General features: G+C 44.4%; 9 protein-coding genes across 33 annotated transcripts in view; 5 read left to right on the top strand and 4 right to left on the bottom strand.

The window, feature by feature from the left end:
* Positions 1–4,214, top strand: part of C10H20orf202 (chromosome 10 C20orf202 homolog) — a 5,641-nt gene extending 1,427 nt beyond the window's left edge. The window contains exons 2-3 of one of the 2 annotated variants that reach the window (XM_077948888.1): positions 2,008–2,111; positions 3,815–4,214. In XM_077948888.1, coding sequence (XP_077805014.1) covers positions 2,008–2,111; positions 3,815–3,929 — 219 coding nt within the window. In that variant the 3' untranslated portion in view covers positions 3,930–4,214. 2 annotated transcript variants of the gene reach the window in all.
* A 10,230-nt stretch (positions 4,215–14,444) lies between these two features.
* Positions 14,445–42,902, top strand: RAD21L1 (RAD21 cohesin complex component like 1). Its single transcript, XM_077949060.1, has 13 exons — positions 14,445–14,647; positions 14,841–14,941; positions 20,449–20,542; positions 23,006–23,112; positions 26,981–27,151; positions 28,250–28,345; positions 29,257–29,370; positions 31,550–31,776; positions 32,024–32,123; positions 32,975–33,099; positions 35,137–35,232; positions 37,582–37,659; positions 42,714–42,902. Exons 1-13 carry the CDS (start codon positions 14,445–14,447, stop codon positions 42,900–42,902), a joined length of 1,701 nt encoding a protein of 566 aa, XP_077805186.1.
* Positions 42,903–52,777: 9,875 nt separating this feature from the next.
* SNPH (syntaphilin) lies at positions 52,778–94,942 on the top strand. 6 transcript variants are annotated; one of them, XM_028828284.2, is made up of 7 exons: positions 52,778–52,881; positions 53,138–53,244; positions 81,513–81,540; positions 82,341–82,986; positions 83,712–83,819; positions 87,109–87,258; positions 90,511–94,942. In XM_028828284.2, exons 4-7 carry the CDS (start codon positions 82,805–82,807, stop codon positions 91,685–91,687), a joined length of 1,617 nt encoding a protein of 538 aa, XP_028684117.2. In that variant the 5' UTR covers positions 52,778–52,881; positions 53,138–53,244; positions 81,513–81,540; positions 82,341–82,804; the 3' UTR covers positions 91,688–94,942. The 6 variants fall into 6 exon arrangements, with proteins under 6 accessions (XP_028684117.2, XP_015004803.3, XP_015004808.3 ...); XM_015149317.3 differs by having other exon boundaries at positions 83,613–83,819; XM_015149322.3 differs by lacking the exon at positions 81,513–81,540 and having other exon boundaries at positions 82,890–82,986.
* Positions 94,943–95,591: 649 nt separating this feature from the next.
* SDCBP2 (syndecan binding protein 2) lies at positions 95,592–114,696 on the bottom strand. Of its 2 annotated transcripts, none has more exons than XM_001112943.5 (9): positions 114,553–114,696; positions 105,872–105,944; positions 105,099–105,168; positions 103,826–103,926; positions 98,537–98,695; positions 97,814–97,989; positions 97,564–97,735; positions 96,423–96,514; positions 95,592–96,123 (listed from the first exon to the last, which is right to left on the bottom strand). In XM_001112943.5, the coding sequence occupies exons 2-9, from the start codon at positions 105,923–105,925 to the stop codon at positions 96,069–96,071; spliced, it is 879 nt and encodes a 292-aa protein (XP_001112943.2). In that variant the 5' UTR covers positions 105,926–105,944; positions 114,553–114,696; the 3' UTR covers positions 95,592–96,068. The 2 variants fall into 2 exon arrangements, with proteins under 2 accessions (XP_001112943.2, XP_077807519.1); XM_077951393.1 differs by having other exon boundaries at positions 105,872–106,013; positions 114,553–114,693.
* Positions 109,300–164,705, top strand: LOC144332054 (uncharacterized). 2 transcript variants are annotated; one of them, XM_077951395.1, is made up of 6 exons: positions 109,300–111,015; positions 119,386–119,559; positions 145,894–146,015; positions 159,203–159,279; positions 160,592–160,815; positions 162,661–164,705. In XM_077951395.1, the coding sequence occupies exons 1-3, from the start codon at positions 110,796–110,798 to the stop codon at positions 145,968–145,970; spliced, it is 471 nt and encodes a 156-aa protein (XP_077807521.1). In that variant the 5' UTR covers positions 109,300–110,795; the 3' UTR covers positions 145,971–146,015; positions 159,203–159,279; positions 160,592–160,815; positions 162,661–164,705. The 2 variants fall into 2 exon arrangements, with proteins under 2 accessions (XP_077807521.1, XP_077807520.1); XM_077951394.1 differs by having other exon boundaries at positions 159,203–159,282.
* On the bottom strand, positions 145,834–179,633 carry FKBP1A (FKBP prolyl isomerase 1A). 10 transcript variants are annotated; one of them, XM_077948893.1, is made up of 6 exons: positions 179,490–179,633; positions 179,365–179,412; positions 161,533–161,660; positions 160,590–160,688; positions 158,289–158,453; positions 146,415–146,553 (listed from the first exon to the last, which is right to left on the bottom strand). In XM_077948893.1, the coding sequence occupies exons 1-5, from the start codon at positions 179,524–179,526 to the stop codon at positions 158,325–158,327; spliced, it is 441 nt and encodes a 146-aa protein (XP_077805019.1). In that variant the 5' UTR covers positions 179,527–179,633; the 3' UTR covers positions 146,415–146,553; positions 158,289–158,324.
* Positions 179,407–224,680, top strand: LOC114670456 (uncharacterized). 6 transcript variants are annotated; one of them, XM_077951400.1, is made up of 9 exons: positions 179,407–179,769; positions 180,541–180,634; positions 182,796–183,815; positions 189,305–189,398; positions 211,637–211,688; positions 211,877–212,113; positions 217,827–217,950; positions 221,642–221,725; positions 222,392–224,680. In XM_077951400.1, exons 1-3 carry the CDS (start codon positions 179,444–179,446, stop codon positions 182,826–182,828), a joined length of 453 nt encoding a protein of 150 aa, XP_077807526.1. In that variant the 5' UTR covers positions 179,407–179,443; the 3' UTR covers positions 182,829–183,815; positions 189,305–189,398; positions 211,637–211,688; positions 211,877–212,113; positions 217,827–217,950; positions 221,642–221,725; positions 222,392–224,680. The 6 variants fall into 6 exon arrangements, with proteins under 6 accessions (XP_077807526.1, XP_077807523.1, XP_077807525.1 ...); XM_077951397.1 differs by having other exon boundaries at positions 211,798–212,113; XM_077951399.1 differs by lacking the exon at positions 221,642–221,725.
* An 11,745-nt stretch (positions 224,681–236,425) lies between these two features.
* NSFL1C (NSFL1 cofactor) lies at positions 236,426–260,869 on the bottom strand. The gene is given in 9 exon segments (NM_001266663.1): positions 236,426–238,162; positions 239,923–240,087; positions 246,737–246,874; positions 247,275–247,384; positions 248,464–248,556; positions 249,180–249,345; positions 252,416–252,490; positions 258,269–258,366; positions 260,658–260,869. Coding segments are annotated over 9 exon segments (1,113 nt in total). The 5' UTR covers positions 260,763–260,869; the 3' UTR covers positions 236,426–237,999.
* Positions 260,870–268,599: 7,730 nt separating this feature from the next.
* Positions 268,600–285,961, bottom strand: SIRPB2 (signal regulatory protein beta 2). 3 transcript variants are annotated; one of them, XM_015149327.3, is made up of 5 exons: positions 285,755–285,961; positions 274,064–274,429; positions 272,640–272,981; positions 271,718–271,783; positions 268,600–270,721 (listed from the first exon to the last, which is right to left on the bottom strand). In XM_015149327.3, exons 1-5 carry the CDS (start codon positions 285,912–285,914, stop codon positions 270,552–270,554), a joined length of 1,104 nt encoding a protein of 367 aa, XP_015004813.2. In that variant the 5' UTR covers positions 285,915–285,961; the 3' UTR covers positions 268,600–270,551. The 3 variants fall into 3 exon arrangements, with proteins under 3 accessions (XP_015004813.2, XP_077807518.1, XP_015004812.2); XM_077951392.1 differs by having other exon boundaries at positions 268,600–268,868; XM_015149326.3 differs by lacking the exon at positions 268,600–270,721 and having other exon boundaries at positions 271,383–271,783.
* Positions 285,962–286,594: the final 633 nt, after the last annotated feature.

Raw genomic sequence — 286,594 nt, 5'->3', positions numbered from 1 at the left:
ATCACCTCCGTGCTGGGAACCCCATTGTGGTCTTACAGTCACATACTCAGAAATGGTGCTGAAGGTTGGACAAAAATATGTGCAGGAGGAAAACCCTAAAATTGAGAAAACACAGAGTGAATGTTTTCTGAGGAAAAAACGGGCCCAGGACCACTCGCTCTGCAGCCTGAGTTGTCCCAGTGTTCTGAGGGAGGCCAGCTACACCTTTGCTTCACGTCTTTCCTTTTTTTTTTTTTTTTTTTTTTTTTTTTTTTTTTTTTGAGACAGAGCCTCACTCTGTCACCCAGGCTGGAGTGTGCAGCGGCACGATCTTGGCTCACTACAACCTCTGCCTCCTGGGTTCAAGCGATTCCCCTGCCTCGGCCTCCCCAGTAGCTGGGATTACAGGCGCATCCACCATGGCTGGTTAATTTTTTTGTAGTTTTAGTAGAGACCAGGTTTCACCATGTTGGCCAGGCTGATCTCGAACTCCTGACCTCAGGCAATCTGCCCACCTCAGCCTCTCAAAGTGCTGGGATTACAGATGTGAGCCACTGTGCCCGGCCTCAAGTCTCTCTTTCTAGCTACCTATTCTCTTGGCAGTGTTACTCATGCTTGGGTAGAGGATGCAGACTTGGTCTTCTCACTTGTAATCAGCTTGTCACAAAAATGAAAACACTATTTTTAGTGGGGAAATAATGTTCATAAGTATCTCTTGCAAAGAGAGACAGAGAAAGAGAGAGGCTGAGAATCTGTATATCTAACCACGTGTTGCCCCGACCAGCTTCGGAAGGAAAAACGGAAGCATTTGCGGTGCTTGCCTCTGGGGAAGGACGCTTGAGTTAGGGATAAAGTAAGATGGGTGGGAGAGACTTTTAAATATATGTCCTTTTGTAGCTTTTCAGTTTTCTATCATGTGTGAAGGATTACTTAGTCAGAAAATAGAATTTTAGCATTTTTAAAGAGAAAGCAAATTTTGGGAGCTGAGTTGGGAGGATCGCGTGAGCCCAGGAGTCTGAGACCAGCCTGTGCAACAGGGCAAGACCCTGCCTCTACAAAAAGTACAAAATTTAGCCGGGCGTGGTGGTGTGCACCTGGAGTCCCAGCTACTCGAGAGGCTGAGGTGGGAGGATCAGTCGAGCCCGGGAGCTCAAGGCTGCAGTGAGCCGTTATCGCCCCACCGCACTCCAGCCTGGGCAACAGAGTGAGACCCCGCCTCAAAAATAAATAAACAAATAAACAGAAAGAAAAAGAGGGAAAATGTATGGGAAAAAATTCCCAGGGAAAAATCGGAGAAAGAAATAAGATGGCTGAAGATGATAGTATAGTTGTAATGCAGCAGTTCTGAAACTTTTGGGTCTTAGGACCCCTTTATGCCCAGAAAATTATTAAGGCCACCAAAAAGCTTTTGTTTATGTGAGTTATATAGAACAATACTGACTGAATTAGAAGCCAAAGCTGAGACATTTTAATATATTTACTAATGCATTCTAAAATAATAACAAACTCATAATATGTTAATAAAACATTACTTATTCAAAATAACTGTATTTTTCAAAGCAAATATTTAGTGGGAAGAGTAGCCCCATTTTACATTGTTGCAAATTGCTTTAATGTCTGTCTTAATAGAACACAGCTGGATTCTCATAGCAGCTCCTGCATTCAATCTGTTGAGATATTACATGTCATTAGCTTCTGGAAAACTCCACGGTATGCTCATAAGAAAATGAAAGCAAAAAAAGGAAAATAATATCTTAGTATTGTAATCAAAGTAGTTTTGACCTCGCTGACCCCTTGAAAGGATTTTCCCATGGGCAAATTCATTCAGTCCTCATGAAAGCCTTGAAAAGTAAGCAATTTGCTTTCTGCTTTGCAGAGCAAGAAACTGAGGCATTGGTGGATATGGCTTCTGCGAGGTTGTGCGAATCACAAGTGGGCTTATCTCTGATGAGACAGAGAGGGAAGGGGCTTGATGGGGAAACATCCAGGGCTCCGCGCATCCCTTCACAGGCTCCTTCTCTCTCCTAGTCTGAGATGCAGATTCAAGACCAGAGGCTCCTGCTCACACTGAGGCATCTTCACAGTGTCCTGGAGGAGCTGCGTGCTGACAGCGCCCACTGGGAGGACACCAGGTCCAGCGAAGGGACATCCCCCATCAGAGCTCGAGCAGGCTCTGAAGGCAGGGGCTGCCAGCCTGTTTGCTCAAGGGGTCTGGCCCAGCTCCTCCGAGGGGAAGAGAGCAGACGAAGCTCTCTCCCTTAATTGGACAGAGATGACACTGCGCTTTAACAGTCTCACCATTAGTCTAAACTTTCACTGTGATGTTTTAGGGGCAGAGTGTTGGAATGGGAATCAGAAAGTCAGGGCTCTGGGTTCACTTCTGCCCTCATCTGCTGTGCATCCCTGGATCTGTCACTCAACTTCTCTGTGTCTCTGGTTCCTTTTCTGTCACTTGGGATTTCTTGGTGAGGCACACATAAGGTATTGGATGTGAACACACTTTTCAACTGAAAACACAAATGTGCTCTAGTGCTCTGGCAAGCACCATGGCAGTAACCCTATCCTTGGGAATTTCTCACAAGGCAATTGTTAAAACAAAGAACTAGATGTGCAGTAATGTTTACCAAGTGTTGCCATGGTGAAAATTCCAAACCCTGTGTAGTGACTTAGTGGCTGTTTTCTGTCTTCCCAGGAAGCCTTCTCATTCCCCTTCATCTGATAGCATATTAAGCCCTGTAAACACCCTGGCCATAAGCACGGGTATATTACCAGGCCTGGCCAATGATATAATTCATGGTTGCCCTAAAAAGATGATTGGCCCAATGGATGGGCATGTGAACCAACAGAGCCAATCACCGACCTTCCCTGAGATTGCTACCTGGATGCTCTTTCTATTACACTTAGAAGACTGAGGCTGCTGGTGGCCTTGTTCCTACCAGGTAAAGAAGAACTGTCTGCAGTAGGAAGGAAAGAGGCTAATCTCCAAAGAGAAGTAGAGAGAGGGCCACACAGCAGTTGGACAGAGAGGAAGAGTGCTGGCTCTTTTTGGTCCCTGGTTTTAGGTCCTAGTTTTGTGAGTTACTCCTGCATTCTTTCCAGCGACCAAAGCCAGTCAATTTCACCCCCCATCACAGCCACACACATCAATTTGTTTTTGGTTAAGCTGATTTGAGCAGTTTCCCTTATTTGCAGCTAGAATGGTCCTGAGGAATACGATCCAGATGTTCAAAGAATCACAGAGGAGAAATCAATAAGGAAATGGCATTTCATTCAATGAGGGTTTGTGACAACAACCTCCGTAACAGCAGGCAACCAGGCTTGTGACACAGCAGAGACACTCAGTTGTGTGGGGTGCTGCAGTCGTAACTGAAAAATTACATCTGCCTATAAGAAAGACTAAAACAGAAAATGTGAAAATAAAAAAGTCATGGTGTTAAGATGGTCTGATGATTAGTAGGCCTTTTTGTTTTTGAAAATCTACCTGTGTGTTGCTAGAACATTGTTTTTATGACTTTGAAAAAGTAAATCGACTGCATGTAGAGGCAGAGTGGAGGGGGTGCATTCTAAGTATAATGCTTGTAGTCAGATCCACCTGTGATTTTTACATTTGATAATATAAGTGATAGCTGCTCTGTGATGCTGGGGCTGGGTTCCTGCAAACCACCTTTTGGTGTTACCAGCTGCTCCCTGTTAGAGTTTATTAGGCTTTGCCGATATACAGGGTGGAGTTAGACTATAAGTCTAGAGGAGAGAAAAGGGTCTTGCTCCTTCTTCTTGTTTCCCTGTGGGCCTCCTGTTCTTATGAGCATCTCCCAGCAATGTTTCTTCACTACAGGCAGCAGTTCCTTCATGAAGCACCGGACTTCTCCAGGATCCCGGTTCCAGACTCCCTGGGCCCCTTCCAGGAGCTCAGAGACATCAGCTTCAGATGCCAGTCCCTCTTCCCTTGAAGTGTGGGTCCCTGCCTTACCTACCTGGCCCTTCCCTGAGCTCCGCGACACCAGCCCCAGCTGAGCTGAGTTCCTTTCTCAGATATCTGAATTTAAGCTCCAGGGAATTCCTCCTCTAAGTTTTAAAGTTTTGATAGTTTCTGCCTCTTTGTTCCCTCAGCCCTGGAGATGGCAGATGCTTCCTGCAATTTCTACCTTAAAGTTCTTTTTATAACCTTTCAGTCACCCAGTTAACAACTTTATACCTAGTTAGCAATTCTTTATATTAAATTTTCTGTGTTAAAATAACTGGTGTGGTTTCTGTCTCCTACCTGTCCCAGACTGACACAGCTTTTTGCTGTTATTACCAATTGCCACTGTAACTGGTTACACTGGAAAGGCTAATGAATGGCACCTTATTATTGCTGCATGATTATGTTCTGACTTGTGAAACTATGACTGTTACAAATGGACAAGCTGACTAGCCACTATCATCTTGACAGATATCTGCCTGGCCATGCAAAGTAGAAATGACATTGGTCTCCCATGCCCAGTGCTAATCACTATCACCCTCTGTCTCTCCCTGCTTTCCACATTTGGGCCCAAAGACCAAAAAGCCCTGCCAACCCCTCCATCTACAATCTGGGAAGATAGACCTAGAGCCCCGGAACCTGCCCTTCTGGTGGGATATTTGTCGTTCTCCAAGACCCTACATTAGGAACCAATGTTCACTTCCTGATCTTACGTCAGAGAAAGCCAAGGCTGAGCCCAGATGCTGGACAAAGAGTTGGGATGGAAATGACATCTTCAGCGTTGGTCCTGGAGGGCTGGGTTGGAAATCATGGCCATGCAGGACAGTGAGCAGCAGAGGGAGCATGTGGATCTTGGTCTCAGGAAAATCGAGGGTTTTCTCTGTTAAGGCAGCAAAAACAGGACTGCACACCTAAGTCTGGCATCCAGGATGAGGAGAGGAGGGGACAGAGATGGAAAAAGGACTCATGAGGTCAGAAACTAAAAATTTAGGAGCAAGAAGAAAACAGTTCAAGATGTGAAACCTAGAGTGGGTCAGGGCGGCAAGGCAGGGCTTACTTATACTGTGACTGATTAGAAATGATCTAATCTCTCACACCTTTACATGAGAGCCAGCTTCCAGTCCTGGGTCAGCTGTGACCCCTTACGGAGCCCATGTGTTGTGGTGTATATTGGTGTGTAACAAACTGCCTCCAAACTTAAACACAGCAATCCCTTTATTATTGCAACAGCCATTTATTATTGTTGTAAATTATGTTTTTCATAGTTCTGGGCTCAGCTGAGCGGTTCTTGGCTTTGGGTCTCTCAAATGATTGCAGTCAGGTGGTATCTCAAAGGTTGACTTGTTCCCCTCTGGCATGTGATGCTGGTCTTAGCTGAGGCTATCAGCTGGAACGCCTATACATGACCCTCCAGGTGGCCAGTGTTCCTCATAGCATTGTGTCAAGGGTTGGGCTCTACTTTCTGGTCTTTCTGCATCTTTTCAGGTCCACTCCCACTGCTAAAGATTTTACTCTCCTGCTATTTCTTTAAGTCGCAGTTTATAGAGAGGGAATCTGATTGGTCAGCTTAACTTTTGACACACATCATCATACATAGGTAATTAAAAGGGAGGACTTTGACATCAGGCTGCCTGGGTTTGAATACCAGATCTGCATCTTATCAGCTCTCTAACCTTGGGCATATAACATAAGTTTTCTATGCTTCAGTTTGTTCTTCTATAAAGTGGGGATAATAGAAATTACCGCATAGGACTATTGAGCAAATGCAATGAGTCAACATGTTCCTGGCACATAAGCAGTGCTCAGTAAATCTTAGCAATTATTATTAATAATGACAGCTACCATTTTATTTTATTTTATTTTACTCTTAAGTTCCAGGATACAAGTACAGAACGTGTAGGTTTGTTACATAGGTATACGTGTGCCATGGTGGTGTACTGCACCTATCAACCCGTCATCTAGGTTTTGAGCCCCGTGTGCATTAGCTATTTGTGCTAATGCTCTCCCTCCCCTTGCCCCCCACCACCGACTGGCTCCAGTGTGTGTTGTTCCCCTCCCTGCGCCCATGTGTTCTCATTGTTTAACTCCCAGTTACGAATGAGAACATGCAGTGTTTGGTTTTCTGTTCCTGTGTTAGTTTGCTGAGGATGATGGCTTCTAGCTTCATCCATGACCCTGCAAAGGACATGATCTCATTTGATTTTCTGGCTGCATAGCACTCCACTGTGTATATGTACCACATTTTCTTTATCCAGTCTATCATTGATGTGCATTTGGGTTGGTTCCATGTCTTTGCTATTGTAAATAGTGCCGCAATAGACAACTACCTTTACCTTTTTTTTTTTTTCTTTGACACGGAGTCTCGCTCTTGTTGCCCAGGCTGGTATGAAATGGCACGATCTCGGCTCACCACAACCACTACTGCCTATGTTCAAGCGATTCTCCTGCCTCTGCCTCCCAAGTAGCTGGAATTACAGACATGCGCCACCACGCCCAGCTAATATTGTATTTTTAGTAGAGACAGGGTTTCTCCATGTTGGTCAGACTGGTCTCAAATTCCCGACCTCAGGTGATCTGCCCGCCTTGGCCTCCCAAAGTGCTGGGATTACAGGCGTGAGCCACTGCGCCTGTCCGATAGCTACCATTTTTAAAGTCAGGATAGTTTAGTGATTGTAAATACAGCCTGGAGCCTCATTGCCTGTGTTTAAATCCCAGCTCTACAATATACTGATTGTGTGCCCTTGGGCAAGTCATTAAACTCTCTATGCCTTGGTTTTATCATCTGTAGAATGGGGATAACAGTATTGCCTATCTCCTGGGGTTTTTGTGAGGAATAAATGAGTTAATACATGGAAAACACAACAGTGCTTGTCATCTAACAACTATGTGACATGTAAGCTATTCATCGTCATTATCAGTCATCTGCCCTAACTACCAGCACCACACAAGGCACTGTAAAGATCTTATTGCACTAAACACACTCGACATCTCTGCAAGGGTGATATTAAAACTCCATTTTATGGATGAAAGAACTGAAGTTTAGTCGAGCTAAGTTGCCCAAGAAAAAGCACAATGAGTAAATGGCAGTAGTGGCACTGAATCTCAGGTCTATCTCCTGCCTAAGCAGAGCTCTTACTATGATATGATGTTGCTCTTCTGATCAGCCACACTGGAGGAGGGGTGCCATGAAGAGAAGAAGCAGTGATGTCAGGCTCATAGGATCCCTGCTCCCTCCTTCTGGCAGGGTCTGGTGCAAGACAATCTCTAATGTGTGTGAAGGCAACTCTAGGACAATACCTCTGTTATCTCTCTAGTAAGTAAGCAGACACAGAATCTGGCGACCCCAATAATGCACACCCATCCCTGTCCCAGCATATCTTGAGCCCCAGTTCTGTCCTGTCTCTGCCACTCCGCTTTGTTTTGCCCAAACCCTCCCCAGGTCATGGGGACAGCTCCTGTTTCACTGGGCTGAGGTCAGTCTCACTGGACCAAAATCAAGGTGTTGGTCAGACTACTCCCTGCTGACTCCAACAAAGAATTCCTTCCTCGCCTCTTCCAGTTTCTCGTGGCTGCTGGTAGTCCTTGACTTAGGCTGCATAACTTCAGTTTCTGTCTCTGTCTTCTTATAGCCTTTTGCTCTGTGAGTGTTAAATCTCCCTCAATCTACCTCTTATAAGGAATCACATAATTGTATTTATTGCACCTGGATAACACAGGATAATCTCTGCATGTCAAGATTCTTAATCACATCTCTAAAGACTTTCACCTGCCTTTCTTTCCCTATAAGGTAACATATAAGGATTAGGATGTGGAGGCCATTTTTCAGTTTACCACAATAGGTGATCAACAGAAGGAAATTTCCCTCTCATTGCTTCTGGAAAGCATTCTCTGGCCAATGTGCAGGGCTAAGCAGAATCTCACATAGCTGCAGATTACCTTGGTGGCTGTCAGAAGAGTTTATCTTTGTTGAACACCTACAAGGCACAGGCATTGTAACAGACTTGACCAGTGAGTACGTGTTAATATTTCCATTTGACAGCGGAGAAAATTGTGACCCAAGGAAGCAAAAGCAGGACAATTACAAACAGATGAAACTGAAGTTTCAAAGTTGAGCTTCTGACAAATGTGTTTAGATTTCGTACGTGCGCCAGCGAAGACTAGGGTAATTACGCTGTGTGTGGGCGCCACCTAGTGTCCATACAGAGCAATTCTTCCGTGAATCAGCCCGTTCCGGGTTGCGTGTCTGGCTCCCTATCAGCTTTGCCATTGTGCGGCATCTTATTGGGAGGACCATGGACCAAGAGGCTTTCTGGCCCCAGATATCTGCGTTTGAACTTTAGCTCTGCCACGGACAGAGTGATCTGGGGCCTCCTTTTCTGATCCTCCACTTATCCTTAACTCTAAAATAAAAATGACACCTCTCAGAGCTGTGGAGAGGATGTTGGAAAAAAGCTTTGTAACAAACTGGGAATAACTGGAGACAATGGAAAGAAACATTGTCTGCAGTTGACCAGGCTTGGATTCATTTAAAAAAATACTTAATGTGCACCTGCTTTGTGTCGGGCACTGTTCTGGATGTGGGAATGTCACAACAAATAAAACAGACAAAATTTGTGTTTTCGTGTGGTTAATAGTCCGCATTCCAGTTTTTGAGTCATTCATTCATTCATTTACAAATATGTTTCTAGCACTCCTGTATGCAGCACTTTCACAAGCAATGGGCACAGAGGGTATCTAATATGGCTGGAACCCAAGAAGCCGGGGAACGGGATGGAGCAAGTCCAGGTTTGTGGGGCCTGAAGCTTATACAATTTAGAGTATCAATCACATTAAGAGAAAGAATGCAAAATCAGAAATACAGAATTAGGCTAGAAAGAGTTTTTTTAATAATGAGAGATGAAATAAACTTTAGCTGGCAAAAATCACAAAACATAAAATCTAGGAAAATAGCACAGTATTAGCTGCATGATATGGCTCTATAATAATTTTTCTCTACATTTTTTTCTGTATCTTCTTTGACCATCTAGTGATGACAACAATTTTGTTATTTTATTTTCTTCAAAGATACTGTGGAAATAATTCAGTCTGTCCTCTACAAGATTAATTTTTTTGTGTGGTACTTTAAACAATTTAAACGTTGTAAAAATGCCATGTATATTTTTGGGATTATTGTCAATTTTGGGGAAACGTCTACGTTCCTTTCATATGTGAGCTGTAAGCCTTCTTGTAAAGTGACTAATTTTAAATAGTATTTGAGGGGATGGTACATTATCCAATTTATTGTTGCTGTCCCTATTGTAGGGGTGTATTAGGAGTTCTATATTTTCTTCCTGTATGTCAGTATTTCATGTTAAATAATTGAGAAATTAAAACTTTCCCAATGTATTTATATGATTCATTCCTTTTAATTACTTAGATTACCAAACAATCTAAGTCTATTAATTACTTTTGTTGCCAGAAAAGGGGGTCTTGATCCAGACCCCAAGAGAGGGTTCTTGGACCTCGCACAGGAAGGAATTCAAGGAGAGTCGCAGAAGGCCCTGAGAAGAAGTAGTTTTAGCGAAAGCTACTCAGTTATAGAGTAGGGCGTCCTCAGAAAGCAAGAGGAGAAATACCTCATCTTTAAGTTTTTCTTATAGAGGGCATGTATCTATGTAAAGATTAAGATATGTCTACATGTGGGTGGACTAACAGCATGACAAAATTAAGTGCTTTGTTGATTTAAAGAAAGTTATCCTTGGCATTTTAGTGTATACATCCATCAAAATGACTACAATCAAAAATACCCATCAAGATGACTGTAATTATCTTGAAAGCACATATTGTTATGGATACCTGGACATCTGGACTTTCCGTTGTTGTAGGAGTGTGTCCTCGCAGGTGTCTTTGTTTTCTCAACTGTAAACGTCTTATGAACATGGGTCATAACTGGCCAGGAATGGGTCTTGCTAGTTTTACGATAGAGTCGATTTTAAAATGGTGTGACCCTGGCTCTCCTATGCTCCTGTTTCCCTGACACTTTGATTTGAAATGTGTCTATTTCTCTTAATGAATCACTACTTTTGTTATGATCTGCAGGCTAGTTCATCTGTAAGCACCTGACATGGCGAAGGCAGAGATGGCCAAAGAATACATGAGCCAATACAATGAGATCATAAACATGCAGCTTCCTACGTGGATGTATTAGCTGTTTACAGCACTGCCGCATGTTTGTGCTCTATGAACACAAATGAGACTCTGATATCTTCTAGTTTGTGCAATTCCTATTAGAAAGGATGAAAAAATGTGCAGTGCATTTATAATTGCATATGTTGTGTTGTCAGATAGATTTCAGGTAGACAGAAGGAAAGAACTTCTGCTTTAACTGGGCTTTGATGAGAACCAAATCCTCTGCTTATAGTTTAATATGTCTGATGATTGGAAGAATTCTCGACAGACTAGTTTCTGACTCTGTATGTTTCAAATTTTGTTTCTTATCCAATACATACGTACTCCTGATGCTATGCTGTAAAACGATTTATGGCCCTGTACCTTTGTGTCACAGTGCAGGATGAGTCAGTATCGTGGGCCGTAGGTGTGTTCCTGGAAGCCATTCCTAACTAAGATAGATAGCAATGACTTGACTATAGATCAAAGTGACTGTAGACCACATAAATAGATCCCTCTGAACCTGCATTAAGTGTACATGTAACTCAGCTCTGCCTCAGCCACACCCTTCGGCTACTTCATTGCCACCCACACAGTGTGACAGAGAGAGTTAAAGTGGAAAGAGACATCCATCTTCAAAGATTATGGTAAAATATCTTATTTTTGAAAACTTTACAAAAACACACGCCCATATGAAAACACTGCTATGCTTCTCCCAGGGCTTTGGAGGAGGCCTTGCAAGTGAGGGTCCTGAAACTGAAGATTCCTAATTGTTAAGGTAAATCCACCCACATGAAATGAAGCCAGAATTACAAGTAAGAGGAAGACCATGTAGGGCCCTGTAGTTATTAGGAGGAAGTTTGAGTTTTTTTCTAAGAACAACAGGAAGGCTTAAAAGGCTTTGAAAGGGAAACCCGCTGGTTGTGGTTGGAGGATTACCTAGGCGCCGAGGCAAGAGACTGAAGGCACAAACTGTTTCAGTATAATAAAGGAAATAGTTAGAATAAGAATAGTCATAATACAAATTAGACAGAGATGATCATAAACCATTACCAATCATTATTATAAACATTATTAATCATTAGCTTTTAGTATTACTCTTTGTTGCATTACTAATATAACCTAGGAATGACCGGCGGGTATAGGAACAGGTGCTGAAGGGACATTGTGAGAAGTGACCTAGAAGGCAAGAGGTGAGTCTTCTGTCACACCTGCATAAGGGCCGCTTGAGGGCTCCTTGGTCAAGCGGTAATGCCAGTGTCTGGGAAGGCACCCCTTACTTAGCAGACTGCGAAAGGGTGTCTCCTTTCCTTGGAGGAGTCAGGGAACACTCTGCTCCACCAGCTTCTTGTGGAAGGCTGGATATTATCCAGGCCTGCCCGCAGTCATCCCAAGGCCTAAACCCCTCCCTGTGGTGCTGTGCTTCAATGGTCACGCTCCTTGTCCACTTTCATGCTCCTCCCGCACTCCTGGTTCCTCTTTGAAGTTCACAGTAGATAGTGGTAGAAGAAATAGTAAAAGTCTCAAAGTCTTTGATCTTTCTTATAAGTGCAGAGAAGAAAACGCTGATGTATGCTGCCTTCTCTCTCTGCTTCCTGCTACCTAAAAGGGAAGGGCCCCCTATCCTGTAATCAGGTGACTTGCTTCACCTTGTCAATCACTTAGAAGATTCACCCTTGTTACCCTGCCCGCTTGTCTTGTATGCAATAAATATCAGCGAGCTCAGCCGTTTGGGGCCACTACCGGTCTCTGCATCTTGATGGTAGTGGTCCCCCAGGCCCAACTGTTTTCTCTTTATGTCTTTGTCTTGTGTCTTTATTTATTACAATCTCTTGTCTCTGCACACGGGGAGAATACCCGCTAAGTCAAGTAGGGCTGGACCCTACAGCTCTTAATAGGATTTGATCTATATTTTGAGACAGTCTCTCTGTTGTCCAGGCTGGAGTGCAGTGGCCCATACTCCGCTCACTGCAATCTCTGCTTCCCTGGTTCAAGCGATTTTCCTGCCTCAACCTCCCAAGTAGCTGGGATTACACGCATCCATCACCACTCCCGGCTAATTTTTGTATTTTTAGTGGAGACAGGGTTTCACCATGTTGGCCAGGCTGGTCTGCAACTCCTGGCCTCAGGAGTTGCAACTGCAACTCCTGCCTTGGCCTCCCAAAGTGCTGGGATTACAGGCGTGAGCCACCACACCCGTCCACGATCTATATTTTTCAAAGACCCCTCTGGCTTCAGTGTGGAGCAGCTGTCTCCAACCTTTTTGGCACCAGGGACCAGTTCTGTGAAAGACAATTATTCCACAAGCTGGGTGGGCGCGGGGTCACGAGAGTCTCGTGAGGAGCGCGCAACCTAGATCCCTCGCATACGCAGTTCACAACAGTTTTCGCGCTCCTGTGAGAATCTAATGCCTAGGCTGATGTGACAGGAGGCGAAGCTCAGGCGGTTAGGTTCGCTCGCCCGCTGCTCACCTCCTGCTATGCGGCCCTGTTCCCACCCGGGGTTGGGAACCCCTGGTGTAGAGAATGAGCTTTAGGGAGGCGAGTGACAGGAAGGAGACCGATCAGGAGGTTGGAGCTTTTCCAGGAGAGAGGTGGCTTAGACTAGGGTGGAGTGGGTGGAGATCTTGAGAAGGGATAGATTAAAGTCATATTTGAAGGTGGAGTGATGGGCTTGCTGATGGGTTGGCATTAAAGTAGACATGAGGGTGGCACCAAGGGTGTCTCCCAGACATCCTCTTGAATGGTTGCCGTGACACCATTTCCTGAGGTCAGAAATTGGGAGCTAAACTTCAATTTGAATCCTGTCTCTACAATTCCCAACCACGTGACCCTAAACAGATTGCTATTTTTTTCCCCAGCCTTTTCCTTATTCAAAAGAGGGAAAACCAATAACTGCCTTGTGAGATTGTTTGAAAAGTAAATGAGAAAACCCATGAAAATGCCCAGCCAGGAGCCTGAACCTTATCAATAACCTTATATTGGATGGCATTGACGCTCCAAGATTTATTAGTATTTACTATCAAACTCAAGAGAGGAAACCAGCTTTGCAGCCTGATACTCTTGCAGGATTTTTCTCAGGTTCTAGCACTTGGCTTTGGCTACTGATGATATTCCAGGCTGGAAAATATTTGCTGTCCCCAAAGGGCAGGTCAATGTGAATAATCTTTTTAATAATAATAATAATAGCTAATATTTGTAGAGCACTTATTATTGCTTGGCTCTTTACATGGTTCATTTTATTTATTTCTTACAATACCCTACGGCGCAAGTACTTTTATTATTTTCACTTTACAGATGAGAAAATCTGAGGTTCAAGGGATTACAGAATTTCTCCAGTGACCTCCAGCTAGTAAGTGGAAGAGAACAGACTGGACTGCATCATAGGGATGTTCAGAGATCAGCCAGAAAGGATCACCTTTCACAACAGGACTATGGGGCCCAGGCCCGGTCCCTATCATGCCCCTGCACAGGTGTCTCGGGTCCGAGAGCCAGGACAAAGCCGGAGACTGCGCGCTAGGACCGGTGCGCCTTGCTCACTGTCTGCTTCTATCCCTCCTGCCCCGTCCACTGTCCCCACCAACTCCCCGCTCCCTCGTCCCTCTCAGTCACAGTCCGCTCCAGTCTACCGCACTGCCCTAACTCTGTCCGAGCCCCCAGCCGCCGCAGCCGCTGCGCCGTCCCTCAGCCCCGCCCCTCCCCGCCCCTCCCCGCTCCTCCCCGCCCCTCCCCGCTCCTCCCCGCCCCTCCCCGCTCCTCCCCGCCCCTCCCCGCTCCTCCCCGCCCCTCCCCGCTCCTCCCCGCCCCTCCCCGCCCCTCCCCGCCCCTCCCCGCCCCTCCTCGCCCCTCCCCCCCCCCGCCTCCCGTCCCCGCCCCCTGCCTCCCGTCCCCGCCCCCTGCCGCCCGTCCCCGCCCCCTGCCGCCCGTCCCTCAGGCGCTGCCCCGCCCCGCCCCTCCATACCCCTCGACGCCCCTCCACATGTCCTGTACGTCCCTCTCCATCCCCTGCATGCCCCGCGCCTCGCCCACTGCCCCGCCCCATCCCCTGTCAGTCCCGCCCATCGCCCATTACCCCGCCCCATCCCCTGCACGCCCCGCCCTCGCCCACTGCCCCGCCCCATCCCCTGTCAGTCCCACCCGTCGCCCATTGCCCCGCCTTCTCCACGCCCCGCCCCGCGCCTGCGGCGCATTGCAGACGCCCAGCGGCGCCAAGAACCCGGCGCCCCGGACTCTAAACGCTGACCTGGCGACTCCTCGCAGCCCCCTTCTCTGGCGCGCCACACCTCAGACCAGGCTTTGAAAGTAGGGCGCAGCCTGAGAGGCCGGCCGGACCCCGAGGGCTGTAGGCGGGCTGGGAGATGGGAGCCGCCACCACCCACATCCCCACACGCACCCGGCCACGGCGCCTCACCGCCCGGTTAGCTCGCGGCGCCAAGCCCGGAGGGTCCCGCCTGAGGAAGAAAGGTCGTCGCCCGCAGCCCAGCTGGGGCTGGGAGCGCGACCCGGGGTCTCCTCGCCCGCACGAGGAAGAAAATGGGCGCTGTGGCCTCAGTTTCCCTCTGTGAGCACCCGGCCCTGCATTCTGAGGAGTCGTCTGTGGAGGAGCCTTTGGCGTCCCCCTGCCCCTGAGGGTGGCCGTCAGCTCCTCCCAGCCCAGCACTTTGCTTTCCCCTCCCTCACCCCCCGAAGGGTCTCGCCCTTTCTGGCTCACCCCTCTCTCCCCACTCTCCTCTCCTCCCACTCCCCTCTCCCAGGGTCCCCGCCTGGTCTCCTTCCGGCCCCTTCCTCCCTCCCTCCCCGCCACCGCCGCCACCCTGCCCTTCCCGGGCAGGTTCCCACGGATTGGCCCCATCCCGTTAGCTTCACTTTGCACGAAGTCAGTTCAATCTAGAGATAGAAATAGCCTCCAGGACGTGGTGGGGGGGTGAGGTGGGGGGAAGTTTGTGTGCATATTTTGTGGCGAGGGGAAAAAGGGTAGGTAATATGTGTTTGGGAAAATCAATGTCTCAGGAATAGTAAATCGCAGGATTTGGGGTTTCTGCTTTTTTTTTTTTTTTTTTTTTTTTTTTTTTTTTTTTTTAAAGAAGTCCATCACTTAAAAAGTACATTTTAGGCCGGGCGCGGTGGCTCACGCCTGTAATCCCAGCACTTTGGGAGGCCGAGGCGGGCGGATCACAAGGTCAGGAGATCGAGACCACGGTGAAACCCCGTCTCTACTAAAAAATACAAAAAATTAGCCGGGCGCGGTGGCGGGCGCCTGTAGTCCCAGCTACTCGGGAGGCTGAGGCAGGAGAATGGCGTGAACCCGGGAGGCGGAGCTTGCAGTGAGCCGAGATCGCGCCACTGCACTCCAGCCTGGGCGACAGAGCGAGACTCTGTCTCAAAAAAATTTTTTTTGAGACAGAGTCTCGCTCTGTCGCCCAGGCTGGGGTGCAGTAGTGCGATCTCGGCTCGCTGCAGCCTCCGTCTCCCGGGTTCAAGCGATTCTCCTACCTCAGCCTCCCAAGTAGCTGGGATTACAATGCCCGCCACCGTGCCTGGCTACTTTTTGTATTTTTAGTAGAGACGGGATTTCACCATGTTGGCCAGGCTGGTCTCCAATTCCTGGCATCAAAGTGACCCGCCCATCTCAGCCTCCCAAAATGCTGGGATTACAGGCGTGAGCCACTGCACCAGGCCAAAAAGTACATTTTAAAAGTACCTCACACCACTGGGAGCAATTTAAAAAGATAAATAGGAATTTATTCAGAGATAGCGAAACACACAGACTAAAAAGGAAAGCAGTGGAACCAACGCAAGGCACAAGTCATATACACTAAAATTTCCACCTGCCCCGTAGGGGAACGTGGTTTGGCGGATTGCGTCACCTTTAGTTGGGGCATAATGATTGAATTCTTGCGGTACAAATGGACACTGATCGAAGTTTACCTAAGTTTTTAATTCTGTGGCCAACTTTGTGTTTGTCTTGGCTCAGTTTTCTCTTAAGTAGAAATAAGTAGAAAAGAAGCAAAAAGAAGCTTCTATTGTGGCAGTGTAAATTTACTTATATGTAAGCAATAATTTGATTCTTTCCTAGAAGTCAACCAAAGTGCTATAACATCCCTTCTCATCTTTAGCTTAGTAATAGAGCCCTACGGTGTTACCAAGAATAGTACAGTTTGTAAAAATGTGCATTAATTCCTTCTCTTTGTTTTAAGTGAAGATTTTCTTTTATCGTTCTTTTTTTTTTTTTTTTTTTTTTTTTTTTTTTTTTTTTTTTGAGACGGAGTCTCGCTCTGTCGCCCAGGCTGGAGTGCAGTGGCCGGATCTCAGCTCACTGCAAGCTCCGCCTCCCGGGTTCGGGCCATTCTCCTGTCTCAGCCTCCTGAGTAGCTGGGACTACAGGTGCCTGCCACCTCGCCCGGCTAGTTTTTTGTATTTTTTAGTAGAGACGGGGTTTCACCGTGTTAGCCAGGATGGTCTCGATCTCCTGACCTAGTGATCCGCCCGTCTCGGCCTCCCAAAGTGCTGGGATTACAGGCTTGAGCCACCGCGCCCGGCCTCTTTTATCGTTCTTATTTCAAAACATTTAAATTTGATTCTTGTTTCTTCCCTTGCCTTCTAATTATTTTCCTATAGTTTCTTGTTTTCTTCATTTTTCCACTTTATTGAGTGGAAACTCCACTCCACTTTTTGGAATCCCATGATTTTAACTTCAAAAATTAAAATATTGTTGAATAAACCAAAGCATCTTGAAGAGGGCAATGAAATTCAACACCTGCATATAAATCAATAATCCAACACTTCTTAAATTCTTAAGTTTTAGAAAAGATGTGCCCTGTATTAGCTTTTCTTGGTTTTGTCTGCCTTTTCCTACTCTTGTTTCTTTCCTATTTCCATATCTTATATTTTCAGCCTTCCTCCTTTATTTATTTGACCATGTTAGTAAGAAGAGAACTCAAATCCTTTTTTGGATAAAATAACTGAAGTGTAAGAAGAAATCATTAATCAGGATGCATTTAAGCCAGATGTAGAGGTGTAGTTCACAATTTACTACAGCTTTGTCATTAGGTTATAATTTTACATTCTAAATAAGTTTCTCTTATTTACAAGAGAATAACTTGTATTGAATAATTGGATTAGAACACAATCTGAATGTTATTTTGTAGAATTAATGAATATTTTTCTTATAAAATAGCAATAAAAAGTTTTTGTAATAAAATTTTAAATATCTTTTCGTGTTCTCTCTAGTTTGTTAAATACAAGTAAGGAATACAGGCAACATGTTCTACACACATGTGCTTATGAGTAAACGAGGGCCATTGGCCAAAATATGGCTTGCAGCTCACTGGGAGAAGAAACTCACAAAGGCCCATGTATTTGAATGTAATCTAGAGATAACCATTGAAAAAATTCTTTCACCCAAGGTATGTTACTGATTAAAATGATAGCTTGTATTTACCATGACTTTGGAGGAAGAAAGGCATTAAGATACACTTATATAATGAAATACATTTTGAAGGAAGTTTTACTTGTCAAATGGTCTTTCCTTTAATTCCTGTAGCATTTAGTGTTATAACAAACATATTGGTTTCTGTTGGTAATTAACTTTTTCATATATCTATCATAGATAGATTGGACCCTAAGGGATGAAGGCCATATTTTATTCATATTCATATTCCTTTCTTATTCACTAACAAAATACAGTAAACATAGTAGGTACTTAATAAGCATCTCTTAGAAAATAATGAACAAATGGGGAGGGTAGAAAGAAAGAGGACTGGTTATAAATCCAAAAATATGTGAAAATATGTCATAAACAGTAAAGTACTATGTTCATTATAAAACACTAAAACAGTGATTAGAATTTGCATTACAGTATTTAATATTGTTATAAGTTAAGTATTTTTCAGCTTTAGAGAAGGACAAATTGAAAGTCTATGGTATGTTAGGCACTGGGCTGGACTTTATGCCTATAAATCTATTTAATCTTTACAACAACCCTATGAAGTTGGCTTCTTTTAGCTTCTGTGAACTGTGGTTAGCATGTCTTGAGTTGGTCAAATTTATATTTAATTATTGCTTTATCTATCACTTAATAATTATATTACTTTGGGCATCCTACTTAAAATATCTGAGTCTCAGTTTTTTCTTCTGTAAATAGAGGTTGTTGTCAAAATTAAATAAGCTAATGTATGAAAAGCTCTTAGGACAATGCCTGGCATAAAATAAGTATGTAATAAATTATAGGGAGGCTGAGGCAGGATAATTGCTTGAACCCAGGAGGCAGAGGTTGCAGTGAGCCAAGATCGCGCCACTGCACTGCAGCCTGGGTAACAGAGCGAGACTCCATCTCCAAAATAATAACAATAATAAAAAAAAATTGTAGCCATTTTTATTAAACTGAAGTTCAGGAAGGTTAAGTGACAGCCTCAGCAACTGAACAAAGACCTGAACCCAATTCTGACTATAGAGTTTATATTCCTCTCATAATACCAATAATAGTATACTTCACTTAAATACCATATTAGATTAATTCCCTTAAATAAGAATAAAAAAATTATTTTGCAAGGTGAGGTAAAAAGTGATTTACTTTAAATAAGAATACAAAATATCTGCTTTTTTAAGAGAACCAAATCTTACGATGTAACTTTCAAAGAATAGGATTTATGAACCTAATTTTTACTCTTCTAATACTTCAAAAATTATTGAAAGGTGAAAATAGCACTTCGAACTTCAGGACACCTTCTTTTGGGAGTTGTTCGAATCTATAACAGGAAGGCAAAATATCTTTTGGCAGATTGCAGTGAAGCATTTCTTAAAATGAAGATGACATTTCGCCCAGGTATACACGTAATATTGATTTGTCTCACTCTTCTTGGTTCCCTTTTGCATTTTAATTGGGGGTGGGCTCTTTTAATATACTTCAGGGGAGTATGGTGAATGTAAACTTAGTTTTGAATGAATCTAAGTTTCCATGGTTGAGGATAAATTGTATTCATTTCCTTGCTCTTTTTGTATGCCTGCAGGAAAAGGTTATGCTTTCCAAAACTTGTAATGTTCCTGCATATTTATGTAAGACATATACTTAAAGCCACTACACTTGCATAAGAAACTCTGATATTCTGTTTTTAATGGGTCAGTTAGTTTGTCATGCCTGTTTTTGCCTTTATGAGAGAAATTAGAAATAGTATGATTGACAAAACAGAGATATCAGTAATTGTAATTGTTTTCAGAATTCTCGACTCCAAGCAGCATGCTACTTATGACATATCAAAAATTCCTAAGCATTCCAAAGTGCCAGAGATTTACATATGTCATAAATATAATGCCTTCAAAATTTATATAGCATCTGTTTCACTTTGAAGACATTTTTTATTTTCCACCTTGTGTTATGGCTATTTAGGTATGGATCTTGCTTCTGTCACTAGTCTTCAAGCTTCTTAAAGGCAAGGTCTTTGTTGTAACTATTTTCTGAATCTCTTATAGTATCTGTCTCAGTGCCTTGCACATACCATTCCCTCAATCAACATTTGTTGAATCAGGATTGACAGATTTTTTTAAATCTTCTTCATTTAAAATATTTGTATAATCTCTAGGTGGATTTATATTCATATCAAGTATGGTTCATTTGTTCATTTTTGTTTTTACATATTCCACAAATATTTATTGATTTCATACTTTGTACCAACCACTATGGTAGGCTCTGGGATACAAAGACAAACAAACAAGATAAGTAAGATCCTTTTCAGTCAGGTGAGGAAATAAAATAATTAAAGTATTTTAAAAACTTATAATAGTAATTGTCAATTGTAATTGTGCTATAAAGGAAAATAAACAGAGTGCTACAACAGAAAATAACAGAGAAGTTCGCTTTAGTTAAAATAATTGGGAAAAGCCTTTCTGAGAGGATAGAATTCAAGCTCAGACTTAAAAAATGAGAACTACCCAGCCAAGTAAAAAGTCCCTGAGGGAATAGCATTCTAGGCAGAGGAAACTGCAAGAGCAAAGGTCTTGAGGTGGAAAAATGCTTGACTTTTTCAGGGAACAAAAAGGCTAGTATGGTCAGTATGGTGAATGTCATTAGATGATCCGTGATAGGTTTGTAGAGCTACAGAGGCTCCAATTCGAAATTTTGATTTTATTAAATGCACTGGAGAAGTCACTAAGTCATTATAAGTTTTAGAGACATCTAATCTGATTAGTTTTTTGAAATATTACTCTGTCTGCTTTATAAATAATGGACTACAGAAGGGTAGGAGTAGATGGAGGAAAACTAGTTAGAATATGCAGTAGTCCAGTAAAAGAATATGGAGTTAGTTGGGAGTTCTTTCTTTTATATAGCATTGCTGCTTATTGAGTGTGATTTTTTATTCTTTTCAGGACTGGTTGACCTTCCAAAAGAGAATTTTGAAGCATCTTACAATGCTATCACATTGCCAGAAGAATTTCATGATTTTGACACCCAAAATATGAAGTAAAATATTTTATTTATTTTCTTTCGATTTTCGATTTAATTTTCTTGATATTTTGTTTTTATATTCAAATTTCATTGAGGCAAATGGAATGTAGTTAACAACTGAACAAGTACAGATGTGATTGATAAAGACTTATATTTGGTATAAAATCCCAAAGTACAACAAAAGTGTGTCATTATATTGAATATAGTTTGCAATATTGACAGTATATTCATCTATTCATTCAGTAAATATTCACTGGGTGCCTTCCATATGCTGGAAACTGTTCTAAGCACTGAGGAGATAGCAGTGAATTAAACATAGCTGCTGGCCTCATGGATCTTAAATTTTAGTTGGGGTGGATAATAAACAAACAAATAAATGTATGCCAGGAGATGATCACCATTGTGAAGAGAAATAGAAAATGAAATAAATAAACAGTAAGACAGGAAAGACTTTTCTGAAAAGGTAAGAACAGAAATCTGAAGGAGGTAAAGGAACAAATCAGTAATGTGGAGGAAGAATATTCTAGGAAGAGCAAGTAGAAAGGCCCTAAAGCAGAACACACTGGACATTTTCAAGGACCAGCAAGGAGGCAAGTGAGACTCTAGTGGAGTAAATGAGGGGCTGAGTGGTAGGAGATGAAGTCAGAGAGGTAGCAGGAGACACAGATGATGTAGGGTGTGATACACTACAGTGGGACTTTTATTTTACTTAGGGAGCACGGGAAGGTTTTGAATAGACGAGTGATGGGATCTGACTTGATTTCAACATCATCTCTCTGGCTACTTACTCTAAGAGGAAAGGGAGGAATCAAAGAGCCCATGAGAAAGTTATTGTAGTAAGAAGTCCAGATAAGAGAATATAGTGTCTATGATCAGTTCTCAGTTTTCATCTCACTCAGGTGGTAGCAGTCAACTTACAGATATATCTGGAAGGCAAAGCCAGGAGAATTTGCTGATGAATTGCATATGGCTTTAAGAGAAAATGAAGGATGCTATATGATGTTTGGCATGAGAACAGAGTTAACACTTAATAAGATTAGGATAATCAGATTTAAAGGGGGAAGAGAGAAGGAAGTAAACTAGGTTTTGTATATAAGTTTTGGGATGACTGTTACACATCTGTTGTGGTCTAAATGTGTATGTTCCTCTAAAATTCATATATTGAAACCTAACCTTCAAGGTGATGGTATTAAGAGGTGGGGCTCTGAAACCACAATGACCTTTTAGGGCAACAACAACCAAAGAATTGGAAGTGATTAGGTCATCAGAGAGGTGATTAAGTCATAAGAGAAGTGATTAGATCATAAGGGCTCCACCATCATAAGTGAGATTAGTTCCCTTATAAAAGAGACCTGCAGGAGTTTTCTTGTCCCTTCCACTGTGTGAGGTCACAGCAAAAAGACACTGTCTATGAGGAACAGGCCCTCACCAGACACCAAATCTGCTGGCACCTTGATCTTGGACTTCCCATCCTCCAGGACTGTGAGCAATAAATTTCTGTTGTTTATAAGTTACCCAGTCTAAGTTATTTTATTATAGTGGCCTGAATGGACTAAGACAATATCGAAGGGAGTAAGTAAGTAGTTGACTCTCTGGGTCAGAAATTCAGGCGAGAGGTCTGATGTGGATGTATAAATTTGCAAGTTGTGAGTGTATAGATGGAACTTCAACCATGGACTCCAAGAGATCCCCAAGGTAGTGAGTATACCTTTAAAAAAAAGAGAGAGAGGGATCTGAGGACTGAGTATTTGGTCATTCCCAGTAGTTAGTCTGGGATATTAGGAACAGAAAAGGAGCAGGTAGGAAGAAAATTGAGAAATAGTGATATCTCAGAGGCCAAGAGAAGAATGTATTCCATGACGAAGGGAGTTGTCTTAGTCTCTTTGGGCTGCTATAACAAAATACCATAAACTGGTGTCTTATTAACAATAGAAATTTAGTTATCATCATTCTGGAGGCTGAGAAATCCCAGATAAACTTGCCAGCAGATTCATCGTCTGGTGATGGCCTACTTCCTGATTCATAGATGGCAACCTTCTCACCATATTCTCACATGGTAGAAAGATTGAGGCAGCTTTCTGGGGCCTCTTTTATAAAGGCACTAATCTTATTCATGGGAATCTGCCCTCATGACCTAATTACCTGCCAAAGTTCCCACCTCCTAATATCATTGCATTGGAGATTAGATTTCAATATATGCATTTGAGGTGAGGAAGACACAAACATTTAGGCCATAGCAAAAGTCAACATCTAAGTCAAATGCTGTTTGTGCAAGTAAGATAAGGGACTGAAAATTGACCATTGGATTTGGGAGCCTAGAGATTATTTATATACATGTATATATAATAAACTAGTGTTTATGAATAATACTATTAAGAAAATGAAAATTGTTCTAGTTTCTTCACTATATCAATGATATTTTTACAGTATCATTGTTTTCTGTTCTCACGTTTTTCTCAACCTTTTATTTCTCCATAGTGCTATTGATGTTTCAGAACACTTTACTCAGAACCAAAGCAGACCAGAAGAAATCACTCTTAGAGAAAATTTTGACAAGGATCTACTTTTACAAGCTGAGAGCTTTGGTGAGAATATTTGAGAACTCAAAATTACAAATTATAATCAATTATATTTGTATTTGTGTATTGAAACAATGCCAGTAGACGTAGCTATAGAATGAATCTTTTGATGCATAAATGTAATTCCCAATACATCTTTCCTTGCCTTTTCCTAGTATAGATGTCAATGCCAAGACTCAGTCTTAGGATATACTTCTATTCTCAGTGTATAACCATTTACTGAATACCTACTCTGTATACTGATAGTATACTGATAGTATCAGGTGCTATCAATAGACAGGGCAGTACCAAAATTTAAAGAAGCAGTTTCTTCCTTCAAGGAGATACTGGGTGTGAGAGAGACATGTAAATAAACAGTTGTGATGGTCAACATACATACAAGATTTTATATGTATGCTGCATGAAATGCCTTCAAAATATATTTCTTCTGGTATATGATAATATCAATTGTAAAATAATGCCTTTTAAATCAGCCTGGGGGTGAGGAAGAGGAAGCGCTACCACACTAAACGTATATATTGATTGTGAAACATAAACTGATTTTTAAGATGTTAAACTCTGTTTGGGCAAGGCGATTGTACTTTACTTTTGATTTTTTTTTTTTTTTTGACACAGGGTTTTGTTCTCGTTGGCCAGGTTGGAATGCATGATCATGGCGTACTGCAGCCTTGACCTGGGCTCACTATCTTCCCGCCTCAGCCTCCTGAGTAGCTGGGACTGCAAGTGCATACCACCACACTCAGCTAATTTTTTAAAACTTTTTTGTAAAGACAGGGTCTTCCTATGTTGCCCGGGCTGGTCTTGAACTTCTAGGCTCAAGCAATCCTCCTGCCTCAGCCTCCCAAAGTGTTGGGTTTACAGGCATGAGCCACTGTGCCTGGCTAGTGTATTTTAAAATGGAAGCAATATGGTGTAATTTAACTATAGAGTATTTGCTCTTTTTTTCTGGCATCTACTACTCCCTGTCTTATGATATTTATACACGTCTTGTCTTGGTCTACAAACTCCATGAGGATAGAATCTGTGTAACGTTCACATTTGAATTTCCTATAGTGCCCAAAACAATGAGCATAGAAAGATAGCCTGTGTCTATCTTGGTCGGGGAGAGGAGTCAAGAAAGTAATGCTTGAGTGACATCTCCAACCTCAGCTTCTCATCCTCACTCTGCTTCCATAACTCTTCCTATATCTGCAGCTGTGTTTCTCAGCCTGTGGTGAAGGACCAGTTTTCTAATTTTTGTCAATTTTCAATCTGTTTTATATTTTACTTTGTAAAATACAGTAAAATGAATTATTAGAAAAATTAAAAAATTAAAAATCAAAATACAAGCCTCAAGTTTTGTTATTAGAGTCAATATATATAAAATTGCTCTGTCAAATTTCTGTAAAACTTTCTGAACATGTACTTTTATTTCTGTATTTTATTTCTTGTGGACCAATACCTGTCCCCAGATTATACTTTAAGTAGCACTGATCTCTTACTGGGTATAATCCCAGACCCAGAATTGGAACACACTGGCAAAGAAGTAATCATATTCCCTACTCCCAAGACACTCTTTACAAATTCCCCTACTATTCTTATTTGGGCCTGAAACTTTAGGATGACTTTTTTAATTAATTAATTTTTTTTTTAATGGAGTCTCACTCTGTCACCCAGGCTGGAGTGCAGTGGCACTATCTTGGCTCACTGCAACCTCCACCTCCCAGGCTCAAGCGATTCTCCTGCCTCAGCCTCTGGAGTAGCTGGGACTACAGGCATGCACCACCACACTCGGCTAATTTTTGTATTTTTAGTAGAGACAGTGTTTTACCATGTTGGTCAGGCTGGTTTTGAACTCCTGGCCTTAGGTGATCCACCCTCCTCGGCCTCCCAAAGTGCTGGGATTGCAGGCATGACCCACCATGCCCGGCCAGGATCACTTTTAACTATACTTTTTGTCAGCTTTATACTAGTGCTGAGTTGTTTGTTTGTTCGTTAATTCTGAAATATCTCAGATCTTTTTTCTATTTCCTTAGCCACTGATATAGTTCACCAGTACCAAAGACCTGGAGTATTGCAATACCTTCTACAAATCTTCCTCCAGTCTCTTCCCACATTTTTTATGCCTTTGTAAGAGCAATTGTCTTTAAATTCCATTTTCGATATATCACATTCCTCTGCTTAAGTGCCTTGGGTCCCTGTGACTTACTGTATGATATACCTCTATCTATACTCAAGGCCTCTGCCAATTTATCACCTTCTTTATTTCATCAACTTTATTTGTTTTCCTGTTAATGTGGACTTTTTGCTCTAGTCTAGCAAGTCTAGCGTCTTGCCACCCAACCAGTACAATTTAGTTGTTCACATTTCTGTATCTTCCTTTACAATTTTAAAAGGTGGGAAGAACATGTTCTTAGTAAATGGACAGATTTTGGTTTGAATCTGAACTTTCTCTATTGATTTTCTGTGTGATATTGGGCAAATTGCCTAACCTCTCTCAGCCTTACTGCCCCATTTGTAAAGTTGGGATATAACTGACAACATCATATGGTTATTTCCCTTATTCCTTCCTTTAATCTTCACCAATATGTGATTTTTCTCTTCTTTAAAAACTGCTTCAAACCTAATGTCCTCTAAGAAATATTTAAAATTAATCCATCTTATTCTAGATTGTAATATAAGATCAAAGGCAATGATTATTTCTTTTATGTATTTTGTGTAATCTGAGATTCTTGTGATGTTCAATGCTGAGAATATAGTGTCTTCATAAGTCTTATTCTCTGACCAATGCTGGCTTTTCCTTTGGGAGCTATCAAGCTGTACCTGGATGATGTGAATATATTCTTAGTTTTTAAAAAAGTAATTTAGTCTTTTTTTTTTCTGAGCAATTCTTTAATCCATTGTCATGATAGTTGTTTTTTTCCGCTCTTCCATTCTAGAAGATTTAAGTCTATAGAAGAATTTTCAGTATGGGTAATACTTCATGATTTTCTTTACTGTCTAACATTAACATGGGTTGTTAGAGGAAGGAGAAGACTAACCTTGGACCTCTGGGATTTCAGACTCCTGGACCTAGAGATTCAAATCCAAGAGAGGGAAATAACTGATTTCTGGTCAAGAGCTGACTTCTGGTCCCCTGGAACTATCAGTGTAGTGTTGTGATTGTCAGGATGTAGGCTTTGGAATCAGAGCTGGATTCAGATCCTGACTCTGTTGTTTATTATATTGTGACTGTGTGCAAGTTACAAAACCTTTCTGTGCCTGTGTTACCTCATCTGTGCAATGAGAATTATAATAGTATCTTCTATTACATAATATAATACATACTATAAACACTCAGTTATTGTTAGCTGATGGGGTTTTTTTTTTTTTTTTGCAGGCCTGTATTACTACCCCCAGCATATTCAATTTCTATTGAATGAATGTTGTAAGCCCATTCTTTAATATTTTACCTATGTTTCCATTTCCTAAGATGACTGACATGTTCCTTATTTTCCAAACCTCCACTATGCATGAACAATACAAGCAATTGTCCTTGAAATACTATGAAATATACTTGGTCAAGCAGAACTTACTTACCTAAAATAGAAGAAATTATTTTCCATAGTACTTTTACCTTAGGAAGTTATTAAATTATATCACAACTATAAACTCTATGTAATATTTTGGCATTTTTTTCCATTGTATTTGAAAGGTCATTAGACTAAAAATCCAGTCTCTACTGATTAACTGAGTGACTTTAGTTGAATAATTCAAGTAAGTCTTTCAGCTATTCTCTTCATCTGTAAAATGAGGTGTTGGATGACAGGATTATGCTAGATGATATCTGAATTTCCTTCTAACTGTAAAATTCTGTGTTTCTATGAATTAGTATTAATGATATATATTTATTTAGGGGAGGAATCTGAAATTCTCAGAAGACATAGCTTCTTTGATGACAACATATTACTGAATTCCAGTGGTCCTTTAATTGAACATAGTTCTGGAAGCCTCACTGGAGAAAGATCTCTGTTCTATGACAGTGGAGATGGGTTTGGAGATGAAGGAGCTGCAGGAGAAATGATTGGTATGCTATCTGGTCATGTAGAAATAAAACATTCATTTTAATCAAATTACTACAATGTATTAGATTTATTATATCAATGTAAAATTTCAAATATGTTTTTGTGTTACATAGGTCAATACATTTTTCATACAAGTTTTCAAAGTCTATGGCATGTTTAAACATTTAGGCTAGGCCTAAGTAAATAGCCATCTGTTTAAATATATTTTCTATAGAGGTTATGAACTACTGCTTGTTTTTATTTTTATAAATTCCTAATTCTTGGAGGGAAGAGAGTGAGGTTAGTATATTCCTTATAAAATATACTAGACTATGTACTGGAAAACATTGTTTTCTTTAACATACATTGTGGGGCAGCTAAGGTATTTTTCTAGAATTTTATATTATTATTTTATATTTATATTCATCTGCTTAAGTGCCTTGGGTCCCCATGACTTACTGTATCAAATACTTCTACCTATCCTCAAGGCCTCTACCAATTTATTGCCTTCTTTATTTTATCAGTTTTATTTGTTTTACTCTTAATATAGACTATTTCACCTTATAAAATAGTCATAGAAATCGGATAGACAAAAACTGAGAAGTCCAAATGCACATGTTTTATTTATTCTTCTTCTTATTATTATTGAGATGGAGCCTTGCTGTGTCACCCAGGCTGGAGTGTAATGGCACCATCTCGGCTCACTGCAACCTCCGCCATGTGGGTTCAAGTGATTCTCCTGCCTCAGCCTCCTGAATAGCTGGGATTACAGGTGCCTACCACAATGCCTAGCTAACTTTTTTTTCTATTTTTAGTAGAGATGGGGTTTCACCATGTTGGTCAGGCTGGTCTCGAACTCCTGACCTCAGGTGATCCACCCACCTCAGCCTCCCAAAGGGCTGGGATTACAGGAGCGAGCCACTGCGCCCAGCCAAAATGCACATGTTTTAAAGATTGTTTATTGACTGTTCCTATCAAATCTTTTTTAAAATTCTCTAGTTTACTTTAAAAATCTAGTTATTCCTTTACAATGAAATGCATAAAGTAACATTAATAAATGTTTAGTGAACAAATGACAGATTCCCATCTGTATGAAAAAAGTATTCATTGTGTTTTTCAAGACAATCTATTGCAAGATGATCAGAATATCCTGTTAGAAGACATACATTTGAACAGAGAAATTTCCCTGCCTCCTGAGCCTCCCAGTAGTTTAGCAGGTAGGTTGAAATTTTCCTTTATGAGAAAGTAATGGGTACTAATGTTTAAATTAAGCCTCAGAACTTCTGAATTTAAGTAGCAATATAGTATAGTGAGAGACAAAGAACAATGTCCTTCAGACTCTGTTAATCTGACTGTAGACAATATAAAATAGGAAATTGGATTCTGAGAAAGGTACATTGAAGGGTATTTAGCCAGGATTGGGTTTAGCATGAGAGTGCTCTGCCAAAATATTGTGCTTTTGAATTATTAAAATAGTACATGGTACATAGTAAGAAAATTTATTAACTAGTATCGTTTGATAATCTACATACAATTTGAGAGAAATTATAAATTGAGCATATTTTCCCTACTTGAAATTCATATGGCAGTACCTCAGATGATTTGAGGTATTTTAGTCCGATTTTTCTTAAGAATTAAAAGTACAATTAGCCCCATTTTTGATTAGCCACAATTTTTGATGTTATATTTGCTTTCTAAAAACAATAGTAGAAACGGAAAATACAAAGAGCTAAGTAATAAAATTTTACTTATGGTTTTTTATGGGTCAACTGATAAGTATTTAACAGAATACAATTTTTTTTAGCAGACATATAGTCAAATTTTTATCAGTCATTTACTGTGGTTGCCACCACTGATTTTACATCTGCGTGACTTTAACCCACCCTTAGATGTCTCATGTGCAAAAGGGGATGATGATATTTGACTCACTTGAATACTATGAGTCCCAGACCATATAATCTGTAAGCTTCTTCAACTCTATTAAATAAATGATTCTAAGAATTCAGATGTTCCAGTTAGTAATGTAAATCTTCAGTTAGTTTATCTTTCTCTTTAATTCTCACACAGTCCTCTAGCCTGCATCCTAACTGTTTTTCTTCACAATTTATTTTATGTGGATGTTGATTAGTTGAACCAGATAACCCAGAGTGTATATGTGTACCTGAAAATGAAAAAATGAATGAAACAACATTATTATCAACTGAAGAGGAAGGATTTACCCTTGATCCAATTGATATTTCAGGTCAGAGGCATTTATCATTTTGTTTTAATTTTTAATACACTGTTAACTTATATACTTTGAGATGTTTGAATAATCACTGAAATATTATAGGACGTAGTCAATCTAGTACTAGCACTTGTAATACAATAGAGGAGAAGACCGTGAAGGAAATTTTAGATGATCCTTTTGAGGTAGGAAGTGGGACTCAACTCTAGAATTGGGGGTTGGATGCCGGACCAGATGATGACTAGTTACAAGGTGGGTGGGGGGAGCTTTCAATCAGACCCACCCACCAGTGTGCCATGTCAATTTACTGCTGCCATGGCAACACCGGGAATTCACCCTTTTCCATGGCGATGACCCAGTGATTACTACTCCTTCCCCGCATAAACCGGCCCCCTTAATCTGCATGCAATTAGAAGTGGGTATAAATATCACTGCAAAACTGCCCTGAGCTGCTAGTCTGGGCCTACTGGGTAGCCGTGCTCTGTAGCAGCAGTCACGGTGCTAGAGGTGTAACACCACCAGAGCTTTAACACTGCCTATTCAGTAAAGCTGTTTTCTTCTACCTCTGACTTGCCCTTGAATTCTTTTCCTGGACAAAGCCAAGAACCCAGATGGGCTAAGCTCCACTCTGGGGCTCATTTGTCCTGTATCTCTGTATCACTTGCATTATATTCAGTCCTGTTCAAACCATGTATCCAGTTTGGGAAACTGAAAAATTTTAAACTAAGTTCAATTTAGGAATGTATTGAGCCATTACTCTGTGGTGGGCATGGGAATAAAGAAGACACACACTTTTTGCTTTTAAGAAGCTTAGAAAACAATCCAGTTGGGAAGATAAATAATCATGCAAGTGAATATAATATAAGGCAGAATAAAAGGGTCAGAAGAGAGGCACAATGCCTTCTAGCATTTAACTTCAAACATCATGTTTTAGGGATAAGTAGTAAGTATGAGTCTAATATAACTACTAGTCTAATATAACTAATATAACTAGGTCATTTAGAAGCATCCTAGTTTGTAGGTAGTATAATTGATGTGAATTTCAGTTTATAAACTCAGGCATGCAAACAGTAAAGCATTTTTTTTTTTTTAACTGAGTTTACCACTAAGCCTCTATCTCACTAGGCTGGCAGGAAATTCAGTCTGTGTAGCTTCCCTGTCTTCTTTCCATCATGTAGTTCCAGAGTTTGGGGGAGGGGTATAGAAGGTGGAAGGTGGAAGGGAACCTCTGGTTATCAGCCATACCAATTTGTAGTTCCCAGTGCTCCAGCTTACATAGCCTTGGGGATCATCACATAGCCAACCTGTCCGGTATCTTGCCTCGTTCCTGGGATTTTACTGAGGCACATCAACCAGCAAGCAGGTTCCTGTACCTTTTGGCTCCATTGATCTTGGATCTTTATCCATTCTGAGAAATCTAACCCTCTCTACCCTTTTAGAGCTTTACTAAAGAAAAGCTTAACTTCTGCTTTCTGCCTGCTAAAATTCCCTGATGGAGTGAAATCCTATGGAACCTGCTTGGAATGTCTATGAATTTCAGTGGGAGAGGGAAAAATACACTGGACAAATACAAATTAGCATTGTAGAAAGTTATCCTATTACGTAAGCATTTTAAGGAACCTCCAGATAGGTTGAATTCCCTCTTCCCCACATTTCCTCAGTTGCTCACTTAACAGGTAGATCCCTTTCTAAGCACTTCCAAGCAACACCTTACAAAATGTATCAGCTATTGGTTGCTCAGCATAATTTTCAGAGGGGAGAAGGGATTTTCTTTCCAATGCAACACTGTATGTTGTACAGTGGTAGAAATTTCTTTTCTTTTTTGGAGATAGGGTCTTGCTCTGTTGCCCAGTCTGGAGTGTAGTGGTGTGGTCTCAGTTCACCTCAGCCTCTGTCACTCAGGCTCAAGGGATCCACCCATCTCAGCCTCCTGAGTAGCTGGGTTTACAGGTGCATGCTACCATGTGTGGCTAATTTTTATATTTTCTGTAGAGACAGGGTTTAGCCATATTGCCCAGGCTGGTCTTGAACTCCTGGGCCCAAGCAATCTGCCCACCTCAGCCTCTTGAAGTGCCAGGATTACAGGCATGAGCCACCGTGCCTGGCTTAGAAATTTCTTAAGTATTTAGTGTCTACAATATGATTTTAGAAATCTGTATAACCAATCACATTTGTGCCTATTTCTTATATTTAGACATTGCTGAGAAAAGGAAAGGTAAAAAGAGGAGATTGCTCATAGATCCTGTCAAGGAGCTCAGTAGCAAAGTTATACATAAACAGCTTACTTCCTTTGCGGACACCCTCATGGTTTTGGAACTTGCACCTCCTACCCAAAGATTGATGATGTGGAAGAAGAGGGGAGGAGTGGATACACTTCTATCAACTGCTGCCCAGGATTTGATTCATGCTGAACTGAAAATGGTAACAGTTTCTATCCTTCTACATGACAGCAATGTCTGGTTATAAATAAATAAATAAATAATAAACACATCTTTACATACATATATAACAGAATTTAAACTTCCAAAGAAGTACTTCCTCATTTTGAATTAATTTTCTGGATTGTGTGTATGAATTATAGTTTTTCCTTTTTAGATATGTGCTTGTGTTTTCTTGAATTACTTTGCTGGTGCAAAAACAAAAAAACCAAAAGTGTGTGTTTTTACAGTTGTTTACAAAGTGCTTTCTGTCCTCTGGCTTTAAACTTGGAAGAAAAATGATACAGAAGGATTCAGTAAGGGAAGAAGTGGGAAACCAAAATATCATAGGTGAGACTTCTTAATTCTCTTGATGTTGAGGGGAATGTTGTGGCAACAAAAATTTGATGTTTTAAATTTCAAAATGAAGATGGGATCCAATTCCATGTTCTCAAGTATAAATGCTAACTCTGGAAGAGTAGTTGAACTTAAATGAAATTATTACTTCAGTATTGCATTTTTCTGCATTTTGGATTAATTTTTGTCCCAGAGATTTCATTAAAAAGATGAAGTATATATACTATGTAAACCATTCTTACTATCACTTTTTCTACCTCCTGCACTCTCAAAGGCAGTACTCAAAAATCCTCAAAAAAGAAAATCTTTCTATCTAGCAAGATAATGTTTCAATGTAAAACAACTAACATGAAAAGTCATGTAAGGATAAGAACAGCACTTAATACAGTTAACTTGAGACAGGTATTTCTGTCTACCCAAAAGGCACATGGAATATTAATAATTACTGATTATTATCATGATAATTATAAAGTAATAATAAAACCAATTGATGTGATGAGGGAGCCTCCACTTCCTGATCACCCTTCCTGAAGGCATTAAATCTACTGAACGATATACCACAATGGGCTTGAATTATCCATGTTGTCTTGTGAGTGAATGTGTGAGAGTGTGTGTAGAGGAGATGGTTGGCAGAGAATGGGGAGTGGAGGTGATAAAGAGACAGAGGACAGGAAAGGGAAGATACATATGTGAGACTTGGGAGCAATAAGAAAGTTTGTGTATCCTTTGCTTAAATTATTGGATCCCAACGTGTCTGTCAGAAGTTTTCTTTTGTTACAACCATATCACAATTCAAGTTTGAAAGATATTTTGGTGAAACTGTCTTTATTTCCTTGATAATTTAGAGACATTCATGATGCAAGAGCCAAATTCCCAGCAAGAGTTAAGTAAACCTCAAACCTGGAAGGATGTGATTGGTGGATCTCAGCATAGCTCTTATGAGGATACCAATAAACATATTAACACTGAGGTAAGTTATCCAGAGAGAATCGTAAAAATATTTTATTTTCTACAGATATAGTAAAGGAATGTTGGGACTCTGGTATATTTTCTTACATTTGTATATTCATATTTCATTTTAAGTTGTTTTGCAATTTGTTTACTAAGTAGCAGGGTAAAACATGATTTTCTTCTACAGAATTTTTCCAGGAGTTTAGGATGTAAATCGCAAGATAAGGTGGTTTCATACTGAACTAGTATTTTGCATGATACGTTAAATCAATGATTGTCTGTATGTAAACCTGGTTATATGCTGAGACTCCTACTAGGCCTCATATTCTTTGTGTCATGGAATGTTTTAGAACTGCAGCCAGTACACCTAAGTTTTGCTTCTCATCGTAAATTCACCCTTACATCTCTAAGAATAATATATTTTAGACCCACCGATTACTTTGGCCTTGAATCTGAAAGATTTATCTAAAGATCTAGAACCAAAATGAAATTTTAAAAACTTTTTAAGATATAATTTTTTATTTGAAAAACATTACTATTTGAAAACATAATTGGAAATAATTGCTTTGAAATATTTTCTCAATTGTTATTTTATTGGTTGTACAAATATAAATATTATAGCCATACCAGATAAAAATAAACCAGTGTTTTTCTGGTCTGTTCCATTATCACTGTATTTTGATAACCACTCAGGGAATTCAAAGTCAACCCATGTTGAAACTGAATGCCCTTGGAAGGAAAGACAATTTCACAGTGCATTCAAACAGAAAGTATTTTACTAAATATTTGATAATATACTGGATATTGAGATACTGGGTTGCCAGTACTACTCTCTCCCTCACTTGGGCTCAGGCATTTCTTAAAGTGTACCTTCCGAAAATTATGATTAGGTAAACCTGTTTAGTTTATGATATTTTGGAAGAAAAATATAACTGCACTTATCATAGATATAACAAGATAGATTGTCCCATGGGCTTGAAGTAGAGAGAAGAGAGATTGATGTACCAGTTCTTTTGAACCTTTACTCCTTTACCCTATGTTTATGCTTTTTCAATTCTACTGTTATTTTGCTTCCAAAAATGGTTAACAAATGAGAAATATAGTCAAGCATGGGAGCACAAGAACAAGAAGGGACAAGAAAATATTGATTCTGATGAATCATTTTCAAATTTTCATAAAACAGAATTTTTATATATCATAACTGCAAAATTGAGAGTATCAGAAAGATTGAATATTCATAGAAATTGAAAGAGAAAAACAAGGCTTCACAAACATGTTTATTAAAGAATAAAATGTAACTCCTTATGTTTACTAACAGTTTTTAAAACTGAGTTAAAAAGCAAGTAAACTATCTTAGAGGAGGCCCTTAGTCAAGACTGGGGAGGACACCTGGGGAATGAAGCTTAGAGACAGGTTGAAGATGAAAAGGGATTGACAGCTTCTATAGCAATGAGAAGGGAAGGAGATGATAGGGACTAGGAAATTTCTGGCTGTCTCTTTTTCTTTCTTCCTTTATGTCTTCACTCCCCTTCCAGCAGACAGGTCCTTCCCTGTTGCCCGTGACAGCTCCAGCAGTGGTGGCAGGAATCCTATCATGGTCCTCAGTAGGGATATTAATATCCCTTTCCTCACTCTCACTCCCTCTCTGCTTGCCTATTGCAGATCTCTTTCCTCTGCCACCTGGTATTGGCATGAGAATAGAGGTAGGGGAGTGGGGCTAGATAAAATGCTTCAAAGCAAAGTGGTCTCAGTAGCACAGCAGTAGAGACTTAATGTGAGGCCTGCAGTAGAGAGGGAAAAAGAAAGGAAAAGGATAGGAAACAAGGAGGGAAGGGGCATGCAAGTTCTTCCTTTATGGGAAGCATATGGAAAACAGTAACATTTAAGTCAAAGACTGCCTATCTGGGATATTTCAGAGATAATATTTTGAGAATGTGGGTAGTATTTTAAATTAGTTTGAGAAATGAGCATTCACGTGATTAAAGCATTTAACAAAATTAGATTGTTCCTGTATAACCACTGTCAGATTTACCTAACTTTCCCTAATTTGCTTCAGCAGGATATTGTTGAAATGGTGTCTTTAGCTGCTGAGGAATCATCTTTAACGAATGACTTATTTGCACAAGAAATTGAATGTAGTCCAGTTGAATTGGTAAATATATGTATAGTCTTGGGGATGTTCTTAAAAACTTCATTCCTAAATATTTTTAACACCTTATTTATCTGAAACTTGACTTTTAAAGCTGTCATGTTACTTTCTGAATTTATAATTTAAATTTGTGATTACAACAGAGATGTTTGTGAATAGTTTGATAAAATATTCTGAATTGCTCTGATTTTTTGTCTTTCTTTAATTTCTTTTGAAACTTCAAATACTTTTAAGGGAAAATGTGAGATTTTTGTGCTTATCAAAAGTAGTGACAGGATTTAAAATGTTGAGAATCACTGTTTTAAATTATTGGTATAACATTTCTAGAGAAACAGAACTATATTAAGAGTATGGCCTAAGGCATTTGAAATTTTATCTTATTTACAACAAAAATTGTAGGAAATTTTTCCTTTAACATTATGTGGCATGAGGCTTTTATCTATACAAGGGTTCTGGAAATTTGAAACAAAATCATCTGGTAGTCAGAGGGCCACATGTCAATAGCAAAGACAGAAGTCAAGTCTGATTTACCTGACTCCCTGCTTGTTAACTGTCTTATTTCTCTGGTCTTGTCCCAGCGTACTGAAAACATTTTTAAGATTGTAAAGAATTTTAGTAAAAGTTTTTTAGTAAATAATATAAAAACACCCAGTAAGCCTGATATTAATTTGTTTCTATAAAATTATCTATATAATGAGTTCCAAGACTATTTGATTGTTTTTCATAAAAGGAAAAGAGACCGAATTCTCTAGATAATCTAGGGCAGAATAAATTACCTGAACTTTTTACCTGAAGTATCCAAACAGCTGAGCCAGAAGTGGTTGATTCATTCTTGCTATTCGCTTTGCTTTTATAGATGCAGGTTATTTTCATACATGGTCAAGCAAACCACAACACAGCACAAGTTCAGCTGTTTTAATAATCCACTGGGCTTTCTACACAATAGATTCAACTGCAGGGTGTCCAGATAGATCAAGTAGACAGGCTTTAGCAGAATGCACAGACTATTTCTTCTGAGCCTTTCTCTGGTTAGTTTAGTTGTGCATTATAGGTGAAGCGAGAGTCTCATGGACCTTTAACAAAGAGGTTTTTACATTTCAAAAACTGCATTTGTTTATTTAACAATAAAATAAACATTAATAAGTGGGTGTCCTCATTTATCCAAGGACAGACCAGAAAAGAATAATCATAAATTGTAGCTGAAGGGATTTGGAAAACTCTCCAGAATAAAGTGACCATATTTTCAAATTAGTCTCTTTGGGATATAAGAAAGCATATAGCATAGGCAGGCCCAGGAAGCTGGTATAGTTGGTGGAAATGGGGACTCAGTAGTTCCCAGGCTGAGTCAAAGAGTCCCTTTAGCCTCACATGATTTAAAATGTCATGCAGAATATTCTGGTGCTTTCTGTAATTGTCTTGGAGTCTATGAAATTGAAAGCGCTTTTAGCAAGTGTCTGGGCTCCTATACATGAAGGCTAGACAAACGGTGGACATGTGATGAGAGTGACACAGATGCTTTTGGGATGCATGGTCAGAATTAGCTTAGGAAAAATTATAAAGTAGGCCAGATTTGTGCCACTTCCCTTCCCCCAACCCCCTGTAAGCCTACTCTGTTATCAGATTCATGAACACCTTTCATATGCCCAGTTTCTGCTCTAATATCATAAGGTGTTAGTTTGTAAGGGATTAGAATAAATTCTTGCAAAGAATTTCAACTTTACCATTTTTAAATATTGAGGTATTTCTGAAAGTGGTTAAGACTTAAATACCAAAAAAAAAAAAAAAAGAATTTATTTAGATAACAATGACAGACAATCAGGCAGTGGGTTAATATTTTTTGGACAAGGCATCTCGAAATCTGAAAGATTTCTAACCCAATTGTACACAAACTACTAGACAGCAGTTATGTTTAGAGCTTCCATTACCAAGTAAGTTCAGATAAAGGTCTTTACAATGCAGAAATAGCTGTATGTTTCTCCTGTCAACTGAGTTCAGATTGACCAGAACTAGGATAGCCCTAGGCAAAAGTTGTTGTCTTTGCTAATTTTACTTTTCAAAGTAACTGAAAGGCCCTGGGCAACATTACCAAATAAAGATGGCAGAATCTCCTATTTTGGAGCCTCTTATCAGAAGACACCCTGGAGAGTATAGGTATAATTGTGCAAAGGTGGTTTATATTTGTATGTTAGCCTTATTCTCTTTATAAATAATAAAGACTATAAGCTCTTTATTTGGCAGGACCCATTGTAATAATTGTGTTTCTTGTAGAAGCTAACACTATGATTGGTGAATAGTAAGCGTTTAGTAAAATTTGCTTAAATTAAATATTTTATTTATCAGTCATTCAAACAGGAGTCATTGAGGAATGAAGAAAATATTGAGACAGAAAGATGGAATCGAAGAATACTTCAGTTGTTAAATCGTTTACGGGTAAGATGCTAGGGTTTGTCAACCCTATTTTTATTTTAAAAAATAAGTAAATACTGACTTCAAGCTTCTAGATATTAATGAAAACGCAGTAATTTTCCTTATTTTTTTGAGGCCACATCCCACTGGAGTGCGATGATTTTCAGTAGTATACCCAGGGCTAAATATAGAAGTTTGGTTTTGGTGCCTGCATATTCTAATCAACTTCTTACCCACACTCATACCCTTAGATATCTATCTATTCTGTGTCCCACTCTCATTTTTAGCAGGATACCAACTAATTCTCAACATGAAACTTAGTTGATAGCAGTTCAAGAGTGACAGCTCAGATAATTTTTGAATTTAATTTATGTTTTTATCAAAATAATACATGCATATTATTTTAAAAGTTCCATAGCACCATGCAATAAGGCTGAAAAGACAGAAAGGCCTTTGTCCTACCCCTCCTAAGTCCTGCTCACCAGAAGCAACTACATTAAGCTGCTTCTTTTAGTATTTATATCTATATTCTTAAGAAACATGCTTTTAGTGCTCTTTCTTGGTATTTCAGCTTTAAACTTTACTGAATTCTTCTGACAGAAAACAAAAGTTTAACTTAGTTACCTTCCCCTCCCTACTATACTTTTAGCATAGTGTTATGTGTTTACAGTGTTATATTTGTAATAGTTATGATGCAGGTTTGATTGTGACAGGAAGCCAATATATTAATGACTTAAAAAAGATAGAAGTTTGTTTATCTCTCAGGTAAAGGTTCAATCTGGTATGGCAGCTATGCTCACAAAGTTGTCAGGGACCCAGGTTTCCCTTGTCTTCTCAAGATCCAAAATGGCTAACTACCCACCAGGTCTGTACTCCAATCAGCAGCAAAGTTTCCTTTAACTGTACAACCCAGAAATTTTATCACTTTTTTTTTTTAATTTTTTTTTTTTGAGACGGAGTCTCGCTCTGTCGCCCAGGCTGAAGTGCAGTGGTGCGATCTCTACTCACTGCAAGCTCCGCCTCCCGGGTTCATGCCATTCTCCTGCCTCAGCCTCCCGAGCAGCTGGGACTACAGGCGCCCACCACCGCGCCCAGCTAATTTTTTGTATTTTTAGTAGAAACGGCGTTTCACCATGGTCTCGATCTCCTGACCTCGTGATCCCCCTGCCTCGGGCTCCCAAAGTGCTGGGATTACAGGCGTAAGCCACCGCGCCCGGCCAGAAATTTTATAACTTTTAACGCTTCATTGACCAGCACTTAATCACATTACCGCATCTAGCTGGGAAATGTAGTGTTTATTTGGTAAGCTTAGTCCCAGCTAATAATTCCGTTACTATAGAAGAAGAGAATGGAAATTAAAGGACAACTAGCAGCTGCTGCCATAAATACTATATAAAAATTAGTTTACATTGAAGCTTCATAGCGTGATTAAATTTCTTGTCAAGTTTATGATTGTTTTGTCATTAGGCTTTTTTCAAGTTAATCATTACCTCATTTTTTTTCATTTGCTCAGTCTATAAACCCATTTTAATTACTTTTCCAAGCTCAGACAATATGACCAAACTCTGACAAAAATACCATTTTTATGGTTTTATAATATTTTATAATATCTCTTATCAAGTGATCCATCAGTTCCTTTTTTTTTCCTTAAAGGTATCTCTCTGGGGGTTCACCATCCTCTTGTTCTGATTGATACAAACTAGTTGCTCTTTAGGTCTGCTCCATAGTTTTTGTCTTGGGATATTGCTTTGTCATAAACATGAGAATTTGTCTCTTTCCTGTATGTATTATTTCCTCTGTGGTTTTGGGTGCTTTGATCTTCCTTTATCTTAAATTTTTTGGTGATTAACATCCTTTCATGATTTCCTGAGATAAATAGTTCATAAGAGATAGAGACCCTCCATACCAGCCTGAGCATTTCTTTTACCTTTAACGTGACTGTCTCTAGACATAAGTTGAAAATATATTTCTCTCAGATGTTGAAGGCTTTGTAACATTGCCAAGATTCTTGTGATGTTATTGAGAGGTCAGATGTTGCCTTAGTTGGTGATCCTTTGTAAGAAATCTTTATTTTCTTTCTGGAAGCTTTTGATCTTTTATTATTAATATTATTATCCCTGGCACTCTGGAATTTCATGATGTGCTTTGGGTTTTTTTTTTCTTTCACTTGTTGTGCTTACCATGTAGTGTGTTCTTTTATATGGAAATTTCATGTTCCTGAGTTTTAGAAAATTTTTAAAAATTTCTTGAACTTTCTTCTTATTACTGTTATTTTTTAAAGTTTTTCATAGAGTCAAGGTCCCACTGTGTTGCTCAGGCTGGTTTCAAACTCCTGGCCTCAATTTCTTTGTTATTTATCCTCCTGAAGGGCCAATAGGTCAGATGTTGGATGTCCTGAACTGCTCCTTTAATTTTAAAAACATCTTTTATCCTCTATATTAATTTCCTTTTATTTGTGTTTTTCTACTCTCTAGATTTCTTCAACTTTGTCTTCTAGACTTCACTGAATTTTTATATCTGCTTTCACCTTTTTGTTTTCCAGGAGTTTTTTTCTTGTTTACTAACCTTTTGTTTTATAGCATCACGATATTTTTATTTAATTATTTAATTAGGTTTTTAAGCAGCTTTGTTGAGATATTATTAACATGCAGTAAACTATTTCTATTTAAAGTATGCATTAGATAAGTCTTGACATATGCATACAACTGTAAAACCTTCACCACAATCAAGGAGTAAACATATCTCAAACCAGAAAAAGTTTCCTTGTGCCCCTTGTGAATCCCTCATTTGCATACCTCCAACTGGCACCTCCATTCCCAAGCAACCACTGATCTGCTTCCTCTCACTATTATCCTAGCCATTTTTCATGGATACAATGAAAAACTTCTTAACTTCAGAGATTGCACTTCTGCTCCCTGCATTATCTTTCCTTAGTGATGTTCTTGAATGCATTCCTTTTTGCTGTTTAATATTAGAGATTTTACTCAAATATCTTGTAGATCCTAGGATTATCTGTTTTTATTTAAGATAGAGACACCAAAAAACTGATTGGAAGTTATATACGCATGAAGGCTTGTAGACTTATGGTCTTTATACTGAGGTCATTGGGTGGCACCCCTCACCTTCCCCAGATTGTATTATGTAACTGGGTTTTGTTCTCCCTTAGAATAGTTGGCTTTTCCAGAGTAATCTTTTAAGTCTAGTGCCTAGGACATGTAAGCACGATGCCAGTAGCTCAGGAACCAAAAGGAGATAAAGGAGAGGCTGGTTATCTCACTGTTCAGAGTGTAGAATTTCCCTTAATCCCACTGTTTGTGGTATGACACTTCACCATCCACAGCGCTAGTGCCTTAAGTCCAAAGCCTCAATGCTTGGTATCTCCAGAAGGGCAACATCACACCTTCTACTATGTGAGTAGTGGTCTCTGATTCTGTGAGGTGGTGGAGTGGACAGAAAGGCTAACTGTTCCTAAGTAGATTCTCAAGGAATTCTCCTATTTTCAGCTTAATCCCTCTCCCCAGTTTATGATACACTGATGTCTCCAATTCCTGAGCTTTTCCAAGGTACTGTATCTCACTCAGATTGGCTTGCTTTTTGCTGGCTTCCCTGCTGCCAGCATTTAGGATTCAGTTGTCTCTACTCTACTAAGTCAGTTATGTCTTCCACTTTCTTTGTCTTTGTCTCCTTCCTTTGTCACTTTTTCTGTCTTTACCTTCATTTCAGAAAGGTTTCTGAAGGGAACACAAATAAACACTTATGTTTAATCTTGCATATTTGTCCCTTTAGGGTTTTTCAAGAGAATTCTTGAAATTGAAAAAGCTGTCCTTATTCTCTCCTAGGAGGAAAAAGTCATCCAATTCTCATCTTTTCTCTCAAGGCAGGGAATAAATGTAGGCTGGATATGCCATCTTTGAAAGGTTACTCACCCTGGGCTACACCTTTGGTTAAGATAAAGTATAATAATGTATTTAATTTATTAATTTGTTGAATGTTATAGACAAGCAAAACCTTGTATATGGTATTTCTAAATATGCTTCACAACTATCCAAGGAGTATGATGCTCCTAGGGACATTGGCCAGTATTCACTACAGTGTTTCTTTCTTTTTTTTTTTTTTTTTCTTTTTTTGAGATGGGGTCTCACATCACCCATGCTAGAGTGCAGTGGTGTGATCTCGGCTCACTGCAACCTCTTCCTCCTGGTTTCAAGTGATTCTCCTGCCTCAGCCTCCCAAATAGCTGGGATTACAGGCACATGCCACCATGCCCAGCTCCTTTTTGTATTTTTAGTACAGACAAGGTTCCACCGTGTTTGCGAGACTGGTCTGGAATTCCTGACTTCAAGTGCTCTGCCCTCCTTGGCCTCCCAAAGGATTACAGGCGTGAGCCACCGCACCTGGCCACACTGCAGTATTTCTAACTAAAAAATTATACTTCTCTAGGAATCTGATTCCAAATCTTAGTCTTCATGAAAAGAATTATCTTCATCCGTAATTAAAATACTTTATTGTACCTCAGTTATTTTCAGTAGGTACACAGATGTCATATAGTGAATCCGACATCTTTTTAATCTGTGCAAAGAAATTGGGAGTTGTTTACATAGTCATAATCCCCTGACACTGAAACTAGAGTTGTTTATAGTCAACACCAACACTAGTACCTTTAAGTAGAAGAAGACTGATAGGCTGATCATTTTCACTGTATTTGAAGCCTCCCAAAGTCCTGTGGAATTTTTTTTTTTTTTTTTTTTTGTCTCTGCAAATATAGACTAATTGCCCTTTCCACAGGAGCCATTTATGTTAACATCCATTTTAAAAAGGTCTAACATTTGTATAATACATTACAAATTTGTATAACACTTTGGAATTCTTTTGCATGTGTGTTCTTCATGAACCAAGCTTGTGTACAGTGACTTGTTTTGTTTTTATGTTTACTAAGGAGTCATTTCCCTTTTTCCACTTAAGGATTTTATAGTCATTTATCCAAAATGTTAATATTTTGTTGTTCATTATGCATTTATAGCTGGCTTTACTTCTAATGATCTTGTTTCCCTTTTCTTCTTTTCTAACTATTTTCCCAGGAATCTAACAAGATGGGAATGCAGTCCTTTAGTCTGATGAAGCTCTGTAGAAATAGCGACCGAAAACAAGCAGCTGCCAAATTTTATAGCTTTCTTGTCCTAAGAAAACAGCGGGCTATCGAGCTGAGCCAGAGTGCTCCCTATGCAGATATTATAGCTACAATGGGACCAATGTTTTATAACATGTGAAGGAAACCCAGACATATAGATTTATGTCATCACTGGAATTTCTGTGTAGATTGTTCCGTTTAATGCAGAAGCCATCTGGAAGCAGCTGAAGATGTGATCCATTTCATAGATAGGCTGACCTATTTCCTCTCTGTAGTTCAGAATAATCATAGCTAGAATTGGAAACCTACCTGCTTACAAAGAAATACTTTAAATTCTGTTTTGTTTTGTTTTCTGTTTTTTTAAGGACAAAGGCCTCACTATGTTGCCCAGGCTGGACTTGAACTCTGGGCTCAAGTGATTCTCCTGCCTCAGCCTCCTGAATAGCTGGGACTACAGGCACATGCCACCATACCTGGCTCAGAAATACTTAATTATAGCTAAGTAATTTTTTATTTTTATTTATTTTTTTTGAGACAGAGTCTCGCTCTGTCACCCAGGCTGGAGTGTAGTGGACAGATCTCAGCTCACTGCAAGCTCCGCCTCCCGGGTTTACGCCATTCTCCTGCCTCAGCCTCTTGAGTAGCTGGGACTACAGGTGCCCACCACCTCGCCCAGCTAGTTTTTTGTATTCTTTTAGTAGAGACGGGGTTTCACCGTGTTAGCCAGGATGGTCTCGATTTCCTGACCTCATGATCCGCCCGTCTCGGCCTCGCAAAGTGCTGGGATTACAGGCTTGAGCTACTGCGCAGCCAGTTAAGTAATTTTTTTAACTTAGCTGATTTGAATATATAGCATTTATCATTTCCCTGACTTGAATGTTGCATTTAGCATACATTTAGGATGCATTTTTAAAATGCTATATGTTTTTGACAAACATTCAAAGATGTTTCTTAAAAGGCTATTTTACATTGGAGTATTTACTTGAATTTTGTGGGGTTAATGATGAAAACTTCCTTATTTCTACACAGACAGTTTATTTGATTGCAATGCATATCATCCTTGATTTGACCTAATGCTATGGTTTTTAATCCAACATTTTAAAATTGGAGAGTTACAAAGCTCATCTTTGCTTTAAATTACCTTGTGTGGGTTTTAGTCTATTTATAGGTCATTTAACCTTTTTATTTACTATTTAATGAGTATTATAATCACCATTAATGTGTCAGCAAAACTAAATCTGCTTTTTATGTTTAAAAAAATTAGCAGACACTTGTTCTGCATGTTGTTTGCAGCTGCAGTCTAAGTAAAGATCACCAAAATAAATGTTCTTTTGCTTGGCGTTTACCGAACATTTTTGACGTTAAAACTGTTGTTTTCCTTTTTTCTTAATTGAAATTTGAGTTAGGACATTTTCATATTATGCTCTGTGAGCGCCATCATACACTGTAAAGTGAAGCCTATGGTACTCATTAAAATGTTGTTGTATATGGAAATATGCTGCAAACAACAAATTCTAAATAGCCTCTCTAAATGTATTAACTATAAATTTTAAATGGCAAAATTGCCTTTTTAAAATTTCTTTTATTTTTTAAATTAACATACAGAAAAATTGACTTCTTAATTTTGGTGCACAGTTCTGTGAATTTTAACATATGTATAGAGTCCTGTAACCATCTCCACAATTAGGATTCCAGCAGTAACATCACCCTAAAAAATTCTCTGTGTTATCCCTTTGTAGTAACACCTTTCCCCCATATAACATCTGGCAACCACTCTTCTCCATGACTACACTTTTGTCTTTTTGAAAATGTCATAAAAATGGAATTATATAGCATGTAACCTTTCGATACTGGCTTCTTTCACTCATAAATGTCTTTGAGATTCATCAAGTGGTTGCATGTGTCAGTGGTTTATTCCTACTTATTGCTGAGTAATATTCTGTTGCCTAGATATACCACAGTTTATTTATCCATTTATCCATTGAAAGATATTTAAGTTGTTTCCAGTTTTGACAATTATTAATAGAGCTTCATACATTTGTGTACATTTTTGTGTAGATACAAGTTCTTATTTGTTTAGGGTAAATATCTAGAAATGGGATTGCTGGGTCATATAGCAAGTATATGTTTAACTTTAGAAGAAATTACGAAATTATTTTCCAGAGTGGATGTACCATTTTGCATTCCCAGTAACCATGTAAGAGAGTTCCAGTTGATTTTTTTGTTTACTCTTTATTTTGAGATAATTGTAGATTCACATGCAGTTGTGAGAAATAATACAGAGATCCCATATATCGGTTTACCTCAATGGTAACATCTTGCATAACTTTAGTATAATACACAACTAGGAAGTTGGCATTGACAGTATCCACCCAGCTTATTCAGACATCACCAGTTTTATATGCACTTATTTTGTTTATGTATTAATTCTATGCAATTTTGTCACATGTGTAGGTTTGTGTGGCCACCACCATAGTCAAGAAACAGAACAGTTCCATCACAAGGATCACTTGTGCTACCCTTTGTTAGCCACAGCCATCTCCCTCCTTACTGTCCTCCCTGGCTCCTAAAACCCACTAACCTGTTCTCCATCTCTATAATTTTGTCATTAGCACAATTAACTTTTATGGATTAGCCTTGTATCCTATGAACTTGCTAAACTCACAAATTAGTTCCAGGTGTTTTTGTTTTACATAAATGGAATTAAACAATGTTTTGCCTTTTTTTTTTTTTTTTTTTTTTTTGAGACAGAGTCTCGCCCTGTCACCCAGGCTGGAGTGCAGTGGCACAATCTTGGCTCCCTGCAGCATCGACCTCCTGGGTTCAAGCGATTCTCCTGCCTCAGCCTCCTGAGTAACTGTGATTACAGGGGCATGCCACCATGCCCGGCTAATTTTTTTGTATTTTTAGTACAGATGGGGTTTCACCATGTCAGCCAGGCTAGACTCAAACTCCTGACCTCAAATGATCCACCCGCCTTGGCCTCCCAAAGTGCTGGGATTACAGGTGTGAGCCACCACTCCTGGCAATGTTTTGCCTTTTGTATCTGGTTCCTTTCACCTAGTATAAAAGTTTCAGGTTTTATCCATGCTGTAGAATGTATCTGTAAGTCACTCCTTGTTATGGCCAAAAATAATATTCCATTGTATGAATATACAACATTTTGTTTATCCACTCATCAGCTGATGGACATGTGGATTGTTTCCACTTTTGAACTACTATGAATAATGCTGCTATTAACATTAGTACCTACGTTTTTGTGTATATAAGTTTTTATTTTTCTTGGTTATATACCTAGGTGTGGAATTACCAGGTCACATGATAACTTTATGTTTAACTTTTTGAGGAGCTGTCAAACTGTTTTCCAAAGTAGCTGCGCTATAGTACATTTCTACCAGCAATACATCAGAGTTCCAATTTCTTAATATCCTTGACAATACTTGTTATTGTCCCTTTTTAAAATTATAGCAATCCTAGTGAGCATCTCATGGTTTTGATTTGCATTTTCCTAATGACTAATTATGTTGAATATCCTTTCATGTGGATTTGCTAATAGTTTATTGAGGATTTTTGCATCTGGTATTGGTCTGTATTTTTCTTTTACTGTCTTTTTCTGGTTTTGGTATCAGGGTTATACTGGCCTCATAAAATAACTTAGAAAGTGTTTCCTCCTATTCTATTTTTCTACAATAGGTTGTGTGTATTTGTGTTATTTCTTCTTGAAATAGTTGATAGAATTCACCCATAAACAATCTGGATCTGGATATTTGTATTTTGTAAAGTTTTTTTAACTATGAATTCAATTTTTAAAATAGAGGTAGATTATTCAGTTATTTATTTCATTTTGAATGAGTTTGGGTAGTTTCTTATTTTAAGTAATTGGTCTATTTCATCTACATTGCTGAGTTTATGTGTGTAGAGTTGTTCAGAGTATTCCCTTATTATCCTTTTAGTGTCTGTGGGGTCCATAGTAATAACCTCTCTTTCATTTCAGACATTGTTAATATGTTTTCTCTTTTCAGTTGTGCTAGAGGCTTATTAACTTTATTGATCTTTTAAAAAGATTTTCTCTTTTGCTTTTCTGCTTTCTGTTTCATTTCATTTATTCCTGCTTTTACATTTATTATTATTTTCCTTTGACTTGCTTTGGGCTTATTTTGCTCTTTCTAGTTTTATTAAGGTGGAGGCTTAGATAACTGATTTGAGATCTTCCCTCTTTTCTAATGTAAACACATAAAGCTCTATGTTTCCCTCTAGGCACTGCTTTAGCTGCATCACACAGATACTTATTGTTATATCTTCACTTTTGATCTGTTAAAAATATTTTCTAATTTCCCTTGAGACTTGAAGGTCTTTTACCTGCAGATTATTTAGAAGTATAGTATGTTCAATTTCTAAGGAATATTTCCAGTAATTGATTTTGAGTTTAATTCCATTATGGTGAGAGAATATGCTTTAAATGATTTCAATTCTTTTAAATTTATTAAGATTTATTTTATGACCCTATACTAAGTTGAAAATTTGTGTATACGTTTTGACTCCCCAACAACTTAACTACTAATAGCCTACTGTTGACCAGAAGTCTTACCTATAACATAAACTGTCAATTAGCACATATGTTGTATATGTATTATATACTATATTCTTATAATAAAGCAAGCTAGAGAAAAGAAAATGTTATTAAGAAAATCACAAGGAAGATAAATATATTTTCTATTCATTAAGTAGAAGTGGATCAACATAAAGGTCTTCATCTTCATGGTCTTCACATTGAGTAGGCTGAGGAGGAGGAGGAAGAGGAGGGGTTAGTGTTGCTGTCTCAGAGATGGCAGAGTCAGAAGAAAATCCACATAGAAGTGGACACACACAGTTCAAAGCTGTGTTGTTCAAGGATCAACTCTGTTCTGCATTTGTTAGGTGGAGTGTTCTATAAATGTCAGTTGGACCTAGTTGGTTCATAGTGTTGTTTAGATCTTCTACATCCTTGTTTATTTTGTCTACTAGTTCTATCAGTTACTGAGAAAAAATGTGTCTTCAGCTATAACTGTGGATCTGTTTATTTCCCCTTTCCATTCTGTCAGTTTTTGCTTTATATATTTTGAAGCTCTTTTATTAGGTGCGTATACATTTATAATTATTACATCTTCTTGGTGAAATGACCCTTTTATTATTTTATAATAATTATCTTTATTCCTGGTAATATTTTTTGCTCTGTAGTCTACTTTTTCTAATATTAATATAGTTATTCCATCTTTCCTTTGATTAGTATTTGCATGGTATATCTTTTTTTATCTTTTACTTTTAGCCTACCTATATCATTCATTATAGTTAAAGTGAATTTCTTGTAGACTGCATTAAATAATTTTCTTATCCATTTGGATAACCTCTATTTTAATTGAAGTGTTTAGATCACTTATATTTAATGTAATTATTGACATTTTTGGATTTTGGATTTTATTTATTTAGGATTTTTGGATTTTTTTTTTTTTTTTTACTGTTTGTTCCCTTTAATTTGTATTCTTCTGTTTTCTCCTTTCTTGCCTTCTTTTGGAATATTTGGAATTTTTTGGAATTCCATTTTTACTTCTTTTTCTTTTTCTTTTTTCTGACAGAGTCTCACTCTGTTGCCCAGGCTGGAGTGCAGAGGTACAGTCTCAGCTCACTGCAACCTCTCCCTCTCGGGTTCAAGCAATTCCCGTGCCTCAGCCTCCTGAGTAGCTGGGATTACAGGTACACACCACCCCACTCAGCTAGTTTTTGTATTTTTAATAGAGACTGGGTTTTGTATTTTTAATAAAGACCTGTTGGCCAGGGTTGTCTTGAACTCTGGCCTCAAGTGATCCACCCACCTCTACCTCCCAAAGTGCTGTAATTACAGGCATGAGCCACTGCACCCGGCCTATTGTGTTTTTTTTTTTTTTACCATATTTTTTTGTTATAGATTTTAAAAATAGCTATTCTAGGGGTTACAAAATACATACTTAACTTTTCATGCTCTACTTAGAATTGATATTTTACCACTTCAAGAGGAGTGTAAAAATCTTACACCATATAGGTCCCTTTATACTGTAAAGGAATATACATACTCCTCCTTTATATTGTACTTGTCTTATCTACATACATTAAACCTCCATCAACAATTGTTACTTTCAACTGTCAAACATATTTTAAAAGATCAAGAGAAGATAGCCTATTAAATTTACCCAAATATTTACCATTTTTGTTCTCCTTCCTTCCCGATGTTCCACATTTCTTTCTAATATAATGTCCCTTTTGTCTGAAGAATTTAATTCAGTAGTTCTTTTAGAGCAAGTGTGCTGGCAATGGATTATCTTCATTTTCCTTAATTGAAGAATGTGTTTATTTCACTTTCATTTCTAAAGGATATTTTTGCTGGGTTCAAAATCCTGGTTGACAACTCTTTAAGCAATTAAAAAAATTTGTTCTATATTCTTCTGCCCTCCATGGTTTCTGATAAGAAATCCACAGTTATTTAAATTATTATTCCTGTTTTTTTTTTTTTTTTTTTTTGAGACAGGGTCTTGCTCTGTCACCCAGGCTACCCTGCAGTGGTGCAGTCAGTCGTGGCTCACTGCAACTTCGACCTCCTGGGTTCCAGCAATCCTCCCACTTCAGCCTCCCGAGTAACTGGGACTACAGGCAAATGCCACTACACACAGCTGATTTTTGTATTTTTTGTAGAGGTGGGGTCTCGCCATATTGCCCAGGCTGTTCTCAAACTCCTGGGCTCAAGCAATCTGCCTCTTGGCCTCCCAAAGCGCAGGGATTACAAGTGTGAGCCACTGCATGCAGCCTATTCCTGTATTATTAATGCATCATTTTTCTCTGACTGCTCTCAAGATCTTGTTTTGTTTTTAATTTTCAGCAGTAACTGAAAACTATTATTATTATCATTATCATCATTTGGTTTATCCTCTCTAGGGTTCACCAGAATGCTGGAGTTTGGAGCTTTATTTACTCTGTTCTGCTTTGCTGCCTACTTTCCACAATTGAACTTGCATCTGGGACCAGGTGGTAGGAGGACAGAGACAAAAAAACAGCAGGGACTCACCCTCCCTCAGGACTACAGCTACTTTTATTGAAGAAGTTTCTCCTCCCTCAGAGTTTTAGACACCTGTGTCTGCTGTCACAGATACCACTGCAGGATGGCCTAGAGACTGGGTCATGAGACAATGGAGAAAAGATTTGAAAGGAGAAGAAAAATGATATCTCCCACATACTCTGAGCATCAGAAGTCCCTTTTCCTGATCTTCAAGTCAAAATTAGGGAGATTCTTTGGGAGCTTTCTCTTTATTGAGCCCGAATTCCAGATTTTGATCTGCCTTGAGACCAGGCCAGAAGTTATAGGAATAAATAAAAATGATAAATTCACCAGTAGTTCAGTGGTAGGGTATGTCAAATTCTGGCTTCTTCCCCAATGTGCCTGCTAGTATTTTGTCTTCAGAATCCTCAAATAGCTGCTGTATGCATTTTGTTCAGGTTTTATTGCTGCATTCTGTGGGAGAGTATGCTTAGCCAGAATTGGAATAAAATTGTTTTTGAAACTAAAAAAAATTGTTTATGTATTTTCACCTAGTCCAAAACAAAACAAAATTACTAATTTCTTAGGAATAATTTTGTTTTATATGCATAATCCTCGTTTGTTGCAATTTACATTATAACTAAACACAGTTCTCAATCATCTGCTTCCTGATGCTAAAGAGAATACTGGCTAACACCATTCCAGATGGGAGTAATGTGAGTGAAGGTGCTCTCTTACTTTGGGGAAGTTCCTTGTGGAGATTTCTGGGAAATGTAGTCTTCTAAGTATCAAGCAAAACAAAACAAAAAACCCCACAAACATACACACATGATGATGGGACAACCAGGCATGGTGACTCAAGCCTGTAATCCCAGCACTTTGGGAGGCTGAGGATTGCTTAAGCCCAGGAGGGAGACCATCCTGGACAACATAGTAAAGTCCCATCTCTATTAATAAACAAAACAGCATGGGAACAGACAAAAACAATTTTAATGACAATCTCAGAAATGTTCTCCTGCTAAACATATAATAATTACATGGCTTCCTTTGGTTTTGCTTTAAGTGTAAAAATGTCACTTATATAATTTCAGTGAGCATTAGAGCAGATAAAACATTTTATCAATTAACTTGCTAATATAGCATTAGGTGTTTTGGACAGAAAGCCTCAATATTTCACATGGCTTTTTCAACTCTTTTCCTATTCCTGCTACAATTGCTCTGCCATGTTTTTCTGGAAAACATAATATAATAATGGCTATCTGATAGGATACAGTTTAACTGAATACTGGAGAAAATAGAATCAATGTCTCCTCCAAAATTTATTAGCATTTGTTGCAAAAAAGTAATGGATTTATTGCAGCTCAGAAATATAGGAAAATATTTGACTGTGAAAAGCAACAGTAAACTTAAAATAATTATTTTTTCATGTACATTATCAATATTAACTATTTCTCACCAGGCCAGTACTGCAGAGTCATGATGTAAATCAGCGAAGGCACTTCACAAATTCTTCTCTTGGAAAAGTCAGCTTGGCGCAGAGAGTGGAGGGTACCAAGTTCAGCACCAGCGAGAGTAAACAGACGTAAGGACTTAAGAGCCTTAAGAGACTTAAGACAAAAAGATTTCCAGGATGGCATCTGGCCGAGTGTTCCCATAGAAGACTGGGGCTGGGCACAATGTGTGCTTAGTCAGTATTTATTGAGCTCCTACTATGTTAGGCACTACTCTGGACATTGGAAATATGGCAAGGGAAAAAAAGTGCCTTCCCTCATGAAGTATACATTCTAGTGGGAGTGACAAATGACAAATAGTAAATATACACTATGTCAGCTGGTAATTCAATATAGCAAAACTAGGGGCAAAGGAGATGGAGAGGAGGGAGTTACTATTTTATGTAGAATGGTTAAGGAAGGCCTCCCTGAGACAGTAACATTTGAGCAGAGACCTGGAGGAAGGGACGGATTGAACCATGTGGCTCTCTGGTATGCTCTAGGCAAAGGGGACAGCGAATGCAAAGACCCAGCAGTGAGGCCTCAGCAAGAAGGAGAGTTTGATGGGAGAAAAGTGAGTGATGGGGAGAGCCATGTAAGATGAAGTCAGAGAGCTGGAGTAAGATAAGGGCATGTGGTGGAGAGCGATACAGAAAACCACTGGATGGTTTAGAGCAGAGTAATGGCAGATCAGACAGGGCCGGTTCAGAAAGAAGGAGCCCAATCTCACTCACCTACTTCCCACACATGAAGCAGATAAGAAACCAAGCCCAGAAGGTGAGTTAACTTACATAAAGTTGTATGGCTAGAAATGGAAGGGCTAGGCAGAAAATCCAGTTTTTTGGAGTTTTTGGTCTTGTTGTTTCCCCTGTGATATCAGATGGAAGACAGAGGGAAAAGAGCCACAATGAACATTTTAAGTTGTGATTGCTTATCTCTCCGAGATCTTTCCAATGATTCACCTTTTTACTACTTCAAAGGAAAACATTTCCATTTTCAGGCACTTAAGATTCCTGCTATCATTTTTACTGGCCTAAGTGCTTGCCATTCACATTAAATACCCCTGGTACTCAGACTTGGTTTGGGCAATGAAAAATGTTCCTAAAGGCTTTTAGATAAAAATTACCATTTAACTAGAGCCAACTATGTGCCAGGGAGTGAGATTGGTATCATCACCCCATGTTATGGAAGAAAAAGCTGAGGCCCAGAGAGGTGAAGGGACTTGCACAGGGTCACACAGCTGACCAAGACTCTTTCCACCATGCCCGATCGATCGCCCAGCTCAAAATACCGGCTGGTGTGTAGGTGGGAGCCCCCGTTCCCCGTGTGCTCGTTGTCTCTGCTCCCAGGCCCTGTAGAGCAAGATACTAACTATCTCTTTAAGAAGGAAAGTAAAGACGGGCCGCTTACGCAGCTGCCGGCGAGCCGCCGACTGGCTGGTCCCCTCCATCCACCTCACCCTCCCCGCCCCTCCCTCCCGGCAGCCCCAGCCCCGGCGAGCACCCAGCTAGCCGCCTCCTGCAGGGGCTCGGGAGAGCAATTCGGCGGCCCTGGCAGGGCAGCTGAAGCCATGGAAGCCTCCGCAGGTGATGACAAGGACCCCGGGGACCTCCAGGCCCACCGCCCAGCTGCACCCGCCGCAGTCCAGAGTGCCAAGTGCCAGGGGGTGGGGTGGGGGCCGCGGGCCGCGAGGAGGAGGGGACGGAGCGCCCGGCAGGCAGCCTGCCCTCCAAGCCTTCTGGCTGCAGCGGCCCAGCTGTCAGCAGCCGGGGGCTCAGCTGCCCGTGTGTCCCCCGCCCGTGCTCACCCGCCCCGGTCTATCTCTTTTTCCTAACCCCGCAGGTCGCTGATCAGGGCCAGGCGGCTGCAGCAGCGACTGCAGAGGCGCTGCGCCAAGCCGGGCCGGAGTGGTGCGAGCCGGCTGGGCTGCGGAGGGCGAGTGGACTCAGGTGAGGAGGCCGCGGCGGAGCTGGGAGCTGGCCCCACCACCGCCGCAGGTGGGGGCCGCTTGCAACCGCTCGCTGCGGTAGAATCCCTTGGAGGGCACCAGCCTAAGAGGGGTTAATCGTGACTCATTCTTACCCTCCCTTCATTCCCCTACATCCCTTTAAGCGCTTCCCTCCCTCCCCCTCCTTGAAATGTACGAATTAGAGGGTGCTGATTGCAGCAGGGAAGATGCCCAAAGTGGGCGATTAGCAGGTTTTTAGGGAACCCACCCCCCAATTTTTATTTGTCTTCCTCTTCTGGAATTTGGCAAACATTTAAGCTTCTCTTTTCCTTCTTGGAGGAGGAGCAGGGGTACCTGGGGATGGGAGAAGGATGGAACCCCATACCCACCCCAAGGTCAAGTGCCAGTGACTGCTTCCGTCCCATCTTTCCCTCTGAGAAGCATCAGGGCCCTGCAGTAGATCTGGGGGAAAAAATGCCCGTAAGTCCTAGAGTGGACGATCTGAGCCTCAATCTCCCTGGAGCTTCCCTGGGATATGAAGCCTTCCACTCCCCAGCAGGGAGCTGGGCTGTTTGCAACACCTACTAGCCTGGGGAGCCCCATATTCCCTTTCCCAACCCTGCAGACTGAAGGAGAGGCCGGTCACATGCTGCCTGTTTCTTCTGCCTTCTCTGCCCATCTGGTGGTGTCGGGATGGGCTGGAGGAGCTTCTCAGAAAAAGGTGATCTCTGCAGGCAGAGTTGTGTAAGAAAAGTGCCAGAGATTGGGGTTCTAGGCCCTTAACTTGCTAGTTGGCCACAAGTAGCCATCTTAAAATTCTTTAGGCGTGGGTGTCTGTCTGCTCATCTGTTAAATGCAGGAATTGGAATAAATGATCTGTATAATTTTAGTATATCACTCAAGCAGCTTTTACATGTCAGGGGGACCCCTCTGCTAAGGCAATTTAAATTTGGGTCCATGAAATAACTGGGGTTTCCTCAGTTGATCTATTTCAACTCTGACTTCTTAAGTGAAACACTGACCTTGTGGGCCTGAAGGAACTGGAGGTGCCAGACAGTCTTATGTTGACATCCCTGAGCTGCCAAGTGACTTCCCTTCCCCCAGCTTCAGTTTCTCCATCTGTAAATCTAGGGGTACACCCCGCAGAGGGCTGATGTGAAAATTAAATGAGATGTATGTGGAAGCACCTAAAATAGTTCCTGTGCCTGGCACATAGTAGGTTCTCAGGAACTCAGGACTTGGGAGATGGACTGGGGAAAGAGAAGAGGTGGCTGCTTTTAGTCCTCTCTCCTGCCCCTCCCCTGCCTGTCTCTTCCACACCCCTGCAGATGGTGTCCCTGCCAGGGGTAATGAATGCTGAAGTGTATTGGGCCACCAGGCTGAGGGCCTAGGCAGCAACATTTCCACTGCAAGGGTTGTGACATCATTCTAGCAAATGATGGTCCTAAGGAAGCCTGTAGCCGAGCACCGGGTTTGGAAACTCCTGGCATCCAAGGGCGGAGTCTCTGATGGAACAGAAGAAGCAGAATCTTGTGTGCTGGCAGCAAGGCAAGGATCAGGTCTTCCGGATCTCACACGAATCCCACTGTGGCTCTCTTGCCCTCCCTGGAGTGTCTCCCTAGAGTCATCCTGAGGCCAGGCAGTCAAGTATTTGGTGCCTGTATTTTTGATTCTTTATCTTCCTTCCTGCTGTCATTTTCAGCCTAGCACTCAAGCCTTTCTCACTCCTCTTTATTCCACAGATACTTCCTGCCTTTTGACAGCATGATAAAGGAGGTTATCCATAGGGTCGGGTGCGGAATTTTGCTGCTGCACCATTTGGGCCAAAAGAAGTTGTCATGTCCCCCCACCCCCACCCTAAATTCCTGTTTGGCAGAGACCCTGTCATTTTCCTTTCTGTGTCTCCAGTCTCTGGCCCATGAGTAGGCCCAAAATAGGTGTTCCATAAGTGTTGAATGAAACAAACTTGAGGAAATTGTGTCCCTAAGCCAGCTAGGTTAGGGAGAAACTGTGGGAATGTGTTGATTGTATAGGTGAAAGCCATTTTAAGTGTAGGACATTGTCCAGGTTGTTGGTTGTTATTATTATTGCTATTACAACTACTGTTATTATTGCTATTGCTGGTGATTAACAGATGCTTTGCCTTCTCCTCTAGGGCTCCTGACTAGATCAAAAGGGGCCAGATGTGCCTGGGTGGGTGGTGATGTTGGCAAAAAGGGATCCAGATGGTGCTGGCTGGTGTGAGATGACTGTGAAGGGAGGAGGATTGGGAAAGGAATGATTCTAGCCATTTTCTGTGTTTGAGGGAGGGAGCAGATAATTAGAATCAAATGGGCCAACATGGATATTAAGTAGAAAGTCAGGAGACCCAGGTCCCATGTCCCGTTGAACCACTGCTTTATTATGTGACCTTGGGCCAGTCAGGCCTCCCCTCAAGGCCTCGCTGTGCCCATCTATATAATGATGGGACTGGACTAAGTGATTTCTAAGACCCCTTCAGCTTCTGATATTCTGTCAAGTGGATTTTGTTAAATAAGAATCAGACAATTATTATTACCCTCAAAGTCATTTATGAAGTCCCAGACTATTAACTATCTCAGGTAATCCTTAAAGAAAACTATGCCTATTTCAAAGATGAGGAGACTGAGGCTTGGAGAGATTAAGTGACTTGCTCAGGATTGCACAGCTAAAACTGTTACCTGACACCAGGTCTGTCTGGATCATCCTCTTCCAAAGGTTTCCCTGCCTCTTCATGCATACCTTGCTGATGCTGAGTTGTGTGTGCACTTGCAGGTGTGAATAGGGGTTTGGAGAAGAAAAAGCTGTGAACAATTTATGGTGGGAGATCAGGCATTTCTCCCAGGTGATTGTTGCAGGGTATTTCCTGGTTGAAAACTGTGTGAGCCAGGAATGGAGAGTTTTCCTTTCACCATGAGCTCTGCTGTGCTGATGGTTGGTGGATGCCCCTTTACTGAGGATGATGGTTAGGCCTGAATGACAGTCAGGACAGACACACTTTTTTCGTCTTCTTATGTGTTGTGCTCTGTTTTACACAGGTTCAGTAATTTACTGCTCAGATCATCCCATTATGTAGGCACTATATGTAAATTTACCCATTTGTATAAGTGAGAAAGCCAGGGTAGAGAGGCGAAGGGTCTTATGCAGAGTCATACAACCAGTGTGTCATAGAACCGAGAAAATGTTTAGCTGGAAGTACACTGGACTGGGTGTTCAAAGGGTTGCTTTTAGTCTGAGCCCTCTTAATAACTGAGTAACCTTGGGTCAGCCAGTTTCCCTCCGAGAGTTCCCATCCCTCAAATGATCTGCATGCATCTACTGACTCTAAAAGGCCTACATGCAACCTTGTTCCAGTATTGGAGGTGGAGGGGATTCCTGAACTTGCTAAACATTGATCAGCGTTTGTCCTTATTTATTAGCTAGGCCCTGGGCTAAGTGCACGCATGCAGGAAAGAGTAAATGGTGAGTCCTAGTTGCAGGAAGCTCATATCTAACAGAGGGAGACAGATACCTAAACATGCAGATATGAGAAAACATCTGGAAGCTATAAGACATACTGATATGTGTGTGATGGGAGGGGACAGGGAGAGGGGAATGATCTTTCCTACTGAGTAGGTCAGGAAGGCTTTAGAGAGATGATGCCATTGTTATCTCTATTTTTGGCATTGAGCTTGTGAATAATAATTTAATAATAATAGTAAAGGGTTGTATTCGATTTAGAATGTTTCCAAACAGCCCTAAAGACTTACTGGCTCCTGTCCTCGTCGATACACAAGGTGGACACAGAGTCTCGGGGACCATCCAAGCTCACTCTGTAGCACAGTTTCGATGGAACTCTCCATTTGTCCCAGGTAGACCAGAACCTTTCCTGTCCTTAGAGACTTCTAGAAGCAGGATTTTGAAATTCCTCTGACAAAGACTGTCTTGTGCCTATAACCATCTGCTAGGCTTAGGGAATTCTTCTTCATTTCTATTCTAGGCATCCCACCTGCCTGGAGGAACACCTAACACCTGAGAGGTGAAGTCATTTGCCTAAGATTACTCAGCAGGGCTTGGTTCATAACTCTGGCCTAATGGGGATTGCATTTCTAAGCCACATGGGGTCTTTCTACATTTAGGCCACCAGAGGCCCCGGGTGCCAGTTCTCCATTTGATGGGCAGCTGGTGCTGAGGGAAGTCTCAATGCAGGTGGTCTGAAGCTCAAGCCGAGGGCCTTGGAGAGGCTGAGGCCTGTGTGCCCCAGGCTGCTTTGCATTAATGGACAGATATTTGTGACATGTTTGTCACATGCTCAGCACTGTCCTCTGAATTGAGGTGCTGAGCCAACCAAAAGGGAGTGGCTGGAGAGCAGCCTGGCGCAGCCGGAAGAGCCAACACTGAGGAGTCAGGAGACTTGGGTCCTCACCCCAGCTCTGCCATTGACCCACTGGGTGGCCTTAGGTCAGACCCTTTGCTTTTCTAAGGCTGCAAAATGGGAGTCACGAGTGATGATCTCTAAGAGCCCTTCTAGCTCTGAGTGGCTAACAATTCAGAAACTCTTTCTTCTTCTTCTTCTTTTTGTTTTTTGGAGGCAGAGTCTTGCTCTGTCACCCAGGCTGGAGTGCAGTGGTACGATCTTGGCTCACTGCAACCTCCACCTCCCGGGTTCAAGTGATTCTCCTTCCTCAGCCTCCTGAGTAACTGGGACTATAGGCATGCGCCACCATACCCGGATAATTTTAGTATTTTTAGTAGAGACGGGGTTTCACCGTGTTAGCCAGGCTGGTCTCGAACTCCTAACCTCAGGCAATCCATTTGCCTTGGCTTTCCAAAGTGTCTTTCTTCTGTTCTGTAATGACTTTGGGGGTAGAAGGGTGGATAGGATACATATAATTGTAACTTGAGGAATAATAAACATAACAAGAGGCATGAACAAATGCTCTGTGGATTTGCTGGAGGGAGAGGGCTTGGGAAAGGCTCAATTCAAAAGCCACCTCTTCAAAAATAGCATGATGCAGATATGGTTAGATGAAGTTATGAGTTTTTGTTTTTTGTTTTAACCAAGAGGAGTAACAGAAGATTGCTGTCATACTGGTACAGGAAGTCTGTAGTAGAGTAGTGGGTCTTGGACTTAGATTTCACAAAGATCAGTGCATTTGGGAATCCATCCTCAGTTAGCTAGCTTTTTATTTTACCAGATGAGGACATTCAGATGACACGTAGGGTTCTCTTTATTATCATTGTCATATAATAAGAGAAATATTTTATTTCTATTATTTTAATATTTCTATTCCCCCAAGTAATGAGGCCATGTTATCAGGGGAAAAATGGTATTCCTTCAAATTGAATACATTTTGCTTTGTTAAAAACTCACTGCATTGTCTGTATTTTCCTCATTTTGCCACAGACTAGTGTTCTCATGTTTGGCTCTGAAGTTGGGCTGCTGGGGTTTGAATCTTGGCCCAGTTATTTTTTCCCTCTGTTTCCTCATCTGTAAAACTGGGAAATGATGTTGTCTCCTAAGGTTATTAGGAAGTCTCTACACCAAAATGAAATATGGTAAGCAAGGGATGTCAAATGTAGTTGTCTACAAAGGTAAAACAGGCTGGTTGGGCTGTTTGGGTATTGTAGCAAATTGGAAAGTGCTTGCTTGAAAGAGGCAGCTGCTATCCTGCTCCCACCATTCTTGCCTACAAGAACGTGTGCCCAATATTGTCAGATCTTCTGATTTATAAGATAGAAATCTGCATTTTTTGTGACATCTCCTAATTTTTAAAAATGTAGCTGATTAGCCAATATTTTTAAATGCACATATTAAAATGTGTGTGTGGCCGGCCATCCATTTGTGACCTCAGATGTAAAGTTTTAGATACTGGGCACATAGTGCTCAGTCATTATTGGCTGACCCACAGATGAAGGCAGAGAAAGGAAAGAAGGCTGGAAAAGCAGCCTAGGCCAGGGAATGCCTTGTTTGCAAGGCTAGGGCATTTAGCCTGACTGGCAGCTTGTGATCTTCTGCTTCTGGCTCCCCCTGCTTCACAGGCCCTGGTGGTGTCCCTTCCCTTTCGGCAGCAGTCAGGATTGAGTCTCTGAGGATTGAGGCCTCCAGATACCTCTATACCCCTTGAAGCTGGCCCTGGCCACACCTCCCTACCACAGGGTCTCTGGAAGCTTGGTCGGCAGCTTCAGAAGAGGGAACTTGGCTGGTGGCCTGTGCAGCCTGGCACAGAAGCCACCTTTGAGAAAGAGGGGTGGAGAGAGGCTCCTAGCAGGTCCTCAGTGGGTAGGGTAGTTCCTGTTCTTTGGAAGCCACGCCGGCCTTGCAGCAGCACTTCTGCCTCCCTCTCCTTGGGTTGTGCTGTGGTCTGGACAGCAGGCAGTCTGTCTGTGGACAGATCTCACACATGGTCCCTGCAGAGGAAAAGTTGGGATCTGGTTGCAGAGACAGCCTAGAGTATTCTTAGAGAAGGACCTCAGAGGAGCTCTTAATTAGCAGAAGGAACCCTACTACAGTTTCAGGGCCTTCTAGGATTCAGATTAAAGCCACTGATGACAGTTTACATTCTTTGTGGCTCCAATTAATCAAATATTCATCAAGCACCTGTCATGGTAAAGTTCTATTCTGGCCATGGTGAAGGAATTCAAAGAAGTATTTACATACATTCATTCAACCAACGTATACTGAGGATCTGCTCTACACACAGGCACCAAGATGTGGTCCCTACCCTCAGGGAGCTATTTAGCCTGGTTGGAGGGAAGGTATGTGGGTGGTGCACAGGGCCTAACACATAGAAATATTAACAACAGCTGCCCTTTGACTGTGTCTTCTGAGTATGAGGTGCTAGCCCTCATTAGCACCTATTTTAGAGGGTGGATGGGGATTTAATGGAATCTTCATCTAAAGCACTCAGCAGTGTGCCTGCCACACAGTGATATAGCTGCGTTATTGGTAGCCTGGAAAACTGGGCAGATGCAGAAGAAAGGCAACATACAGATGGGTCAGAGAAAAAAAGAAGCAGTCAACCAAGCCGGACCCACTTAGCATATGTTATCCTTGTTTTTTTTGAGACGGAGTCTCGCACTGTCACCCGGGCTGGAGTGCAGTGGCCAGATCTCAGCTCACTGCAAGCTCCGCCTCCCGGGTTTACGCTATTCTCCTGCCTCAGCCTCCTGAGTAGCTGGGACTACAGTCGCCCGCCACCTCGCCCGGCTAGTTTTTTTTGTATTTTTTAGTAGAGACGGGGTTTCACTGTGTTAGCCAGGATGGTCTCCATCTCCTGACCTCGTGGTCCGCCCATCTCAGCCTCCCAAAGTGCTGGGATTACAGGCTTGAGCCACCGTGCCCAGCCTGTTATCCTTGTTTTATAGAGGAGGACACTGAAACTCAGAGAGGGGAGGAAATTTGTTCAAGGTTACACAGCGGCTGTGCAGCAGAGCCTACACTTGGATGCCAGTCTCTTTGGCATCAGAGCTGCATTCTTCCCTCTAAGCCATACTGCCTCTAAAGAAGTGATCAGTGGGCCAGGCACGGTGGCTCACACCTGTAATCCCAGCACTTTGGGAGGCCAGGGTGGGTGGATCATGAGGTCAGGAGATCGAGATCATCCTGGCTAACACAGTGAAACCCTGTCTCTACTAAAAATACAAAAATTAGCCAGGCGTGGTGGTGGGCGCCTGTAGTCCCAGCTACTCAGGAGGCTGAGGCAGGAGAATGGCGTGAACCCAGGAGGCGGAGCTTGCAGTGAGGCCAGATCGCGCCACTGCACTCCAGCCTGGGCAGCAGGGCGAGACTCCGTCTCAAAAAAAAAAAAAAAAAAAAAAAAAAAATAAGAAGTGATCAGTGAACAAAAAATAAATTAAACTACCATTTGTTGAACACATACAACAGATGAGGCGCTGTGCTGCTTGGTAAGATAGGAAGTTTTTTAACAGTTGAGGAAACTAGGACCACTAGAAGGAAGAAACTGGCCCAAAGTTATATAAGTACAAGGGGTGGGGTGAGGACTCCCACACAAGTATACAGAATGTGGCTTCCCACACTGTAGTGACAGAATAGTAGTTTTCAAGGGTAAAGGTATTCAAAGTGCAGGCATGGGAGAGATTGTGAGCTTCTGCATGCCCTGAGAGACAGATACCAGACCAGTCCTTGCAAGTGCCAGCAAGGAAGGCAAAATTTGGCTCAGTTCAAGGGATAAAAGGGAGAAAATTGTAAAAAAAAAAAAAAAAAAAAATCTAGTAACAAAACAATGTGTTTTGAGAGCTGGCACCTAATCTCTGGGCTGCTCACATAGGGCTGGATGTTCTAGGAGGAATTCTTGCCATAGGATGGAGTTTGGAAAGGCTGTGCTTGATAGCTGTAACCCAGAGGATATGGAATCCTAGTATAGGGCTGTTCACAGGTGAGGCAAGCAGTGGGTGCCACTGGCATTCCCAGGAGAAAGAGTAGCCGTAGGTTGGGACTATCTGAGAAGGCTTCCCGGAGGAAGAGGAGGAACTAGAACAGGATCTAGAGAGCTGGCACTCGGGAAGGGAGCGGAGGAGGACTGTGTAAGGACAGTGAGTCTGAGGACACTGAGCTCTCTAGTCTGGCTAGGCCATCGGTCTGGTGCCCTTCAGCAAAGGGCAGCTCCCTGTCCTTTCTGGCTTTTAAAATGGTGGAAACAGAGGCACAGTAAATCCTGGGTCCTGCGTTTTCCCCAAAGCCTCATTAGGCAGCCAGTTTGGAACCACTTCCCCTGTCTTACTTCCCACACATCCCCTCTGTCTGCATTGTAAGATTCGCCCCCCTTCCAGCCTCCCTTTCAGAAGTGGCAGACTTTGGACATCAAGCCCCAGAGGGAGAAAGGGTGTGCTAAACATCACCTCTGCTGTGAGGCAAACGTCATGAGGCAACCTACGTCTTCTGACAGTAGCCACCTTCCCCACTTTTGGGGCTCAGAGCCAAAAGGGGAGGAGCCTCAGCTCCATCCACTTAAGCCGCCCTGGGCCTTCTGGGAGCTATTCGCTGCTTCAGAGTCAGGCCTGGCTCATTTCCAGTTCTGCCACTTGTTAGCCTGGGACTTCAGACAAATTGTGTTACCCCCTGGGCCATTTTCTCATCCACCAAGGAGAAATCGATTATTCCTGCCTGAGAGGAGATGGGATGATCTGTTGCTGTCCTCTGTGGGAAAGAGCCTGGTATATAGCAGATGTCCCCACAAACACTGCTTCCTCCTGTCTCTATGGGCCTCGGTTGCTTTTCTGACCCTCTAAGTCCCGACTGTTGTCCAGGTTAATGATAACAGCTACACTACATGTCAGGCACAGGGGATATGTGACCTTATAGCATCCTCCTGACAGCCCAGGTAAGGAAAGCGTTATTACAGAAAAGGAAGCTGAGTTGTAGGAAATTTAAGCAATTTGTCCATGGTCCCACAGATCTTGCACGGTGGCTGAGCTACCAAATACCTGATTCCAGAGCCCAAACTCTCCCTGCCCCTCATTTTGCTTTCTCATTGTCTTCCTCTCCCCATTTCTGTTCTCTTAGGCCTGTGAATGTGCATTCCTTCCTCCTCAAAGCTTAGGTGGGCTCTTACACCAAGGTTGCTAGCCCTGCACCTGATAGGAGTGAGGTGGCCTAAGAGCTAGAGAAGGACATTTTGATGGTTTATGACTTCAGAAAAGTCCCTGAGAGACCCTCGGACGTGTTCTACCTCAGGTCAGCAGTCTTTCCTCCCTGCCATTCCTTTCTACCTCAATTACTTTTACTTGCCCCGTTCCCTCTGGCTGAAATTTTCTTCCTACTACTACGGCTATCTCATCATGTTCAGATCTGTTTCAAGGCCCCAGCTCAAAAACTGTCTTTCAGGGGACCCCCTTCCAACTCCCACAGCTCCTTCACAGAGCCCAGGCTCTTAGTCACCAGTCTAAGCTCTGTGCTCTCAGAGGATTGAGGGGACCTGACCCCTCCACACCCTCCTATTCCGTGACTGCAGAGACCAGCCCTCCCTGGGTGGCACCCAGGGCCCAGATTGGAGCTGTGGACCATTTGAGCCAACTCTCTGTGGCTTCCTTCTGGAGAGCCCCTTCCCCCTCCACAGAACAGGGCCTCCTCGCTCTGGGGCCGTGTGCCTAAGAGAGAAGGCCTCAGAGGTTGTTAGGCCTGGCAGAGGTCGGTGTTGTAAGGAATCCCTGAGGCCAGCCATCCAGATGAAAAAGACCAGGATCCAAGCCCAGGCAGCACCGGCCCCCTTGCCCTGCTCTCTGAGTGGTTGGGAACAGAGAGTGCAGGCTGGAGCTGGATACACTTGAACTGCTGTCTTGGTCTCTGCCATGGACTGACTTTGAGACTGGGCAAGTCACTTAATTTATCTGACCCTTAGTACCTCAATAGTAAAAATGGGCATCATAATTAGAACCCAGGCCTCCTGACAGCAAAGCTGGCATGAGAGTTAAACTAGATTAGAAATATTCTATGTGTAAAGCCCCTACCTAGCCCAGGGGCTTTATTTATTAGACACAGTAGGTTCTTAATAAACGCCAGTACCCTTCCATCCATATTGTATAGGAATCTCTTTATAACTTCTCTACTTTCCCAAAGCGCCAGCACATCTTCATTTCATAGTGAGCTCCCTCCTCACTGGAGGTATTCTAACTGGGTCCGGGTGACTGCAGAACAGGAATGTTATTCCGAGAAACAGAACTTCAGTCAGGTGGATGTTGGGCTTTGAAACCTTCAGACTCTTTCCTGTCCAGCATTTTTGCAATTCTGTGAAGACTTGACTCAGATCTCGTTGGCCAATTATTAGAAATCAGTTGGGGTTCAGCTTGGGTGTCTGTTTTGCACAGATAAAAGACAGAATTCTGCTGGAGTTGTGAACTAATTGAAGGCTTTCTCCCAAGAGGTGGCAAGGGTAGAAACAAAATCAGGCCCAGGAGGAAGGACTCCAAGGGATCCTGTGAAGGGAATCTGGCTGGGATATTAGGGGCATGCGGCTAAATGTTTAGATCGAATTTGGGGAAGGCTCTACCACAGCTGCTAGAAATAATTTCCTGGGGCAAGGATTGTTTGATTTGTCTCTGAATCCCCAGTGCCCAGCACAAACCAGGTACACAGGAAACATTCTAGAAAAATGCTGAGTGAGTGACAAGAAGCTTTGGTGTCCCTATCAGATGGAATCCTGGGTTGAGGGATTCCTTGGGAGTGGAAGCCATGTGGGAGTTTCGTACTGTGTGTGTGTATGTGTGTGTGTGCGCGCGCCTGTGTCTGTGTGTATCTGTGTCTGTATATATGTCTGTGTCTGTGTATGTGTGCCTGAGTGTGTGCCCATGTGTGTGCCTGTGTGTGTGTCTGCCTGTGTATCTGTGTGTATGTCTGTGTGTGTGCCTGTGTGTGTGTCTGCCTGTGTATCTGTGTGTATGTCTGTGTGTGTGCCTGTGTGTGTGTCTGTGCCTGTATGTCTGTGTGTGTATCTGTGGGTGTGTCTTGTGTCTGTGTGTGTGTGTGTATGTCAGTGTCTGTGCGTGTCTGTGTATGTGTGCCTGTGTGTGTCTGTGCCTGTGTGTGTCTGTGTCTGTGTGTGTGTCAGTGTGTTCTCTGTGTGTGTGCCTATGTGTATGTGTCTGTGCCAGTGTGTCTGTGTGTATCTGTGTATGTGTGTCAGTGTCCGTGCGTGTGTCTGTGTGTGTGTATCTGTGTATGAGTGTCAGTGTCTGTGTGTGTGTCTGTGTGTCAGTGTCTGTGTGTGTGTGTGTGTTGTTTGTGTTGTTTGCCTGGCTTCCTAAGACGACTCCTGTTTGCTATGCCTTCTCTTTCTTTCCTCCACTCCTTCCCATCTTCCTCCTTCTAGCTTTATTGAAATATAGTTGATATACAGCAAGCTTCACATACCTAAAGTACAGTCTGGTAAATTTTGACATATTTCTAGACTGATGAAACCATCACCACAATTAGGAGAGTGAATATCTCCACCATCCCCAAAAGCTTCCTCCCCATTCATCGTCAGGCAATGACTGATCTGCTTTCTGTCAGTACAGATTATTTCGCATTTTCTAGTAGTTTATATAAATGGAATAATATGCACATTTCTGGTTTGACTTTTTCACTCAGCATAATTATTTTGAGATTCATGTTGTATGTACTAATAGTTTATTCCTTTTTTTTTTTTTTTTTTTTTTTTTTGGAGAGAGTCTCACTCTGTCGCCCAGGCTGGAGTGCAGTGGTATGATTTTGGCTCAATGCAACCTCCGCCTCCCGGCTTCAAGCACTTCTCCTGCCTCAGCCTCCTGAGTAACTGGGATTACAGGCATGCACCACCATACCTGGCTAATTTTTTGTAGTTTTAGTAGAGACAGGGTTTCACCATGCTGGTCAGGCTGATCTTGAACTCATATTCCATAGTATGGAGAAAGGACAAATCATCATTTGTTTATACATTCATCTGTTGATGGACATTTAGTTTTTTCAGTTTTTTGACTATTACAAGTAAAGCTGTTATAAATGTATGTGTATAAATCTTTCAAGGGACATATACTTTCCTATTTTCTTGGGTAAGTTCCTAGGAGAAGAATAGCTTTGGTATTCTTTTTGGTATTCATTTGGTAAATATATATGTAACTTTTTAAGAAACTGCCCGAGTGTTTCCAAAGCATCTGTACCATTTGACATTCCTACTGGCAACATTATGGGAGTTTCAGCTCCTCTACATCCTCATCAGTACTTGGTATGGTCAGTCTTTTTAATCTTAGCCACTCTAATAGGTTTGTAATGGTATCTTCTTATGACTTTAATTAGCATTTTCCTAATAACTAATGCTGTTGAGCATCTTTTTGTGTCTATTTGACAGCCACACATCCTCTTTGGTGAGGTATCAGTTCAAGTATTTTGCCCATTAATTTTTAAAAACTGGGCCGTTGGCCTTTTTATTGAGTTGTATGAGAGTACTTTATACATTCTAGATATAAGTTCTTTGTTAAATATATATTTTGCAAATATATTCTCCCAGGGTGTAGGGCTAGCCCTAGAGTGCCTTGTGGAAGTTTCATATTAGTGTGTATGAGTGGGTGAGAGAGACACTGACAGAAAGACTAGTTTCCTGAGAGGCTCTGGCTTCTTTTTTTTTTTTTTTTTTGGAGGCAGGGTCTCACTCTGTCAGTCTGTCACCAAGGCTGGAGTACAGTGGCACCATCATGGCTCACTGCAACCTCCACCTCCTAGGCTCAGGTGATCTTCCCACCTCAGCCTCCCAAATAGTTGGGACCACAGGTGTGCACCACCATACTTGGCAGATTTTTTTTTTTTTTGAGATGGAGTTTTGCCCTTTTGCCCAGGCTGGAGTGCAATGGTGCGATCTCAGCTTACTGTATCCTCTGCCTTTTGGGTTCAAGCGATTCTCCTGCCTCAGCCTCCCAAGTAGCTGAGATTACAGGCATACACCACCACGCCTGGCTAATTTTTGTATGTTTAAGTAGAGACGGGGTTTTACCATGTTGGCAGGCTAGTCTTGAACTCCTGTACTCAAGCCATTTGCCCACCTCGACCTCCCAAAGTGCTGGGATTACAGGCATGAGCTACTGCGCCTGGCCCAGACTCCAGCTTCTGAATTCAGTTCTTCCCTTCTACCACCAAGAATCATGGAAGGATAGTACCTGGACCTACATGAAGCTCACAGGTCTCAACAGTCTTATTTTGCAAACAGGGAACCTAAGTCCCTTAGATGCCATGAAGGTTTAGTGTCAGAGCCCACAAACAGCTCTGATGTCCAGAGAGGCCTGGCTGGCCCTTGATGCCTTTTATTCCTGTGACCCTGGGTGAGTAAGGTAACTTAGCATCCCTCATCTTGTGAGGATGTGCACAGCAGTGCCTTCCTGTGGCTGAGAGGCTGGAGTAGAGTTCTCCAGCCGACCCTCCCAACAGCAAGGGCGAGGAGCATGTGTCAGCACCAATGCCATCAAAAGGCCTTTTGGAGGCAGAGATGGAGAGGCTATCTATTCAGGAAGGAAGGTTTGTTGAGCTCCACACTGACCAGATTGGGGGATGCACTGGCCGGAGCAGTGCTCACAGCTTTACTGCTTTGCTCTGAGCTATGTGGTGCCTGGACGAGGACCTTGTGACTTCTTCTGCCAGACCTCTTTCTCAGCTCGTCAGCATCACATACACGTGTGTGCATGCACGTATATATGTAGGCTCAGTAACTCCCAAGGGGTGGGAGACTGTGGTCTACAGGTGGGGATGTGTGTAAACAGCCTGTATCCTATTGGTGCACGATGTGCTCCAGCTGTGAATTCTGTCTCCCTTAAGGCTACACACAAGCATTCAGGCCTGGATTGAACTTGGAAAATAAGTAGGCTGAAGAGGCTTGGGAGAGCTTTCCAGGAAGACGGCACTGCATAGGCAGAAGTTCAGTGAATTTTCAAGATGAATTGCAAAGGAGGTGTGTGGGAAATGAGGCTGACAAGGCAGACAGAGGTCGGGTTGTCACAACTGCTCTATGAGGTGGGATGTGTTATCTCCACTTTATAGATGAGCAGACTGAGGGACCCAGAGGTAAGAGCGGTATGCCTTAGGTATAAGTCATACTCAGGGGCAGGGCTGAGCATACTGGCCCCAAGCACTGTGGTCTCCATACCATACCAGGCTTTGTCCCAAGAGGGTGAGAGGATGGAGCTCTCTCAGGGTCCCTCTTCCTGGTTCCTGGATTGATGGGATGGGGTTCTCAGAACTGTCAGGTCATCTGTTTGGCTGCCTGACTTCCCTCAGCAGGTGTTTACTAAGCCTTGATTCCGAATCCAGCTCTGTTCCTAGCACCTGGGAAGACTCCAAGCCTCTGAAGGCATGATGCCCATTCCTCTTTTAGCCCTTGCAGGATAGCAGACACCTACCTAGCCAGGTTCCCAAGCCCGGGGTGCTGCTGTTCACAACTCACAGCCCAGAACTGTCACAGCAACTCTGGGTAGAGTGGGGTGTGTGTTTGTATGTTTTAAGCTAGGTATCTTGTCACCCCTGAATAGGGTTCTATTATTGAGGGAGGAGGGATAGAACATTGGGTAGGCAGCAAAGTTAACCCACGCAGAGGCCTGGGTGTCATCACAATTCTTCCCTTTCCTTCATTCCCTACGGCCTATCTCTTCTGAGGGTCCTCAAGAGTCTACTTCCTAAATTTCTTTTGAAGCCACCTTTACTTCTGTTACCTCCTCACCTCCACTCTCATTTTAACTTCTATAGTCTTCATTAAAACTTCATCATCCTTCACCTTCTGTCCTGGTGCTTCTTCTCATCTCTTCCCAGTCCATACTTGGCAGATCTGGTACAGGGTTATCGTCTATAATATAAATCTGACCTTGAGCCTTAGACCTGCCTTGACCTTGAACTGTAAACCCGACTTTGACCTTAAACTTGACCAGAACTTTTTCTGTGGGCTCAAAAGGCTTTTTCCTGTAGGTTCAGCCCTTCTATCTATTCTCCCTTTGCCCCTGCACTGTGTAGTCTAGCAGTACCCAGCCCCCTGTAGCTCTCTTACTCTTCATGACTCTGTAAATGCTAACCCCTGTTCCTGCACAGAATGTGGAATGCTCCTCCACGGGCAGCTCCTGGGTACCTGGAGAACAACTATGCACCCGTCCTCCAGAGCTCTGCTCAAGGGCACCAGCTTCTGAGTTCTGCAGAGGAGTCCCTCTCTCTTCTGCCCAATCCCTCACTCACATGTGCTTTGATTATGGGACTATTGTCAGAGGAGGAAGTGGCACACAATAGACACTTGGTAAATATTGACTGAAACAGCCATGCCAGAACTGCCACACAGATAGGAAATGCTGTCATCAGAAGGGGGAGTAGCTTTGGGAAGCTTGCTTTCAATCTTGGAGCTAGGCCATTTCTGAGTTCGGCCTCAGTTCCCCGCCTGCATTGCCATGGGGCAGAGGGTACAGGGTGGAGGGTAGAGGTGAAGATACTTGCTACAAGGCCGGAGAGACATGGAAAAATCATCTTGGATGATTTGTATGTCTGAGCTTGAACACTTTGCCTTTTAAGGCTTTGGCTAAGTGCTGGTGGTTTGATCACATAGAAAACCCAGCTAATGGGTGTACATTATGGGTGGGAGAAGCAATAGGCAACCTAGCCCTTCAGGAAAGCAGTTTGGCAGCACATTCATACTTTTTGACCCTATAAACCCATCACCAGGGAACCAGCCTAAAGAAATAATTCTAAATACAGGAAAATAATTATTCACAAAGATACCTACTGTAACATTATTTTTGATAGAAAGCCTAAATGTTCAGCAGAGAGGGAGGCTAAATGAACCATGATGGACCCATCTGGAATACCATGCAGCCCATAAAATACTTTTTATAAAGGATATGCCACATGGGCGATTCTTAAACTATGGTACATTTTGAAAATATACAAGTTATGTTTTTGCCACAGCTATAACTGTGTAAACATAACAACCCCACACCCCCTAAAAATATCTGTGCTTAGAAAAAGGCCTGAGAAGGGGCAGCAGTCAAATTAATCAGTGGTTTATCTTTGAATAGCAAAACTGGAAGGCTTTTAAATGGGTATGTACTACGTTTACAACTGTATTTAAAACTTTAAAATTACCCACTCGGAGCTAAGGGAGCCCATTTTAGTTCGGTACCTTTCTGGGATGAGTTACTCGATTGTCTCTGGGCCTTGGTTTATAACATACGGGAAAGAAATTACTGTTCATCCAGCAGTGTGTGCGCCAGGCTCTTTGCATGTGCCACTCAGTTCAGTCTTCACGACTGAAACCCCATTTTACAGATGAAGTTAAAGCTCGTGGTCAGCCCTATGCTAAGAATTGGTTTCCAGCTTGATTCTGCCCTAGGATGAAGCCCCTGCTCTTTACATCACGCCAGGGGTCCCTAGGACGCCTGCTCTGGGGAAAGGGGAATGAGAGGGACACTTGAGAGTGCTATGTCAACAGAGCCAATGTAGGCTGAGCCTTTTCCCTGAGTTTATTTTACAAGGTTGGGGAGATCAGTGTTTGCCAGCAAGTGGGAAGAAGGAAGGTTTTAGCTGCATGCAGCCAGAGCTGGTGCTCTCTGCTTTACCTCGCTGGCCCCACCAGCCTTTTCCTGAAAAGGGTTTCCCCTCAGCCCAAGTAGCCCATTCTTCTTACCTGACAGCTGGGAACCAACCAAAAGAACATTGCAAGGCTGCGTTCTCAGCCTCCTTGTAACATTCCAGTGCCCTGGATTCAGAGCTGTAAGCTTGGGGTTACAGTCCTGGCCCCACTGCTGATTTACTTGGGGCCTTGGGCAAGTGCCACCCACCCCCACGCTGACCTCAGATCTTCTAGCTATAAAATGAGACTGGACCAGAAAAGAGATTCCAAACTCCAATGCCAGGCCGCTAACAAACAACACAGACCAGTTATAAGAGCAAGAGCTCTGGTAAGAACTCTGACAAAGTACCACAAAGCTTTTTTTTTTTCCCAACCCCCTTTTGTTGACTTGCTAAGAAGCCTACACTTACTTGGGTGGTGACATTAACCCAAATCAGTGCAGACCCCGTTATTCATTCAGCAAAGATTTATTGAGGGCCTGTGGTGGACTGGCACTAGTCTAGGCACAAGGGACTAAATAAAGCATAAAATAGGCATCTATCCTTACCTTTCTGAAGCTTATATTCTAAAGACATAAAATAAATAAATACATACATAAATATGTTAGCCTTTGCTAAGGACGGTGGAGAAGAACAAAGCATGGGAAGAAAGAGGAGTGCTCTGGGAGGACGGGTTGTATTTTAAACACAGTGGTCAGAGAAGATTCACTGAGAGGGTGACCTTGGAGCAAAAACCTGAACACGGGGCAGAGATCTGGGAGAAGAGCATACCAGGCAGAAGGAACAGCATGTGCAGAGGCCCTGAGGACGTGATGAGCAAGAAGGTAGGGTGGCTAGAGCAGAGTGAATGAGGGGGAGAGGTGATGAGGTCAAAGAGATAAGCGGGGGTCAGGGGAGGGATGCACAGAACTTTACATCAGCCAAAGAGCAACTGGGTAGAGTTTGTAGGAGATAATGAGACCTGCATCATCCGGGAGAGAGATGGTGGTGGCTTGGACCAGGGATGGTGCAGTGAAGATGCTGAAAGGTGTCAGATTCTGTGACTGTGTCAGCCTGTTTCCTCATCTGTAAAATGCATATACTGTGCAGAGAATAAAAGCTGACAAGTTTTTCTGATAGATGTGAGAGTGTTGGCCTACCTGACTGGAATGATGGGATTGCCATTAACTGAAATGAGGGAAGCTGCAGAAAAACAGATTTTTAAGGCAAAATCAGAAATTCATATTTTGGATGTATTAATTTTGAGATACTCTGTTAGACCAAAGTGGTGATGTCCTGAAGTCCTGTTGTTGTCCGTGTCTCCAATGACTGGTTTGGGGTTTTTCTTTCCTTTTCTTTTTTTTGCAAGTAGACTTAAGAAAGCATAAAATGCCGGGCGCAGTTGCTCAAGCCTGTAATCCCAGCACTTTGGGAGGCCGAGACGGGTGGATCACGAGGTCAGGAGATCGAGACCATCCTGGCTCACACGGTGAAACCCTGTCTCTACTAAAAAAATACAAAAAACTAGCCAAGCGAGGTGGCGGGCGCCTGTAGTCCCAGCTACTCAGGAGGCTGAGGCAGGAGAATGGCGTAAACCCGGGAGGCGGAGCTTGCAGTGAGCTGAGATCCGGCCACTGCACTCCAGCCTGGGCGACAGAGCGAGAAAAAAGAAAGAAAAAAGAAAAAAAAAAGAAAGCATAAAATGAATCTGTAGTCAGGAACCTCTCAGATACAAACTAGTATAGTATTTCAGATTAAGATTTTGAACAGGGAGAAAGATGTAACATACATTAATAACATTAAGAATAAGAATATATTCAGGCAAATAAATAATTACAGCTATTTATGGAGTGCTGTCCCTATGCCAGGTCCTTGCTAGGCATTTCACATGTGTTATTGCTCGCTGTGATTATACTCATGCACAACTGTAATTAGCCCCATTTGACAGATAAGGAGAATGAGGCTTAGAGGAGTGAAGCGGCATTCCCACTGTCATAAAGATGGTAAGTAGTGGAGTTTGGAATTCAAATTTCCAAATCCAGTCATATTTGATCTAAAATTCAGTTGCATTTGATGCTCAAGCCAAGGTTTCTTTCTGTCAGGTTAGTCTGCTTCTCAGTAAAAGGGGAAAACTCATTCTGAGATAGATAAAGGGTGGCCAGGCGCGGTAGCTCATGCCTGTAATCCCAGTACTTTGGGCAGATCACAAGGTCAGGAGTTTGAGACCAGCCTGGCCAATATGGTGAAACCCCATCTCTACTAAAAATACAAAAATTAGCCAGGGGTGGTGGCGGGCACTTGTAGTCCCAGCTACTGGCTGAGGCAAGAGAATCACTTGAAACCAGGAGGCGGCGATTGCAGTGAGCCGAGATCGTGCCACTGCACTCTAGCCTGGGCGACACAGCGAGACTCCATCTCAAAAAAATAAAAATAAGTAAAAATAAAAGATAAAGGGCCTTTAAAATAGGACATAGTTGTTTGTAGAATCTCTCTTTTAAAACATTTTTGAATGCTTACTTTGGCTAAATTAAGAGGTAGGGCAGCTTCTCCAGAGAAGGAGAACTTATTAGGAGAGGCATTTATTAATCACCCACCCTCTTCCAGCAAGTGTGAGCCACACTGGGCATTGTTGAGGCCCTGGATCTTATCGAAGGTGAAAGAATTCAGCATGGCATGGGGAAGTGCCACTGGGAATCAGGTGGACAGCGATCAGCTGCTGAGGACAGCAGGCAGCTGCAGCTGGAGAGGGAGAAGGGAGCTGAGAGGAGAGATGAAGGAGCTGCTGCGAGATGGGCTCCTGGGCTAAAACAGGCATGGTTGGGTGCGCAGGGCTCCGTGTCTCCCTGCTGAGCCCCTGGGAGCTGCAGGAAGATAGATGAACCTTGGCTTCCAACAGGAGCGGCATGCCTGGAACCGTTGGTGGGATTAGAATGAGCTGGCCCTGCTTCTACGGCTCCATTGTGGCCTTTGGCAAGTCTTCACTTTTCTGTCTAGAAAATGTGGCAGTTGGGACTCGATTGTCATGAAATGCCAGGAAAGAGAGTGTGTGTGCACGAGTGACAGGGAGGGAATGCAAGTGCAAGAGAGAGCCTGAGTGATTTCATGTGGTTTCTTGTTTTGTATTACCAAGAATGAGGAAGCTCTCTGATCTCAGGTTGCGTGGGGGCTTTGTCTGTGGAAAGGGGCTGTCCTCACAGGCAGAGCAGATGACATCTCCACATCCCTTTAGTCCTTTGATCTGTGTGTTCCATGTGTCCTTCAGTCTCACATGAGCAAAGCATAGCACACACAGGGCAACTTTGGGGAGCTCTGAGGGCACCATCTTTCCTTAGGACCCGCTTTGCAGACTCCCAGTGGACCATCATCTTGCCCTGCAGCCAACCCTATGCAAAAATGTTCCTTCTAACATTCATTTTAGGGATATCTTTATTTCTCCCAAAGAACCAATTTTTTTCCTGCCCTCCCATAACCATGAGAACAATAAAACTGAGCATACTTTCCCTGTTGGCATCAGTGGTCAGGAAACTTGCAATTGAGTCTCAATGTCATTATTGCCACGATGTATTTGTGGTCAGCATGGATATTTCCTTCTTCCCTGGGCCTCAGTCTCAATGCATATTTTTTTGCATGTCATTTATGAGCTGCCTTAAAATGGTCAGGACTTCTCCTGTCATACCCCTAGGCCTTCCTTCCAAGACTTCTTTACTTGAAAAGGTACACTTTGTTCTGATTTTTTTTTTTTATTTTTGCCCTGGTGAGGGCAAGGGTTGTGGTACAGAAGCCTCACTGCTAGATTCAGCAGTCTAGCCCCAAGCCCAGGCTCTGTCCCTGACTTTCTGGGTAACCTCAGGCAACTAACATGGTTTTTCTGGGTTTTGGTTTCTTTCTCTATAGAATGATAGGTTGTGATGAGGTCTACTCCAGATCCTTTCCATTCTGATTCTGAGAGTGTGTTAGTCTCTGTTGGTACTTGGGGTAAATGCCAGGGGATTACGGACATGACTCCAGGATCCTAAGAATCAAGGCAGAAATCTGGAAAAAAAATGAGAATCTATAGGGATGGAAGTCTCACCATTTTCCTCATCCTGTGATGCTTTAGAGCTGGAAGCTTGGGAGAAGGGGGAGGGGAGAGAAGCCGGACTGAGGCTTGACAGCTCTATCAGTCAGGAAACCCAGGGAAGCATATGCTGTGGCCAAGGTTGCTGAAGGGCCTCCATCTGCCAGGAGCCACTTGCCAGGCAGCCACCAAGCTGGGGCTGGCACCACTGCCCCTCCGTTCCTCACATTTCTCCATGGGTGTTTGCAGAGGGGCAGCCCTGGAGCAGCTGGGATGGTGGAAGCATGGGAACCAGTGCTCCCCCTACTACTCCCTACCCAGACAGGAGGCCTGCCAGACATTGCTCTGGAAAGCCATCCCAGGTCAGTTGGCCTAGCAGAGGTTGCCAGTCACTTCAGAGTCACTCACGCCTGGGCCTGCTGACGTCCCCTGAGGTGATAAAGCAAGAATTATTTCTGAAGAAGGGAAAAAGAGAGATCTCCTTTGACAGGTAATAGTGATAGCAAGAAATGTTCAGTCCTCTAATTTCCCAAGAACTGCCCCCATCCCTCCATTCATTACCTTGGTTGGATCCCGAAGAGACAGGCAGGGCCAGGAAGGTGGTGCCTTCCTGAGTGAATGCATGAGATAGCTGAGACGAACAGAGGTCAAAGACCCAAGGTCACCAAGAGGGATGATGTGATATAGCTCAGAGGACATGCGGGTCTCTCAGTGGTGGGCTTGCATAGCACCTGGGCTGCTGGGTGGGATGCAGCAGTTGTTGGAAGAGGAAAGAGCAGTGCTCTTCATGGAAAGGGCTTCTCCTTTGCCTGTGAGGCTGATTCTTAGAGGAACAGGGAGAGTCACTAGTTAGGAAGAAGGCACAAGAATTTTTTTTTCCTTTTTCTTTTTTTTTTTGAGACGGAGTCTCCATTCTGTCACCCAGGCTGGAGTGCAATGGCGTGATCTCGGCTGACTGCAACCTCCACCTCCCAGGCTCAAGTGATTCTCCTGCCTCAGCCTCCCGAGTAACTGAGATTACAGGCACTCACCACTTTGCCCAGCTAATTTTTCTATTTTTAATAGAGACAGATTTTTGCCATATTGGCCAGGCTGGTCTTGAAATTCTGACCTCAGGTGATCCACCCACCCCGGCCTCCCGAAGTGCTGGGATTACAGGTGTGAGCCATGTGTCTGGCCAAGAATTTCTTTTTAAACAACTTTCTAGAGTATGCTTACCTCTTATGTCTGTGATGTCCTGCTTTTATGGAAGCATGAGCAGCCCAAAATGCAGGTATATACCTGCTCATCTCCATTGTGGTATCTTAGAGTCTCATGGAAAAGAAGGTTTTTTCTTTTATGCAGCAGAACGATAAGTGTCCCAGGTCTACTGTATTATGAGACCTTCATGATGCAATAGAAATGCAGGTGCCCATGACCTGGAAATCCAGGGTCCAGCCCTTGGTGACTCTTGTAACCTCTGGGGCTTCAGGTTTGCCATAGATCAGATGGACTAGTCTCCACCTGTCCTCCCTCTATGGGGAACTTGTGAGGATTCAACGAAGTTGTGAATATGCAAGAGCTTTAGGGGCAACCTGTCTCCTCCAGGCTGACCCAGAGTCAGGAGCTCTAGGTAAGCATCCTGGGCCCAGTTACCTGAAGTCAGGTAGAGGCAGGAGCACTGACTCTTGCTCCCCTTCTGCTGCAACTTGCTGAGCCATTCTGGGAGAGTCCCTACCCCTTTCTGGACCATGCCTGTCTTTTTATTAATACAACGGTTCATTTAAATACACACACACACACACACGTGTGTGTGTATATATAATGGAGTCAGGGCAATGGTGGTTCACACCTGTAATCCCAGCAACTCAGGAGGTGACACTGGGAGATTTCTAGAGGCTAGGAGATTGAGACCACCAAGAGCAACATAGTGAGACCCCACCTTTAAAAAAATAAAAAAATAGATTAGCCAGGTGAGGTGGCTACTAGAGAGGTTAAGGCAGGAGGATCACATGAGCCCAGGAGTTTGAGTCTACAGTGAGCTATGATTTTGCCACTGTACCCCAGCCTAGGTGACAGAGTGAGACCCTGGCTCTAAGAAAAATAAAATAAAATATATATTACATGTATTTTTAAAAACTTGTTTTTTATTGAGATATAATTTATATTCCATAAAACTTATCCTTTTAATGGCCGGATGCAGTGGCTCCCACCTGTAATCCAAGTACTTTGGGAGCAGGGAGGCCAAGGAGAGTGGATTGCTTGAGGCCAGGAGTTCAAGACCAACCTGGCCAACATGGAGAAACCCCATCTCTACTAAAATATACAAAAATTAGCCGGGTGTGGTGGTGTATGCCTATAATCCCAGCTACTTGAGAGGGTGAAGCATGAGAATCACTTGAACCCAGAAGGCGGAGGTTGCAGTGAGCCAAGATCGTGCCATTGCACTCCAGCCGGGCAACAGAGTGAGACTCTGTCTCAAAAAAAAAGAAAAATTAACCTTTTAAAATGTACAACTGAGGGATTTTAGTATACTCCCAAAATTATATAACCATCACCACTATCTACTTCTAAAAAGTTTTCATCTTCCCAAAAAAGAAATCCCATTCTCATTACCAGTCATTCTCTGTTTCTTCTTCCCTTCCAGTGTGTTTTCTCTCTGTATGCTTTTGTCTGTGCTGGACATTTCATATAAATGGAATCATGCAATATGTTGCCTTTCGTATCTGGCTTCTTTCATTTAGCATAATGTTGTCAAGGGTCATCTATGTTGTAGCATGGATCAGTAATACTTCATTCCTTTTATAGCTAAGTATTCCATTGCATAGACGCATCACATTTGTTTATCCATTCTTTTGATGGACATTTGGGTTGTTTCCACCTCTTAGCTATTGAGAATAGTGCTACTGTGAACATTCTTATACAAGTTTTTGTTTGAACATCTATTTTCCATTCTTTGGGGTATATACCCAGCAGTAGAATTGCTGGTTCATATGGCAATTCTATGTTTAACTTTTCGAGGAACCACCAAACTGTTTTCCATAGCAGCAGCATCATTTTACATCCCCACCAGCAATGCATGAGAGTTCCAACTTCTCCACCTCCTTGACAACACTTGTTATTGTCCATCTTTTTCATGCTAGCCATCCAAGTAAATGTAAAGCAATATCTCATTGTGGAAAATAAGTATTCCATAGATTTTTAACCTGAAAACTCATTTTAAAAAAGTAGTCTTACTTCACACCTTCCATATGTAAAACATATATGAGAGGAGCCTCTTCAGGTGAAATGGGGAAGGAGGCCTGAGCCACCCCTCTCAGTAGGTGCAGAGGCAAGTCCTCTGGGGTGGTTTGAAGACCTAGGCTCAATGCCCTTCAGCTCTGGAGTCTGAGTCTAAGGAGAATCTGAGGACTGGAGACACGTCATGTGTAGCAGCTGCCTCAGCCCTCAACCTATCCTGGTTGCCTGGGGAACCTCCTCACAGCATTTGGCCAAGTTGTGCGTCTGCCTTGCCGCTGTGTTGGGGTTGCCACAGTGAGAAGAAGTTGGATGGCACCTCATCTGTGGTCCCAGATTTGAGGGTGGCTTGTGCAGGAAACAGGAAGCAAGGTGGAGAAATGCCAGCAAGTCCTGGAAGGAAGATCCTTGGTTTTGTTGACAAAGGAGGAGCAGAGGCACATAGTGGCTGCTGAGGCCATAGTCAGTGCAGGGTTTACTGAACTCCTCAGCTGTGAATAGCCCTGATAGTGCTAATCTTCTGAGATCTAGAATGCAGCTTCTGGAACACTCCCAGGCCTGTCTTCTATTCCCACCTCTCTGCATTAGCATTCTAGGAGCACCAGGCGCTCTGCTGTTTGATGGGTGGAATGTTCTGCGTTCTAGTGTTGCCTTGGCAAAGAGAGGATCCCTCCCAAGTTCTGCTCTGTTGATTGCAACGCTCTGCTTTCCACAGCTGTCAGTGGTTTGAGTCATCAGACACAGATTGTTCTGTTCCCTTGGATTTTAGGATAGCTTTCTTCTTGTATCAATGGCTAATTCTTTGAAAGAAGATAAATTATAGTACATACAGGGACTTTTGCTTAGCTGGAATATTAGATTAACCCAAGCACCTGGTTTTTCCCCCATGACTTGTTGATTGAGTAAAATGCTATCATGTCTCTTTGAAGAATGGAGCTTCCTAATTTTACATATGTGGAAACTGAGACCCAAAAGTCCTAGTAATGAAGGAGAAGGAAGCATCAATGAGAAGCCCATAATTTCATTAACAGCCCTGGAATTAGAGAATGTTAGATCCAGAGCACCTTAGAGACCATCTAATCTGACTCTTTGGTCTATCCAATGTGCTTGTTTAAAACATTGTGTTACCAACAATTGTGTGTTGACTGGGTTTGTTTTTATGAAATTTCCCAGGGGATGGTGTTCCCGGAGTTTTGGTCCAAGGCATAGCATCCTAAGTGGCCGAGACAGTGATAGGAGAAGTCATTTGTGGAAAGGCTGTGGGTGGGGCCTAAAGAAAGAGTGCAACGTATGCTTGAGGACAGACAGGGAAGGTGCTGCAGACAGGACAAACAGCCCATGTAGAGATGCAGATTTGGGAGTGACTAGCTGAAGTCTCCCGGATGTATCAGAGAGCCAGTTGGAAAAGGTGTCAATGGGAGGGCCTTAAACAGCCACATCAAGAGCTTTGCTCTGATTTTTACCTAATCTGGGACTTCCAAGGAATTTTGAACAGGATCCAGGCCCTTTTCTCCATTGTTCCTGCCATGACCCTGGCCCAGGCCCTCCTAATTTCTCCCCTGGTTGGTAACCTCCTAACTGGTATCCCTCCCTTTCCACACAGGCTGCCTACCCAGGAACTTTCTAAAATGCAAATATGATTGTGCCCCTTTCCTATAAAGCACTTGCATGGCTTCCTGTTGCGCACAGGACAAGATCCTGGCTTAGGTGGCTCTGTGTGGCCTTCCCCCCTCCTCCTGCAGCCTCATTCCCACTGTACTTCTGCCCTCACTGGGCTCCCTAGTTTCCAAGCAGCCAGCTGTCACTCACTGCCTGTGTCCAGGCTTCTCCTTCCCTCCCATTTGCTGCTGCTGCCTGGTGAACTCCTATTCATCCCTCAAAATGCAGTGCAAATTCCTTGTGTAGGGAAGCATTCCTGGATCCTCCTGAATACACTATTATGCCTTGAATGTGTTTCTGTTTTGAAGTTCACTTCATGTTACTTCCAAAATACTGGCTGCTCCCATGTTTTAGTGTTTATTGTGTGATAGGTACTGGCCCAAGCCCCGTACTCACATTATTTTACGTTATTCTCACAGTAACCATGTGAGGTGTGCTCATTACAGCCCCAGTTACAGGTATGGGCACTGAGGCTCAGAGAAGTGGTGTGACTTGCCCAAGGCATGCAGCTGAAGGGCGATAGAGGTGGCATTTAGCCCAGAGCAGTTCATATCGATTTCTGCAGTCATTAGTCTCCTGCTCCCTGGACCCCCATTGTTGGGGGGCTTAGGAAGTGTTGAGCATTTGAGGGAGCAGTCAAAGGAGTGGATGCAGCAGGGTTGCTATGGTGTGGACAAGATGGGGAAGTGGAGGGAAGTTCAGTGAGGGCAGGGGCTGGGTTTACTCTGGAGCTAAAATGATGAGAGACTATCAGCCCAGCTTCCCGCAGTTAGAGGGTTTTCTTTCTACCTTCCTTTCCAAGTGGCAGCCTCTGGCCACCTGGGGAGAGGCCTGTGGGACTCCAGGCTAAGCAGGTGGCATAGTGACAAACACCATGGCAACCTGCCTCCTTTCTGGGGCCTAGAAGGGAGGGAGGACCTGAGAGAGCACAGGGTGCACACTGAGTTTTCTGAGTGAGATCCTGAGAAGTGGCTCCCTTTGGGCCTGGGTGGCCTCTGCCCTCCCATGAGGGACCCTGCCTACAAGGTCCCATCCCAGTAGGGGAAATGCCTCTTCCACCTTTGTCCCTGATGAATAGCTGGCTCTGGGTTCCCAGGAGACTGTTAGCTGTACCCAGGTACAAATGCCATCCCCTTCCCTCCCCCACACCCGGGAGGAAGGAAGAGGGAACTCAAGAGGAGGCAGGTGTGGGGTTGCCAAGCAAGGTAGTGGCAGGGACAGCTGGGACAAGGCCCTCATTGTAGCAAGGCCACACACAGCTCTAAGACAAACCAGGCATTTTGCCTGCTTCCCAGGACTGGGCCTAGCACTCTGCCTGGACCTTCCTGGCTCCTTAGAACACTCACTCACGCTGGCTTGGAAGAGCCCATCCTCAGATATGAGTCCTGCCTCTGCTGGAAAGTCCTCCTGAAGGCTCAGCCTCCTTTTTGTATCCTCCCAAAAGCCAGAAGGGCAGGGGCGAAGGTGGGAGAGTTGTTAGTGAAGCCAGGCTGACCAGAAGCCAGAGCATGTCACACCTGCAGCTGTGTGACCTTGGGCCCAAATGCAATAACAAAGCCGGCCTTGAAGGATTGCTGCTTGAAGTAATGGGCCAAGGCAGACGAGAGCACTCAGCATGGCCACCTTGCCACAGAAGGATTCAGTCAATGGCAGGTGATCCTTGGAGCCCTTACCCATGTCTCCCTCTGCACCCTAAGCTGTCAAGATCTTCCTGTGCCCAGGAGGCAGTGAGCCATTTATGGCCATCCTCATAAGCATGGAGGAGCACTGATGTCCTCTCACCCCCAAATCACCCCTCCTCCATGGTTCCTACTCTAGGGGCCAGCCCTACAGTTCCAGGAGGCCCTGCCTGGGTGACTGGGGCATGATGAGTGGGAAGCATTGCCAAGCTGGGGCAAGCAGCTCAGGTGACAAGCGTGGTGTCGGCAGGTCCTGCAGCCCAGCACCCGACACCTCCAGGCAGACAATGCTGGCTGTGTCCAGACCCTCCAGGGGAACAGGCCGTGTTCTATGTCCCCGCCAGGAAACAGGCCATCTGAGCAGTGCCTTTGTCCACTCAGGAGGCAGCCCCGCCACTGGCTGGGATGACCAGGCTCCAGGGAGGCCCTGACGTGGGAAGGGGGTGGTCCCCGGGCCAGAGACTCTGGGGTTTGAGATCCAGCCCCTCAGCATCTGATGTTGACCGGGTTTCGATATTGGCTCTGCCACACACCTGGGATGTGACTTGGCCAAGTCCTTCCCTCTCGGTGGCTGGATTCCTTATCTGTAAAAGGGGACTAATCACAGCACTTCCTCATAGGGTTGTTGAGAGGAGTCAATGGCATAATGTACGTAGCGTGGTTGGCACGAGGTCTGGTGTGGAGTGGGGCTCGGTGAATGCTTCCCTCCAGCATGGGGAGAGGTCCGGGCATGACATCCTCAGCCAAGTCTCCTGGAACCCAGGCTGCTGTCCCCAGTCCCTGCTGTGAGCGTGGAAAGAGGGGACTGAGGTCTCTGGAGCTGGCACAGGACCAGCACATTGGCTGCAAAGAGCCCAGGTTCACCACTCTGCCCCAGACTCCAGTAACTCTGGGCTAATGCCCAGTATAGCCCTCTTCCTCACAACAGCGAAAATCCAGCCCAGCATGGGGCCTCTCCTCTCCTGAAACCCCGGAAAGGCTGCCCTTGGAGCCCAAGCCTCTACCCAGGAAAGAAGCCTGAGGACTCGGGGGCAGGAACCAGGGGCTTGAGTCTACCTGCCCACTTAGCAAGAGGCCCAGTGATGGGTCTTTCTAGACATGAACGCTTCCTCCTGGGTCCACTCACTGGGACACCCGCAGCGGAGGGCCTCTGCTCCCATCCACCCCAGTGCTCTTCTGCTTTAAGTCTGTGCCCCTACATTCCTGGTAGATGCCAAAACCAGCATGCGCATTGCATGGGTGGGTGCAGATATGCCTGTGTGCCGTGTGGGTGCGGGAGGGCCTGGCTGCATGTCCTGTGCCATGGGCTGGCTGCCTGAGCACATTCGTGGAGGCACGTGTGGCACGTCTTGGAATGGCAGGGACATGGTACCTTCTCGTGTTGGTGTGTATCCATATGTCTTTCTACACATGTGCTGGTATGTTGGTCTGTCTTGTCTCCCCTGTAGACGGGAAGCCCCGAACCACGCGCCAACTGGGAAGGTGATGGTCGGCGAGACCAGCCCATCCTAATTCGGGGTTCCTGGTCCTGCTCCAGGAGTCCTACGGCCTGCAGCCCCTACCAGAGAGGGAGGACTGAACAGCAAGGGGGTGTGTGGGTCTGAGTATCAGGGTCCAGGGGAAGAAGCAGGCCTGGCTTGTAGAGTAGAAGACTCAGTACCAGCAGTCAGGAGGCCCTGTTCCTGAAGCCTCTGTGACCTTGGGCACAGCCTTCACTCTGTCTGGGGCACATTCACTCATCTGGAGAACACAGGGTTGGACTGATGATTTTTAGCCACTCCTGACAGTTGTGGTTTTAAGTTGGGTGGTGGGAACCTGTGCACCAGCCCCATTCAATTCACTGGTGGAGGCAGCCGTGGCCTGCCAGGCCCTCGCTCCTGGGGTGTCCTGCCGAAGGGTGAGAAGAGAAGCCATGCCGGGCAGCGGCCCCAGCGAGAGGATGACGTGGCCTGGCCCGGCCCTTTCTGCGGGCCCCCCAACCCGCCCTCTCTCCTCAGCCCCTGGGATACCACCCATCCCACCACTTACTCGGACCCGCAGCCTCATGGCCATGTCCCTGCCGGGAAGTCGACGGACCTCTGCTGGATCCCGCAGGTGAGTCTCCCCCTTGCTCAGAGCCTAGGCTTCGGAGGGCGGGAGGCGGGCGCGGGCCTGTCTCCACCTGCCACCGACTTGCAGTGTGTCTTTGAGCAAATCATTTCCCATTCCCATCTTTAAAATGGGCTTGCTAACACCTGCCTCCTCCTGGAACTATTCAATGGCTCAAATGACACAGAGTGGATGTGAGAGTTCTCGGAACGCGTAAACCACTGGATTCCTACCAACAGTAGCCTCATCAATACTGTTTGATTTTTCACAATGACTGGAGGGGAGTCGTGTAGTCATCCACTCAGACTCACCTGGTGTCCCTTGATTTTTACCTCCGGGGGTCCCTCCTCCTGTCCCCACCCCTGTATGCCCCATTCTTTTCCACCTCTGTCTCAATCTATGCAGGGATCTCCTCCCCTGGGTTTGGGGAACCCCAGAAGTTGAGGACCTTGATAAGCACATATGAGGCCCCACCCTTGCCCCGCAGCCCTGCCGGCCTCCATTCTTGTCCCTGGGGAGCCAGGAGGACCAGCCTTCTTCTGGTTTTCCATCTTGATTTGCACTGTCTGTTCTGTCACCCCTGTCTGTGCGTCTCTCTCTCCCTGCTTCTCTCCCCTGCGGTGACCCCAAAGCGGGGGCACTTTGGGCCGCAGCGGCCTGGCAGTGTTCGCCCAGTGTCCGCAGCTGCCCGCCAGCCAGAACGAGCACCTGCCTCTTCTTCCTGCCTCCAGGCGCACCTCTCCACCCGTGAGCGTGCGGGATGCCTACGGCACCTCTTCGCTCAGCAGCAGCAGCAATTCCGGCTCCTACAAGGGCAGTGACAGCAGTCCCACGCCAAGGTAATTGGCCCCTCCTCTCTGGTCCTGGCCCTGCTGGCTGGGAACAGGTTGTCCTGGGGTGGGGCAGGTAGGGGAGCAGGATCGTGTTCTAACCACCCCCGACGCCAGCATAGTCGCTGGCTGTGTGACCTTGAGCAGGTCACTTCTCCTTTATGAGCCTCAGTTCCTGTCTGTAAGATGGATATGACAATATGCAGCTGTACATTAAAAAAAAAAATACAGTGGCTTAAACAAACTAGGGGTGATGCTTGTAGAATAAGGAGCCAGGGGTTAGCAGCTCCCTGAAGTGTCAGGACCCCATGCCTTCTCTCCATGCTCCACCATCCTTAGTGTACAGCTTTTGTCTTTGTCATCACAGGTGGCTTCTGTACCTCCAGGTATCAGGCCTGCCCTCCGGGAAGGAACAGGTGGAAAGGACCAAAGCCCTCCTCAGAGGTTGTTTTTCTGAGAGGGACACCTTGCCCCCAAATCCTGCCAGTTCTTGCTGGCTGGAACTGGGTCATGTGAATAACTCTAGCTGCAGGGCCAATTAGTGTCTTCCCCAGAACAGCACCACCCCAGACAAAATGAGGGTTCTGCTACGAAGAAAGCAAGATGAGTGCTGGGAAGCAGCCTACAGCGTCTACCATCATGCACTTCTCAGGGGAACACTTTGAGAGTGGCAGAGGTGGAATTGGCTTGGAAGGCGAAATGTTATGAATGCAGCAGATGCCAAGTTGTAGTCTTGGGTGAGGTGAACTTGGACTCACAAAGCAGGATCATGTTGGAGAAGCAGGTGTAGGGGAGCTGTGGGTCCTTGAAGACCAGGAAGCAAGAGCTATCATGGTAGGCCTTGTCCTGCTTCCCCAGCATTGAAATACAAGTGAGAGGTTGGGGCATGTGGGGATGAGCATAGGCTCTGGATTTGGTCTCTTCCTGTCTTCAGCCTCCATTTCCTTTCTTTAAAGTGGAGCTAATAACTCAGAAGCTTCAGTGACTTGATATCTACACACCGCCTGTGCATCCTAGTTGGCCGATAGTTGATACCTCCTGTCGTTAGAGCTTTGATCTGACTTAAGGCCAGGAGATGCCCGGCCTGCGGCTCCCATGGCTGGAGCACCTCCTGGGAGGGCTCAGTGGAGAGGATGTCATTTGTGTGACTCGATGTCCCGAGCCACTGAAACAGCAGCTCTTAGATTTCCATCATGACACATGTGATGGGTAACACCCATGTGCAGGACCCATACCCCAGCATCCTGGCTGTAACACCACCCCAGAGACTGGGGGACATAGGAGTAAGGTGTTAACTTACATTTTGAAAACCATATAATTGGCAACTTAATACTTTTCTATTAGTAACGGATTTTGTAACACATCTCATAACTGCAGCCCATGGAGATAATCCCAACCCCGGGGCTGAGAATTGCTCCCAGTCTTCTTACCCACAGTGAAGGTTGCTGCCCCTGGGTGAGCAGTGGGGCCACAGTTAGGTCCCCTCTGCAAAAAGCCAGGCTTTCCAAGGCAGGAATAGCTGAGAAACATGCACCGTAGCATATTTTTTTTTCTAATTTTAGTTTATATATATATGTATACTTACATATATTTTACAAAGATAGAGCTAGTGACTAAAAATGTGTATGTGTTAAATTTTATATTGGGGAAAAATACTCATGAAAGCAAAATGAAAAATGTAAAATAGTTACTTCCTCTCTAATCCTCAATCCTTACTAGTTTAGCTAATCTTGGTTTCCCCACTCCTACCACCCCTTGCCAAGGGGTGACTCCTCCACCCCTTGCCAAGCAGAGAGGAGACCTGCGTGACTTGGCTTGAGTTAACCTAGGGGCCATGAGGTGGGTACATAGAAGAAAACCATGTCTCATTCAACTTCTGTAACCACTTTCTCTTTGACAGTTTACAACTTACAAGTACTTCTTCCTCGGTAAACACTATACAGCATCCATGGAACTTTTAAAACTGCCTCCAGCTTGGCTGCTTCAGCAAATGGGCCTCACCAGGGCCTGCCTTTTCCAGGCTCATAAAGGGGCATTGCCCCTCCCTAGACCTGCCAGTCACTCTCCCCTCAAGGAGCAGAGTTGGATGGATGGGAACAAGGCCTGAGTCTCTAGTCGCGTGAGAACATGTCCAGGTTTTAAGCCAAGATCCAAGGTTTCTTTATGAGCAGAACAACCGGCAGCCAGGATGCTGAGAGTAGAGCTGGCTGGGCCATAGTCTGTTGTGGAGTTGGGGAGTTCTCCTTCCCTCTGAAAGCCTGGCCCTCCCTCCCCTACTGGCACCTGACTGCCCTCTGGGTGGCAATTCCTTCTCCTTTGCCCTGGTAGGGTACCATGTCAGTGTCGCCCTGTGCTGGGAGCAGTGCACGTCCAGCCTGCTGCCACCCCAGAGTACCGCAGTGGACAGGTCCCTGCCCAGAGCTGGCAGGTATTCACGTTTGTGCTCCCATGTGTCCCCCGGAGGTGAAAGTGTGAACATGTGCCTGGGCTGGTGCCCTAGTACCTGTGAGTAGCTGCGAGGCACAAGTGTGTCTCCATGTTTGTGGGCATGTAGGTGCGAACGGACTGGGAATTGACATCCCAGGAAGTGTGCATGCATGTAGTGCACACCCACATGTACACAGCGGGGCTGAGGAGTGAGAGTGCCAGGGCGTGTGTGGAGAGAGCTGTGCCTGCGCCTGTCTGCCTTCCCTGTCCCCAGGCTGTGAGGGGTCTTGGTTCTAGAGAGGAGAGCTTCTGCCTCCACCTCTCTAGAACCTCCTCTGAGGAGGTGAGTCCTTGGCTGCCATGCAGACCCAGAATCTGCCACTTACACCTGAGTTTCCAGCCTTCAGGCTCATTCTCTGGGTTGGAAGACGAGGTACCTGGGTTCTGGGATGCACCACTGGGATTGCCTGAGGGCCTCGGGGCAAGAGCTAACCTCTCTGAGGCCAGCGGCCCCTCTAAAAGATGAAGACAGTCCCTACTTCCAGGGTTGCTGTAAGGATTGACGGCATTGGTCAAGCGCTTGGCCTGGTTCCAGGCTTACACATGTGCTCTGGGATATATCTCCCCACCCAGCCATAACTAGAGCAGCCCGGAAGCCTGCATCCTGACACTGGTTTTCACTTAGAGGAACTCTACTGAAACCCACCTGCCAGAAGGCTGAGGGTTCTCCTGCCTTGTGTGGGAGGCCTGGCTTGGAGCCATCTGGTGGCCAGGGGTGGTGAGGCTGGCGTCCCCTTGCTCCCCAGAGGTAAACCACCTGTGCCTTGCCTGACCTCTTCCTCCCTCCCTGATGATGGGCATCCCCTTGCAGGCGCTCCATGAAATACACGCTGTGCAGTGACAACCATGGCATCAAGCCCCCGACCCCGGAGCAGTACCTGACCCCCCTGCAGCAGAAAGAGGTGTGCATCCGGCACCTGAAAGCCCGGCTGAAGGACACGCAGGACCGGCTCCAGGACCGGTGAGCAGGTGGCCACGAGCAGCCCTGGGGGCACCCCACCAGCTAGCTCCACACTCAGAGAAACCAGGGCCCTGGCGTGCCTCTTGGAAGGAGGAGTGGCTGGGGGTCTCCCAGCATCCATCTGCTGTCTCCTTCCCAGCAAAGCCTCTTTTGAGCCCACTTGCAGACCCTCATCCCCAGCAGCTACTCACCTTGACTGCTCCACCAGGCTGCTGGGGGCCAGGTGGGAGCGGTTTCCCATGAGGGCCTATCCTGTGGGGCCTCCGGCCTGTGCTGTCCTCTCCCAGCTACAGCCTGGCGGCCCCTCTGGCTACTTCTTTTCCTCTGGCTCCCGACTTCCAGGAGTTGGAGCACAGGGCTTCTTTCTGACTTACTTGTCTCTTTTGTGGGGGAGAAACAACTCTTTATCCTTCCTTGCTTCTCCTGAGTGAGTCGCCAGAGGGCTTGTGGCCAACCTCGACTTCAGGCCCCAGAAACCTTTCTCCTCATCTACTTCCTGCTGTGGAGGATGATCATGAGAAGCCTTTTGCTGAGCTCTTCCCCAGCCCAGGTGTCTCCCAGGAGCCCCCACAGGCCTGTCTGAGCTCATTCTCAAGTGCGTAATCCCTACCCTCCCAGCTTCTACCCTCCAGCCCAGTGGCTTCATCTTTGTGATCTACACTTCAGGGTGGTGATCTCCCATTGTCTTAACTATCCTTCTCTGGACTGTGTCTATGCAAACGTGCAGCCTATTGTGAGCTGGACAAGGTGCTGTGTGGGGCTGGAGCTCAGAGCGGGCATGATGATCGCTCCTTTTTTCCTTTCTTTTTTTTTTTATACACAGCAGCTTTATTGCAATGCAACTTGCATACCATACAAATCACCTATCAAAAGTGTACAGTTGGATGATTGTTAGTACAGTCACAGAATTTTGCAACCATTACCACTATCTAATTTCATAAATATTTCTATCACCTCAAAATAAACCCCATTCCCATTAAGCAATCACCCCCAATTTATCTCCAACTGCCCTAGTTCCTGGCAACCACTAATTTTTCTGTCTCTATGGATTTGTCTGTTCTGGACATTTCATATAAATGGGATCATGCTGTATGCATGACCACATCGTTCTTGACCACAGCTCTGCCAAGCAGCCAACCCGGTTTGGATTGGTTGTGGTTTTAAACTGCAGGCGGTTACGGGTAGCATTCAGCGAGCTTCATTGTCTGCAGAGCGAGGATTTGAGGATTTCTATTTTTATTTTCCCTCATCTTCCCAGTGATGCCCAGGACCTGCGTGGCCTTTTGCACTAATGCCTCAGGGAGCAGATGGCCCATCTCCCAGCTTCATTTCTAGGGCCAGCCCCATGGCTTAGAGCAGACCATCTGCCCTGTGTGGTTTGGGCAGGATGCCCTGGCGTGGCTTTGCTCACACCTTGACTCCCTGGTCACTGTGGCCTGTTACTCCCACAGGAACCTATGGCAGGTCTCTACATGAAGTATTGTCAGTCTCCCCACACTCTCCATACTGAGTTTCATGCCTGTGCTTCCCGCAGTGGCCCACCTTCTGTTCCTCAAAGACACCATGTGCTTTTGCACCTCTGTGCTCTCATATCTGTGTCCCCACCACTTGAGATGCCCTGCCCCCATCTTGCTCCCTGGGCAAACGTATTCTTCAAGACGCCCTTCAAATGTGATGCCCACTGAGGTATGGACAGGGCTCGAAGCCATGGCTCCCTGGGGTTTGGCTGGGCCCCAAGAAGGAGAGAGGCAGAGACTGGCTGAGTGGATCATGCCCAGTTCCTTCTTTCAAACTCACTCTTTCTCCCAGGGTGAGGTGTGAGTGAGGAGCAGGGTGAGAGGCCAAGAGGGTTACCTAGAGTGGGCCCCCCACCTGGAGGCAAGAAGGGTGAAGACCAGGTATCTCCTGCTCCCCAGTACCTGTTGCCTTGTCTGTTATTGGTACTCTAAGCAGCTCCAGCTGTGTCCTCATGGGTGGGTGGGGCCTTCTAGGTGATACCATTGCTGACCTTTGTGGCCGCTGCATCCCCTCAGCCCCCAGTCCCTCCAGCATATTGTGGAATGAGATTCCTGGGCCCATTTCCTGAAGGAAATTTCTGATCTGGTTTTGAAAAGTATATGGTGCTTGATCTGGGACGGTCACTCTGCTGGGCTGATAAACCCCAGAGTGACAGCCACGGCATTTGTAGATTTTACTGATGGGAATGTAGGGTTTAGGCTGAGGGGGCTCATGCGGGCTGCCACTAGGAAGTGAGCACAAATGCTCAGGACGGGGTTTGACGTCTCCTGGATGCTTTTCCTTCTGCCTCACTAGTGTTAATCAGTTGCCTTCTGTCTCACTCTGGTTTTACCTCTAGATCTGATGGGATATTTTTCTAACTTACCTCCCTCCCCTTGCACCCCTGGATTCATCTGTGACTCGGGAATTTGAAAAGCCTGAGCCTTTCTGGACAAGAGTCTGCTGACTGTCTTGTTCACCTGGTGCTTGCCCTTGTCTCTTAGGAGTAACTCTGTGCCTTTCTCATTGATCTTTTCAGCCTTTCCTCTTTAAGATACAAAGATACAAGGAGATACAAAGATACAAAGAAGAAGCTTCTAGCATGGATAGATGAGAGTCACCCTGTTCTCATCATTCTCCCCTATTCCACCCACCACTTCTCATCGCTCTGCATGAGGGATGATGTAAAATCATCAGCCTCCCCCAACATTGAAGGCTCATTTCTCTCCCCAGGGGTCTCTGGCCAAATATTCCTCCACTGAAACTTTCTACAACCTGCTTTAGTAGGAGGCTACATCACTTTCTATAGAGCAGAGATTTTCTGCCTAGTTTTTGTGGTTTTACATTAAGATTTTATTAGGTTTTTATAGGAGTAGCTATAAAACTTATAAGGATCTTTGTTGTCTAGTCTCTTCTCTAGATGATGGATTTGAATGTTGAGAGTCGTCTGCATTCTGGGGAGGGGATTGGGGAAGGAATACGAGTGGCGTCTCCTCCGACCTTTCTTCCCTCTCCAGGCGGAGGCTTCTCCTGTCTTCACCCCCCAGCCCCTCTCCCCAGCCACTCTCATTCCCACCTATAATAAAAAGGCGTTGAGTTTGTCCTTCTGTTTTGGGCTCTGAGCCACAGCAGCACAGGGCCCTTCATCTTTGGCAACATTTTCCTCTCCTTGCCTCTCCTTGGCGGTGACAGACCAGGCAGGCGACAGACCAGGCAGGCAGGCAGTGAGCGTGTGTGTGTCTCCTCGGCTCACAGGGACACGGAGATTGATGACCTGAAGACGCAGCTGTCTCGCATGCAGGAGGACTGGATTGAGGAGGAGTGCCACCGCGTGGAGGCCCAGCTGGCCCTGAAGGAAGCCCGAAAGGAGATCAAGCAGCTCAAGCAGGTCATTGACACTGTCAAGAACAACCTGATTGACAAGGACAAGGGGCTGCAGAAGTACTTCGTGGACATCAACATCCAGAACAAGAAGCTGGAGACTCTGCTGCATAGCATGGAGGTGGCCCAGAACGGCATGGCCAAGGAGGATGGCACCGGGGAGTCAGCCGGCGGGTCCCCTGCCCGCTCCCTCACCCGCAGCTCCACCTACACCAAGCTGAGTGACCCAGCCGTCTGTGGTGACCGCCAGCCGGGCGATCCCTCCAATGGCTCTGCTGAGGATGGGGCAGACAGTGGCTTTGCGGCAGCTGATGACACACTGAGCCGGACGGACGCCCTGGAGGCCAGCAGCCTGCTGTCGTCCGGGGTGGACTGTGGCACCGAGGAGACCTCGCTGCACAGCTCCTTTGGCCTGGGCCCCCGCTTCCCCGCCAGCAACACCTATGAGAAGCTGCTGTGTGGCATGGAGGCTGGCGTGCAGGCCAGCTGCATGCAGGAGCGTGCCATCCAGACAGACTTCGTGCAGTACCAGCCTGACCTTGACACCATCCTGGAGAAAGTGACCCAGGCCCAGGTCTGTGGGACAGACCCTGAGTCAGGGGACGGGTGCCCAGAGCTGGACGCTCACCCTCCGGGGCCCAGAGACCCCAATTCAGCAGTGGTGGTGACGGTGGGTGACGAGCTAGAGGCCCCAGAGCCCATCACCCGTGGACCCACCCCACAGCGGCCTGGTGCCAACCCCAACCCTGGCCAGTCGGTGAGCGTGGTGTGCCCCGTGGAGGAGGAGGAGGAGGCTGCCGCAGCCGAGAAGGAGCCCAAGAGTTACTGGAGCCGCCACTACATCGTGGATCTGCTGGCTGTGGTGGTGCCGGCCGTGCCCACGGTGGCCTGGCTTTGCCGCTCCCAGCGGCGCCACGGCCAGCCCATCTACAACATCAGCTCCCTGCTTCGGGGCTGCTGCACTGTGGCCTTGCACTCCATCCGCAGGATCAGCTGCCGCTCGCTGAGCCAGCCCAGTCCCAGCCCGGCGGGCGGCAGCTCCCAGCTCTGAGGAGGCCCATTCCGGCCGCGGCGCCTGCAGCCTGACCACTGATTGTAGGGATGCCGTCCCCCTCCCTTCTCCCATGGGCATCATCTTATTTATTTAGTTTTGGGTGTGGAACTGTTTCTTTTTTTCAGGATGTTAAAACAGTCTCGTGGCAGGAGCAGGGGTTGGAGAAAGGCATCCCAAAGCTTCGATGGAGAGCAGGGAAGGCAGACCCAAGGCAGGAGGCACACCGGCTGGACAAATCGCAGGGAGGGGAGGGCGCGAGGGCCCTCTGTCCCCCTGGCCCTTCAGACAGTGCTGGCCCTGCTCAGGAAGCCTCTGGCTGTCTTTATCTGGAGAAGCCGGGCTTGAGTTGCCCACAGGCCCTTGCCCTGCACCGTCCTGTCCAGCGCCCTGCTCACTCCATACCTGCTCTTCCAAGCCACCTTGCCCTCAGCCCAGGCTCCTGGGCCAGCACTCTCTCCTCAAATGGAAGCAGCCATGGCCTAAAGTGTAGATCACTGACCCAGGGCTCAGAGCAGAGGCCGGAACCACTGGGCTGGGCCGGCGTTCCAGCCTCCCCAGACTGCTCCCCACCTTGGGACTCAGGAGCTCGGTCAAGGCCACAGGCTGGAGGAGAGACGGGGCTGGGCGCAAGGTGGCGGAGGGCAGTGTGGGTTCTGTGTCTGTCTGTTCATCCCAGGCCTTCCCGTCATCCCTTTCCTCTTGGCACTTCTGGGTGTGTCAATCATTATTCCTGTGAGGCAGCTAAGCCCGGCAAGCTCAGTGCTGGGGTAGGAGGGCCTGCCTGAGTCCCAGCTCCCAGCTGGAGAATCCACCAGCACAAGAAGAGGAGGCAGGGGGCAGAAGCCCAAGGGGGCTCCCTCAGTCTTCCAAGGTGAGGCCGTCTCATCTGCAGGCTGGGAGGCAGGGCTGGACTCAGGAATCCACAGCTTACTGAAAAAGCCAGAGGCCATGACTGCCCCCAGGAACTTGCCCCGAGTTTCTCTGGGGCCCTCGGGCCCAACTTCTGCTTTGCACTATGTTCATTTTGGGGTTGGTTCTCAGCCATCCAAGGGTCTCCAGTGAGATGGCTGCTTGCTGTCCGAGATGAGGGTTCCTAAAGCTTAAACCTATCTGCCTCTGGAGGAGGGTGGGGGACTCTGGCAGGATGAATCGCAGGATGGCGTACTGAAGCCACGATGTTCGTCCAGGCCAAAGCATGGTGTCCTGGGATAGGTTTCCCAGGCAGGGGCATGGCAGAGCCGGCAGGCACCCTGCAGCCTCCCTGCTCCCAGCCCAAGGCCAGTCGGCCTGGGAAGTTCACTGCCCCAACTCCTTTCCCGGGACCATACTGAGTCCCCCAGCCACGCTGCTGACATTCTTATTACCTTTATTATCTTACCAAGTAAACTCACTCCTCTTCCCCCACAGGGGTTACAACCATCTGGTTGTCCCTCCCACTCTTCAGAGGCGAGGCCCCACATCTGGGGGGTTGGAGGGACCCTGTGTCTTACTCGCCCCTCTAGCCTAAGGGCCACTCTGGTTCTCTGCCAAGGTTGCTTGCCCTCACCCCAATGCTCCAACAGCCATTGCCTGACTCATGGGCTCTGCCCTTCTGTTCGGTGCCCTCCACGCGAGGCGGGGCACCTGCATGCACTGGGAGGGGGCAGCTGGACCAGCCCTCAGGGCAGGAGCCCCCCTCTGCCACACGCTTTGTGCCTCCAAAGCTCCCCCCGCCTTGGTCAGGGCCTCAGACCAGCCATCCTTTGTGGAATATGCCCCAACCCAGCCAAACCAAACCCAAATGCCTGAGGCCTGGCTGGGGCTGCCCCCGCAGGACACTGTGGCCATGCCACGGAGGGGGCAGTGGACAAAACCAATCCAAAGCCAAAACAGGACTGGCCGCGGACCCAGCCTCCTGTGCTGCGCACTCATGGAGCTGCGTAGTCTCCTTAGACATAGTCAAAGCTTTGCCAAGAAAAGAAATGTATGAACTATATTTGACAACATAAAATCTCTCTATTTTTCACCACTGGAATTTAGTCAAGCTTCAAGCCCCTCTGCTCCTGTCTGTGTCTTGCGTCTGTGGCCTTCCTGTTGTGTCTTGTGTTTTGGTGGATGTGACAGGGCTGGGGCCACAGTCTACTCTGTCCCTGCTGCTAGAGAAGCCACCTGTGGAGGAGTGGGCTGTGGTTGGGCCTGAGGCCTGTGGAGGAGGTAAGCGTAGCCAGCAGCAGCCCTCTACTCCTATTCTGGCCTGAGACCACCAGTGTGGGTCACGAGGGCCCTGGCCCACAGTGTTGAGGGTCCTCTCTTTCGGGGGTTCTCCTGGGGCCTTTGATGGGCTTTTCTTCTTGTCAGTGGAGGAAGCAGCTCCCCACTCAGCCCTGGGACAGGCCCTGGGACTGTGGCAGCCGGTGGCCCTGGCCCAGCTCTGGAGTGCGTGTGTGTGTGCTCAGATCCCGCATCTATGCAAAGGTGCAGGCTGCCTGTGCGGCTCCAGGCGGTGGAGGTGCAGCAGCTGCTGCTCAGGCGCCATGCCCTGAAGAGGCAGGGTACAGACGGGGCTGGGAGGGCAAAGATGGGGTGGGGCCTCCCCCGAGACAGCTCACCCTCCACAGCGACCCTTTTCCTTCCTGCCTAATCCCGTTGGGCTGCGACCTTTTCCTCCTGCCCTCAGTTTCTGAAACAGAAATCTTTGGGGCCTCCCCTTTCCCCAGCGTCTGGCCAGAGCTGATGAGGTCCTGAGGAACAATGTCCCCAGGAACCACGTTCTGGAGCCTGGTGGCCAGACGTGGCTTCTCCTGAGTTCTAGGGCTCGGGCCAGAGTGGCCCTACTGCCCGGCCAGTCCAGGCTCAGGCAGGAATCGGACGCTGGGGCCCGGGCTCTGCACAGAGAGCTGGGCTTGAGTGGAGTCGATTGTAGATTTCTCCCAAGGGGATCACTTAGCTTCTCACTGACACACCCTTCCCAATTGCCACTAGCACAGGGGTATCTTACAGCACTTTGGGGAGGGGTGGGACAAACGGCAAGGTTCTGGGGCCAAGGCCTACCCAGGGGCCTCTGGCCAGAGAACTCACAACCCCCCTCTGACCTAGGGGTCAATGCAAACAGGTCACAGTGCACTCCCATATTATGCCATCCCTTTGACGAAGAATTCAGGGGATGTGGGAAGTGTGGAGGCGGGGAGGGATCTTGACTCTTGTCTCCTTTGTCCTTTTGTTCAGACAGTTGTACCTGCAGCAGACAACTCTGAATTAAAGCATGAAAACACAGCAAGCCCCTTGGCCTGTTTTCTTTATACCGGGTGGTTTCTCTAAGGGGGGCAGTGGGAGGGTTCACAGCGTCTTCCTCCAGTACAGGGACCACAGCACTCGCACAGGAAAAAGCCAGGCAAGCAGCGATCGCCTCCGACATGCAGGGAAGCAGAGAGCTGTGCGGGGCTGGGGCACCACTGCTCTCTTGGGGTCAGGCTCAGGGTCTGGAACCACCTCCCCCTGCCCCCACATGGCACACCCTGCTGGGCACCACGAGCACATCGCGTTTCACCCTCCCCAACATCCCCTGAAGTGGCTTCTCATGCCCACTTTGCAGAAGCAGAAACAGCCATGGTCACATGGGGGGTGCCCCAAAGCCAGTGCTCCCTCTGCCAGCCCCACTGCCCCACAGTCCTACCCCGTCCCACAGTTCCATCCTGTCCCCAGTTCCAGTCATCCCTGCACCAGGCTGGCAGGCGGCACGTGACAGAGGCAAAGCCAAATCATGGCTCTCAGAGACCACACGGAGAAAAGGCCCTGGTCTCGCCACAGTTTAAGAGAAAACCAGCCCTGGCACGTCAGGGGACCGAGGATTCCAGAATTTTCAATTATCTTTTTATTTTATTTTCAATAGTTTTGGGGGGAATCAATTACCTTTGCGGACGGGTTTTGTTTAAAATCAAATCTTTATTCAAAAGATAGTCAAGGCTGATAACTTATGCTGTCTGTGACAAAGAGCAAGTCAAGGCAAGGAAAAAGCTCTCACAAAGAATGTAGCTCTGTTCTCTCAAATGTGTAACTGTTTTCCTGGTAGAGCAAAATTTCTTGAAAGGGGCCCAGTTGCAACTTTAAGAAGTGTTTAGACGGCCTGCCTCCGTGTTCAGCATTTAAATCAGCACAAGAGAATCGGCTGCCTGTGGGCTCTGCCTGAGCCTCAGCCCAGCCTGGAGTCTGAGACTCCAAGGAGGCCTGTGTGTATAAGCGACGTACCCACGCCATCCCATGGTCACCCTCCTGGACACGCCCCCCTCACGGCAGCTCCCACGTTAAGCAGCAGGCCAGCTGCAACCCATCATCCGAGGGTGTTGCCCTTTGCCGCAGGAGGGCGGGAGGCCCACCCTGCCCGCCCTGCCCTCCAGTGGCTTCAGGCATCTGGAATGGAGTGGTCCATGGTGTGGTGGAGCAGGACTGGAGACAACCTGGATACAGCAACAATGGTGGCCAAGTTGGCAGCTCCTTCTCTCCGCCCTCCAGCAACCTCCACCCCCTTCTGAGCCAGCGCATCCCATGTGGGCCTTCACTCCCAGTTCTAAGACTTTCGAATCACCAGAAGCCACAAGCTACCTTGGAGGGAGGGGAAGGGGAAGGGAGTATGCAGCTGGCGGGGTCTGTGCCCTGTGTCAGTGCTGAGAAAGTGGAGTGGCTGAGCCAGGTGCACCCGGGAGGCAGGGAGGTGAGCGGGATGGCAGAGGAGGGGTGAGGAGGGGTGCAGCCTTACTTTTTGACCATGTGCTCGTAGATCACACTGGGGATGATGGTCAGGGTGACAACGTTCCCAGCTGTGGCCAGAATCTCCATGATCTTTTTGTCCTAGAGAGGAGGCAAGTAAGTGATCACCCTAAGGATTGGGGACCAGGGGCAACTCTACAGGCCCCTCTGTGGAGGAGTCAGCATGGCCACTGCTAGAGGACACACAGATGCCTGACTGCAGGGCAGGGCTGCCTCAGACCCCGAGCCTGTCAGATGAGGGTCCCAGCAGACTCCCAGGTAAGGTCTTGCTTGAGTGAGAACATGGGTCTCCCACATGTGCCAGGCGGTACAAACACTAACACTGTGGCCATAGAAGAACCTCTGGCCCTTACTCAGAGCCTATTGACCTTTACTTTACACATGTATGTAATCTGGTTACATGTTTTCTTGATTGTTCCAAAATAAATGCGAGAAGATGTGCTAGACAGGACTAGCAATGGCCACAGGTGGAAATAAAGACAAATGATCTCAAGAAGTGTGGCTGGCTGGGACAAACTCGGTTCTGAAGAGTCTCATGACCCTATGGATTTCTGAATAACAATTTTCTAAAACATTCCTACTACTGAACATGATCCACTATACAAAAAAAAAGTGCCATAGAGCAAGGAGGTGTCCGTGCAGCCAGCAATAGCTACTATTTATTAAGCACCTACTATGTGCCTGGCACTGTGCTCAGAGCTCTAGGTACACTGTCTTTTTCTTTTTTGGAGACAGGGTCTGTCTCTGTTGCCCAGGCTGGAATGCAGTGGCATGATCATAGTTCACTGCAGCCTTGACCTCCCAGGCTCAAGTAGTCCTCCCACCTCAGCCTCCTGAGTAGCTGGGACTACAGGCGTGCACCACCACGCTTGGCTAATTTTTTAGCTTTTTTGTGGAAAGAGGGTTTCACATTGCCTAGGCTGGTCTCAAACTCCTGGACTTAAGTGATCCTCCTGCTTTGGCCTCCCAAAGCACCGGGATTACAGACGTGAGTCACTGCACCCAGCCCTATGAACACCATCTTACCTTCGGAAGAGGACGCTGAGGCTCAGGTGGGGTAAGCAAGCTGCCCATAGACCTGAGCCCTCCCACCACCCAGCAGTCCCTCCCCGGTGCAACCACCGGCCTACCTTCAGCCCGATGACATTCTGCCCATCCACCTCACACACATAGTGGTTGGTGAGGAGCCCGTTGCGGGCCGCAGAACTCCCTTTGACCAGAGAGACAATCTTCCCCTTCTTGATCACGAAGCCGACATGGCCCATGCTGTCCTTGTGCATGGTGACAGTCCGCTGGAACGGCCTGGCGGAAGAGACAGTGAGCTGACCTGAGGACATGGCCGGGGTCAGACGGAGAGGCTGCCCAGGCCTGGCTACTCACCTGTCCCGAACCACCATGACAATCTTCTCGGGTGATGCCTTCTTCACCACCTGATTGGCTTTGCGCGAGCTCCACCCAGCACAGTCACGCCCATCAATCTGCAGGATCTGGTCCCCAAAGCGCAGCCCCACAAGGGATGCGGGGGTGTTGGCCTGGACCAACTGCACAAAGAGCCCCTGGGGGAGGCAGGGTCCCAGAGTCAGCGTCCCTGGCCCACCCTAGGCACAGATCCCTCTTCCAAGCTGTTGTTTTCCTGATACTCCAGGAGCCTACAGAGTGCCAGGGGCACAGCTCTGCATGGCGGGCACCAAGATTACCCCATTTACTTGGGAGGAAACACTCTAGGCCTCATAGTTACGAAGGAGGTGGGTCAGAATTTCAATCCTGGCCTGAAGCTGCACCCCCCAAACACTCTACTGGACCATTCACAAAGGCATGGGTTTCCCTGGTATCTGCTGTCTACACCGTCTCCTGGAAGCTAGATGCCCTGGGCAGTGAATGGCTGGTGGGGAAGGGAGTCTCCTCCAGTGGAGGGCACTGCGCAACCCAGCACCAGCCTCGCCCAAGTCCCGGGGAGGAGGGACTGGGGGCAAGAGCCTGGCCAGTGGGGTTAGGAGGCGCTCTGCACCTTCCTTACTGCGGACCGGACCTCTGAGCTCTGAGGCCCGGCGGGAAAGGGCGTGCAGCTCGAGCTCCTCTTCCCACCCAGCCCCCGCGCCATACCTGGTCGACTGTCCGCAGCCTCAGCCCGGTCTTGCCGCGCTCGTCCTTGCACAGGTGGATCTCGCGCACCCCGGGCTTGATCTCTGCTCGCCGCACGCCCAGGCTGTACCCGGACACCGGTGCTACCATCTGGCCAGGCGCGGGGCCCGAGACCGCTGTCTGCAGACACCAGGGAGCAGGGGGTCAGCCCGGCCCGTGGGGACCCTGTGCCTCAGGAGACACTGGGGTGGGGGTAAGGATGGGGAAAGGAGGATGGAGCCGTCCCCGGGTCCCACCACATCCCCAGTCCACATTTCTCCCCTAGGGCCGAGAGGAGACGTGGCTCCACGCGGCCACTAGGGGGCGTCAAAGTCCATGCCCCTAAAAAGGCAGGGCAATGGGGAGAGAAGGGGCAAGGATACGGGAAGAGGCCCTTCATTTTCCAAGGGAAATTGGCATCAGGAAAAGACTCCTTTAAACCCCACTTAAAATAGAAAAAGTCACAGTAAACAGTGAGCAACAGGGGATAAAAGGACTGGATTTTTGTCTTGAAAAAAATGTAAAAATATAAAAATTAATGACGCAGAAAAAGGCAAAGAACTTCACTCTCCCAACACTATTAAAGACGGTACTGGAAGATCTAGCCAGCACCGCAGGCAAGAAAAGAGGGGGAGTCACACAGATCAGAAGAGAGGAAATAAAACGGTCCCTATTTTTTTTTTTTTTTTTTTTTTTTTTTGAGACGGAGTCTCGCTCTGTAGCCCAGGCTGGAGTGCAGTGGCCGGATCTCAGCTCACTGCAAGCTCCGCCTCCCGGGTTCACGCCATTCTCCGGCCTCAGCCTCCTGAGTAGCTGGGACTATAGGCGCCCGCCACCTCGCCCGGCTAGTTTTTTGTATTTTTAGTAGAGACGGGGTTTCACCGTGTTAGCCAGGATGGTCTCGATCTCCTGACCTCGTGATCCACCCGTCTCGGCCTCCCAAAGTGCTGGGATTACAGGCTTGAGCCACCGCGCCCGGCCAAAACGGTCCCTATTTATAGGTGTCATGATGGTCTACTAGAAAATCCCAAAGAATCTACAAATAAACTCCTAGATCAAATAAAAGAGTTTAGCAAGGTCCTGGGATACAAAATTAACGTATAAGATTCGATTGTACTTCTGTATACTAACAACGAACACGTGTAAACTGAAATTTTAAATACAACACCAGGCTGGACGTGGTGCCTCATGCCTATAGTCCCAGCACTTTGGGAGGTCGAGGCAGGTGGATCACTTGAGCTCAGGAGTTCAAGACCAGCCTGGGCAACTGATGAAACCTCCTCTCTACTAAAAATACAAAAATCAGCTGGGCTGGTGGCAAACACCTGTAGTCCCTGCTACTCAGGTAGCTGAGGCAGGAGAATTACATGAACCGAGGAGGTGGAGGTTGCAGTGATCCAAGACTGAACCACTGCTCAGTGCAGCCTAGGTGACAGAGCAATACTCCATCTCAAAAAAAAAAAAAAAAAAAAAAAAAAAAAGAAAAAGAAAAACAAAAGAAAAGAAAAGGAAAGGAAAAGAAAAGGAATACAATACAATACCACTTACAATCACTCAAAAAAAAAAAAAAAAAAGAAAAAAAAAAAAAGGCCGAGCTCAGTGGCTCACTCCTATAATCCCAGCATTTTGGGAGACCAAGACCAGAGGATCACTTGAGACCAGGAGTTCAAGACCAGCCTGGGCAACAAAGTAAGACCCCCATCTCTGTTAAAAACAAAAACTCAACAAAACTTAAAAAAAAAAAAAAAAAAGAAATACGTGTAACTCTAACAAAACACATACAGAAAATGTATGCTAAAAACGACAAAATACTGATAAAAGATATCAAAGAAGACCTAAATAAATGTAAGATTCTCTGTATTCGTGGGTTGAAAGAATTAGTGAAGCTGTCAATTGTCGCCAAATTGATACACAGATATGACACCATTTCTATCAAAATCTCTACAAGATGTTTTGCAGATCCAGGCAAGGTTAATCTAAACTTTATATGAAAAGACAAAGGAATTTAGAATAGCTGAAACAATGCTGACAAAAAGAATAGCGAGAGGAATCACTACCAAAGTTCAAGACTTATTATACAGCTACAGTAATCAAGACAGTGTGGTATTGGTGAAGGGACAGACAAGTACCAGTGGAACAAAGTAGATAATCCAGAAATAGCCTCAAATGAGTAAAGTCAACTGCTTTTTGCAAGAGTGCTTTCAACAAATAGTGTTGGCTAGGGCGCAACTGTAATCTTAGCAATTTGGGAGGCCAGTGCGGGGAGATCAGCTGAAGTCAGGAGTTCAAGACCAGCCTTTGGCAACAGGGTGAAACCTCATCTCTACAAAAAATACAAAAATTAGCCAGGTGTGCTGGAAAGTGCCTGTGGTTCCAGATACTCAGGAGGCTGAGATGGGAGGATCGCTTGAGCTCGGGAGGCAGAGGTTGCAGTGAGCCAAGATCATGTCACTGCACTCCAGCCTTGGTGACAGAGTGAGACCCCATCTCAAAACAAACAAACAAACAAACAAAACAACAAAAAAAGCAAATGGTGCAACCATGGCAAAAATATGAACTTTGACTGAAACCTAACTCCTTACAAAAAAATTAACTCAAATTCAATCATAAATTTAAATGCAAAACATAAAACTATAACAATTTTAGAAGAACATGAAGGAGAAAATCTTTCGGACTTAGGGCTTGGTAAATATTTCTTTGCAAAGTACAAACCACAAAAGAAAAAAAAATCAATAAACTGGACCTCATCAAAATTCAGAACTTTTAAGCTACAGACTGAGAGAAAATACAAACCACTTCTCTGACGAAGGACTTTAGAATATATAAAGAACTCCCAAAACACTACAAACAAGCCCCAGCTTGGCCAACATAGCAAGACCTTGTCTCCACAAAAAATAAAAGTAACAATAATAAAAGAAATTAGCTAGGCATGGTAGTGTGCACCTGTGGTCCCAGCTACTCGGGAGGCTGAGGTGGGTGGATCACCTGAACCTGGGAGGTAGAGGCTGCAGTGACCTGTGATTGCACCACTGCACTGCCGCCTAGACAATAGAGTGAGACCCTGTCTTAAAAAACAAGAAGAAAACAAGCCAATTAGAAAATGAGTAAAATATATGAAGAAACATTTTACCAAAAAGAATATACAGATGGTAATAAGCACATGAAAAGATGGTCCACATCATCAGGTGTCAGGGAAATGCAAATTAAGACCATGATGAGCCATCACTATACCTATCATAATGGCTAAAATATAAAATAGTAATAACACCGAATTCTGGTGAAGAGATGAAGAAACTGGAGCACTCACGTGTTGCTCACAGCAAAGTAAAACGGTACAGCCACTCCAGGAAATAGTTTGGCAGTTTCTTTTTGAGACAGAGTCTCCCTCTGTTGCCCAGGCTGGAGTGCAGTGGTGTGATCTTGGCTCACTGCAGCTTCCACCTCTTGGGCTCAAGTACTCCTCCTGCCTTGGCCTCCTGAGTAGCTGGGACTATAGGCACAAGCCACCATACCTGGCTAATTTTTGTATTTTTTGTAGAGACAGAATTTCACCATGCTGCCCAGGTTGGTCTCGAACTTCTGGGCTCAAGTGATCCACCTGTCTCAGCCTCCCAAAGTACTGGGATTACAGGCATGTGCCACCAACCTGGTGGCAGTTTCTTTAAAAAATCTAAACATACATTTGTCATACAGCCTAGCAATTGCACTTTGGGCATTTGTCGTAGAGAAATGAAAATGTATGTCTACAAAAACCTGCATACGAATAACTTTGTTTATAACCACCAAAAACTGGGAACAACTTAATCATTCTTCAACAGATTCAACAAACTGTGGTACATTCGCATCATGGAATACTACTCAGCAGTAAAAAGGAATGAACTATTATTGACACACACAACAGCCTGGATGGATCTAGAGGGTATTGTGCTGAGTGAAAAAAGCCAACCTCAAATGGTCAAGATACTGTACGATTCCACTTATGTAACATTCTGAAATGACAAAACTATAGAGATGGAAAACAGAGGGCTGGCTGCCAGGGCTAGGGAGGGTGGCGAGGGGGCAGGCATGACTATACAGAAGCAGCCTGGAAGGGAGGTGGTTGTGGTGATGAACTAGTTCTGTATGGATTGCGGTGCTGGTTACATGAGTCTACACACTGATGAAATGACACAGAACTAGAGACACTTGTTCCCGCATAAGACTCCTGGTTTTGATAGTGTGCTACAGCTGTGGAAAAGGTAATCGCTGAGGAAACTGGGTGAAGGGTACTAATGACTTCTCTGTACTCACTTTGCATCTTCCTGGGAATCTACTGTTTAACGATAAAAAGTTAAAAGCCATACACAATTTTAAATTATAAAAATATGTTCATCTTATATTTTTATCAAAATTAAAGTTGAAGGCATTTGTGTCCTAATTATAGGAGCAAAGAGTGATGACAGTGGGGCTGCCTACAGTAGGACCTTCTTTGCTTCATGTCTGCCTTTCACAGCACGACCATGAAGGGGGCCATTGTGGAGAAACACCCCAGGGTGCCATCAGTTCTTCTCAGGGTCCCACACGGCCTCATCCTTGTGGATTTTCTCCTGTCAGATCCTCATTTTGGCAGTGGCTTTGTATGCGTCTATGACAGTTCTCCATCGTCATGTCCATCAACTTCATGAAATTCCCCAGCCTTAGCAAGCTTTGCAGTTCGTACTTTCAGTTTCATCGACTCAGGATGAACCTGGCAGGAAGACTGACAGGTGGGATGCAGGGATGCTAGAGCTAACTGGTAAGGGGCTTAGGTGGGGACTGATTCTACAGGTGAATATGTTTTCAGTAGCAAATATTTCTGTGATGGTGTCTTTTGCCCCCAAAGCCATGGAAAGCAGGAATTGAGCCTTGTTTAATTTGGGGACCAGAGCTGGGTGACAATCTCCTGCCCTCTCGGCTCTGCTTATCCATGCAGGCAGCCCTGCTTTTGATGCCCCCGGGTTCACACTGGGTTTAACAGCCTCCCTTCTCATCCAGCTCAGGCCCACGGTCAAACAGCAAGGCCTGGTTCCCCAGCCCCAAGGCTTGTGGGAAGATCTGAAACCATGAAAGCCTACAGTGCTTTTCATGAAGCCTCAAAATGAACGGTGCCATCAAGAAACAGAGCCACCAGAGTGCTGGGGAGATGGGAGGTCTGAGCACAGAGAGAAAGAAGGTCTGTTGAAATGGCAAGACCAAGAAAGAGGGAGGATTGGGAGGTTCTGCGCCCACAGCAGGCAGAAGCCAAATACATACACTGTCACCCTCCGGAATCTGAAGCAGGCTCTGCTGGACTTCTTGGCTGGAGAGGGAAAGACCCATATAATTTTCCAATTCTGCCAAGTTTGGGTACAAAACTGATGAGGAAAGAAGGAAGAATAAATGTGTCATTTGAGGGCATGTGCTTCCGCATACCTGCCTGGCTCCCCTGTGGCTGCTCATTTTTATTAAGCAATGGAGCCTGGAAATGGTGTTTATTTCCAAGACTGCGGGGTATCCCCAGGAACACTCACTGGTGAACGCTCCTCAGAGGGCCCAGGTGCAGGGTGGCACACCGAGTCCTCATGCACCACTTTGCTATTCAACTCCACTAACTTTATTTGACACCCAGAAACCTCTGCATCCCTCACTGAATGGTTCCCACCAGGACTGGCAGGATCCTCATCCCTTCTTATAAGGATTTGTGTCCTTATAAGAACAGACAACAGAGGGTTCATGCATGCGCTCTCATGCTGTAGCTCTCTCGTGTTCGCGTTTTCTTTCTCTCTCTCTCTCAAGCAAGTGCACGGAGGAAAGGCCATGTAAGGACTCAGTCAGAAGGTGGCCATCTGCAAGCCAGGAAGGGAGCCCTCACCAAAACTGAATTGGCCAGAACCTTGATCTTGGGCTTCCAGCCTCCAGAACTGTGGGAATATACATTTCTGCTGTTGAAGTCATCCAGCCTATGGTATTTTGTTATGGAAACCTGAGCTGAATGAGGCAAGTGGGGTTCTGGTCCCTTCTCTCTTTGAACCGCTATCTGCCGTCCACTTCTCCCCCACCTGCTCCCACCCCAGACCAGCCACAATTCCAGCAAGGAAGTCTGACAAGTGTGGTATTTCATTCCTGGGGTCACACAAGATTGGGTCACCAGACGGTGCTGACATGCTGATTTATGGTGACTCGAATCGTTTGTATAAACAGAGGCCCCACAAATGATATCACATTCTCAAGGCAGCCTTGCTGGGGGCACCAGAGAGGCCGCAGCTTTGCTAACTCTCAGCTGGGTTTAGAAGGATAAACAGGTTCACTGGGCAGTCAAGGAGGGAGGGGAATAGCATGGGCACAGGCCCTAGGAGGTGAGGTGACTCAGCCCAGGTCAACCAGGCAGTAAGAGGTCGGTGGCAACTGGGAGCCTGGTCCTCTCCTCCTTCCATGTTGAGTGCTTAACCCTGGAGCCTCCCATACCTTTGGCATTGCCAAGCTTCCCTGATGACCTCTTCCCTGAAAGGACTGGGCACCCAGGAGCCCCCCACTCCAGCTCACCTACCTGGTGGTGGGGAAATGGCTGCCGCCTGGACTGGCAGGGCTGGCATCTTGGGCAAGGCTCTGGCCTGGGCCTGGGGAGGAGCAGGGAGCACTGGTCAGCTGTGGCCAGGACCCCAGGAACCCCAGAGCCTGGAGCTCCATGAGGCCAGGGTCTGGGCGTTAGGTTGTGAGTGGGCCTGGGGTGTGGGGGAAGTGTCCACCAACCCTCAGGGCTGAAGATCATGTAAACATGGCCTCCATGGATGTGTCTTTTCCTGGGAGGAGGTTCTGAGGGACTGTGACCCAACTGATGTCACAACCCGTTTACTGCCTGCAACAGGCAGAACATCAAGACCCATCTCCCAATCAAGTTCTCAGCTGCAAAGTCCAAAATTCTCAAAACCCACTGGAACCACAGAGTGCTGGGATGGAGGAAGAAGGGGGCTTCTGGGGGCTGAGCAGACCAATGCCCATGCCCACGAGCCTTGTTTCCTCTGAAAGCCTGCCTGAGAGCATGGGGCCTGCCCATTCTGGAGAGAGGGAGAGCTGGGCCTGGGCAGGACAGAGTGGGCATGAGAGAGGCATGTGTGCAGCTGCTTGGTCTTTTCCGTTCTTGCTGTAACACCATTGGCATTGCCCCCTGGATGTCTTCTCTGCCCAGCAGGCCCTGCAGTGGAGACCTACATGACCTGAGGCCTAAGGGAATCTCCAGGTGGCCCCAATTCCCAGCACCTTCCAGGATAATCCCCAAGATCCCCTTCAGGGAGTCCAGATGAGTGGAGTCTGGTGACTTACCTGAATGGCCTGGTCCACTTTTAGGTCTTCTAGAGATGGGTACAGGGATGACATGGCTGATTCTTGGAACACCCTGCAGAGTTCAGAGGGTGGGGAAGGATAAGGATGCAGCTGATGCCACCTTGAGAGGAGGCACAGACATCTGCAACAGCAAGTGGGTTGGAACTTAATATTCAAACAGGAAGGCAGCAGGACACTTAGAATCCCTCCCCGAACTCCACCCCTAATCCCCTCTCCATTTTCGAACTCTACTGTATTCCACCCATCTCTAGCCTCACTGTCAACTTTCAATCTTGGCCACAATGAAGTAAGACCAGTAGGAGATTTATAAAGACTCTCACACAAACTGTAGCAGAACTTAGACCCTCAACAGGGCACTGCTCCAGAGGGAGGAGGGAACGGGGAGTGGAGAGGCACCATGAGCACTTATTTACTAAACACCTTATCATTGTCTCCGGGAGAATCAGCAGGACCTCTCAGCAACGTACCCAGAGAAAGTGAAAGGAATGACCTCTCAAGAAATGTTTTATTCCCTTCCTGACGAAACGTGGGGAAGGAGCAGTCTGCCTTTCTGGGTTCCTTCCCTTTACCCACTAACCACTGGCTCTGTCACACTCCCAGGCTTCGCTGAGGCAGTCCACTTCCACTGGAGCCCCTGTCCAACCTCCTTGTCACCCTCGGTTCCTGTGGGACATGCCTTGCCTGGCTCCAGGCACTACGGTCACTGCCCCTACCATCCAGGACCCTGCCCTCCAGGACAGCACTGGGGCAGCCTCCTGCCTGAACTCACCACTTGTCCTGACTGCAGTTCTGAGGGGTCAAGGTGTGTCCTATTCACCCCACTGAACCCACATATGATAGGTACACATGATAAAGGAATGCCTGCTGGTGGCACAGGAAACTGAGGGGCCTGTGCCAGGGTGATGTGACTCCAGGCTTCCCAGGACCAGATCCGCTGGGTACCTCCCTGAGTGACCACAGGTGCGCCGAGGACATCCTCATCCATCACTGCTCCTTCTCCTCCCTCTGCACCTGCTGCCTTGACCCCCGTGTCATCGTTGGCCCCACTCCCACTATCCCTTCTCATCTGTCATCAAATCCCATCTTTCCCACATCCCATGTTGTGCAGGTCCCCATCATCTCCCTGGCCCTCCCCAGGTGCCACGACACCCTCCAAACATGCTGCTGCCTCCCCTCCTGCCCTCCTGCTCCTCTCCAGACAGCAGCCACCAGGCCCTTTGTGTATACACTTGGGATGTCATGCCCTGGCTGAAAGCCCCCCAGTGGCTCCCCTGCCTTGGGAATGTACTTTCCTTAAAGTGGCTCACAGGGCCTTCACGATTCCACCAGAGATTGGAACTGGTGGGCTCAGGGCCAGATGGAAATATATTTTATTTGACCTTGTGGAGTACTGTCAACGTTCAGATTACCAGCTTAAATGCAAGGCTCAAGGTACTAGATTTAATAATCTAATTTCCCACTGCTCCTGAAAAACAGGAAGCTTTGGCAACCCTGGACTGTAGCAGAGTAGCTACAATTGAGTAGCAGCAGACTCCAGGGTGACCCAGTCCACCATCCTCTATTGGCTCTTACACCCAGACCATTGTACTCACTGGCGCCAAGTCCCGATAGGTATTTGTTTGTAACCCTTGTCTACTTCTCCAGCTTCATTTCTTGCCTTATGTCCTTTCAGCTGCTACTTTCAGCTCCAGCCATAATGAGCTACTTTCACATCCTTGAATGTGATTCCCTCCCGTCTCTTTTGCATGTGTTATTCCTTCTATCTGGAATACCCCTCCTCTCCCTGCTCCTTGCTTGGCCAACTCCTAATGATTTTCAAGTCTCAGATCCGCAAGCTCCTCTTACAGGAAGCCTGCTTTCATTTGTTCTCCCCCTAGCCCCTGCGCCATGTCCTACTCCTGTTGAGTATTCACGAGTCCTGTGTTGCCTCTTTACTTGTCTGTCTACCTCCTTAGGAGTTCCAAGATGGCAGGAACAGGGGCTTCTCCTTTGCTGTGAAGCCTCTAACCCCTAGCATGGAGGCTAGCTCAATAATATTGCCAAAAGCAGCGCATTCTACCTGGGCTTCCACCTTTTTCCTTGTAAAGCTCTAGTATCCTAAGAACACCCACCTTCCTGGATGAAACAAAGACCAGAAGTCCCAAATGTGCCTCTCACAGTCCTGTTTTGTTGTTGTTGTTGTTATTATTATTATTATTTTGAGACAGGGTCTCACTCTGTTGCCAAAGCTGGAGTACAGTGGCGCTATCTTGGCTCACTGCAATTTCCAACTCCCGGGCTGAAGCCATCCTCCCACCTCAGCTTCCCAAGTGGCTGGGATATAGGTGCATGCCACCACACCTGGTTAATTTTTGTATTTTTTGTAGAGACAGGGTTTCAGCATGTTGCCCAGGCTGGTCTTGAACTCCTGGGCTCAAGCAATCTGCCCGCCTTGGTCTCCCCAAGTGTCGGGATTACAGGTGTGAGCCACCATGCCCGGCCTTTTGTTTTTAAAATCTGAATTAGTGCCAATATTTAAAAATCTGGAAATACAAAATTCATCACTTCTGACTTGTATTGAAAAAAATATAAACATTTGGCAAGGCAAGAGCTGGAATAGTGCATGGCAACACTCAGCCGGGCTGAGTCACAGCCTACCTCGTAGATGGGGCTGTACGTGCTTTCCTGTTTCCCCAAGTACCCATCAGCCCTTCACTGATTTGTGTTGCCTGCTTGGTTCCTGGAGGCAGCCAGTTCCAGACCCGTGCCCTAGCCTGGCCTTTGGGGTAGAAATGACCGTCCCAACAGGACAGGAATTTCCTAGGAGGAGAGGGAGTCTGGCTCTGACTTCCTTAGACCACCTGGGGGAAGAGACCCCTTTGCTTATGGCCTTCCCCACTGTGTACGCACGCTGAGGTTTTTAATCTTGGGACAGTCCTCAGCAGCTATCATCTGCCAAAACATGACCTGCCACCAGGACCATGCATGAACAGATGTGAAAGTAAGCAGCCACTCCTGCCTGATTTTCCTGACATTTAAGCAGTAGAGCACTTATATTTTTGTCAGCTGTCCCCTGGGAGAGCAGGGAGTCAGAGATCCATTTCCTGGAAATCACTCCCGGGCCAGATCACATAACGCTTTTTCTGTGTCTGAGACCCTTTCACCACTGCCACCTTCTGTGGGTCCATCTCAGTGCTGGGATGCGGGGAAGTGAGAAAACAGGTACAGTCGTTCCTTGGGCTACGTTCCAGGACAATGCCCCTCACCCCCCACCCATCGGATACCAACACCCACAGATGCTTACATCCCTTACATAAAGTGGCATAATATTTGCATATAACTTACGTACATTCTTCTGTATACTTTAAATCATCTCTAGATTACTTACAATACCTAATACAATGTAAATGCTAAGCAAAGTTATACTTTATTTTTATTTGAATTTTTGTTGTATTTTTTTAACTTTTATTTTTAAATACTTTCTGTCTACAGTTGGTTGAATCCATGGATGCAAAACCTGGGATACAGAAGGCATACTGTATCCCCTGCCTTGTAGCAGCTCACAATATAGTGGGGAATGGTTCCCTGATGGCAAACATGCTGTCTTTCATTCAATCATTCAAAACATTTGAGTGTCCACTGTGTGCCAGGAATGCTGGTCGCTCTGCTTTGCACATCATCCTCCTTGGTGTGATGCTCCTTCAAGTCTCAGTTCAGATGCTACTTCTCTGCTTGGCTTTTCCAGGCTGCATCATACCCAGCCGCCTGGCTGGGTCTTCCCATGTATTCCACCCCTGACCTGTACTGCCCCTGTTGCCAAACTATTTATCAAATTAGGTGATTAATATCTGGGTATTTTCTTACACTGGACTTCACTCATAAGGGCAGGAGCTCTGTCCTGTTCACACATGATCCTTCACCACCACGATACTGCCCAGCACACACATGCTAGCAAAAATTATTTGACTGAATAAATCAGTGGTTTTCCAAGGAACGGATTGGAAATTTGTGTGGGCATTTTTGGCTGTCACAAGGCTGAGGGGACAGTCATATTCCTGGGGGGGGGGTGGGGTGGGCAGGGATATGAAATTCCTGTAATGGATGGGACAGTCCATTACAGTCACCATAACAAATGGTCCTGTCCCGCACAACTTTCAGGTATCTTGCCAAACCTTCAAGTAAGCCAAAACTCTGTTATAATTGGTTGTATATACAATCACAATGAACTTTTCCCTAGTTTTAATACACACTAGATTGTCTGGAAATGCATACACTAGGTTGACTGTGGGGAGTTACACTTTGCTCACCATTCTGGAAAATCACTGCCCACCCTCTCACCACGGGTGAGTCACCCGAACAGCATGCCCACGTCTGTGCGCATGAGTAGCTGTCACAGTGACTCCACGCTTCTACATAAATATATTTAGCCTGTGACTCAAGATATCAGATATAAACTGTTCGCAAAATTCAGCTGAATATTGTCTTCTAGTAAATCTAAGCTGACTCCTAAGTCAGGTACAAGCATGATCGGGTGTAAGCCAGCCTCAGCTTTTACAAAGTGAAATGCATATTCTTTTATTAGAAATTACTTTCATTTCCCTGCCTTCTTTATAAAGAAAGGGCATCATATTGATTTTTTTACACGGGGGAACCATCACCTGGGCTGCAGCCTCAGGACGAACCTGTCCCTTCCGTCGGCCTCAATTTCCTGCTTTGGGAAGTAGGAGCCACGAGGCACAAACTCCATCCACTGCGCCACAGGAGAGAGGTCCAACGCAACGGTCCCTAGGACCTGCCTCCACCCCAGCCTCAGTTTCCCATCTGTCACATCGTTCCATGATTCCAAAACGACTACAACTCTCCTCGCAGCCCCAAACCAACCGGAAGCTACATCTTCCGGTTGCTACAGGTTACGGCAGTTGCTATGGGCTACGGCGCCTGCGCAGAAACCCCGTCAAGTGACACAGCAGCTTCTGGAGCGCATGCGTCTCGCCCACCGTGGCCCGCGGTAACTCCCACGATCCCTAGCGGCTGCGGAGTGGAAAATGGCGGCCTCCTTGCCGCTTGGGTTACTACAGTCCACCCAGCCTCGTGCTTTCTTCGGGCGCCCGTAGCTGGCGCCGGCATCCACAAAAATAGATCAGGTAAAGCAGCAGAGTAAGGGATAGGAAGGCTTGGTCGGGCTCCGCGGCCCCTCTTTACCGAATTGGAGGCTGCGCGGGTGAAATAGAGCTTTAAACTCCCCTGGCCTCTGAACACCATCTGTATCCTCCGAAGGAGGAGGACTTATAAGATTCTGTACTTAAGGCAGCCGTGGAAAGGGAGGAGAACCAGGTCGGCCCGCGCGCTCCCAGCTGCTTTTGCTCTCCCTTTGGCTTCGGAAGCGTCAATTCCCAAAGTATTTCCTACCAGTTGTGACGTCATCCTTCCTCCCACCCTTTCTCACCCGTTTCTTGTCTGGCCGTGACTTCTGACCCAGTGTTGTGCAAAAAATGCCCCGCCCCCCCCAACGCAGATTCACCTCGGTTCCCACCCACCAGTGACTGAGTGACTGGGCTTCTGCTGCCTAGGGAAGGGTTCTTGACTTGGCTGGGCAAATCAGTTCCCACAGCAAAATCAGACCGAAAGCCTGTTGTAAGGGGCTCAGGCAGTTGGATCTGGCGTATAGGAGGAAGGCTAGGGCAAGCAGGAGGGTCTCCTGGAGGAAGGAAGGAGACCCTGACTGGGCCGTGTAGGATGGATGTTCAAGTGGGAAGAGAGTGTGCTGTTCCAGGGACAGGGAGGCCCAGGCCTGAGAGTCCAGTTGCCTTGTGGATCCCGTTTACCTCGCAGGTTATCCAAACTGGTCTCATAATTTTCCCCAGCTGTGCCGCGCCTCCACAGCAGTCCCACTAAATCCACCCATGGGCTATGTCAGAAATCTGGGAGTTATCCTCACCTCCCTTTCCCTTCTGAAGCCATACCTAATTCTTGCGCTCAAATTTCTGTGACCTGACTTCTGGTAAGGTTTCTGTTGTTACCACGTCGTTTCTCCACACATCATGAAATTCATTTATTCCAAACTACTTTAGGTTGAGTGCTAAAACTCAGCCTGCTAGTTCATGCCTCCATGCTTTTGCAGGTGCTATTCCCTCTGTCTTAAGTGTCATTCATGCCTTCTCTCTTTTCCTTGTTGTGAACTCTTCTTCCTCCAGTTCAAAGCTTTCCCCCACATGTACCCATGGAGATTAGCAAGCCTCCCTTTTCTAGACTACAGCATTTCTTCTATTTGCCTCTTCATCATTCATTCCACAAGTGTTTATTAATCACCTACTGTGAGCAAGGCCTTCTGCATTTCCTGGGTTGGATTTCTTTTGTGCGTGTTTGTTTGCTCATCTCCCTCACTGGTCAGGAAATGTCACTCATTTGTTAACCCCCAGTGCTGAGCACAGTGCCTGGCACACAACAGGCGTCCCATTACTATTTCTGAAAGGAGTGGAAAAGCAGGCACAGAGAGAAGAGAAAGCCTGATATCCTAAATATACAGTCTTTCTTCCCATGCCTGTCTGTGTTTGCAGGCAATAAGTAAAAAGTCTTTCGAAGAATAACCTGGGCCTGGAAAGGGAGAGAAACCACGACCCTAACGAGTTAGGTTGAAAGGCTGCCTGGCTCCTATAATCTGACAATGGAAGTTTGCTCAGTTCTGTGCTGATGGCTTCCCACAAGTAATTGGCTTCTCTGAAAGGAAAAGAACCCACCTAACCCCTCTCTCCCAGAGGAATTTTCCTCTCCCACAGCCCTTTCCAGATTTCCATCCCTGAGCTTCTGTACTTTTTGATATTATAAGCAATAACAACACCCACAGCAAACCAGTAGTTGGGCTTCGGAGATCAGCAGGGCTGACAAGGGGACCTCAGCCCCCATCTTTGAACTTAGAGTGAGAACACTCTGGAACACTTTGTTCCAAAGAGCTGAAGTGATGAGACTCCCACTTGTTCCTGTGGACAGCTCATCCATCCTTTACGAGACAGTGTGCGGGAGGGAAGCGTGGGTTAGAGTGTCAGAGGAATAGCTCCTGGAAGGCCAAATTAGCCCAGGGATATGGTGAGTCGGAATAGAAGAAGCTGTTGCTAGGCCACCAGCATGTCCCCGCTCCTCCTCTCGGGGCTGCACTGCCTGCTGGAGAAAAGGTGCGACTTCCTCATGAACCCAGGCCCAGGCAGGGCAGGGTTCAGACTGACTGCTTCTGACTTGTGAGAGCACAGCATAGTTAAATTCCTTTTGAATGTCATTTCTTCCTTTGTAATCTGTATAACAATAGTTGCATCACAGTTATCTGGAGACTGAAAGATTTTTAAAAAGAGATAAGGTGTATATGGAAAGCATTTAGCACAGTACCTAGCACATAATAGGCATTCAGTAAAAGTTAACTGTTTATTCATTGTTTCAACACTTACTTATTGAGCACCTACTAAGTCTGAGTACTGTTCTAGGTATCAGCAGTGAAGGAAAGAAGAATTGGTCCCCAAATGTACTTTCTTTGGGGGAGGAGCTGGATAAATAGGCTCTGTGACTTTGTGTGCTATATTAGATGGTGGGAGGCACTGGAGAGAAACAGCAGGATGGAGGGTCATGTCAGGAGGTTCCGAAACCTTGCTGGCGGGGTGGGGTGACATTTGAGGAAAGGCCTAACGGAGTGGGTACAGCCATTGCAGAGGCTCTTAGGTGGGAGTTGGTGTTGCGTTTAGAGAGCATCTAACCAGTGAGAAGCCGGTTGCGCAGAGAGGGAGTAAGGAGGAGTAGTGGAGAGGAGGCTGGAGAAGTGACAGGGGCCAGATCCTGGAGGGCCTGGAGGCCATGGTGAGGACTCTGGCATTTACTGTAGTGAGATGGGAGCCACTGGAGGATTTGGAGCAGCAGAGTGCCAAGGTACAAGGGTTATTTTGACAGGCCTCCTCTGGCTGATGTTTGGAGGATGGGCTACAGGGCAGGAGTGGGAGCAGGAGCCCAGGTGGGAAGTGATGGTGGTGGAATTGTCATGAGCTTGGGCCACTATATGTCGAAGCTGCCTGTCCAGTGCCTGCCCAGCCCATAGCAGGCTCGTTTTCTGCCCCATTTTCTGAGACCCTGCCGAGGAGGGCATGCACTGACTCCTGTGTCCAGTATGTCATTCCATGCTCCTGACTTTGTGGGCTATTTTCAGTCTCCAGATGAAGAAGCCAGTTCTTAGAAAGGTGAAGCCCCTGGCACAGTTCCCCAGCAGGTGTTTCAGTGCTGTAGCAGGAAGGTTTTTGATAGAAACAGCTTCAGGCCAGAGAAGGAGGCCTGGGCTGTGGATTCCTTGGGAGAAATGGGCTTTTTGCCTGCCTGCAGCCTCTGGTTTCAGCTGCAATTGGCCTTTCAAGGAGCAAAGTGTGGGTCTCATCTCCTTGAGCACAGTCATGGGCAGTCAGAAGGCACCGGGGGCCCTCATGATGTCTAGGTGAAGAAAATCACTCAGCCATCAATCAAACCTGGCCCAGGGCTAGGATCAGAAGAAGAAACCCCACTTTCACACTTGACTCCTGGAGTGAAGCACTTCAATATGAAGTTGCCTGGGAAGTCCCAAAAGGGAAGGGGCAGGGAGGGAAGGAGACAGGGTGAGGGCAGGTCTCACTCATCCCAGTCCCAGCCAGGATCAGGTCAAGGCCCCCAGCGCTTACCTGCAGGCCAGGTGCTGCTCCACGACCTTCTCCAGCCACTGCCGCTGCTGAATCTGTTTCCCTCCCTGGAAGATAGCCCTGTCTCAGCTGGCTTCCTGCTCTGGGAAGGGTGGTGCCCATCCCCTGTTCAGCTGACTCACCTTGGACTGGGATGGGCACAGGTGAGGGCTGTGGCTGGGTAAACAAGGCAGGTTGCCAGCCCAGAGGAGGCCTTTGGCCTTAGTCTAGATTTGGAGGTGGGATTAAGGCCCTCACAGCTGCTGTTCAGAAGTTTATGAACCAAGACTTGTTGGCCTTTTCTCAAATAGCTCTACATTTGGGTTGGACACCTAGTCCTGCTGATCGCGGAAAGCAGTTGACTAGAGGGTGGTTTGTGGTAGGTATCTAGGGGTCTAGGCCAGGATATTGAAAAGTGGTCATATCCTGTGACCCAGCATTTCTTCTGGGAATTTGTTACAGTGGAGTCACAGCGCCCATCCATCACTGCTGCTTCTAGTAAGGAAAACGTAGAAATCCCAAATGCCCATTTCTGTGGTCTGCTTAAATAAATCATTATCTGTGGAAGATCACAGAGCTATTAAAGTCATTTAAGGAAGAAGGTATGAGGAAATATTTCTGAGATTCTAGTGAGATGTTGAAAAATCAATATTGTGAATCTCCTCTTGCATTGTTTTCATTTTTTGTAAGGTGGATGTGTGTTGAAAGCAGTCTAAAATGCTGAGGATCTCTGGATGGTGGCGTTGAGGGTGAGATTTTCAGCTTGTACTTTTGTGTGTTCCAGGGTGGTTTTCTGTTTTGTTTGGTTTTTGTTTTTTAAGTTAGCATTTGCTCTGAATGCTCATGACTTTTGTAAGGGGGAAGCAATTAAGTTTGATTATTTTAACGGGAATTTAGATTGGTTGTCTCCTGGGAGTGGAACTAAGGAGCTGTGTGCTGAGGTGGAGATTTTTTTTTTAATGGCACATTTTTTGGTGTCTTAAATTTTGAAAAGTTTAAATGTACTACTTATTCCAAAAATAATTATATGAATTTGAACATAAAAGGAGGAAGAATTTAGTTTAGATCCTGATGGGTTTGGTTGGATGAGGGTGCCTGTCCCACTGGGTGCCTGGGCAGGGACGGGGGCCCCGTGTGCTGGCCAGTCCCATGAGGATTGACGGTGTACACACTCAGGGTGTGTCAGTATCTGGGTTGTTCTCTGGGCCAGGCAGGCCCACGTCACAGTCCCCATGAACCACCTGGCAGAGTTGAACTAGCCTTGAGCATCAGATCTTCTGCCTGCCTATGAAGAGCTTACAGCCCAGAGTCCCACACAGGAAACACACAATAGGAGCAATAACAAGAAAGACATTTGCCACTAATTCAGCACTTACTCCCAGAGAGCACAGAGATACTACCCCGGGCACTTTAAAGGCATTATCTCAATGGCTTCTCATGCCTTCCCTGCAGAGTAGGTGTGACTCACACCATTCCTCCAGGTGGGAAACTGAGGCACAGAGGCAAAGTTTCTCTCTCAAGTTAGCTGGAAAGTGGGCCAAGGCCATGTCTTCTCTTCTATGGGACACGCTGTTTCAGAAAGCTGAGGTGTGGGGCATACCTTAGGGTAAGCTACATGGCCCTGAAGCTGAGGTAACGTGGGTAATGGATCCACCTTAGGTCAGGTCTCTAGGGCCAAAGCAAAGTGGAAAATAGAGACCCTAATTGAACCAAGCAACTCCTCCCCCACCTCACTTCATTCAGTCATGACCTGAAAGGGCCTTTAGAGAAGAGGGAGGAGGAAGCAGGCCCTTCCGGGTGAGGGGCTTGCCTGTGGTCCCAGCATGTCAGCATGGAGCCCAGGTGCCCTAACTCCCACCTATTTAATACATACAGGGACTCTCTTTCTATTCCCTGGTTGGATAGTTGCCACTGATCACTGACTTCAGCCACCTAGAAATACCTTTCTTTGGGCACGCCCTTGCTCGAACTCTTCAGTGGCTCCCTCCTGCTTCAGGGTCTGGACTAAATTCCCAGGGCTGACATGGAGACCTCCACAGCCCACTCCCTTTATTACCTCCTCAGCACTCCCTCAGCACCTCTGCCTCAGCTGGACTGGGAGCCCCGCCATTGCTGCCCCACCGCACACCCACTTCCCACCCGCCCTGATTCCATACCTTTGCCTGTGCTGCCGCTGCCCCTAGAACACCTTCTCCTGCCCCCACCCACCTAGCCAAATCCACCACTGAGCTCCTCCAGGAAGCCTCCTGGATCACCCACATCCATGTGGCTTCTCCCACCTCTGACTCTGGATCAGAGTCTCCTGTTCCATTCTTTAATAATCATCATGTATTCGTGTGTACCTTAGGCTACTAGTTAGACCCTAAGTTCCTTGGGGGCAGGGCCAAGTTATTAGCTCTACAGTGGTTACTCTTCTTTTGAGACAGCATTTCGCTCTGTCACCCAGGCCGTAGTGCTGTGATGCAATCATGGTTCATTGCAGCCTTGACCTCCGAGGCTCAAGGGATCCTTCCACCTCAGCCTCCCTAGTAGCTGGGACCACAGGTGCACACTGCGACACCTGGCTAATTTTTTTATTTTCTGTAGAGACAGGGTTTCGCCATGTAGCCCAGACTGGTCTCAAACTCCTGAGCTCAAGTATTCTGCCTGCCTGAGCCTCTGAAAGTGCTGGGATTACAGGTGTGAGCCACCACGCCCAGCCAGTTACTCTTTTCAAAATAAGGAGTGGAACTGTGCTCTGACCAGACTGTATTTCTGCTTTGTTATCTATTTGTATGAACAAGTCTAAACTTTGGGTGGCCAGGAAACAGCACACACTCAGAAACTCCCAAATAGCACCTATGGCAGCCTGAGTAATCAACCACTATGTCCTTCCTGCTGGGCCCAGAGGCCTCTCTGGATCCTCTCATCATAATGCTACAGGCAGCTACTGTCGACTAGAGTTGGTTCATGAGGTGTAGTCTCTATGCCATCGGGAATGGGTGCTCCATGAAGGCAGGGGCTTGTCTTATCCCTAGGGCCTAGTACTATGCCTGGCACGTAGCAGGCTCACAGTAAATTTTTATTTATTTATTTATTTATTTATTTTTTGAGATAGGGTCTTGCTCTGTCTGCCAGGCTCAAGTGATCCTCCTTTCTCAGCTTCCCACGATCCTCCTGCCTCAGCTTCCACCATCCTCCTGCCTCAGCTTCCCACCATCCTCCTGCCTCAGCCTCCTGAGTAGCTGGGACCACAGGTGTATGCCACCACAGCTGGTTAATTTTTGTATTTGCTGTAGAGATGGAGTTTTGCCATGTTGCCCAGGCTGGTTTTGAACTCCTGGGCTCAAGGGATGTGTCCACCTTGGCCTTCCAAAGTACTGAGATTACAGGCATGAGCCACCACACCTGGCCTCAGTAAATATTAACTGAGTGAATAAATGCCCCTCCTAGAAAAGTCAATCACAGTTAGAAACTTAAATGACTGACCCTTATGTAAAAGATGGGTTGGGCTGGGGCATCAGATCTGAGTCCCAGCTCTGTGATATTGCACATGTTACTAAACCTCTGAGCTGTAGTTTTCCACACCTACCTTCTTTACAGACTTATCCTGAAGGCTAAATGAGGTATCATGTGAAGTACCTAGGACACAGCTGGCATTTAGTAAATGTTAGTTTCCTACTTTCTCGTGGCTACATGTTATAGAAACAGTCATCTGAGTGAAGTGAAAATGGAGATGCTCTTCCCAGAAGACGAGAGAATGTTGGCTGGACAGAGAAGGAGGTGCTCTACACTCCAGCCTTCTGTGTGGAATCTGGGTGGTGCAGCAAGACCCTGGCTTATGTCATCACAGCTTTCTTCCTATTGCTGAATGATAATAACAGGAAGAGTACCATTTAATGAGTTCCTGCACACTGAGTGCTCTGCTGGGCACTGGGCATATACTGATCTTATCTGTTCACCGTAATTCCCAGCTTCAGAGTGAAGCACCTTGCCCAAGGCAACACACCCCGAGAGTGGTAAGGCCAAGCTTTGGCTCTGAACCTCTAGGAGTCTCCTACCCTGGTCAGCTGAGTCACAGATTTCTCTTTTAAGAAACCCACAAAGAAATCCTCAGGTGGCAAAAATTTGATCACATGGCCACACAGAGCTGCATGGGAGGCTGGGAAACGGAGGCAGTCTATTGTTAGCAGGTTCTGTGCCAGCCTCTGCTATAGCATGCTGTCAAGCCCCTGCCTTCTCTGGGCCTCGAGTCTCCACATTTGGTCAGGGAAGAGTTTGGATGGATTTTCTCTGAGGTTTCCCCTAGCTGTACTAAGGCCCCACAAAGGGCCAACTCTGTTGCCACTTCCAGTCCCTGCTGAGGTGTGAACACCAAAGATGTCCACTATGAGCATTTGGCCTCCAGAGACAATGTCCTTCATGCTATTTCTGAGCTCCGTCTTGGTTTTGCTTTCTGGGGATGTGTGTGAGTTAAGGTAGGCCAGGTTATGCTGCAGCAGCAAACAACCCTGAAATCTTAGTGGCTCCTAATAGGAAGTGTCTTTCTCATGCACACTACTACCCGTTGAGGGCTGGCAGGGTCCCCGTGTCTCCTTACTCCAGGACCGGGGGTGATGGGGCAGCTGCCATCTCAAAGGCTGTCAGAAGCCACGGCAGAGGGAAAGAGATCTCTATCTGGCAATTAAGTGCTCCAGCCCAAATAACAAATGTCACTTCTCACACCTTGTTGGCCAGGTTACCCCACCTCCCAATCACAAGGGAGCAGGGAACTGCCATCCTACCACATGCCTGGAAGGCAGAGAGTAGGAAATACAGGAGGATGACATTAATAATAACCTCAGGCCTCTGTTCCAGAGTGTCTGCCAGCCAGCTGTGATCACCTGTGTCTGGGCAGGGGTAGCAGATGTGACCTGGGAGGCTGCACCGAGCTCTGCTGGGACCTATGTGGGGAGTGCGGGGCTGAAGAGATGGAAAGACGTCTGACATTCTGGAGCCTGGAGCTGAGGCTGGACAGCGCAACCTGCCACTGTAGGTAGAATTCCTGTGCTGAAACTGAATCTCCAATGTGATAGTGCTAAGAGGTGGGGACTTTTGGAAGGTGATTATGTCATTAGGGCAGAGATTAGGGCTCTTATACAAGAGGTCTGAGGGAACTTGCTTGCCCCTTTACGTGACAATGCAGTGAGAAAATGTAATCTTTGAAGCAGAGAGCACGTTGATCTTGGACTTCCCAGCCTCCAGAACTGTAAGCAGTAAATTCCTGTTAATAAATTATCCAGTTTAAGATATGTTGTTACAGCACCCCGAATGGACTAAGACACAGTCCCAGCCAGGAGCGTTAGTTTCCAGTTCTGTAAAACTGGGGCAGTATTTCCTAACCTGCAGAATTTTAGTGAAGATGAAATGGATGAGTAACAGTGGGGAAACGCCTCTCTACTCCCCAGCAGCCTTCTACAGAAGGCGTACTTTTCAGCAGAAGGCTCTGCCCAGCTGAGCCCTATGCCAGATTTGGGTGGTCAAATTTGAGAGCAGGAGCTTGGCAAAAAGGGGCTTTGGGGAGGCAGTCAGTTTGGAGGGGGCATATTGTAAGACTATGTGCTTACAAAAGCATAATATATTCCTTAGATTTCTTTGGGGTGACTTTATTTGGGACAGTTCTGGGGGAGTTGATGGAGATGGGGGCACCCTGGCCCCTGATGCCTTCCCCCATTCAAACAGATTTGGGGGTTCCTAAGGCAATGCACAAGATGGGGGTACAAAAAGGGGGCAAGAGAAGGAAGGCAGCATGATGGACGGAGGCTGGACCAGTATAGTGACCCCCAGGGAAAGTCCCCTGGGAGGGTGAAGGCAAGTAGGAGGGTACTCTGAGAAGAGGGTTAGGTTCTGAAGCTGTTGCCTTCCTATGATGCAAGCCCCAGCTCCTCCTCCATCCTCAAATCTTCAGTAAACAACCTCTGTTGACAGGACGTTCGTTCGCTGCTGCACAGTGGGCACTCAGCATGCTACTTTGTATCATCTCATGTGTCATGACATGTCATGTCAAAGCCAACCTGTGGACACACAAGTCCTCTCGGCTTCCCTCAGGTTGGAGTGGGGAGAAAACAGGTCAAAAGCCCAGCCTTGGCCGGGTGCCGTGGCTCAAGCCTGTAATCCCAGCACTTTGGGAGGCCGAGACGGGCGGATCACGAGGTCAGGAGATCGAGACCATCCTGGCTAACACGGTGAAACCCCGTCTCTACTAAAAAAATACAAAAAACTAGGTGGGCGCCTGTAGTCCCAGCTACTCCGGAGGCTGAGGCAGCATAAACCCGGGAGGTGGAGCTTGCAGTGAGCTGAGATCCGGCCACTGCACTCCAGCCTGGGCGACAGAGAGAGTCTCCGTCTCAAAAAAAAAAAAAAAAAAAAAAAGCCCAGCCTTGGTGGGAATGTAAACCAGTACAACCACTATGGAAAACAGTATGGAGATTCCTTAAAGAACTAAGAGTAGAACTACCATTCGATCCAGCAATCCATTACTGGGTATCTCTACCCAGAGGAAAAGAAGTCATTGTATGAAAAAGATACATGCACACACGTTTATAGCAGCACAATTGGCAATTGCAAAAATTTGGAAACAACGTAAATGCCCATTAACCAATCAGTGGATAGAGAAAATGTGGTATATATACACCATAGAATACTACTCAGCCATAAAACGGGACAAAATAATGGCCTTTGCAGCAACTTGGATGGAGCTGGAGGCCATTATTCTGAGTGAGGTAACTCAGGAATGGAAAACCAAATATCACATATTCTCTTTTTTTGTTGTTTTTTTTGTTTTTGAGATGGAGTCTCGCTCTGTTGCCCAGGCTGGAGTGCAGTGGTGTGCAATCTCGGCTCACTGCAACCTCCGCCTGCTGGCTTCAAGCAATTCTCCTGCCTCAGCCTCCCAAGTAGGTGGGACCACAGGCACGCACACGACCATGCCCAGCTAATTTTTGTATTTTTAGTAGAGACGGAGTTTCACCATGATGGCCAGGCTAGTCTTGAACGCCTGACTTCGTGATGTTCTCTGTTTTAAGTGGGAGCTAAGCTACGAGGATGCAAAGGCATAAGAATAATATAATGGACTTTGGGGACTCTCGGGAGGGTAGGAGGGGTTGAGGGATTAGAGGCTACATATTAGGTACAGTGTACACTGCTCAGTGGACAGGTGCACCAGAATCTCAGAACTCACCGCTAGAGAACTTATCCATGTAACCAGAAACCACCTGTACCCCAAAACCTATTGAAACAAAAAAGCCTAGCCTTGGTCCTGCCCAGCGCAGAGAGACAGGAAGCTGTGACTTGGATTTACTCTTCCAAAAGCCTCAAATAGCCAGCCCTGATCTGCTGACACAGTTCCCGTTCTGAGCAGAGGAATGGAGGAGAAGGCAGCAGAAAGACAAGAAAGAATCTCCACTGAGATCAGGGGCTAGCTCATTAATCTAGGTGGGTATGCCATTTTGGAGATTATACAAACCAAGCTCTGGAGGGGTCAGATGACTCAGTAATGCAGCCAGCCCATGGCACAGGCAGGGTGAGGAGCCACATCTGCCTTCCTATAGCCACCAGAGAAGGGAAACGGGCGCAGAATGGTCACATAGCAATTCAGTAGCAGAGCCAGGATCCAGCGACCCCAAACCCTGGTCTCTCTTGGCTGCTAGCCTGGGAATGTTGCCCAGCTCTTTCACCCACTTTTGGCCTTGGCTCTTCACCGCACCTGAGGATCCAGTGACCCCAAGCTCTGGTCTCCCTGCTGCCAGCCTGGGAACATTGCCCAAATCTTTCACCCACTTTTGGCATTGGCTCCTCACCACACCTGTGCCAGTGGCTGGCTGGGTTACTCTGAGTTGTTTGACTCCTCCAGGGCTCAGTTTGTCTAATCTCCAAAATGGCACATTTACCTCGATTGACTAGCTAGCTTCTAATCTCAGGGAAGTGTGTATCTTGTCTTTCTGGGGGGATTCTGGGAGTCAGATAGGGAGAGGCAGCATGATCTGAGAAATCTGAGCCCCAGACACTAGAGGTGGAACTGGTCCCCCTGCATCCTGGCCGGAAGCAGCATTTGAAAGCTGATCTTGAGCGAGACAATATGAGGATAGCCATTGTCATTGTTGCACGCATCATCTTACTTAACCCGCAGTTGGCCCTGCCAAGTGGGTTCCTTCGTTTTCTAGTTTTTCCATTGAGAAAACACAAGTAAGATTCAGTCTGAAGACTGGTAGCTCAGTGCTCCCCACAAGAGGCAGGAGGGGCCTGGCTGAGCACCCTGAAGGAGGAGTGGGGGCGGGTGCCAGAACACGGATGGTTTCCTGTCTGGCTGGAGCTGCTCCCACCGTGTTCCGGAGCAGGGCAGAACAGGAAGGCAGGAACAATGGGCAACCGGCAGTGGCGGGGTGCTGGGGTTCCTGAGCCAGGGGCGGGGAGGCTCGGGCCTGGTCACCACCAAGGCTGGGGGTGCAAGTTTCCTGTGCGAGAGACTTAACAAGATTAGCAAGTAACATTTTTGAGCACTTACTGTATGTCCGGACCTGTGTTAGACACTTTAGATGGATTAGCCTCATTTTACAGATAAACAAATTGGGACACAGAGAGTTTAAATGAAATGCTTAAGGTAAGAGGTGAAAGATTTGAACCCAGGCAGGCTGGCTCCAGATCCTATGCTCTTAACTACTATAACTTTATACATGTATACATACATATATGATTATATACATGTTCTACATACTTTCTCAATTTTCCCCTTTCACTTAATTTATCATTGCCACTTTTCTATGTCATCAGTATCATCCTTGTTTAAAGTGCTAACATGCCGGGAAGACGTTGTCCGTGTGTCCTGGCCACATCCCAGTCTGTTTTTCCCATTACCTGAGGGGTCTGGATTTCCACTATTGGTGCTGTCATTGAGTTAAGGTGTGGTTCCTCTCATTTAAACTGGTGATAACAATGGTGGCACCAAGGGGTGGGCTGGGGGGTGCTTAAGCCCCTTTTAATCTCTATCATAATAACTCCTTTATCCAAATAAACACCATCTACATAAAATAATGTGCTTTTATGCAAACAGTACTTCAAGACAGGACTCCCTCCCCAGCTCAATGAGATTGCTGCACCCAAGCATCCCCACGGAGAAGTCCCCCAGGCAGCCTGGCTGCTGGGTTAATACCGTAGTGGTGCTGCTCTGAACACAAGCTGTGGGAGCACTGCTGGTATCTTAGGATCTGGTGGGGTGGAGATGTGGAGCCCAGGAAGACCCAGCCTGACCTAGTGGTGGTGGCTTCAGAAATTGCTGGAGAGGGTAGAGGCTCTTGCCTAGGGCTCTTACTGCATTTTATGTAAGATGAAGGCCACAGAATGGTGCTGTCAAGACTGGGAAGGCCTGTGGGACTCAGGACTCCCTGAGTCCCTAAGACTGACCTGCTCCTCCTTTCACCTGAGACAGACTGGGAGATCCCAGGGTAGTGGGGGCAGGGGAGTAGAAGGGGCTTGTTGAAAATTCTCCACCATGGCAGGTAGGAGAGCCTGCTGGAGCCGCTCCCCCAGGGGTGATGAACCAGCTGGAGGACCTCTCCTAGAGCCCCCTTTTGGCCCTCACAAGGCTAGCTGGGAGCACTGGATGGGGAACGAGACAGTTTTGTGTTCTAGTTTCATCCCTGCCCGTGGGTGGCTATGTGGCCCTGGGCAAGTCACTCTCCCTTGGTAGCCTCTGGCTTCCCAACCCTACCATACCAGGGAACACCATGGACTCTCCCGTTCTGCCAGATGGTCTAACAAAGATTCTTTCCCTCTCGGGTCACCTGGCTGGCAGGTGGGTGATTCAGAAGTCACTTTTCTGAACCTCCAATTATTATTACATATTAATATACATTTACCTAATTACCTTCCAAGTATGGCTTTTGGGGGTCAGCTGTTATCCACTTCCCCTTCTTATGGTAGCTGTCCTCAATTTTCATCTGGGGAAGCCTCCTCTCCTCCACTTCAGCCATGTGCAGTGGATGGAGTTGACTCTTCTTCTGGTTCCAAAAGGGGAAGAGAGGCTCGCAGATCTGTGCATTCCATTCCCCAAACCTCAGAGGAGTGGGGGTCAGGGTGGGGCACGTGACCCAATTCCAGCCCATGGCATCAGGCTTAGAACTGGTCCCGATTGTGGAGAAGTCTGGAAGCTTCAAACCTGAGGGGATTTGAGATTGGAGTTAACTGGCAGCCATCCTGCCCCCATGGAGAATGGAGCCATTGCAGAAAAGGCGAAGCTGGGAATGGAGAGACAGACCAGGGCCTCGTGATGTAGCTTAATCCCTTAAGTCCAGCCGTGCATGAAGCCAAGTGCTCACCCTTAGGCTTTTCAGGTACAGGAGACAAATGCCTTTTTCACTGAAGCCAGTTTGAAGTGGGTTTTCTGTTGCTTACAGCTAGAAAAATCCTGACTTTTGTTGACGTTACTTAATTCTATGATACCATCAGTGGTACAATGATTTTATAAAGGAAAATATTAAATCTTAATAACAAGTTATTTTTATTTTTTTTATTTTATTTATTTATTTTTTTTTTGAGAAGGTCTGGCTCTGTCACCCAAGCTGGAGTGCAGTGGTGCGATCTCGGCTTACTGCAACCTCTGCCTCTTGGGCTTAAGCCATCGTTCCACCTCATCCTCCCGGCCTCCCAAGTAGCTGGGACTACAGATACATGCCACCACACCCTGATAATTTTTGTATTTTTAGTAGAGATGATGTTTCTCCATGTTGCCCAGGCTGGTCTTAAACTCAAGCAATCCACCCACCTCAGCCTCCCAAAGTGATGCGATTACAGGCCTGAGCCACTGCACCTGGCCTAATAACAGTTTTTTTTTTTTTTTAATTAAAAAGATGCAAATCAGGTTCCCCTTGCAAAAAACTGACACTAGTGTATTTTTATTTATAAAATTGCATACCACCATCTCCTTTGGTGATATGATCAAAGTTCTTCACATCTAGAGTCTAGACTGTGAGAAACAAACTCACCTGTCCAAACCCAAAGAATGGACCCAGAGACACAGAGAACAGTGGAAGTGATACTTTTAATACAGTCTTGCAAGATGGGGTGTCTGGTGGACAGGCACACCCAGCACGGTTACAGCAAGCAATTTATCCTCTAGTGTGTGGGTCCCTCTCCTGGTTCCTCAGAGGTTGAGTACTGTGGAGTCACAATCTTCCTGGACGTCACCTGTTGGTTGTTGAGTAGGGTTGTTTTATTTGTTTGTTTTCTGAGATGGAGTCTCATTCTGTCGCCCAGCCTGGAGTGCAATGGCATGATATTGGTTCACTGCAACCTCCGCCCCCCAGGTTCAAGCGATTCTCCTGCCTCAGCCTCCTGAGTAGCTGGGACCTGCCACCACGCCCAGCTAATTTTTGTATTTTTAGTAGAGACAGGGTTTCACCATGTTGGCCAGGCTGGTCTCAAACTCCTGACAAGTGATCCACCCGCCGTGGCCTCCCAAAGTGCTGGGATTACAGGCATGAGCCACCTTGCCTGGCCAGGTAGGGATTTTGGGTGTTTTCTTTAGGGTTGTCTCACTGCATTTTGTTACAGCCCATAATGCATTGCGATTATAGTCCACTCAAGGGCTTTTTAAGTATTTGACTTATGACCTAGGTAGTCAGGCAAGCTGGTAAAAGAATAGATAAAGTGAGCTATTTTGCAGGCTAGTAAATCTTCATTCTAGACTAAACTCTTAGGTTTGGATGAGAGCAACTAAGGGTGCCCCAACTAGCAGGCTCCAGCTATTAAAGCAGGGGCCTAGTATATTCTGTCCTTCTGTAGTTTGCAGACCCAAGCCTACCTGAGGTCTTGGAAATGGACCACCATTTACATATTTCCTACACAGACTTTGGAGGTATTCCGCCATTTTTCCTTTCCTTTTTCTTTTCTCACTTCTTCTTTCTCTCTCTCTCTTTTTTTTTTTTGACAGAGTTTCATTCTGTTGCCCAAGCTGGATCGCAGTGGCATGATCATAGCTCACTGCAGCCTCTAACTCCTAGGCTCAAGTGATCTTCCAATCTCAGCCTCCTGAGTAGTTGGGACTACAGGTATGCACCACCACACCCAGCTAATTATTTTTTGTAGAGACAGGGTTTTGCCATGTTGCCCAGGCTGGTCTCAAACTCCTGAACTCAAGTGATCATCCTGCCTCAGCCTTCCAAGGTGCTGGGATTACAGGCCTGAGCCACCATGCCCAGCCTTCTCTTTTAATTGCATTGTCTGGCTAGCAATAAATCAGTCTTCTATATACTCAGTACAATCTGTTATTTCCACACGGCATGATTTTAAAAGTCATTTTAAGTGATAGTTAGGGAATCGGGTAAAATTCCACCGAACTTGATCACAGCCAACCAAACAAATGGATAGCAGACAGTGACAACACCTTACTCCCCCTCTGCCTGCTGGCTGGTAGGTTTCTTGGACTTCCATTCTTGGGCACACCCTCATTCAAGAAACTTTTAAGATGGTGTTGATGGGGAGGTAGTGTGTGAGAATGAGTTAGGATCATCGATCATCGTTACCATTTCTTTGAAGCATTCCAAATTGTAACCAAACTTGAAACAAATGCCCCTGGCTGAGTCTGGGTGTCTTGGGGGCCAAGTATATAACTGGAAGTTCTCTGGATTAATGTCTACATATAATAAATATAATGCTTATTACAGGTGGTTTTTAAATGTGCTAATATCATACTAAAACTTAACCATAACCACAATGGTTGTTTAGAACTGAAGACTAACAGAAGGTTTTTTGGACTAATTTAATCGCTGACTTTGAAATTGCCAGTGCAGTGATAATAAAAAGCAGACTTACTTTTGGTGGTTGTCTTGTTACCTTCAACCTTCCTGCAGACTCCGTCCCCCTCATTGCCTGTATGAGGTGGGTCCTGCTGCCCTGTTGTGCTCAGTAAATGTTTTGATGATCCTAAGGAGAGGTCCTTAATGGGCATCCCCAGAAAGGAGTGAAGGAAGGAGTGATCCCAGGACAGGGAGCCATTGCTTCTGAGTCTTAGGCCTGACTCAGTTATAACATGCTATGTGTCCTTAGGGAAGTCACATCCTCTCCGTGCTTCAGATGGGATATTCTTTCCCTGCTCTGCTTAGCCTGGATGATGGAGATGTCAGGCCTTGGGCAGAAGTGAATGACAAATGCTTGCCTGCTCCAACCCTGGGCACCTGTCTAGGAGTCACACCCACACTGGTGCTGGGCCAGGTCAGCCTCATCTGCCCATCCCCTTCTACTGTGGCTCCCCAGCTATCCTTACACCTAGCTAGGCCTTTTAATGCTTAGTAGGGGCCCCTCACCTCAAGGGGCTGATCTCTGATGCTCTCAAGGACCCCTGTTCCTGGAGTTGCCCCAGGGCTGCCACTGTGGGCGCCTCTTCCCAGCCTGTGCAAAAACACCTTCCCAGTGTCTCTCTGCTGCACTGGTTTCACAGCACTGGGCTGTGGCCCCAAAGGACATCTTCCAGTCCTGTCACTCAGCCATCCAGTGAGTTATGCTACAGCTGAGCTTGGTTAAAAGGCAGCCTCATTCCTGCCTGGAACTTCTGCTCCTTTCCCACTTTTAATCTGATGGCTGAGTCTGACTCACTTCAGGGCTGTGAGGACAACAGATGGCCCAGAAGAGGACAAATGCACACACACACACACATGCACGCACACACGCACGATAGATCACCCCATGTTTCACATTACTTTAGCTAAGGGTAGTGAGATGGCCACAGAGTAAGAGCAGATGCAGCCGGTCATGGCCTGGCTTTTGACCTTCCCCAGTTCCCTGTGCAGTGGTTGGTACGTTCTCTGAGTAGGTAGGATCCTTCCAGAACAGAGTAAAAGGCTGAGTTCCTGCTATGCCACAAAGTATTTTATATAAGTTTCCATCACTTCCAGAAGAACCTACATAACAATGAAGGCCCGCCCTTGTAATATTCACCAAGGTTGAATTTCCCTACTTCCTAAAGCTTCAATATTACCATTCCAGCCTTCCCATGACCCGGATAACTCTTCCAAGCTCATCTCGCCAGTGTCCTGAGTCTTTATTTCCATTGAGGGACTACCTCATACCCATCAAACATGACAGGAGAGGTCTGAATGCCATTGGTTGGCAGAGATTTGTTTCTTCCCTGGTTCTCCCCTGTGAAGACTGAGTTGTTCAGAGTCTGCCAACGCTGAGAGACAGCTCGGGAGGTTTTGTCTGCCTAGTGTATACAGAGGAGCCTGTGATGGGTCACATCTAATGTCTTGCCAAAGCAGAGAGGAGACCATGATGGGGATGTCCCTGTCCTAACAGAGGTGAGGGGCAGGACACCTAAACAGATATGCAGTGCATACACTGGAAGTTAAGGTCCATGACGACAGCGACTCTTGTTTACTATTGTGTTATAGGACCTCAATAAATATTTCTTCAATGAGTCACTGGAACCACACTTACAGTATATTAAAAATATGCATTACCCGGGCGCAGTGGCTTTAATCCCAGCACTTCGGGAGGCCGGACAGATCACCTGAGGTCAGGAGTTTGAGACCAGCCTGGCCAACATGGTGAAACCCCATCTCTACTTAAAATACGAAAAATTTGCCGGGCGTGGTGGCAGGTCCCTGTAATCCCAGCTACTCAGGAGGCTGAGGCAGGAGAATTGCTTGAACCTGGGAGGCAGAGGTTGCAGTGAGCCGAGATCGCGTCATTGCACTCCACCCTGGGGGACAAGAGCGAGACTTCATCTCAAAAAAAAAAAAAAAAAAAAAAATAGAATGACGAAATACTTTTTCACTCATCATTTAGCAAACATTTAAAAGATGATAACATCCAGGCTGGGCACGGTGGCTTACACCTGTAATCCCAGCATTTGGGAGGCCAAGGCAGGTGGATCACTTGAGCTCAGGAGTTCAAGACCAGCCTGGGTAAAATAGTGAGACCCCATCTTTACAAAAAATACAAAAATTAGCCAAGCATGGTGGCACATGCCTGTAGTCCCAGCTACTCGGAAGGCTGAGGTGGGAGGATGGCTTGAGCCCGAGAGGCAGAAGTTGCAGTGAGCTGAGACTGCGCCACTGCACTCCAGCCTGGGTGACAGAGCAAGGCTCTGACTCAAAAATAAATAAATAAATAAAAGATGATAACATTGTTTTGGTGATAATGCAGGAAAATATGCAGTCCTCACTGCTAAGTGGGCAACACCGCCACATATAGTGGCACGGGCTATGCACTGCACAACTGCATAATTGTAAGAGTATTACCAGTGGAGGGTGTCCAGGTTCTTGGCGTCTTGAACAAAGAATTGGACAAAATGCGCAAACAAAGTAAGGAAAGAATGAAGCAACAAAAGCAGAAATTTACTGAAAATGAAAGTATACCCCACAGTTTGGGAATGGACCCGAGCATAGGGGCTCAGGGACCCCATTACAGAATTTTTGGGAATTTAAATACCCTCTAGAGGATTCCTTTGGTTACTTGGGGTACGCCCTGTGTAAATGAAGAGGATGAAGTAAAGTTACAAAGTCATTTACTTAGTATATGCCTCATGGAGAGGATATTTCCTGTCATAGCTGAAGTGTGAAATCGGCCTTATGTTGCCTGCCTCCAGACCCTATTTTCCTGCCTCAAGAAGAAGACCTGATGGAAGGGATTGTGATAAAATGTATCAAAAGCCTGAAAAGTGTACATACTCTTTGAACCAAGAGTTCTCCTACTCCTAGGATTTAGCTCTAAGGAATAACTGTGAGGTAAATGAAGATTTAGCCAAGGATCTTCATCACATCGTTTATGGTAGTGAGAAAAAGTCTAGGTGATTAAAAATAGTGAATGATTGACTAAAGAATATCACACACACACACACCCATATAGCAGATTGCTCTTCAGGAATTTAAATGACACTCTAAGGAATAAATTTAATAACCCAGGCAGGTAGTGGCATATGCAGTAGAAACCCACTTTTAAAAGGTGTTGGTATATATATGCACGTGAATTTTTATGTGTGTACACAGGAAAAAAGCCTAGAATAAACCTAGAATAAATAAATAAATCTGGGTGAAGAATTACAAATGCTAGCTATTTTATTGTTTTTGGTTTTTATCTATTAAATAATTTTTCCAAAATGAATGTGCATTGGCTACATGATTTTTAAAAATTTTAAAAACCTTATTTTAAAAATACTGGAGGAAAATACAATAATAAATTATTACAGGTTGTTTTGGAAGGGATAAGGTTTTGTTTTTGTTTTTGTTTTTTGAGACAGAGCCTCGCTCTGTCGTCCAGGCTGGAGTGCAGTGGCACACGGTCTCTGCTCACTGCAAGCTCTGTCTCCTGGGTTCACGCCAGGTCTCTGCTCACTGCACGCTCCGCCTCCCGCGTTCACGCCATTCTCCTGCCTCAGCCTCCTGAGTAGCTGGGACTACAGCCGCCTGCCACCACGCCCAGTTAATTTTTTATATTATTTTTAGTAGATACGGGGTTTCACTGTGTTAGCCAGGATGGTCTTGATCTCCTGACCTCGTGATTCGCCCGCCTCGGCCTCCCAAAGTGCTGGGATTACAGACGTGAGCCACTGCACCTGGCCGGAAGGGACAAGATTTTGAATTCTTCTATACCTCCCTCTTTTACTATAAAGCTGAAGTAATTTTATAATGGAAAAATAAACTTTTAGAAGAGAAATAGGAGATTTGGGGATCAAGTCAATAGATTAGCACATGCTAAAATTTATCTTTTTACTTGAAAAACACAAAAATGATAGAAAAAAATTTAAATATATACATAAAAATAAACATACACCCATTCTCAAAATCTTTGTCCACCAGAAACCAAAAATAAATATCCCACTATTGGAAGTAGGAATTGAACCTCAAGACCTGCGGGAGCTGGGTCTAGAAACAGGCTTTGGGCCTGTGGTAGCCAGCCTTCAGGATGGTCCCAGAGGACACTTACCTCCTGGTATTCATGCCCTTGTGCAGTCTCCTCCCACAGTGAATCAGGGCTGACCTGTTATTAGTAGAGTATGATGCAAGTGACAGTGTGTGACTTTCAAACTGGGTTATAAAAGGCACTGCAGCTTCCATGTTGGTCTTTTGGATCACTGGATCTAGGGGAAACCAACGACCATGTTGTGAGGACACTTAAGCAGTTCTTTGGAGGCTCACATGGAGAGGAAAGAACTGGACAAGCTACCCTGCAAGTCAACCCTAACAACTTGGTTGATAACACAAAGCCACAAAGGAAAAGGTACATGAAGCAGGGCCCTTTGAACCTCGGGAGCACAGTTTGGCACCATGTACCAAAGGCATTTTTGCTTTAATTAATAAACCAATATTGATACATTATTATTAACTATAGTCTATATTAAGGTTCTCTTTTTTCGTATTGTACAGATCTGTGGGGTTCTGACAAATGCATAATGTGTATCCACCATTACACTGTCATACAGAATAGTTTTACTGCCCTGAAAAGCCTCTGTACTCTACCTATTTAACCCTCTGCCCTCACAACAAACCCCTGGCAACCACTGACTGACCTTTTTACATTCCCTATAGTTCTGCTTTTTGCAGAAATCATACACTGTGTAGACTTTTCAGACTGGCTTCTTTCACTTAGTAATATGCATTTGTTTCTTCCGTGTCTTTTCTTAGCTTGCTAGCTCATTTCTTTCTATTGCTGAATAATATTCCATTGAATGGATGTGCCAGACTTAAATTCATTCATCTTTTAAAGGACATCTTGGTTGGCTTCCAGTTTCTGCCAATTGTGAATAAAGCTACTATAAATATTCATGTGCAGGTTTTTGTGTGGACATAAGTTTACAACTCATTTGGGTAAATATCTAGGAGTGCCATTACTGGATCATATGCTGCAAATATTTTAGTTTTATAAGGAACTGCTGAACTCTTCCAAAGTGGCTATACTGTTTTGCATTCTTAATCAGCAATGAAAGGGCATTCTGTTGCCAGCATTTGGTATTGTCAGTTTTGTGGATTTTAGTCACTCTAAAAGATATGTAGTGAAATCTAATTTTAATTTGCAATCTCCTAATGACATATGATATGGATCTTAATTTCTATGCTTATTCGTCACCTGCATATTTTCTTTAGTGAGGTGTAATTTTCAGACCTTTTGCCCGTTTAAAAAATTAGGTTCTTTTCTTATTGTTGAGTTTTAAGTATTTATAATTTTGAATACCAGTCCTTTATCAGTTAATGTGTTTTGCAAATAACTTCTAATCCTTGGCTTACCTTTTCATGCTCTTAACATTGTTTCACAGAGCAGAAGTTTTTAATTTTTGTGAAGTTCAGTATAAGAATTTTTTATTCCATGGGTTGTGCTTTTGATGTTGAATTTAAAAACTCATCACCAAACCCCAAACCACCCAGATTTGTTCCTATATTAGCTTCTGTAAGTTTTGTAGTTTTATGTTTCACGTTGAAGTCTAAGATCCATTTTGATCTAACTTTTGTAAAAGATGGAAGGACTCCGTCTGGCTTTTCCCATTTGTTAAAAAGATTATCTTGCCTCTTCCTGCACTGAATTGCCTTTGCTTCTTTGTCAAATATAATTTGACTATATTTATGCGGGTGTATTTCTGGGCTCTCTATTCTGTGCTGTTGATCAATTTGTCTGTTTTTTCACCAATACCACACAGTCTTGCCTACTTTAGATTTATAGTAAGTCATAAAGTCAGGTAGTGTTAATCCTCTGACTTTGTTCTTTTTCAGGATTGTGTTGGTCATTCTGGGTCATTTGACTTCCCACATTAACTTTAGAATCTGTCAATATTCACAAATTAGCTTATTCAAGTTATATTTGGATTGTGTTGAATCTATACATAGAGTTGGGGAGAATTCTCATCTTAAAATTATTGAGTTTTGCTATTCATATACAGGGAATATCTCTCCATTTGTTTATATCTTCTTTGATTTTTGTCATCAGAGTTTTCTATGTTTCCTCATATTGATTCTGTACATATTTTGTTGGATTTATGCCTAGGTATTTCATTATTTTTGGTGGTAATGTAAATAGCATTATGTTTCTAATTTCAACTTCTAACTGTTCATTGATGGCACAAAGGAAAACACTAAACTTTTAAATATTAACTTTATATTCTGTGAACTTCCTATAATCATTTATTAGTTCCAGGAGTCTTTTATTGTTGAATCTTTAGGATTTTCTATGTACACAGTTATGCCATCTCTGCACAGAAATAAAGACAGCTTTATTTCTTCTTTCCCAATTGGCATGCCTTTTATTCTCTTTTCTTGTCTTATTGCACTAGCAAGAAATTCTAGTGCAATATTAAATAGGAGTGGTGAAAGGGGACATCTTTGCCTTGTACCCAGTATTAGGGGGGAAAACATCCAGTTTCTCATTGTTAAGTATGATGTTAGTTGTAGAATGATTGTAACTCCCATTTGTTAATTTGAGAATGTTTCCTATTATTCCTAGGTTGCTGCGAGTTTTTATTATGAAAGGGTGTTGGATTTTTGCCTTTTCTGCATCCATTGATATGATCACATGATTTTCTTCTTGAACTTACTGATTTGATGAATTACATTAATTGATTTTTGAATGTTGAACCAGTTGTTCATGCCTGGAATAAATCTTGCTTGGTCAAATCATGGTGTATAATGATTTTTATACATTGTTGGATTTGATTTGCTAATTTTAAAAAAAAATTGGGGCTACATAGTAGGTATATATATTTATGGGGTACATGTGATATTTTGATTCAGGCATTCAATGTGTAATAATCACATCAGGATAAGTGGGGTATCCATCACCTCAAGCATTTATCCTTTGTGTTACAAACAATCCAAATATACTCTTTTAGTTATTTTAAATTGTGCAATAAATTTTGTTGACTGTAGTCACCCTGTTGTGCTATCAAATACTAGATCTTATTCATTCTATCTAACTATATTTTTGTACCCATATACCATCTCCACTTCCCTCCCCACTCCCCCAACTACCCTTCCCAGCCTCTGGTAACCACCATTCTACTCTTTATCTCCATGAGTTCAATTTAAAAAATTTTTAGCTCCTCCAAATAAGTGAGAACATGTGAAGTTTGCCATTCTGTGCCTGGCTTATTTCACTTAACATAATGACCTTCAGTTTCATCCATGTTGTTGCAAATGACAGGATCTCATTCTTTTTTATGGCTGAATAGTACCCCATTGTGTATATGTACCACATTTTCTTTATTCATTCATCTATTGATGGACACTTACATTGCTTCCAAATGTTGGCTATTGTGAATAGTGTGACAGTAAACATGGAGTGCAAATATCTCTTTGATATACTGATTTCCTTTCTTCTGGGTATATACCTAGCAGTGGGATTGATGGATCATATGGTATCTCTATTTTTAGTTTTTTGAGGAACTTCCAAACTGTTCTTCATAGTGTTTGTACCAATTTACATTCCCACCAACAGTGTATGAGGGTTGCCTTTCCTTTACGTCCTCACCAGCATTTGTTATTGCCTGTGTTTTGGATAAAAGCCATTTTAACTGGGGTGAGAGGATATCTCACTGTAGTTTTGATTTGCATTTCTCTGATGATAATGATGTTAAGCAACTTTTCCTATGCCTGTTTGCCATTTGTATGTCTTCTTTTGAGAAATGTCTATTCAAATGTTGTGCCCATTTTAAACTCAGATTATTAGATTTTTTTTTCCCCATTGAGTTGTTTGAGTTCCTTATATATTCTGGTTATTAATCTCCTATCAGATGGATAGCTTGCAAATATTTTCTCCCATTCTGTGGGTTTTCTCTTCACTTTGTTGATTGTTTCCTTTGCAGTGAAGAAGCTTTTTAACTTCATGTGATCCCATTTGTCCATTTTTGCTTTGGCTGCCTGTGCTTGTGAGGTATTACTTTGCCAATGTCTGGGAGAGTTTCTCCAATGTTTTCTTTTAGTGGTTTCATAGTTTGTGGTATTAGATTTCAATCTTTAATTCATTTTAAAATGATTTTTGTATATATTGCAGGAGATAGTCTAGTTTCATTCTTCTGCATATGGATATCCACTTTCCCCAGTGCCATTTATTGAAGAGACTGTCCTTTTTCCCAACTTAGGTTCTTGGCATCTTTGTTTAAATAAATCGGATGGATTTGTTTTTGGGTTCTCTATTCTGTTCCATTAGTCCATCTGTTTTTATGCCATTAACATACTGTTTTGGTTATTACAGCTCTGTAGTATAATTTGAAGTCAGGTAATGTGATTCCTCAAATTTGTTCCTTTTGCTCACAATAGCTTTGGCTATTCTGGGTCTTTTGTGGTTCTATATGAATTGTAGACTTTTTTTCTATTTCTGTTAAGAATGTCACTGGTATTTTGATAGGAATTGCATTGACTCTGTAAATTGCTTTGGATAGTATGGACATTTTAACAATACTGATTCTTCCAACCCATGAACATGGAATATCTCTATTTTTTGTGTCTTCCTCAATTTATTTTACCAATGTTTTATAGTTTTCATTGTAGAGACCTTTCACTATTTTGGTTTATTGTTAAGTATTTTATTTTACTTGTGACTATTCCAAATGGAATTACTTTCTTGATTTATTTTTCAGATTGTTCATTCTTGGCATATAGAAATGCTACAGATTTTTGTATGTTGATTTTGTATTCTGCAACTTTACTGAATTTATCAGTTCTAACAGTTTTTTGGTGGAGCCTTTAGGTTTTTCCAAATAGAAGATCAGATTGTCTAAAAACAAGGGTAATTTGATTTCTTCTTTCCCAATTTGGGTGCCCTTTATTTCTTTCTCTTGTCTGATTGCTCTAGCTAGGACTTCCAGTACTGTGTTGAATAATAGTGTACTGGGCATCCTTGGCTTATTCCAGATCTTAAAGGAAAGGATTTTAGTTTTTCTCCATTCAGTACGATACTAGCGATGGGTCTGTCATATATGGGTTTTATTATATTGCGGTACATTCCTTCTCTACCCAGTTTTTTGAGGGTTTTTTTTTTTTTTATCATGGAGGGATGTTGAATTTTATCAAATGCTTTTTCAGCATCAATTAAAATGATCATGTAGTTTTTGTCCTTCATTCTTGTTGATAAGATGTATCAAATTGATTGATTTGCATATGTTGACCCATACTTGTATTCCTGGGATGAATCTCACTTGGTCATAATGAATTATTATTATTAGTATTTGAGACAGAGTTTTGCTTTTGTTGCCCAGGCTGGAGTGCATGGCGCAATCTGCAACAGCTCACTGCGACCTCCACCTCCCAGGTTCAAGCAATTCTCCTGCCTCAGCTTCCCTAGTAGGTGGGATTACAGGCCCCCGCCACCACGCCTAGCTAATTTTTGTATTTTTAGTAGATGAGGTTTCACCACATTGGCCAGGCTGGTCTCAAACTCCTGACCTCAGGTTATCTACCTGCCTCAGCCTCCCAAAGTGTTGGGATTACAGGCTTGAGTCACCATGCCCGGCCATGAATGATATTTTAAATGTGTCTGTGAATTTGGTTTGCTAGTATTTTGTGGAGAATTTTTGCATCAATGATCATCAGGGATCCTGGCCTGTAGTTTTCTTTTTTTGATATGTCTTTCTCTGGTTTTGGTATCAGAGTAATACTGGCCTTGTAGCATGAGTTTGGAAGTATTCCCTTCTCTATTTTTCAGAATAGTTTGAGTAGGATTGGTATTAGTTCTTCTTTAAATGCTTGATAAAATTCAGCAGTGAAGCAACTGGGTCCTGGGCTTTTCTTTGCTGTGAGACTTTTTATTATGGCTTTGATCTCATCACTTGTTATTAATCTGTTCAGGTTTTGGATTTCTTCGTGGTTCAATCTTGGTAGGTTGATTTGTGTATTTCTTGTAGACTTTCCAGTTTATTGGCATATAGTTGCTCATTGTAGTGTCTAATAATCCTTTGAATTTCTGCAGTATCAGTTTTAATGTCTCCTTTTCATCTCAGATTTTATTAGAGTCTTCTCTTTTTTTTTTTTCTTAGTTGGGCTAAAGGTTTATCAATATTGTTTGTCTTTTCAAAAAAAGAAAATTTTGTTTCATTGATCTGTATTTTTAAATTTCAATTTTATTTACTTCTGCTCTGATTTTATTTCTTCTAGTGATTTTGGGTTTGGTTTGCTTTTGCTTTCTAGTTTTTTAAGATGCATCATTAGATTATTTGAAGTTTTTCTACTTTTTTGATATAGGTGCTTATTGCTGTAAATTTTCCTCTTAGTGCTGCTTTTGTTGTATCCCATAGGGTTTGGTATGTTGTGTTTCCATATTCATTTATTTCAATAAACTTTTTTCTTTTTTCCTATTTTTTTCTATTTGTAAATTTTTTATACAATAACAAAATGTTTTTCACTTTCCGTCTTAAATTTCTTTATTGACCCACTAGTCATTTAAGAGCATATTGTTTAATTTCCATGTGCTTGTACAGTTTCCAAAATTCCTCTTGTTATTGGATTTCTAGTTTTATTCCATTGTGGTCAGAGAAGATACTTGATAGTATTTCAGTTTTTTGGAATTTTTAAAAACTTGTTTTGGGGCCTAACCTATTGTCTATCCTTGGAATGATCCATGTGCAGAGAAGAATGTGTATTTTGTAGTCATTGGATAAAATGTTCTATACATATCTATTAGGTCCATTTGGTCTATAGATGGAATCTATAGTTCAGATTAAGTCGTTTCTTTGTTGATTTTCGGTCTGCATGATCTGTTCAGTGCTGCATGTGGGATGCTGAAGTCTCCAGTTATTGTACTGGAGTCTGTCTCTCCAGCTCTAATAATATATGCTTTATATATGCACCCAGTGTTGGGTGCATATAGGTTTACAATCGTTATATTCTCTTGATGAATTGACCCCTCTATTATTTCATGATCTTGTCTCTTTTTATGGTTTTTGTCTTGAAATATACTGCTGTCTTTTGGTTTCCATTTGCAAGGAATGTCTTTTTGCATCCCTTTATTTTCAGTTTACGTGTGTCTTTAAAGATGAAGTGTGTTTCTTGTAGGCAAGACATTATTGGGTCTTATTTTTTTTAAATCCATTCAGCCACCTTTCCTTCCTTCCTTCTTTCCTTCCCTTCCTTCCTCCCTCCCTCCCTGCTTCTTTCTTTTCTTTCCTTTCCTTCCTTTCTTTCTTTCTTGCCTTGTTCTGTCACCCAGGCTGGAGTGCAGTAGCACAGTCTTGGCTCACTGCAACCTCCAGCGCCCAGGTTCAAGTGATCTTCTTGCCTCAGCCTCCCAAGTAGCTGGGACTACAGACATGCCATGACACTTGGCTAGTTTTGTGTTTTTAGTAGAGAGACAGGGTTTCGCCATGTTGGCAAGGCTGGTCTCAAACTCCTGACCTCAGGTAATCCACCTACCTTGGCCTCCCAAAGTGTTGGGATTACAGGTGTGAGTCACTGTGCCTGGCCCACTTTATGTCTTTTGACTGGAGAGTTTAGTCCATTTATCTTCAATGTTATTATTGATAAGGATTTACTCTTGCCATTTTGTTATTTGTTTTCTGGTTGTTTTGTAGTCTTCTTTTCCTTCTTTCCTTCCTTTCCATCTTCCTTTTAATACGGTGATTTTCTCAGGTAGTATGTTTTAATTTCTTGCTATTACTTTTGTATATCCATTGTATTTTTTTTATTTGAGGCCACCATAAGGCTTGCAAATCTTGTAACCCGTTATGTTAAACTGATGACAACTTAACACTGATTGCATAAACCAACTAACAAACAAGCAAAGAGATTAATAAAAACTATACACTTTAACTTCATCCCCCTGCTTTTGACTTTTTGTTGTTTCTATTTATATCTTATTATACTGTCTATGTCTTAAAAAGTTGTAGTTATTATTTTTGATAGGGTCATCATTTAGTCTTTCTACTCAAGATATCAGTAGTTTACACACCACAATTACCGTGTTATAATATTCTGTGTCTGTGTACTTATGATTATCTGTGAATTTTATACCTTCAGATGATTTTTTTTTTTTTTTTGAGACAGGGCTTCACTGTCACCCTCACTGGAGTGCAGTGGAATGTGGCTTACTGCAGCCTCAACCTCCCAGGCTCAAGCAATCCTCTCATCCCAGACTTTCAAATAGTTGGGACTTTAGGCACATACCACCATGCTCAGCTAATTTTTACTTTTGGTAGAGATGGGGTTTCATTACGTTACCCAGGCTGGTCTTGAACTCCTGGACACAAGCAATCCCCCAACCTTGGCTTCCCAAAGGGCTGGGATTAAAGGTGTGAGCCCCCAGATGATTTCTTATTGCTCAATAACATCCTTTTTGTTTTTTTAATTGAAGAGATTCCTTTAGCATTTCTTGTAGGAAAGATCTGGTGTTGATGAAATCCCTCAGCTTTTGTTTGTCTGGGAAAGTCGTTATTTTTCCTTCATGTTTGAAGGATATTTTCACTGGATAATTCCAGTATAAAAACGTTTGTCTTCCTTTAGCACTTTAAGTATGTCATGCTAGTCTCTCTCCTGGCCTGTAAGGTTTCCACTGAGAAGTCTGTTGCCAGATGTATTGGAGCTCCTTTGTATGTTATTTGTTTCTTTGGCTGCTTTTAGGATCCTTTTTTATCTTTGACTTTTGGGAGTCTGATTATTAAATGTCTTGAGGTAGTGTTATTTGGGTTAAATCTGCTTGGTGTTCTATATAATCTTCTTGTATTTGAATATTGGTATCTTATATCTCTAGATTTGAGAAGTTCTCTGTTATTATCCTTTTGAATAAATTTTCTACCCCAGTCTCTCTCTCTACTGCCTCTTTATGGCCAATAACTCTTAGATTTGCCCTTTGGAGGCTATTTTCTAGATCTTGTAAGCATGCTTCATTCTTTCTTATTATTTTTTCTTTTGTCTCCTGACTCTGTATTTTAAAATACACTGTCTTCAAGCTCACTAATTCTTTCTTCTGCTTGACAAATTCTGCTGTTAAGAGACTCTGATGCATTCTTCAGTATGTCAGCTGCATTTTTCAGCTTCAGAGTTTCTGCTTGGTTCTGTTTAACTATTTCAACCTCTTTGTTAAATTTATCTGATAGGATTCTGAATTTCTTCTCTGTTATCAACATGATTTTGTTGAGCTTCTTCAAAATGGCTATTTTGAATTATCTGTCCAAATATTCATAAATCTCTGTCTGAGATTGGCCCCAGGTGGGTCCATAGATGTCGTCCAGAAGGCACGGCCTATAGTTGGGAATCTTAGGAGTCTACCTGATGCTGTATTCTACTGAGGCTGCGCTGGCATCCAAGCCACAAGACAAAGTCCTTTCCACTATTCCCTCCCCTTTCCTCAAGCAGAGGAGTCTCCCCATGGCCACCACTGTCCCAGGCCCATGGTGAGTACTACCTGGCTACCACCAATGTTCATTCAAGACCCAAGGGCTCTTCAGTCAGATTATGGTGAATGCTTGTAGTCCTGATTCTCTCCTTTCAGGGCAGTGGGCTTCCCTCTGGCCCAGTACGGGTCCAGAAATGCCATCCAGGAGCCAAGACCTAGAATTGGGGCCCCAGAGTCCCACTTGGTACTCTACCCAACCGTGGCCAAGCTGGTACCCAAGCTGCAAGACAAAGTCCCCTTTACTCTTCCCTCTCCTTTCCTTAGGCAGAAGGGGTCTCTCCCTGTGGCCACCATAGCTGGGAATACACTGGGTCACACATGAAGCCAGTGTGGCTCTGAGTCTCACCCAAGGCCTGCGGCCAGTACTACTTGGCTAACACTGCTGATTATTCAGGGCCAAAGGGCCCTTTAGTCAGCAGGTGATGAATTTTGCCAGAACTGGGTCCTTCTGTTCTGGCAGCGGGTTCCCTTCTGGTAAGTTTAGAAATGTCATCCAGAAGCTAGAGCCTGGAATGAGTGCCTCAGACCTCTGCTTGGTGTCCTAGTCTACTGTGGCTGAGCTGGTATCCAATTTGCCCAAAGAAAAGTCCTCTTTACTCTTCTTCTCTCCTCAAGCAGAGGGAAAGAATCTTTCCTGGAGCTGTAAGCTGTGCTGCCTGGAGTTGGGGGAGAAATGACACAAGCACTCCCTTGATCACCCCAGCTGGTGTCTCACTAGGTCACATGCCTCCCAAGTACACTGGCTCCGAACACAGCAGAGCACTAGGACTTGCCCAGGAATTGCAGTCCTTCTGGCCCAGACTGCCTTCCAAATTTATTTAGGATCCCAGAGCACTTTAGCCCACTTTGGCGGGGTTTGCCAGAACTCAGGTTCTGACTGCTGGGATGGATGATTTGCCCCTGGCTAGGGCATGGGCACTGGCTAAGTTCTGCCCCGTTGCTTTCCACTGTGAGAGGGCAGCACTGAGTTCCAATGCAATGTCCCACAGTCACTGTGCTCTCTCCCAAAAGTGCACATATTCTCTCTCCATACCACACTCAGTGCATCTTTAATGTGATTTTAATACCAAGTACTGTAATCACTCATCTGATTTTTGGCTCCTATGAAGGTGCTTTTTTGTGTGGATCATTGTGCAATTTGGTGTTTTTGCAGGGTAGACAATTGCTGGAGGCTTCTTTTCAGCCATCTTGCTCTACCTCCTCTTGATTTGCTAATATTTCACTGAGGAGTTGTACATCTATGTTCATGAGAGATTGGTTTTTAATTTTCCTTTCTTATAATATCTTAATCTGGTTTCGGTATTAGGGTAGTGCTGGCCTCATAGGATGACTTAAGAAGTATTCCCTCTGCTTCTGTTTTCTGGAAGAAATTGTAGAGAACTGATACCATTTATTCCTTAAACGTTTGGTAGGATTCACCAGTGAAACCATCTGGGCCTTGTACTTTCTTTTTTTTAAGGTTACTAATCATTAATTCAGTATAAAACCAGCCTTGCATTCTAAGAATGAGTGAGAGGCATACAGTTTAATTCCATCACAACTGATCAGAAAACATACTTCATATAATTTCAATTCTTTTAAATTTGTTAGTTTGTTTTATGTCCCAGGATATGGTCTATCTTGGTAAATGTTCCATGTGCACTTGAAAAAAATGTGTATTCTGCTGCTGTTGGATGGAATGTTCTATAAATGTCACTTAAATATTGTTGGTTCATGTTGTTAATGTCTTCGAATCTTTGATGATTTATTTATTTATTTATTTATTTATTTATTTTTCTAATGGTTCTATCAGTTAGTGATAAGAAGGATGTTGAAGTCCACACTGTAATTGTGGATTTATCTATTTCTTCTTTCAATTCTGTCAGTTTTCACATTATTTTACAACTTTGTTGTTTAGTGCATACTATTTTAGGGTTGTTATGTCCTCTTGGCTTGGGGTTTGCTCAGTTTCTTAAATCTGAAGATGTCCACCAAATTTGGGGAGTTTTCAGCTATTATTTCTTTAAGTATATTTTCAGCACTGCACTCTTTCTCCTGTCCTTATGGAACTCCAGTAGATCTAAAGAGTATTTAGATCTTGGAGTATTTTCCCATAGGTCCCTAAACCTAGATCTAAAGAGTATTTAGATCTTAGAGTATTTTCCCATAGCTCCATAAAGTCCTATTCATTTTTAAAAAACCGATTGGTTTTTTTTCTCTGTTCAGATTGTATAACTTTTATTGGTCTATCTTCAAGTTCAATATTTCTTTCCTCTGTCATCTCCACTCTGCCATTGTGTCCATCCAGTGAATTTGTTTCGTTATTTTATATGTGTGTGTATATATATATATATATATATATATATAAAGTTCTAAAACTTCCATCTGGGGCTGGGTGTGGTGGCTTATGCCTGTAATCCTACCATTTTGGGAGGCTGAGGCAGGCAGATCACTTACGTCCATGAGTTTGAGACCAGCCTGGGCAACATGGCAAAACTCCATCTCCATAAAAAATACAAAAAACTTAGCTGGGCATGAAGGCACGTGCCTGTAGTCTCAGCTATTCAGGAGGCTAAGGTGGAAGGATCGCTTGAGCCCAAGAGTTGGAGCTTGCAGGTGAGCCGAGATCATGCCATAACGCTCCAGCCTGGGTGACAGAGACAAACCCTGTCTCAAAAGAAATGTTAACAAATAAAAAATAAAATAGGCTAGGCACAGTAGCTCACACCTGTAATCCCAGCACTTTGGGAGGCTGAGGCAGGCAGATTGCTTGAGCACAGGAGTTTGAGAGCAGCCTGGGCAACATAGTGAGACCCTGTCTATATTTTTTTAAAAAATGATTTAAAATAAAATAAATCTTCCATTTGGGGTTTCTTTTTGTTGTTGTTGTTGTTGTTGTTGTTTGTTTTTTGAGACAGAGTTTCACTCTTTGTTGCCCAGGCTGCAGTGCAATGGCACAATCTTGACTCACCACAACCTCCGCCTCCCGGGTTCAAGCGATTCTTCTGCCTCAGCCTCCCAAGAAACTGGGCTTACAGGTGCGTACCACCATGCCCAGCTAATTTTGTATTTTTAGTAGAGACGGGGTTCCACCATGTTGGTCAGGCTGGTCTCGAACTCCCGACCTCAGGTGATCCGCCTGCCTCGGGCTCCCAAAGTGCTGGGATTACAGGCATGAGCCACCAGACCCGGCTGGAGTTTCTTTATATCTTCTGTTTATTTATTGAAACTTTGCTTTTTGAGTGTTAATAGTTTCTCATTAAAAGTTTTTTTTTTTTTTAATGATAGCTGCTTTAAAAATCCTTGTCAGACAATCCCAACGTCAGTGCCGTCTTGGTATTGGCATCTCTTGATTGTCTTTTCTCATTCTGGTTGACTTTTTCTGTTTTCTGACATGACAAGTAATATTCAGTATTATCAGTCCTTTGGGTATTTTGAAACTCTGATTCCTTTTTATATTTCTACTTTAGCATGCATTCAACCGTTTAAATTCAGAATGCACATCATGACTCACTTTTGTAGTGAGTTTGAATGTCAATTTGGTTTCAAATTCAGCGTTATCTTGGTCTGCTCTGCCTGTGTGCTACCCAGAGACCAGTCTGAAACCCGAGTGGTATTCCACATCATAGCTCAGTTCTTAAAGCTTTTGCTGTGTTAATTCTGATGAGTTTCACACATAGCCCACTTGGGGATGTGCACAAATTGAAAGACCCTTTTTCTGCAGCTCCCTCCTCTCTGTAATTCTGCCCACACTCTCTGTGAGGGGGTAGGTGCTGCCTCTGTTACTGCAGGGCAGACGGTAGTCAACAGGACTCTACCCTAGAGTCTCCATAGCATCCCAAGGGAAGAAGGAGGAGTGAGGGGTGTTACCTCTTATCACATTAGTGCAGGATGGGGCTCGTTAATAGGTTGCAGTGAGCCGAGATCGCGCCATTGCACTCTAGCCTGGGAGACAGAGCAAGACTCCATTTCAAAAAAAAAATAAAAAAAGGGCCATCCTTCATTACTGTCCTCTTCTAAGTCCTTTGACTAGAGAAAGCATTTTCCTTAGGAGTTTTGTTGTCTGTGCTGGTTGGTCATCTCGGATTGTGCCTTCCTCTAGTGCCCAGGTTGAAATATGTGAACGCTATGGAAGCCTCTGAGAACTCCCTGCCAGGTCATCCCTTGAGACTCAAGTTGCCTAGCCAGTCTGCCTAGTTTACTCCACCTTCAGAGGTTTCTGATAGTTGCTTTATGTATTTTGTCTAGTTTTTGGTTATAATTCACAGAAGGAATAGGGTGGAATCCACTTACTTTATCTTGTGTGAAAATGGAAGCCCCATGTATTTTTTAATCAACTTTTTGAGGTATAATTTACATGAAATAAAATGTATCCATTTAAAGTATACATTTCCATGAGTTTTGACAAATGTATATACCCATGTAACCCTAACCACAATCAAGATATAGAACATTTCCATTACCCCAAAAGGTTCCCTTTGTCTTCCTTCCTAGTCAGTTTCCTCCATCCTAAAGCTTCAGACCTGGCCTGATTTCTGCCAGTATAAACTGAACTTGCCTTTTCTAGAGTTCCATATGAAGAAAATCACATAGAATATAATGTGTGTAAAAGTCTGGGCTGGGCGCGGTGGCTCACACCTGTAATCCTGGCACTTTTGGAGGCCAAGGCGGGTGGATCACGAGGTCAGGAGATCGAGACCATCCTGGCCAACATGGTGAAACTCCGTCTCTACTAAAAATACAAAAATTAGCTGGGCATGGTGGCACGTGCTTGTAATCCCAGCTACTCAGGAGACTGAGGCAGGAGAATAGCTTGAACCAGGGAGTTGGAGGTTACAATGAGCCGAGATCACACCACAGCACTCTATCCTGGTGACACAGTGAGACTCCGTCTCAAAAAAAAAAAAAAAAAAAAAAAAAGTCTGACTTCTTTTACTTAGTTTAATGTCTGTGAGATTCATCCACATTGTTGGCATATCAGTTCATTCCTTTTTATGTTTGTTTTTGCTTTCATTTGGATTGTCACTATCCTGTGCTCTTGCCTGACAGATCCCAAGAGCCTACTGACCACAGCAGCTCCTGTTACCACAGCTGCCATTTCTGCTCTCAGTGCTACTGCTCATTGATCCCAGGGAGGAAAATTCTGGTGCATCACTTAGCACTTATTTCAGGTATGGTTAAGACATTTCAGAATAAAAGGATGGTTTCTTCTGGATGTATCTGAATTGATCTGCTGTCATATACTGATGAATCACATGCTCAGACCAAAGTACATAAAAAAGTCATTCTCTTGCCAGAGAATTTTAGGGGTTTGTAACCTTGGTCTTATATTGCTCCATGGCCTATGAGTTAGTAACAGGACTAGTGAAATTCCTAGTAAAGGACTTATTCCCATAGTCCTGTTACTACACGATTACCCATATCCTTTGATGATCCATCTACTGCAAACTCTTAGAATCTACTGGACAGTCTTCTTCGTTTTATGTAAGAATGACCACTGTATCATCATATGTCAATGTCTTGCATAACTGTCACCATCCCTCCATGCTGAATACCTGGTGGCTTGTGATGAGGTGAGAACCTCACTAAACAGTCTTATCCACATCTTCAGGTTCTCTGAGGTCTTCCTTCTGTCCAGTCCATGCATTTGTATCCCTGGTGGTCGAAGTACAGTCATGCACTGCATACGATGTTCTCATCAGTGGTGGGCTGCATACACAACAATGGTCCCATAAAACCATAATGAAGCTCAAAAATTCCTGTTGCCAACTGGCAGCATAACGTCACAGAGTAATACATCACCTTTTCTATGTTTAGATCTGTTCAGATACACAAATACTTACCACTGTATTCCAATTGCCTGTAGTATTCAACGGTCACATGCTGTATAGGTTTGTAGCCTACAAGCTACAGGTTGTACCGTATAGCCTAGGTGTGTGGTAGGTAGGCTATCCGATATAGATTTGTGTTAGTATACTTTATGATGTTCACACAATGGTGAAGTCTCCTAATGACACATTTCTCAGAATGTCTGCCCATCACTTTGGCCAGCTGACTCATTTTGTGATGGCAATTGTCAGACCAATTGAAAGGTGATCTGACTTGTATATTCTCTTGGTTAATTGTATTTACAGATTGGATACATGATTTCTGTGACTGCTGTCTTCACAAACTACATTTGAATATATAAATGAAGGGCTAGGTGGTTTTTGTACAGGGAAACAAAGCCAGTTTTGCTTTCTACCAATGCAAGGTTGGATAAATTCTTTTCAGAAAGATGACTATTTCCCATTTAGCAAAGTCCTCAGATACAGAGATGCCAGATATTTTTCGTTATGTTGGTTTCTGTATTGCTATCTGTTCAGACACAAGCTTCCTTAAAAATGTGCTTAGTTGTAATTTCTTCATAGATTTCAACCAAAACAACATATTGCAAGATTGAATGCAGAAGATGTGAGAACTCATTTGTGTTCTATTAAGCCAAGCGTAAATGTTTAAAAATGTAAAATAATACCACTCTTCCAATATTTTTTGGGAGAAAATATATTTGTGGAAAATATACCCATCAAAGAAATATCAGAAACCTTCCAAACTGAAGGACACGTGTATCCAGATTAAAATGACCTTCCAAATGCTTAACATAGTAAACAAAAAACAGGAGGAAAAGGAGGGGAGAAAAGGAAAAAAGAAGACTCACACAAAGCTATATTATGACATTTCATCATACCATAGATAAATTAGATCCTGAAAGATTTCGGAAAGGAATATGAGATCACACATAAAGGAACAGGAATCAAAATGACATTACCCTTCTCAACAACACTGGAAGCTCCACAAGAGTGCAGCAATGCTTTCATCCTCAGAGAAAATAATTATCAACACAAAATAATATTCCCAGCTAAACTATCAATTGTCAGAGTAGAAGAAAGGCATTTTTAGCCATTGTGTGGGAGTGTTATAATAATGGTCCTAGTGAACCACACCTCCCTGTATCCACACCACTTTGCAATGGGAAATTTGCTGTTTCTCCTAGTGAGAGGGGGAGTCTATTTCTTTACCCTTGGGCCTGGGCTGGCCTGGTGACTTGTTTTGACCAATACATGGAAGAAGTGACATTATGTGAGTTCTGCAGCCAAGGCTTTAAGAGGCCTTGAAGTTTCTCCTCTCACCTTCTTGGAACCTTGAGACAACCATGCTGTGAGAAGCCTGGGCATATCTACTGGAGGCCGAGGGGCCACATGACATGTCTAAAACTCATACGTCAAGATACAGTAATATAATGTGAAATTCCTAGAGCAGTGTAATGCTAGTCTCTATTTGGCTACCTTTTTCTTTAGAATTGTTTATATAGTTAGTGTATGAGATTTTTGTTACATTTTGCAAATATTTTCTCTCCATTATAGCTCATCTTTTAGCTTTGTTTATGGCATGTTTTTATGATAGAGAAGTTTCATTTTTTATTTTTAGGTGGTTATATCTATTAATAATTTCCTTTGTGTCTTTGAGGTTTTGTTGCTTAAGAAGGACTTCTCCAAGATTTAACCTTATTTTTTACTTAAAAAGCAAAAAACAAAACAAAACAACAACAACAAAAAAAACAAAAACAAAAACAAAAAAAAATGATCACAGTGTAAGCCAGTATAAGCAACTGGTTAGTGCAGGATAGTGGTAGTTATTATCAAAGAGAGCTGAGTCTAAAGCTCTGAGGAGTGGTCTGGAGAAAGCCAGGCAGGGACTTGCTGCTTTTCTATTCTACCTCTTATAATCCAACCTGAAAGCTGCACCAATCAAGTGTGTCCTGAATCTGACAATTCACTATCTTCACTTCTGCCAATCTGCTTCAGGCCTCCATCCTTTCTTGCCTAAATGAACCCCAAAGGTGGCTTGTATCCTGCATCCATCCGCCTCTCTTGCCCTTGTTTCAGTTATCAATTGCTGTGAAATAAACTTCAAAACCAAGTGATTCAATCTCACAATTCTGGTTTTCCTGGGCTGAGTGGGGTGGTTCCTCTATTTGTGTGATGTGGCTGGAGCTGTGGGCATTTGTGGGCTTGAATGGGCAGAATGTTCACTGTGGTTCACTCACCTGGTGGCAGTTGGCTAGGTTCTCAGCTAGGACAATGGCCTCTCCATGTAGCTTGGGCTCAGAGCTAGTGTTCTGAGGAGGAGGTAGAAGCTGGCAGTGCTACTGAGGCCTGGGCTTGAAGTCCCAGAACATCCTTTCCCACTGCCTTGTAATGATCAAAGTAGTCACAAGGCCAGCCTAGATTCAAGGGCTTGGAGGAATACTACCTTTCAGTCAATTTCCCAGTTTCCAGAGAATTTTAAAAAACAAACAGGGCTCGACACAGTGGCATGTGCACCTGTAGTCCCAGCTACTTGGGAGGCTAAGTTGGGAGGATCACTTGAGCCTGGGAGGTTGAGGTTGCAGTGAGCTGTGATTACACCACCTCAACCGGCGTGACAGATCAGACCTTGTCTGAAAACACTCTCCCCAAAACAAGTAGACATAATTTTCCTGCTGAAATCCACTGCTCACTAGACTTACATTGTAATAGCCTGCCTCACCTGGCCCCTGCCTAACTCTGTCCCTCACACCTTTGCTCTGTCCCTGAAGGTCATACTGCTGTTTCCCCAGCACACCAAACTCACCACCCCTCAGGGACTTAGCCTAGAGCAATTTCCCTCCAGGCCTTCACTTGGCCACTTCACTCCATTGCTTCCAGATGGCTGACATTATTTGCCCATCTGTTTTGGGTCTCCTTCACTGGCATGAATGTAAGGTCCTTGCCAGCAGCGCTTTTCTGTCCTATCCTACATTCACTCTTAGCATCTAGAATGGTGTTATCACAGGAATGGCATAGAAGTATACTCTGTGGTTAACTGAATTTACTTGCCTAAATCTTGGGCACGTGCTGCTTTGAGAAATATACAAATTAATGTTAAAACAGAACCACAGTGGTCAGTAGCAGGCACATCCAACAATACACTAGTCCTGCATACACATCCACTGGCACGTGTCTACTTTCCTAACAAGAGCTGACAGCCATTTTGCTGCATGCTGTACAGGGCAGCTGCTGCTGCAAATCCAGCCTCTGATGGGCCCATAATCGATCTGCCGCATGCCTTGAACTCAGGGAGCTCAGATGAACTCATCACACACTCCAGCCAGAAGCTAGTGGACTGCTGGCCTTGACATTTTAATTCATTTTTGATAGCTGCCCTTCACTGATTCATTGAATTATAGAGGTCTGAATGAGAATCCCTACACTGGCTTCTCAATGGTTCTTAAGAAGCCAGTGTAAACCCAAGGTCATCAACCCGTTCCCACATTTATCCAGGAAGCAAGAGGTGTGGTGAGGGCAGAATTCTAACAGACACGCATTCCACATGTGTCAGAGACAAAACTAAGTCCAAGATAAAATCGACAAAGGCTATTTATTCATAAACTTGCAGCAAGGGAACCCTTCTGCTGAAAGCTTTGTTTCAGTAAGGGTTCAGAGGTGTTAGATGTTATAGAATAAAAAGGGGAAATACTGACAGTGTTGACTTGGCACATGCCATGTAAGGGTAGGAGTTACGGAATCAAGCCAAGAGACAAATTGGTCTTCAAGTACATTTGACCATCTTCGATTAGCTTCAAGGAGGCAAGTGAGCAGTTTGGGAACATTTCTAAAGAGGAAAGGGGCGGAGAGTTTTCTGTGGTCAGACATTTCCTGGAAAAAGTGAAGGGTGATGGGATTCTTTTTTGCAGTCTATCATCATGGTTCTTAGGGGTGTAAAAAATAGAGGTTCCTCTTCAAAGACTTTCCTCCCTGTCTAATTAAGAATAAATAGTAACTTCTCTTCGGAGCAAAATTTATTCAAAGACCTGTGCTAACACTCTTAAGTATCTGCTAGCTGTAATAAAGAAATCAATGCCCTTTATGTTCTTAGCTCCACAATTTAGCTATTTGCCCTGGCATGCTTATACTGGTCCAAGCAAGCATTAGGTCATAGCCTATTCCTCTTCCTTATTTGAAGGTATTTTTTACCTTTCTCAGCATTCCACAAGTTACTTCCTCCTTCCTTTGTTCTCCTCTGCCTCTTTAAAAAAGTTCTAAGTTGCTAGTCAATCAGGACAAATACAGGATGTGAGGTCCCGTTCCAGCCAGTGGAAACTGGACACAGCAGTAAAGTGACTTGTCAAGTTATAAATAACCCTGTCTCCTTTGTTCGGTGTACTCTCGTGGCAAAACGCTGGCGAGTGTACCCTTTCTGCAGAAAGTATAAAAATGACCTTGCTGAGGAAATCAATGTTCAAATGCTATTTCTTTATGGCACTGAAGAACAAGCATTTCAAACGGGGTAGGGTGGGTGGTGGTTGTGGTATGTGGTTGCCACAGCAGTAAGTTTTTCACATGGATCATTAAATTTCAAATAATTAAAATTTTAAAGATGGAAGGTATCTTAAAGTTCATCTGGTCACTGTGACCACCCACATTCCCACTCTCATCCCAAGTTCTTCTAATGGATGGAAAAACTCAGACAAAAGGTAATTTGGTGTCTAACCCTTAGCAAAGGTTAGATGTAGAATTAGAAGTTTTCCTGAATCCTAGGACTGTAATATAACCATCATGCATTTCAAAAGTAAAACGAAAAAAGAAATTTTAAAAAAGAAAATACAGTAAGTAGTCCTATAAACCACTTCTAGCTGGGTCCACTGGTCCCCCTGCTTCTTGTTTATTAACACAATCTGTTCAGGGGCTCTAGGGCTCAGAGCTTTAGGGGAGTCTGAGCCCTTCTCCAGCCCTGGGGTGATGGTTCTTGATTGATCCAGGTCAAATTCTCCACAGATTTAATTCTGGCCAATGAGTATGAGAAGAAATGAGGAAATGGAAGGGTGTCTTAGTCTACTTTTGCTGCTATAACAAGAATACCACAGATGGGGTAAATTATAATGAACAAAAATTGATCCCACAGTGTTCTGGAGGCTGGAGAGTCCAAAATAAAGGTGTTGGCATCTGGCGAGGGGTTTCTTGCTGTCACTCCATGGTGGAGGGTGGAAGGGCAGAAAGAGAGAGAGGGCTGGAGGCCAAGAGGTGGCTGAACTCATCTTTTTATGAGGAACCCACTCCCATAGTAACAGCATTAATCCACTAATGAAAGCAGAGCCCCTATGACCCAACCATTTCCCATTAGGTCCTACCTCCCCACACCCACTGCACTGGGGATCAAGTTTCCAGCACGTGGAACTTTGGGAGACACGTTCACGCCATAGCAGAGGACTGCTGGAGAAAGGAAGGTTTTTTAAAGTTTTTTTAGGACACCATGGAAGTGATAGCCATTTTCTGCCATTGGACATGAATGGTGTTTTTGTTTTTGGCATGGGAAAAGGCTTATACAACTCTGGTCAACTTGGCAGCACTAATCAAAAGTCATAAAATCTCCTTTGACCCTAGAGATCCCCTACTATAAATAGTAGTATATCCTATAGAACCTAGGTATTTAGGAAAGAAAAAAAATGTTCAAAGATGTATTGACTTTTAATCATAGCAAGTAACTGGACATAGCCCAAGTATTCAAGTACAGGCTATCAGGAAACACTGTGAAGGACTTTGAAATATGTCTTGCCCACCACCCCCATCCCTGCCTCCAATTACTGGGTGTTCCATCTAATCTAGTCCACTTTCTGAGTTGATTCCCCCTTTCATTTCACTGCCTTTGAGCTACTTTACAATTATGTAAATTAAGGGAAACTGATAATGCAGAGGATTCTTGTTCATAGAAATGCAAATTGTGACCAATGGAATGTAACTGATTATTGTTCTGCAGATATTGGCCAATTGTGCCAGTTTTGTAACTATGAAGCAAACTCATTTCAGCATCCCTGCTAGGCTTATAATTATTTGTTCTTTGGATTCTCCTTTGAGCCAATTAAAGTGTCCTACTGGTTCTCTCAATAATTAACACGTTAAATACAATCTTTAACATGCTAATTTTATATTTGTATGAGTCATAATTTTAACTTCTAAAAAATCCTTTAACAAGGTAGTTAAGTAAATTTAATGTTCATGTGACATAATTTACCTACAGCCCTCTTAAAACAGTTATGAAAACCATATGGCAACATGGACAAATACTCCTGATAAAAATAGCAAGTGGGGAAAAAAGCAGAAATGCAAAATTTGTACTATGCTGTGATTAAAGCTAAATGTTTTAAGTGCTTAGGGCAAGAAATAGAAAGGAGAAAAAAAATTGAAGTTGGATTTGTTAGGGTAGGTAGGATCCTGGATAGATTAAAAAAAAACAAACCCTGACTTACTATTCTGTCATACATTAAAACTAATATTGGCCAGGCGCGGTGGCTCACACCTGTAATCCCAGCACTTTGGGAGGCCGAGGCGGGCAGATCACGAGGTCAGGAGATCGAGACCATCTTGGCTAACACGGTGAAACCCTTTCTACTAAAAATACAAAAAATTAGCCAGGAGTGGTGACATGCGCCTGTAGTCCCAGCTACTAGGGAGGCTGAGGCAGGAGAATCGCTTGAACCTGGGAGGCAGAGGTTGCAGTGAGCCGGTATCGCGCCACTGCACTCCAGCCTGGAAGACAGAGCGAGACTCCATCTCTAAAAAAAAAAAAAAAAAATTCCTACTGTTGTAACAAATGGTTTAAAGCAACACTAATAATAAATTCTGCAGTTCTGGAGGTCAGAAGTCTAAAGTGGGCATCACAGGGCTAAAATTAAGGTATGGATAGGGCTGTGTTCCTTTCAGTCCTACGGGAAAATCCATTTCCTTGCCCTTTCCAGCGTCTAGAGGCTGCCAGCATTCCTTGGCTTGTTGCTCTCCTTTCTCCATCTTCAAAGCCAATAGCTTAGCATCCTCAAAAGTCTGTCCACCCTCACATCACCTTCACTAATGCTTGTATGGATCCATGTGCTTACCCTGCATCTGCCCAGGTAAATAAGGATACTCCTTCTATCTCAGCGTCCTTACTTAACCATATCTGCAGAGTCCCTTTTGCCATGTAAGGTGACACATTCACAGGTCCTGGGGATTAGTATGTGAACATCTCTGAGGAACCCCATCCCCAATCCAGAGGATTTCCCTGAAATGCAAGTTCAGTGAGAACAGCTTCCCATATGCCTGAGTGAAGGCACAACACTGACTGCTGAGTGCAAAAGGACAGTGTGGGGTTCCATTTAAATTAAATTTCAGAAGAGGCAACACTAGCCTATGGTAGAAAAGAATTACAATGATCGCCTCTCAGGGCAGGGTGGGGTTGACTGGGGAAGGCCATGATGGAATTTTCTGGTATGGTGATGTTCTTTATTCTGGCAGGGGCACAAAAGTGTAAACAAACATTACTCTAGTCAATGATACATCCTGGGGGAATTGTAGTGATGTCTGCCATTTACTCTGAAGGATGTAATGGATAGATTGATGGACAGATGGATAAACAGGTGATATATAGGTACAGTAACATGTTTATGATAGAATCTAGGTGATGGGTATACAGGCATTCATTTTAATAATCTTTGTTGACAATTTTTATAAAAATGTTGGGGACAGTAAGATATGACCCTGGAATATGACTCTGGCACTCTAAAAATTATAAATTAACAAAAGAACTTAGAAAGCCATTAAGCAAGCTCTTGAATAATTTCCTATTTAAAATCAATGGTTCTCAACCTGGGCAATTTTGGAAGGTGTCTAGAAAGGTGTGGGAGCATTCTTGACGGTCTCCAGAACTCTCAGTAAGGGCAGGGTGTTACTGGCACCCAGGGCAGGGTCCAGAGAAGCTACTGCAACCACACAGCCTCTCCACAGGACTGTCTTTCTACACTAAATGTTACTGAGGAATACCAATTTAAAATCAGAATCTTCTCTTCGTATGTCTTCATTAATTTGCTTGCAGTTGCTTGTAGCACAGTGACTCACTTCTCGAAAGTGTGTTGTATCTCCCACTTCTCTAACCCAAGAACACCCAGCATAGTACTCTACCCAGAACACATATTTAATAAACATTTGGTAACAGGGGAGGGGATGTTCCCTGACTATCCCAGCTTGCCCTTCAGGCAGTTCCTTTGATACAAACCTACCCCACATTCCCCCTTCTCCTCCGAACCCCAACCCCTTAATAGCCAGTGAGGAAGGATGTTCCCTGCTGCATTCTTCTGCCAAGACAATCTTGAAACTACATCCCCACTGCCACCCTCCTTCACCCTGCCCAACCCCATCCCCCTGCACCAAATGGCAGGGGAGGCACTTGAAAATAACCACCATGACACAGAGCTGAGAAAAGCCGGCATAAAGCACTTTTATTGCAATAATAAAACTTGAGACTCATATATGGTGCTGGGGGGAGGGGGCAGCAATGATTTCTCTCACCAAATCACTACACAGGACAGCAAAGGGGTGAGAAGGGGCTGAGGGAGGAAAAGCCAGGAAACTCTGAGATCAGCAGAGGGAGCCAAGCATCAAAAAACAGGAGATGCTGAAGCTGCGATGACCAGCATCATTTTCTTAAGAGAACATTCAAGGATTTGTCATGATGGCTGGGCTTTCACTGGGTGTTAAGTCTACAAACAGCACCTTCAATTGAAACTGTCAATTAAAGTTCTTAAGATTTAGGAAGTGGTGGAGCTTGGAAAGTTATGAGATTACAAAATTCCTGAAAGTCCATTAGAAAAACCACAGGACGAAAAAAAATAAAAACAAAAAAAATAAGCCAGGCCACAAAGAAGGCTTCAGAGGTCCCTGCTGGCCCAGGGACAGATACCTGTAGTGTCCAGCATCGCAGTGAACATGATCTGCTTTCAAAGGCAGAGGGTTTAAGGGGAGGATGGGGTGGGAATGGTGGAGGCAAAGGCTCTCCCCATCCCCACCTCAGTTTTAGGTAGGGCTTTTAATTTAACCCAAGGACATCTCCCAACTTGGAGAATAATTCAGTCCTCAACAGCGCCTCAAATCTGCTATGGCTTTGCAGCGCAGCAGCAAGAATGTTTAATATATAATAGATAAAAATTTCATCCAAAAAATTAAAATAAAATATTCTTGCAACCCCCCCAACACCAATTCCTATTCTAACGTTAACCTATCACTTGTGCTGTTAATACTTGACCATGTACTTAACTGGAAATCTATATCCAAAAGACTGAAACTGAATCTTCACCCCAAAATGAAAACAAAATAAAATGAATAACTTGAGGTTTATGGCATATAGTTTAGGTAAACACACATACGAGGAGAAAGGGGAAGAGGAAACGGAGGTGTCAGAAGCAAAGCTGAGTGACAGAACACATTCAGTCAGGGCAGATGTCTATACAGAGTGGAGTGGAACACCAGGAAAAGCTCCACATGGATTCATGTGCACACGTCTGGAGGCACCAGATCCCTCCATGGCAGATCTGTTGGGGACAGAAAATCTGTGAGTTTCCAGCAACTCAGTGTTCTTTGTGTGCAGTGGTGGCAGCCACGATGCCATCTGCCACGCCAAATCCCTTCCCCAACAGCTGAGCAGTCTGAGACCAAGCCACTTCTATTCCAGCTGGAGACAGCCAGAAGGCCTTGGGCTGGGTCCCAGGTGAAACAAACTTTCTGCTTAAATTGATGTGTGTGTTTGGTTTTTAATCTAAGGTTAAGTTTGCCTTGCTAAGGACAGCAGGAGGGCTGTCCATCCATGCTGCTGACAATACAGTTCCCCACTATCATTGGGTCTCCAACTGTGCTACGTATAGGCATCACCTGGCAGCTTTAAAAAACTCTTAAATGCCTGGGTTCCACTCCCAGTGATTATGATTAACTGGCTTAGGGTCTGACCTGGGCATCAGGAAAGTCTTAAAAATTTCCCTGGTGACTCTAATGTGCAGTCCAGACTGAGAATAAACTGGTCATTCATAATGTTGAGTATACTGGGAAAATATCTCCAATATTCATGCATTCACTCAACTTAAAACTTTCTGGGTTTGCCCTTGGACTTTCCTTCCAGACTCTTGCAAGAAGCTGAAACATTCTTTGGCAGTGGGTTGGGAGGGTTACTCAGGGTGACTTGTAGCCTTTATCCCTCTCTCCCCTCCCTCTACCTCATCAAGTTTACAGAAAGCCTGTTCCCAACCAGGAAAGTAATTCCAAGGCTCCCTCGAGTACAGTTATGTTCAAAAAATGACTCAGCTCTCAAAGAACAGGAAAGGGAGTTTGGCCTAGGTGTAGACCTTTGGGCAGACAAAGGCTCTCTGTAAAGTGCCAGGGATTCCCCTCCCAGCAGCAATGACAGGTGAAGAAACCAGAATTATCAAACTTAACCAGGCCTGTATTACCGAGGTATGTGTGGTTCAAACTGAGAAAGACAGTTTAAAAAGCCCCTCCACTTACACATACCCGTATTTTGTCTGTGTATAAACAAAATTTACATGTAAGTGCACAACAGGACAAGGTTACAAGTAGCTGTGACTGCCATCACAAATAGGATGGCAGCCATTTGTTGTGGCTTTCAAACAAAAGTGTCCTCACCCAGGCCTTGGCTGTGGCCCTCTGGTTCCTATGGCAGGAGGGGAGCTAATATAAAGGTCTGGGGCCAGTTGGAAGCAAGCCCAATAGCATTCACGTGCTTAATGATTCTAACACTTACATGAAAGCTATGTGCTATTAGGATACTGAGTTTAGTTCCTAAGAAATGAGGGTAGAAGAGGGGAAAATCAGCAAACAGGATCTGGTCCTACTTTGCCATTGCCTGGATGTGACCTTGAGTAAGGCCGTTCTCTCTGGCCATTTCCTTACTGTTGCACAATAAAGGTGACGCAGAGGTCCATGAGATCCCTTCCTAGAACTGTCTGATCCAAGAGCATCCTTTCAACTTCACAAGTATCCTCTGGCTTCATTTCTCCACTTCATGCACTGATAACAAGCTGGCTTGGGGGCCTCAAGTGTCCTGGGTGTGGACCCTGAGCAGGTGGACTGATGCAGTAATGTCTCCCTCATACCATCTAACAGGCAGTAACCACAAACGGCAGTGAGGAGAGAGCTGCAGAAGCTAGGACATGATATTCATGTTCAGAGGACTTTTTCTTCCCCTGTATCTTCTAGAAACACAGGGTAGAACAAAGTCATTCATTAAGAGTCTTATTTCCAAAGAACTAAAATGTTGGCACTACAAATTTGGCCTACATTTCCGTAGTCCTCAATTCCGTTATAATTTATAAACCACATGGAAAAACACTTCATTTAAACAGCTGCCATCTCCATGAGTTCAACAAGGAGCCAATTCCTTTCCTTAGGGTGACCAATTTTTACATTCAAAGCATATACTAATAACAATGAAAGGATACTCAATACAGAAAGAATGCAGGGAGAAAAACAGCCTTGTGGTGTTTTTTGCTGTCTCTGCTGCCCATCAAACGCTGGGCATAACATGGGAGGAGCAAAGGTAGTGAAGGGCCCTTCAGCATTCCATTTCCTTACCCAAGAACAGGGAGCTAAGGGAGGAGGCCATTCCTGTCATTCCAGTTTTAGAAGCTCCACATCGAAGACGAGAGTGGCGTGTGGTGGGATGATGCCTGGGTGCCCAGTGGCACCATAGGCATAATCTGGAGATATAGTCAGTTTGGCTCTCTGACCCACACTCATCTGTGAAAAGAACAAGGAAGACAGACTCAGCCGGACACACGCCCCAACTGTCTCTGTAAGAACAAGAGCTGTTTACCTAGGTGTTCCTTGGCCAGGATGGTTGTGACTTTCCAGTGACTTTGCAGCTGCACAGGCATCACCACCTCCTTATGCAGGACTTGGAGGTTGGCAGTCAGATTCCATGACCCCTGCATCTCACTCCAAGAGGTCCAATGGCAGTTCAAAACCCCTCTTGACTCTCAGAAGGGTCAGGCCCTCAACCTTTCTACCCAAGTCTTAATGATTAATGCTAGGCAGGTAACATTCCAGATGTCTCACCACCTAGTCCCCTTCAGTGGTCACTCAAAGGACACATTAAGTGACATCTATGCTCTTCTTGAAAAAGGAATACTCCATATAGGAAAACTTCAAAAAAGACAGTATGATTTTCTGGGCTACACAATAGCATGTACTGTACACCATTTGTGAAAATATTGATATACCTACAACAGAAAATGTCTTTGGAAGGACATACCAGACTTTTGCTGTGAGGAGAACGGTATGGATAGTGAGTGACCAGTAAGGACAGATTTTTACTTTAAAAAATATATTTGTGTATATTTTCAGTTTCAAATTAAATACACAAATAAGTATAAATTTCTACTTTCTGAACAGTGACCAGGTTCTCTGCAGTATTTCCATCTTTTGACTTCTCTTTGCTTTTGGTCTCCATGTGTATGTTCCTGGCTTCCCGACTCCACCGGATAAAGCATGAATAAAGAGCAAGCTCCAGGCTGTGAAGTGTCTAATCCTTGCTCCCCCCAGAAGTTGGGACATTTGGAGAAAGGTGGTAAGGATAGTGAAGTATGGCTTTACCTTGTACAATTCAAAACAATCATATACCTTGACTCAGCAATTCTATTTCCAGAATATTCTGCTAACAGCTCAAAAGTCCATCATAGAAGGAGTGGTTTCATAGGCACATCCACACCAGGGATTAGTCATTAGAAAGAACATAGTGGTGGCTTTAAATGTATTAACATGAAAAGATGTCCAAGATCGATGAAAAAAAGCTGCCAAAATAGTCCTTGTGGCAGGATTCCATGCCTGCAAACATGTAAAACCAAAACAATATCAAAAGGAAAGGAAAAGGGGCACAAGTCAATCTCCCCTTCTTCCTGTGTTTTTAACTCACTTGCTGAAAAAATACGCTGCGAAGAATTTAAAAGATGTTTTATGTAGATCTCAAACTACCCAGACTTCTCATAATTGACAGGGCTGTGACTGACCCCAAAGCACCAGTTAAAGGGGGAGTCAGGCATCTGTCCAATACTCAACCATGCCTCTCCAAGCCTGGGAAGTGAAGTATGCTGATAACACTATCTCGATGGCAGATATAGCACTCAATACATACAACGCAGTGATTGTTCCAATGCTGGAACAGTCATAGAAGATGGGTTGTGGTATGAACAATGGCTGGCATGCAAGATGGGGGATGGGCTACAGATCCAAGAGCCAGCCAGACTAGGGAGACAGAGGCAAAAAGCTATGGTTGGCAAGGTTTCCCAAGGGAAGTAAACTACAAAGCCTCTTCCTCACACTGCCAACCCTCTGCCCTGCAGGAACAGAAACCCAGACACCTGGGAGTGGGAAGGCTTCAAGTTCCTGAAAGTTGAGCAGTTTATTTGGAGATAAATCAGTGGTATTTTATAGAGGAAGTAGAGCAATGTGTATTCTGGAAAAGAGAGAGACAGAAATCTCTCTTTTCATCTTGGTTAAATTTCTAATTCTCCTCAGTGAGAGGGAAGCAGACTAATTACCCATCATGCAGAGCCTAATTATAAAGTTCCCTGGGTCTCAGGTCACTGAAAAACATCCCTTTACCTGGTTAGAGCCAAGAAAAAATTCCTAGGTTTGATGGAAAGAAAGAATCCAACTAAAATTTGGCAACCCTGGGTCCCTATTGTCTCCTGGGAATTTTGTAGTGTTGGCAGAACAAAAGCTGTTTCCACAAATGGGGAGAAAAGAGATTAGGAAACACACTCAAGACAAACAAAAGGACTTTCTGCCTAAGTATGTCCTCTCAGAAGTGGTCTGACAAAATATGGTTAATAGTAAGATAAACACAAATTAAAACTGATGTCATTTTTTACTCACAGTGTCCTGAGGCCAAAGATTTAACAATACACTGTGATGCTGGGGCTGGGAGGAGATTGCACCTTCATAGCCTGGTGGTGGCAGTCCAGACTGCAAACCCTAGAGATGGCAACTTGGCAAGACCTGTCAAAAAACACTACACACAGCTTTTGAGCCCCTCGACCCCACTTCTGAGAATATGTCCTATGGCAACATGTGCACACACGGAAAATAAAGTCTGTACAAGGTGAGTTATTGCAGCATTGTTTATAATAGCAAAATACTGGAAATGATTCAAATACTCATTAATAGGGCACTAGCCAAGTAAATTTTAGCACACTTACATAAAGGAATAGTATGCAGCTGTAACAGAGCTTACTCCTCTTTTTTGAGATGGAGTTTCGCTCTTGTCATCCAGGCTGGAGCGCAGTGGCGCAATCTCAGCTCACTGCAACCTGTGCCTCCCAGGTTCAAGCGATTCTCCTGCCTCAGCCTCCCAAGTAACTGGGATTATAGGCACCTGCCACCACGCCCGGCTAATTGTATTTTTAGTGGAGATGGGGTTTCACCATGTTGGCCAGGCTGGTCTCGAACTCCCGACCTCAGGTGATCCACCTGTCTCGGCCTCCCAAAGTGCTGGGATTACAGTGGCGTGAGCCACTGTGCCCAGCCTACTCCTCTTTTATGTACTGATATTGGGAGTGTCAAAAATGCATTAAGTGAAAAAGTAAACTGCAAAACAGTATGTGTGTGAAAGCAAGAAAAAAGTTATGTTTTTATACGTGCTTAAACGACAGTACAAGAAGCATTAACAACAGGTGCTTCTTGTGTGGATATTGGTCAGATGGGATGGGATGAGACTTTTCACTTTTTTTATTTTTGAACCGTAGAAATATGCCACCTATAAAAATAATATAAAAGGTAAAATACTAGGAAGCAAAACAAAACAAATGAGAGAGCATACCTGGGCAACCCCTTCTTCCCAGCCTCGGATCACCTCCTGCTTGCCTAGCATAAACTTAAAGGGCTTGTTTCTGTCCCGGGAGGAATCAAATTTCTTTCCATCTTCAAGCATCCCTGTGAAAAAGGCCACTGTAACATGAGCAACAGAGTAATGACATAAGGCAAGTCAGAGACCAGCAGCAGAGCACTCATCAGAGATGCCAGTGCTGAAGAGTCTGGCAGGAACTGCGGTACATAGGGAGGGTTTCCTGTGACCTCACTGGGCATCTAAGGAGTTGGGGTAGTCCTAACTCCAGACCTGTGAATGCTCTTCCCTGACTCTAAGAAATTAAGTCATCTACAAAAGGACTCCATGTACCAGAGGTGGGTGGCAGTCCACCTTGTTCTGGAGATGGGGAGTATAAACTTCCTCCTGCCTTGACTCTCCTAGCACCCTGTGGATTTTCTCCCCAACTAAAAATAACTGTGGTCCCTTGAGGTGCACACAATGTCTAGAAGTCAAACACAGTGCAAGAAGCAATATTCCTTCCCAAAATCCCCCATCATCTTTCACATGTAATGTGTTTATATATTGCTCCGCCATTGTTCAGTGCAGGCAAATCCCCCTCCACCATCTGCCACCCCCATGGTCTCCTCTGTGGTTCACTAATTGTGACCTACACACATTGCTGCTCTCCAGGCTGTGTGTCAGCACTATGGGATGTGATAAGAGGAAGCTGTAAGGCAAGCTTTCACCCGCATTCTAGTGAAATCAACAGGGAACCTGGGGCATAAAGCTGGGCCCTTGTAGTCTGGTTCCTGAGTTGTCATAATTTTCCTGGGAAAAGTAAAAACCAACCTGGGCTGAAGTAGGGAAATGAAAGAATTTGTGCAGCATTCATCCCACTTATTTTATTCAGTGCTGCCCCAGAAAACAATCTGTGCTCATTTTTGCACAGCTAATCCTTTGTAACAGAGATAACTGAAGAGAACAGCAATACTAAGGAGGTTGAAATGGTTGCCCTTGAAGAATTAACTCAGTAAACCCAGCCAACTGCTAGCAACTCTGTGGGCAGTAGTTCCACTCTGAGTTACTCTAAATGGGCTAGGCGCTTTCCACACGTGAACTAATGCAATTCTTTCTCCACAGCACTATCCCCATTTCACAGATGAAGAAACTGAGGCAGACAGGGAGAAGTGAAGTAGCTTGCCAAAATAGTAAAACTACATTATAAATTATAAACCCAAATACCATGCTCCTTCTACTATCCCAGTTTCCCAGAAGTGGGACAAGCCACGACGGCGCCTTCCAATAAAAGGGGAACTCCAGAGATGCTATGAGAAAAGAGGAACAGACATCTGCAATAGATATCTGCAACTTCCTTTTCAAAAACACCATCAGCATTGCTTTCTCAGGAAGCCGCTGCCAGCCTATTGTGATAGCTGACACTGAGTTCCTGAAAATTCTCTAATTAGGATCCCAGATTGGAGGGTCAGCCAGTGGTTAACATATAATGGACACAAAACTGATTTTATTGGAAGACTGGGGGTGGGCACTCACCATGGTTCTAAGCGTTACTCAGAAAATCCATAAAAACATTACAATTCTGTTGTGTAAGAGTTTAGGAAAAAACGAAAATCCTGACAAAATCCCAACCTAAAAAACAGTGTCAACACTTGTAAGTAGGATGGGGAGGCAGAGATGAATTGGCAGCGTTATCACAGCTATTGGACTATGTGGACTTTAACAAAAGAAGAAACGGGTGGAGGTTGGGTGGTGGTATCTTAACAGAGCAGGAGTAGAGACGGATGTCCTGAGGGCAGAATGGGTACTAATGCTGCCTGGACCTGGGAGCTGAGGACTAAGGTAGACAGGAGGGCGGGGACCCGTACCTGCTCCAAGGAACTGGTGCCCCTGAACTGGTGAGCTGGGGTATGCATTTAGCTCATTCGTTTACCAGAATGCAGTCACCACCTGATGAAAGAAATGACTAATGGCAGGACTTGAACAGTTCTCTATAAACAAGTACCTGGGAGAGGAACAAGTCTCCAGGCTCCACAATACCCACCAAACACACTGCCTTTACCCGTTTCAAGCTACACTTCTTACATGGAACCCAACCCAACCAACCTCAGAGGTAAGGGTGAAAGCAGGCAATCAACAGCTATGATTCTCCATTCCCTGGCCAGGCAGGGAGCCTTTCCATCCACCCTCATGAGACCGCTTATAACAGAAATAAGGAAACCAACTCCAAGGCTCAGTAACCCACCCAAGGTCAGAACCACTGAGTGGCAGGGCCTGTGAGCCACAAAGAAGATTGAAAACCAGAAAGAGCTTCTCTCTGGTCTGTGTTATTTTAAGAAAAACATGCCCATAGGGGCCACCTGGAACCAAGGCTGTGGCACCCTCACCTTCCTTTCTAATTAAACATCAACTTCCCAGGAGCACAACAGCCTGGCCCAGCAGATGAACTGGAATCAATCTAAGCCTTTCCCCTATGCCAGGGCTGGTGTGGGGTAGGCATATGGGCCAGTTTGGGCACTACTTTACCTGCTGTGAAGTCTACTGGGATCTTCCAGGAAAGTCCTACCTCATTAGTAAAAAGAAAAACAAAGACTCAGGAAGAAAGTTCCTGCTCCCCCTGTTGAATGTTGTCATGTAAAGATAAGATGTTTGGAGCATGGCAGTCACCCTGTGACTGAGAAGGCCAGGCATACCACAGGGCGGTCATTCCAGTGCTCTCAGTCAGCCCTAAACCACTTCCCTCAAGACTCAGGTTCTGAGGTGATTGAAAGTGTGCTCTAAAGGTAAAACTATGGTGACAGTCAACAGCTCAATGATTGCCAGGAGTCAGGGGTAGAGGGAGGGAAGAACAGATGGAACACAGAGAATTTTTAGGGCAGTGAAAATGTTCTGTATGATACTATATATAATGGACACATGCCATTATACACTTGTCCAAACCCACAGAATGTACACCACCAAGAGTGAATCCTAATGCAAACTATGGATTTTGGGTAATCATGATGTGTCAATGCAGGTTCGTCAATTGCAACACATGTGCCATTCTAGCGGACAGTGTTGATAATAAAGAGGCTATGCATGTTCAGGGGATATATGGGAAATCTCTGTATTTACCTCTCAATTTTGCTGAGAATCTAAAACTGCTCTTAATAAAGTCTTACAAAAATAAAGAAGTCTGCTTTGCCTTATATTGGGTCTTCAGTTACCTGCAGCCAAATGAACACAACTGGCATGAGGTAAACCTTTATTTGACATTTAGTGAGCACACTATAATATAGTGCTGTCACGAGAGGAATAACAAAGAAATGGAACTCAACAACCAAAACCACAAAGAGCTATCCCTGATCTGTGACAATGAGATCAGTGTCTCATGTCAGGACCCAGTACACATACCCACATTTTGTCTGTGTATAAACAAAATTTACATGTAAGTTACTACATGGAATATACTTCTCATTTTTAAAAAGAACGCTGATTGTGACCCACTAAATTTATTTCATGATACATTAATGGTTCATAACCCACAATTTGAAAAGTACGGTATACCTATAAAAAAATTAGCCTATTTCTTGCCAAACTTGAACACGGCCCTGACCTGTGCAAGATTGTATTTTGATTGCAATGAAAACCACAGGGTACTGAGACAGACTCCCTAAACTTCCTTTTTATCCCTGATCAGATGCAATGCCAGGCAACCTCCAGACACTACATGCATCAATGTATCAATGTTGCTGTGCCTGAGGTGAGATACTTCAACTCTCTATCTGATTGGTACCAGACTAGGAGCACAAGGCGGGACACAGCCTGAATCTGCTGCTGAGCCAGCATGAAGATGTGTATGTTCTTCAGTGGAAACTCTGGCTCTGTGTGAGGATGCCTGTCTAACCCCAGCTCTCTTAAGCCTATCTTGGACACTGAGGGGCAAGCCTCTCCCTAGTATTTTAAAACCATAAAAGCCAGGAAGCAGGATTTCTAAGTAAAGGAGCTTTAAGCAGGACCTTTGCCTAGGATCTTAATTTTCCTATGCTACTTTGGATGCTCTGTTGTCCCTGGGAAAGGGGCATGAGCCTTGCTCCAGAATTTCAGACCACAGTCACCAACTGTCAATCTCATCTACTTTCTAAGGAGAAATCTTCACAGGGAAGGGGTGGGTGGTGGCAGTGGTGTTGGGGTTCCTCAAGTCCAAGGAGAGGATTTCCCACAATCAAGTCCGAAAGCTAAACAATAATCCCCAGAAATGGGTGGGGTGGTATGTAATTAAGTGGGTGTCACACAACTGGCACAAGCTATAGGACAAGGAGAAGGAGGGCTTCCCCAGTGGGGAGGAACAGGCCACCTATCTACGGCCGTAAGTTGTCAAGCTGGGAGAGAAGGTGAAAGCAGTGTTTGTTAAGCTGGAATGAGTATGCATATAGTATTTTCAGGGGTAGGAATTATGCTGTTCAGTCTTTAATGTCAAAACAGGTAGTGAGAACTTCCATTTCTGGTCACGGTGGAGGACAGGGATCAGATTTGTTCCTGAAACAACCAACAACCAACCAACCCCTTCCTCCCTGCAAAAAGTCCCACAGAAACCTAAAAACCACCTAGACAAAATAGCTGCAACGATGGTTTATAGGACACCAGACATCTGTAATGAAGAACAACAATCCTGAGACATGGGAAACAAGGCCAGCCCTATATCCTTGGGATTTTCCAGGGACAGGGACCTGGAGTGGAGCTCAAGGCACCTAGAGTCCATAGGACAGAGTACCAGCAGGACAGAGCTATACAGAGATCCCCAGAGATCTACAGAGGGTCCTCTTTGAGTATTCAGCAGAGTCCCTCTCGGTGCATGTATCTGAGGGAACTACTCAAGGCCAGGAAAAGAACTATCCAAAAGGCTTAGAGGAACAGTATCTAGCGCTCACACAGGGCTGCGATTACTGCTTATTACCCCCAGTCAAACTGGAGAAGTTCATGATTGACGCAGCACTAGACAGAATACTCAGGAAGATCTTGCCTATAGTAGGAAATAATCAGCCCTAAACTGAGCTCTAGACCTACCTAACAAATCACAAAAGCAAGACTCACAAGCATCAAACGGTTTCCAAGTAACTTAAATGCTTCTCGGTATAAAACTCAGGTAAATGTATAGGAATAAAAATATCCAGCACCCCAAAAGGTAAAATTCACACTGTCTGGCATCCAAAGATTACCAGGCATGCAGAGAGGCAGAAAACAGGACCCACAATGAGGAGACATACCAATCAATTGAAAGCAACCCAGAACTAACACAATGTTAGAATTAGTAGAGGAGGACCATAAGACTCCAACTTTCAGAGATGAAAACTACAATATCTGAGATGAAAATTACATTGGGCTAAAATGACAAAATATCCACACATAACACAGTAAAAACTTTACACCATTATCAAGCATTAACTCAAAATGGATCCTAGACCTACATGTTAAGTACTAAACCTATCAAATTTATAAAAGAACACATAGGAAAGACATCTCTGTGACCTTGAGTTAGGCGAAGATTTCTTAGTATGATGTCAAAAAGCACTATCTATAAAAGAATAAATTGAACTTCATCAAAATAAAACAATTTCTGTACTTTAAAAAGCACTGTTAAGAAAATGAAAGACAAGCCATACATTGGGAGAAAACTTTTGTAAAGTACATATTTGATACAGGACTTATATCCAGAATATAACAAACCACCAAAATTCAACAATTAAGAAAACCAATAAAAAAGGGCTAAAGATTTGAACAGATACTTCACTGAAAAGGACAGAGGGCAGGTAAGCATATGAAAAGATGCTAAACATTCTTAGTTATTATAACAATGCAAATTAAAACCACTAGGAAATGAATCTACCACCACTGATTAGAATGAGTAAAGCTAAAAAGACCGACCACGTCAGGTATTAGTGAGGATGTGAAGGAACTGGAATTCTCATACACTGCTAGTGGGAATATAACAAAGCTTCAGAAAACAGTTTGATAGTAAGTTAAACATACACCTCCCCATATGACCCAACCATTCTAATCTTAAGTATTTATCCAAGAGAAATAACAGGCTATGTCCATAGAAAGACTTGTACACAAATGTTCAACTCAGATTTATTAGCAATAGCCAAAAACTATAACCCGAACACCCACCAACGGTGGTAAATACAAGTATCTATACATAGAAAATTATTTAGCAACAAAAAGGAACAAACAATTGATACACTGGACAATACAGATAAATCTCAAAATAATTATACCAAGTGAAAGAAGGCAAACAAAAGAGAACATACTGTATGATTCCATTTATATAAAACTTGAGAAAATGCAACGAATCTACACTGACAAAAAAGTACTATCAGTAGTTGTTACAGGAAGGTAAGGAGGGGTGAATTCAAAGGGGAACAATGACACATCAAAATTTATGAAGCTGTACATTTTAAAAATGTGCAGTATACTGGATTTCAATCGTGCCTCAATAACTTTTTTTTTTTTTTTTTTTTGAGACGGAGTCTCGCTCTGTCGCCCAGGCTGGAGTGCAGTGGCCGGATCTCAGCTCACTGCAAGCTCCGCCTCCCGGGTTCACGCCATTCTCCTGCCTCAGCCTCCTGAGTAGCTGGGACTACAGGCGCCCGCCACCTCGCCCGGCTAGTTTTTTGTATTTTTAGTAGAGACGGGGTTTCACCGTGTTAGCCAGGATGGTCTCAATCTCCTGACCTCGTGATCCACCCGTCTCAGCCTCCCAAAGTGCTGGGATTACAGGCTTGAGCCACCGCGCCCGGCCAATAACTTTTTTAAAAAAGGAAAAGAAAAAAAAGTAGGCAGTGGCATTTACTAAAATCCTGTATATGTTTAGCTCCTACATCCACACTGGCAATGAATGAAAAGTGCTTCCTCTCTTTGGGGAGGGAACAGGTAAAGCAGGCAGCAAGTCAAGTCTCAGCAGTTGCTCCAATTTTAACTCTGGAGATCACTTGTGCCAGGAGTTGGAGCCCTTGAACAGTGAAACCACCTGCCAAGTTAGTGCCGTAATTTCCTAGAGAAAGCATGCCCTGCTGAGAGAAGGCAACTGAGGTTACAGTGCAGATGCGACAGCTGACAGTCTTTAAACTCTAAAGGCCACTCAGGATAAAACATCACAAGCATTGCCTTCTAACTGCAGAACTGACCGATTTCATTCCTGGTCATACAAGCCTATAACTCATGCCTAAGAAACTGCCTGGAATAGCTCCATATTCTTGATTTCAAGTATATAGTCTTGGCTCTCCTGACTGAATGCAGCCCAAGCTCATAGACCTGGCCTGCGTTCTGTGTCCTGGTGGCACTTGTGGTGCTGGTACTCAAGAGTACTCTTGGATTTGCTTTACTTGCATGATTTTAAAGAACCAGAAGGACAAGCATGAGGCCTTCATATTCAGACCTTCATCCCTATATGGTAACCAGAATATGAGGGGTAATCACAGAATGGTAGTCTTGTCTTTAAGAACCTTTAATTACTAATCAGTGAGAAAAAATGTGAAAATGTGCTCCAGTTAAAAGTACAAGACCATGAAAGGAGCCAAAGCTATGGCTGTATACAAAGGCTGTTGATGTCATCTTCGCCTGGGTCTCCTCCCGAACTGAAACCCTTGGAAAGGGAGCAAAGGGTTTAAAAAACAAGACCATGCAGAGAGTCTCAGGTCTGTCTACCACACAGCAGCCTGCTCTTTCCTGTTGCTTATCAAGGAATCAGCAGAGGGAGACCTGGCCAGCAGCTCCTGGGCAGCAAAGTATCTCCAGACTGTGTTCCTGGTGGTTGGCTCAAGCCACTGAAGCAGTGGTTAAGACTCGAGACCTAGAGATTCACAAGGACCACTGGGATATTATTTCACTAATAACCCAATAGAAATGGAGTCACTTCCAGGGTACTCTGCTTTGGGGAAAGGCAGAATCCCATATACCTTCTACTGGGTAAGGAAAGAGGACTAAAGAAGGCACCTCTACAGACTTACGGCTTCACTACTTGTAGTGAAAGCTCATGACTCACAATGCAGTTTATAGTTGCTCATGAATCTTTGCAGGAGTGTTTCCTATAGGCGGCATTTTACGGGGACCAAAATATGAGAAGTTTCAAGATTAAAAAACAACAACGACTAAACTAAACCAAAAATCAAACATAACAAAAAACCAGAATATCCTAAGCCCCAAACCTTCAAAATAAAATAAAGTCCTTGCCATTTATAGTTTGGAGAGGGACAAAGGACTTCTACTTTCAACACGCAGGTGAATTTCTTAATGACAAAAAGTACAATGAGGCCAGCTACGGAGGAGGCTCATGCCTGTAATCCCAGTGCTTTGGAAGGTCAAGGCAGGAGAATCACTTGAGGCCAGGAGTTTGAGACTGGCATGAGTTTGCGACCAGCCTGCGCAACACAGCAAGACTCATGTCCCCAATCCTGTTTCTGCAAAAAATTAAAAAAAAAAAAAATTAGCCAGACATGGTCCTAGCTACTTGAGTGGATGAAGTGGGAAGATCGCTAGAGCCCAGAGGTTTGAGGTTACAGTGAGCTATGAGTGCGCAAGTGCACTCTGGCCTGGGAAACAGAACAAGACTCTGTCTCTTAAAAAAAAAAAAAAAAAAAGTGTAATGGTTGAATGGATGGAGGTATGGGGAAGCCAGTATTTTTCTGCAGCTTTGCATTTGAAGCCACTCAGAACATTCCCAGATGGGTGTACAGCTCCAGGTCTAATGGGTTTAGCTGTTTGCTTTCCCTCTTCTTATTAGATACAGAAGCTCTCTTAACCACCTTTTACTTAGCTGCCTTGCTTGGAGACTCATAAAACTCAAAGCCTTCGTACCCCAGCATGGTGAAGAGCACTCCCCTCATGCTTTAGTCTCTAGCTCATGATCACTCCTTCATTCCCACATGAGTTCTATGTTCACAAAGGGAGGAGTGGTTAGCTGTGTTTGTCCGCAAATCCATTTATGGTAGCTATATTTACTGTGTTAAAGATAATATGATTAAATAGTATGTAAATCAATAAAATGAGTGTGAATACAAACAATGGTTCTAGCTGACTGCTGGGAAAGACTCAATAAAGGCAAGTCACTAAAAAACTATTGCTAGTGAATCATATGGGAGACTACATTTAGAGAAAGAAATCTTAAAAATCTGGAAAGGTTTGGTTTTTAAATGTTCTCACAATAGTCTTTGCTCTACTTTTAAAAAGGTCAAATTGGTTTTTGCCAGAACTGTGATGGAAAACTCCACTAGCAGAGCCATACTTAAAGATAAAGACATAGTCCTTTAGCAAATGATTTATGTTAGGGTTTCAAATAAAATATTTATAGAAGGTATGTCACTTTTATGTTAGCGTACCAACTCCCTACTTGTCTCAATCATGATGGGTAAAAAGGGATTCTACATTTAGATAGGCAAAAGATACAAATTCAAATCTTACATTCTTATTCCATTTCTGGGTCTCTGTGGCTGCATTCCAGCACAACCTCCCTGAAGTGGCGTTCTGAGAACTCCTTACGAGTGAAGGGTATGACCAAAGGTCCAAGTGTCTACCCAAAGAGGGAACCAACTCACTCTCACTATCATTTTCCTGAGATCACAAACAGTGCAAGCACATTTCCCATATACGGTATGGAAATGCTTCTAACCTTTGGCTAAATCCCTTTAGATCCTATAACCAAAAGTGTATTTTCAAAGGCAGGACCCATGATGGGAAGAATATGCAGGATCCAACGGCAATAAAAAGAACAGACCAGAATGCATGCCCTGTGGGTGTGTCTCTCCATTTTCCATTGTAATCACAACATAAATAAGAGGGGCTACTACCACATTATATCGCATGGGGAGGGGGAGAAAGAAATACCACTAGGCTGGGCACGGTGGCTCACACCTGTAATCCTAGCACTTTGGGAGGCTGAGGCGGGTGGATTGCCTGAGCTCAGGAGTTTGAGACCAGCCTGGGCAACACGGTGAAACCCTGTTTCTACTAAAATACAAAAAATTGGCCGGGCATGGTGGTGTGTGCCTGTAGTCCCAGCTACTTGGGAGGCTGAGGCAGGAGAACTGCTTGAACCTGGGAGGCAGAGGTTGCAGCGAGCCAAGATCGCACCACTGCACTCCAGCCTGGGCGACGGGGCGAGACTCCGTCTCCAAAAAAAAAGAAAGAAATACCACTTAACAGTAGCTAGCTGGAGGTGGCAGAAATATGCAGTTTCTATAGGGTATAATGGTTAAAAGCATGAGTTCCGGACCTCTGTTAGAGACTATTATTACAACTCCCTCCTTGGTCTCTCTGCTTCTGCCCTTGCTCTCCTGCAGTCTAAACCTGACACAGCAGCCAGACCCTACTACCCCTCGGCTAAAAAAACTCCTGTGACTCCCCATCTCAGGAGATAAAGCTCCTAAAATGGCCTACAAGACACTCTTAAGAGCTGTCAAGCCTCCGCTCCTACCACCATCCCTCTGACTTCACCTCTGATTACTCTCATACTTCTCCAGTCCCAGAACACTGCTTCCTTATGTTCTACATACACACCAGGGATACCCCCACCCGTGGGCCTTTGCATTTGCTGTTCTGCCTAAAATGATATTGCTCAAATAGTCACATAGGTTACATCCTTACCTCCTTCAAGTCTTTGTTCAAATGTCACTTTCTCATTGAGGCCTTTGCCAATCTATCTAAAATCTCAACCTTTTCCTATTCCCTCCTTAACACTTACTAGCTTATACACAACAGTCTTGCTTATTAATCACATTTATTATGTCTTTTCCACTACACTGTAAGATGAAGGCAGGAACTGTGTCTTCTTCACTCCTAAATTATTGGTAGCCAGGACAGTGTCTTGCACATAGCAGACATTCATCAAGTACTTACAGAAAAATCAAAACCCTTTTCTCCTCCTGAGCTGTGTATATACTTGGAAGATGCTTTCCTCCTGCCTGACTGTACCATACACACCAAAACCAGATGGCACTTCCTCCAAGAAGTTCTAGCCTATAGGTATAGATTGCTTGAGGTACTTTCATTGTAACTGACCATTCCCTACAGGGTAAGCACCTTAAGAGCAACACTGAGGCTTTGCCCAGCTCCCTATATATTCACTGAGTGACTGAGGGAATGCCTGGTCCTAACTGGCCATTCATTCAGTCACTGAATAGCTACTCTATGCCAAGACTGATGGGGAGACCCTGGAGAACAACACTAGTGTGGGTCTGGCCTCCTGGAGCCTGCAGTCTGTTGGGGAAACAGTAGATGTTTAACTATATGGATCCTGACTATGATGGGGGCTAAGAAAATAGATGGGTACATTGTTGCAGAATTAGAAGCATGCATGTATGCATGCGAAGTGTTACTTAAACTGTGCTATAAAGAACAGAAAAGAGCCTGTCATGCAGTGGGGAGTGGCGGCAGTGCGGTGGCACCTAAGCAAAGGGGCAGAGACCTCCATGTGGGAAAAGGCTCGGAGCATTCGAGGAACACAGGCCAAGGTAGCTTGAGCTCCTGGGAGAGGAAGAGTAAATATAACAGGAAGAGACAGTAGCATCTAGGAACTGGTTATTTCTACCTCCCTGACTTTCTGCACTGCTAGAATACACCTGGTCAAAATCAAAGGGGTCCAGGAGAGGGAATGTAGAGACTTGGTTAAGCTTCTTAGCAGGAAAACAAAACAAAAAAACAGAAGAAAAAATAGAAGTAAAAATAAACAAATGTCGCCATGAGCACCAAAGGGAGAACTGGATGCTATGTGATTAAGTTATTCATAATAACCCTGGCTTCTTCCATGGGAAATAGCAGGTGACAATATTTTTAGAGAAAATTCCAAGGCAAACAAATGATTTCCAGTTTATGGATACAATAAACCCCTCAGTACTTCATAAAAATCAGTTTAAGCACTAAAAATGTTCTAGTTAAAACATCTGTGAGTAAATAGGTGAATTTATGGTATATAAATTATATTCAATAAAGCTGTTAGCAAAAACAAAAAGGTCATGGACCCTACTGAAAGGAACTAGAGATCTTTGAAAGATGGCTGACAACTGGACCAGAGTAGTGAAACCGAGAAATGGATGAAGGAATGGTGGGAGCTCAAAAGGTACTGGAGCCAGCTTGAAGGGCTCCTACTGGCCAAATTTAGGATGATATTAGCATCAAAAAGAGTAATGGGTATCACTGATCTTAAGGCCCTGACAAAAATTTTGAGCCCACAGTACAGTAAAAGCAAATAGAGGGGGGAAAAGTCACTTGCCCCCACTGGGAACGGCAACACCGCATCAGTTGACATTCATTTTTCATTTTAAAAACTGGTAATTAAAGCCTGGGAACGGTGGCTCATGTCTGTACTCCCAGCACTTTGGGAGGCTAAGGAGGGTGGATCACTTGAGGCCAGGAGTTTGAGACTAGCCTGGGAAACCTGGTGAAACCCCGTCTCTACAAAAACTACAAAAATTAGGACAGGTGGCATGCGCCTGTAGGCCCAACTATTTGGAAGGCCAGATGGGAGGCCGGGATGGGCGTCTGGGAGGTCAAGGCTACAGTGAGCCAAAATCAAGCCACTGCATTCCAGCCTGAGTGACAGACACACTGTCTCAAAAAATAAAAATTGGTATTTAAAGGGAAAGAATTAGCTTTACCTTATCTTATAGAAGAATAATAGCTAACAAATTTAGAAAGAATGAAGGAATTTTATAAATCAACACTTTGTGAATGCCAATTACTTCTTCAGGGGAGAATTATCAGAAGGTGTAAACACCACTAGGTGAAAGGCTGATAAGCAAGAGACCATCTATGGTTACCTAGGCACTCCACAAATCACTGCTAATTGCAAAGGGAAAAATGTTCCTTTACAAAAAAGATAAAATTTAGCGTCACAACTAGTGATGTTTCCCATGTGTGCTGAGGATGAAGTACTCACACTAAAATGTTTAAACCGAATCTATTCAGACATTTAAAACATTAAACATCCCGTTCAGAAAATCAAGGCAGGGAACAAGTTAAACAATACCATGAGAAAACAGTAAGACAGATGTGGAGTATTCTATAACTAGCCCGCTCTCTTTGAAGAAATCAGAGTTATTAAGAAAAAAACAGTGTAAGGACTCTTCTGGCCTGAGATTAGACATAACAATTGCGATGAGTGAGGCTCAATGGAACTGTGGTTTTAAAAAAGAGCAACACTTTGGAGACAACTGGGTAGTCTCAATAGGCATCTGCTTCACAGCAGGCATCATTACTCCCATTTTATAGACAGCATGTGGAAGCTAGGAGCTATGGGACAATTTGTTCAAGCTCTCATAGCCTGTTATATGGCAGGGCCAAGATCAGAACACAGCAAAGAACCCACATCCTCTTTGGGGATCACTGTCCACCTGGCACCACTTCTGCCCACTGCCTGAGCTGGCACTCTACACACCTGGGATACAATCAGTGTCCTGTTTCTGCCTTTGTCCCCAAAAGCCCATTGTCCACACAGTAGCCAGAAGGAGAGGGGGCTGTTAAAATCCAAGCCAGCCAATGGCTCCCACGTGAGTTAGAAAAAGGCAACGTTGGCAGGGCACGGTGGCTCATGCCTATAATCCCAGCACTTTGGGAGGCCGAGGCAGGCAGATTATGAGGTCAGGAGATCGAGACCATCCTGGCTAACACGGTGAAACCCCGTCTCTACTAAAAATACAAAAAAAAAAAAATTAGCTGGCCGTGGTGGCAGGCGCCTGTAACCCCAGCTACTCGGGAGGCTGAGGCAGGAGAATGGCATGAACCTGGGAGGCGGAGCTTGCAGTGAGCTGAGATCACGCCAGTTCACTCCAGCCTGGGCAACAAAGCTAGACTCAGTCTCAAGAAAAAAAAAAAAGAAAAAGGCAACATTTTTATAACAACCAACGAGGCTCCACCATCCCCTCATCTCCTGCCACATACCCTCTCATACAATCCACTTCCTGTTTCTCTAACACACCGGTCTTCTTGTTGTTCCTCTAATGCACAGAGCAGGCTCCAGCCTCAGGGTCTTGCACTAGCTCTTCCCTCTGCCTGGGATACTCTTCTAGACAGCCCCACAGCTCCCCCTCCAACTATCTTTGAGTGAATGTTAAAATGCCGCTTTTTCAGAGGCCTTTTCCAATCACCCTCACGAAAAGCAGCCAACTTCCCCTCCCATCCCTCACTCTGCTTTAATCTCTCCACAGTGCTTCTTACTACCTGATGTGCCCCATGGCCATACTGTCAGTCTCCTCATCATAAGCAAAGCCCCACCAGATCAGGTCTTTGTCTATTTAACTAGCCACGTCCCTAGAGCCTGGCTTGCTGCTGTTGCTCAAAAAATATGTGCTATGGGAAGGCAAACAGTCTTGCTGCAGCCCCGCCCCAACAGTTACAGCCTGTGTGCCTCAAGACAGCACGCATCAGGGGAAGCCATCTGAGGCATCTCTGCTGAGCGTGAGCCTCCCTCCAGACAGATCACCAACCAAGAGATACCTAGCAAGGGAGTGGATGGAATAAAGCAGAGGAGAAGGGGGGAACGAAGCTAAGGAAAGCAAGGGGCTTGAGGGAGACTGCAGCAAAGTGGCCACACCTGCCCTGCAAGCCTCAGCAGCCCTCTAGTCAACCTCCCGAGGACATAAGGTTGAGGGGCTCTTGGTTTGTCTCAGTTAGAAGCCGGGAGGCTACACCTGACTTAAACCTGATCCCAAGGACAAAATGTCCAGTTACAGTTACTTTTTAAGAAGAAAAAAGAAAACATTCCTTCAATCCCCTTGAGTTTGCTCTCACAATGGCAGGCACACGGCCTGCTGAAGTAAGTAAAAGAGGTCTAAACCTAGCTGTGTGCCAGAACAAGCTCAACAGTAAAGATGACAAAGCTACTGGAGGCAGCAGGGAGGGGCCGTGAGAATTCACTGGCTCCTAAAGGCACTTACTTGGCAGGTTACCTTTCCACCACCTCCCTCCCACCTCAATGCCTGTCATGCTCCTAGGAGATGCTTAGCTGGTGATAGTGAACTTTGTATTTTCCCTGTGGTACCACAGAGGTTGTGCACGCCTTCCTTTGAGGCCTTGCCCATGCTATGCTCTGCTAGAAGGTCACGGAAGTCACCAGAGGGACCCTTGAGAGTGGCATCAACGTGACTGACAGCCATTAGTGGCATTTAAAGCATCCACATGGTAAAGGTCAGTCTGTGCTTTGCATCCCTCTTTGCTTACTTCCATCCCTTACTTCCATCCCTCTTTCTCTGGACCCATGCCCACATCAGCAGTAGTGGACACCTGGCAAGAGCAGACCGGATCAAGAGTGTTCACCTTACTCAAACTCTCCTTCTCAGGAAAAGTAACAATCAGAATTACAGCCAAGAAATCTGAGCCAGACACTCAAAAGAAGACAGAGAAGCTGGGCATGGGGAGGGGTGAGGGGTGAGCATGCAGGGGACTTCCACCACCCACCGGTTGGGAGAAGCAGAAAAACAAAAATCTCTTAACAGGAGACTACAGAGGCAGTCAGGCAGGAAACAAAACAACAAGCAAACAACGCCAAAAAACAGAGATGAGAACTAGGGGCATCATGATTCTTTCTTTCCCCTTCTTGGGGCCCAGTGGGCTTCTGCCTTTGAAAACCCCTAAAACGTTTATGATAATCTCCACCTTCTGATCATGTTCCCCCAGGATGGATTCTGTTCCCAGTGACTTAAAAGCCTTAACTGCTACAGATGAGATCTCACAGTGCCTACCCACTCCTCTCACGCCCCCATAGGTCTCAAACAGGTTATTCCTGGGAGGCTGGTGACAAAGACCCACGGGAACAAAGCCGCCAGCCTGCTCGAAAACAGTCTATTCTGTGAGCATAAGGCAGAGCTGGCTTCTCACTAAGGCGTCTTTATAGGGCTTATCAAAACGACACAAAAAAGAAAGCTTTTGTCCTAATGCATGCCAGGGTCCTGCTGCTGTTCTGGGAACATGTGGGTGGGTGCCACCCGCGAGGAAAACACAGACTTCAAGAGGCACTGGAAACCCTGATGGTGTTCTGGGTCTCATGACCATCTGTTCTCATAGGAAAAGGCTCCAGACATGCTGTGTGGGGATATTTCACCAAGAGGCATGGTGAAGTGCGGCACTGCCTACACGCTGGGGTCCAGTCCTGTTGGCAGCACCAGAACATGGGTGAGCATGAGGGGCAGACGTGGGAGTGGGACACATGCTTCCAAGCACCCCAGTGTGGCTATGTACAAGCTAGGGTGGGGAGGGGTGCGGCCAGAAGGCAGCTCCTCACGGCTGGAGTCCCAGTCTTTGCCCCAGTTGGCTGCGGAACTGAATGAACTGCCCACTCACCCTGGCACTGTAAATGGTTATTCTTCTCATCCTTCGGATCAAAAATCACCAAACGGATGCACTTTCATCTACCAGACCTCCCAGGCTCAGGTGCTGACTGTGGCCTACAAGGACAGCTATCTAAAACATCAAAAGCACTTTCCAGATTCTTTCACAGACATGAGACTGCTCCCCACAAAGATGGGTTTCAGTAACTCCTCCTTTGGCAGCATTTTTAAAGTGCTAGTCCTTAACTTCTACCTCCTGCTCCCATTTCTACCCATGGAGAAGGGCCATAGAAATAAAAGGGCATGGGAGAAGGGATGTTGGCTGCCTTTTCCTCTTTCCAGTGAAAGTCATTTCCCTCAATAGAGGGATCCCTCCATGTTTCCATTATTTGGAAGGGAAAGGTGGAGTTTATTAGTGAGCAACCTGGCCAAAACTGCCCACAGCCTACTACCCAGGAGGAGGAAGAGGAGGAGAGGGAGTGGGAAAACAGGAGGAGGAGGAGGAAAACAGAGGAAAGGGTGGGAAGGTTGAGAAAGGGGAAGGAGGAGGGGGAGGGAAGGTTATTCGTATCAACAACTGTGGCTACACCAATCACTCCCACCCTTGCAGGACCAACAGCCCACAGACACGGTGTCTCCGCCAACTCAGCTCTCGCCCTCCCCCCGTCCATACAAACCAGAACGACCTTGTAAGGGCAAGGAGTAAAAGAGGGTCCCAAGGCACACGACTCTGATGTTTGAATTCTGGCTGGGGAGGGGGAGGTGTCTAAAATTTCCTTTGGCTTATATTATCACTGTTTATTAGCCTCCAGATTCTTTATCTTTAAAATGGAGATGAGAAAAGTCTCTACTTTTAGAAGAGCTGGGGGACTAAATTACACGTGCAGCTTTCGGTCAGCCTGAGCCATCGCTACCACTAAGCCTTGGATTTGTAAGTGGCTCAAAAGTAAAAAGACGGAAAAAGGCTGTGCAGCTCTACTTCCCTGAAGGCCAGGAAGAGCCAAAGCAATGACTTAGGAAGTGGGATGTTTCCCCACCCGCGGCAAAGGGGCGAATTCCGAGTTCCCCGGAGGAAGCAGCAGCTCTGCAGACTCGCAATTACCTCGTCCTTATCTCCAGTGAAGGGAGGGATGGAAGTGGGGGCAGGGGCACAGAAATGGTACAAATCCTTCCTAATGGTCCCAGGCCAGAGCTCTGACCATTCCTGAAAGTGTGACCTTGGGAAAGTGACTTCGTCTCGCCAAGCCTCAGTTTCCTCATCTGTGCAGTGGGCAAAAGGGCAGCATCTAAGGTGCAGAAATGCTTCTGATGGGCTAGATAACGCCTAGCCCGCAGCCAGCGCTCACAACCGCCGATTCAGACCCGCCCGGGTTCCGCAAGCCCGGGGCTGCCCCTGAGCCACCGCCCAGGCCTCAGCCTCAAGCCATGCGGGCCTCGCCGCCGCCACGCCCCGGGCCCCCAGGCCTTGGCGGCCAGTCGCACCCGGGCTTGGGACTCTGGCCCAGGCCCCCACCCCGCCTGGCCCCCGACTCACCGGTGTAGTGCACCACACAGGTCTGGCCGCGCTTCGGGAAGGTGCGCCCTGAGGAGACAGAGACGGGCACGGTGAGCGGATGCGCGCGGCGGCGGTACTCCGGGCCGCCGCGCGCCACTACTCACCGTCTCCTGGGGAGATGGTTTCCACCTGCACTCCCATGGCGGCGGCGGACGCTGAGCGGGCGGGCAGCGCGACGGGCGGCGTGGAGCGACAGCGACCTGGCGACAGTTCCACGGCTCTCCCTAGTCCCTCGGCTCGTCGCCTGCGCACGCGCACGCCCCCTCACGCCCAGCCCTGCGTGCGCGCCCCACACGGCGCGCACGTCCCGGAAACCCAGGCCTCCGGAAGAGGGACCGGAATCCCGGAAGCCCCGAGGCCTCCGGATGCAGCTGTGTTTGCCAGGTGAGTTCTTCGTTCTCCCGCCCTTCCTCTGTGCTTGGAGCGGGTTAAGCATCTCCCTGCCCAAAGAATGGGAGTAATAATAGGGGGTCCGCCAGTCACTGACTGGGTGACTGTTATCAGGTTTCCACTTCTAAGCACACAGTTACTTATCCTGGGAAGGGCATGGTTCGGAGAAGACAGCGCACAGGTGGTACTATGTTAGCATTTTATAAGTGGCTCGAGGTTCTGAGTTCTGCTTTTCTTCACTGGAGGAGGAGTTGTCCAAATTCATTCATTCACTCACCCATAGCTTACATGCATACATTCTTATTGAGCATGTGAAAGTTGATAATACGAATTGGGTCACTCTTGTTATGCCCAACGGAATCAGAATCCAGTGGCCAGGGGAAAAGCAGTGGAGGCACACAGCACCTGCTCCAAGAATTAATATTTCCACTGACTCTGCTGCTGAAATGACCTGCTGTCTCGCTAAGACCAGATTGAGCTAGTAACTGCTGAAACAACCTGCCATAACCTAATACTAGTTTTACTTACCACTGTCAGTCACCAATCAGAGCTTGCCAGCTCCCTGAAACTTTACTAGTGCCAATGTGCTTTCTTTCAAAACAATACATTTCTCTTTCTTATAAAACTCCCAGCCTTCTCTTTGTTCTTTGGACATACCAAAGACCACCAGATCTGTGTGTATGCTCCAAGTTGCAATTCCTGCTTCCCCAAATAAAACATTACATTTAGAGATTCATCTCTATATTTTATTTTGACTTTGACAAGCACCTTCTATATGTCATGTACTGTCCTTGGTGCTGAGGATACAGCAGTGAAGGAGTCAGACCTACTCCCTGACCTCACAGAGTCTACGTATCAGGTGAGAGAGATAATCAAATAACCTGTTTAAGTAAAAAAAAGATATGGAATAAATGTAAAGTTTCAAATCTATAATACTATGAGATAGTAATACATGCTGTGAGAGGCATGTTAATATAACAGAGATGCCTGATTTAGTCTGTAATGTGGTCAGATAGTTCCCTGAGTTAGCTAGGTTTAGCCAAGGTTAGAAGGCCAATTGTGTGTATGTGTTGGGGTAAGGGGAGGCAGAAGGAGCAGAACCTGCAGAGGCACTGTAACCCAAGAGAACACTGTGATATGGTCCAGGACATAAAGAGGCACATGTGACTAATCTTTCTCTGATCTCTGTGTGTGTACTTCTGTATTAGTCCAGTCTCACACTGCTATAAAGAATACCTGAGGCTGGGCACGGTGGCTCATGCGTGTATTCCCAGCACCTTGGGAAGCTGAGGCGGGCAGATCAGTTGAGGCCAGGCATCCAAGACCAGCCAGGCCAACATGGTGAAACTCAGTTTCTACTAAAAATACAAAAAAATTAGCCAGGCATGGTGGCACATGCTTGTAATCCCAGCCACTTGAGAGACTGAGGCATAAGAATTGCTTAAACCCAGGAGGCGGAGGTTGTAGTGAGCCAATATTGCACCCCTGCACCCCAGCCTAGGTGACAGAGTGAGAATCTGTCAAAAAACAAAAAACAAACAAACAAAAAAACCCTGAGACTGGGTACTTTATGGAGGAAAGAGGTTTAATTGACTCACAGTTCTGCATGTCTGGGAAGCCTCAGGAAACTTACAATCATGGCAGAAGGGGAAGCAGGCATATCTTACATAGTGGCAGGCAAGAGAGAGAGTACGTGAAGAGGAACTGTCAAACACCGATAAAACTATCAGTTCTCATGAGAACGCACTCACTATCATGAGAACAGCATGGGGGAAACCACCCGTAGTGTTTTAAACATGACCTCACAGTTTTTCGACACGCTTACCCTCATCTATGTCCCCTTTCCTAAAATCTCAGTGAGCTTGTGACTGTTCTGGAAATTTTAATAGTGTAAGAATACAGGCTGTAACAGAACCAAATTAACTGTGGCTGAAAAGAGACTGAAGTTGCTGTCTCTTTCATGTAACAGTTCAGAGGCAGATGGTTCAGTGCAGGTAGGACTTCACAGGCTGCCCGGGGACTCATCCTTCTTCTACTTGTGGCTCCCCATCCTTAGAATCCTACCCTCATATACATGGTCCAAATTGGCTCTCCAATATATTTTCATCTCAACTAGTGGCAAGGGAGAAAGGAGGAATGTGAGGGTACATTCTCATTTCCTTTAAGGGCATGACTTAGAATTGCACACATCTCTTCCCCTCATACTTCACATTGACTATAACAGTTATATGGTCAAATTTAGCTGCATGGGAGGCTAGGAAATATAGTCTTCATTCTGGATGTAAACACACCCAACTAAAATCAGAGGTTCTGTGCTCATAGAATGGAAGACTGGATATTGAAAGAGGAAATTTAAAAAAGGCCCCAGCAGTTGCCAGGACACTGCTTCACACCACCTAGAGAAAATCAGACTGCAGAGAGAATAAATGATGGAGAATGAGAGCAACCAGGGGCAAGAGAGTTCCTAGATTCAGTTTTCCCTGAAGCCTAGCAAGATAAGGCTTGCCTCACATTCATCCTGTGGTCTCTCTCATGGCTCTGAATTGGGTATTGGTTCAAAACATAGACCTGCTTTTGAGACAGTGGCCATCCCAATCCATGTATATAAGCTTTGTTTATATACATGGGGCTTCCCAAGAACCTCACATTTGCACCACTTCTTCCTCAGTGCTTTGAGAAAACACAGGAAAGCATGTAGCTATCAGTTCAGCCACCAGATCTGAGATGAATTGGACCTGAGGACAAGGGGCATTTATTAATCATTTATCTGATTTTTTTAAATAACTGGGAGAGTTCCTTTCTAAATTAGTTTAGATTCTGTTTATATATAACCTAGTTATTAATTAACAACTCTGTTAAGTATTTAAGTTCTTTGGGATCACCCTTTAGCAAACCAGAACTAAAAACAGAAAGTGAATGACTCTAAGAGGTGGAACTGGGAGAAAGAGCAGGAGATTCTGACTTTCATTTAATACCATTCTGAACTGATTAAATTTATTTTTACTCTCTTTGTGTAACAGGAGACAGGGAATCATTTCAGTCTGAAGTCATAAGCATCCCTGAAGACAAGGGGAAGTGACTCCTTCCCTGAAGCTCTAAAACCTGAAAAATGGGGGTTGGATTTCCTTGCATTTATCCTGTTCGTGGTTTACTCAGCTTCCTGAGTATATAGGTGTATGCCTTTCACCACATTTGGGAAGTTTTCAGCCATTATTTCTTCAGATATTTTCTTCTGCTCCATTCTGTTTCTCCTGTCCTTCTCAGATCCTGATAACACAAACATTAGATATTTTGGAATTGTCTCCACAGGTGCCTGAAGTTCTGTTCAGTTTCCCCCAGTCCTTTTTCTCTGTTGTTCAGATTGGATAATTTCTATTTTTCTATCTTCGAGATCACTGGCATGTTTCCCTGCAATCTCCATTCTGCTATTGTACCCATCTGTTGGGAGCTGAAAAGGCCAAAGGGATCTTGACCAACTCAGCATTCCACTGGAGGCTATATGATCAAATAGCCAACTGTTTATCATGAATGCAGGATGTGGGCAAACTCACAACTGCGCCTGCCACCAGGAGGTTTGCTGAGGGCAATCACCCCCTGGCACTGTGCTCACTGAGGTTATCTACTGGGACATCTAGAGCCTATTGTTTGAAGACTGCAGTCTTGCAAGCCTGCTGTAAATCAAACTGCTAACCGACAATCACCCCCCACTTCTCGCTGTCTCTTTTGCCTAATAAATGCAAAGGGCTCTAAAGCTCAGGCCCCTTGTTTACTAGAAGCAAGGAGCCCCCTGACCCTTCTTTCAAATATACTCTCTTGTCTTTGTCTTTTATTCCCACGTTTGCCCCCTTTGTTCTGTCCCTCAAGGTCCATGCAGGTGACAAATTGCGACCCAGAACAGGGACTCCAAGGATGTCAGATAAGTGGCATCCGAACACAGATACTTTGAGGATGTGAACAAAGAAGGTCTGCTGGAGCAGAGGAACTGAAATTGACAAGACGCATGGGGACCCCAGGATGAGTCTGCCGACAGCGGATATAAGGTCAGTGCCCTAAAGAGGTACTGGGAATGATATAAGGTCGGTGCTCTAAATAAGTACTGGGAATGGGAAGTTTTCTGAATCAGGGTAACATGAAGCAGAATTTATCTATTGAAGAAAAACATGTGCAGTTGCTTCAAGTTCTGTTGAGACAGTCTGGAGCTCAGGTTAATTCGCAGGCACTAACTAACCTCCTGCAGAAGCCACAAAATGTTATTACACATAACCCATGGTTTCCACAGGCAGGCACTCTTGACGTGAACAATTGGGATAGACCAGGAGAAGGATTAAAACAGGCTCATCAAAAAGGTCTTAAAGTTGATTCTTCTGTTTTCTCCACTTGGAGTCTAATTCGTACTGTTCTTCCACCATTATCTCCTTGTTATTCTGCTGGACAGCAGGCTGAGTCTAAAAATCTGAAAGAATCTGTTGTCCCACCCACAGCTCCAATTGAAAATAAAAAACAGGAGAGGGAGGATAAAAATTGGCCTATACCGCCCCCTCCAGTTGCAGAAACGTCTGTACTGCCTCCTTTGGTAGTAGAAATAGAGACCCCAATGCAAAGAAATTTACGCTCTGCTTCCATAGCTGGAGAGCCCCTAGGACCTTGCACTTTTCCTATTTCTGTAAGGCCTGATCCAAATAATCCACAGCAGTTTATTCATGAACACACCCTACTAGAGTTTAAGTTGTTGAAGGAATTAAAAATGAGTGTAATTAATAATGGGGTACAGAGCCCATTCACTTTAGGATTGCCAGAATCTGCATTTGGTGGTATGTGTCTTCTACTCTTTGATGTAAAACACTTGGCTCAAACTTGCTTGTCTACTAGTGCATATCTGACATGGAATTTAAATTGGCAAGAACTGTGTGCAGACCAGGCTAGATAGAACCATGTTGCTGGACACGGAGACATTACAGAGGATATGCTATTGGGTAATGGCCCTTATTCAGACCTGGAACGGCAAATGGCACTCCCAGATGCTGCTTATCAGCAGACTGCACAGGCTGCTAAACGCACCTGGGCCACGATTCCTGAAGAGGGAGTCCCAGTACAATCCTTTTTACATATCATGCAAGGGTCACAGGAACCCTATGCGCAATTTCTTGCAAGATTACAAGAGGCAGTGAAGCATCAAATTCCTCATGCCATTGCCACGGAAATGCTAACCTTAACTTTAGCTTTTGAGAATGCAAATGCAGATTGTAAACGTGCACTGGCACCTGTGAAGTGTACAGAAAACTTGGGAAATTTTCTCAGAGCTTGTCAGGATGTAGGAACCGAACTTCATCGCTCTTCAATGTTAGCACAAGCAATGGCTAATCTAGTAGTTGGCAAATCTAAAAGGAGCCAAGGATTAAGCCCTAAAGTAGGAAAATGTTGTAATTGTGGAAAAACTGGACATTTTAAAAAGGAATGCCGCCAGATCTCAGGACAGAAGGGATCTTATAATGCAGTCCCCCCCCGTAGTGGAAAAAATGCCAGGACTCTGTCCTCGCTGTAACAAAGGAAATCACTGGGCTAATCAGTGCCGCTCAAGATTTCATCAGAATGGCAACCCCTACTGTCGGGAAATGAGAAGGGGGCCTGGACCTGGGTCCCTCAAACAATGAGGGCATTCCCAGTTCAGACCACAACCCCATTTCAGGGGTGGGTCCCAGGAGAAACATTGATTCCCTCACTCCAGGAACACCAGGAAGTGCAGGATTAGATCTCCCAGTTAGAGAACAGGTAATGTTAGCTGGTGGAGACATATCTATCAAAATTCCCACTGGCATGTGGGGACCTTTACCAGACAGATACATGGGACTAATTTTAGGCACAAGCCACCTTAACTTGCAAAGCATCATTGTAGTCCCAGGAGTTGTTGACTCCGATTATGAAGGAGAAATTCAAGTAGTTTTAACGTCACAAGATCTTCGGGTTTTTGAACTGGGAGAATATATAGTGCAATTATTGCTTATTCACAGGAAATTATACCCTTCTCCACGAAAGGAGAAACAAGGAAATAAAGGGTTTGGGAGCACAACTACATGAGAAATCTATTCATCACAACCTATAGCCTCTAATAGACCCACCTGTGTAGTACATATTAAAGGAAAGAAATTTTATGGGCTTATGGACACTGGAGCGGATGTGTCAGTAATATCCAGTAAGGACTGGCCCCCAGCATGGCCTCTCCGCTAACCTCCACATCCCTAGTGGGAATAGGAGCAGCTAAAAGTGTTCAACAGAGTGCTGAGATTTTTATGTTGTCTTGGTACGGATGGACAACTGTGTACTTTTCAGCCTTACATTGAAAATATAGCTATCAATTAATGGGATCAAGACTTACTTACAGCATGGGATATGAGACTTACAAATGAAAACTTTGATAACCCACAATTTAAAATGTTGAAGGATGTGGGATATCAGAGTGGGAAAGGTTTAGGGAAATTCCTACAAGGGAACCCTAACCCGATATCGGTAACTGGAAAGACAGGTTAAACCCTGCAGGGAGATTCTTCATTAAATTCCCCATGGCAATTAACCAAAGAGGCAGAAGTTGAGCTCAGGAACAGCATGCCTCCTGGCTACAGCTGCAGAAACCTTTGCTTTCATCATCCCTCAGACAAAGTTTTGCAGTTTTATAAAGTCCATTCTTTCATTCTTCCTGTGATTACTCATCACAAGCTTCTTCCAGGTGGCCAGACTTATTTTACTGATGGCTCTTCCAAAAGTCGTGCAGCCATTTATGGACCTAAACATACTCAAACAATAATGACCTCTGGGGTTTCAGCTCAACGTTCAGAGTTGATCGCAGTCATTTAGGTTTTACAGCTCACAGCTGCAGATCCTATCAACATTGTCTTTGATTCAGCTTATGTTGTAAATGTAGCCAGTTGCATAGAAACTGCTACAATTAAAAGTACACTGGACCCAGAACTGCTTAATTTGTTTCACTTATTCACTTATTCTCATATGTTGCAAGCTACATGCCAAACCGGTGAGACAGCTGGTCATGTACGGCCACATTGTCTGTCATCATTGCTCATATGGGGATTCCTAAACAATTAAAAACTGACAATGGACCCGCTTATACTAGTCATGCTTTTCAAAATTTGTTATACCTTTGGGCTATAACCCATAAGGAATTCCTTACAACCCTCCAGGAGAAGGCATTATAGAGCGGGCACATCAAACATTACAATGTATGTTGAATAAACAAAAAGGGGGAGTAGGAGACCAGTTACCACCTCAAACAAAATTACATTTAGCTTTATTTACTTTAAATGTTTTGACTCCTGGTATGGATGGTAGAACTCCAGCAGAAAGACATTGACAAGTGTTAGAGGAAAAGAGGAAAGTTTATCCAAAAGTGTTATAGAAATCCCCAGAAGAAGGATGATGGACAGGTCCGGTGGATATACTGACGTGGGGAAGAGGGTATCCTTGTGTTTTTACAAGAGGTGGACAAACCGCGTGGGTGCCCTCGAGGTGTGTGTGGCCATGGAACGGGAGACTGGAGGAACCCAGGGTGGCCAACCATGGGCCCAGTCTCTCGGGTACAGGTCATGAGCCAGCTGAGCCTGACTGCGAAGATGGAGAGAAGGCCGACGGGAGTCACAACACAGTCTTAATGTTAATTTGTAAAGAATATCACCACTCAATTTACAGTTTGTGTTTTTAATCCTTATGTGTTTCTGGCACCTAAGAAGGACCAGCTCCAGGTAAACAATACCCAATTGACCTGTAAATCTTGCCAGTAATATCACTGCATTAATCATAGCACATCGCAAACACATAATACCCCTACTTTGATAATTTTGGGTTGCATCCCTGGATGATGGATTCCTGTTAATATGTCCGAGCCTTGGGCTGCCACCCCTGCTTTACACTTTGTGAAACATCTTCCAACTCAACTTACTCATCGTGTCTGTAGAGCCTTAGGCATGATAATTTTTGCTGTGGTTTCCTTAGTCACACTAATAACTTCTGTTGTGATGTCCTCTGTAGCTTTGCATAGTTCTGTTCAAACGTCTCTGTGCATGGAGAACTGGACACAGCCAACCAAGTACAGCCAACCAAGCATGGCTACTTCAGAATAAAATTAACACTGAGTTACAAACTGAAGTGACAATGTTGAAATCCCCATGGTTAGGGGAACAAGCACAAAGTTTACAATTGCAACAGCAGTTGTGCTGTCATTTTAATCGTACTCATATTTGTGTAATCAACTTAGAATATAAGCAAAGTGAGTATCCCTGGGACGTTGTGAAAGCCCATTTGCAGGGAGCTTTCACATCCAACATCACCTTTGATATTGGTGAATTACAAAGCAAAATTCTTGATTTAAATAAGCAAACTCAAGAGTTTCAGCCTTCTTTAGAAGCCTGGACCGAATTCCAGCAAGGCCTGGAGAGCCTCAGCCCTTGGGCCTATCTAAGGCACCACATTTACATCTTATATGTAGTTCTTCAATAACGTTTTCTGTTCTGTTCATAGTCTGTAAAATCAGATCTCTGTTTTCTGTTCATAGTCTGTAAAATCAGATGGACTGCCAAGTGGAAAATGAGAGCTGCCCAGCCTGGGCTTACATTCTTTCAATTAATTCATAAACAGAAAGGGGAAATGCTGGGAGCTGAAAAGGCCAAAGAGATCATGACCAACTCAGCATTCCACTGGAGGCTATATGATCGAAGAGCAAACTGTTTATCTTGAATGCAGGATGTGGGCAAACTCACAACTGCACCTGCCACCAGGAGGTTTGCTAAGGGCAATCACTCCCTGGTGCCATGCTCATTGAGGTTATCTACTGGGACATCTAGAGCCTATCATTTGAAGCATGCAGTCTTGCAAGCCTGCTGTAAATCAAACTGCCAACCAACAATCACCATCCCCCCTTCTCACTATCTCTTTTGCCCAATAAATGCGAAGGGCTCTAAAGCTCAGGGCCCTTGTTCACTAGAAGCAAGGAGCCCCCTGACCCCTTCTTTCAAACATACTCTTTGTCTTTTATTCCCATGTTTGCCTCCTTTGTTCAGTCCCCAAGGTCCGTGCAGGTTACATGCCCATCCAGGAATTTGTTGTTGTTGTTCTCATTTTATTTTTTAGTTCTAACATTTCCACTTTGTTCTTCCTTATATGTTCTATTTTATTTGCTTAAACTTTCCATCTTGGCTGAGTGCGATGGCTCACACCTGTAATCCCTGCACTTTGGGAGGATGAGGCAGGCAGATTGCTTGAGGCCAAGAGTTTGAGACCAGCCTGGCCAACATGGTGAAACCCCATCTCTACTAAAAGATACAAAAATTATCTGGGTGTGGTGGCACTTTCCTGTAATCCCAGCTACTCAGGAGGCTGAGGCAGGAGAATTGCTTGAACCTGGGAGGTGGAGGTCACAGTGAGCCAAGATCTTGCCACTGCACTGGGCGACACAGCAAGACTCTGTCTCAAAAAATAAGTAAATAAAAATGAAAAATGAATTTTCTATCATTTTATTTATTTCCAGATTATTTCTACACAGAGCAGAGGCACTGTGACCCGAGAGAACACTGTGACCTGAGAGAACACTGTGACATGGTCTAGGACACAGGGAGGCAGATGTGAGTAATCTTTCTCTGGTCTCTGTGTGTGTGCTCCTATATTAGTCCGTTCTCACACTGCTCTAAAGAATACCTGAGGCTGGGCACGATGGCTCATGCCTGTAATCCCAGCACTTTGGGAGGCTGAGGCGGATGGATCACTTGAAGCCAGGAGTTCAAGACCAGCCTGGCCAACATGGTGAAACCTGTTTCACAAAAGAGTTCCTGGATTCAATTTTTCCTGAATCCAGGGAAAGTTTTCAGCCATTATTTCTTCAGATATTGTTTGAACATTTTAAAATTTTTACTTGTTTAAAAATTTGTGTAATAGCCACATTAAAGACTTTGCCAGACAACTCCAAGAGCTGTGTCATTTCAGCATTGACATCTGTTGATTGTCTTTTCCTGTGTGAGCTGAGATTTTAATGTTTTTTCCACAAGTCAAGTAATTTTGGACTATATCATAGACATTTTGATTTTCATAATATTCTGAACCTTTTTAAAAAATCCTATCGAGAATGTTGGTATTTTTGTTTTTACAGATAATTGACCATATTGGACTTAGGCTGTGAGCTCCAACCAGCCTTCTGCGGGTAGTGATTTCAGTGTCAGTTCTGTTTTCAAAGGTTTTCCACTGTCATTTGGACCGTTCTTTTTTTTTTTTTTTTTTTTTTTTTTTGAGACAGAGTCTTGCTCTGTCACCCAGGCTGGAGTGCAGTGGCCGGATCTCAGCTCACTGCAGCCTCCGCCTCCCGGGTTCACGCCATTCTCCTGCCTCAGCCTCCCGAGTAGCTGGGACTACAGGCACCCACCACCTCGCCCGGCTAGTTTTTTGTATTTTTTAGTAGAGACGGGGTTTCACCGTGTTAGCCAGGATGGTCTCGATCTCCTGACCTTGTGATCCGCCCGCCTCGGCCTCCCAAAGTGCTGGGATTACAGGCTTGAGCCACCGCGCCCGGCCATGGACCGTTCTTATATGTGCACCACTCAGTGGTCTATCTAAGACCTGGGCAGTGATATATCCTTTAGTTAAGTTCTGAAAGTCTGTGTGAGTTGTTTAGTATTTAATTCACACATGCAAAACAGAGGGATGAGCCCAGAAGTTCATAGCAACTTTATTCGGTTACTTTCCCAAGCTCTTCCCTCTCTTCTTAATACTTTTTTTTTTTTTTTTTTTTTTTTAAATTCTGGGAGGCTCCTCTTTTTGGTTCTCTAATCAGAAGTATGAGGCCTATTTATCCTGTTAGGCCAGCCACTGCCTATGTCTATACCTGTGTTTGGGACCAAGCAGTGAGTGAACACAGACAGAAAAAGCAAGAGAAGTCTGTCCTACCCTCTTAGGACAATAGCTCCTCTGATTGTAGAGGAAGGTTCTTATCTGTCAGTTTTAGGCTTTATAGGCCATCATTGCTGTTGCTGCCACCATCACAAGGACTTCTTGGGGGATAGGGTACAAGTGAATTGAAAAAAGAAAAATAAAGGGAAATGTCCTTCATTCTGGGCATTTGGAGGCCTTTTTCTGCTCCTTAAACCAGAGTTAGAGGACTTTTCCTGGAGATTTCTCTGTCTGCGCTGCTATACATTTCCAGGTTTCAAGCTGCACTGAGTCCAGCCCGGGAAATATTGGAGGAAAAAAATAGTAAACTAACTGCTGGCCCCATGGTGCTTCACATTCTGGTTTTATCCCTCAATCTATCTGTTACCATTAATTTTTCAAAGTTCTTAAATAGTAACTCCTTGCATTTTGTCCAGGTTTTATAGCTGCATTCACTGGGAGAAGTGGGGCACAGTGCACTTACTCCATCTCACCTGAACCAAGCTCTGTTCTCTTTAATTTTTAAAAAAGAACTCTTTCCAGAGACAGAGAGAGACAATGATAAAACAAGTTAAAATGTTAATAGTTGGGGAGTCTAAGTGGTGGCTAAAATGGGAAGTCTTCATACAATGTTTTGGAGCATTTTTTGTAAGATTGAAGTTATTTGAAAAAAAAAAAATTTAACTCTGGGAGAACAAATATGGATGTATAGAAACCCCTCATAAGAATAATAAAAAATAAAACAACAAAATAGCTTTTCTTTTTTTCTTTTTCTTTTTCTTTTTTTTTTTTTTTATTTTTTTATTTTTTTTTTTTGTGAGACGGAGTCTTGCTCCGCCACCAGGCTGTAGTGCAGTGGCGCGATCTCGGCTCACTGAAACCTCTACTTCCCGGGTTCACGCCATTCTCCTGCCTCAGCCTCCCGAGTAGCTGGGACTACAGGTGCGTGCCACCATGCCCAGGTAATTTTTGTATTTTTAGTAGAGACGGGGTTTTACCATGTTGGTCAGGCTGGTCTCGATCTTGTGACCTCATGATCTGCCTGCCTCAGCCTCCCAAAGTGCTGGGATTACAGGCATGAGCCACCACGCTCGGCCCCAGTAGCTTTTCATTTAAAACAATCTCTCTGTTGGGGTGAGCGTTAAAGCAACTCAAGCTGTTGCTTGCCTCCCAACCCTGCTTCCTGAGATGGCATCTGGGGGTAGGTAAAGGCTTCAGATCCTCTTGGAGTTGGGGGTGAGGGTGCTGCCTGGGCTGCTCATGTGTGGACCCAGGAAGAGGTGGTCATTCTGATATTCCTAAGGACATCTGTGGCAAAAGATGATTCTGGTTATCTATTGTTTTGGAAAGCAACAGCAATCATTTTGCTCATAGGTTTTCAATTTGAGCAGGCTTGGTGGGTAAGTCTAGTCTGTATGTCGTCTGGATGGCTGAAAGGCTGAGGGTGACTTGACAGCTGGAGGCTGAAATCATCTGAATGTTCACTCACTCACATGTGAGGACTTGTTGCTGGGATCTCAGCTGGGTCTATCAGTTAATGGCTTAGTAAGTTCCTGCTGCTATAACAAAACACCTTAGACTGGGTGGCTTAAACAACACACATTTATTTCTCACAGTTCTGGAGGCTGGGAAGTCCAAGATTAAGGTGCTGGCAGATTACAGTTCTTGGAGAGGGCTCTCTTCCTGGCTTGTGGACAGTTGCCTTCTCATGGTATCCTCACATGGTGGAAAGAGAAAGCTCTGGTGTCTCTTAATCTTCTTATGTGGGCATTAAACCCATCATGGGGACTTCACCCTCATGACCTCATCTAAACCTAATTACTTCCAAGGCCCCATCCCCTAATACCATCACATTGAGAGTTAGAGCTTCAACATACAAATTTGGGGGGTGGAGTGGGAGAGTACATGGACATTAGGTCTATAACAACCAGAATACCTATATGTGGCTTCTCTATGTGGCTGTTTGGCTTCCTTACAGCATGGTGGCTGGGTTCCAGTAGGGAGTGTCCCAAGAGAAACAAATGGAAGCTATATCACATTTCAATGACCTCATCTTGGAAGTCATATAGCATCACTTCTTTCACAGTCAATCACTCTTCTCCTCCTCCTGGATTAAAGGAAAGGGAATTTAGATCCCATTTTTTAATGGCAGAAGTGTCAGTTGCATCATTAAGAGGAGCATGTGAAATGTGAGATCTTGTCATGGCCATTTCTGGAACATGCAATTTGCCAGAAAGAGCACAGTGATTATTAAAACACTAAAATACCTCCCAATCAGTTACTACATAGCAGAGCCCCTCGCCCCTCAATCTCATTGCCCTTCTCCCTACTCTCCCCTGGGACACCCCCTTCTCAGGCCTCCCCAGGATCTATTGTCTGAAGAGTTGATAACCTGGCATAGTCAGGACCTCTGGGAACTTGCTCCAGGCTAGGGCCAAAGTCTTGTGATAGGAATTGCCTTGCTAGCTGTTAAATCTTTTGAGTGTCACCTCTGGCGATGAGGCATCCTCATTGGCAGTCTCCCCAGCCTGACCTAGGAGTCTGGGGAAGCCTTGCTTGCTTCACCTAAGATGTGGGACTTTACCTTCTATTGTGACTTCCCTTCCCTGGTGCTTTTGACCTTCCCTTTATCCTATATAACCCTACCCTCTCCAGGATTTGTACCATCAGTGGGAAGCCAGGACACACAGACTTCTACCTACTTTGCCCTGTCCCTTTGTGACTTCACCCTTCTCCCATGGCAGGATCTTTTCCATTAAGTAGCATTCTTGTGCCCCTTTCTTTACGACCATGATAACAGCAGGAAGAGAGACTGGCAGCTCCCTGCGGGAGAATTTCAAAAATATTATTCCTGTTATATGGGCAAGGTGGGAAGAGGTGAATTGAAAGAAACCAGCAAGGCTCAGGTGACTGACATGAGAACATGCTGATTAGAGAAGTAAGGGAAAGAGGGAGAGCATGGAGTGGGGGCAGCCACAGGACAGGAGGTACTAGAAAGAAAGCAACATGGAAAGAAGATTTGTATAATGATTTGCCATGTCTTCTGAAAGTATATCCCATGAGAGTATTACCATGAGATACCCGGGAAATACTTAAGCTACTTTTCAGTTATTTTGGGTCTTAGTTTTATTGATTGTGGTTATGACTTGCATTTCTCTAATGACTAGTAATGACTAGTAATGTTAAGCATCTTTTCTTTATTGGCCATTTGCCTATCTTTTTTGGAGAAATGCCTATTTAAATCCTTTGCCTATTTTCAAAGGCAAAGGTTGTCTTTTTTTTTTTTTCATTGAATTATGCATTCTTTGTATATTTTGGATACAAGTCCCTTACCAGATATATGATTTGTAACTATTTTCTCCCATTTTGTGGGTTGTGTTTTCATCTTTCTTTCTTTTTTTTTTCTGCGATGGAGTCTTGCTCTGTCACCAGGTATGAGTGCAGCAGCGCGATCTCGGCTGACAGCAATATCCACTTCCCAGGTTCAAGCACTTTTCCTGCCTCAGCCTCCTGAGTAGCTGGGACTACAGGCATGCGCCACCACGCCCAGCTAATTTTTGCATTTTTAGTAGAGATGCGATTTCACTATGTTGGCCAGGATGGTCTCGATGTCTTGACCTCGTGATCCACCCACCTTGGCCTCCCAAAGTGCTGGGATTACAGGCGTGAGCCACTGCACCTGGCCCTGTGTTTTCATTTTCTTGATGGTGTTCTCTGATGCACAAAAGTTTTACATTTTGATGTAATATAATTTGTTTGTTTTTTCTTTTATGACTTGTGCATTTGCTGTCATATCTAAAAAGCCATTGCAGAACCCAAGATCACAAAGATTTACTCCTATATTTTCTTCTATGAGTTTCACAGTTTTCACTCTTAAGTTTGGGGTCTATGATCTATTTTGTGTTAATTTCTGGGTCTGGTGTGAGGAAGATCTCCACAATAATTACTTTATATGTGCATAATTTTCTTTGCACCAGCATAAACTCATACTAACTTGTTATAACAATTCTGGACAGGATCTAGTTTGAGGCATTAGAAGGATGAGATGTCAATTTCAAAAGAGCCTCTAACAAAGCAACATGAATTCTGCTAAAACTGAAGAAAGAACAAACATGAAATTTGTGGGGAAGCTTGGGTGGAAAATGGGGAAATCATTGATGCTTTACAAAAAGTTTCTAAGGACAATGCCCACCAAAATCAGAAGTTTACAAATAGATAACTTGTTTTAGGAAGAGACAAGACTATGTTGAAGATGAGGCCCACGACAGCAAACCATTCACATCCATTTGTGGGGAAAAAAATTAGTCTTGTTTGTGCCTTGATTGATGAGGACCAACGATTAACAGCAGAAACAATAGCCAACATAGGTGGACATCTCAATTGGTTCAGCTTACACAATTCTGCCAAAATACTAAAGTTGAAGTACTTGAACAAAATACAAAAGCTGAGCAAAGTTTCCAGTTAATGGGTGCCCAAATCCTTACACCCAGATCAGCTGCAGACAAGAGCAGAGCTTTCAGAGGGAATTTTAAACAAGATCCTGAAGGATTTTTTTTTAAGTAATTATACTAGGAGATAAAACGTGGCTTTACCAGTATCATCCAGAAGGCAAAGCATAATTAAACCAAGAGTTACCAAGAGGTGGGAGTGATCCAGTCACAGCAAAGGTTTGTTTGCTTTCTGGAGGCCAATGAATGATAACATCTGCTTATTATGAGAGTGTTTTGAGAAAATTACTCAAAGCTTTAGGAGAAAAAACTAGGGAAAGCTTCACCAGAGCGTCCTTCTCCACCATGATGATGCTCCTGCTCATTTCTGTCATCAAACAAGGGCAATTTTATGAGAATTTTGATGGGAAATCATAAGACATACACGTTACAGTCCTGATTTGGCTCCTTCTGACTTCTTTTTGTTTACTAATCTTAAAACAATCTGTAAAGGGCACCAATTTTTCTTCAGTTAATAATATAAAAAAGACTGTGTTGACATGGTTAAATTCCCAGGACCCTCAGAGTTCTTTAGGGATGGACTAAATGGCTGGTATCATCACTTATAAAAGTGTCTTGAATTCAGTGGAGCTTTTGGTGAGAAATTAAGTCTATACTTTGTATTTTTAGCTTTTCATTCCATTTTCCATAAACTTTTTGAAGTCCCCTCATGTTAAGTATCTACAGTAGCCAAAATCATAGACAGAAAGCAGAATGCTGGTTGCCAGGGGCAAGAGGGAAAGGGAATAGGGAGTCACTTGATGGGTACATAATTTCAGTTTTGTAAGATGAAAAAAGTTGTGGAGGTAGATGATGGTTATGGTTGTGTAACAATATGGCTGTATTTAAGGTCACTGAACTGTATATTTTAAAATGGTTAACATAGTAAACTTTGTGTGTATTTTACCACAGTAAAAAAAAGAAGGAAGGGGAATTCAGATACAAAATTGACCATCTCAGAAAATACGGTGTCACTTTCCCAACCCAACTGGAGAAATTATGTTTCTGTGGTCTCTACGGAGCTATTGTGCCGACTCAGCTACACTGCCCACTGCATACAAGGTTTGGGCAAAACACCTGCTGGGCGAAGCTTTGCCAATATAGAAATGCGTAAGTAACAGGGAAGGCTGATCACCTCCAAACTCTTGGCCCAATGCTGAGCCAAGAGCTCCACATCTGGGCCTTCTTTCCATTGTGGCAACTGAGCCTCCCGTTGCTACTACCATGCAGCTTGGTAATACTCAATTTGGCATAAGCAATAGCAAAGGTGTGCTTCTAAGCTAAAACACCTACAGCCTCAGAAGCATAATGTGCATTCTGAAAGAGGCCTCTGCAAATCTGAAGTATAGAAACATACCTGAGATGGATGGGGTCTGAGACCCCCAAGGTGGAACTGCCAAAAGTCCCAATCCCCTTCTCCCTTTGAGCTCCTATGGCTCTCTTCTTTTACTTAACGGAGAAAACCTTCTGGATTTGAAGTATCAAATATATAAATGTCTGACAGTATCTTGACTGTATATTTCAAAGGTTTATACCTTAAAGGGTTTAAGAATTCTGGTTAAGGGACAGTCTCTAATGGTGAAATTTCTGACATTCATCAGTAGATGGAGTTGATACATTTGAGCCTTATCACAGTCTTAGGAGGCTCCAGGAATCAGAGACATGGTCTCCACTTAAATGTCCAAATCTCCTCCTTAAACAAGCTTCCAATGAGCTACCCAGGTTCTGCTTGAATATCCCCACTGACAGGGAAGCTATTACTTCCAGGAGTAGAAGTTTTCACCTTCGGATAGTCTGTGTATTGAGTGAAAAGGCCTGTGGGAATGGGGATTAGACCAGCTCTTCTGCTTGTGGGTGGAAGTGAGTACATGAGGCCAACTCTGAAGGTCCTAAATTTGATGGGCAGCAGGAGGGGGAGGTGAGATGCATTGCTGTATCATCAGGGCGTGACTGGGACTGTCTAGTACTGCACAAAACATAAGGCTTGGGTGAAACTATACCTAGTCAAAACTCTTATAAATTCTACAGTGGACGTTTGGTGGCATTTGTCTTTTCCGGTAACAGCACTTTGGTTTTCATTTGGGGAAGCACTCATTCTCCACTCTTTGCCATAAAGTTCAGGTGGAACTAACATAACTCTCAGCTCCAGGAGTGGTCATGTGACTCAAGCCCTTAAATACGGTGATTGATTTAGGAATGGGCATGTCTTAGTCCATTCTGGCTGCTGTAACAAAATATCATACCTTGGGTGATTCATAAACAACAGAAATTTACTTCTCAGAGTTCTGGAGGCTGGGAAGTCCAAGATCAAGGCAGATTTCATGTCTGGTGAGAGCAAGCTTTCTGACTCATAGATACTGCCTTCTTGCTACATCCTCACATGGTGGAAGGAGTGAGAGGTCTCTCTTGGGCTTCTTTTATAAAAGAACTAATCCTATTCATCAGGACTCTACCCTCATGACCTAATTACCTCCCAAAGTCTCTATCTCTTAATACCATCACCTTGTGGGTTAAAAATTTCAACATATGAATTTGGGGAGTGGGACACAAACATTCCAACTATAACTGCATATGATCCAAACAGAGTGTCCTAGTTACCTCAGGCTGCCATAACAAAATACCATCAACTGTGTGGCTTGAACAACAGAAATGTATTTTTTTACAGTTTTGGAGGGTGGAGTCTGAGATCAGAGTGCCACCATGGCTGGGGTCTGCTGAGGGTTCTCTTCCTGGATAACAGACAGCTGTCTTTTTGCTGTATCCTCATACGTGAGAGATAAAGAATGAGGAAGAGCTAGAGTGCACTCTCTTTGCTGTCTCTTCTCTCTAATCCCATCATGAGGGCCCTACCCTCATGATTTCTTTTTTTTTTTTGAGACAGAGTTTCACTCTTGCTGCGTAGGCTGGAGTGCAATGGTGTGATCTTGGCTCTCCGCAACCTCTGCCTCCCGGGTTCAAGCGATCCTCTCACCTCAGCCTCCGAGTAGCCGGGACTACAGGCATATGCCACCATGCCCAGCTAATTTGGTATTCCCAGTAGAGATCGGGTTTCTCCATGTTGGTCAGGCTGGTCTCGAACTCCTGACCTCAGGTGATCCTCCCATCTCCGCCTCCCAAAGTGCTGGGATCACAGGTGTGAGCCACCGCACCCATCCATGATTTCTAAACCTCATTACCTTCCTGTTGTGCGAAACCCCCACTGACTCCAATGGGGATGGCACCAGGTTCAAGAGGCCAAAGAAGAGACCTAGAGCCAGCAAATGAGACATGAGGTTTTATTTGGGGCTTACATACAGGAGAGAGAGTCCAGTGGTGGCGAGCTGGACAGGAGAACCGCGGTACATACAGTCCAGTGGTGGCAGGCTAGATGGGATAACCACATGGGTCAGTGGTAGTGGCCTGGGCAGAAGAACCACAACTGCTTGTAGAAGACATGCAGTTTATATAGCATTTTCACTTAGCACCCTCCCCCTAACAGTTTCCACCTAGCAACTTCACCTAACCTAAAACAAAGGGTCTAGATCTCCTGTATGGCCTGCATTCCACAGGATGGGCCATATGTTCCTCATAGACCCAGATGTTCCTCATACACAAGGAAGGACTCTCCAAGTTGGCCACTCCCAGATTTCCTAGCTTGGAACCCACATTCAGGTGTGTCTGCCATACAGAGTCATTCTCAGGGTATACTTAAATTATTGCTAGTATGCACATTTACCATACATTCCCAAAGGCCCTATCTCCAAATACCAGCACATTGGAGGTTAGGGCTTTAGCATATGAATTTAGGGGCGACATAGTTCAGCTCATAGCACAGAGTTAATCCCAAATTATTGTGGGTGTAGTTACTAAATAAAAGAGAACCCTGATTATAGTAGAGCCAGCAGTGTCAGAATCTAGATGACCCTTAAGCTTTCCACTTTATGGGCCAAAAAGTCTCCTTTTAGCCAGTCTAAATTAAATTTTCTGCCACTTGCAACTAAAAGATTCTTGAGTAATATGATCCCCAAACTTGCAGATCACTTGATCTCCAAAGGCTGCACTGGCTGGTTAATCAGTTGCTTTGTGTGTGTGTAATGACTGTAGGAGGCTCTTACACTTAAGCCTTCATCAGAATCACTTGGAGAACTTGGTAGAGTCCAGATTGCTGTGCTTCAACCCCAGTTCCTCATTCTGTAGGTCTAAGGTGCAACTTGAGAATTTCTGTTTCTACAAGTTCTGAAATGATGCTGATGCTGTTAGTCTGGGAATCCCACTTTGAAAAACAGTGAAATGGAAGCCCTTGATTCCTGAAATGAGGATACCTGGAATCTTTGTGGCCCAAGATTGAGACAAGGGGTAGGATGAAACTTTTCTTTAGTGGGAAAGAACCATTTTGGTATGCCCTGGGAGTCCTCAGGGAGTTTAATCCTTACTCTTAGCTCCCAAAGGGGAGGTAGGGAGGTATTATAGTTCCAGAAGAGATTTTCTTAGAGATCCTTTAAAAATGTCTGTTGTGCCTCCCTACAAGGCTTTTCTATTACACTCAGAAAAAATTCAGGTGCCTTACAAGGCATTACATGATCTGGCTTCGCTGGGGAAAGTGGTAGGGATCAGAATCCTTCATTCCCTTGACTCTCCTCTCATGTTCTATGTCAGTAGCTACAGGGCTCATACACACTGGAATCTCCTGGGCCACTCTGGCAGCAAGGAGCATTTTTCAGGCTATGAGATGTAGCAAAATTAATCTTCATAATAACAAAAAACACACCAACTCTTCTCCTCAGCTCTCTAAATGTCTAGGAAATTCTTATTCTATGTTGGTCTGAACTAAACTATATCTCTCAGATGCTTTGGCGCCCAAAAATAGTTCTTAGACTCCCAAGTATGTACTCAGATATTTGGATTGGGAATTGCGATCAGTAGATCATAGTGGCTACAAATAATGACCTATGACTCTAGGAGGAGTCACCAAGCAGTGTGTACCAAGGGCCAAGACAGGGGTCTTAACTGCTCCAGGAGATTAGGAAAGGGGCTCTTCACCATGTAGCAAGGCAACAGGAAGCTAACTCAACCATAAGAAATACAGTGATAGGTGTTTTGCATAGAGTGGCTTATGTAATCCTGATCCCAACATCATTATTATTACCCCTCTTTTACAGAAGGGAAAGCTGAGGATTAGTGACACAGAATAACTTGCCTATGGCTACATGCGGTAGCTTGAAAAATGGTCTCTCAAAGGTACCAGGTTCTAATCTCTTACCTTACATGAAAACAGGGTCTTTGCAGATGTGATTAAGTTAAGGATCTTGAGATGGAAAGGCTATCATGGATGATCAGAGTGGGCCTTAAATGCAGTTGCATGTGTATAAGAGGAAAGTAGAGGAAGATTTGACCCCATACACATGGAAAAGAAGGTACTATGACTATGGAGATGAGAGATTTGAAGATGCTGGCCTTGAAGATTGAAGTGATGTGGCCATAAGCCAAGGAATGATAACAGCCACCAGAAGCTGGAAGAGCCAAGAACGGATTTTCCCCTGGGATCCCCAGAGGGAGCATAGCCCTGACGACACCTTGGTTTTGCCCCAGTGATACTGATTTCAGACTTATGGCCTTCAGAATTGTGAAAGAGTAAATTGTGGAAGAATCAGTTTCTTTCATTTTAAGCCACCGTATCCGTAGTAATTTTGTACAACAGCCTCAGGAAACTAAAACACATAAGCCCAGAAATGTGCCCAAGTCTGTCTGGCCCCAATAGCTCTGCTGTTTGCTCTGTACTGTGGAGCAAAACAAGGCAGGAGAAAACAAATGCTACTCCCCATGGTCTGCATTAATAGAGATGGAGTGGGCATGGGAACCCACATAGGACCATTATTTGGCTTGGGAACATGGTGTACTTTTTTTTTTTAATTATGAAGATTTATTTTGCTACATGTGGTAGTCTGAAAAATGCCCGTTGGTTCAAGCTTCTGAGTAACCAAGCATTGACCTAGTGGGCCCATAGTGGCTGGATACTGAGAAGGGGTGATGGGCAGGGACAACCTCAGATGAGGGATGTGCTACAGATCACCCCCAGATGGGACAATCATGTTGATGTGAAAGTGATATTGTCAGATAGGCTAACAGATTCTAAGTAGTATCAGAAGCTGCCAGGTTAGCTTGCTACTCTGCCATAGATTTAACTGGTGGGAACACATCAATCCCATATAGATTAAGATTACTTATTACTTACACAGACAACAGTGGTATTAGCTCCCCATGGCCCTTGATCACAGGATGACACTGGAACAGAAGGGGCCAAGTGACATGCAACAGAGCTGATGGGTCCCTGATGCTGAGGAGCCAATTTTATGCTGCAGCTAAGCAGCTTTACAGCCTGTAGCTGTACCCTGAGGGGAGGAGGAAAAGTGGATAGGCCTGCCTCATCAGAACCAGCAAGGCAGATGAGAAATGGCCATGACAGTCTTCCTGTAGGTAGAGAGGTGGGTGAGAGATGGCCTTGTGGCAGCTCCTTGCAAGCCCACCTGACTTCTCATGATCTGGGTGATCAAGGGGTATCCCACCAAGACTTAGGTCAGCAGTGGTTAAGCCTTGCCCCGTAGCCTAGGTAAAAATGTGCGAGGTTGTCAGGGCACCAGCATGGAGGAGTTCCCCTACAAATATGAGCCTTTCACAGTGAAAAGGCAAGAACTTAGATTTTGCCACTTCTTTGAGTCTTCATTTTTGTATTAAGACTTGTGTGTGTGTGTGTGTGTGTGTGTGTGTGTGTGTATAACAGGGTCCTGCTCTGTTGCCCAGGCTGGAGTGCAGTGGTGCAATCACAGCTTACTGCAGCCTTGACCTCCCAGGCTCAGGTAATCCTCCTACCTCAGCCTCCCAAGTAGCTGGGACTACAGGTGCGTGCCATCACACTGGCTAATTTTTTGTATTTTTTGTAGATGCAGGGTTTTGCCATGTTGCCCATACTGATCTCAAATTCCTGGGCTCAAGTGATTCTCCTGCCTCAGCCTCCCAAAGTGCAGGGATTACAGGCGTGAGCCACTATGCCTGGCATCCTTATGCAGACTCTTGTGTCATATAAAACTCACATCAAATCTGTAGGTTTTTCTCCTGTTAATCCATCTTACATCAATTTAATTCTCAGGCCCAGCCAAAGACCTTAAGAAGGGAGAGGTAATGTTTTGCTTTCCCTACACCATCACCCTAGAAAGTTTCCTATTGTCCCTTTCCAGTCAACCACCTCCCCAAGAAGCAATCACTGTTCTGATTTCTATCCCTGTGGATTTGTTCTGCAACATCATTGTCCAATAGGACTTTCTGCAACGATGAAAATGTTCCATGTCTTCACGGTCCAGTACCATAGCCAATGGCTACATGCAGCTATTAAGCACTTGAAATGTGGCTAGTGCAACTAAAGAAATGAAATTTTTATTCTACCTAATTTTAATTAATTTAAATTTAGATAGCCACACAAGGCTAGTAGCTACCATATTGGATAGCTCCAGCTCTTTTTTTGTGCTTTTGATAGTTTACATTGTTGTGTGCCTCACCAGTTAGTTTCTTACTGCTGAATGAGGTTTTTAAAATTTTTAAATTTATTTTTTATTGAGGTAAAATATATATAACAGAGAATGGACCATTTTAACCTCATTTTAAAAAATTGAGATGGTGTCTCACTCTGTTGCCCAGGTGGAGTGCAGTGGTGAAATCATAGTTCACTGCATCCTTGGCCTCCTGGACACAAGTATCCTCCCGCCTCAGCCTGCCAAGTAGCTGGGACTACAGGTGCACACCACCATGCCTGGTGAATTTTAAAATTTTTTTGTAGAGATATGGTTTCACTATGTTGCCTGGGCTGGTGTCAAATTTTCAGGCTCAAGCTATCCTTCTGCCTCAGCCTCCTCAAGTGCTGGGATTACAGCAGTAAGCTACTACATCTGGCCCCGTTTTAACCATTTTTAAGTGTAGGTTCAATGGCATAAAGTACATTCAACATTGTTGTGCAACGATCACCACCATCCATCTCCGGAACTTTTCCCCTTCCCCAGCTGAAACTCTGTACCTTTTAAACAATGACTCCCTGTCCCCTTCCCTCAGCTCCTGGCAACCATCATTCCACTCACTTTCTGTTGCTGAGTATGTTTTTTACTGCTGGGTAGTTTTTTTTAAAAGCTCAGTACTATCCCCTGCCTCCTTGATATTGCTCTGCTTTGTATATGAGTTGAATCCTTGAAAGTTAAATATGCACAAGACACAGTTCATCTACATGCCTTGGTTTCAGCATGTTCTGTTTGACTAGATGAGTCTTTAACCGCAGATCCATGCCTTCTGTTTCTCTGAATCCCACATTCTGAATGTACTGCCAAGCTGTTGGTATAGACAAGATGTCTGCTCATTGTGAATTCTTGGTACCTGATGGTGAAGTTGGGTAGGGCACCACATTTGCTGAATTCCCATGAGGTATCTGAGTCCAAGGCTTTAGAGCAGGTCATACCACAGGGAAGGGACTTTCCCAAGCAAACTGCTGGTTTTCCACCAAATCCATGAGGCTGAGCATGTGATCACTTCCCTGATACTTCATCTTGATTGCATTCTAGATGATATGCCCAGCTGGGTTACATTCTCCAGCCATGTCAGGTATGGCCATGTGACTAAGTTTTGGCAATGGAACTGGAGCAGAAGTGTGCTGGGACTCAAGCTGAAGACACTGGACTAGTGTCTTCCACTATTTCCTCCTCCTTCTAGCTGGAACTTTGATACAACACCCTAAGTTAGGGATTGCAGCAATGCGCTAGAGGATTGCAGGGCCACCCTCCCAGCCTGGGACTCTGGATGACTTCATGAAACAAGCCTGCCTACTTCCCTGGACTGTTATGTGAGAGGAAGATAATGATCTGTCTTGTATAAGCCATTTTACTTCAGGGCTAGCCTTTGCCCTAACTAATACAACCACAGACAAGGCTGAAATAGAATCTGGACCTCCTGACTCCCAGGCCATCCCTACACCATAGTACAAGGGGTATTAGATTGGAGGAGAAAGAGAAGTGAGTGTAGCAAAGTTATCCCCAGTGGCAGCAGGAGAAATGCCTCTGCTCTTGCCTGAAGGTACTTTCTGTCTGGGCCTCAGCCTTAACATCTCACTCCTGGTTGTTTGTGGTGGCTTCCTACTTGGTTTTCCTAAGTCCAGCCTTTCTTATGCTGGCTAATCCTCCTTACCATAATCAGAACAGTCTTTCCAATACCTATGTGATCTCTGAAACAGACATTTTATCCAATAGCCATTCCTTTCCATTGTTTCCCTTCTTGGAAGAGCCTATCTTCCAAGATAGAAGTTGAAATATTAGTAATTTGTTCTCCAGTATCCCTTACAGCAAGGGTTGGCCATGTAGCCAATGGGACACATTGACATTATTGTATATGGTAATTTTTTTTTTTTTTTTTTTTTTGAGACGGAGTCTCGCTCTGTCGCCCAGGCTGGAGTGCAGTGGCCGGATCTCAGCTCACTGCAAGCTCCGCCTCCCGGGTTCACGCCATTCTCCTGCCTCAGCCTCCCGAGTAGCTGGGACTACAGGCGCCCGCCACCGCGCCCGGCTAGTTTTTTGTATTTTTTAGTAGAGACGGGGTTTCACCGTGTTAGCCAGGATGGTCTTGATCTCCTGACCTCGTGATCCACCCATCTCGGCCTCCTAAAGTGCTGGGATTACAGGCTTGAGCCACCGCGGCCGGCCTGTATATGGTAATTTTTATGTTTAACTTTTTGAGGCACTTCCAAACTGTTTTCCAAAGTGGCTGTACCATTTTACATTCCCACTAGTGATGAATGAGGGTTCCAATTTCTCCTCATCCTCCCCAACACTTGTTATTGTCTCTCTTTTATTACAGCCATCCTATTAGGTGTCTAGCCAATGAGAACTGTGGGAAAGTCTGACAGGGGACTTTGGGGAAAGATTTTCCTCCCTAACAAAGAGATGTATGTAACAAAGACATCACAAGAAAAGAAAACTACAGACAAATATCCCTTATGAATAAAGATGCAAAGATTCTCAACAAAATAGCAAACTGAATCCAGCAACATAAAAAAAAAAAACTATACACCATGACCAGAAATGCAAGGATGGTTTAATATCAAAAAATCAATCCATAAAAATACACATCATCAATAGAAGAAGGAAAAACCACATGATCATCTCAACAGACACAGAAAAAGCATTTTACAAAATTTAACATCCTTTCATAATAAAAATGTTCAACAGACTAGGAATAAAAAAGAACTTCCTCAGCCTGATAAAGAACACCTATTAAAAAACCAACAGCTAATATAATATTTAATGATTAATGATTGAGGCCGGGTATGGTGATTTTCGCCTGTAATCCCAGCACTTTGGGAGGCTGAGGCAGGTGGACTGCTTGATCTCAGGAGTTTGAGACCAGCCTGGGCAACATGGTGAAACCCCATCTCTAAAAAACATAAAAATTAGCTAGGTGTGGTGGTGTGTGCCTGTAGTCCCAGCTACTTGGGAGGCTGAGGTGGGATGGTCATTTGAGCCCAGGAGGCAGAGACTACAGTGAGCCAATATTGCACCATTGCACTCCAGCCTGGGTGACAGAGTGAGAACCTGTGTCAAAAATAAATAAATGAATGAATGAATGAATGAATGAATAAATAAATAAATAAATAAATAAATAAATAAAGATTGGATGCTTTGTTCCTAAGATCAGGAACTAGACAAGAATGCCCATTATTACTATTTCTATTCAGCATTGTACCGGAGGCTCTGACCAGTGCAATAAGGTAATAAAAGAAGCTAAAAGGCATCCAGATTTAAAAAGGAGAGGTAAACCATTTCTGTATGCATATGACGTGATCTTGCATATAGACAATACTAAGGAATCCACAGAAAACTATTAGAGGTAATAAACAAGCTCAGCAAAGTTGTAAGATATAATATAAATATACAAAAATTATTTATATACCTATACAATTATTTGTATAGGTATATATCTATACCTATACAGAATAATCTGAACATGAAATTAAAAACCAAGCCTGTTTATAATAGTATTGAAAATAATAAAATAATTAGATATAAATTTAACAAAAGAAATGCAAGACTTGTACACTGAAAACTACAAAACATTGCTGGAAAACATGAAAAGGTATAAATAAATGTAGAGATATACTATGTTCATGGATTAGATGACCTAATATTTTTAAAATGGCAACACTCTTCAAACTGATCTAAACTTTCAATAAAATCTTCATCAAAATCTGAATGGCATTTTTAGCAGAAATGGAAAAACAAATCCTAAAATGGTAGTAGCTTCTTGTTCAAGGCTCCTTGTCAGTGAGATAACCCTCCTGTCTTCACTGATCCTCCTGACCTTCACCTGATGCTGTTCTTTGGGGGAAAATGGAACACTGGAAAGCCAACACTTTTCTTTTTCTTTGTCTCTGGCCTTCACTACTACAGTAAGTGAACAAAGTCTTGACTATTAATTTCATTTGGCTTATTGTCCTAACTGACCATCTCAACACCTGACATCTTGACAATCTTAAATTATTAAATATAACAATCAAAAGACAGATTGGCAGGGTATATATGTTGTTTGTGATAAACTCATTTCAAATTCAACAATTTAGGTAGGTTGAAAGTAAGTGATATAATAAGATATATTATGCAAACAGTTTAAAACATAGAAGTGGCTAAATGAATATCAAACACAGTGGACTTCAGAACCATGAAATTTACTAGAGTCAAAGAGGGATATTACATAAGAATAAAATGATCAATCCACCAGGAAGATAAAACAATATTAAATGTGCATGCACCAAGCAACAGAGACTTAAATATGTAAAGCCAAAGCTAATAAAATTGAAAGGAGAAATAGATAAGTCCACAATTACAGTCAGGGGCATAAACAACCCAATCTCAAAATCAATTGAACTACTAGGTAGAAAATCAGTGAGGATTTAGAGGATCTGAAAACTATTAAACAACAGTTATCTAATAGGCATGTATAAAATACTCCAACCAACAACATAGAATACACATTAGTTTCAAGAACCCAATAAATATATACCAACATAGACATATCTTGGACCATGAAAGAAACCTCAGCAAATTTAAAAGAATTGTAATTATAGAGTATGTTCTCTGACAAAAATGGAATAAACCTACAATTCAGTAGTATAAAGGCAGAAAATCTCTAAACATGTGGAAATTAAGCAACATACTTCTAAATAATCTACGGCTCAAAGAAGAAGTTTAATGGGAAATTTTAAAACTACATAAAACCAAATAAAAGTAAAAATACAAGGTACCAAAATATGTGGGATGCAGCAAAAGTAATGCTGAGAGGAAAATTCATAGCACTAAATGCTTAACTGGAAAAGATGAAAGGTCTCAAATTAGCAATTTAAGTTAGTACCTCTAGAAACTAGAAAAAGAAGAGCAACATAAATTCAAAGCTAGCATAAGGAAAGAAACAGTAAAAATCAGGGCAGATATAAATAAAATCAAAAACAGAAAAACAACAGAAAAAATGCAAAAAGCTGATTTATTAAATAAAATTGATAAGCCTCTAGCAAGATGGAAAATAAAAAGAGAGAAGATACAAATCACCAGTATCACAAATGAAACAGGGAATGCCAATGTAGATCTTGTAGCCATTAAAAAGATAATAAGGAAATACTGTAAATAAATTGATGCTCATAAATTTGATAACTTAGAAGAAATGAAACAATTCCTCAAAAATAAAAAAACTTCCAAAACCCAACCAGGATGAAGCAGATAGTTTGGTCAGTCCTAAAATCATTAAAATGGCTGGGCATGGTGGCTCATGCCTGTAATCCCAGCACTTTGGGAGGCTGAGGTGGGTGGATCACCTGAGGTCAGGAGTTTGAGACCAGCCTGGCCAACCTGGTGAAACCCCATCTCTACTAAAAATTTAAACATTAGCTGGGCATGGTGGCAGATGCCTGTAATCCCAGCTACTCAGGGGGCTGAGGCAGGAGAATCACTTGAACCTGGGAGGTGGAGGTTGCAGGGAGCCGATATCGCACCATTGCACTCCAGCCTGGGCGACAAAGTGAGACTCCATCTCAAAAAAAAAAAAAATCATTAAAATAACTGAATTCATAATTAAAATGCTTCAAAGCTGGATAATTCTACCAAACATTTGAAAAAACACCAATTTTACCTAATCTCCTCCATAAAATAGAATCAGAGGAAACACTTCTCAATTCATTTGATGAGGCCGGTGTTATGAGACAAAATAAAAAGAAAGGAAATTACAGACCAATATCTCTTATTAATTCTGATGCAAAAATCCTTGACAAAATATAAGCAAGCCAAATCCAACAATGTATAAAAATAATTATTCACCATTATGAAGTTAGATTTATTACAGCTATGGTAATTCAACATTCAAAAATCAATCAATTCACTGTATCAACAAGCTAAAGAAAGAAAAGCACATAATCATATGAATTGATGCAAAAAGAAAGCATCTGACAAAATCCAAAACTCATTAAGTCTCCCAGCAAGTCATAAATAGTACAGAATTATTTCAACTTGATAAAGAACATGTAAAATAATTATACAAAACAAAAAATCCACAGCTAATATACTTAATGGTGAAAGACTGCTTTCCTCTTACAATGCTTTCCTAATGGCGCTTTCCTTCTAAGACAGAAACAAGGATGCTCTGTCTTACCACTCTTATTCTACACAATACTGGAAGGTCTAGCCACTGCAACAAGGCAAGAAAAGGAAATAAAATGCCTAACATCACAAAAGAAGAAACAAAACTGTACAATTTATAGATAATCTGTTTGTAGAAAATCTAGAGGAATTTAAAATTCAACAAACAAACTCCAACTAAAAAGTGGGTTTACAAGGTCATAAGACACTAGATAAACACACAAACTTCAGTCACATTTCTACACACTAGCAATGAATATATGGAACAAAACTTTAAACCACAATACCACTTATAATCTCTCCAAAGAAAACGAAATATTTAGCAAAACATGCATAGTATATGTATGCTGAAAATGATAAAATACCAGATAAAAGAAATAAAAGATATAAATAAATGAAAATACTGTGTTTACAGATTGTAAGTCTCAACATAGTAAAGATACCAGTTTTCCCCAAATTTATCTGTAGGTTCAATGTTCATATCAAAATCCCAGCAAGATTTTTTGTAGCTATAGATACGTTTATTTTCCAATTTATAAGGACGTGTATAGTCTCTAGAATAGCTAAAATAACCTTGACAAACAGGAATAAAGTGGGAGGAATCAATCTACTCAATATTAAGGTTTACAGTATAGCTACAGTAATCAAGACAGCTTGGTAGTTTCTTATAAAATGAAACATGCAACTATTATATGATCTAGCAACTGCACTCTTGAGCATTTCAGAGAACTGAAAACATGTTCACTCGAAAATCTGTACACCTACGTTCACAGTAGCTTTATTCATAGGAACTAATAACTAGAAACAACCCATATGTCTTTCAGTGGGTGAATGGTTCAGTAAACTACAGTACATATATATCATTAAATACTCCTTAGCAATAAAAAGCAATGAACTGCTGGTAGGTGCAACAACTTGGATGAATCTCCAAGGAATTATGCTGTGTGAAAAAAAGTCAATTGTAAAAGGTTATATACTGTAGGATTCCATTAATATTTATTCCATAAGTATTTATTTTTGCAATAATAAAAATTTTAAAATGGAGATCAGATTAGTTAGTGCTTGTCAGGGCTTAAGGATGGGTAGGGAGTGGCTGAAGGAGGAAAACAGGTATGATTATAAAAGAATAAAGTCCTTTGATATCTTTGTGATGATGAAGGTGTCTATTGTGATTGCAGTGGTGAATATACACACCTATGCCTGTGATAAAATTTGCATCGAACTAAATACACACCACACACACACAATGAGTACATGTAAAAGTAGGAAAATCTGAATAAGATGGGTGGATTCTATCAATGAAAATATCCTGGTCATGATATTATACTACAGTTTTGCAAAATGTTATCATTGGGGAAAACTAGGTAAAGGGCATATATGGGATGTGTCTGTATTATTTCTTAGAGTCTGTAATTATTTCAATAAATATTTTAATTTAAAAAAGAAGTAAAATACATCTGCCTACTTTCTGATCCGGTAAATCTGCTTCTAGAAATATATTGAATGGAAATATTTGCATGAGACAGGGCAATGGAGGTGGGGGGAAGGGTTAGATTCTGATCATTGTTGAAGCTAGAGCCACCACAACTTACCAAGGAATTGAGAGTATCCCCATATCTCTGGCCCAGTCTCCTCATGGTTTCCTGGCTTCACGCTGCAACATCTAATCCATTTGCCATTCTGTAGCTGAGATGATCTTCTACAAACTCACCCTGACCATAGAGCCTTCTATGGTCCCCCACTGCCCTCAAAAGCCAGCATTCTTTCCCCTGGCATAAGAGATACTTCATGATCTGGCCTCTCTGACTCATGCTCAGTCCTGTTCTGCAACTCCCCTGACTCACTGCATTCCCTTTTGACACGAGGCCTGTGCAGATGCTGTTCCCTCAGCCTGGAAGACCTCAGTCTGGGTGACTCATGCTCACTCTTTAAGTCCCTGGTCAGACAGCACTTCTTCCAGGAAGCCAGCCTGACCTTCTCAGCAGGGTTCTAAGACCCATATTTCCTGCCTAATCACAGCCTTTTGCAAAAGTGAGTAATGGTTGTCTCCTTACTGGCTAGGCACAGGGTGGGGGCTCAGAGTGTGATTCTTCCAAGTAGAGGGGCTCCCCATTGGCTCAGGACTAAGTCCAGATTCTGCACCATGTTCAGGAGATCCTGTAGCATCTGACCTCTCCTGACCTCCCAGCCCTGGATCTAGCCCCCATCTCTCCACTACTTCCTTTATTCAGCCTGTTGACTTTTAATAGTTCTTCTAACTCTCCTCATGGTCTTCTCTCAAGGCCTTTGTTGATACTGTTTTCTCTGCCCTGACATGCCTCCTTCTTCCCATTTTCACCTGGGTACCTCCAACTCATCCTTTCCACTTCAGTGGGAGGTTTCCCTGACTGCCTGGGCCAGGTGAAGGCCTCTGTTATGACGTTTCCCATGGTACTCTGTGCCTCCTTCCTTCCAATGCACATCATAATTTGTCATTCATTATTTTTTGCCTGTACTTACACCAGAATGTGAACCCCATGAAGGCAGAGCAATTTATGTCTTGCTCACTGCTGAATAGTGCATGGCACCGAGTAGGAGCTCAGGACATGTTTGTTGAATAAATGATTAATTTCCCTCCTCAGAGACAAATGCAGGCATGTGGCTTGCCCAGTTGACCCGGGGTCTTTGTGAAGTGGACAGCAATTCTGGGCACCAGCTGCATGACAGGTACTCTCGAGACCTCACTTATTCCTGACCATAACCCCTTGTGATAAGTTTATCATTCTCATTCTACAGACGGGTAACGGAGGCTCCAAGAGAAGAAATAACATCTGCAGAATCACTGCTGGTAAGTGGAGAGTCAGGATTTAAACCCAACTCTCTGGCCTTTGAAATTGGTTTCTTACCACAAAAAGGCACTGCCTCTTGGTGGTAAGAAACCAACTGGTTTTTTTCAGATGACCCTGGGAGCTAAAAGAACCAATGCTTCTTGCATGCCCGTTCTGTGCCAGACACTGACATGCTGATCTTGCTCAGGCTCACCACAGCCCTGTGCAGTGGGAATTAGAGGAAGAGCCTGAAGCCCTGAGAAGCGAAGCCACTCACCGAGATCACATAGCTGAGAAGAGCTGAGCCAGGATTTACCCCAGGGTGTTCTGACTCCAAGGCTGGTGGACTCAGGCAGAGTGGCTACACATTGGTGCCACCTCCCACTTCCTGGACATACCAGCTTGATGACACCAGGCACTGGAAGCTCCCACCTAGGCCTGCAGGGTGAGTACAGAAAAAGACAAAGATCCCTTGAGTCGTCTGGGTGAGAAAAGGCAGGGAATGACAGGCACAGTGTGGTGCGCTAGTGATGGCCTGTGCACAGATGGGGCTTTGCCAGTCCCTTTACAGGGTGGGCTCTGGAGATAACTGAATCTGGAGAAAGTATAGATCTGAAGCCCTGTCCCCAGCTTGCACAGAGCTGCAAATCACAGGGTTACACGTGTTTCCTGCCTTCCTGGTGTGAAAGTGGCTGAAGAGAGTGTGAGGCCAGCCTCGGTTTCCCCATCCCAGAAGGGGAAGATGCCCTTAGAAGTTGCCCCTGCCCTTCTGGAGACCCTCTTGAGACTGCAAGATTGGCCTGAAGGAAGAGGTCATCAGGTCTTTGCCAATTGGTCCCTGGGGCCCAGAGAGGGGCAGAAACTAGCCCAAAGTCACACAGGGATGCTTGGTTGGCCCAGAATTGGGGCAGGCTTTGGAATCCCCACCCAGTGCTCTTTTTGCTGCCTCAGGCTGCACTTATGCTACCCTGTTTCACTTGGAAGGCCAAGGAGATGAAGAAGAAGCTACTGAGCAATAGGGTATAGGGGCGATGGTGGAGGGTGTGCTGTAGGCTGGGGAAGAGAGTAGTGAGGATGCTGCCAGGGAGCTGAGGGGCCAGGGAGGGGAGGGCTGTCTTAGTTATGTCAGGTTGGGGTGTGTCACGCACTTGTGATCTCAGTCTCATGCTCTCATCTTGAAGGAACAGCACCCAGATTTTCCTTTAGGGAGTCCCCTCCCAGCTGCCCCTAAGTCCACTCCCCATCCCCAGCTTCAAGGCTCAGCCCATCAGTAAACTTCATCCCCCTGGTTACAGTAATTGGTTTAGGCAGGGTCATATGACTCCATTTGAGCAATGAGAGGCAGCCCTGGGATTGTTGCTGGAACCTCTGTGAAAGGGGAGGAGGCTGGAAGGATGTAATACAGTAGCTGCTGCTGATCATCTTGCCACCACAAGGGAAAGTCATCTGGCAAAGAGGTCAAGATAATGATAGCAGGGTTGAGAGCCTGAGGCAAGGACAGATTCCTGAGGATATTGTCTGGGCATCTGACAGTGGGTCATCCTGGCTGCCCTCATTCCCAGCCTGCAGGACATCCTCCACCATCACCCCTATATCCTGTTGCTCAGGCATCCAACCATGCCTGAACAGCTATGGAATTTCCAGTTTTGTGAACCAATATAGTCTCTCTTTGGTTAAGGCAGTTTGAGTTGTGTTTCCATCATTTGCAATTAAAAGATGTCTGCTACAAAGCCCTCATGGATCTGCATTTTTTCTCTCAGGTCTCTTCTATCACTAGAGAGTTGTGGACTTTTGGTAAAGGAGTTAATACTACTCACAATTCATTTCTTCATTCAATAAATATTATTGTTTACTTCATATGTTCCATGCTCTGTGTTTTGTGGGGAGCAAAAGAGAAGTTCCCATCTTTGTTTATGTTAAAAACAAAACAAGACAAAAACAAATTAACAAGTGAATACATACAGATTATAAAATGAAGTGATGTGAAGAAAAAAAACTGCTAAGAAAGAATAATAAGGTAGGAGGGGGCTACTTGAGATCAGGTGGTCACGCTGAGAGTTGAGAGTGGAAAGGAGCAGCTGGGAAGGTGTCTGGGAGAAGGCTGTTCTAGGAGGCAGAAACAGCACGAACCAGAAGCTTGAGGAAAGACTGTTCACTAGAAGAACAGAAGGAAAGCCAGAGAGGCTGGACAAGAATAGGGATGGGAAACTGACTGGAGTGTAGAGAGAAGCCTAGGCAGACCTGATAGGGCCTTGTGGGTTTGAATGTAAATCAGTCAAAGAAGCCACTGTTCTTGCCTCCTCTCTCATAGAAAGAGAACCCCTGATTTACTTATTTTTATTATTTCTTTAAACTGTTAACTTTTATTTTAGATACAGGGGCTACATGTACAGGTTTGTTACATGGGTATATGGCATGATGCTGAGGTTTGGGGTATGGTTCCCATCATCTGGGTAGTAAGCATAGTACCCAACATATAGTTTTTTCACCCATGCCCCTTCCTTATTTCTCCCCATCAGTAGTCCACTGTGTCTTCTGGAGTGTCTGTTATTGCCATGTTTATGTTCATGTGTGTTGTTCCCATGTTTATGTCTATGTGTGTTGTTCCCAATGTTTAACTCCCACTTATAAGTGAGAACATGTGGTATCTGGTTTTCTGTTCTTGCATTAGTTTGCTTAGGATTATGGCCTCCGGATGCATCCACGTTGCTACAAAGGACATGATTTCATCCTATTTTATGGCTGCATAGTATTCCATGGTGTATATGTATCACGTTTTCTTTATATAATCCACTACTGATGGCACCTAGGTTGATTCCATGTCTTTGCTACTGTGAATAGTGTGGCAATAAAGATATGAGTACACGTGTCCTTTTGATAGAATGATTTATTTTCCTTCAGGTGTATACCCAGTAATGGGATTGCTGGGTTAAATGGTAGCTCTGTTTTTAGTTCTTTGAGAAATCTCCAAACTGCTTTCCACAGTGGCTGAACTAATTTACATTTCCACAAGCAGTGTATAAGGGTTCTCTTTTCTCTGCAGCCTCGCCAGCATCTGTTGTTTTTGACTTTTAATAATAGCAATTCTGACTGGTGTGAGATGGTATCTTACTGTGGTTTTGGTTTGCATTTCTCTGATGATTAGTGATGATGAATATTTTTTTCAAGTGTTTGTTGGCCACTTGTATATCTTCTTTTGAGAAGTATCTGCTCATGTCCTTTGTTCATTTTTTTTTTTTTTTTTTGAGATGGAGTCTCGCTCTGTCACCAGGCTGGAGTGCAGTAGCGCGATCTTGGCTCACTGCAACCTCCAACTCCCTGGTTTAAGCAATTCTTTTGCCTCAGCCTCCTGAGTATCTGGGATTACAGGCACATGCCACCACACCCAGCTAGTTTTTGTATTTTTAGCAGAGACAGCGTTTTACCATGTTGGCCAGGATGTTCTTGATCTCCTGACCTCGTGATCCACCTGCCTTGGCCTCCCAACGTTCTGGGATTACAGGCATGAGCCAATGCGCCCAGCCCTTTGTCCATTTTTTAATGGGGTTATTGTTTTTGTTTCTTTGATTTGTTTAAGTTCCTTATAGATTCTGGGTATTAGACCATTGTTGGATTCATGGTTTATGAATATTTTCTCCCATTCTGTAGATTATCTGTTTATTCTGTTGAGAATTTCCTTTGCTGTGCAGAAGCTCTGTGGTTTAATTAGGTCCCACTTGTCAATTTTTGTTTTTGTTGCAATTGCTTTTGGGGACTTAGCCAAAACATTTTTGTGAAAGCTGAAGAAGGGTATTTCCTAGGTTTTCTTCTAGGATTTTTATAGTCTGAAGTCTTACATTTAAACCTTTAATCCATCTTGAGTTAATTATTGTATATGGTGAATGGCAATGGTCCAGTTTTATTCTTCTGCATATAGCTAGCCAGTTACCCATCCCAGTACAATTTATTGAATAGTGACTCCTTTCCCCATTGTTTGTTTTTGCCTTGTCAAAGATCAGATGGTTTATAGGGTATGGCTTTATTTCTGGGTTTTCTATTCTGAGAACCCCTGATTTATATTTAGGTACAGAGGACCTCTGATTATGGATACCATTTCCCAGACTCTCTTGCAGCTAGGTGTGCCATATGAGTAGATACTGGTCATTGGGATGTGAACAAGTGTGAAGTGAGTAACATCAGGGTCCTTCCTGTAAAGAGCAGAGAAATACCCACTATGTCCTCTTTTCTCCCTAGAATAGCTGGCATGCAGGGATGGGCCAGAGCCATCTTAGACTGTGGCAGGAGGGCAACACCTTAGGAACAGCTGAGCAACAAACCAGACAGAGCCTGAGCTCCCAACAGTTTCATAAAAGAGTTGCTTTATAGGTTGACTTCTTTTTCTTCCTGAGAGAAATAAACAGTCTCATCTACCGTTAATTTTGGGCCTTTCTGTTAATGTAGCTGAAATTATATAGAGATGTTTAAAGCTATGGGTTAGGATGAGACCACCCAGGACAGTAGTCCTCAAACTGTTTTCTCTGAGAACTCTGAGGGTCATTGAGATGCTATCAGGGGTCTGTGAGGTCAAAACTCTTTTCCTAATAATGCTAAGATGTGTGTACCTTTTGCACTCTCATTCTCTCACCAGTGTATGGTGGAGCTTTCTGGGAGCTATGTGCATGGGATAGTGCAACACAGTGTATGCAGAAGTAGTATGAAAATCTAGCTGTCTTTTTTTTAAAGCCAGACAATGCAGGGATTCACAAAAATGTCAGACAATGTCACTCTTCTCACAAAATGCCTTTTGTTTGGAAATATGTTCAGTTTTCAAAATAGATTATATTTATGTTAACATGTAATGCACTCATTCTTTTAAAATTAATACTTTTAACTTTTCTCCATTTTACTTTCTAACATAAATATTAATACAGACAAACACACCTAAAAAGCTTTTTCAGATCTTCAAGTGTTTAAGCACGGAAAGATGTCCCAACACCACAAATGTGAGAACCACCATCCTCCCCGCTGTCCAGATGCTCCCACAGCCTGGGCTCCCCAGTGCAGGCAGAGACTCCCCAGAGCACAAGACCACCCCTGCCTCTCTTGGCCCCATGATCCCCCTCTTACCTAACTGTTCCTTCACACCCAGAGCCAGCACCAAGCAGGAGATGCAGTACAGCATGCCCAGGACCATGGCAGCCATCACGTATGCCCTCCGCTGGGGAACAAGAAGTGCGTTAGACTGATGTACTCCACTTCTCCTCCATAGGTGTTTGTGCAGTGACACCAGCCTGGAGGGCCTTCTATCCCCGTCCCCTACCTCTGTAAAATCCTACCCACTCTTTGAGTCTTGGCCCAAGGGCTGCTCTCTCTCTCTCTCTCTCAAATGATTTCTGTGTTCTCATTTGTCTCTGTTTTCTCTGGGAATCTTTGGTGCCACAGGGTAATCTCCTGTGTGTCATTCCTGACTTCCTAATTCATCTGCCATCTCCTTCCTTGAAAGTGGAAATAGTGACTTCTTCTGCTTCCCTGCATTGCCTAATAACAATAACAACTACCATAATAATAATTGCTAACAATTATTAAACAGTCACCGTTATTATATTAGCTCATTTACTCCTTGCAACAGCTCTCTAATGTGGCTCTATGATATTAGCCTCATTTTACAGATGAGAGGACTGAGGCTCAGAAAGGTTAAGGAACTGCCCAAGCCACACGGTTCAGAAATGGAGGCGAACATATAAGCCAGTCCAACTCTGATGGGCGACTGCTAGAAATCAATGGAATGATATGCACTTAGCGCAGTGCCTGGGGAATAGAAGTGCTCTACTACCCAGTAAGCATTTATTGAGCACCTACTATGTGTCAGGCACTGCTAGGTGCTGTGCGTTCAGCTGTGAGCAAAGGCCCTTCTCTCCTCGTGCTTGTAAGCTGTTCCTGCCTAAGCCTTCCCTCTGCTGTTCCCTCCGCTTGAAATGTTCTTTCCCCAGGTTCCCACATGGCTTGCTCCATCACCTCCTTTAGGTCTCTGCTCAAATAGGTGTTATCAGTGAGGCTTCCTCTGACCTCACCACCTAAAATCTCAACTTGCTCTGTCCTTCCCTGCAGCACATCCTGCCCGATGCCTGCATGTGCTATGGGCCTCACTCACTCATGGGTAATATCTCTTTCCCCTGCAGGATGTCAGCTCTGTGAGGGTGGAAGATGTGTCTGTCTTTTCCCTGCTATAGCCCCTGGCACAGCATAGCGCCTGGTATACAGTAGATGCTCAGAAACCATGTGCCAAATGGATGAATGAACAAGGTTGGTGGTGAAAACTGTTATGAGGGAAAATGAAGGTAGTCAAAGGGGATGGGGTCTGGGAGTCCTCTTCCAGAGGGGGCATTTGATTGGAGACCTGATTAGAGAGTGTGGCGGGGAGTGGGGTCGGGGGGAATGGGTCATGTAAAGAGCTGGGAGAAGTGTCTTACAGGCAGAGGAAAAACATGTGCAAACACCCTGAGGTGGGAGCATGCAAGGCATGTCTGAGAAACAGAAAAGAGGCTAGTGTAAGGGAGAAGGGTGGGAGATGAGGGAGAAGGGCTGGGGGCCAGTTTGTGCAGGTCTTTCAGACCGTGCTGAGGGATCTGACGTTTCCTGAGGGTGATGGGGAGCCATGGAGGAGTCTCCAGAGATTAGCTGTTATTACTACATTTCAAGGGCCCACGTGGGCCAGGCCCAGGTAGGCCGCCTTACACACACATACTCCCATTTGATCTGTGTGTCCATGCTGCAGGCTTTCCTGTCACCTTTTCACAGACAGGGAAGCAGAGGCCAGTGGGCCCCTCCTTACTGTGTTCTCCAGAGAGCTGGTGAGCAGGAAGCTGCTGTTGCCATCAAGGAAGCCATTGTCCCATGAGCCATTGAACTCCACCAAGCCCTAGTTCATGCCGCTGTGGAAGTGGCTCCCCAGCGTCCCCTAGATGTGGGCTTCTACTAGCGTGCAGACAACTTCCATGTCTATGCCTGCGGAAGTGAGTGACATAGACCAGCAGGACTTACTTCCTGGTCCCAGGATGAAGTAAAGAAACCAGCAGATGGTGCCAAAGGCAACCTCTAGTTACCTTTGCTGCTCATTAGCATAAGACACTCCCACTAGTGCCACCACAGTTTACAAATGCCATGGCAACGAGCTGCAAGTTACCACCCCTTTCCATGGCAACAACTCAGCAGTTGTTCTTTTCTAGAGCATTCTGAATAACACACCCCTTAATTTGCATGTAATTAAAAACGTTTGCATCTGGTAAAGATCTCAAATGTGCTTAACACGATTGTGGCAGTCATTTCACAATGTATATGTGTATCAAATCATGTTGCACACCATAAATTTACACAATTTTGTCAATCATACCTCAAGAAAGCTGGGGGAAAAAAAATCACATACCACAAATTCACTCCTTTAAAACATGCAATTAAGTAGTTTTAGTATATTTACAGAATTGTGCAACCATTATCACTATTAATTCTAGTATATTTTAATCACCCCCAAAAGAAAACCTGTACCCATTAGTAGTCACTCCCCAATCCTCTCTCCCTCTAGCCTGTGGCAACAAGTTGTAGCATGCATAATATTCCATTGTACGGTTACACCACATTTTTGCTTATCCATCAATTAATGCACATTTGGATAGTTTCTACCTTTTTGCTATTGGAAACAGTGCTGCTGTGAACAGCCTGTGTACATTTTTGTCTGACACTTGTTTTCAATTCCTTGGTCATATACCTAGGAGTAGAATTGCTGGATCCTATGATAACTCTGTTATCATAACTTTTTGAGGAACTGCCAAACTGTTTTCCAAAAGGGCTGCACCATTTTACATTCCCACTTTCAGTGCATGAGGGTCCTAATTTCTCTATATTCTCTCCAACACTTGTTGTTGTCTTTTTTTATTATAGCTATCCTAATGAGCGCAAAGCGGTATCTCCGTGTGGTTTTCCTTTGCATTTAAAGATTACTAATGAATTAGTCTGGTGTGGTGGTTTGTGCCTGTAGTCCCAGCTACTCGGGAAGCTGAGGCACAAGAATCACTAGAACCTGGGAGGCAGAGGTTGCAGTGAGCTCAAATCTTGCCACTGCACTCCGACATGGGCAAGAGAGCGAGACTCTGTCTAAAAAAAAAAAAAGAAAAAGAAATTTAGTACTACTAAGAAGCACATTTTCATGCTGATTTGTTTGTTTTAAAGATGCCAAAGATCTAGATAGGTTTTTGTGTGTGAAATTTTCTGATTTTAAAATGTTGGTCCCAGATCATGGGGTGCTCAGAGCAGCAGGCTTCCCATGCTGGAGGGCCACGCCTCCCCCTGGCCAGGCCTGCTCAGCATTGGCTTATGTTTGGCCCATGTTTGCCAACCACCTCCTTCAGTTCCCTGTTGTTCCCTCCATGTCAGTCACTTTCGTCCATTCCTCACACATAGCAAGTTCTTTTCCACCCCAGGGCCTCTGCACTTGCTATTCCTTCTGCCAAGCACACTTTCTCCCCAAATCTCTGCTTGGTTGGTTTTTCATCATGCAGGTCTCAGCTCAAATGTCAAGTCCTCAGAGTTGCGATCCCTGGCTACCCTAACATAGCCCCAAAATTTGCTGCTAGTAACTTCCCATTTCTATTTCATTGTCTTCAGAGAACTATTGGCATCCGAAATTACCTTGCTGTGTATTTATTTACAGCTGTCCCTAGTTATACACAGAGGATTATTTCCAGGACCCCTTGTATATACACAAATTCACATGTGCTCAAGTCCTTTAGCATTTATTGGAGTACATGGATACTGTCTTTCTTTCTTTCTTAATTTTTTCTTTCTTTCTTTCTTTCTTTCTTTCTTTCTTTCTTTCTTTCTTTCTTTCTTTCTTTCTTTCTTTCTTTCTTTCTCTCTCTCTCTCTTTCTTTCTTCCTTTCTTCTTTCTTTCTTTCTTTTTCTTTTTTAAGACAGAGGGTCTTGCTTTGTTGCCCAGGCTAGAGTACACTGGCATGACATAGCTCACTGCAGCCTTGAACTCCTGGATTCAAGTGATCCTCCCACCTCATCCACCCAAGTAGCTGGGACTACAGGCATAAGTCTCAGTGCTTGACTCAGATACTGTATTTTTTATTTACATTTGGTCGAAATAAATTTGCCTATAAGTAGAATCACACAGTTCAAACACGTGTTGTTCAAGGCTCAACTGTGCTCATTTACTATCTACCCCACTAAGATATAAACTGTAAGAGCAGAAATCATGTCTCTTATTCCCTGCTATAACTTGAGTACCCTGCACCTAGCAGGTGCTTAATACGTATTTGATGAATGAGTAAATAAGCTACAGATGAGGAAAACGTGGCTTTGAGACGTTAAGTCACTTGCCCAAGGTCCCACAGTTAATTAGTGGAAAAGCCACAACAGGAAAAGTTTTCTATGTGCAGATCCTGCAGCCCAGGAAGGAGAGACTTGCCTAACAGCAAGTCAGCAAGAAAACACAGGCCGCCAAGGTCTTTCCGTGGGATGCTGAATGAGGTTGGCACTGGGGGCCTGTCAAGCTCCAGGAGCCTGTCTGCAGTTGGTCTCAGCTGAGGGAGACCCTCCACCTCCAGGGAGTCAGTCAACCAGACCTGGCTCCTCCAGAAGCCTCCATAGATGAAGGGCCCCGGGAAATCCCCAAAGAGATTTCTGGAGGCCAGAGGTAGGAGGACAATTCAGCATCCAGAGGAGAAAGGACTTTCTAACAGGCAGAGCAGTGATGAGGGAAGGACAGGTGGTGAACTGCCCATTGCCTGAGGGAGATAAGCAGAGATGAGTGTCAGGAGGGGCCCAGCTCCACTTAGCTCTGCCGCACGTTACACTCAGGAAGGAGGCTGGGGGAGCGCTGGCAAAACTCAGGAGAGGAAGAGGCACCAGTGCCCAGTCTAGTGTATGTGACATTTGACTGAATCACTGGGACCGGTGGGACCAATGATAATGCAGCTTTATTTTGACTTCCCAGTGTCCACACACCCTGATGGGTGAACTGGAATCTTCACAGGCATTGAGACGGAATCTAGGGCAGGTCCCAGTGACTCTGGTAATTGTAAGTCTTCCTGTCACTTTTTCCCCTCAAAGAGCTTTAATTCATCTATTCATAAAAATAAATTTCTGCAATGATAAAAATGTACCAGAAGCAAGTCAAAAGACAAAAACAGAATAGGAAAAAAAAAATTGTGATTCATATCTCAAAGTGTACGTCTCCCTGATTCTGAGACATTAGTTTCTTATAGATAAGTGAACAGAGGATATGAACAAAGGTTCACAGAAAAGAGGATGCAATGGCTTCTGATTGCACGAAAAGAGACTCAACACCCTTCATAATCAGGAAAATGTTAAAGACAAACTGCTGGGGTCAGATCTGGTTCTGGGCAAGAGGGAGTAATAAGCATGTTCCACCCCACCTCTCCTGCTGAAGGCGCTATAAAACCTGGACAGGATGCACAGGCCAGCTATGTGAGGACTGTGAAAAGTAAATGGTAGAAGGTAACTTGAAGAAGATCAGAATTCAAAGTACCATCCTGAGTTTACCTTTTTGCCCCCTTCTTGTTTCCTGGCTAGAACAAAATGTAGCCTGGAAGTGGGGACTGGGACCACACAGGAAAACTCCAGTAGAAGCCCTCTAGTGCTGGCTCTAGGACCAGGAAAGGAATTTCTAATGCCACCCTCCTGCCCTAAGTTTCTTTCTTATTGCTGCTCTTCTATGCCCCAGCCAACAGGGAGTCCCTGGCAGGAATGACAGAGGCCTCAAAGCATTGGGAACCTGCAGAAGCCGAAACTCAGAGGGAGGAGAACCATCTTCATGCATCAGCAGAGCTGTGATCCCAAAAGGAAGGGAGCAAACCCCTGTTGCTTTTCCGTTGTGCTCCCACCACCTGGCCCTGTCATGAAGAGTGAAGCACAGAGGGATGCTGAAGCTTTAGCTTTCTGACTGGAAGCGTGAAAAGGCAGCCTCAGGAAACAGGAGAGTACAGGGAGATTGTAAAAAGGGAGGAGCTTGTGAAAGCAACCCCATTACATTGTTTACGAACTCCTTGATGCGCTCTCCAATTCCACATGTGTGGATCCGATTGTAATCACCATATAAAGGCTCTGAGAAATGTGCTAACAGGCCACACTACTCAGGTCCCAGACTCTCTGCTGGGCGGTGAACACAGGGGACCAGACAGTCAGTAAAGGTTTTGCAGACTGAGCTGACATTGGAACCACCACACACAGAAGGTTGGAACTTGAGGCCTGAACCTGACCAGGTTGACTGCCTGCCAAAATGAAAGATATAAACGTTTCCCATAAAACTTAAATAAGACCCAGAGCCTCAAAATATAATACAGAAAATGTTCAGGTTACAATCCCAAACTACTCAGCTTGTGAAGATTCAGGAAAATGTCAACTCTCCTGGGAGAAGACATCAACAGATGCCCACTCCTAGATGACACAGATGTTGGGGTTATCTGATACCTTTTGAAGAAGTGACTACAAAAATACTCAAATGAGTAAGCGTAGATACTCTTCTTTTTTTTCTTGAGATAAAATTCAAGTAACAGGCCGGGTGTGATGGCTCACACCTGTAATCCCAGCACTTTGGGAGGCCGAGGTGGATGGATCATGAGGTCAGGAGTTTAAGACCAGCCTGGCCAAGATAGTAAAACCCATCTCTACTAAAAATACAAAAATTTAGCTGGGCACGGTGGCAGGCGCCTGTAATCCCAGTACTTGGGAGGCTGAGGCTGAAGAATCGCTTGAACTCTGAGGGCGGAGGTTGCAGTGAGCCTAGATGGCACCACTGCACTCTAGCCTGGGTGACAGAACGAGACTTCATCTCAAAAATAAAATAAAATAAAATAAAAATAAAAATAAAAAAATTCAAGTAACATAAAATTAATCATTTTAACAGGGCATTTAGTATGTTCAATGTTGTGTAACCACTACGTCTATCTAGTTCTAAATATTTTCATCACCCCAAAATAAAGCCCAGTATCCATTAAACAGTACTTCCCATTGTTCCTTCCACATGGTGCCCAGCAACGATCAATCAGCTTTCTGTCTCTATGGATTTACCTATTCTGGATATTTTATTTAACATGTGGCTGTCACAGTATGTGACTCTTTTGTCTGAGTTTTCACTTGGCATAATGGTTTTGAGGTTACTTGGAGTTAGCCAAACTGCAGGTAACCTCAAAAACACTGCTAAGACAGGGTCCTCCAGACCACCAAATTTGACTCCCAAGACTCTGATACAAGTTTCAAGTTCAAGCGTTTCCTAAAACCACCCTCAGGTTGTATAATTCACCAGAAAGACTCGTTGAAACCCATTATATGCATGTTTATGTTTATTACAACAAAAATATACAAATTAGAACCAGCCAGAGGAAGAGATGCATAGGATGGAGTTGGGAGGGGTCTAAATGGGGAGTGTCTGGAGTCCTCTCCCCAGGGTCGTGGACAGTTACTTCCTTGTGGCCATGATGTGTGATAACATGTGCAGAGTATTGCCAACCAGGGAAGCTCACCTGAACTTTGGTATCTAGAGTTTTTAATGAGGCTTCACTACATGGACATGATTGATTAAAATCAATCTTCAGCCCACTCCACCCTAACCCTGGAGGTTGGGTTGAAAGCTCCCACAGTAAATTCTATGTTTGTTTTTTCTGGTGAGGCCAGCCCCTCCACCCTAAGACTATCAGGCATGAGTGGTGTTATGAATAATCTCATCAGCATAAACTATTCAGGTGTGGTGCCAGTGACTCACCAGGAATAAAGAGGACACTCCTGTCACGTAGGAAATTCTAGACATCTCTTTGAATGAGGTCAAATTCCTTACAACATGGAAGTTTATCCATAATGGCATGTATCACTACTTCATTTTTTTTTTGTTTCTGAATAATCCATTTTATGTGTACACAATTTGTTTATTCATTTGTTCATTGCTGGACATTTGGGTTGTTTCCACTTTTGGGCTATTTTGAATAATGCTGCTATTAAACATGGATGTACAAGTATCTGAGTACCTGTTTTCAATTCTTTTGAGTATATACCTGGGATGTTTAACTTTATGCATTAATTTGACTAGATTATGGGATACCCAGATATATGGTAAAACATTATTTCAGAGTGTGTCTGTGAGGGTGTTTTCTAGATTAGTATTTGAATCAGTAGATGGAGTAAAGAAGATCGTCCTCCCCAGTGTGGGCGGGCATCATGGATGAACTTCAGTGTTGAAGGCCCATTCATATAGAACAAAAATGTGGAGGAAGTGCAAATTCTCTCTCTGTTTTTGAGCTGGACCACCTTCTCCTGCTCTCAGACAATGGAGCTCTTGGTTCTCAGGCTTTTGAACTCTCTAAGGCTTATACCAGTAGCCTCCCACCCCCAGATTCTCAGACCTTAGGCCTTGGACTGGGAGTTACATCACTGGCTTCCCTGATTCTCAGGCTCTCAGACTTGAACTGAATTACATCACCAGCTTTTCTGGTTCTTCAGCTTGTAAATAGTACGTCATGGGACTTCTTGAACTCTGTAATTGCATGAAACAATTCCCATAATAAACCTTCTCTATATGTATTTCATTGGTTTTGTTTCTCTGGAGAACTCTAACATAATTCCTAAGAGTGGAATTTCTGGGTCATATGTAATTCTGTGTTTAGCTTTTTGAGAAGCCACCAAATTGTTTTCCACAGCAGCTCCCAACAGTGTACAAGGGTTTCTATTTCTCCATATCCTTACCAACATTTGCTTTTTCCATGTTTTTGATTATGGTTATCCTGGCAGGTGTGAAGTAGTTTATCTCTTGCGGGTGTTAAGTGGTATCCCACTGTGGTTTTTATTTGCACTTCTTTAATAACAAATGATGCTGAACATGCTTTCATGTGCTTATTGGCCATTTGCATGTCTTCTCTGGAGATATGTCTATTCAGGTTCTTTGCCTATCTCTTAATTTTTTTCTTTTTTTTGTGGTTGAGTTGTAAGTGTTCTTTGTGTATTCTGGATACAAGTCCATTATTTGCAAATACTTTCTCTCATTTTGTGGGCGGTGTTTCTGCTTTCTAGAGAATATATTTTGTTGTGCAAATGGTTTTACTTTTTATGAAGTCTAATTTATCCATTTTTTGCTTTTGTTGCTCATGCTTTTGGTGTCAAATCTAAGAATCCATTGCCAAGTCTGAGGTTACAAATATTTACTCCTATGTTTTCCTCTAATAGTTTACCCCTATGTTTTCCTCTTGTATTTGGGTCATTGATCCATTTTGAGTTAATTTTTGTGTATGGAGTGAGGTAGGGGTCCAGCTTCATTTTTTTGCCTGTGGTTATGCAGTTGCCCCAGCACTGTTTGTTGAAGAGACTATTCTTTGCTCATTGAGTTGTGCTGAATGCTTATTGAAAATCAATTAGCCATAGATATTTATTTCTAGGCTGTCAATTATATTCCATTGGTCTATATGTCTGTCCTTATGCCAGTACCACACTGGTTAAATTATAGTAGTTTTGAGTACGTTTGGAAATCTGGAAGCATGAGCCCTGAAACTTTGTGTTTCTTTTTCTTTCTTTTTTGGTGTGTGTTTCTTTTTCAATAGTATTTTGACTACTTGGGGTTCATTCCAGTTCCATATGAATGTGAAGATTAGTTTTTCCATTTTCTTAGGAAATGCCATTGGAATTTTGATAGGGGTTGCATTGAATCTGTGGATCATTTGGGGAGTATTGCCATCTTAGCAATTAATATTTCAGTACATCAACATGTGGTGTCTTCTGTTTATTTAGGTCTTTAATTTCTTTCAGCAATATTTTGTAGTTTTCAGCATACAAGTCTTTCTCCTTGGTTTAAGTATTTTACTCTTTTGGATGCTGTTATAAATGGAATTGTTACTTAATTTCATTTTCAGACTGTTCATTGCTGATGCATAGAAAATGGATTTTTGTGTACTGATCTTGTAATCTGCAACTATGCTGAATTTGTTTATTGGCTCTAGTAGTTGTGTGCATTTTTGTATTGTGATACTTTCTATGTCATTTCTATTATCTATATATTTCTATATCATTTCTTCTTCAACTAGAGATAACTTTACTGCTTCCTTTCCAATTTGGAGGCGGTTTATTTCTTTTTCTTGCCTAACTGCTCTGGCTAGGTCTTCCAGTACGATATTTGATAGCAGTGGTAAAAATGGGCATTCTTATCTTGTTCCTGATCTCAGTGGGGAAGCTTCTGCTCTTTTACCATTGAGTATAATGTGAGTTGTGGGTTTTGTGTAAGTGCCCTTTATCATGTTAAGGAAGTTCTCCGTATTCTGATTTGTTGGTGTTTGTATCCTGAAAGTGTTTGAAGTGTTGAATTTTGTTGCATGCATTTAATGTATCTATTGCGATGTCATTTCTCCCTTTACAGTGTTGTGTTACACTGATGGATTTTTGTTTTTTTTCTTATTTTGAGCCACCCTTGCATTTCTGGGAGAAATTCCACTTGGTCATGGTATATAATCCTTTGAATGTGCTGTTGGATTTGGTTTGCTATTTTGTTGAGGATTTTTTGAGTCTATATTCATAAGATATACTGGACAGTCGTTTTCTTTGGCTTTGATATCAAGGTAATGGTGGACTCATAGATTCATACATATTCTGCATTTATATTTTTGTAATCACAATTTGCAAAGAACTCTCAAAATCCAACAGTAAGAAAACAAATAATCCAATAAATAAAAAGGTAAGGACTCTTAAAAATGCTTTATCCAAAAGGATTTATGGGTGGCAAATGGCACATGAAAAGTTGTTCAGCATCATTAGCATGACAAGACAAGCTAATGTTAAAATGATGACAAGAGATAACTACAAAACCTATTAAAATGACTAAAATAAAAATGCTCGCAATACCAAGTATTGGTGAGGCTATGTAGCACCCAAAAATCTCATATATTGCTGATGGGAATGTTCAGTGGGACAGCCATTCTGGGAAATGATTTGACAGTTTTAAATAAAATTAAACATACACTTACCATACAACCTAGTCACCCCAGACCCTAGACATCTCTAGAGTATTCACCCTAGAGCAGAAGTGCCCAAAACCTAGGTCATGGACCAGTATCAGTCCATGGTCTGTTAGGAACCAGCCACACAGAGGAGGTGAGAGGCTGGTGAGTGAGCAAAGCTTTGTCTATATTTACAGCCTTGTCCCATTGCTTGCCACCTGAGTTCCACCTCCTGTCAGATCAGATCAGCAGCAGCATTAGATTCTCATAGGAGCACAAACCCTATTGTGGACTGTGCATGTGGGGGATCTAGATTGTGTGCTTCTTATGAGAATCCAATGCCTGATGATCTGTCACTGTCTCCCAACACCCTGAGATGGGACCATCTAGTTGCAAGAAAACAAGTTCAGGGCTCCCACTGATTCTACATTATGGTGAATTGTATAATTATTTCATTATATATTATAATGTAATAATAATAGAAATAAAATGCACAATAAATGTAAATGTGCTTGAATCATCCTGAAACCATCCGCCCCACTCCCCAACTCTGTGGAAAAATTGTCTTCCACGAAACCTGTCCCTGATGCCAAAAAGATTGGGGACTGCTGCCCTAGAGAAAGGACAATTTTGTTCAAAGAAAAATCTGTACACGAATGTTTATAGCAGCTCTATTTCTAATTGCCCCAAACTGACAACAACCCAAATATCCTCTAATGGTTGAATAGATAAACAGATTGTTGCACACTCATACCATGGACTATTACTTGGTAATGAAAAAACAATGAACTTTTCATATGCACAACAGCTTGGATGAATCTCAGAGGAATTATGCTAAGAGGCCAGTCTCCACAGGTTAAATACTGTATGCTTCCATTTACATGATGTTCTGGAAAAGACAAAAACTACAATGATGGAGAAGAGATCAGTGGCTGTCAGGGACTGAGTTTGGGGGGTAGTATGACTATCAAGGCATTGCATGAGGGAGGTTTTGGGATGATAGAGTTGTTTTGTGTCCTGATTGTAGTGGTGGTTACATGAATCTATACATGTGCTGAAATTCATAAAATTACATGCAACATAGTTAATATTACTGTAAGATAATTTAAAAATTAAATGAATTAGAAAAAGGTTAACAGTTAATACTCATTCATATGGCTAAATGTATAACAACTCTTATGAGGTAGCAGACTGGCAGAACTTATTTTCTGGTCCCAACCCTGCTGACCAAAACAGGATGTGGTTTATACAAAGTGAAGAACCAGCAGATGGTGAGGAAAGCGATCCCTAGCTGCTCTCATTGCTCATTAGCATATGACAGTCCCACAAGCACCATGACATGGTAATGATAATTACCTGGAAGTTACCACCCCTTTCCTAGGAAGTTCTAAATAACCTGTCCCTCAGTTTGCATTGGCCTGCCCTTTAATTTGCATGTAATTAAAAATGGGTTTATGTGATTATACAGTTGCCAGGAGCCCATATGTTGCTGACTTAAGTGCACTGCCTAGGAGTTATCCTTTCTCTGCAAAGAGCAGTACTGTTCAACAAAAGACTGTCAATTCTACTAGCTTGTCCTTAAAAGCCAAGAACCCTCCTGGGATCAGCACCAATTTTGTGGCTCACCTATCCTGTATCAGTTATACTGACATACCCATTTTGCATATGAAGAAAAGGAGGCCCAGAGGGGCTGTTGGATTGTCCAGGGTCTCAGAGTTAATAAATGGCAGAGTTGAGAACCTGATTTGGGCAGTTTGCCTTCATGGTCATTATTCAAAATACCTTCATTAACTGACTCAAATCGGGGGCACAAGGCCACATTTTTCTGAGTTTTCAGGTAGTTGGTGATTGTTTTTGTTTAAAACTCCTAGGATTTTTTGTTTGTTTGTTTGTTTTTTTGAGATGGATTCTTGTTCTGTCGCCCAGCTAGGGTTTTTTTTGTATTTTTTAGTAGAGACGGGGTTTCACCATGTTAGCCAGGATGGTCTCGATCTGCTGACCTCGTGATCCGCCCGTCTCGGCCTCCCAAAGTGCTGGGATTACAGGCTTGAGCCACCGCGCCCGGCCGACTCCTAGGATTTTTTACAAATTACATGTTTTTGTAATTTGTTACATGTTGTAATAAGAACTTTTTAAAAATTAGATTTACAGCAGCTGAATTTCCTAGAATATAGGGTGCTTGATCATAAGTCTTTTCAAGAAAAAGATACTTTAGAACACTAATAAATAAAATGTGAAAAAACTGTGTTCTTATCTGGGTCCTTCTATCAGTGAAGCCAAAAGAGCTATTATAAGACAACTTAAAACCCATTCCAAAGATGAAGGCAGTTGTCTGTATAATGCAGTGCATCTCAGGCATCTCCAAAAGACAGTAATGAGAATCCACCCCGACAGTGAAGAGAACCATGCCCACCAGGAAAGTTGTTGCCATTGGAAGGAAGGAAGGAAAGAAGAGGTGCTCCAATCAGCATATTTTTTCTTTTTTCTTTTTTTTTGAGATGGAGTCTGGCTCTGTCGCCCAGGCTGGAGTGCAGTGGCTGGATCTCAGCTCACTGCAAGCTCCGCCTCCCGGGTTTACGCCATTCTCCTGCCTCAGCCTCCCGAGTAGCTGGGACTACAGGCGCCCGCCACCTCGCCCGGCTAGTTTTTTTGTATTTTTTAGTAGAGACGGGGTTTCACCGTGTTCGCCAGGATGGTCTCGATCTCCTGACCTCGTGATCCGCCCGTCTCGGCCTCCCAAAGTGCTGGGATTACAGGCTTGAGCCACCGCACCCGGCCATGCATATTTTTTCTTTGAGAACATGAATAACGATATTAATCAATTTCTCATACCCACAAAAATGTTCTAAAAAAAAAACAGAGAAAGCAAGTTAGAAAATCCGCAACCATAGCAAGCAGTACCCTAAAGAAACATAATTATGTGCTCACATACCTGAAAAATGAACAAGTTAAATTATATATATTTTACCAACTCATCAAAGATTGGCCACATACAATGAAGACTTTGAATACCATCCTGAAGTAGGAGTAACTAAAATTTGCATAGATGTTATGATCAGATCATTATGAATAAGATGCTAGTATTCATTAATCCAGGAAACCCTAAGTTGGAAACATTCAACATTCAACCCTAAGTTGGATATTATTTAACACTTTATGCACAAGCAAATGTTTAGGGAGGCAATATGCAGAGTGATTAAGAGTACAAGCTCTGAAATAAACATACTAAGGCCAAATTTATTGCCGGGCATGTTGGCTCACGCCTCTAACCCTAGCACTCTGGGAGGCCAAGGTGGGTGGATCACCTGAGGTCAGGAGTTTGAGACCAGCTTGGGCAACATGGCGAAATCCCATCTCTACCAAAAAATACAAAAGTTAGCTGGGTGTGGCGGCACATGCCTATAATCCTAACTACTCAGGAGGCTGAGGCTGGAGAACTGCTTGAACCTGGGAGGCGGAGGTTGCAGTGAGCCAAGATCACGCCACTGCACTCCAGCCTGGGCGACAGAAAAAAAAAACAAAAAACAAAACTAAGGTCAAATTTATCATAAAATTGTGGACTTGCATATGCTGGTTAGGTGCAATAGGCATGTTCCTTAACCTCTCTCATGCTCATATATAAAATGGGATTAAAAATGGTACCTGCCTTATAGGGCTTGCCTGAGGATTAAATGGGATGATTCATGAGAAAGATTTAGTTTATAATGTGGTACAAAAAAGTACTCAATAAATAGTATTCATGGGCTGGGTGTGGTTGCTCATGCCTGTAATCCCAGCAGTTTGGGAGGCTGAGGTGGGCAGATCACCTGAGGTCAGGAGTTTGAGATCAGCCTGGCCAACATGGTGAAATCCTCTCTCTACTAAAAACACAAAAATTAGCTGGGCGTGCTTGTAATCCTAGCTACTCGGGAGGCTGAGGCAGGAGAATCTCTTGAGTCCAGGAAGCGGAGGTCGCAGTGAGCCAAGATTGCAACACTGCCCTCCAGCCTGTGCAACAGAGAGAGACTCTATCTCAAATAGCAACAACAACTGGTATTAAGGCAAACAAAACCACACTGTGAATCCATTGCTCACTTACCTGATAGACAAATGCTCACAGCGCACCCTGCTGGTGAATCTGTGGGAAAACAGGCTCTCACGTCCACTGGGGGTGCAAGAGTAAATTGCACTTAATGCATCTAGGAATTTACTCTTTACACATTTGCATATACAAGCTGTCCCACTGTAATACTGTTTGTAACAGCAAAACCCAGGAGACACCCACATGTCCTTCATAACAAATGACCTCCAAAATCTACTGTTAAATGGAAAAAGACGTAGACAGTGGTGGGCAGGCTGACATACTTGCGAATAAGAATCACTGCAGATCTATTGGATCTAAGATGCCAGGAGTGACAAAGGCACCATTAATTTATATGCCACTAAGAAAGACCATTGCTGATTAAATTGGCACAATGCTTAGAATTTTGTATTTGAGAACTCGTTTAGACTTATTTAGACATGAATTTATATCATATCAACTTTGGGCACAAATAAAAAGGAAACATATAGACAAAATAAATATGTTAAGATATTAGGTGACACCAAGACTGCCTGATTGTATGATGCATTCTGATTTCAGAGTTGTTAAAATATGGGAAACAGTGGACACCTTAGAATAGACAGAGAGTATTGGCTTGTACTTAGGAACTCTGGAAGGACAACTAAGAAAGTGTTGGGGGGAGGGAGGGGAATTGGGCAAATGGCATGGATAATGGAGGTATCTAAGACATTTTTTGGCATCATGTAAATATGTTACCTATTTAAAAGTTGTTTTTTTTTTTTAAAGCCATTCCCAGGTCATAGTCAAGATTTTGAACTTTATTTAGAAGTACAGCTTCTTCCCTCTCTCAGGGGCAGGGTTGCAGGGGAGATGGGGATGCAGGAAGGGCCTGCTGGTTTCCTGTGGCCAGTACAGATGCTCTGGGCTTCCCTCTAGGGTGCACTTGTTGGTTCTTCAGATCTTGGTTCACTTCCCTTGAGGAAGCCAATAGATTCTCTGGCTGGCTGATTGTAACTCCTCCCAGTCCTGGAATCCAAGGTCTATCTTGCACTGAGGTCCCTCTGTCCCTCCAGAGCAAGACCCAGGACAGTCCAGTCTGGCTGCCTTATGGGTCCACATTTGGCTGACGGGACACACAGCACCTTTTGGCCCCTCAGGCTCCTGGGGTACAAGCTCCCTCGCACCAAGTTCTCTTTGCTTCATCAGCCACTTGCTTTTAAGATTGCTCAGGTGTGAGGTGGGTGCCTGGCACCTTCGTCATCTCCGAGCTCTTGAGTGGTCTTCTTGAGACCCCAATCCCTAGGCTGAGGGAGGAAGAAAGCTCCCCCTTTCCCTGTGGACTCAAAGCCCTCCAGCAACTTCCTTTAAAGAAAATTCTTCTCAGAGCCCCAACTTGAACCTTTCATGTCTTTGGTGCGGGAAAGAGGCAAGGAGTCACACAGCTAGTTTTTGGCCATCTCTGTAAGCCCTGTGTGTGGGCAGCAATTCATCCTGGGAGGTGGAATGGTGAGGCCCCCTATTGCCTCAGGAACCCAGCTAAATTGGGATGGAAAGAATTCCATCTTAGTATATTGTCATATGGGTGATCAAACTAAGGAACTTGCTGAGGCCACACAGCTAGTACCCAGCAGGCTGACTCTTAAGCCTGAGCTTTTCCTGCTGCAGGTGGTTCACCCAGAGCTGATTTAAAATAAGCTCATGGTACAGAGGCCAAGCCAGGAGGATGGAGTTAGATGGCCCTTGGTTCAAACTCAGCTGTCATTTATTAGTAGCGTGTCCTTGATAACTTTCTCCTCTCTGATTCTCCGATCATTTATCCAATAGATGTTTAATGGCCAGGTTGACTACTACGTGTAAGGCACTCAATTTCATTCTCTGTAAAGATAGGAATAATTAAAGTACCTGTCTCACAGGAGTGTTGAGAATTAATGAGATCATGCTTAAATGTGTAACAGTGCCTGGCACATGGTAAGGGCTCCACAGCAGCGCCTATTGCCATTCATAAAGTTCCTACTATGTGTCAAGTGCTTCACAGACATCTTTAATCCCCATGGTATAAGAGGTAGGAACTATCATTATCCCTGTTTTCTGAATGAGGAAGCCAAGGCTCAGAGAAGCTTAGGTGACTTGTCTAAGGTTATGCCTGGCAAAAGACGGAACCTAGTTCAAAGCCTGCCCCAAGCCTCCGCATGACCTCTGAGTTTGTCTCCTGAGGAAGGAAAACTTTTTGCCTTTTTGTCAAAGAACCAACCTCTAATCACCCTTCACAACCCAGCTCAAGGGTGCCCGCTTCGATTTTCCCTGTCCCTCCCTGCCCGACCCAATCATCCCTCCTGCCGCTGCCTTTGGGCCTGCCTTTTTCACAGAAGTAGAGCCTTGTGGTCAAGGGCTGTGGCTTTGCATTCAGGTAGTTGGGGATTCAAATACCTCTTACTCCGTGTGTGACTTCAGGCAAGTCCCGTCACTGCTCTAAGCCTCAGTAACTTCTTCCATAGTGGGCTAACCATGGTACCCTTGGGTGGTTAAGGCACAAACGGCCTGGTGAGTGCTCAAATAATGGCAGCTGCTATTATGATTAGTAGTAGCAAGTCCTAGTCCTGGCACTGAGGTTCTCAAGTTCTCAACACGGAGGGTTAACTGGCCCTTAATAAACCTCTTAGTCCAGCTGAGACAGGGCAGGAAGGGACTGGGGACATTCCTGTCACACCTGCTTCCCACCCCAGACACATCTCAGCACTTGTTGCAGGAAGACCCTGTGGCTCCAGGTGTCCTTTAGGACGCCCCCTCGTGGCTGAGAACCTGCTTTGGGAGGAGGGACTGCAGTTGCCAAGCATGCACCACATGGCGGTGCTTTAAGCCTTCTTGCCTTCCATCCTTTTATATAAGGTCTGGTCTCCATTTCACAGGTTCATGCAAGCACACACTTGTTGAGGATCTACTATGCGTCAGGCACCATGCCACTTGCTCCGGATACAAGAGTGAGGAACAGGCATTTTTGCCCTCATGGAGTCTATAATCTAGTGGGGGAGCAAGGAAACAAGCACATTAATAGAGTACATATTAGATGGAGCAGAGAGAAGAAAAATGCAGCAGGTCAAAGGGATGGAGGGTGGTGGGAAGGGGCCAGGGCCTATAGGGCTCTGCAGGTCTTAGAAGTTTCCAGGGGTAATGGAAAGCTACCAAGGATGTTAAAGGATGGGGTGGCAGGTTGCAGTTAATGGTGCAAAAGAAGCCCTCTGCCTGGGTGGGTCAAGGGCAGGAGCTGGGGTACTGATGAGATTCTGCAGTCATAGGTGAGTGACTATGGAAGCTGGCCCAGGTGATCGCAGGGGAGGGGTGACCAGGGGCACCTAGAGGATTGCTGATGGACTGGACACGGCATGAGATGAGACCATTGAAACAGAGAGGCACAGTCACACAGTGCAGGAGCTGGCTCAGACTGGGACCTGGGACAGATGCTACAAGTCAAAGTGTTTTCTACTCTGCTTCCCTGTCCTGGCCTGGGAAGAGAGTGTGGCCTGGAAGAGGGGGACTGGGATCCCCAGCCACAGACCTAAAACACAGGAGCCCAACCCCATTTAAAGAAGGCAGGCCTTTTATTTGGGCCTGGGAGTCCAGAGTTGGCAGTTCTCTCTGAAATGCCGGGAGTTAGGAGACAGGGAGCAGCAGTGAACCCTTATTTCTGTACCAGCTGCTTCCCCTGAATGAGCTCTAAGTAATCTCTCAGCTCCTGGCAGGGAAGGGCATGCTTTGTCCTATGGATGGGCATGAAAAAGGCCACAGCCCCTTTGGAAGACACTTTGGAAAGCCAGTAAAGCCATGTCCAGCTCTTGCCCCACATGCTTGCTTCTTCCCTGGTCTTCTGATGAGGAAGCAGTCGGATCTGTGCAAGACTCTACCCACAGGGTTGCTGGGCATGATTGTTAACAAGATCAAACAACTCACATCCCACAGCAGAGACTAGTTAAAACTGCACTTTTAGAAAGGGCATCATGACAATTACTTTGCCTTTTTCATTTTGATGAATTTTGGATATCTACCAAGGCATGTCCAATGAACTGACATGCATCCTTGGCCTGGCCCATTTAATGCCAGGAGGTTCTCTTACCAATCAGTTTTTGGGGAGATTCAAAATGCCCCAGTTGAGAACTGAATTCAGAAGCCCCGGAACCAGTGGCTATGCTTTTTCTTTTAAACCTGTGAAAGCCTATCTGGGTGGATGGGCCTTTCCATCTAGACTGCCCAAAACAGAAAACTAGGGCTGGGAACATCCTTCCCCAGCCTGGAACCAGACCAGTGTGATCCCTGGTCCAAGGTCAGAGGGACTGTCTCTCAACTGTGGTAGCTGCATCAACAATATAGGTAAGCGATCACCTGCCTTGCTTACTTCCCAGAGGTGCTGGGGGCCCTTTGCAAACTACTGTAGATGATACAGGTTTTAAGTGGGTGTTTTTACAATCTCTTCTGCAATATACTAATTACGCAGACACTGTGAGGAGGAGGTGGGGGGAGGTCAAGTGTATGTACATGGGCCTGGCAGTTACGGATGGAGTGTATACTGTACTCCATGGAGGCTGAATGTGGGCTCTGGATGGGAACAGGCAGTACCTTACCACTGACTGGCAGTGTGACTGGGGCTCAAGGTTTTGCACTGTGAAGTGGGACCTTTGTGAAGCACTAAAGCACCTCTGCTGGCTGCTGTAGTTTCTGTCAAAGCAACCCATTAGAAAGTACAAAAGTCCATTGTCCTCATTCTGGTTTTTAATGTTCAAGGTGACAACAGTGTACAGTTTTTCCAGACCCATATGTAGGTTCCATAGTAATCTCCACCTGCTGGAGAAAACACCATGACAGATGCCATTGCCCCAGCAGGTCACTGTCAGTGTGGGAACTTTGGGATCAAAAGCACCAAGCCAAGTCCCTTGCTCAGGATGGGTCTTGGTTGAAACCACAAGCCCTTCTGCAGTTCTAGGTGGATGTAGTGTTGGTTCTTGGCTCATTGCAGGGGTGAAGCAGGAAACAGAAAGACTGGTGAGGCCTGCTTGGAAAGAGGATCGAGGCACATTACGATTCCAAACCAGGAGATCCTGAGTCAGCACTGATTCTAAGTCTCTGGTTTGTTTAATAGGGGAAAGGATTCCATCCAAGAGCCCAATGGGCCTCCTCTCCCAAACCTGCATAGGAAGCAAACTTATGAGGGTGATGGAGGGTCTTTACCAGGCTAGGACTACTGCCTATGTTTCTGCAAGTCACAAGTCAGCAGGTCAAAGAACAACTGTGAAGCAGAATCTGCTAAGCAAAGCCAAGTAGTGACACTCACTTCCAAAACATACCCAGCAGAAGCCTCCTGCACGTACCAACAGTGACAGATGCTTGTAGCACAGGAAACTCACCCCTTCTTCAACAGTTGATTTGATTTGCCACACATCACTAGTGAACAGCTGGGTGGCATTTTGACTGTTTATCTTTTAGGGCAAGATACCCTGATTCTGAACTCACTTGGGTTGGGTTGGCATGAGCTGTATCCTAGTGAAAAAAATACCCCACCTACCTCCTAGGTCCACTCAAGACTTCTGCACGTGGAGGAAATCAAACCATAAAGGAGCCCATAAGAATACCCAGGAGGTGAGCAGTCTGGATGGTGACGGAGGAAAGGGCCAGGCAGGCAGGTGGAACAGAATCTCAACTGGCCAAGGCCTGGCAAGATTGGATTTCCCAGGGGTTGAGTAAAAGGAGCACAGGGAAGTATTTATTTTCACCTTCTGAAGACACTGTGTGCATGTAGCTCTGACTTCCCACTTTTAGGGGACTCTGGCTGCTGCCCAGTTTTATCTGGGCAAGTGATATATTCTCGTGGGAACAAGTGGTGGCAAAGCCTCTTTCAACACATTTCCCCTCCTTCCTCCAGTGATCGTTGGGGCTGGCAGGTGGGACACACTAGTGAATAAGCCTTGTGTGCCACAAGTTTTTATGTAGAGAAGATGGAAGGAAGTTTCCTCCCACAGGCCCCAAGATAAATATAATTTTAAAGCAATTAAAGCCTGCTTCAGTGGGAGAGTTTCCGTACAACATGCTGGTGATATTCCTTCAATTTTTTTGGTTGTTTTTATTTTTTTTTCATTAAAGTCCATTGATCGTCACAAAAACCCAGGAAATGCAACTAAGGAGAAAACAAATGTCCAACCAAGATCTAAGAACCCAGAGCTATGGAGGAGACGTCGCACTGGACTGCTGGGTGTGCACAAGGGGGCAGGAGGGGCGATCCGCATGGCCACTGGCCATGGGAAACACAGGAGGGATGCCAGGCAGCTGGCTGGGCGGTTATGTTAACCGCTGCACGATGACAGCATTGAGCAGGTTGGCTTCCTTCAGGGTCTGGCTCTCATCAGCCAGCTCTTTGTTCGGGAAAGTAGTCATGAGGATAAAGCTGGTGGCAGCCATGGCTGGCCGGGCATCCACGATGAAGAGTCGGATGTCGCTGATCCTGCAGGAGTTGGGGAAGTGGTGAGCAGTGCCCTCCTCTGTTGTCCACACCCCTGCCCTGTGGAAAGCTAAACACCTCGCAAATCCCCTTCCCTGACCTTCTCCACAGAACAGCGAAAGCTACGCTCAGGCACGTGGGACCATGTCCCTTTCTTGCCAAGAGTCCTTCACTGCTGTTTCTATTTTCCTTGAGATAAACATCAACAACCCTACTGGGTTCCCAAGGCCTGCCTAATTTTATACCACCTCTTTCCCCTCAATCTCTTCTCCCCACTTTTGGTTCATCAGGCCATACTCTCTTCCCACATTTGGGTCCTTCTTTCCAGAGGCCCCCCTGCCTGATCCCCTTCCTGTAATCCTAATCACAACTCAGGCCTTGGATCAAATGCCACCTCCTCAGGACAGCCTTCCTTAGCTCCTTATCTCCATCCCTGGCCCTCCTTCCACATTTATGGAATGATCTGATTAGTGTCTCCTCCTGCAGCTCATGAATTTCATAAGGGCAGTATATGTCTGTTTTGTATGTCACAGGAATCACAAACTATTTGTCAGAAATTAACGGTCAACTTCTCAGGGCCAGGAATCGTTTCTCCAGACACTGCCTGTCTTCTGAACCTGGAGATCATATGAGAATGAAACCACCTGGAAACAATGCCTCCTTCCCTACAGCACTTAAACAGAAGTTTCCTTTTTGCCCCAAGCCCCTAAAATCTATGTAACTTACAATTTGGCACATCTAAGGGCGTGGACCTGCAAGATTCTGCCTGTGACTTTTAGCAAACCAAGCCTTGTCACCCAGCGAAGCTCTCTGCATGGGCTGTCCACCTTGGGAGTGGGCAGCAGTGTGCTGGGCTTAATGAGTGAAACGAAACTGAGGCAAGTAACTCACATCACTGGGATGGGTCACTCCCTTAACCACCAGACACTTGAGTGTAATGAAGGTTCCTGATGAAGGAGGTCTGAACAGGCTCTAGATGCTCCTGGCTCATAGCTGGGGCTTGTCTCCCGCTTTTACTCACAGGCGAGCCCAGTCGATACTCAATAATTGTCAAACAATTCACTGACCCCACATGTGGGTGCTGGCTTAGTTGGTTCATGACCAATAAAATTTAGACACTTCTGTTCTACAGAAAGGAGATACCAAATATATTTACTGGCAACAGTCCTCTAGCACCTCTCCTACTAGTCTCTTCCCTTTGCTGCGCCTCAGTCTCCCCATCTTTAAAATGAAGGAGGAACTGATCCAGCCCAGATGGTCTGAGATGTAGAACAGGCATTCCCAGAATTCTCGACAGCCAGATCTAGAAGAGATCTTCCTGGCCCAGTGGTTTTCACAGGCCGCTTGTGGGGAGGGAGGTGGAGGAAGCCAGGTGAGTGGGATGCTGGCACTGTAACCCCTTCTCCTCTATCAACCACAGCAGTTCTAATTTGATCTCTTCACAGGAGTTTAGAATAAGACTTCCTCTGAACAGTCTGGTAGCTTAAAAAAGCCCTGAGAAATCCAATACCCTAATTTTACAGATGAAGAATGAGACACACGGGGTGGGGGAAGTTAACAGTCACTGACCACACTAATGGAAAAGTGGGGACCAGAACCTAAGGCTTCAGACTTGTATTCCTTACCACCCTTGTGTCTGTTTTGGGGAAAGCATGGAGTGCCTGCTGGTGTTTAGGAGGAAGAACGGCTCTCTGCTTCCCACACATTTGCGTGAGTCCCAGAGGACGCTCCTAGAATAAGCAAGGCCACACAATGCAAGGTACCTGTGGCTGTGGTTAAATTTCTGCACCAGCCTCCCGCCGTCTGCAAGCCGAATTTGGATGTTTGTGGTAGGCTCTGATTCGTCGATTAAGATGGAAGAGCTGGCTTTGGCTTCATTTTCTGCCTGTTGGGCTGGAGAGCTGGTACTCAACACCTGGGGGGCAGTGCTGAGGAGAGAGGATGGCATCAGGACACAAGCAGAAACAAGGCCCCTGGCAAAAAGGGAATCCCCTCTTGGACTGTTACTGAGCATTTGCTATGCTCCTGTCATTGTTTGGTGCTGCTGAGCTATTGACCCAGACAGGGAGAACTGTGCCCTTGTGGTCCAGCAGAACTAGCTTCAAACCCCAAGTCATATGTTTCATATGTTATTGCTAGCTCTCTTGCTCCTGAGTAATGTGGGCAAGTTACTCGGCCTTATTCCTCCTTGGTGTCTTCACCTGAACAAGGGCTTGAAGGAAGGAAAGCAGGACAGCCTAGGGTGGGAGAGACAGGGTCATAAGGCTAGAAGACATAATAGACCAGGGTCAGTTTTGGTCTCAATGGAGTGGTAGAGGGGAGTGTTCCAAGTCTGCAGGTGAGGCAGCCTTGGCACAGCCTGGCAGGTGAGTGGCAGGTTGCAGGCGAAGCAGTCCAGATTCTTCCTCTGTGATGGAATTTTCAGGCCTGCATTACCTAGTGCACCTCACTCATATGTGTGTCTGTACTCATACATCCACTATTGAGGGCAGGGGAGAGAGTTCTGAAGGGCGCTGAAAAGCCAATCAAGTGCTGGGTACTGCTGGGATTCATCATACAATGAACAGGACATGGTGTCTGCCAGTGTTAGATTTCATATCTCAGAATCACATGGACCAGGGTTTGAATTACTCAAACATGCTTACTTTCAACAAAGGTAGTAATTAGATTTTTAAAGGGTTAAGGCTATAGGCCTTGCTCAGTTTTTGTGAGGATTAAAGGGGAAAATTGCATAATGCACTCAGGATGGCTGACAAACACAAAATGCACAAGGACTCCCACTTCTCCACAACTGTATGGAGCCACCTTCTCTCCTCCAAACTACCTGTTCACTTCACTCCCAGTCTTTCTCTTAGCAGATGACCTGACCTAGACCTCTGAAAAGAAGCAAGGCCATTAGATAAGCCTTCGCTTCCCCTCAAAGCCTCTAATTAGATCAGTTCTTGTACCTTACCCTTCCCCCTTCACAGCCCCAAAAATGGTACTCAGAGCAAATCCAACTGAAAGTGCTTTCCAAAGTGTGTTCCATAGGAAGGAAGGTGTGGGAAAGGCCACATAACACACCAGCAGCTTCAGAGGCCATTGGCACATTAAAAGTTTTGAGAAACTGCACAGTTCAATACCGCCCTGAAGCATATAATTAAAGAATGACTGAAAAGTGAACTTATTCTTTTCTGTGAATGTGAAAAATATGGACTTAGAGAATTACAAAGTAGAGCTCAGAAGAGAATGTCGCCCACATTACTAGCACTAGAGAAGCTGCTTCTATGCATCAGTCACACAGCATGTGGGACTCAAAAAGTGTAGGCTGGGACACAGAGTTTAAATGACACCATCATAGGCCACAAGAGTTGCTTGGAAATAGTGAAGAGGTAAATCTCATATACCTGTAAATGCCTAAGCTCTGCACCAAGCTTTTCCAACCACCCATGGCTCATGGGCCGTATGCGGCCCAGGACAGCTTTGAACGCAGCCCAACACAAGTTCGTAAACTTTCTTAAAACGTTATGTTTTTTTTTTTTTTTTTTGCTTTTTTGTTGTTGTTGTTGTTAGCTCATCAGCTATCATTAGTATTAGTGTATTTCATGTGTGGCCCAAGGCAATTCTTCTTCTTTCAATGTGGCTCAGGGAAGCCAAAAGACTGGACATTCCTGATCTACACTATCTTGTTTTGTTCGTTAGTTTCACAGACATTAGGTCAACTCTCCAATTAGACTTCAGGCAGCCTGTCCCTCAACTATTTACAATAATTCAAAGTACATGTACTCATTGAAAACACTGCCTGCCAGAAAGGGAACTATAACATTTTCAGTCAGGCCTAAAATGAGAAAGAAGCTGTTAAGCCAAAATAGCTGATATCTATTCAGGCAATGGGGTGGAGAGTAGAAAAAACAGGAGTGACATTTACACCGACTTTGTGCAGGGATTGTCTAAAGGAGCTTTCAGTCATGATCTCACTGAATCACCACAACCATCCTTTGAGATGGGTGTAATCTCCATTTTATAGATGAGAAAACAGACACACATGCTATGGATCATTTTTTAAAACTCATGCAATAAACAAGCTTTCTTTCAGTATATATTCTGTGTATTCCCACCAGCCAGGATTTTGTCAAGCTTTACAGTTAGGATGGTTTACTTTAGAAAAATAATATTTACATTGAAAATGCTTTCTCAAACTTCTCCTTGAGTGTCATTCCTCACTTACGAGCTGATGACCCTCAGCAAGTTACTGAGCATCTTGGCACCTCAATTTCCTTTTCTATAAAATGGAGATACTCTCCTTACCACATCTCCATGCCTTTTAGGGGGAAGCAGTCTCTACTGTCCCTATTATTAAGGAGAGTTGGTGTGACGCTAGAGAAATGGCACAATCTTTGGAGCTATGCCACCTACCATTTGGCCTCCGCTCTGCCACTAAACTAAACAAGCAGTGTGGCCTTAGGCAAGTCACAACTTCCCGGGGCTTCAGTGTCTTCGTGTGTAAAATGAGGAGCTGTTCTGTTTTGAGGATGAGACGAGATAATGTGCATGCAAGGCCTGATATTTAGGAAATCCTCCACACAAGGAAGCAGTTGCTGTTTGGGTTTGCTTCCCAGCACGTCCTGTTGCAGATGGCTGGTGGCTCATCACTGGAAGAGATGAGGAAAGTCTGATGCCTGGACTTGGCTGTGCTGCTTCTGACTGGTTGTTTCTCTTACACACTCCCTGAAAATTAGGTGAGGCAGGGTGGCCTGATAAATATGGTGACTGTTTATGAGGCACCCATTCCTAAGCCAGGCCCTGTGCTGAGTACTTCACATGTATTAACCCACATTACTTAACCCACAGGCTTAACCCCCAGCCTATGAGGTAGGGATTCATCATCTCCACTTTACAGATGAGGAAACTGAGGCACAACAGGGTTAAGCAACTTGCCCAAAATTCCAGTGTTGGTTCACGGAGGAGGCAGTATACAATCCGACCTGTCTGGCTCTCCATCCTGTGCTCTTCACACTGTCCCACTCTCCTGTCGGGCCTTACAGTCAGACAGATATAGGCTTGGATTTCAAGACCCAGTTTCCTCATCAAAAAAACAGAGTTAAAACTTCCCAGATAGTTGAGAAAATAGCTAAAAACATGCACTGTACCCAGGACATACTAAAAACACAAACAAATGTCTATGTGGCTATGCAAGAATATCCAGGATGCTATGCAGGTTGGCAGGTAAGGGCAGAGACTGGAGGGACCCAGCTCTGCACTGGCCAGCAATATGGATCTCACCAAGTCTCAGGGTCCTTCTTTCTAGAATGGGGATCAAAACAGGATTAAAGAAGATAAAACATGTGAAATACTTCGCATAGTGCTTAGCTAACAACATAAAACACTCGACCAGCCACTTACTATCATTCTTCAAGGTCCTGCCCCACTTATATTTGCCTCAATTCTGGACCTAAATCCATTGGAAATGCTATCAGCTGCCCATGGGCTGTAAGTGGAAGGTCACCTGACAGGCATTCCCAGTCTGTGCTGCTCTCAAGGAGGACAGGCAGTAGAAGAGGAGGAGAAAACTGAAGACCAGGCCTCCTGATTCTTCAAATAAAAAGAGCACATCATTTAAAGAACATTAGTTCCATAGTGCTCTAATCATCCCGCAGGGCAGCCACATACATCTGTTCAAAGGAGCTGGTCTGTCAGCTCTTCCTGAGAACTGCCAACAGCTGGGCTACTGCTCCCAATGAGCGGCTGGCCATCTGCAGCTGTTTGACTCACAGGCAGGAAAGGTTAGAGCAGATGTCTATAAATAGTGTTTTTGGTGTCTCCCTGCAAACATAGTAAATTATGGGGAAAATGAGTCTCAATCCAAGAGCCTGAATCACCCAACTCCTCCTGTCTTTACAGTGGGAATAAACTGGCACTCGGTACTTTCTTGCCGCTGTTACAAATCCTGAGACCAGTCATATTCTCCACAAAAATAACCACTAGAGACAGCACAGGAGCAGCTAAAGCTCACTTCCAGCAGCAGTGACCCCTCCTTTCAAGTGCACTCTTGCTGTTTGCAATTCGAACCTTCAGATCAGCTCCCAACCCAAACAAACTAGCGTCAAACCTAAAACAACAACAAAATTCTCTGGTTTCTCTTCAAATTGTATACACCTTTTGCCTTTTACTAAAACAACATTTAATACAACTGAATTTTCTCAAATCTTTGAACTGAGACAACTTATTCATTCACTTGAAGCATTTTCCCAGATAATTAAGATTTTGAAAAAGCCCAGCAATGACTGATTTTTGAAGCAAATCTGAGAAAATTTTCTTGAACTTTTGGCTTCTGATCATTTTGGTTCACAAGACAATGAAAAATGTAGTAAAACTTATGGGAAAACACTAAAGCAGCTGTCCTGATTTAGACTGAAAAGCTAAAGTCCCATCTCACCTAGCTATATAAAACTGTGGCTGGTTTTTTTTTTAAGCTAAGTTTTCATAAAAAGCCAGAACTGAAATAAAATGCAAGTGGAACTGGCAGTGAACACTTACTTTGTTGATAAACATCATGGTGATATCAAGTTCTATCTTGTACTTATTCTCCACACTAATATTTATTTCTATCATGCTAAAATAGACTATTTAAAGATATTTTAATTTTCTGAGATGCAGAGTTTCACACACATAATATGGTTAGACTTTCTGATAGTAGAAGCATTTCCTGTTAATATTATAAAATCATACCCAAAGTGCCTCCCTTGTAACTGGCAGTGAGCGTAAAAAGTATAACCTTTTGATCGGCAATTTGACATCTTAAAAATATGAAGCCCTTTTGAAACAATAATCCTATGTCTAGCCCAAGATTAAAGAGTATACGAAGATTTAATTACAGATATTCACTGTAATGTTGTAATTCTGGTAGCTGCCTAAATGTTTAACAGTAGGGACTGGTTAAATTACAGCACATTTGTGGGCTAAAAAATTATGTAAGCATTATAATTAAAAGTGTAGAAATAAACTCACTGATACAGGATGACAGCCATACTTCACGGATAAAGCAGAAAGCAGGTGATAAAACAGCATGTTTACAAACACATGCAAATGAGTAAGAGAAGAAAGAAACACTTGCCAGATATTTCTGGGTGTTAGGTTTAGGACAGCTTTTATTCTTTACCTGCACTTTGTATTAAGATGAACATGCATCACTTTAATAATCAAAGAAAAAGAAAATTAGGTGCCCTATAAAGCTCATCACAACTGACAGGGACACTCTGTAAGACTAGCTGTCCTGGGCTAGTCCACGGCCCTTGACACAGTAGACGAAATGATGAGAATAGGGATGACTTAACTATTTTGGGTCTGCTAAATCTAATACCCTGAGCTCTAACCCTTGCTCCTGATGAGGCATGAATGGTCAATAGGCAGGTAAGGGATTCTAGCAGAGGGCCAGCCAGAAGCTCAGAGGGCATGGTTGCTGGAAGACCAAGCTTTGATCCCTGAAGACAGTGAGGTGAGCAAGGGCAGTATCTACTTTGAGAACTGCCAGATCTAGGTTAGAAAGGATGTCTCATTGTGCAGGAGTGCAGGAAGGAATGCCAGTCAGAAGGCCTGGGGTCCTGGCTCTAACACAGACCACACACAAGGACAGGCCCCTAATGTCCAAGAGCCTCAGCTTTCTCTCTATAAAATAAGGATCATATTGGCAAGAAGGGTCACTATGCTCTGAATGCCTACCATGTGCACAGTTCCCTCTGAAGAACACTAATCAGGTGACCCCATGGCCTTGGCCAAAGCTAAGTGGATCCTGAGAGAAGGCAGCCTACCTATGGGTTGGCCAAGAGTCTGCTGGGAAAACTGTATGAGGGATACCAGTGACTATTAACCAATCAGATATCATCAGAGGGTTTGAATAGAAGATAAAGAATGTCTGTTAGTAGAGGGTACAGGAGTGAGAAGGCAGTGGCAGACGACACAAGGCAGAAAAAGTCACAAGTGGCAGAGTGAGTGTCAGGAAGGGCCAAATAAGTAGAAATAAGAGCTGCTGAGCTGCCATAACGGTGGCACACCAGCCTGCAAAGGGGCAGCAAGGTTCTTGAGCGTCCCTGCATCCTGAGCAACCCACCACGAGGCCTGGCTGGATGAGAGACTGTAATTCCTTATTCCCCTTGGAATCCCCATTTCAGCCTTAAGCCATCAAGGAGATGACACCTTCCCTGAACACCCTAGATTACTGATCCATAGTAGCAATTATGTTACACTCTCTGCTTACATTGACTGCTAACTATGGAACAATGTTCTACATGTATCAGCTCACTTATTCCTTGCAACAATAATCCTAGGAGGTATGGACTCTTATTAGTACCAACTTATGGTTGGGGAAACTGAGGCTATACAGTCCAAGGTCACACTGCTAGAAAGTGAAGAAGCAGAGATATAAACTCAGGTCTGTTAACTCCAAAGTCCATGTTCTCCACACTGTTCCTCCCATAGAAATACAATTTGAAGTATTTTGTAAACAGAAGAGCTAATAACCAAAGTGAGTGATACACAAGGTCTGCTGGGTTTGGCAGGTGTGACTGACACAGTCTGGCTCTCACCTGTGCTGCTCCTTACCTGCCTAGTTTCTGACCCTCGCCAGTGAAGGCTTTGAAGGCTCCTTTGGGCTTCACAAAGTCCTCGTCCCGATGGTCCTCCATATCCAAGTTCACCTGTCCACCGTGAGCTAGCCTCCGCAGCTCTGCTGGCACCTCCCTGTGGGAGAAAAGGCCATGCTGGGGTCCACAGAGAGAAGATGGAAATGACAGTGATGGGGAAAAGGGGAGAAGAAACCTCTCAGTCCCACAGAGAAAACTGCTGAGTTTCTCCAGGGAGCAGGCTACTCTGGTGGCTACCTGTCTGCCTCCACCTTTTCTCTTGTTTGCTCAGCCATGGCCGACACCTATTTCTTATTTGGCCACTTAGGTCTGCCTCAGGCCCAAAGGGGAAAAATGGACACACAAGGTTTTTGGAGCAGATCTATGAATCTGTATCTCAACTATGCTGAATCTGCTTCAAACAATTTACTTCACAAATAATCAACATTCTGCCTTCTTCTTTCCCAACTGCTATCCACTCGCTGATTTGGGACCTGGAGGAGGGCTTTTTCACTCACCCTCTGCGGATAGACTCCAGAAACTGGGCATTGGATGGATCTTGGTAGCTTCTGAGTTCTCCATTATCCAGGCTGAATCCACTCTTCCAGAGTTTCAATACTACATGAACCTGTGATGACAGGGAGTAAAACAGTTACCAGGGATCTGGTAAGCATAACAATTTGAACTTGCAAATTAGCAGGTTTTTACTATTTCTCAGTGTTGCTACTATCAAAACACACATAGACACACATATATACATGTGTGCATAAGCAATTCAACAAGCAAACTAAGTAAGCATTAACCTAGAATAGGAAGGTGATCTAGCACAGACTAAGAGCAGGGGTTTTGTTTTAGGAGAGCTGAGGCTGCATCCTGACTGTGCCACTCACTAGCTAGATGGCTCTGGGCAGGTGACCCAGTTGACACTTTGCTTGTGCTTGGTATGCAGTGAGTGTCCGACTAAACTACCATGGCAAATCTTGCTTGTGGACTATTCCACAGTCATTAAAAATGTTACCTACAAGTTCTGTTAACAACAACTCCCATACACATTCACAGCAACGGGTCTAGAAGGCTAAAAACCAATGCATTAGCAGCTGCCTCGGAGGATAAAATGTTTATTTTCTTCTTGCTTGACTTTATTTTGGAATAAAACCCAAAATTATTTAAAACATATTATAGAAATCAATGATCACAAGACTACAAGAAAATGTTTGTGGTATAATATTGAATAAAAAAGACTCAAAATTGTGTGTATGATTACACTTGTGGGGAGGGGGACCCTATGCACAGGGCCAAATAGTGGACAATGAGGAAAACTGGAAAAAAAAAAAAAGAAAGAAAAAAAAAATTGGTGTTAAGTCTTCTCTGGGGGTCTGAAGACAAGTTCTTCAGCTATACTCACATCACTAAAGAATCCCAGATACACTGTACCTCTGCCTGAGATCCATGGGCTGCTCAAAAAACTCCTTCATTTGCCCATCCCCTTTCCCCACCTGTTCTCACCAGCTCTCTCACCCAGCACCCATGAAAGCTGCCTTTGATTTTCCAGTAAGCCTCTCTGTTCGTGAACCACAGCAAGGGCACTATGTCTGTTAGCTTCCCTTTCAGAGGCTGCTGGTTCATGCACAATATGTAACTAATCCCTTCAGAAAAATGACAGAACAGTCCACAGGCTTCCCTCATGCAAGGTGGATGCACACTCACATCTTGGCTGGAATGCTGCCTCTTTTCTCCTGCCACATAGGCAGACTCTTCCTCTGGTGCTGCCCCAAGGCGGTAGCCACCTCCTGCAAATGGCTATAAGGGATAAGTTCATACACATTTGAGAGGTTGGTCCGTGGTAAAAGGGTTACTCAGATATAATGATATATATATCTTAGGTAAGAGGAAGAAAGAGGAATGGGTTCCTGATCAAGCATGTTAGCTACTAGATGCATTTTCTCTGATATCAGACTCAGTGCCTACATGGCCAGGCAGTATGGTAAATGAATCAGGTGGCCAGAATTGGGCTAAGAGCTGGAAGGGGCAGTGCCGGGCTAAAGGAAACAGATGCTACTAAACTCTCATTAACCATGACCATGTAGGAATTTGGGTACAGGATTCCCAAAGGAGACAGAAATCCCTATTTTACTATTAATTCAAGTAAAACAAAATAAAACTCCAAATAAGTCAAACTGGATAGGCCAAACAAAACATGTATGCAGAACCCAGTCTAGACCATAGGCTATAGGTTTAAAAACTCTGCCCCAAATCTTGGTTCCACGTTAAAGGGTGAGAGAAACTACACTCGCGTTCTGCACAGAAGACTAAGCAAGCACATGAAAAAAAGAAAAAAAATCAGTCACTACCGAGGTGAAGAAGGTGGCATTCCCAGTTCTGGAATCTCAGTCTTGTGGACAGACAACGACCCTTATACTCACTCTCGGTTTACTGGTCTCTCCAGGGCTCTTGGTCACTCGCTCCACAGCTACAGCTCCATGCTCTTTGGCACCTTTAAAGAGATCATCCACCAGCTCGTTGGGACTTTTCTTCCTGGGAGGGCCAACAATCTGCTGTCCACTTCTCTCTGAGCCCCCAGCATAAAACCTGTGTACAAAATACACCTCTAACATGAAACACTCATGGAAAACATGAATAGAGCATGTGCCAGGTTGGTGCTGGGCACACTGAGGCAAAGGGTACAACGCTTGTCTTTAAAGAACTTACTGGCTAGCTGGGAACACATGGAAGGAGGCAAGCAGGTACAATGCAGTGTGAGCAGCAACAGAAGTCAGTAAGGGAACACTGGGTGGGAAGGACAGCCAAGACTTCCTATAAGGGTGTCTTCTGGGCCGAGTCTTAAGGATGAGGATGAGTTTATTAGGTGAACAAATTGGGGAAAGGCATTCCAGGCATGCAAAACAGCTTATCAGCTCAGGAGAGAGTCTCAGCTGGGAAATATCAATCTGGTGGCCAAGCTCCTCTCCAGGAGACAGTGACTGCAGTCATAGTCAGAAGTATCCACCACTAGAGACTCGGGGTTAATGGTGGCACTGGCATGGTTAGTACAAGCAGCTAGGCTCCAGTCTTGGCTCTGCCACTGTGTGTCCTGGGTAAGCCAGTGCACTACTCTGTAACTCACTTTCCTTGTCTTTGAAATGGGAGGGAAGGACCACATGCCCTACCTACCTGCTCCTTAAGTCAGAGCCGTGAGGTTCAAATCAGCAGATGTATGCAAAAGAACAAGCACAGAGTAATGCACACAGGTAAGGTGGTGTGACACAGCACCAGGAGCTCCCCCAAGCCTCACCTCACCTTGCCATTCATGTGACACACACTGTGGCCCCTGAGGAAAGGGTATTGGAGGTCAGAGAAGCTCCAATCTCAAATACAAGCCCCAAGACACCCACACTGGGCTTTGCAACAGGCCAGGCATGGCTTGAGATAATAAAATTAGTACTTTTTTATATGGGTCTAAAAACCAGCTGTCATGCAGCCTGGCCCCACTGCCTCCTTATTACTCCTAGTCAGAGCTAAGTCAACAGCTTGTCCCCAAGGGGGAAAAATCGAGAACCTATAAACATTAGGCTCAGCCTTCTATTTCCTGACATTCACCAGGGAACGAGAGGCAAAGCCACAGGCCCTGACAAGGACAACAGTACCAGTGTCCTTTCAGTCTGAAATGCTGAGGGGTCAAGGAAGTAAGCGGAATGTGAAATAAAGGAAGGTCATCGCCTGGAGGATGTGACTGGGTGGGAAGAGAATGAGAAAGTCATTTATGAGCTGGGCATTCACGTACTTGATGACACTGTGTTTCACTCAGGAGTGTAAAACCCTAAAATTAACATATATTCTCATATCCGGGAGTATCTAAAAGGAAGGTTTTGAGGCAGTGTGAAGGTCACAATAGGAATGAAAATAGAGAATAGAACACATGTAATTTCTCAGCCCACTTCTCCAAAGACTGACCATGATGAGATAACTGCATTCCCATAATAGTTATTATACAATTTTCCTTAGGAATGTCTGAAAGACCGAGGCAGATCCTGTGGAGAACCAAAACCCATGAAATGAGGTTGTAGCCAGTTCATTCTTGTTCATTCCAGGTAGATGAAGTTCTGCTAAATGGACCAGAAAGTCAAAGTCTTTATTAAGGGATCTCAAAGCCCTGGCTTCAGAACTGGGAGCCTGTGATCAAGAACCTTAAAAATATGCATGCCCTGGACCTGGTATTTCCATTTTTAAAAACTATCCTAAAAAAATAATCTGAAATGTGGTTAATTAATCCACAAAAATGTTCACAGCACTGGTATTTACAGTAGTAAAACATTGAAAATAACCTAAATGTCAGGCATCCCATATAACATTATTATTATAGCATATGAAAAGGCATATGAAGGATTTTAATGACATGGGAAAATGTTTGAGATGTAGCATTGATTCAACAAAACCATATTTATATACGGAACAAAGACTGGATGGAAATATGCCAGAACATCAACCGAAGTTACCAAAGGGTAGATGAGTTTAAGACTTTTTCATCATACTAGTCTGTATTTTCCACAATGGATATTTTTATTACAATGCTCCTAAAGGTTAAGAACAAACAGATGTGTGCATGTCTATTGAGGGAATATACACTTATAAGCCTATTATTCTGTTTTTTACATGATGTTTTTTAAATTAAAAAGAAAAAGCTGGAAAGAAATATACCAAAAAATGGATATCTGGTTACATATGGATTGTAATATAATGAATAACTTTTTCCTTCTTTTCCTTATTTTTTAAAATTGTAAATTGGCAGTTTATAATTGTATATACTTATGGGGTACAAAGTGATGTTATGCTTTAACAATATGAAGTGGATTAAATCAAGCTAGTTAGCATATTCACCACCTCAAATACTCAAAATTTTTGTGGTGAGAACACTTGAAATTAACACTTAGCAATTTTGAAATGTACATGCTCTTTAATTAACTATATTCATCATGCTATGCAAGAGATCTAAATAAAAAAAAACACCAAACTATATTCCTCCTGTCTAAGATTTTATACCCTTTGACCATCATCTCCCCATTATCCCCTCACTTCTGCCTCTGTAACCACACTCTGCCGATTGTTCTAGATTGGAATTGTTCTAGATTCCACATGTGAGAGCGTGCCGTATTTGTGTTTCTGTACCTGGCTTATTTTAGTTAGCATAACGTTCTCTATCCATGTTGTTGAAAATGACAATTTTCTTCTTTTCACAGACTGAGTCGTACTCCTACTGTGTATATATACCACATTTGCTTTATCCATTCATCTGCTGGTAAGACACTTACGCTGATCCATAACTTCGCTACTGTGAAGAGCACCGCAATGAGCATGGGAACATAGACATCTCTTTATAAACTGATTTCAGATCTTTTGAGTCAATATCAAAAAGTGGGACTGCTAGATCTTTTCCTTATTTCCCTCCCCTAATATTCCTCAATAAATACATTAAGTAACAGAACAGGGGTCACTTCTAAGCTACAGGGAGAAGAGACTTCCTAGGATATAACCCACAGACCAGCCCACAGTACTAATGGCTAACAATAACCGAATATGTTTACCAGGTCCTGTTCTAGGTGATTTACACATTACCCTGAACTTCCCTGTAAACTGTCTCCCAGATCCCATCTAAAAGACTCACCTCTGGCCTTCCTCCTCTTCCTCATCCTCATCTTGGTCATGAATGAGGTCTCTGAAGGATGTCACTCTATTATCACTGGAGACACAGAAAGGAGCAAAATGATCTCAGGGAGCATTAAGAAAGGTAACCCTCATCACCAGCAGCTAAGGAGGTGAAGACACTGAGGTTAGATTTTTGGTAGGCGAGAGGAGGATGTTATGTGGAGACAGGTTAATCCTCTAAGACTGCACATAAAATAATGTGGCATTTATTTTTCCAAGGTCACACAGACTGAGTATAAATTAGAAAGTCCTATCGTGAGGTAAAATGGAATCCCAATTTAAGCTGTCCTGGCTTTAATAAAAACTAGAAAGTATTTATTAATATTTAGGAAAAAAAGCAGTGTTGTGTAGGGTGGGCACAACTAAAAATGAGTACAAGGGTTAAGTAGTACAGACAGTGGGAAGGAATAGAGAACGCAAGAAAGGCTTCGCAGAAAAATGAAATATTTGGACCAACTGCCAAAGAACTAGTGGACAGTCACGGGGATGGGGCTGCTGGGGAAAAGGGGTTGGTGTAGCATTACCGGAAAGCAGCATACACAGTGCACAGAGACCAGAGAGTTGAAGGAAGGACACATAGTCAAGAAGTAGGAATGAATGAATATGTGGGTGACAGCACTGGAGGAAAAGCAAGCCCCAGTCTACTTCTGCTGCAGGTTAGTCAAGAAGTAGTATTGATTTTGAGGAAAAAAGCAGTGTTGTATGGGATGGGCACAACTAAAAATGAGCATGAGAAGGGTTAATTCTCTCTGACAATATCTTCCACTGCCACTTTCCACCTAGTTTAGATCTGTCCTCAAGGAACAGGCTTAGTTTTTCAAGGATCGTAAGACACAAGTTTTATCAAGATGAAAAAAAAAATTCTGTATTTCTTAGGGGAAAAAAGCAGCTTCCATACAATATGGGAGAAGGAGGGTGATATGGTTTGGCTCTGTGTCCCCACCCAAATCTCATGTCGAACTGTAATTCCCAATGTTGGAGGAGGGACCTGTATCATGTGAGTGTATTTCCCCCATGCTGTTCTCATGATAGTGAGTGAGCTCTCACAAGATCTGATGGTTTTAAAGTATGTGGCACTTCCCCCTTCACACATGCTCTCCCCTGCCACCATGTGAAGATGTGCTTGCTTCCCCTTCGCCTTTTACCATGATTGTAAGCTTCCTGAGGCCCTCCAGCTATGCTTCCTGTACAGCTATGGAACTGTGAGTCAATTAAATCTCTTTTCTTCATAAATTACCCAGTCTCAGGTAGTTCTTTATAGCAGTGTGAGAAAAGACTAACACAGAGAGTAATACAGGTTTAGTGAGGCTTTAATGAGCTGTTAACTAGGAAGAAAGCTCCAGTTCAGTCTTGAACATTTATTTCAAGGAGACAATCAGGGGACAGAAGAGATCTGAGGTTCCATCAACTAGAAGTGAGAAGACAAAAACCAATCAATGTAGCAAATAAGCTCCCTGTATGAGTTGGCTCCTGAGAACAGCCTCCTGGGCATTCCTTGATACTCGATATGACATGGTTCAAAAGGATCCAAGTGATGAGATCTGTACTAGTACCCTGAGAGTACTAGTTCCACTCATTCATCTTCCCAAAGGGAATTTTCCATACAGGCTCAGCCTAAAGTTTCTTACAATGACTACGCTAGGATAAGCATCTATGAAAAAAATATTTTCTATCTCCCTGTTGTTAAACTTTCAAATATACTTGCTTGGGCAAATCACTTGCTCTGGCTATGGCTTTGTTTCTTTCCCCCAAAACTCATACACCCAGACTCTGATGGTATCCGGCACTGATTCTGGTGTCCATGTACCAGGTTCCAATCCCAATTCTGCTTCCTACCTTGTGATCTTGGACATGCTATTTAAATTCTCAACGCTCTCATTTTCTCACATGTAAATAAGATAATCACAGCATCAACCTATGGGCTTTCTGTGTACAGGTGGGGTACTGATGCACGGAAAGTCTTTTGCATGGTGTGGCACATTTAAGTACTACTCTTGAGTAGCAGTTCTCAAAGTGTGGTCATGGACCAGGAGCATCAGCATTACGGTGAACCTGTCGGAAATGCAAATCCCCAGGCCCCTCTTAATTCTACTGAATCAGAGGCTCTGGAAGGGGTATTCAACAATCTAGTCTTAAGGAGCCCCTGAGGTAATTTTGGCATACATTCAAGTTCAGAACCACTGTCTGGAGTAATGCTTTCAGTTACCTTCTGGCATGGGTGTCCTAGGGATATCACCAATTGCTGAATACTTTAGTCCTATGGTCTCTATAAATCGACTAAATATCTCAGAAAGTTCAATTTTTCAGTATTAGAACTATCTCCCAGGCTACTCTGGCATACTGAAGTGGCACAAAGCTCCTTCATCAGATGACATTTTCTGTTTTTAATCTGGTTACCCTAGCTCTGCCTCTCTCTGATGATGGAAATGCTCTATCTGCACTGTCCAACAGAGAAGCCACTAGTCACATTTGGCTATTAAGCATCTGAAATGTGGTTAGAGCAAATGAGTAATGATGTTTGCTTAACTCTAATTAATTTAAATAGCTAGTGGCTACCTTATTGGATAATGTAGTTTTAGAGAATCAGACAATGGTAGTCCCTGAAAGTTTCAAGTATAACTTTTGCTGGATGAAAGAGGGGGAAAAAAAGGAAGAAACTGTTACCTCTTGCTTGACCCTGCATACAGGGGTGGGAGGTGCTGGCAGGGAGGTAGCATGTGGCAGTAGAAGCAGCTTTGGACTTAGGCAGACTTGGCCGTGAATCTGTGGTAACAGCAGCTGTAAGTTACTTGACCTTTCTAAGAATTAGCATCCTGACCAGCGAAATGGTGAGCACCTTACCTACTTCAAAGCTGTTGAACAGTATCAGAAGAGAACACAGGTGAGAAATATGGCTAGAAGGATGGTGACTGCTCCTGAAATACTAGCCCTCCCACTTCCAGGAACTTACAATTTACTTGGGGAGAAAAATTAAGTTAAGTATCAGGAAAAGAGTTCAGGGCAATGTGGGAGAGATGCCACCCAATAGTATGTGAATATAGTCAAAGAACTGAAGGAGTGATAGTTGTGATTGGGGTTCTGTGGAACAGAATTATGGCATGCCACCTGGTCACGGGGTTAGGAATAACACGCTCGACAGAGGAGTGGGGATGGAGGTGAACATGGAAGGATGCATGGGATCTGTATAGGCAGAAAGCAAGAGAGTGGGCACACCTGACCAGGTGAGAGACTCAAACAAAAGCAGGAGAACCAAAAATAAGGAATAATTAGAGCACCAAAGAAATCAGTTTGGTTGGAACAAAGGATTTAAGAAATGAGGAAACGGAAGTCAGATTAGGAAGGTGGGTCCAGGGTAAACTCTGGAGGACTTTGAATGTCCACAAGAAGAGGCAGAACGTCGTTGGGGCTGAGAGCTGAAATGCTGAATGTAGAAACAACCCTACATTTAAATCTTTGTTTTACTAGCTCTGTGATCTTGGAAAGATACCCCAACTTCAGTGTCCTCATCTGGAAAACAGGAATAGTACTAACCTCAGTGCTAATAGTACTAACAACAGTACTAACCTCAAAGGGTTGCTGTGAGGACTAAAAAGGTGTTCATGTAAAAGCTTAATCCAGTGCCTGACTCCTAAATACTCAATAAATGGCAGCTGTTATTACTGAGTTTAAACTGTCTCCTATAGCAATGGTAACATTTTTATGTCTGTCAGCCCTTCGAGATTCTCATAAAAGCCATGGACTCCACAAAAGATACCTGCTAACGTGTACACAAACTTTTGCCTGTAATTTCAGGTATTAATAATTTAGAGACTTTCTCACGCCCATTCCATAGATTCCTCCCAGGGTTCTGGGGCTCCATATTAAGAATCCCTATTCTAGAGTCGGGTGTTGCTCTGAGGCAGCAGTGACAACATAAAAGGGTATGTGAGAAGTCGAAAGTAGGGGATGGGGAGAAGGCAGCAGCTGGCTAACTGTCCTGCAACACCCAGGTCAAAGCAGAGGCACATCCCACACAGAATTCCTCTGAGGTGCTAGCACAAGTTTGGCTTTTCCTGAGAGTGTAGTCCTAGCATTTGCTTTCCTCCTCAATAAGGACAACCATGCAACAGACTGCATCCTCCTCCCTCCCTTTTTCTTGTCTTCAGTTCTTTTCTAGGCCTACTACCAAGTCTGAGCCTTAACAGAGCAATAAAGCAATGCCTCTTGGACTGAATGTGTGTCCAGTCTTTTTACTCACTTCAGTTCTAATATTAAACCCTATATCCTTGATTCTTTTACTGTTATGCCTATTCTTAAATAAACATACTTGTTGGGGAATAGACAGAGTAAACAAAACAGGTTGAGAATGAATGCTAAAAATGATAATACTAAAATTACAATAACACCACATACTGTGTTCTACTTGCTTGTGGTAGCAATCTCCTATGTGGTAGGCACATTCAATCTCCTAGGTGGTAGGCACTATCATTCCCAATTGACAGGTAAGGAAAATGAGGAACTGATACATTAAGTAACCTGCCCAAGGTCACAAAGCTTTTACTTAAGTGGCAGAGCTGGGATTTGAACCAAGGCAGTCAGGCTCCTGGGCCCATGCTAATAAACCACTGCCTTAATAGAACTTTGGGACTACTGGAGAAAAGAGAGGAGTAAACATGTAACTGGCATTAGAGACTAACTTTCAATCTCTCCTCCTGTATAATTCTGACATGCCAACATCCCAACAACACCCTAAGGTGGCTGTCAAAGACTCATACCCCAGAAAATTAGCCATCTCTACTAGCAGCTGCAAGAACAGCACTTACCCTAACAACATGTCCCAAGCAGTAATACCCAGATGTGCCATCACCAATATCTCATAGGTTAGCACGTGCAAACAGTTACAAGATCACTTTCCTCCTACCTCTTTTCTCTGGATGGGAGTGAGTGAAAGAAGTTAATAAAGCAATGAGATCTGGGGTTAGTGCTCCTTCTTCAAAGGAAGGAAATATATTTTAAACCTCAGTCGCTTTTAGAGAGAAACATAATTTACCACTTCATGGCAAAGAAACACTATTGGTTATATTCTGGGGTTGAATTCAAACCCAAATAAAATTTCCTGGCTTAAACATACACTAGAGAGTAGAAGCAATCAGGCTAAGGCAGAGAAGGGAGACACCTCTGCCGTCACACTCTCTGTAAAGGTTCAGACACCTTTACAGGAAGCACCCCTGCCTGTCTCCTGGAAGACCAGCATTGTCTCACTCTGCAGAGCACAGGAGCATTCTGCTGCGGGAGCCAGGGAGGCGGCAACAGGGGAGGCAAATGGGATCGCAAAGGTTAACACTGTTTTACCTAGTAAGACAAGGTCTCCCTAATCAACTTGGCCAAGGGTGGGTCACACAGGTTTATTTTGTACCAGACTTCTTAATAAGGTAATGGGCATCCTAAAATATCAAAACAGCTTTCCTAAAGTAATTTCGCCTAATCTTTCACATCTATAGCACCCTTGAAAGGAAGTTTTTTGGCTTTTACTTAAAAACTTTAGAGTTGCAGTGGTCATTCCTCATATTACATATGTAAAAGACCCTCAAAAGTCTTAAAAGTAGATTTGTGGTTTCCCCCAGAATTGAACCATAAACCACACCCAGTTAAAAGTCATGCATCTCTGTACTGGAAATGACTGAGGCTTGCTGGGAAGTACTACCCATTGACTCAGTCTAACCTTCTCATTCAGACCTGGTCCACACACCCAGGCCTGAACCCTCTGGTCAGAAAATAACTCCTCTTCACTGCTGGAAACACTCATGTAGCAATAATTGAAGTTGGCCCTTACCTGGGGGCTGTGCCTCTGGACACTGAACTGGGGGTTGCCTGCGAAATGGTCACAATGTCTTCATCCCCTCCGTCCTCATAAAAGCTCGCTAGCGCGATCTGAAACAGAGAGGTAGTACCTTGGGACCCTTAAACAGGCCTTCACCTAACACATATCTCCTCTGAGCACAAAGGAGTACAGACATGGCCAACACTTACAAGGTAGCTTGCATCCATGGGCCAAAGAAAATTAGACCAGAAGGTTAACAGCTCAACTGTTAAGTCTTTGTGTCAACTGAAACAAATTCCACCCACTACGGTGAAAAGAAGGCAGTAAGAATGGCTGGGGTGGAAGACACTCCTCATTCTCATTTTATGAAGAAACGTGATCTAGTAAAAGTAGCACACATTTAGTGAGCATTGTGCCAGGTTGTTCTGAGCATTCTACATACGTTAATTTGTTTAATCCTCACAGAACTCTATGCTATTAGTACTATTATCATCTCATTTTATAGTTGATACAGAAGCACTGAGAATTAAAAATAATTTGTTCAAGTTTACACAATTGGTAAAGAGTGGAGCCAGGTTCCATCCCTGCTAGTGTGCTCAGGCCCTTACTCTTAAGCGTTTCCAGTACAGACAGGAGTCAGGAACTGTGAAGTCAGTACAGGTTGCTACTTTTCCATTCTTTCAAGTTGTTTCCTAATCTGTGAAATGGGGGTACCTATCTCACCAACCTGCACACTGGATGAGATAATCCATTACGATTTATGCATACTCGCATGCCAGGTCTACACATACAGAAGGAATATGGGAATCTTTTGGTCATTTGTGACATCTCGCTCACCAACTCAACAGACAGGCATTTACTAATCACTTGCTTTGCACAAACACAAGAAAGCACTGAGGTCACAGAGATGAAACAGACATCGCTCCTGTCCTCAGGGTCACCAACTTTACAGGAGACAGTGAGCTGTCACGGGATAAAAGTAATCTGCTGGGAGGCAGTGTGCTGTCTCAGGACATGTAGTGAACTGGCATTCTCAGGGAGCCTACCTTCAAGTCCTGTTCCTGCCAGGCAAGTCACATGCATGAGTCTCAGTTTCCCCACTACAATGTGAGGGGAACGAGACAGAAGATCTGTTGGTCACAACACTGTGTGCTTTTATGTCTTTCAGGTAGAAACTTTTTATTTCTGCCCAGCACAGAGGCTTCCCATTGTGTCTAGGTGTGATCTAGGTGTGATGCTTTACCTAATTCTTATGTTTGGGAAGCAATTTACGTTTGGCAGCAGACCCAGTTCAAATTCCAACCCCACTACTTACTGGCTATGTGACCTTGAGAAAATTCTTTCCCCTCTGTGCTTCCAATTCCTCATCCATAAAATGGGTCTAGTCTTTACCTCACAGTGTTGCTAGGATTAAACGAATCATATTACGTAAAGTGCTTGGCACATGGTGGTTTAAAGCCTGGGCTCTGTCTGCTTGGAATCATACAGAACTGAGTTCCACTTCTACTTCTTCTGCCTGGTAGCTAGTGAGGCCTTGAGCAAGTTACTTAACCTCTTTAACCTCAGTGGCAAAATGCGAAGGTTAAATGACAAAAGACATGTAAAGCAGTTAGAACAGCGCCTGGCTCATAGTAAGTACTCAATAAATATTAGTCATCATCATTATCATCTACCTAAGACGAGGCTGGCCAAGAATATTTATGCAATTCTTTCTACAGTTAATTACCGAGTGCTTACTATGTGCCAGGCATTGTTCTAGGCACTGGGAATTCATCAGTGTACAAAAATCCCTGCCTCGTGAAGCGTAAGTCTTCTCAGCGAGTATTTAGTTTATACTTAGTACGTGCCAATGAACTACACAGTAATTTCCACGAGACTCCCATTTTACAGATAAGTTAACTACGAAAGGTGAAGACGCTCCAACCTTGCGCCACCACCCCAGAGGTATTCTCCCAGCAATTAGGAAGGCGGGGCGGGGTTCAGCTCCCGGGCTGGACTTCGGAAGTAGAAATGAGCGGCCACCTAGTCCAGAGTGGGGCTTCACCCAAGAGCTGCTCACTCGGACCAGCTTGGCCTTCGGCAGACATTCGGCGTGGCAGCCACGCCCCCAGGCGCTCCCTCTCCTCGCCGGCTGCTGCAGTGCCGGAAGTGTCGCTGACGCCGCAAGCGGGAGAGGCAGCGTGAAACTGGCACGGCAGAACTGGCTGGGGCTGGCCCGCGTTCCCCCACTCCCAAGCCGAGCAGGCGACGCGTGACAAGCGGTCCCGGGACCATGAGGCCTGGGTCGGGCCGCGGTAGAGCGGGGATGACTGTGCGCTTCGGCCGCCGCGGGCTTAAGGCACCAGGCGCCCGTTCCCAGCGGTCCCCGGCCCACCCGACACAGCCCGCCTCGCGGCGCTACCTGCAAGTCCCAGCCGGCCGACTCCAGAAAGAAGCGGGCCCGCTCCTCCTCGGCGCCCGTCACCGCCACGAACTCCCTCAGCGCCTCCTGTCGCTCCGCCGCCATCTTCGACCAGTGCGCTTCCCAAAGCGCTCCGGCGGCCGCCGCGCAGCCCAAGCCCAGCTGCCGCGTTCCGCTTGCCGGTCGACGAAGCCCAGCTGGTGGGAGCCCGCCCGCAGCCCCGCCCCACGTGGTGCCCCACGCAAAGCGCTCCGTGCGGGAAACCCCGCCGCTCCGCGCCCTCTGGCGACTGCAGCGCGAACCGCAGCCTAACGGCGTGGGTGGGAGCCCGAAGGATGAGAGGCGGGGCGGGTCTTACATACACCTGTGGGCTGAAGGATCCCTGCAGGAGTCAGATTCCCAGTTATTCATTGACGCAGCCCTCATTTCATTAATTTATGCATTCGTTCATTCACTTACTTGTCAAGCATTTACTGAGAGCTATCAATGGCCCGATGTTTTTCTAGGGCTGTGGATATGGCAGGGAGCAAAACAAAGTCCCTGCTCCCTTGCTTCTTACACTCTGGGGGTAAAAATTCAGACCTTGAACAGGCTAGGCCTCCGCTCACAACACGTCCATGCCTCGCTATCTCGCCCCGCATGAAAGACTGTCTCAGGGCCTGCCTGCAGGACCCATGAGAAATGGGCCAGTTCCTCCATCTCATCTAGGGATCCGCTAGCTTCCTTTGCTCCAGGCGCCTTGCCCTCCTTGCTGTTCCTGGAACTTGCCAGGTATGGTGCATTTGCCTCAGGGCCGTTGCATTAGCTGCTTCTGTGCCTGGAGCACCTTTCCCTTACCGATGGGCAAGGCGCTCTCTCCGCTTTCTTTGGGGCTCTGCTCCAAGGCCACCTTCTCAGGAACAAACCTGTCTTCTGGGTCCTCAGCTTCTTTGCCATCTTGCCTCTTGCTTCTTGCCACTGTTAGGTACAGTAAGTTCCTCTCCAAAGAGTGGGCTTGTTCAGCTTACTTGTTCTTTGTTCTCTATTTTCAAAGCCTAATTTCCTCGTTCTTTGTACCTCCTTACCCCTAGTTAGGGTAAACAACCTTCCCGCGGGTCCTAATCTATAACCCACATCTGTTCCCTTGGATACCCTCGCTACAATTGCCAGTGCTATGGAAACTCTTCTTCCCGCCGAAACCGGTTGCCCTACCACTGTAGCCCACGTTTCTGCTCCATTTGAACTAGCCAATAGGGATTAGCTTAGATTGTGCAGTCCAGCCCCAGCCAATGGGAACAGGACACAGAAGCAGGGACTAACCGCATTAGGGATAAAAACCCCTTCTCTCTTTTGTTCGGTGTGCCTTCTTGTAGACCAGATGTGCGAGTGGCATCCTTCTGCAGAAGTGAATTGGCTTTGCTGAGAAATCTTTTACTTGAGTGCTCGTTTTCCTTGCGACTTCGAGCTTTAATTTCCAACACCACCATGGGACACTCTTCCCTTCCTCTTCCTCTGTCGGCCCCTGCTCATTCTTCAGCTCTCAGTTCAGGTGTCCCTTTCTCAAGGGGACCTTGAGAAGGTCCCCAGGCTTAGTCAAAACCCCTCTTAATCAGGTTATGAACAGCACAAAATCCAGTCTTCCTTCAATTGACACAGTAGTTGCTTTCCTGGAAAATGTGGTGTCTTATTAACACTGTTCAAGAAATCCTTTAAGTTTATATGACAAACGAGTTAGGGTTTGGGTTAGGTTGTTAGGAGCGTGGTTGCAGCACACTAGGCCCTGGCAGGAGGCATGGGAGGAGGGTCCTTTCTTTGTGGTGTGAGACTCTCCTTTCTATTGCAAGGCCACCCAGCCCCAGCCCCGGTCCCTAGGCCTTACTCCTTTCATCACTGTGTCAACCCGAAATGCACCCCAAGTTTCCAGGAAATCCAAGAAGCTAGAGGCTCACTCTGGACCTCACGATTGGCAACCAGCAAGGTCTTTCTACCTTGGAAACTGACAATGACTTACGCCAGCTTAAAGATCTGCAGGTGATCAGCTCCTCAAGGTCCAGTTCCCTGGCTGGTATTGGAGCCATTGAAACTCATTGTCGCCCCCCTCTTCATTGTTGTGCCATCAGGGAAAGCTCTTTGTTTGGTCAGAGGGTCCCTGATCCCTCCTCTAGAGGCCTTGAGGGCATCCTTTCCCATAACACCACTGTCGTGGGCATCCATGTGAAGAGACCACCAAACAGGCTTTGTGTGAGCAATAAAGCTTTTTAATCACCTGGGTGCAGGCGGGCTGAGTCCAAAAAGAGAGTCAGTGAAGGGAGATAAGGGTGGGGCCGTTTTACAGGATTTGGGTAGGCAAAGGAAAATTACAGTCAAAGGGGGGTTGTTCTCTGGTGGGCAGGAGTGGGGGTCACAAATTGCTCAGTGGGGGAGCTTTTTGAGCCAGGATGAGCCAGGAAAAGGACTTTCACAAGGTAATGTCATCACTTAAGGCAAGGACCGGCCATTTTCACTTCTTTTGTGGTAGAATGTCATCAGTTAAGGCGGGGCAGGGCATTTTCACTTCTTTTGTGATTCTTCAGTTACTTCAGGCCATCTGGGCGTATACATGCAAGTCACAGGGGATGCGATGGCTTGGCTTGGGCTCAGAGGCCTGACAACCACCTGGCAGCAAGTGTTTATTGAGCACTTACTATGCCCCCAGACACTCTACAAAGAGCCTTAGATACACTAAGTCATGCATCCTATGAAGTGAGTTCTATTGTTACCATTTCCATTTTACAGATGGGGAAACCTAGACTTCTCAAGAGTTTTGAATCCAGGTATTACACAGCTCCTGAGTCTGCTTCTAACCACTACACCACACTGTCTCTCCTTAGGCTGCAGGACTGTGCTGGTCACTTCCTATGGTTGGTTTCTGGAGGCAGCTCCAGATGACCTGACTGGAGTTTAAAGCAGGGGATGTGAGGGCATGAACTTGAAACTACATTACATAACACTTATCTAAGCGTCCTTAACAAAACTAGAGAAGGCGGTGCTGAAGGCCCAGCTTTAGCTCCACCCTCCTACGTCCAACCACACCATCCCCCAACCTCCAGCCCCATCCCATCCCAGCCCTATCCCCAAATTCTACCACCACTACCACCTCCAGCCTCACCTCTACCTCACAGACCCGCCGCCAGCACCTGACCCACCCAGCCCCACTTTCCCTTCTAACTCCACCCTCAGTACTAAATGCACCCCCACCCTCCAAAGCCCACCTTCACTCCATTTCACCTCAGCCCCCTCCAGGCTCATCTCCATCTTCCCTCCCACTCCAGCCTCTCCCCAGCCCCTCCCTTTAATCCCATTTTCCACCACCTCCCGCCCCACCCCAGCCTTCCTTTGGCACCCCCTCTGCTGTGTCCTCACTGGTGGTGACTTAACTTTGGGCAGGAGCTGTGTGTACCCAGGACTGGTGTCTCCTCTGACCCCCTACTCCAGTCCCCTAAACACTAGACCCTCTATAGCTTAGTGGCCCAGGGGAGCTGCTAGGTGGAGCAAATGATTGATTTCTCAACTGACATTCAGACCTTCCAGAGGCCCCTATACATGGAAGCTGCCGGTACCACTCCCCCTTCTCTACTACCAATGCCGCAGCAAAGTTGGGACTATTCGTCTCTCTTTTCACAACATCTTCAACTAATGACAATAGTAATAAAATAACAGTACTGCCAGCTGGCGTATGGAAAGATGGTTGGTTGCATTAGTCAGCAGTGAGAACCAATGAAAGCTGCGATGAGATTCCCTTTTGCCTTATCCAACTGGTAAAACATTTACAAATCTGACTCTTAGAGTAGGCAGATAGCCAGAAATAAGCAGGCAAAGGAGCTTTTGGGAAAAGAAATCTTGAAGACTCCGTTCTCTGATAGTCAGCGCCACCCACTGTCAGCCAGCAAAAAGACAATGGCTACACTGGCCACTTCTGGCCTTGTTGTTGGGCTCCTCTGGCCCTAAAGGGAACTTATGAGGCCCTACCCAGAGATGACCTTGGTAGGGGCTTTCCCACTGATGAGCATGCGCACTCCTCCACTAACTCGCCCTACAGTAGCCTTTTGCTCATTATAATAATAAGCTGGGCATAGTGGCTCACGCCCGTAATCCCAGCACTTTGAGTGGCTGAGGTGGGCGGATCATGAGGTTAGGAGTTCAAGACCAGCCTGGCCAATATGGTGAAACCCTGTCTCTGCTAAAAAAAAATACAAAAATTAGCCAGGCATAGTGGCACGTGCCTGTAGTCTCAGCTACTTGGGAGGCTGAGGCAGGAGAATCGCTGGAACCTGGGAGGCAGAGGTTGCAATGAACCGAGATCGTGCCACTGCACTCCAGCCTAGGTGACATAGCGAGACTCTGTCTCAAAAAAAAAAAAAAATATATATATATATATATATATATATAAAATCAAAACACACTCCTGAGTGGAGACTTTAAATGCTAATGAGACATGCAATGTGTTTACTAGCATGTACAACCACAGAACATTCATGGCCAAAGTGACCACCTAAAACATGATTGTAAGTGACACTCACTCATGCCCCTTCACAAATAATCATGTAAGATTCTCATAAAGAGGGTCACCCGGCACCAGCTGCTGCTGGCTCATTCTTTCAGAGTGTACTGTCTCTTTAAATAAACACTGCTACTGCTATTTTTCGCCTGATGCTGTTTTCCAGCGGAACCAGCCCACCGGCTGTTTTCCAGCCAGGTCAGCCCACTCCTTTCTAGGAATGTACTCTCTCTCTCTTCAGTAAACTCTGCAACTTAACCTTTGATGTATGTCTCTTGGCTGAAATCTTTCTTCCAAGCAGACAAGAACTGAAGATTCCCGCACTTCCCTGTAATGTGACCATAGGAAATATTGGCATAAGCATGAAACAACAGGAATTTTCCTGTGTCTGCCAGCAGTATATGTTGGCTTAATGGCATTGGGGCACGATTTGGCAAATTTAGTGGAGTTGAAGAAACACAGAACCTGTATAACCCTCCAGTTCTATTTGTGGGTATGTGCACTAGTGCATGCATCAGGAGACACAGTGAAACTGTCTGTTTGGGATAGTGAGAAACTGGAATAACTAAGGTCTCCATCCATCAACAGAAATCACAAATGTAATATGTTGATACAATGGAATACTATACAGTTCTGAAGATGAATGAATTCGAGTTACAGGTAACCAACCTGGATATAACTCAAATGTTGAGTCAAAAAGCAAGGTTGAGAATGATCTGTGTAGCAAAGTGCCATTAATCAGTGCCATTTAGATAGAATTTAGAAACGTGTTTGACTAGACCTGGCATCCCCCACTTTCCCAGCCCAATGACATGTAGCTGCACTCTGGGCAGTGTGTCTTGTGGAGAGGATGGACTATTCTTGACCAGGCTGGCACCTCTTCTCACCCCACCCCGATGCCACCACCCCAATACTGCAGCAGGGCTGCCATCCTTGGGTTGTCAGGATATAGGAAGCTGCTGTCAAATAGTGCTTGCTCTTCTTCTTCCTCCAGCTCTAGGTCTTACCTGTGGGGGGAAATGGAGGGTCCTCAAGGCCCGAGGAGAGTGGTGTGAATAGACCCATCTCTCACAGTGAGCTGTCACAGAGGCTGGGACTTTGGCAGCCTTGATGGGGGTTCCTTGAGGCAGGAGGAATATGGGACAAGAACCATGGGAAGAGAAGGAAAGAGCTGAAGAAGAGCTGCAGGAAGGAGAAAACAGAAGGGGAGGGAGAGAAACGGATACCCTGATTCAGGGATCTTGGAGTGTAGCCATTGACATCCAGGGGTCAGATCTGAAGGCCCAGGCAGGACATGTAACAGTGGCCTGTTTGCCCTTAGTGGGGGCTGTGTCCTCTCTGTGGCATGCCCCCTGCTCTGTCTTTGGTGGGTCATCTCACCTGTGCAATGCCTGGGGCCCCAAAGCAGAAGAAGGGCTGGACTGAGGAGTTCTGTCTCCCATCCATTCCCCACCCTTTCTATCTGCGGTCAGCAAGTTTCCCAGAGTCCCCTTGAAGGGCCTTAAATTATTCATCTTTTGTTATATTTGTCTTCTTTAGTGGACTTACCCCCACCTTGCTCCCCTGCCATGTCCCTATAAGGTCGCTAGACCCAAGCAGGGCCAACTTTCTATAGGATTTTCTAACCGAGTCTGTGGTGAATAGGGCTGTCTGGTGTCTGAAGTTGCCCGATAAGGGGCCCAGGCACTGTGGGCTGCCGTGCTCCTCGTCATGGGGAGTGTAGTGACTACAATTTACTGTCAGAATTGCATGACAATCACCTAATGAAATAATGTAACCACAATAATTATTTAGGGCTTCTTACATGCCAGGTGCAGTTAATGCTGCACATATACCAATGCATTTTAGCCTTGAAACTACCTAATACGGGAGACACGCATGTTATTATCAGTTTACAGACAAGGAAACTGAGAGAAACAAACTCACCCAAGAGGTAGGTAGGAGAACTGGAATTTGAACCTGCACGGCCAGATTTCCCAGACTGTGTACTTCATCTCTGCCATGTACGCAGTTCAGATGCTTACGGCGTCTAATACAGGCCAGGCATTCTGCTTGGTGTTTGCTGTTCTTGTGCCAAGTCTAGCACGCTCCTGCCTCAGGACCTTTGCATTTGCTGTTCCTTGTACTTTTCGGCTCTTCCCCTGGGTATCTGCAGGCCTCCCTTTCTCACTTCCTTCAGGTGTCAGCTCAAATGTCACTCTATCAGGAGGCCTCTTCTGTCCACCCTGCATAAAACAGTGTCACTTCTCCTTTGCTCTGGCAACTTCCTTCCCCCATGTCCTGCGTTGTGAAGGCCCTCAGCACTCAGTATATCTAGGGTTACTTGCTCATTGTCTGTCTTCTCTCAGGAGGAGGTAAGCTCTGAGACAGCAGACTTCTGTTTCATTCTCAGCACACTGATTAGGGCCTGGCAGAGTCAGGTTTCAACCACGTTTCAGGATTGAATGAGGGTGGCTACAATAGTGGACCGTTAGCTTCCTGTCCCCAGCGAGCTCAAATTCTAGTAGGGACAACTAGCAACCATCAAGGAAGCAGACACACAAACCCACACACATACACACACACACAGACACGCACACATGCACACACTCATGCACACACGCACACACGTGCACACACAGGCACACACATGCACACACACAGACACACACGCACACACGCACACCCACACCCACATAGGTGAACACACACACGCACGTGTGCTCACACCCACACACCCACACACGTTTTCAGGTAGCAGTAAGTACTATGAAGAAAACTTAAGTGGCGTGGGGGAATGAGAGTGATGGAGGTGCTTTTATGGATGGAGTGGTCCAGAGAGGCCTCTTGAAGGTAAGCAGAGACTTGAATGAATTAGGGAGCTTTGTGTGGTCAAAGCCCAGGGAGGTGCTGGAGCAGAGTCAGCTTACGGGATCTGGGGAGATGAGGTCAGAGGGGGCGGCAGGGATCAGCTCACGCAGGGCCGTGCAGGGCGAGGGGGCTTGCAGGGGCAGATGGGACCCACCTCCAGTTAGTGGAGAACCAGCTCCATGCTTTTCTGCTGTTTAGCTTCCTGTGGCTGCTGAAACAGATCACTGCAAACCTGATAATTTAAAACAACAGAAATTTATTTTCTCATAGTTCTGAAGTCCTGAAGTCTGAAATCAAGGTATTGGCAGGACCACGCTTCCTCCGGAGGCTCCAGGGGGAGAATTTCTTCCTCGATTCTTCCAGCTTCTGGTGGCTGCTGGCATTCCTTAACCTGTGGTCACATCGCTCCAAACTCTGCCTCTGTGGTCACACTGCTTTCTCTTCTTCTACATCGAAGCTCCTTCTGTAACTTTCTTGTAAGGATACTTAACATCTCTTTTAGGGCTCACTTAGATAATCCAGGCTAAACCCCCACCCCTATCTCAAGATTCTTAATTTAATCACACCTGCATAGTGTTGTTGTTTTTTTTTTTTTTTTTTTTCCTTTTTAACATACAAGGTAACAGTGACAGGTTCCAGAGATTAGGACATGGATGTCTTTGGGGTGGGGGTTATATTCAGCCTACCTTCCCTACCCTCTCTAATGTCTGGTAATTCAATGATTTATTCCATTCTCAGACTAAATTATTGTTCTCTCTGGCTTAGTTCAAGCTGTTTTTCTGTTTGTTGTAATGAAAAACATCTAGACTCATCTACTTCCCGCTATAGTGCTAATAAATGTTTGCCTGGAAAGAGAAAAGGGAATTTACATGTATGGAGTGCATGCAGTGCATAGAGCACATAGTCAGCCCTCAGTAAATGCAGAATTGAATTGGTTCTTTTTTTTTCTTTTTTTGAGATGGAGTTTTTCCCTTGTTGCCCAGGCTGGAGTGCAATGGCACTATATCAGCTCACTGCAGCCTCTGCCTCCCAGTTCAAGTGATTCTCCTGCCCCATCCTCCCAAGTAGCTGAGATTACAGGTGCCCGCCACCATGCCTGGATAATTTTTTGTGTTTTTAGTAGAGACGGGGTTTCACCATGTTGGCCAGGCTGGTCTCAAACTCCTGAACTGAGGTGATCCACCTGTCTCGGCCTCCCAAAGTGCTGGGATTACAGGAATAAGCCACCGTGCCTGGCCTTGAGTTGGTTCTTACACAATGCAGAAAAGTCCACATTAGTATCCTGGATGTTCTGTGACGTGAAGAGACTCTGATTAGTCACTAAGGGTGCACAGGGAGGGGGCAGAGGCCTCGGGGTTAAAGGCAGGTGTGTCTGACTCCTGGGCATACACACTCTTCCCCATGTCAGGGCTTCTCAGTCCACTAGATGGTGGTAGCACCCCCCAGGTTGTGCCAACCAAAAACATCTCTAGACATTGCCAAAAGTCCCATGGGGACAAAATCACTCTTCTTGGGAACTACTGCCCCACATCATGCTGCCCTAGGGGAGGTGATGATGGGAAGAAGTGCTGGCCAGCTAGCTGGGCATTAAACTCAGGTGTACCACAGGGCAGGTGAGAGGCTGCCTGTATGCCGCTGTGGCGGAGATAACTGGTTATCTCCTGATTTCTACCATCCGGTTTTTCTAGTGAAAACTTGCAGCCGGACGCATTGCTGCCAGAAATAAAGACTACATTTCCCAGCCTTTCTTGCAGCTAGGTTGTGACCATGTGACCCCATTCCAGCCAAGTAGAGGTAAGTGAGGTGGCCAAGTTCCTGACTGTGCCCTTAAAGGGGAGGGTCCTGCTCCCCTTCCCTGCCTTCTTCTCCAGTCTGGCTGCCTAGAAGGTGGACCTGGTAGCAACGAGATCAATGAATCCTGGGTCTCAAAACCAGGGAGTCTCTGTATTGCTTGGCCTGCTGATGGTCAACTTTCTGGTTGATTTCCACTGGTTTAAGCAACTATTTAAGAGCTTTGTTATATTTGTTGAACCTGCGTTCTAATATTACACCCACCCAAGCCAGCCATGAGGGGGATGGAAGGAAGGCAGGAAGGGGTGGGGAGAAGGGTGTAGATGGAGGAGCACAGATGGTCTGGCTGGTTGAGCTCAGAGATGCTTAGGGACACCTCCTGGGAAGAAGACTCTGAGTTGGATGTTGGAGGCCAAGAAGGATGTGGTGAGGTGGGGAAAGGGGCAGAGCTCACCAGAAAGGGCTTCAGCAGGGGCAAGGGTGTTGAGGAGAGACTGAGCAAGAGACTGAAAAGCAAGGAGGTCTTGAACAGGCCAAAAGGAGAAAGGGAGACACTTTAGAGGGAAGCCCAGTGCAAAGAGGGGAATTTCACTGGGTGGACCAAAACCAGATGTAGGGATCTAGGAGTTCGTCATGAGGCCTGAGGGCATCTGGAGGCTGGGACTGGAGGTAGGGAAATGGTTGAGGAGCCCTGGCTCCTCTCCAACTCAGAGGATCCCCAGTCTTGGGCTGACCCCTCACTCTTGACCCTTGCTCCATGCTAAGGTGTTCATGGCTTCTGCTGGGTCTGTGGTCTTGACATCTTCTTGCCCAGGGCTCCTCCGAGAGGTAGCCAGAGCCAGGAGGAGTGCAGCCAATGTAATTGCCTTCAGCCCCAGGACCACAGGTGCAAACACAACCAGGAGGCCTGGTAGGCACAGGAGAGAGCTCAGGTGGGACCCATGGTGAGAGCCCCACAGCCCACACCTCAGTGCTGCCCATGGGCAAGGTCACATCCTGCTGCTGTATAACCTCTGGAGCTGTATCCTTTCTACATTGAAAGACGAGATCAAAGACCATCCTTCCCTCTGCCCTGGGCCCAGAGAAGGGTTGCCCAATATTCTACCTGCACCTGTAATCATCTCAATCACACCCCTAACCTCTGCTCTTCCTGATTGCCTAATGCAATCCTCAAGGTAATCCTACAGTGTAGGATAGTGATCCAATTTTTATAGATAAGGAGACAGACCCAGAGTGGGGAAATGATTTTCTCAGCGCCACACGTGTTAAAGAAGTCACGGGACCCAGGCAGTCTGGCCCCCATGAATGGTAGGAGCAGGGCCGAGCATCGGGAAGGCAAATCTGACCACGTCTATCACAAGCTCCCACCAGATACTGAGAGCCCTCGAATGTTAACAGGAGATGTGCCAGGCACAATTCTGGACACTTGGCATGTGTGATCTCATTGAGTGCACACACAACCCCATGAAGTAGGCTCTCTGATTCTTGTCCTCTCCTCCCTAGTTCATAGAGTCAGATACCAGATTCAAGGGGCAAGAACCTGCCCATCACATTAGGAAGGGGCTCCACCCAGGAGGCTTAGCTACAAAGCCATGTTCTCCAGTGTTGCTGTGCATAGCCTCACAGCCCTACACTCAGATTCACAGGGAGCTCACCGCCTCTCAAGCAAAATTTCCCACTAAACAGTTACATGGCCCTGGCTATGAGAAAGTTCGTTATAACTGAGCTGTTGTAACATGGTTCTCTGGGGTCCTAGTTCTGCAGTTGAGATGAAGTCCTGGGAGCTTTCTTGGTGGCAGGTTAGCCCCAGGAGTCTGGGACTGCTCCCTTCCCATGACCAAGCCATTCATGGCCCCCTTGCCTGTGGGGGACTCATTGACTCCACTGAGGTGGGTACACTCACCTGTTGGAGACATCTCAGTTGCATGTTCACTGGTGAATTCTGCCTCTTGGGAAGAGGTAGATTTTGCTGCAAGGGAGAGAGGCTTTCTCATACTTCCCTTTATCTCCCACCACTTCCTAAGTCCTAGGAACTGGGGTCTCTGGGATGAGTCTGCCAGTTTCTACCTGGGTGCGGGCTAGAAGTCAAACCCTGCAGCTAGGAAGGACAAAGTTAGACTTTCTACTGGAGCACCTTTAGAGTATGGACATGTCTAATTCATTTCAGTGTCTCCAGTACTTAGTACAGTGCAGGGCACTCAACAGGCATGTAGTAGATGTTTGTTGAATTATTATTGTTACTATTATTTTTTGAGATGAAGTTTTGCTCTTGTTGCCCAGGATGGAGTACAATGGTGCTGTGATCTTGGCTCACCGCAACCTCCGCCTCCCAGGTTCAAGCGATTCTCCTGCCTCAGCCTCCCAAGTATCTGGGATTACAGGCATGCACCACCATGCCTGACTAATTTTGTACTTTTAGTAGAGACGGGGTTTCACCATGTTGGTCAGGTTGGTCTTGAACTCCTGACTCAGGTGATCTACCCACCTTGACCTACCAAAGTGCTGGGAGGTCAGGAGTGAGCTATGGCACCTGGCTGATGTTTGTTGAATTGTTAATGATCTATACAGAGTTCTGTGGCAACCAGAATGGGGAGAAATTAACTCTGCTTGAGAGGAGAAGGTTTTACAGAGGAGGGGCCATTTGTGCTGGGCCTTGAAGGATGAGTAGGAGTTTTCAGAGAAAAGGAGAAAGCATTCCAGGTAGAGGGAAAAACTTATGTAAAGACATGGAGGCTGGGAAGAACTGACTTGTTCGGGACATGTAGAAAAATTCCTCATGAATACCTGCTCCTCTCCCCCGACAACTCCAAAACCAATTGTCTCACCTTTCACTTTGAGCCTGGTGCCCTGTCCAGACAGGTATTGCCTGTTGGGTTTCCTCTGAAACTTTACACAGTAATAGGTGCCTGCATCCTCACTGGAGACGTTTTGCAGAAGAATGCTGAAGTCATTGTTGGAGGCCCGCACTGCTGTCGCCTTGGGGTGGGAGATGCCTCCAAAGTTGTAAATGGCCTCCCGGCTCACACCAGCTCCCTGGAACCACCTGATGGGTCCGGGGGGACCATCTCCAAGCACTGTGCAGTTCAGAAAGACCGTGCCTCCAGTGGTCCCCAACACCAATTCCTGGGGCTGGGTGATCCACAGGTCTGGTTCAGGGTCCCCAGCTCCTGAAGCCAAAGAGGAGGTCCTTGTTGGATTCCATCTCCTCTTCCATCGTTCACTCATTTCCTCCCTGGTGTGTTCCCTCCCTTCCTTCTTTCCAGATTTCTTCACTTGGCCACTCCCTGCTGCTTTCTTTATTACTCACCAGTTGACTCGTTCAGTAAAAAAGCTCTGAGTACCTACTACATACCAATGGTAGGACTGGGGAACATGAAACTCAGGAAGACACACAAGTGCCCAGCCCTGAAGCCATTCTCTGTCTTCCAGTGGAGATGGTCAAAAAATTGCCCAGAGGTGGAAACCCAGAAGACAGCAGGACTACAGAGGAACCATTATGGCTTGGAAGAAGCCAGTGAAGCCTTCCTGAATCTGGCATCAAGTTAAAATGAACTCCCACATACAGATACTCTCCATGTCACCAGTTTATGGGGTGGTTCCACAAGCATCCATTCTATTTAATCACCCAAATGACTCTTGAAGTACAAATTGTATTGCCTGTTTTTCAAGCATAGCACTTGAGGCATGTAGAGCCAGGGTAACTGACTTAAGAAGGAACTGCTATTCAATGACAGGCCCAGGATTCGGGTATTCAGGTCACCATAGGTGGACTTAGAGATGCCATGATTGATTACTTGGGGAGTGTGGTAGATGACATGATCAGCCTCAGGTTTTGACTCTGTGCTTGCAATAGGGTACATCCACACTCTTACCTTGGCTGCGTGGTGGAAGAGTATTCTTCCTTGTCCCTTGACTTGGAGCTGAGCCACATGACTTGCTTTAGCCAATGGGCTTAGCAGACATAATGTGAGTAGATGCTTGAGGTGTACTTGAAGAGTTGGGACTGGGCTTCTGCTTCTGCCATCTCTATGAGAAAAATATGCCCCACGTAGTTGCTACCTCTCCAGCCTGGGCTCTGGCATGAGACATGAGGAGTGGAACCACCCAGCCACATGTAAATGTGCATACAAATATGTATTGTTGTATGCTGCTGCAATTTTGTGTGATACAGCATGATACAGTGGATAAAGGTGACTGTGCAGGGAAATAGACCCGAGCAAATGTGTGGTCTGCAGGGCCTGATACTCACCCTTCACAAGCACTGAGGTGCCTTCATCCGATTTCATTTCTGAATATTCACTCAAACCATCAAACCTCACACAGTGGTAGGTTCCAGTATGCTCCTTGGTGACATTGTGGATATAGATGGAATAATCGCAATTCAGTGGTTCTGATGTCCGTTGGATCATGGGGATCACCCCGGGGAAGGAGCCACGTTTAAAGTTATAAATTTCTTGTTGGTCCTTAGTGCTCACCTTGACCCATTTTATCATACCATCGGCGCAGGAGCTGACCACCATACACCTCAGTAGGAGTGTCTCGCCTTCTGCCACCAGCATGGGGCCCTCGGGCTGTAACACCTGCCCGTCATTCCTGCTGCTCTGCCCAGAGGCATCTACAAAAGAGGAAGAAAGACCTTGTACTGGGCAGGAAGGACTTGGAGCACTAAATGACAAGCTTAAAACAATCAAACCATCATCTGGCCAAGAACAATGGCCCAGGACAAGACAGGAGTGTCATTAGAGAGGGAAGGGAAAGAGGGGACAAAATGGCTGGCTGCAGAGAGAGAACTGAGCTATGCAATGGAAAAACCTACAAAGAATAAATAACACTCAAGTGCTCACCATGTGTTGCATGCATGATGTCACTTATTCTTCACAATGCTCCCGTAAGGTAAACGGCATTATTCCCATTTTTCGACAGAGGAAACTGAGGGCCCAGAAAGGTTAGGCAGCTGTCCCAGGATCATCTGCTAGGATTGTGTCTCCCAAATGCACATGTTGATGTCCTAACCTCCAGTACCTCAGAATGTGACGTATTTGGAGATAGGGTCTTTAAGGAGGTAATTCAGTTAAAATGAGGTCATTGGGGTTGGGCCTTAATCTCATCCAACTGGTGTCCTTATAAGGAGAGGAAAGTTAGACACACACATATGGGGTAAGACCATGTGAAGATACAGGGAGAAGGCGGCCATCTATAGGCTGAGGAGAGAGGCCTCAGACAAACCAGCCCTGTAGACATCTTGATCTCAGTTTCCAGCCTCCAGAATTGTGAGAAATTACATTTATATAGTTCAAGTCACCCATGCCATGCTACTTCATTATGGAAGCTCTGGCAGACTCATACATTACCCAATAGGAGAGTGACAGGCTTGATTCAAGCCCTGTCAGCCTGTTTCTGGAGCTCTGGCTGTTAATCTTCAAATGCCACCCTTCAGAGACGTAGGTTTGTGTGTTGCGGGGTTCAGTGTAAATACCCTTCCTGCCTCCTGTGAATTCTTCGGCAGACTGCAGTTCATGTTAATGTGTTGTGAAGTGAGTCTATTTTGAAGACAGGTTGAACTGTTGAGTTTGTCCTCAAAGTGCATACAGAGAAAGAGGGCTGAGGCCTCCCATGGGTGTTCTGGGTCAACAACATCATCACATGTACTCCTTCTAACAATTCTGTGAGGTAGATGCTGTTATAATCTCAGTTTAAAAACTTTTCCGTTTATTATTTATTTTTAATTTTTTTTTTTGTAGTGATGGGTACTCACTATGTTGCCCAGGCTGGTCTCAAACTCCTGTGCTCGAGTGATTCCTTCCCCTTGGCTTCCCAAAGTGCTGGAATTACAGGTGTGAGCCACCATGCCCAGCCTATAATCTCCATTTTTGAGATGAGAAAGAAAACGAATGCTCACAGTGGTAAAGAAACATGAGGTGAACCATGCATTCAGTAGATACCATGTCCAGGAGTTGAACTCAGATCAGGTGACTTAAGATTCTGCTCAACTCAAGGTCAGCAGTTTTGTATCCCGAGTTTCCTTTTTGTCTGTATTCCCATCAGCCTTTGTGAATAGCTCAGTCACACTCCACATATTTGTTTGCAGTATATCCTGGTGTTTCTCAGTCGTGAATGAGGCAAGGAGAGTAAGAAGGTGAAGCAAACATTCCCTTCTAAGAGGATCTAGGAAAGAGTTATGGAATTCTAAATTCTATTTCTACCTATCTTCAGCTAGGCATGTGCTGTTAACCACCAAGAAAAACTTTCTCACAATTGTGACGAAGTGATAACCGCATATTGAATCCTAGGGATTGCTTTTCTCCTTGATGTCCTTAGTTTCAAGAAATTCAGCAACATCCACTCTCAAGCATTATTTGAGCCAGTCAGATCTGTTATCACTAATCCTTCCTGTTGTTTTTTTCCCTGGCCTCGGGGAATTTCCTCACACACATGCACAGAACTGTGCCCATCTCTCAGCACAGGGCTAAGAATGGTGCCTGTTCCCACGAGCCGTACTGGTAAAACCCATGATTGTCAGGGCACTGGGGAAACTCCACAGAAGAGAGTACGCAGCCCAGAAAGAAGTGTTCTGGTCCACCCAAGAAATCCTAAAAGCAAGGCCCCAAATGGATTTAAAAAAATAACATTCTCTTGTGAGGCTTCTGACACATGTATAACTAGAAGTTATGACATCAGTAGAATAAAGACTGGGAGGGGAGAAATGTGAGTTTACTATTGTAAGTTTCTTTTTTTTGGTATCCATCACCTGAGTATTTATTATTTCTATGTGTTGGGTACATTTCAGGTCCTCTTTTGTAGCTATTTTGAAGAACATAATACATTGTTATGAATTATAGTCACCCTTCTCTGCTATCAAACATTAGAATTTATTCCTTTTATCTAACTGTGTGTTTGTACCCATTCACCAACCTCACTCTTAATCCCTCTCCCTCAGACCCATCACCTTTCCTAGTCTTTGGTATCTGTCATTACACTCTCTACTTTCATGAGATCATTTTTAGCACCTGCATAGTTGTCTTTCTGTGTCTGGCTCCTTCTTTCTTTCTTTCTTTCCTCCCTCCCTTCCTTCCTTCCTTCCTTCCTTCCTTCCTTCCTTCCTTCCTTCCTTCCTTCCTTCCTCTCTCTTTTTCCTTCCTTCCTTCCTTCCTTCCTCCCTCCCTCCCTCCCTCCCTCCCTCCCTCCCTCCCTTCCTTCCTTCCTTCCTTCCTTCCTTCCTTCCTTCCTTCCTTCCTTCCCTCTTATTTTGGAGTGTGATGGCATGATCTTGGCTCACTGCAACCTCCACCTCACAGGTTCAAGCAGTTCTCCTGCCTCAGCCTCCTGAGTAGGGCTTACTTCACTTAACATAATAATCTCCAGTTCTATCCGTGTTGCTGTGAATGACTACATTATGATGATTTTTTAATGGTGGAATAGTATTCCATTGTGGGTGTGCTTGGGGACACCATATATATATATATACATATTTTTTTTCTTTATCAATTCATCTGTTGACTGATGCATAAATTGATTCCATACATCTGCCATTGTGAATATTGCTGCAATAAACATAGAAATGCATGCACTCCTTTGATATATTGATTTCTTTTCCTGTGGATAAATACCTGTTCTAGGATTGCTGGATCATATGGCAGTTCTATTTTTAGATTTTTGAGAAATCTCCATACTGTTTTCCATAATGGCTGTACTAATTTACATTCCCACCAATAGCATATAAGAGTTCTCTTTTCTCCTCATCCTCATCTTTTTTTTTCTTTTTTTTTGAGAGGAAGTCTTACTGTGTCACCCAGGCTGGAGTGCAGTGGCACCATCTTGGCTCACTGCAACCTCCACCTCCTGGAGTCAAGTGATTCTCCTGCCTCAGCCTCCTGAGTAGCTGGGATTACAGGAACATGGCACTACACTTGGCTGATTTTTGTATTTTCAGTAGGGATAAGGTTTCATCATATTGGCCAGGCTGGTCTCGAACCTCTGACCTTAGGTGATCTGCCCGCCTCAGCCTCCCAAAGTGCTGGGATTACAGGCATGAGCCACAGCACCTGGCCTGTTTTTTTGTTTGTTTGTTTGTTTGTGTGTCTTTTTGACAATGGCCATTCTCACTGGGATAAGATGATATCTCATTATGGCTTTGATTTGCATTTCCCTGATGAGTGATGCTGAGCTTTTTATCATATATCTCTTGGCCATTTGTATGTCTTCTTTGGGAAATGTTTATTCATTCCTTTCCTTTGCTCATTTTTAATTAGATTCTTTATTTGTTTGTTTGCTTTTTTAACTGTTGTTTGAGTTCCTTATATATTCCAGATATTAGTCCCTTGTCAAATGAGTACTTTGTGAATATTATCTCTCATTCAGGAGGTTGTCTCTTCACTCTGTTGATTATTTTTCTTCAGTGAAGAAGCTTTTTAGTTTAATATAGTCCCATTTGTCTTTTTTTGTCTTTGTTGCCTGTCTTTCTGAAGTCTTAGCCACAAAACCTTTGCCTAGAGCAATATCTTGGAGTGTTTTCTGATTTCTTTGTTTTGTTTTTCAGAATTATCTTGTATCTTACTGAGCTTCTTCAGTATTAATATTTTGTGTTCTTTTTCTGGGATTTTGTTCATTTCTTCTTCATTGGGATGTGGTATTGGTATAATAGACAAATGGCATAGAATACATAGACAAATGGTTTAATAGACCAATGGCATAGAATAGAAAACACAGAAATAAATCCATGTATTTACAGCCAATTGATTTTTGGCAAAGGTATCAAGAATATACATTCAATAAATGGTGCTGGAAAAACTGGATATTCATATGCAGAAGAATAAAAGTAGACTGCTATTTCTCACCATATACTAAAATCAACTAAAGATGAATTAAAGATCTACCTGTAGGACCTAAAACTATAAGAACTACTAGAAGAAAACAGGGAAGGCACTCCAGGACACTGGTATAGGTAAAGATTTTATGACTAAGACCTCAAAAGGGTCAGGCAACTAAGACAAAAATAGAAAAATGGGACTATATTAAACTAAAAAGCTTCTTCATAATAAAAGAAACTATCAACAGAGTGAAGAAACAAACTCTTGAATGAGAGAAAATATTTGCAAAGTACTCACTTGACAGGGGACTAATCTAATATCCAAAATATACAGGAAACTCAAATAACTCAACAGTTAAAAAAATCTCATTAAAAAGTTCGCAAAGGAAACGAATCAACATTTCTCGAAAGACATACAAATGGCCAACAGGCACATGAAAAAAATGCTCAACATCACTAATCATCAGGGAAATGCAAATCAAAACCACAATGAGATATCATCTTACCCCAGTTGGAATGACTATTAAAAAGGCAACAATAAAAAAAAACAAAATAAAATAAACAAACCACCACAAATATATGCTGGTAAGGTTGCAAAGAAAAGGAAACTTTATACATGGTTGGTGGGAATGTAAATTAGGACAGCCACTATGAAAAACAGTATGGAGATTTCTCAAAAATCTAAAAGTAGAACTGCCATATCACCCAGCAATACCACTACTGGATGGCCAGTATGGAATACTATTTGGCTATAAAAACAAATGAAATTCTGTCATTTGCTGCAACATGAATGAAGGTGGAGTTCATTATGTTAAGTGAAATAAGCCAGGCACAGAAAGACAAACATCACATGTTTTCACTCATACGTGGGAGCTAAAAAAATTGATCTCATGAAGGTAGAGGGTAGAATGATACTTACCAGATGTGGGGAAGAGTGAGTGTAGGGAGAGGGGGATGAGAGAGATTTGTTAATGGGTACAAACATACAGTTAGATAGAAGGAATAATATCCTGCCATTTGATATCAGAGTATGGTAACTATAGTTAACAACAATGTATTGTACATTTTAAAATAGCTGGAAGAGAGGACTTAAAATGTTCCTAACACAGATAAATGAAAAATACATGAGGTGATGGATATCCCAAATACCTGGACTCGTTTATTACACATCCTATGCATGTAACAAAGTATTACATGAACCCCATAAATATATACAAATGTTATGTATCGATTATAAAAAGAGAAATTAGAAAGTATTTTGAACTGAATGAAAATGAAAACATAATATAAAAATTTGCGGGATCCCATTAAAGCAAGGGGAAATTTGTAGTATTAAATGCCTATATTTGGAAAGAAGAAAGGACTTAAATAAATTACCCACTTTCCACTTTAAGAAACTACAAAAAAGGCCAATAAACTAAACCCAAAGTAGTGAAAGAAAGGAAATCATCACGCTCTAAATGAAACTCTATACAGAACACACACACACACACGCAGACACACACACACACAGAAAAAAATCAATGAGAAGAAGAAAATATTTGAGAAGATCACTAAAGTTGATAAATCGCTAGTCAGATTGAACAGAGGGGACACACACAGAAAGAATCTAAATTATTAAAATAAGGAATCAGATTGGTGATACTACTACAGATTTTACTCTTATTAATATAATAATAAGGGAATATTATGGAAAACTTCAAGTTATGTATATTTGACAAATTAGGTAACATGAACAAATTCCTTGAAAAAGATACACTGCCAAAGCTTTCTCAAGAAGAAAAAGATAACCTGGTTAGCCCTATTATTTATTAAAATGTTTAATCTGTTGTTAAAAATCTTCCCGGAAATAAAGCTCCAATCTTAGAAAGTTTCATTCGTGAATTTTCCATATCTTTTTTCTTTTTTTTTTTTTTGAGACAGAGCCTCACTCTGTCACCCAGGCTGGAGTACGGGGGCATGATCTCGGCTCACTCCAATCTCTGCCTCCCAGGTTCAAGCGATTCTCCCGCCTCAGCCTCCTGAGTAGCTGCAATTATAAGCATGCACCACCATGCCCGGCTAATTTTTATATTTTTGGTAGAGGCAGGGTTTCCCCATGTTAGCCAGGCTGGTCTTGAACTCCTGGCCTCAAGTGATCTGCCTGCCTCAGCCTCCCAAAGTTCTGGGATTACAGACATGAGTCACCATGCCTGGCCAAATGTTCCGTATATTTAAGAAAGAAATAATATAAATTTTATGCAAAACTTCTAGAAAAATTGAGAAAAGGAGTATACTTTTCTAACTCTTCTATGAGTCCCTGTGTTATCTTGAAACCGAACCCTTTTCCTTATGAGGAAAGAAAACCAATCTCTCTCATGAACATAGATAAAAAATTTTAAACAGCATTTTAGTAAACTGAATTCAGCAATCAGCAATATTTAGAAAGTCTAATACATTATGATCAAGTTGAGCTTATCCCTGGAATATAAAGTTGGTTTAACAGTCAAAAATCAATCAATGTAATTTACCATATAACTAAACACACACACACACGCATATGCATGCACTCATATAATCATCTCAACAGATGCAGAAAAAGCAGTTTTCAAAATTGAACATGGATTCCTAATAATAACTCTCAGCAAACTAGGAAGATAAGGAAGCTTTTTCAAGTTGATAAGGGGCACCTGTGAAAACCCTACAACAACTATATCAAGCTTAGTGGTGCAAAAATGAATGTTTTCCCTGCTGATCAGGAACTAGACAAGGAAGCCTGTTTTTACCATTTCTATTCATTATTGTAGGGTAGGTACTAACTGTGCTAAAAGGTAGTAGGAAATAAAAGACATCCAGATTTGAAAGAAAAAATAAAATTATCTTTATGTGCAGATGACATAATTAAAATTGCAATGAAAATTTCTTAAAAAGGCTACTAGACCTAATAAATGAGTTTAGCAAGGTTGACGATAAAAGATCAATGTACAAAATGATATGTATTACTATATACTAGCAATAAACCATTTGAAATTGGAATTTAAAAATTTCCAGTCATCAATATTATAAAAAATAGAAAATATTTAGCCAAAAATGTGAAGAAACTGCAAACTGAAAACTTACAAGACATTACTAAGAGAGAGAGAGAAAAAAAAATCCAGCCTAAATAAATAGAGAGGTACACACTGTTCATATGTTGGAAGATTCAATATTGCTTAGATGTCAATTCTCTTAAGTTGATATATAACTCAATGCCATTCCTATTCAAATCCTAGCAGGCTTCACTTTAGAACTGATATACTAAATCTAAAATTTATAGAATAGCCAAAACAATTTGAAAGAGAATAAAGTTAGAAAGCTAACACCACCTGCTTTCAAGACTTGGATAATGTTACAGTGATCAAGACAGTGTGGTATTGCAGAAAGATAGATAAACATACCAGTGGAACTGAATAGAGAGTCTAGAAATAGTCCATGCAAATAGAGGCAACTGATTTTTTAAAAAGAGATGAGGTCTCACCATGTTGTCCAGGCTGGAGTGCAGGGCTATTCTGGGTGTGATCATCATAGCACACTGCAGCCTCAAACTGCTAGTCTCAAGCAATCCTCCTGAGTAGCTAGGAGTACAGGTGCATGCCATGGCTCCTAACTATAATTATCTGATATTTGACAAAGGTGCAAAGACAATTCAATGGAGAATGGGGAGTTTTTTCAACAATGGTGCAAGAACCATTGGAAATACATGTGCAAACAAATGAACTTTGGTTTATACCTCAAACTATATAAAAATTAACTCAAAATAGATCATATAACTAAACATAAAATGTTAAACTATACAAATTCTAGCTGCAAACATGGAAAAAAACTTTGTAACTTTGGGCTAGGCAAAGATTTCTTAGATGTAACACCAAAATCATGATCCATTAAAGACAAATTGATGAATTAGACTTCATAAAAATTAAGAACTCCTGCTGTTCAGAAAACACTTGTAAAAGAATAAAAAGACAAGTCACAGAGTAGGAGAAAAATCTTTGCAAAGCATATATCTGGCAAAATATTTGTATCCATAATATATAAAGAACTCTCAAAACTCAATAATAAGAAACACACTTAAAAAATGGGAGTCGAATAGACACTTCACCAAAAAGGGATGCATAATGTAAAAAATGTTCAGCATCATTACAAGTCAGGGAGTTAAAATCACAGTGAGAGGTTGGTAATCCCAGGACTTTGGGAGGCTGAGGCAGGTAGATCACTGGATCCCAGGAGTTCAAGACCAGCCTGGGCAATATGGTGAAACTTTGTCTCTACCAAAACAAAAAAAACCAACCAACCAACCAGCCAACCAACCAACCACAAAAATTAGCTGGGCGTAGTGACATGTGCTTGTAGTCACAGTTACTTGGTAGGCTAAGGTGGGAGGATCGCTTGAGCCAGGAAGATGGAGGTTGCAGTGAGCCGAGATCAAGCCACTGCACTCCAGCCTGGGCAACAGAGTGAGACCCTGTCTCAAAAAAAAAAAATCACAGTGAGATATTACTATATACCCATTAGAATGACTAAAATTAAAAAGATTGACCATAATAAGTGTTGGTGAGGATATGTAGGAACTGCCATCCTCCTACATTGCTGATGAGAATGTAAAATGGTACAACTCCTTTGAAAAACAGTTTGGCAGTATCTGAAAAACTTAAACATATGGCAACCATATGATCCAGTCATTTTATTCTCAGATATTTCCCTAAGAGAAATGAAAGCATATATCCACACAAAGACTTGTACATGAATATTCATAGATGCTTTATTTATAATAGCCCTAAACTGCAAACAACCCAAATGTCTGTCTGCAGGTGAATGGGAAAGGGTTTATCCATACAATGGATAGACATGAGAAGAAATGAACTATTGACATATGCGACAACATGAATGAATCTCAAAATAATTATATTGAGTAAAAGAAGCCAACCAAAAAAGAGTACAACTGTGTGATCCTTGTTATATAACATTCTAAAAAATGCAAACTATAGTGACAGAACACAGATCCATGTTTGCTTTGGAGACTAGGAGGAGTGGCAAGGACGAATCACAAGGAAAGTTTTGGGTTCTGGATACATTCATGATGCTGATTTTGGTGATGATTTCACAAGTGTGAAATATACCCAACACTCACAAACAAAACTTACAAAATTGTCTACTTTATATATGTATGGTTTAATGTAGTCAATTACATTCAATAGAGCTGTTAAAAATAAATTATTTGTAAAGATGAAGCCTGTGTGTGTGAGGAGAAAGAAGCAATGGAGGAGAGGAAGAAGGAAGGACTCAGGAAGTCTTATCTCAGCTGGGAGTGAGTCTGGGGAAGTGAACACCAGGGAAGAAGCTGGAGCCTGGACTCAGTCCTGGTGCCCACACCCCTTCCCTCCCTCTCCCCTTCTGAGTCTCCTTCCGTGTTGTCACTTGGGCTTTAGGAGGTGTCCTAGGAGGTTTGCCTCTGCCTTGTTGGTGGAGCTGGACCAACCCTGGGCTTCCTTCTTTTCTATTTTCCATCTGCATCCTCTGCATTTCATGGTTCCTGTACAGGGGCTCCCTTTAAAAGCCTTATAGAAAATTTGTTAGCCCCAGTCTCCTCTACTACAAAATAGGGGCACTCATAGGACCTTTCTCTAGGGCTGCTGTGAGTATTAAATAGAAAAGTGGTGAGGCTCAACCCTGGGCCAGCTGCGTAATTTGTGAGGCCAAGTGCAAAACGGGAATTCAGGTCCCTTGTTCAAAAACTGTTGAGCAACACAGCAGAGCATTAAACCAAGCATGGGGCCTTTCTAAGCAGGGGGGTCTGTGCCTCTATATAGAGGGCACACCCATGAACCAGCCCTGACTCAGCTTGAGATGCAGCTGGACTCAAACCTTCCATCTGACTGGTTTAAGCAACTTCTCTTATTTTCCATCTATTCTATTCCAGCAATCATTGGGAATATTTTTTATTCTGGGGTAGTTTAGATTTCTGATTTCCTAGTCTAGTGCCTAAAACAGCAGACACTCAAAAGTACTTGTGGAATGAGAACTAGGAATTACGATTCATATCTTACAATTGAGGAAATCACCTCAGAGAAGTGAAGTGGTGTCTCGAGTCATATGGCCAATGAGTAAGGGAGCACCCAGGTCTGACCCCTCACCTGGGTTCTGCCAGGATGTCTCCTGGGGATGGCCACCCTGGAGGACCAAATATGTGATAGACACAATCTAGATCTCAGTAGAGCCTGGAGCAGGGGCCCAGATGGGCAGGAGATGGAATGAGCCCACTGAGAGCCAAGTATTCCTGCCTGGTAGATCAGACGGTTCTGGACTCGGAGACCGAGCTATATATTCAGGGGTCTCAAGACTCAGGAGCTAACCTGGCCTGCCCCTGAGTTAAAGGAGACATGGGAATGATAATAATAATCGCCAACAGTTACCAAATCTTTGTTATGCCAGGCTCTTATGGGCATAATCTTGTTAAATTCTCCTAAGACAGTCACAAGGTGAGTCCTATTTTAGCTCCATTGTACAATTGGAAAAATTGAGGCTCAGAAAGAAGTTATTTAAACTGGTTAGTGGTGAGGTTTGAGCCCACTGCGTCTTAAGCTGAGCCAGGACTGGTTCCTGGCTGTGCCATTTATACAGTTGCACAGGGCCCTGTGCTTAGAAGGATCCCATGCTTAGTTTAATGCTCTGCTGTGTTGCTCAATACTTTTTGAACAGAAGACCACAGTTTTCATTTTGCAATGGGTCTCATAAACAATGCAGCTGGCCCAGGGCTGAACCTCACCACTTTTCTATTTAATACTCACAGTAGCCCTGGAGGAAGGGCCCTTGAGTGTCCCTGTTTTGTAGAAAAGTCTCCTGGGGCTAAAAGAGCTGCAGCATCTGACGTGGGCATAGGAGCATCCAAGCTGGAAGCCAGTGGGTGTGAGCGCAGAGCCTGGGAGCTTATCACTTCACTACGCTGCTTCTTGGGACGCTGGGTCTGCCCTCTGCCGGAGACAGGCAAATTTTCAGTGTCCCCCTCTTTACTCTATCTTCATTGGGGTCAAGTTTCTCCAGGCATGCCAGAGCACTTAGCACCCCTCTAGGGACTGATCAGCCGGGAGTAGACCCTGTTCTGTCCTAGATTCCACTTACCTGAGGGGACAAGGACCAGTACCAGCAGCAAGAAGCAGGGAGACAAGCAGGCCAGGCAGGCGGGGGCAAGCATCATGGAGCACATGGCATCTTCTGTGGTCCCCGATACTTGGGGCTCCTCTGCTCTTTGGTGAGTGTTGGAGTCTGAGGTGGGGCCCATGGACAAGGCAGTTTCTGTGTCTCTTGGCCACAGCTGTTTAGGGAAGTGTTTTCATTGCAGCAACACAAGGCTGTTGGTGCAATAGGAAGGAGCCCGGTCAAAGGGTTTCCTGCTTTTTTGTCTGGGCTGTGGTTCCTGTAATCACTGTGCTAAAACCTTGATGACCCCTTGCCATGGGCTCCGTCCTAGGTGCCCGGGAGGGAGGTGGGCAGTGAGGTCATAGGATGCACTCTGGAATCAGCTGGACTTTGGAGCAAACATTGGATCTTCCTCTTCCTGGCTGGGCAAGATTTCAAAGTCACTTGCCATTTCTGAGCCTTTGTTTCTTCATTTGCAGCATAGGAACAGCAGCAATCCCCGCTTCAGAAAAGTTTTGGTGAGACTATGAGAAAGAATGTGTGCGAGGGCTATGTAAATGCTAAACATATTAACCATTTTTATTTATTTATTTATTTTTTTGAAACGGAGTCTCACTCTGTCTCCCAGGCTGGAGTGCTGTGGCAATCTCCGCTCACTGCAAGCTCCGCCTCCCGGGTTCACACCATTCTCCTGCCTCAGCCTCCCGAGTAGCTGGGACTACAGGCGCCTGCCACCACACCCGGCTAATTTTTTTTGTATTTTTAGTAGAGATGGGGTTTCACCGTGTTAGCCAGGATGGTCTCGATCTCCTGACCTCATGA

This window comes from Macaca mulatta, chromosome 10 (genome assembly GCF_049350105.2).
Source record: "Macaca mulatta isolate MMU2019108-1 chromosome 10, T2T-MMU8v2.0, whole genome shotgun sequence".
Classification (NCBI taxonomy): Eukaryota; Metazoa; Chordata; class Mammalia; order Primates; family Cercopithecidae; genus Macaca; species Macaca mulatta.
This window is presented reverse-complemented; position numbering and strand designations above follow the sequence as displayed.

Coding starts and splice junctions, on each gene's coding strand:
- RAD21L1 (XM_077949060.1), top strand. CDS start 14,445: ATGGGAGCCGCCACCACCCACATCCCCACACGCACCCGGCCACGGCGC. Junction 23,113..26,980: donor TTTACAAGCTGAGAGCTTTG/GTGAGAATATTT, acceptor ATATTTATTTAG/GGGAGGAATCTGAAATTCTC. Junction 33,100..35,136: donor ATAAACATATTAACACTGAG/GTAAGTTATCCA, acceptor AATTTGCTTCAG/CAGGATATTGTTGAAATGGT.
- SNPH (XM_015149318.3), top strand. CDS start 82,805: ATGCCGGGCAGCGGCCCCAGCGAGAGGATGACGTGGCCTGGCCCGGCC. Junction 83,820..87,108: donor GACAGCAGTCCCACGCCAAG/GTAATTGGCCCC, acceptor ATCCCCTTGCAG/GCGCTCCATGAAATACACGC. Junction 87,259..90,510: donor CAGGACCGGCTCCAGGACCG/GTGAGCAGGTGG, acceptor CTCGGCTCACAG/GGACACGGAGATTGATGACC.
- SDCBP2 (XM_001112943.5), bottom strand. CDS start 105,925: ATGTCATCCCTGTACCCATCTCTAGAAGACCTAAAAGTGGACCAGGCC. Junction 98,696..103,825: donor AGATTCCGGAGGGTGACAGT/GTATGTATTTGG, acceptor TGGTGTCTGCAG/ACAGCGGTCTCGGGCCCCGC. Junction 97,736..97,813: donor GTCATGGTGGTTCGGGACAG/GTGAGTAGCCAG, acceptor CTCTTCCGCCAG/GCCGTTCCAGCGGACTGTCA.
- LOC144332054 (XM_077951395.1), top strand. CDS start 110,796: ATGGGCTACGGCGCCTGCGCAGAAACCCCGTCAAGTGACACAGCAGCT. Junction 111,016..119,385: donor CATCCACAAAAATAGATCAG/GTAAAGCAGCAG, acceptor CCTCTGTTCCAG/AGTGTCTGCCAGCCAGCTGT. Junction 119,560..145,893: donor GGACAGCGCAACCTGCCACT/GTAGGTAGAATT, acceptor CTTGCCTGACAG/ATCCCAAGAGCCTACTGACC.
- LOC114670456 (XM_077951399.1), top strand. CDS start 179,444: ATGCGCGCGGCGGCGGTACTCCGGGCCGCCGCGCGCCACTACTCACCG. Junction 179,770..180,540: donor GATGCAGCTGTGTTTGCCAG/GTGAGTTCTTCG, acceptor GACTTTGACAAG/CACCTTCTATATGTCATGTA. Junction 180,635..182,795: donor TCACAGAGTCTACGTATCAG/GTGAGAGAGATA, acceptor TTTGTGTAACAG/GAGACAGGGAATCATTTCAG.
- FKBP1A (XM_077948893.1), bottom strand. CDS start 179,526: ATGGGAGTGCAGGTGGAAACCATCTCCCCAGGAGACG. Junction 179,413..179,489: donor AACCATCTCCCCAGGAGACG/GTGAGTAGTGGC, acceptor CTGTCTCCTCAG/GGCGCACCTTCCCGAAGCGC. Junction 158,454..160,589: donor ATCTTTGGCCTCAGGACACT/GTGAGTAAAAAA, acceptor TTCTTTTCACAG/ATGAGTGTGGGTCAGAGAGC.
- SIRPB2 (XM_015149326.3), bottom strand. CDS start 285,914: ATGGGCCCCACCTCAGACTCCAACACTCACCAAAGAGCAGAGGAGCCC. Junction 274,430..285,754: donor ACTGGTCCTTGTCCCCTCAG/GTAAGTGGAATC, acceptor CCTCTTTTGTAG/ATGCCTCTGGGCAGAGCAGC. Junction 271,784..272,639: donor CACCAGGCTCAAAGTGAAAG/GTGAGACAATTG, acceptor TCTCCCTTGCAG/CAAAATCTACCTCTTCCCAA.